The sequence below is a fragment of the Rattus norvegicus genome, chromosome 8, assembly GCF_021556685.1.
Source record: "Rattus norvegicus strain SHRSP/BbbUtx chromosome 8, alternate assembly SHRSP_T2T, whole genome shotgun sequence".
NCBI lineage: Eukaryota > Metazoa > Chordata > Mammalia > Rodentia > Muridae > Rattus > Rattus norvegicus.
This window is the reverse complement of record NC_141541.1, coordinates 58,482,759-58,768,962: the sequence shown is the minus strand read 5'-3', so window position 1 is coordinate 58,768,962 and position 286,204 is coordinate 58,482,759. Positions and strand designations below refer to the sequence as shown.

General features: G+C 44.5%; 11 protein-coding genes and 1 long non-coding RNA gene across 44 annotated transcripts in view; 8 read left to right on the top strand and 4 right to left on the bottom strand.

Annotated features, from left to right (window-relative positions):
• Positions 1-49,390, top strand: part of Dixdc1 (DIX domain containing 1) — a 73,342-nt gene extending 23,952 nt beyond the window's left edge. For 2 of the 3 annotated variants that reach the window (XM_087562743.1, NM_001395147.2), the window contains 19 exon segments: positions 3,326-3,455; positions 7,869-7,994; positions 10,714-10,945; positions 11,979-12,086; positions 18,526-18,638; positions 20,655-20,803; positions 24,068-24,157; positions 25,438-25,491; positions 26,681-26,731; positions 29,130-29,234; positions 29,644-29,697; positions 30,097-30,189; positions 30,267-30,338; positions 31,131-31,220; positions 31,534-31,701; positions 32,155-32,221; positions 42,751-42,856; positions 44,513-44,621; positions 45,833-49,390. In XM_087562743.1, coding sequence (XP_087418869.1) covers positions 3,326-3,455; positions 7,869-7,994; positions 10,714-10,945; positions 11,979-12,086; positions 18,526-18,638; positions 20,655-20,803; positions 24,068-24,157; positions 25,438-25,491; positions 26,681-26,731; positions 29,130-29,234; positions 29,644-29,697; positions 30,097-30,189; positions 30,267-30,338; positions 31,131-31,220; positions 31,534-31,701; positions 32,155-32,221; positions 42,751-42,856; positions 44,513-44,621; positions 45,833-45,910 — 1,995 coding nt within the window. In that variant the 3' untranslated portion in view covers positions 45,911-49,390. 3 annotated transcript variants of the gene reach the window in all.
• A 3,405-nt stretch (positions 49,391-52,795) lies between these two features.
• Dlat (dihydrolipoamide S-acetyltransferase) lies at positions 52,796-78,119 on the top strand. Its single transcript, NM_031025.1, is given in 14 exon segments — positions 52,796-53,057; positions 53,473-53,574; positions 53,952-54,076; positions 54,221-54,371; positions 58,107-58,233; positions 60,648-60,835; positions 61,848-61,989; positions 68,374-68,441; positions 69,023-69,112; positions 69,437-69,544; positions 73,390-73,505; positions 75,787-75,949; positions 76,268-76,404; positions 77,297-78,119. Coding segments are annotated over 14 exon segments (1,899 nt in total). The 5' UTR covers positions 52,796-52,805; the 3' UTR covers positions 77,427-78,119.
• Positions 78,120-82,330: 4,211 nt separating this feature from the next.
• Positions 82,331-90,579, bottom strand: Pih1d2 (PIH1 domain containing 2). 10 transcript variants are annotated; one of them, XM_087561908.1, is made up of 7 exons: positions 90,285-90,579; positions 89,582-89,675; positions 89,168-89,371; positions 87,877-88,000; positions 86,397-86,642; positions 85,551-85,816; positions 82,331-82,468 (listed from the first exon to the last, which is right to left on the bottom strand). In XM_087561908.1, exons 3-7 carry the CDS (start codon positions 89,342-89,344, stop codon positions 82,334-82,336), a joined length of 948 nt encoding a protein of 315 aa, XP_087418034.1. In that variant the 5' UTR covers positions 89,345-89,371; positions 89,582-89,675; positions 90,285-90,579; the 3' UTR covers positions 82,331-82,333.
• A 33-nt stretch (positions 90,580-90,612) lies between these two features.
• Nkapd1 (NKAP domain containing 1) lies at positions 90,613-101,767 on the top strand. 4 transcript variants are annotated; one of them, NM_001127503.2, is given in 6 exon segments: positions 90,613-90,652; positions 92,286-92,362; positions 94,826-94,926; positions 96,309-96,458; positions 97,372-97,425; positions 99,177-101,767. In NM_001127503.2, coding segments are annotated over 5 exon segments (876 nt in total). In that variant the 5' UTR covers positions 90,613-90,652; positions 92,286-92,293; the 3' UTR covers positions 99,679-101,767.
• Timm8b (translocase of inner mitochondrial membrane 8 homolog B) lies at positions 101,687-103,065 on the bottom strand. Its single transcript, NM_022541.2, has 2 exons — positions 102,969-103,065; positions 101,687-102,076 (listed from the first exon to the last, which is right to left on the bottom strand). The coding sequence occupies exons 1-2, from the start codon at positions 103,050-103,052 to the stop codon at positions 101,909-101,911; spliced, it is 252 nt and encodes an 83-aa protein (NP_071986.1). The 5' UTR covers positions 103,053-103,065; the 3' UTR covers positions 101,687-101,908.
• Positions 103,066-103,160: 95 nt separating this feature from the next.
• Positions 103,161-112,706, top strand: Sdhd (succinate dehydrogenase complex subunit D). Its single transcript, NM_198788.3, has 4 exons — positions 103,161-103,271; positions 105,485-105,601; positions 107,233-107,377; positions 111,788-112,706. The coding sequence occupies exons 1-4, from the start codon at positions 103,220-103,222 to the stop codon at positions 111,951-111,953; spliced, it is 480 nt and encodes a 159-aa protein (NP_942083.1). The 5' UTR covers positions 103,161-103,219; the 3' UTR covers positions 111,954-112,706.
• Positions 112,707-124,533: 11,827 nt separating this feature from the next.
• On the bottom strand, positions 124,534-151,638 carry Il18 (interleukin 18). Of its 11 annotated transcripts, NM_019165.2 has the most exon segments (9): positions 124,534-124,883; positions 127,034-127,167; positions 128,392-128,526; positions 129,793-129,804; positions 130,989-131,072; positions 140,141-140,301; positions 150,219-150,383; positions 151,266-151,307; positions 151,525-151,638. In NM_019165.2, coding segments are annotated over 5 exon segments (585 nt in total). In that variant the 5' UTR covers positions 131,068-131,072; positions 140,141-140,301; positions 150,219-150,383; positions 151,266-151,307; positions 151,525-151,638; the 3' UTR covers positions 124,534-124,658.
• Positions 140,199-149,048, top strand: Tex12 (testis expressed 12). 5 transcript variants are annotated; one of them, XM_087563782.1, is made up of 6 exons: positions 140,199-140,518; positions 144,013-144,246; positions 145,843-145,908; positions 146,767-146,878; positions 146,965-147,016; positions 147,732-148,408. In XM_087563782.1, exons 1-6 carry the CDS (start codon positions 140,498-140,500, stop codon positions 147,874-147,876), a joined length of 630 nt encoding a protein of 209 aa, XP_087419908.1. In that variant the 5' UTR covers positions 140,199-140,497; the 3' UTR covers positions 147,877-148,408.
• On the top strand, positions 150,114-175,418 carry Bco2 (beta-carotene oxygenase 2). The gene is given in 12 exon segments (NM_001127712.1): positions 150,114-150,174; positions 154,581-154,783; positions 160,588-160,799; positions 161,169-161,284; positions 162,049-162,151; positions 165,029-165,157; positions 165,959-166,119; positions 167,183-167,350; positions 171,165-171,302; positions 171,815-171,997; positions 172,656-172,766; positions 174,493-175,418. Coding segments are annotated over 11 exon segments (1,599 nt in total). The 5' UTR covers positions 150,114-150,174; positions 154,581-154,619; the 3' UTR covers positions 174,607-175,418.
• A 4,287-nt stretch (positions 175,419-179,705) lies between these two features.
• Pts (6-pyruvoyl-tetrahydropterin synthase) lies at positions 179,706-186,708 on the top strand. Of its 3 annotated transcripts, NM_017220.2 has the most exon segments (6): positions 179,706-179,835; positions 181,497-181,576; positions 182,848-182,870; positions 183,346-183,402; positions 185,616-185,686; positions 185,873-186,687. In NM_017220.2, coding segments are annotated over 6 exon segments (435 nt in total). In that variant the 5' UTR covers positions 179,706-179,755; the 3' UTR covers positions 185,997-186,687.
• Positions 186,709-204,012: 17,304 nt separating this feature from the next.
• Positions 204,013-215,427, bottom strand: Plet1 (placenta expressed transcript 1). 2 transcript variants are annotated; one of them, NM_001014209.2, is given in 4 exon segments: positions 204,013-204,902; positions 208,414-208,469; positions 210,662-210,860; positions 215,205-215,427. In NM_001014209.2, coding segments are annotated over 4 exon segments (768 nt in total). In that variant the 5' UTR covers positions 215,389-215,427; the 3' UTR covers positions 204,013-204,573.
• A 36,420-nt stretch (positions 215,428-251,847) lies between these two features.
• LOC148004124 (uncharacterized) lies at positions 251,848-262,477 on the top strand. 2 transcript variants are annotated; one of them, XR_015627261.1, is made up of 4 exons: positions 251,848-251,913; positions 252,834-252,989; positions 254,683-254,812; positions 261,923-262,477. It is a non-coding gene; the product is annotated as an uncharacterized LOC148004124 (long non-coding RNA). The 2 variants fall into 2 exon arrangements; XR_015627260.1 differs by lacking the exons at positions 251,848-251,913; positions 254,683-254,812 and having other exon boundaries at positions 252,904-252,989; positions 261,923-262,048.
• The last annotated feature ends 23,727 nt before the right edge of the window (positions 262,478-286,204 follow it).

The window sequence follows — 286,204 nt, the reverse complement described above, 5'->3', positions numbered from 1 at the left end:
ACCCGTGAAACCATATCCTCAGCCCACATTTACCTTTTCATAAGTCAGAAATTATTTCACAATGAAAAGTTATTAAATTAAAGACAATTATCCTTATGGGTTTTGAATGACCCATCAGTGTGAACTAAAGGTGTGGTCTGGTGGGAACAAGGGAAGAAGGAAAGACAGAAGAGAGGGGATAAAAAACAGAAAAATGAGTTAGTGAGCTGCACCTGTCCTTTATAGACATCACACTATAGCACCTTCAGGCCAGAAGCATAAGAATCCCTGTGAACTGCAGGGACTCTGGCACTGAGCTGCATCCCAGCTCATCCTGGCCATGCCATGCATCTGGAGAGAGAACCTGTGGTGTGAGTTGCTGTTCGTCACACTCAGGTGCACATACAGGCATCAGGGGATCCTATTAAAATGCAAGTTCTGGTAGAGCTGGGAGACACCAAGACACTGCCTTTCCGGTGGATTCCCACGGGATGCTGTTATTGCTGATCTGAACCACACTGAGCCACTTAGTGTAGAGGAGTAGTGCACAGGGGACCTGGGAAGCCCCTGTGGGAGGGGCACTTTAAGCTAAAGAGCATCCTTCGAGGTTCACCAGAATCACTTACAGCTCAGAGATGCATTAATTTAGGAGTGGGAAGAGCTCCAACTTTGCCCTGGATGTTAAATTTGAATCTCATATTCGTGTTTCACTATCTGGGTAGCCTTGAATGGATTATTTCACCTTATTCTGAGTCCCAGTTTTTAGTCTTCATCGTAGATAGACCATCTAAATCAATCAGAAAAAAATGAGCGAAAGATGTGTTTAAGGGAATTGGTATAGCTTTTGCTCCAGAACTTGAAAAGGTGGTGACTGCTATCATCCATGCTGGGGCTCCCTGTCTGCTGGAAGACCCCAGCAGGGGTTAATGTGCCCAAGAAGTAGTTTGGAACCCATGGTCAGTTTTGCATCCAAGACAAGGCTGCGGTTACTTAAGAAGAAATTACCTTGCCCTACTGAAAAGTCACAGCACAATGGGCTTCTGCAGTAACTTAGCTATGGGCCTGATGAAACACGGCAAATGTTTCTCTCAGGAAGCAAATATTTGTGAGCACTGGGTACTTAAGAGGCAAATCACTGTGAACTGTCGTGACTCCCTGCAGAGATCATATTTCACACCTTAGGCCTATTGAGTTCACGCTTTGCCTCCTTTGCTCCTTAATCTCTTGGCCTTCATGCTTGACTAATGCTGTCTCAGCACCTGTACAAACCCTTACAGAGCTTGCCTCTTTCAGCAGGCGCGTTTGTGTGTGTGTGTGTGTGTGTGTGTGTGTGTGTGTGCGTGCGTGCGCGCGCGCGCGCGCAGGGATGTGAGCAGGTGTGTGTGCTGGTGTTTGTATGTTCATGGTGTGTGCGCAAGTGTTGTGTGCATGTACAGATGTGTGTGCAGGTGTGTTTGTGTGCAGGTGTTCTGTTATGTGTAGGTGTGTGTGTATAGGTGTATGTGTTCAGTTGTCTGTTCAGATATGTGCATGCAGGAGTATGTACAGGGGTGTGTGTCTGCAAGTGTTGTGTGTGTGTATAGGTGTATGTATACAGGGGTGTGTGCATGCCTCTGTGTGTGTGTGTGTGTGTGTGTGTGTGTGTGTGTGTAGGCCAGAGGCTGATGTTGGGATGCCTTCTCCGGTCACTCTCTGTTATTTTTTCAAACAAGCTCTCTCACTGAACCTGGAGTTTTGGTAGACTGTGTGGCCAGTGAGCTCCTGTGATTTGCCTGTCTTCACACCCAGTGCTGGGGTTTTAAGTGTGCACAACGCACTGTGTCCAGTTTTTTATGTGGGTGCTCAGGACCCAAACTCGGGTTCTTATGCTTGTGTAGAGGTATGAGAGCTTTTCTGTCCCATGGCTTGCACTCAAGTTATTGGTGAAGCAGTTGAATTGTTCTCATTGAGTTGAAGAGTTCTCATTGAGTCTAAGGTATGTGAGAGGGTCAGGGAAGGTTTTCTGAAAAAGTGGTGCTTGAGTTGAGACTTTAAAAAGCATTGGCAGGCAGAGGGAGGTACGGTGGTGAGAAAGTGTCCTGCATTTGGGGAACTGTGGTTGGACAGGCTGAAGCATGGCAGGGACATAGAGGAATAGGGGTTGATCACAGATGCCCCAAGGTCTTCTTCTATTGCACAGACAAAGTACCTCGTAAAGCAAAACAGACAGGCCTGCTGTGTTCGTAATCAAATTAGAATACCAGAAACAGGACTGTAGATAGTGCTCAAGGGTGGATTACTTGGCTAACACACAGCAGGCCTTAGGTTCAATTCCTCTGTACCACAAAAACCAGAACACACCACCAGAAATGGTGGTTAGTTCATAGCAGGTTCTCAGGAAATGTTAGCTTCCTCCTCCCAATTCCTGCTGGCCACTGCAGGTCCTCTAGTGTCAGAAGCTGATGGATGCTCGCCTTAGCGCTGTCTCCCAATGGCGATGTCCAAAAACCAGCAGAGAAGCTAAAGACTTAATGTGAGCCCCGGAAAGCAGCTTGAGATTTGAACGGCTAACTGTGTGGAGTACAAGTTCTGTCAAATGGAAAATGGAAGGCGTACGACTGTGTAAGACTTAGGAAGCGACCCTAAGATGTCCCAACCTGGAAGTCTCATTGGTTCCTGGTAATACAGAGTCCCAACTTTGTATGAAGGAAAGGAAAACTCCCCTCTGTCCCCGGAGCTCCTGTTCACTTTATGGTTCCCTTTTCCTTCTCAGCCCCAGTCTTCTGCAATCAGATCCTTTGTCAATATGAAACACAGATCAAAATGAACTCTGTAGCAATCCTAGGGCTATGACCTCGGGAGGGTGAATGTTGCATTGAGTGTGGGGTGACCAAACCTTGGTGGTCCTAAGGGAAGCAACTGTGGGAGGTGGTGCTGTGCTCGGGACACGGTTTGTGTCTGGTTCCACAAGATCAATGAGTAGGAGTGTCACGGTCCATTGCATAAAGTCCATGAGGAACTAGGGTGGGCTACGGGCGCAGTGACTGAACCGGAATCCTGACTGGGGACCTGGACTCAGCCTCAATAAGCAAGCAAAGCACGAGAGGTGGGAGTGACGACCTGGGAACGTTGGTCTCTCTGTGTCTGCAGTATTGAGTAAGTCAGAGGTCAGTTTATCCCTGGGTGTTAACCTAAAGCTAGGGGTTTTAGAGCATGCTCTGGACCTGATAGGATATCTTAAGAACTTTCTCTGCTTCCCAATAGAGATCTTGTCCTGTCCCTCACCATCTGGAGCTGCATTACAGCGTCAGGCTAGGGATGAGACTGATATGCCATCTTTCCCTTATCTCCACCTTTTATTTTCCAGCAACAGCTACAGGCCTATGTGGCCTGGGTGAATGCCCAGCTGAAGAAGAGGCCATCCGTGAAGCCTGTGCAGGACCTGCGACAGGATCTCCGAGATGGAGTAATCCTGGCCTATCTCATCGAGATTGTTGGTCAGTTGGCCTTGGACTCTGGTGCTAGTGTAGACGTGAACTGACTTCTTTCTTCTCCAAACGCCCTTTAGAGCAGGTTGTTCCTTCTTTAGAATACATGGAGTCGGGAAAACTTAAAGTACTTGCCCCAGGTTAACTCACGTGTGGGCCAGTAAACGCTGTGTGCCGGGCACTGCATTGTTCCCAGTGTAATTGGAAAGTCTAGAGAGTGAGGTCTGCGTTATTACTGTCCTTCTGATGGAGGGAAGCAGAGGGGATACATAGAGGGGCGCAGGAATGGCAGAGCAGAATTAGTGTCTGAAGAGGGGAGGACGGCATCCAGAAGAACTGTTGTCTGAATTATGAAACAGAAGTGGGAGGGTTGGAGAGTTGGCTCAGCCATTGAGCTCAGGCTGCTCTGGCAGAGGACCTGGGTTCAATTCCCAGCATCCACATGGCAACTCCTCCAGTCCTAAGGGAACTAATACTTTCTTCTGCACAAATATACATGCAGGCAAAATACATGCATGCACTTATACACACACACACACACACACACACACACACACACACACACACACACACACAGAGAGAGAGAGAGAGAGAGAGAGAGAGAGAGAGAACAAGAACAAGAACGGGAAAAAAAACACAGGAAAGGGAGTAGCATTCAGGCCAAAAGAGAAAGTCACCAGCAAAAGGACTCACCTCCTTTATGGAAGGGCTTTGCTCCTCACTTCTGGGGGCTGATGTTGTAAGTTCCATAGCACTATACCCATGATGTTTGTCCATGGCTTTGCTATGATTTCTCTCACTTGACTAGCAATTAGCCATGGTATAGACTGAGCTATTGAAGAGAATGATACACTGTAATTTGCTTTTATGGTTCCACAAACCCTAGGCAACTGCACAGAATAAGTTCTCCAACATTTGTTATTGGTCTGTTGATATTGCTTGGTGCCCCAGAGGTCTGTGGTGTGGATGAAGCTGATTTGCAACAGGCAACCTATCTGTGAACACTTCCTTTGGAGACAGATCATGATTGAGCACTCATGCGGTGGTCATAACTGCAGCTTCTAGGGTGGATTGTTTTCTACCTGTGTGAATTTATTTGGCCATAACACCCTAATAATAATAATAATAATAATAATAATAATAATAGATATTATTATTTCTGTTTTCAGGAAACAAAAGGAAATAAATAAATAAATAAATAAACAAACTTAAGTATGTGTCAAAAATATAGCCAAGTCTGCTATTTTGATTTATTTGTGATGTGGGTTTGAGTTCAGACAATATCCCTCACTCAAAATTCTTGGACCAAAAATGCTTCAGATTATGGATTTAAAAAAAAATGAGTTGAGCATTTACACCTAAGCATTGGAAAATCCAAATGCCCCCAAATCAGGAATCTTTTGAGCAACAATGTAATGCTTAAAACACCTCAGATTTTTAGGCTGGAGATGGCTCAGCAGTGAAGATCTCTGGCTGCTCTTCAGAGGCCCAGGGTTGAGTCCCATGGTCCTCTGGAACTCAAAATAGTGAGTCAGTCACTTCTAACTCCCGTGCTGGGACTTGGCTGCCCTCTTCTGGCCTCCCTCGGCACTGAGCATTCGTAGACATACATGCACCCATGTACATAAAATAATAATAATAATACTTCATATTTTGGAGTATTTGTGAATTCAAATTTGTAGATTATGAATGATCAATACTATTTACTGATGGTTTACGAGGCTTAGCAAGTTCACGAGTTCACATAACGAGTATCCAGGTAGAGGTCCAAACCTAGCTCTGTTTTAATTCCAGATTCCTAGCTGGAAAGATGCCCAGCTATTAAGAGTGTGTACACTGAGTCTGCAGAGGACCTGAGTCTGCCTCCCACCATCCCAGTATGGTGGCTCACAGAGTTCTGTTACTCCAGCCTCTGGTCACTCCTCTCTTGGACTCCAAGGTCACCTGCCCTTGTATTCATACAGACAGGCACGCATGCACACACACACACACACACACACACACACACACACACACACACACACACACGCAAGCATGCACACATGTACATAACTGAAAATAAAATAAAAAAAAACCCAAAGTCCATTTTAAGCATCTTCTTTTTCCTTTATTTAGACAGGTTACATGTGGCCTGGCAGGAAATCTAGGCACAAAGGATTAAAACCAAAAGCTCTTCCACCTGTATTTCTTTAACAAATACTGTATTAATGTAGCTTGCATTGTCTCTGTAACGAAAGCAGCTCACAGACGGAAGGGTTTACCTTGGCTGACAGCTTGAAGAGAGGTCCAGTGTAATGGGGAAGGAGTGGTGACAGGGCTCTGAGGCAGCTGGTCAAGTTGCAGCCACATCCAGAGGAGCGAACAATGGATGCTGGGCTCAGCTCATTCTCTCCTCTCCCTGTATCCAGGGCCCAAGCCCAGGGGATGGTGCCGCCCGTTTAGGGGGTTCTTTCCACCTCAATTAACTTAATTGAGATATCCTCTCCCAGACATGGCCAGAGAGTCTAACCTAATATAAACAGTTCCTCAACGGAGAGACTTGTCTCCTAGGTGATTCTATGTCCTCTCCCTTGATAGATAATCAATGTTAGTGGCCACAGTTCCCCATCCTCCCTCCTGGCAGCCAGAGTTAACTCCCAGAGGTAGACCATGAACCTGGAAGCAGAATCTGTCTGTTTTTATTTTCCCAAGATCCAGTTTTAACCAGCCTGAAACAACCTCAACAGGACTGAGTTGTGATTCGTGTGCAAGCATGAGGTTTGGAGTTCGAATCCCCACTACTCATGTTTAAAAAGCCATGCATGGTCACAAGTATACCTATAACTCCAGCACTCGAGGAGTGGAGACAGGAGGATCACTGTTCTTGCTGACTACCACCCTAGTCCAAGTAAACAAAAAATTAAAACCTGTCTCAAGGGAATGAAGAATATAGTGACAGAGCAAGACAGCAGCTTCTCCCATCTGCGCAGCCATGCCCACCTACGTGTGCACACCCGACACACCTCATGTACTCGCACATATACCTAAGAGAAGAGAAAACCTCATGTTCTCTCCCCAGCTTGGTGTATTTAGCCTTTAGCTCTTCCCTGGGTTTAGGCACGCCCATAGCAGCCTGTTCTCCACCGTTGCTCAAATGTCTTACCTACAGCCAATCAGAACCTTTTATTTCCTCACCCATACCATGCTCCTTACTTCCTTAGCCTCGATGCCCACCTGCATATTCTGTCTTTGTCCAGGAGCGCTTCAGTGTTACCGTTCTCAGACTTATCAAGCACAGCATGTAGACGGCATTCCCCGGGATTCTCCTCCCCTCTGGTATCACAGCCAGGTCTTAACATGTGCTGTCAGCTTTGTATTCAAAATATGCTCAGCACCTGACTTCCGGCCAGCACCCTCTCCCACCTAAACCCCAACCACCTTTATCTCTCACCTTGACTGTTTTGACGGTTGTTCCCAATTGTGTCTCTGTTTCATTCCCTCTATGAGCCATATCCATACACAGTCACTATCACAAACTAGATAGTGTCACTGACCTGTGTGGAAGTCCTGATGGCTTTCCATCCCCTTAGAATAAAACTCAGGGTTGTTCCTGTGGTCCACAGAGCCCTGAGTGACCCACCTTGCTTATCCACAGGGCCTTTCTTGGGTCTTGACTCTGATAACTCCACTCTAGTCACATTTGGCCTTTTTTTTTTTCTTTTGAGATAGAGTCGCATGTAGCCCAGGCTGGCCCAGAACTTGCTATGTAGCCATGGCTGACTTTGATTAACCTGAATCTTCCTGATGCTTTTGCCTAAGCCACCCTACTGCTGAAGTCATAGGTGTGCACTTCCTGCCTAAAGAGCATATTGTCTTTCTGCCTCTCAGAGAGTCTGAACTCATCCCATTTTGGGGTTCACCTGTATGGCTCTTCAGTCTGGCACGTGCCCTTCTTAAATATAAGCACATCTTACTCAGACTCTGCAACACCATATTAACAGAAAGGTCCTGGTTTTCTCAGGCTTTATTCTTCCCCAAAATTATATTAAATTATATTATATTATATTATATTAAATTATATTAAACATTGACTTGTTTACCTTTCGTGTATAAATGGGGAGTGAAGAGACTCTGTTTACCTTCCTGCTTTCTGTCATGCCCACAACAGTGTTTGGCACACAGTGAATATTTATTTTATTAATCAATGTGCACAGATAACCTCACTATGGGCTTCCATTTGAAAGACTGAAGTGTTCTGAAAGGCTTTCATTTTTCCGTTCTCCAACCACTTCCCCTGGTGCACACACCGGGACTTCACTCACTCATTTATTAATAGAGAATTTTAGTGTTTGCATCCCCAGCCTGGCCGTTATGAGACCGTGACGATGTTCTTCCTTCTGATCTTAGGTGTTGTCGATGTTGTTGTTTTTCTTCTCCTAACAGCAGGAGAAAAACTGAGCGGAGTACAGTTGAGTCCTAGTAACCAGCAGGAGATGAAGAGCAATGTGGAGAGGGTCCTACAGTTTGTGGCTTCCAAAAATATTCGTATGCACCAGACTTCGGCTAAAGGTTAGTGAGCACCTAATCCGGGGAAGAAACACTCAGCTTCTAGGTAGAGCGCTCCCTTGGCCACGTGGCCCTGACCAGCGGCGCTGAGCAGACTGGAATAGGATTTGGTGCACGGTATTCTCATTTTTTCCATGGAGACAGTGATGGAGTGCTGAGATCCCAGTGCTTCAGAGAGCTGGCTAGAGGGGAAAGCTCTCCACTAATTTGAGTTGAATATAGGTCTGCTTGAATGTGTGTGGGAATATTAATGGTATAAGAATAAATGACAAAATTGAGGTATTAATTTTGGAATGTCTCGTTTAAATGATCAAGGATGAAGACAGATTGCAGTTTTCTTTCTTTCTTTCTTTCTTTTTTTTTGAGTTCTTTGGGTTTTATGATCAAGTACAATTACAAACCACCATAACTTATGCTTTTTCCATTCAATTTCCTAGAAGAAACGAGGATGACTTTGAACTTCTGACCCTCCAGCTTCTGCCTCCTCAGTGCTCAGATTACAAAACTACACCATCACTCAGCTAGTGCTGGAGACTGAACCCAGAGCTTTGTGAATGTTAGGCAACACTGGATCAACTCAGACACAGCTCTGATACCTCCCAGCCTCAGCATGTGTGTGTGTGTGTGTGTGTGTGTGTGTGTGTGTGTGTGTGTGTACATATATAGTCTATCATATATTTTTTTTTCAAGACACAGTGAGGGTCTCACTGTGTAGCCCTGGCTGGCCTGGAATTTGCTGTATCTTAGGCTTTCCGCAAAGTAGGTGTTTCTCCTGCCTCTGTTGTTTTACATTCTGGGATTAGAGGTATGTGCTACATTTAACTTAAAAAGCAATTATTTTTTTAGCTTCCTTTTTTTCCTGTGAGACCATTCCATGCAGACAAAAAGAGCCCTGCAGCCTTTATTTCTGTGTTCTTCTCTAGTGGTGCAACCCTTTGCCTGTGCTGTAGGGAAGCACACAGGCTGGGATCCTTAGAAAGCAGAGGCCTCCTTCTTTTGATGCTTTTTCTAGAACTGACTAGATCCGCTTCTGTTCAGCACCAGCTCTGGGTCTGTTGTCTGTAGGTTGGTTTGTTGAGCATGAGGGCGGGAGGAAGCCCTTTCATGTTGTATTATTGGTGTTCTGTGTGTTTGAAGTCACTCAGGTGAGCAAACAGTGACCATTAAGAGCATCTGCTAGAGGACATCAAATAATCCTGTGCATGCTTTGTCCATTTGAAAGGCTATAAAGCCAAACAATGGAATGTCTTCCTTTGCTTGTATTAACTTTAACCAGCACTTCTCAGAACGTGTGTTCCCTCGTGTGTGTGTGTGTGTGTGTGTGTGTGTGTGTGTGTGTGTGGTGTGTGTTCTTCCCTCTTTTTTTCTAGGGCAGCAAGCAGTGATAGCTTTAACCCAGTCCCCATGTGGAGTGGGCTTGGGGATCTGGCCCAGTAAAGTGGGCTATTTTAAGGGAAGACTCCACTCAGGGCCTCATTGTCTTTTACCTGAAGAAGCTCTGTGTTTCCTAATTAGTCCTGCTGCCTTGGTTTCCTCTCCCTTCAGCTTTCCGTGCCACAGCTGGGGTGATCCAAGAGCAGGTATCATGGGCTCCCTACCCCTGTGCATCTGGAAGTCACTTGGAGAAAATTCCAGCACCTTTCCTATAGCTTCCCTGGTCCCAAAGGACCCACCCATTCATCCCTCCCTTTTCTCAGCTTTCACTTCTGCTGTGAGCTCTGGGGCTCGCACCACACCCAACTCTCTCCCTTTCTCCAGCGTAGTGCTGGACCATAGGCATAGAACACATGTCATATAAGTACTTAAAAGGTTTCCAAAGCCACATCATAAAGAACAAGGACTGAAAATAATTTTAATAATATATTTTATCTAGCCCACTATGCCCATCACTTTACCATGAAGTTAATACTGAGATACTTTACATTTTATTTTATTTATTTTTATGTGTATAGGAATGTTGCCTGCATATATGTCAGTGTACTGTGTGTGTGCTAGTGCTCTCAGAGGCCAGAGGGGCATCAGATCCCTTATGACTAGAGTTACTGATGGTTGTGAACATCCGTTACAGATGTGGGTGCTGGGAATCAAACCTGGGTCCTCTGGAAAGAGTACCCAGTACTCTTAACCACTGAGCCATCTCTCCAGCCCCACATTCTATCTTCTTTATACTGTCTGAGATCTTTTGCATTCCCGTGTGTGTGTATGTGTGTGTGTGTGTGTGTGTGTGTGTGTGTAAGATATTTACTATATATCTAATTATAGTACTTACTTAGAGCACATTTCAGTTCTGAGTAGTAGCATTTAAGTGCTCAGCAGCCACACGTGCCCCATAGCTTTCCTAGCAGATGATATCACCCTATTACACTGATCTCTGGAGCTCTGCATGTATCTTTTCCTGGACTGTTCTTATTCTTCTCCTACTAGCTACTAAAGCATGACCCCCAGGCAGCCCCAATTGAGGACTCACTTCCTCTAGTAATACATCCTTGATACCTCGAAGGTAACTCCCCACGAACTCCCGAAGACCCCCTGTGCCTCTCTGATCTAACCATTTTATTGTGATACTTCACCGTACTTGCTTTTAAACCTTCTGTGTCCCTCACTGAACATGGCTTTATGCTATGGAGACTGCCTGCCTGGTTGACCATAGTACCAGCGATAGATATTAAATGCATCTACCCTGCCTCCCTCTCAGCACCTGTTGATCTCTCTTATCCTGTAGATATTGTGGAAGGAAACCTGAAGTCTATCATGAGGCTGGTCCTTGCCTTGGCAGCTCATTTTAAACCTGGCTCTAGCAGGACGGTGAGCCAGGGGCGAGACTCCAGAACCTCTGTGCAGAGTCATCAACCACACTGTGCCACCGCTGTGGCCCAAGGAGCAGCGGCTGCTCTGGCTGATGTGTGCCATGACGTGTCACGGTCAGGACGGGATGTCTTCAGATACAGACAGAGGTAAAAGTCTGGGGAAGGGGAACTGGCTCCTCTCTCTGGCATTTCTTTGCTTAGATAATCACAGTGTGAGTAGATGGAAATACCAACTGAACAGCCCCCCACACTGCAGTGAAGATAAGTGACTGGAGGTTTGGGAGGGAGATCTTAGTGAGGAAAACGTGGCTTTCTCTGACGATACAGGAGAGTGAACCTAGAGCCCTTCTACATGCGGAGCAAGACCTCTGCTTTTATGTTAGATCCTTGGCCTTCTTATGCCTTATTTTGAGACAGGGTTCTGTTAAGTTATTCAGTCTGGCCTTGAACTCGGTCTGTGGTCCAGTCAGGCTCCTGCTGTTTAAATTCAAGAATAGATAGGATTACGGGCTCACAGCAGCAAGCCAGGCTGAGCCTTCTTTTTCTCAGCTGTTTATTTTGCAGCTAGCAGAACGTAAGGAACCATGTGTGGAAATTTGCTCTCATCCTGAAAACTTAAATATATGTGATTGGCACAGTGTGTTTTCTTCACTGGGAGATATGTAGTCCATCTTGGGGAGGTTGTATCCTGGGATTGTATCCATAAGGCCAGACTGCCTTGAAACTTCTCGGTAGGAAGTGCTTTGAGGGTTATGTAGTTGTTAAAGGAGAACATGATCCCACGGTATCACAGACAATGCCTTCGCTCCTAGGTTTTAAATGACATAGAAAGAGGTCAATATTTTTAATTGTTTACCTTCTATATTTATTCCTGTGTGTGTGTGTGTGTGTGTGTGTGTGTGTGTGTGTGTGTGTGTGTGTGAAAGAGAGATTGATTGATTGATTATAGACAGGATCTTGCTGTGCAGCCCAGGCTGGTCTCAAACTTCTGATCCTCCTGCCTCTGCCTCCCAATGCTCGAATGACAGGTGTGTGCCTACCCGGCTCCCTTTTTCATCTTCTTGCCTGCACTGCAGACTGAGTGGCAGGACATCTGCATTTTCTGCAGAGCTGACCTGAACTGCAGAGCTAACTAATACTGTCCTCTCTTCTGGTCCCCACCCCACGCCTTCACCCCTAGGAATGCCAGTGTGGATGAGGAGATCGAGAACCCATACTGGAGTGTGCGAGCACTTGTGCAGCAATACGAAGGCCAGCAAAGGTCCCCATCTGAGTCCAGCTGCTCCAGGTAACCATGGCTTCCCATTCTTAACTTTACGGTCTGGCAGAAAGCTGCATTTCAGGGGGATTCTAAGCTTCAAGTACCAAGACCAAAAGCAAGAAGGCATCTGTGGGATTGTGTACCATATATCCCTCTAGGCTTGGGCCTGGAAACCTGACGGGTAGTGAGGGAGTGAAGAAAGGGCAAACACTAAAGAAATGATCCACACATATGCCAAAAAGTTGGGTCAGGTGAGGTGTGCACACTCTAGTGGAGTGGTACCACCTACTACATGCAGCCTGGAACCCCTGATGTATTTTTTAGGTATAGCATAGAGGGGAAGAATGAGTTAGTCTTGTAGGTCTCTAAATGAACAGTCTCAGGCTGTCATCATTCAGCATCCAGGACTTGCTAGTTTTTCTACACACTGGTCAATCATTAGTAAATATTCATACTTGCCTACTGTCGGCATTTGCATTTACGCCAGAGGAAGGCTTTACCAGTTGGCCAAGCTGGGGTAGGCTTTGCCAGTTTCCCACGGGTCTGAGGCATTGGTCCTTGACATGACAGTGCCTGGGTCAGTAATACACATTCACTCAGGAGTTCATCCACTTCTTAACTGTCCACCCATGGCTTTTCAGCTCCCTGCCGTTGGATGTGTGTATTACTTGGTAATAGAGTGCTTGCCTTGCTAGATGGTCCTGCGTTCAACCCCTAGTACTGACAAGCTAAAAGCACCTAACCTCCTTTGCCATCCTCAGTTTATGCTTGGTATTCAAGGGCTAGCTCTCAGCACTACCTGTGGGTTCTGTGTCGACAGAAGCATGGGATACAGTATTAGTGAATTCCCCACCCACAGAAACTGCAGTATCCCAGGGACAGTAATTAGCTCTGACCACATGGGGGCGTGACTGGGCCCTTCAGTACCTAGTCCAGCCCAGTGTTTGTGTATGAGCTGCTAGTGTTTATGATAGCCATTTCCCTGGCACAGTCCTGCAGGCTGAGTCTGAGTCTTTAGTTAGAGCCACAGAAGGCTGGAAAAAGCTCCCAGCAAGAAAGGGAATTATGCACGACTGTCTGACGCATTAGCATTTCCACATTCGTTTATAGGGCTAAGAATTGGGGCACATTAGTATGCATTTAAGTGGGCTATGGGTGTTTGTGACTAGTCGAGAGGACGACTGCTTCTCTTAGAGCCAAGTGCAGAGGCCAGAATAGGACACTCTGCAGTAATAAAAGCCTGACCAATGCCAAGTGTAGTGGCAGAAAAAGATGATTGTCCTGGCTCATGGAGATTGTGCCCCTATAAACACATCCCCAGTCTACTTGCGAAGTTGGTTTTGATGCTGAGTTGTAGTTAATGTATCCTCTGATGATCTTTTCCCTCCTACTTTTCCCTCCAATCCAGCATGGTCTGATCTATTTAAGTCTCGTTGTGCCTTATGTGCTTTTTCTATCTTTTTTCTTTCTCCTGCTTTTTTCCACTCATCCTGCTTGACAGATGGTCTGCTGATGTATTGAGGTCCTGTGGGACTCTTTCTATCATCTTAGCGTACTGCTAGCCCAGCTCCACTTTAAAATGTTTACACATAATGGGTGTAGTTTTTCTTTCTGAAATGGATCTACAACATACCATTCACCTTTAAACATTTCAGTGTTCAGTGTAGTGTCCCCATAATTTTCTGTAAAGTTCATCTCTGTCCACTTGAGGGCATTTTGACCAGCCCCCAAAGCAGCTCTCCCGTGAAGCAGTAGGTGTGCTTTTAATGAGACTCCAAACCATTGCTCTTTTGCTTGTGGCTGTGACTGTCTATGTCAGTACAGAATCAAAGGCAGTTTTGTTGTATAATGAGGTCTATTGCTTCCTGCATGCCTGCTGGCCTTTGGCTTTCCCAAGCCTGAGTGTGTCTATGAATTGGAAAGAGAGTTTGAGTTTCCTAGGGGTGACTGCTTCCTTGCTCTAGGTAGGACTCAGATTGCAGCAGGAGAGAGATTAGCGTGAGGGACTCACGCTGGACATAAGGCTGCATTAGGTCAATGGCAACAGTCTTAGCAGTGCCAAAAGAGAGTATTTTCCTGTTTGGTATAGAGCCAACACTCTGCCTATTTCTTTACTGATTCCTCAAGAAAGAAGAGCTTTTAGCAGGTTCTGCCATTTGCCCACTTCCATCACCACCTAATGGCTCTGTGACCCCCCCCCCCCCCAAACCAGGAATCTTGGAGATGTTGCAGCTTTGGATGGAGTGTAGCTGTGAATATAAGATAGACATCTTGTGGTGTCAAAACACCTTCCCTGGCTGCTTCTCAAGGATGCCCTGGCAAAGCTCAATCCTCCTGTTGCTCCAGAAAAAAGGCCACCAGCCCTCTCTCTGTATCCAAGCAGAACAATCCTTTAGTTGGGGGAGGGGGTAAGGGAGGTGGGGGTAAGCAACACAGGAACTGATAGAGGGGAAGGAAGGTGGGAGCTGCAGACGAGGGTGGGGGTGGGTTGGGGGGCGTTCTGTAGGTTTGCTGGTGGTTGTGGGAGAGCTCCAATCTCCATCCTGCCAGCATCTCCCAGTCCTTGGAGAGTAGGGCTTAGGATTCCTATCCCCGGGTTAGGTCAGTCCTGAAACCGCGGGTTTAAGAAGGGAGGGGTCAGAGAGGAACGGCAACGTCTTCGATGCTGGGCTTCTAGGCACCAGGACTATCAGATCCACCAGGTTCTGCCAGCGCGCCGCCCATCCCCCGCCGCTCCCCAGGCTCCATAGCCCTCAGCCCCGCCAGGTCCGGACCGCGCCCCTGGCCCCGGCCTTGGCCAGTACCCTTACCTCTCCGCCCAGAGCCGTCGGCAGCGCTTGGGTCGAAGCCCAGCGCTGCCTGGCCGCGTGTGACAGCCTGGGAGGGGGAGGAGCGGGGAGTGGGGTGGGTGCAGGGAGGGATCGGGAGGCGGCGCCGAGCCGGAGCACCGCACGCTAGATCCACTCGACGCTCAGCTGGAGCTACCGGAGCCTCTTGCCCCGAGGGAGATAGGTTAAAATGCGGCTGTCCGGGGGTTTGCTCGGAGCCGCGCGACCGCAAGGACCAAGATGCTGCTGCCAGCGACCAGCCGCGGGCGATGGGAGGCAGCTTCCGCTGGGGCTCGGCTGCGGCGGTGTCTGAACTACCGGGACAGCGCGCTTCACCCTAGGGAGCATCCCGGTCCCCCGGGACAGGACGCCCACCTTTTCCCTTTCCTACTTTCTCCGGAGACCCGGGCGAACCGTTCCGCTGGCTGGCTGATCTCTGGAACCGTTCTTCGAGCTCCGGTGCGGGGGGGATATGCCAGAATTTAGGAGTGATGTGACGCTCAGCCTCCTACCTCACCCAGGGAAGCAGGCTTCCTGAAGCCAGAGCCAGGAGGGGACCATGGGAGGGACACAAGTCAAATGGTGAGCTGAAGCCAATTTGGTTCTTGAGGTGGGGAAATGAGGGGAAGCAGGGCCAGGATGGGGTCCTGGTTGGCCCCTGACAAGAGATGATTGGGGGCGCTATTCTGTGAGGACAGGCTGCTGGTGTGGGATTAGCTCTACAAAATAGAGTGATTTTAGGAATTTGGAGCCGACTCGAGGCTCCACACACAGACCGAGCCTATATGTCTGCTAATGGAGGCACTTAGAAGGGCGACAGGACTCTTCCTTTTCGTCTATTACCCATTTCAAAAATTGATGTAAGTCTAATTTAGCAATATCTTTGTTGGGGTTTGCTGGTATAATAAATTAATATTGGTGAGATAGTAGATTAAGAAATGTATATATAGGACCCATTTGTAATCAGCAGTTCTCTGACAAGATTATTATAGTTCTCAGAGCATTATGATGGTAAATAGAGATTACTTGTTTGTCAAATATTACTTTTAAGCTAGTTAGGGAGGAGCCTAAGTCTTACAATTAATTAGCATGAAGATACTTTTCTCTGACCTGAGGCTGAAGATTAAAAGCTCCTTCCTTTTCCAGGAAGGTGCTGCTGCCCTGACACACGCCTCAGGATTTTCCTCCCTCCGAGGTCCTTGATCTTGGTCATCTAATTTCCTAGTCTTACCTCCGTGGCCTTACCCTGGCAGTCTCATTTCAAGAAAAAGAAATGTTGTTTTCTTTTGGCTGCTCTGCCACTCCCCCGGTGGGGTTGGGTATCCAGACAGCCGCCTCCTTCTGCCCTTATATGGGAGGCAGCTCACTTGGAGGGGAGAGGTGGAACTGAGCATGCGTCTTTGCTTTTAGGAAAGCGGTTTCTCAGCATCCTAGATCCCCTATGCCCTCCCTCTGGTTTGTCTCGCACATCCCTCCTGCGGTCCAGCCAGATGCAGGCAGTGGGGCTTGTTATCGTCCTAGCACCTTGTCAGCTGAGGAAGAGGATCAGCTGACAAGGACTTTGTGCGCCTAGATTCCCAGTTTTGTAAGTGGTAAATGCTGGGGTCTGGGCACTCATAAATCCCTTTTTATCAAGAACACAGCCCCTTTACAGCTTTTTGGCTGTGAATTCATGTTGAACTGGAGGTCAGATTGCCTACATAGTGAAAATAGATAAAGAGGGCTCTAGAAAACACTCAACATTTCTGAAAGCTACTTGCAGCCCCTCACTTGTCTCACCTGTTTGATCTATGCACCTATGGGTTTAGGTAAAGCAATGATCTGCAGTGGTGTGAAGCTTTAAAGTTTTTTTTTCTTACAGTTTTTAAAAAAGAAGAGAGCATAGCACCAATTGAGATCCTCTCCACTAAAGTTGGTCAGCTCTGGAGACCTGTGAGACACTGGTCCACACACGGGTTTTGAAGTCTGGCTACTTCCGCTGTGCTTGTCTTTAATTTTTCTGTGGTTTCTGGGAAGAGGAAATGTTAACTCCTGCTTGTGGTTGTGAGGATTAGCCTGTGAGACTTCAGGGGCACATTAAGGGGGTCAGTGAGTCCTAGACACTTCACTGTTGTCTGGGTGATGGATTTGGAAAGAATTCCTAAGAGGGGGCAGAGCCATAGTCTCCACAGCCCCTGAGATTGTGTTAGAGCTGATGTTCTCATAGTGTAGCGTGAGGAGAAAGGGCCCCGCAGACTCCTGATCCCTGAGATAATTAGCCTCATGCTCCCATCTTGTCTTGTCCATGGGAAGATTTAAAATCTGCTTCCTGGAAAAATCTCAGCAGTTCCTCCCAAAGGTACATCAGACCAAGAATTATTGAAAGGTGTCTCAAGATGATTTGAAACTAGGAAACTGGGTTGGGGATTTAGCTCAGTGGTAGAGTGCTTGCCTAGCAAACACAAGGCCCTGGGTTCGGTCCCCAGCTCCGAAAAAAAAAGAAAAAGAAAAAAAAAACTAGGAAACTATGGCAAAGATAATAATTCTTCAGTTAGAACTAATCAAGTAATGTTCGATTTGGCTGCCACTAGCAGGGTTTTCTCCTTTTGCCCTATCGCTCCTCCTATTTTAAAGAATGGTTTATTTTTATATGTATGATTGTTCTGTCTGCATTCTATGTCTGTGCACCTCGTATGTGCCTGGTGCCTGTGGAGGTCAGAAGAGGATGTCACATCCCCTGGAACTCGAGTTACAGATGGTTTTGAGCCAGTGTCTTGGTGCTAAGAACTGAACCTGGGTCCTCTGCCAAAGCAGTCAGTGCTCTTGCCCAGTCAGCTGTCTTTCCAGTCCGCACTCTTCTTATATTCTGCTCACCTGTGGATGAATTCCTGCCCTTCTGCCCATCCTGACGTCGCATCCACTCCAGCCGTCTCTTTCCCAAACTGGTCCTCTTGGGATTAGCTAAGAGATGATCTCCGGTTACTTATCAGAGACGCAGATTATTGGAAATATGATTTTGACCCAGCACCAAAAGTAATGGAACACAAGCATCACCCTGTCAGTGTGGGTCTGCGAACTGATAGTGGCCGATACACACAATTCTTAAAAAACGATTTGTTGCCTATTCTGGTAACTCTCATTTAATCAAGTATGCTTAAAGGCAGTCTTACTATAGAAAAGACTCCCTAGGGCGTAGGAGAAATGGCTCCGTGGTAAAGAGTGATTCCTGCTCTTCTAGAGGCCCCAGGTTCAGTTCCCAGTGCCCACCTAGAACGGCTCACAACTTCTGAAACTCCAGGTCCAGGGAACGCAACACTGTTCTGGTTTCTACAGGCATCTGCATTCACATGCACACCCCTGCTGCACCCCCCCACCCACTGCATACATACACACACTCACTGCACACACACACACCCCCATATATATAATTACATATAATTAAAAATAAGGTCTTTAAATGACATGAAAAACAAAAATGCTCGGAAGGACTAGTTTTTTTTTAATTTATTCATTCAACATTTATTTCATTTGTTCTAATTGTGAGCTAGGAATCATGTTAGGCATGGTGTAAATAATACAGCTCTGAGATGAGCTGTGAAAACTGTCTTCTGTATACCGGTTCATAATGATTGCTTCTCTTCTCTTTTGTTTGATCACAGTCTGACTTCACCCAGTCCAATTCACAGTGCAAAGAGCGAATCCATTATAACCCAGTCAGAGGAAAAGGCCGATTTTGTGATTATTCCCTCTGAAGGAATAGAGAACAGAACAGGTACCGTCTCCCTGCCTGCCTGCCTGCCTGCCTGCCTGCCTGCCTGCCTGCCTGGGTTGTTTCAGGGGAGCTTTTTAAAGCCTGAAGTTTTTAGTGTGTCTGACTACTAAGCCTCCTGACCATGTCTGTCTTCACTGTCTGTGAATGGAGCATCAGCTCCAGCGGGCTCTAATGCCTTTGAGCCAATTAATGTAGTTATCCTCTTACAGAACATCAGTTCTGGTATTAGGCTGTCAGAAGAGCTCACACCAGTCTCACGGAGCCTCCTTAGCTGGCTGCCTACGAATTAGATAAATGGCATTGGAGCAGTCAGAAGCCTTGTCAGTCAGAAGCCTTGTTTGTGTAAATAGCTCTATTATGCCCATTTCATGAAGATAATTCTGGTGCTTCGCTGACTTAGGTTGGAGTCAGGAATACATAGTTTGAACCAAAATGCCGGCGAACATGCAACAGAGTACAGGGCTAGCTACAAAAGAACCACAGAGTTCTCTTTGTTCGAACTTCTGAGTCTGCCTCAAGTATCTTTTTCTTTTCCCCCTACTTAAACACGAAAAGAAACTCGGATAAAGCAAAGTGCAAGCGTTGGGTTGAGGCCCACTTGTAATGAAACTGAACCCTGCAAAAGAAGAACTGAAATGAAAGTCTTCTCTGCTTGCCGAACATTTGTACCAGTTGTAGACTTGTAGGGTGGGGTGTCATACTCTCAGAACCTAGGAGATGGAGACAGGTGGGTCACAAATTTGGGGCCAACTAGTCTACCTAGTGAGTTCTAAGCCAACCTGGACTATCCTGGGAGACCCTGTCTCAAAGACCAAGAGTCACCCACAGAGTCAAACTCTTAAGGCCATGAAGAGGGAGGAGAGCAGTATTTATTGAGTACCTGCACTGTTAGATACTGCCGGGTCCTTTGTGCTTTACTCCTTAATCTTTACATTAAATTTTTTTGTTTGTTTTTTATTTATTTATTTTTGAGACAGGATCTCTCTGTATAATAGAGCCCTGGCTGTCCTATACTTGGATTTGTAGACCAGTCTGGCCTCAAACTCACAGAGATCTGCCTGCCTCTGCCTCCCTAGAGTTGGGACTAAAGGTGTACGTTAACATCTTTAATCCTAAACCCAGATGATTACTGTGCACTTCTTAGCAGTAAAGAAGCTCACTGAAGGGCTCACCCTCTACTCCACAGTGCACGTAAGTGGCGATGCCTGTAAGTGGTGCAGAGCAGACAGGGACGCCGGAGCAAAGAGGTCTTCTTGGTTTTTTGAGTTTTTTTCTTCTTTTTTTGTTTTTTTTGTTTCTGTTTCTTTTTTAATTATTAATAATTTTATTTGTTTACATTTCAAATGTCATCCCCTTTCCCCATCTCCCACCCTATTCCCCTCCCCTTTGCCTCTAAGGGGGTGCTCCTCTACCCACTCAACCACTCCCTCCTCACCCCTTTAGAATCCCCCTTCTCTGGGGTTCAACGAGGTCTTAAAGGCCAGGAAATAAACTGGGGAGTGATATTCAAGTTTTGTGAGCACGCTTTGCTAATTTTTCTCAGGATTGACTCACATGGTGTTGTGTGAAAAGGACTTAGTTATGACTCAAGGGGTGAAAGGAATAGGATTGTCTTAGTTAGGGTGCTAGGGTCTTAGTTTACCCCTCTGATAAAAACAAAAACCCCACCACTACCAAAAGTGGTTTGGGGAGGAAAGGGTTAATTTGGCTTGAAAATTATAGTCGGTTATGAGGGGAAGCCAAGTCTGACGTTAATTCCAGAGTTGGGGGTTTGTGTGCTGTAACAGGTCTCTGTGGCAGGAGCCCTGCTGCTTCCTACAGTGCCTTCCTGAGCCGGGTACCTCAGTTAACAACCAGTTCTTTGTGCCTCACAACCCCACCTAGTGGAGAGCCAGTGCGTCTGTGCAGACGGGTTCAGAAGGCAGGTGACCTGAACCTCTGAAGTACACTGCACTCTGCCTGCCTGCCTGCCGGAAATCTTCATCATGAACTACGGTCCCACCTTTCGTTTCGCAGACGAGACAGGCTCTCCATTATCCCGAGACTGGAGGCCGGGAAGCCCAGGAACCTACCTGGAAGCCACATGGGAAGAACAACTGTTGGAGCAACAAGAACACTTGGAAAAAGAAATGGAGGAAGCCAAGAAAATGATTTCAGGACTACAGGTAGCCCTTTCCTTCACAGTTTGTTCTCGGTGCCCTAGCTAATTATTCCTTTTAAGTTGGTAGTATCCGTTTGCAAAGAAAAAAACCACACACACCTGGTTTTAGCTGTGTGTGAGTTGTAGCAAAGAGTGAAATGTGCCTGTCGTGAATGTTTTAAGTGGACTTTGGGACCCTTGTTTACTGTCCAGCTGTTAGGATTTGTGGACGCTCCACAGGGAGCTCTGACTGACTCCCGCTGGGTAGGTGGGTATCTTTTATGCACTCTCCGACCTGCAACTGCAGCTTCTAGCAGAGACTGTCACCCAGGAATTCTGCAGCAGACGGGGAAGAAGGTAGCAATGCCACCAGGTTTCCATTTGTGTCTGGCCGAGGGACTTGGCTGCCTACTCACACCAACACCTGATGCCAAGGCAAGTGCTATGGTAGCAGAGGTTTGCCGTGGACAAACAGCCCTTCGTTTGTTTCTATACCTGTGCTATCGGCTAGGGAAATCTCCCCCAGACACTGGCTGACCCACTTGACATAAGAGCCCACCGTGACCCCTTCGACCCTCTGTCCTTTTTCTGATTGGCTCTGTTTGGAGGAGCCCTGATAGTGTGCTGATGACCCTGACTTTGCGTAGGAATATTCCATTCTGTTTGTGCTGGGAACTGCACCGGTTTTGAATTGTGAAATATTTATGGACACATAAACAAAGCCCACATTATGCGTGAGGCTCTGGCGGGTGGTGGAGGGCGTGCTCCCAGTCAGTGACAGGGTGGGTACACAAAGGGTTCCTCAAGAAAAAGGAGATTGGTGCTTCTGTAAAATGATTTGCATAATGTATGCCCCAGGAACCCAGGCCAATTGGAGGAAGGCTTACATCCTAAACATTCCTGAAGTTTATGGTGTCTGCTTCTTGCTCTGTGTTTAAAAAGCATTCTGTTGGATCCCTTTCTGCAACTCCAGTAATACGTACTTAATGATTTACTCTTGTTTTAATAAGAAGTGTTCCATGAATCCGGGGGTGGAGTTACTTAACCAGGTTTTTCTCCCCTGAAATAATTTGCATTATTTGAGCAAGGCATGTATAACTATCGGTTTGGCTCTGTTTGAGTCGTGTTCCTTAGATTATGAGAAATTCAGTGACTGATGAAACAGAAATAACAAAAAAGAAAGAAAGTCGACAAACAGAAAGGCAATGGCGGGGTTGGGGATTTAGCTCAGTGGTAGAGCGCTTGCCTAGCAAGCACAAGGCCCTGGGTTCGGTCCCCAGCTCCGAAAAAAAGAAAAAAAAAAAAAAAAAAAAAAAAGAAAGGCAATGGCCTAACTTTTCCTCCCAACGGAGGAGTCGTAAGTCACTGCCACTCTGTGATGCGAGGATCCAGTGACACTGAGGAGTACAAAAGGGCTGGCAGTGTCCACCAACCCCTCAGCTGCTTCAGCGTTGAGGAGTTGTGACTTACTGGTCTGCAATCCTTAGAGACTACTGAGCAGTCGCCAGGCTTACTGCTTTCACAGCGTCTCCGATTCTGCGGTTCCCTGCAGCCTGAGGCACTGTGCCTGCTCGCACACCCCTCTCCCCAGGATTCCATGGGAAAAACAAGTTCATTTGATTTTCTCAAACATTATCGTCAGTCTTTAGTAGAGAAACCATTGGCTGAATTTTAAACATTCTCCATCAACACATCTGATGAATTTGCGTTCTACTTATTCAGACAGGTTGTATTTTTCCTCTGAAGCTGTCTTTCAAGTTGAAACAAAACTCTGACAAGGAGAACACAGTTTCCCACCCTTAAGTCACCTGATAACATCTCATAATACCTCCTGGAGGTAAATTCAGGGCCCTAAAGTATATCAGGAAGCTGCTCTAGGAATAAGATTCTGGTGAGATGGCCCCACAGGCAAAGCCATGGACTGCCAAGACTGAGAACACACACACACACACACACACACACACACACACACACACACACACACACACAAACACACACGGAGGGAGGGAGGGAGGGAGGGAGGAAGGGAGGGAGGGAGGGAGAGGGGAGACGAGACACAACAGAAAGATGTCTTGTCTGGGAAGAGCGTGTACTGCTCTTATGGAACCTGAGTTCACGTCCCAGCACCCACGTCAGGCAGTGACTGTACCTATCTCTAGGCTATCCAACACCCTCTTCTGGTGTCTGTGGGCACTGAAGTCACATGCAGAAATCCACACAGAGACATTAAAAATAAAAATAAACTGTAACAGAACAAGATGCTACGTGGAGGCAGAGGCAGATAGATCTCTCTCAGTTTGAGGCCAGTGAATTCCAGATCAGCCAAGGCTACATAGTGAGGACTTACCTAGAATCAATCAATAATAAAAATAAATTTCAAAGTAAATTTTGAAGGAAAGGAATGAGATTACAAACTATTAATGCAATGTTAGGCATGGGTTCTTGAGAGAGGCAATGTACTAGGGTCTGAAAGCCCGAGCTTCCTGAGCTTCTGGGTATATCTGCCCCCTTTTCTACTCACTAATGCCCTAATGAAAAACAGCCTGGTGTTGAAATGAATGAGGCCATCTCTGTAAAGCTCTTTCTTCTATTCATGTTGCCTCAGGGGGTGAAATGCAGAACTATTAAAACAAACAAACAAAAAGCAAATAGTCCCAAGACCCTGTTTTTCAATGGATTTCAGACAGTTCATTGTAATATACTGTAATCTTTCAGCCAAGAAAATTCCACATGATTTTTAGATCCCCCTTCAGCTGGTAGAGCTATATGTGGGCAGTTTGAATTTGAAATGCGTTTGGACACTTCCAAAGGGAAGGTTTGTTATTAGTTCTCCTGAGTCTAGGATCCTCAGAGCAGAGGGTCCGTGTATCCAGAGAGATAAAAGCGATCCATGGGGTTGGGCATGTAACTTAGTTGGTACAGTGCCTCTGTAGCTTGCACGGAATTCTAGGTCTCATCATACTGCTATGTAAACTAGGCATAGATGCTTGAAATCCCCACACATGGGAGGTAGAGACAGGAGGATCAGAGGTTCAAAGCCACCCTCTGCTATTCAAGGCCATTATGGGATACATGAGACTCTTTAAACTTGGGGGGAGGGGCCTATGGAGGGAGCAGTGTGTCATCAGGGCCATTGGAAACAAGCAGAGGTTATTTATCGGCTGGCTTCCTCCAGAAACGTGTTTTTTTATCCGATGATTTGTATTCGTGGTGAACTTACCAAGCCTGACTCTAGACCGAATCAGGTGGCAGGGAATTCAGTTTTTTCCTCTCTTTGTGGTTTATCCAGGCCTTGCTACTCAATGGCTCTCTACCGGAGGATGAACAGGAAAGACCGGTGGCCCTCTGTGAACCAGGAGTCAATCCCGAGGAACAGCTGGTAAACTCCATGTCTGGCTGGGTACTAGGCCTGGCTGTTCTCACACCTGACCTCACCTCCTTGAAGTCCTCTCTCCTGATGCCTAGAGTTTGTTTGCATTCTTGGTTACTCCTTCCTGGTTTCCCTGTTGCTTTAATCAGCAGACGTCCAGAAAGTGCTGACTCTGAGTCAGACACCAGGCCACAGTGCTAGAGATATGGTAATGACCAAAGAAACCTATGGCCCTACTGCCCTTCAGGTTATGGCCTGTTCCCCCGAAACTTTCCTTTTCTCTTTGTCATAATATGGATCTCCTCGGCATTCCTGTCTGGGTCCTCATCAATCTTACAGTGACTAGGCAGTGCCATCTGCCTTCCGTGTTTTCACTCACTCTGTACCTGCTTCTCATAGATGGATTTCCAGTTCAGGTCTCTACAGAGTTGTAGAGCAGGACAAAGCTTCTCATTAATCGGTGCTCAGTTGCAGTGGGTTCTGTGGGTCCTCGGCTAAGTGTTTCTGTCCTCTACTTAGCCACTGACCCTTTGTCCTCCTGCTTGTGCTCACATCACCTCGTTTACTCGGATGCCCCAAACAGAAACCTGAATACCATCCCTGAGTTCTTTCTCCTCCTCCTCTCATATCCACTGTCTCCATTTTCTCAGTTTGGGCCCTCATTCATCCAGCATCCCAGCAGCCTCGAAATGGGTCTTCCTGAATCGAGATTCTCCTAACTTCTGCTTGCCCATTTTCAATGAAATTATAGGAATAATTTAAGGATTATTTTGTCTTCCCTCTGTATAAACTTTTTTATTGATGGAGCTGGAAAGATGGCTCGGCAGTTAAGAGCACTTAACTGGAGTTAAATTCCCAGCGCCCATGTCAGGTGGCTCCCTGCAGCTCTAGGGGATCTTTTGCCTCTGGCCTCCAAGGCTCCTGTACTCAATGAGCACATACCCATAGGCACACACGCAGGTACACATAAAAATAATAAACATAAATATCTTGTAAATACCATTGTGTTAATTCCCCATGTCTTCATCGGCCCTTCATGGTCTGACTCCCATTGTCCTCCTCAGCTTCAGCTCCTCTTTCCCCATTCCATCGGCTCCTTCCAGGACACATGCTTGCCGTAAGCTTCATCCGTATTGTCTTATGTCATGCAATGGAGCACTTGCTTGTATGAAGAGGGCATGTGTTCCCCTGATGGGAGTGGCATCTGGTAGGTGCCCAGTGAGTGTTTGTTGACTGACAGCCAGTGAACTTTAGTACTGACGCATGGCCGTCTCTTGTCTTGTGTTCAGATTATAATCCGAAGCCGTCTGGATCAAAGTATGGAGGAGAATCAGGACCTTAAGGTAGGATATGACGTGTACATTTTCCCCTTTGAAAATAATTGTGGGGACAGAATGTGCCAGCTTTGGGACATTCTAGAGAGGGATAGGCATGCGGTGCCAGGGGCTACCTGAACCTTATCCGTGTCATGTCTATCTTTGGAGGAGAGAGACACATCTGACCTGTTTGTCGCTCATGACAACCTTTTTAATCTTAAACCTACATAGTAGTTATCTATTCTATTTTGGGGTATATCTTTCTGTAAGTTTGAAATTTTTCTAGATCCCTTTTTTAATTGAGAGAAAAAGATGACTCTACACTGGGCATTGTGGTACATAATTTAGAGTCTAACCTGGTCTACATACTGAGTTCCAGGCTAACCAGAATTGCATAATGAGAACCTGCCTCAAAAAGGGGGGAGAGTGTCTAATATTAGTGTGGTTCTTTTTTATGAACATTTTCTGGAGTTCTTCTAGGTCAATGGTAGAGCACTGTGACTGAACAAATCTCCCCAGACAAATGCCTATGTGCATGTGTACACACTTAGACCTGCGTTTTTGATAACGTTTGATCCCATCTGTTGCAGGCCAGGGTAAGAATCCCATTTTAGATCAGCTACTTATGAATCTTTTATGTGACACAAGAGGAAGCGACCCGAGTCTCGGTAACAGGCATTGCTTCTCTCAAATCTCTATTTTTAGTTGCATCCATATATATGGAAATTCAATTACTCAATTTCTCATTATAAAGCCAAGTTCATTTTTGTTTGGACCACAAAGAACAATAGCCTCAGTCAAAAAAAAAAAAGAAGACAATAGCCTTTTGGAGAATCAGAAGTATGCCAACCCTTTACTGAAGTTAAATAAAATCAAAATAAAGTATTGGGCAGCAGAAGAGAGAAACATAGCACAGATTTGGACGGAGGTTCAGATGGTCTTATCCCATCCTCCTCTTAACAAGGATCGATGCATGTGGAAAGCCTGTGTGGCTGGAGGGGTGCCTTCTCCCTGCCTGGGATCTCAGCACTGGGTACCCGGAGGACAGAGGGTCAGTCTTTACTGCTTACAGGACTGGATCTGCTTTGTGCCTCAGCTGATGGGTTAATCTTCATGGATCGGCCAACTGGGTTTTGTCTTCTTGCTGACAGAATGAGGTAATGCTTATGAAGCAACTCAGAAGCCACCATCTGATCTCACTATGTTTGGTTTGTAGAAAGAACTGCTGAAATGCAAACAAGAAGCCAGAAACTTACAGGGGATAAAGGTAAAATGAAGACATTGAATTCTTTCCTTCTGTCTTTTTTAGGTTTATTTTTTGTAAGCCTCTGTGAGGTAATGTGCTCTATTAGTGAGTATTGAGAGCATCAGGCAGCCTTGGGACTGTTGGGCTTTTGCTAGGGCTCTTTTACAGGCTTGGTGCTGGGGGTATGGAAAGGGCTTTGCGGTGGGTAGCGAGTCAGGCTGAGGAAGATATCTTTGTTTTGCTGAGGCTTATGTCTCCTACTTGTGACTCACGGTGCTGTCACTTGCCTCTGGGCCACCTTGATTTGCTCTTTGAGAAAGCACTCTCAGTTTTAAAAATGTCCTTTTTAGGAAAAAAGAAAAAGGAACCATGTTGGAGTGGTTAATAATATTCAAATGGTTTAAAAGCACCGGGGAAGTTCTTCCACTAGTTCTGCCCCACCCCACCCCCAACCTACCACTGTCACCACAACCTGTTTTCCCTGCTTGAGGCAACTTAGCAGTTATCCAGTATTCTAGTTAACTTTCTCCTGCTTTTCAACCTAAGTAACAGTATACTTCGAAGACAGCTGAGCCCTGTGCTGCTTTACTTAGCTGTGTGTTTGGGAGTAAAAACCATTTTAGGGTTTCTTTACACTTGCATAATGTTCTTCTTTATAATTGTTTTATGTGTGTGGGTGTTTTCCCTGCATGTATGTCTGCACCACGTGCATGTCTGGTAACCAAAGAGACAGAAGCGGGTGTTGGGTCTCCTGGAACTGGAGTTACAGATGGCTGTGAGCCTCCATGTGGGTGCTGGGAATTGAACTCAGGTCCTTTGGAAGAGCAGCCAGTCCACTTAATGACTAAGCCATCTCTTTGGCCCCCATAATAGTTGTGTGTGTGTGTGTGTGTGTGTGTGTGTGTGTGTGTGTGTGTAATTAAATATGTATTTACTCATTCTCCTGTTGGTGGTATTTTAGACTAGCTGCTTTGGGGGAACTATTTTGCTGGTATATACAATGCTTGTGCTAATAACTTTGAATATATGTTATTCACTCATAACATCCAAGTCTTCATCTAAAGCTTCTACTGTTCCCCTCTTTCTTGCACATACCTTCATTGGCTAGCCAAGCCTAACTAAGTAACACTTTCCAAAGCATATTTAGTAACCTACTGAAGTATTTCAAAACAGAAATGTGCCCTTTGGTTGATTAAGTTTGAGAAATTTCTGATAGGCTTGAAGATTCATTGCAAATAATTTCACATTGAAAGACCTCAGAAAGTGATTGTTCTTGGCTCAGAGACATTGCTCAGTGGGTAAGAAAGTATACTGCTTTTACAGAGAACATGGACTCTACAGACAGACAGACACATGCAGAGACCACACAGACACACAGACATACAAATACCCACAGACACACAGGATACATACACAAACACACTCTCTCTCTCACACACACACACACATGCACACACACAAATACACAGGCACACAGATAAATATAAAATCTTTGGAAATTGAAGCTATTGCCCTGAACACATTTAGGATAACTGAGTGTAACAGCTCCTCTTTCTCTAAGTCACTCACTAACACACATGCTGTTGGTGCACTTGGAAATGTCCAGGATACAGTGCCGGGCATATCTTAGTTTGCCTCTGTCATGTACTGTCCTGTCAGCTGGATAATTTAAAATGGGTTTCCTATGGGGCCTGTGGTCCCACCATTTTGGAGGCTAAGATAAGAGGATCATGAATTCAAGGCCAGGCTATCCTGCCTAAAGCAGTGGTCCTCAACCTGATCATCACCCCTTTGGGGTTTGCAGGGGTTGCATATTAGATATCCTAAATATCAGATATTTACATTAGTGTGGTTATAAAGTAGCAACAAAAGTGATTTTATGGTTGGTTGTCACCGCAACATGAGGAACTTTATTAAAGTGTCAGAGCATTAGGAAGGTTGAGAACCACTGCTCTAGGACATGGGGACTGGACAGAGAGAGGAGGAAAAGGCTCTGAGTCAGGTGGAGAATTTATATACCCAAGAGGTAGACGAGGAAACTAGGAGGAAGATCACACGTTCAAGGACAGTGCCTCCAAGTAGGAAGTCATGGGCATTTAATATAAAGCTAGGCCTGTCTGTCTCAGAAGCTACTCCTTGTCTGAATAGTACACCCGTGATGCCAGGCATGTATGTAGGCGGGTGAGGGAAAACCAAGTTTCTCACAGTAGGACCATGCATGTGATTCTCCTCATAGATGATGGTGTCTTGAAGAGGAGGGAACAATCTTTGCCCAGGTCCTTGTGGAGAGGCCCTTGTTGTTTCCTGTCTTCTCCCAGTTTGCCAGTACAATCAATGCTCCACACACCGTGGAGGGGTCAGTAACATGTACCATCCAGCTGTGTGATGGGTGGAGTCAAATAGTGTCCTTATTCCCCAGGATGCCTTGCAGCAGAGGTTGACTCAGCAGGACACGTCCGTTCTTCAGCTCAAGCAAGAGCTGCTGAGGGCAAATATGGATAAGGATGAGCTGCACAACCAGAATGTGAGTTAAATGTGTGACCTTTGACCTCAGAGAACCCATTAGTCAAGTGGGATGGTGCATGAGCTGCCCTTGTAATCTCTCTTAGTTTGTTCCTGGGGTGCCTTCTTTCCATGTCTGTAGTTATTTTAATTCCCATAAGACTCATTTCTGGTCTTAGGCCACAGCACCTAAGTCTACAGCACCCTGGATGGTCCTTGACTCAGCTTGGAGAACACTAAGGCCTAATTGTGTTAGTACAGTCTGCTTATTTTGTTAAAGACACGTGGGGCTGGCGTGTGTTTTTGTCAAGGCCTACCCTCCGAGTGCTGTATACTGTAACTGTCTGTTAAATCTGGTTACCAAGTGGCTGGTTTGCCTGAGGATCTGTGCATAATACCTACAGGCCACTGAATTCTTTTTTGCCTTGCAGGTGGATCTGCAGAGGAAGCTTGACGAGAGGAACCGGCTCTTAGGAGAATATAAAGTAAGAAATGCCCTCCAGGTGACTTTTGTGAGTAGCTCCTGTTAGCCAGTGCGCAAAGAACACTTTTGTATTCAGCTCGGTCTTTGCTCTCGGGTAGGAAATCTTTCCATTAGCCCCAAAGCAGCGTAGATAGCAAAGCTCTGGAAAGGAGCACAGCACAGGAGCCTGGCAACAGCCAGTGGCAGGCCCGCCCATAGCAGCTCTCCCAAAGGCAGTTTGCTCCCTCTTTGTCTTTCTAAGAATCCTGGCACCACGTGAGACTGTTACTGTGTGGAAAGCCTCCTGGGTACAGAATGAAGAAATGTGTACCCAGGGGCTCTTTTAGGTTGCATTAAAAGGGTGTGAACCCCTTGATAACCTTGGGTTTGCCTTGATATTCTTTGCGGTTCTCTTTTGCAGAAAGATCTGGGACAGAAGGACCGCCTTCTTCAACAGCAGCAGGCCAAGTTGGAAGATGCTCTTCGGAAACTCTCAGACGCCAGTTACCAGCAGGTCAGGATGCATCAACCACTGGCCTGCCTGGCCCTCTGGCCTGAAGGAAACACTTTCCTGATTTGATCTGTTTTCAGGTGGATCTAGAACGGGAGCTAGAGCAAAAAGATGTCCTTCTGGCTCACCGCGTGAAAGGAGACACAGATGAGGTAACCGAGAACGCTAGGATTCTCCCCAGAGTGGGCACTGACTGTGGGCAGGCTCTGGGCCCTGGGCATGTGGCTCAGTGGTAGAGCCCTTGCCTGGTCTGCTCAACATTTCAGGTTCCCTCTCCATCACCCAGGCCACAGGGTCAGGGTGGTACTTAGCTTCTAACACTTAGAAATGAAATGTGAAAGTGACAGTGACCCTCTCTGTTGAGTATTGAACTGTGTAAGCAACTGACTACAGTCTTACTAAGCCACTTAACACAGAGTTGGATTTAAGATGCATTCGCTCTGCATTCTTGGTTGCTTAAAGAAAAGAAGGCTAGAGTAGCCAGGGGCTTCTAGGCCAAGGTTGCCATATCATTCATTCTGATTCACAATGACCAAATGTCAACTGCGGCCTTGATACAGCAGTGGGGAAAAGGAGACCACATCTTCATATCTCTCTCTCTCTCTCTCTCTCTCTCTCTCTCTCTCTCTCTCTCTCTCTCTCTCTCTGTGTGTGTGTGTGTGTGTGAGACTCTCTAACTCCCATGTCACTGTGGAGGGTGTGGTTTACACGTGCACATTTCAGCTGGCTTTGCATGTGGGTTCTCAGGATCAGACTCCAGTTTTCAGGTTTGCTGCACTTTTCCTCACTGAGCCCTGTCCTCAGCCCCCACACAACACTTTTGATGTAAGTAGGAAACCGTTATGTAATTATATGCTACACCAGAAAGTGAGGAAGCTAAAGGAAGAGGTGCCTTGGTTTGGAATTCTCCTGTTAACAACCTTTGTTTCTTCTTGATGCTCTAGGTGACAAATTACAACAGTCACAGCTCTCAGCGCAATGGCTTTGTCCTTCCGGTGGCAGGGAGAGCCGCCACTACTGCCACCCACAGAGGGGTAGGTTCCTAGGACTAGAGAACCAGCTGAAGCGAGAGCAATGCCCCAGGCATCGCTAGCTGCTAAGCTTTAAATATCTCAGGCCTTTGATTACATGTGCAAGGGCGTTTTCACGTGTGAGGCATTTAGTACCCAAATTTTTAAAAATTAAGCATTACCTAGTGGGTGAATAGTAGGTACTTGAGGCAGATTTTCCTCCATAGAACTCAGGCTTCTATCCTAGGAATTTTCCCTTTAATCCTCTTTAGCTCAGTGGCTGGGGATGGGGATAGAAATATGACATTGTACTGTTCCACCTGCACTTTCCTTTCAGCCACAGAGCAGTGACCTCCAGCTCGTCCGAGATGCTCTACGTAGCCTGCGAAACAGCTTCAGTGGTCATGACCCTCAGCATCACACCATTGACAGCCTGGAGCAGGGAATCTCTAGCCTCATAGAGCGTCTGCATGTCATAGAGACACAGAAGAAACAGGAAAGGAAGGTAATACTGCATGCCTTGCTTGGGCAAGCCCCTGAGGCAGCCTGGTCTCAGGAGTCTGCTTTCATATGGCGCAGTACAAGACCCCACTCGGTGCTCCGGCTGGGCTTCCGTCTCAGTGGCGCCGATGGTTGGATGTAGTGTGATAGTCCAGGGAAGGAATGTGTAGTAATTTATGCTCAGCTGCGTGAGGAAGTGTGGTACCTGAGTCCCGAGAGCCGTGCTGCTTTCGCCTCCCCACCTCCAAGGGGAGCTAACTCTGGGTGAGAAAATAGTTGGGACTTGCACTTAAGACCAGCGAACCTTTAATAGCTGTGCATGCTCCCAAGATAAATATGCCACATTTCCTACGTTCTAGAAGAGGATATAATTTATGCTTCGTTTCGTGTTTTAAATATTGTGGGTAAATACTTCCATCGATCATAAATAACTCTTGATATCACTGTGGCTTTGCAGGTTCGGGGGCGGTCACCCAGAAATCAAGCAAGCAGTGAATATCGAGCCTCCTGGCCCCCCAATTCCAGTAAGTGAAGGATGTCTGGGATATTCGACGTCCTTCCTGTGTGAAAGTTGGTTCTCTCTCTTTCTCTTTTCTTGTTTTGGGGAGGTAAGGGTGTTGTTGTTGGTGGCGGCTTTTTGTTTCTCCTCTGGTAAGGTGCAGATTACCTTTCTGTACCACACACAGACACTAGCACACAGGGGTAAAGGCCCCATGTAGACCTCATCTTGACTTCGTCACATTCAGTGTAGGTGTCGTCGTCTTCAGCAATAGGGCCTTGCTGTCAGTTTGTGTAGAGCGACCTAGAGGCGTGGCAACAGCCTGCGTGGTTTTGGGATTCCCGTGGGACCCTTTGGCCAACAACTCAGTTAGATGTAACCCAATCTTGGTATTGGAAGCTTTGTTTGTTGACAAGAGATGTCCAGTTTGTGGCTCCATATCCCCCATTATTTGGAAATTCATTTAAATTACCTTCATATACGTATACGTATATTTTAGCAAGTTTTCCTGAGGTTTCCATGCTACTCCCCAAATGACCCTTAGGTTTTCCTCTCTCCTCATACTCCTTCCCTTGTCCTCCTCCCCTCACTAATCCTTCCCCCGCATCCATCCATAACTATCCATTCTGTTTCCTTTTCCTACGGAGAGCTATCCATCCCCTCAAGTCCCTTAGTCTGTACCTAACTCTGTGCTACTACATACTGGCTTAGCAGCCAACATACACAGTAAGCAAACACGCAGCATATCTGTCTTCTGGGCCGGGGATACCTCGCTCAGGATGATTTCTCCTACTTCCCTCCATTTACTTACACATTTGATGGTATTCTTTTTAAAGGCTGAGTAATATTCCATTATGTAAATGTATGCCATTCTTCTGTTGAGGGGATCTAGGCTGGTTCCAGGTTCTGACTGTGAGGAGTAGAGAACAATGAGCACAGTTGAGCAGGTGTCCCTGTGGGACGGTGACATGTCCTTTGGACCCAGAGGCAGATGGATTCCCATCTTCCTGAGGAACTGCCACACTGACTGCAACAGAGTCTGTTCAAGTTTGCACACTCCCACGTCAGGGGGTGCGTGTTTCCCACTCTCCACATCCTCAACACCACTTGTGTAGCTGAGCTGAACCATTCTGATGGATGTAAGATGAAATCTCAAAAAGTAGTTTTGGGGGCTGGGGATTTAGCTCAGTGGTAGAGCGCTTGCCTAGGAAGCGCAAGGCCCTGGGTTCAGTCCCCAGCTCCGGAAAAAAAAAAGAACCAAAAAAAAAAGTAGTTTTGATTTGCATTTCCCTGATGGGTCGAGATGTTAACTGTTTCTTTAGGTGTTTCTCAGCCATTTGAGGTCCCCCCCTCCTTTTTTGAGAATTCTTGTTTAGATCTGTACCCCGCCTTTAATTGGGTTGTATGTTTTCTTGATATTTAGTTTTGGGTTCTTTATGGATTTTGGGTATCAGCCCTCTGCTGGATGTAGGGCTGGTGAAGATCTTTTCCTATTCTGTATTTATGTATTTTGGGTATCAGCCCTCTGCTGGGTGTAGGGCTGGTGAAGATCTTTTCCTATTCTGTAGCTGCCATGTCTTTGCCATGAAGAAGCCTTTCAGTTTCACGAAGTCACATTTCTTAATTGTTGATCTTAGTGTCTGCACTATTGATGTTCTGTTTAGAAAGTTGTCCCCCTGTGCCAGTGCATTCAAAGCTATCCCCTGAAGCCATAAATTATTAATCCACTCTCAACTCCCTGCCGGTGGCAGGTGCTTCTCGATAGATACTACTTGGCAAAATGCTCTGGATTCGAGAATGAAAGACACACACACATACACACACAGACACACACACACACACACACACACACACACACACAGACACACACACACACACACACACACACACACAAAGACACACACACACACTTACTTACTTACTTACTTACTTACTTACTTACTTACTTACTTTCCCTGTCATGGTAATTCTAAAAACTCCTCCTCTCCTGCTCCCTTGCCTGGGAAATCGAAAGCCCCTCATCTGTCTACCTACTCAGCCATTGGCTGCCCAGCCATCTACCTGCCCAGCCATTGGCTGCAGCCACTGCCACTTTATTTCACCAATCAAGCCAACTGGGGACAGGGACCCGCAGCTTCTTACAGGCAGATGTGCTGGTTCTCATGTAGTTTTGGGAGTCCGACTATACAAATAGCGTTAGAACCAATCCACAACAACCCCCCCTTCCTCTTCTATCTGGTTCAGTGTATCTTGGCCTTATGCTGAGATCTTTGATCACTTGGACTTGAGTTTTGTGCAGGGTGATAAACATGGACCCATTTTGATTCTTTTACATGCAAACACACAAGTTTGACCGGCACTATTTGCTGAAGATGCTGTCTTTTTTTCTAGTGTGTATTTCTGGCTTCTTTATCAAAAATCAGATGTTTGTAGGAGTGTGACTTTACACCTAGATCTTCGATTCGATTCCAGTGATCACTGTGTCTGCTCTTGTGCCAATCAGACATTTTGTAATTTCCATATTTCTAGCTTCTGGGTAGACTCCTTTTTTAGGCAGTGTTTCTTTCACTTTTATGATTTTTTCCTTAAGCAAACTAGAGTCACATTAGCTCTAGGATTATGAACACTCATGACGTCACCACCATCAGCCATTTGGAGGATTCTGCTGATGTGGGCTAAACTATCTGGAGACTATGCAAGTTCAAAACATTCATACTGAATAAACCATAAAGCAACAAACATATATCTAGGCCATGCCAGTCTCCTATGGAACACGTGAAAAGTGTCTGTTTTTCCTAGGGGCTCAGAGTTCAAATTCTTCGTGGATTTTCTTTAAAATGTCTGAGTGTCCAGGCCATTCATTTAAGGCCTGCTAAATCTTTGCACCGCCCAGTGGCATGGTTAGGAGGTGCGTTTGGATCAGTTCCTGTGCACCCACTTTCCTCAGGTTGGTTCACCTGGTTGGAATGCTGCTCCCTCCGCCCTGCCAGTCTCACAGCAGTAGACATTTTGAATCTTGGTTCAGTAAAGTTTGAATTTTCTCACATTTTTTCTTTTACCCAGGCCCAATTTTAAAGAATCCAAACAATTTAAATGAAGATCAAATAGCTGACTAGAGCCATTATCTTTGTGTGTATAATTTAGTTTTCCTTTCCCCCTTTTTGGTGTATACACAATTTTATTATGTTTTTATTTGTCTTTTATGTGTATGAATTGTTTTGCCTGCATGTACGACTGTGTACCACTTGGCGACCGGTGCCAGGGGAAGCTGGGAGAGGGCTTCCGGTTTCAGCGCCCCTGGAACTGGGGTTACATTTGTGAGCCACCTTGTGGGTGTTGGGAATTGAACCCAGGTCCTCTAGAAGAGCAGCTTTTCCAAAACCATATAAAAGCTGGGCACAGCAGTTCATGCTGTCATCCTAGCACTTGGGAGCTTAAAGCAGAAAGACTACAAATTTGAGGCCAGTCATAGTGAGACTGTCTCAACAACAACAAAATTCCAAAACAAAATGAAAGAAAATCAAACCAACTGAACAAGCAAGAGAATTCAATGTATTTCAAAGAACTCTTAGGAAAAAAAAAGATTCCTCAGCTAATTTTTGTAACTAAAATAATTGGTTTCTCTCCCAGCAGCCTCAGATTCTCACTTAGAGAAATGCTGCAGTCAGAAATTTGAGAACACAATTTACTCTACAAGAATTTTTACATCTCATACTTGTGCAAATATTTTAAGGGTTTTATTCTGTAGTCTGGTTTTTATTTAACTGTTTTGTTTTTAGAAACAGAGTCTCATTGTAAACCAGGCTAACTTCAAACTATGGAGCTGGGATGACCCTGAACTCCTGATCCCACTTCTGTCTCCTATGTGCTAGGAGTACTGGGGTGTTTGTAGGCCTATGTAGACCAGGCTGTCCTCAAACTCAAAGTGATCTTTCTGAATCTGCCTCCTGAATGCTGGGATTAAAGACATGCCCTACCATGCTTCTTTAGAATTCTAATTTGATTGTTATCCTCTTTGGTGGTTATTCAAGGTTAATATAAACTGCCAATGTAAACTTAAACGTTCTTAGAAATTCTTTTTCAAATAATAACTCCTTCCCTTTTAGACTAATTATTTCATGCATACATATAGTATCATTTAAAGGATTAGGCTAAGTTTATAGTTGCTTAGAGATCTGAATGTTAATCCAGAACTTTCATGTGAATGGGTTTTAATAAGTTCTATTAGTTATTAATATGACCCAGCCAGCCCCCAATAATCAAGGCAGAGCCCTGTGAATGTTTTAAACCGGCTTTAGCACAGTTACTTGGTGAATTACCCCTAACTATTTTCTATATTCTAGACTGTTAATGCCCCAGCTGCACTCCTCTAGCACTTGCTGTTTGAGTCTCGTCTGGGTAATTTCTGCTCCATCAGCCGCTCCTCAGGGTCTGTTTCTCCTGGCCACGTGCTCCTGGTCCACCCAGCCTCATGGTAGCCTCCTCCTCCCTCCTTCTTTCTCCTTGTTCTTTCTCCCTCTCCTCCTTCTTTTCTCTGTCCTCATGGTCCCTACTTGTGACACCCAGCCTGGTAATTGAAAACTCGACTACCTCTATTCTCCCCAGTAATTGGCTGTAGCCGCTTTTATTTAGCTTTACATTTGGAAGCAAAGTTTATACAACAAAGACTGGTGTACTGGGAATTCTGGGAGCAACCAGGTCTGGGGGCAACCAGGTCTGGGGAGCAGGATTTAACATTTGAATATGTAGCAGCACCAGACCAACCACCAACACTCCCAGTGACACCCATCCTCACAAACAGGCCAGCGTGTCCCTCCCCTTATCAAGTCTAAGAACCTGTGCAACTGTGGAAGCCCCTTAACTATGGATGTCTTTTAATCTCCTACATCAGACTGCCTTTTTTTTTTAAAAAGACTTATTTATTTATTATTTTATGTATGTGAGTACACTGTCCTCAGACACACCAGAAGAGGGCATTGAATCCCATTACAGATGGTTGTGAGCCACCATGTGGTTGCTGGGATTTGAACTCAGGACCTCTGGAAGAGCAGTCAGTGCTCTTAACCACTGAGCCATCTCTCCAGCCCCCATTTATCAGACTAACAGGTCTATATGTACCCTCTTCTTTTCTTTCTTTTACACTTTAACACTTATTATTATTGTGTGTGTTTGCATGCCCATGTGCCACAGTGCGTAGGTAGAAGCTTTAGGACACCTTGCAAGGGTCAGTTCTCTCCTTCTACCCTGTCAGTTCCGGGAACCACACTGAGCCTTGCAGCAAGAAGTCTTTCCTCCTAACATCTCTCTGGCCCTGTCTTTGTCTTCCTCCTTCCATGGATCACCTCATCTAGCTCATCCTTACTTCTACCCAGTTATTCTGTTATCCTCACTGTTGGGCTGCAGGTAACATTCTTACTGTCTAGTTAAGTATTGCGTCTCAAGCCTTGCCTTCCATTGTCTTTTCAAATGCATCTAACGTTCCTGAGTAGTCTGAGAAACGTTCTCCACCATTGGTTTCAGGCTGAGCAGCCTGTCCTGGTGACGGTGTACTGAGCATCCTTCACTACAGCTGCACATTGAGCGCCCTGTAGCCTGCAGTATTAGATTGTGCGGATGTGGCCTGGCACGAGGTGGACCTGGTGCCACTTTTCATTGCAGTCTGCTGAGCTAGAGTCCACAGTTTTCCTCACATTCTGGAATGCTAATTCCGAGTCATCCCCTCCCCTCCACATGCCTAAGCTGTCTCAGTCTCCTTCAGGATCCTTCCACGTGACTTCAGGCATTCCTGTGTGTGGATTACTTTTAGTTTATTCTCATCCCAGCCTTTCCTGAGCTTCCAGGATATGGATTTGGATGCCAATGAGATGGTCCTCTTTGTAAGGTCAAAGGCACTTGGAGTTCCTCAAACTGAATGTAAGCTAACAGAACAGGAAAATAGAGAATATAAAATCAGACAGAGACAACTGAAGTGCAGTCTTGGGGTAGCCACTCCACAGTGTATGGCCACAGACAAGAACATTAATTAATGGTGTTGAGTCTAAGTTTCTTTATTGTCTAAGGGAGTTAATCTTGAAAGATCTGAGCATTGAGTGAGAATTCCCCTGAAAATCACTACAAAATCCGGGGGCACACAGTGTATGTGAGGCCGTGCCTCCATCCCGCTCTGGCTGTGCTCCGGCCAAATCCTTTCCTATTGTTTCACGAGGTGAAACAATTATTTCAGTGCCTTTGAAATGTGTGAGTGTGTGTGTGTGTGTGTGTGTGTGTGTGTGTGTGTGTGTCTATGCATACTACATATGTTGTGCAGGTGTCTGCAGAGGTCAGAGTGGGGCTTCAGAACCCCTGAAACTGGAGTTACACAGGGTTGTGCACCGCCTGGGTGCTGGAAACTGGACTGGCATATGCTGAGGTTTCGCTCTTGCCCCTTATTTCAGATTTAAAGTAACACAGTAAGCTTGTGGGATAAAATTAAGAGTTCGTTTATAAACCCATATATGTATAGTCATTCGAGTTAGGTCAAGTGACTGTCCTATAACATGGGATCCTTACAAGTTACCCCATATATGTTTTTAAAAAAACCTATATAACTTCCAGAAAAGGAGAAATATACTTTAGGACTCATTAATGAATTCCTAGATATGGCATCAAAAGCATATGCAGCTAAAGAAAAAATTAGAACAGCTGTTACACAAACAACATGTCTTTGCCTAAAAGGAATTGGAAAGCAGGGAAGTGGTGGCCTGGGCCTTTAACCCTAGCTTTTGAGAAGCAGCAACCAAAGGCCTAACCTCAGCTACTTCGTTGCCACTCCTGTGTTGGCAGAGGACACTGTATACCACAGCCAGAGACGTGTTCTCCCCCTGCCCTCTCTGAGACAGAGTCATGCTACTGTGGTCAAGCTCGACGATCTTCCTGCCCCAGCCTCTTGAGTACTGGGATCATCTACGGCCTTAACACTTGATGGCTGATACAAAGAATTATGAGGGCCAGCTGGGCGTGATGGCACACACCTTTAGTCCCAGAACTCAGGAGACAGAGACAGACTGATCTCTAAGCTCAGGGCCGCCTGGTCTACGGAGCAAGTTCCAGGACAGCTTACGTGGTAGGAAAGAGCTAACTTCTTCAGATTGTCCTATGGACCTCAACATGTTTGTGCACACTGTCCCATTGCCCTCCCCCAAACAAAAAATATTTAATTAAGAGACATCCCAAAAACAAAGAAAAAGCCACTGCCAGAACCAGGTTAGTCAACAGAGCCAAACCCAAGTGTGGCAGGTATGTTGAGACCAGGAATTATAAATAAATAACAGATTAATGTGTTCATTGTTGTGATAAAAATGTACCAATGAGAGATTTTAGTAATGAGTCAGAAATTATAAAAAATAAAATAAAAAGGTTAAAAACAAAAGTTTGGGACTGGAGAGATGGCTCAGTGGTTAAGAGCACCGACTGCTCTTCCAGAGTTCCTGAGTTCAATTCCCAGCAACCACATGGCGGCTCACAACCATCTGTAATGGGATCTGATGCCCTCTTCTGGTGTGTCTTGACAGCTACAGTATAGTCACATACATAAAATAAAGAAATCTTTAAAAACAAAACAAGCAAAAAAGAGCAGATAAATATGAAGATGGTTTCCAACATAGGCCTCAGTAGTCTCAACACAGCCACCGAGGAATCCACAAACTTAAAAATGTGGTGATAGAAATTAGCAAAATGTAAACATTAGGAGAGAAAAAACAAGGGACAGGAAAGAAGCCGGGCCTGAGCAGAGCGAATCAAATGACATCAGATCAAGATGTGAGCAGTTGGAGTCACCAAAGGAGAACAGTAGGATAGAAATTCTTTTTGAATAGCTAAACCTGTTGCCATTCACATATGTGCAGTGCCACTATGGAAGCTGAGGCAGGAGAATGATGAGTTTGAAGCCAGCCTGGGATACATAGCTAGTTTGTGGCCAGCATAATAGTAATTAAGAGAGCCCTAGTTTGGTTAGAAAACACAATTCTGGAGTAAAACAAAAAATTGGGCTAACGATGTGGCTCACTTGGTAGAAAGCTTGCCAGTGTGCACGAGGCCATGGATTTGATCCCTGGCATTGCATGAACTAGTTGTGGTGCTGCATGCCTGTAATCCCAGGACTGGGGAAGTAAAGGCAGGAGAATCAGAAGTTCAAGGTCATCCTTGGCCACACAGGAAGTTGGAGGCCATCGTGGGCTGCGTGAGACCCTGTCTGTGAGAGAGAGAGAAAAACAAACACGTAACAGTTAGTCATGGCTTTTGCTTCTTAATTTGTATAGGTGTTTTGCCTACACATGTGTGCCTATTGCCCATGGAGATCAGAAGAGGGATTGGAATCCCTGGAATTGGACTTACAGGCAGCTATTAGTTGCCACATGGGTGCTGGGAACTAAATGCAGGCCTTCTGCAAGAGCAGTAAGTGCTCTTACCCACAAACCTGTCCCTGCAGACATGATCAAGCCCCCCTACTGTCAGCCACTCCCACCAGAGGCAGCTGGAATATAGTGGAGATCCAACAGCAACCAGAAGAAGAGAGGACACCCCTTAGGCAGATTTTCGAGGGGACGTGTTTGTAGAGCCGATCTAAATGAGATATAAAGTCAAAATTTAGGTGTTGGATCCTAGAGCCTTATCCTCCTTTGGGAGTGGAATATGCTAGGAATCTATCCATTTAAGGAAGATTCTAGAAGGATTATAGTACACGGCTGATCCCTCACAGGGCCAGCCCCTCTGAGTACTCACCATGATACTGAAGAAAGGAGTCTAACATGCCTAAAGTGGGAATGACATTAAGGGACTCCCTGTGTAGCCCTGACTGGCCCAGAACTTGCTGTATAGAACAGGCCTTCAAACTCACAGAAATGTACCTGCCTCTGCCTGCCCAGTACTGGGATTAAAGGAATATGTTACCAAGCCCAGCAGTATTTAGGTTTTAAGTTTAGGCTTGTGGTTCATTTAGAGTCATTTTTCTGTACAGTGTGAGGCCTGGTGTAAGACTCAGTTTTATTCTTCTTTAATGGGTCTTTAGGCCTCTAGTGCTTGTTGTGGTTGTTTGAGACAAGGTCTCACTATGTAGCCCTGGCTGGCTTGAACTCACAGAGATCTGCCTCTTTCTGCCTCCCAAGTGCTGGGATTCAAGGTGTGCATCACTGTGTCCAACTCTACCTTTTATTTTTAAGATTTACTTTTCTTTTTATGCATTTGTAGACACCATACATGCAGTGACTCTGGAGGCCAGAAGAGGGCATCAGAACCCTTGGAACAGGACCATGTGGGTTATGGTGACCCAGTTCTCTTGCCAGAGACTGAGGCAGCCATCTCATCAGTTTCCCAACTCTTATTTTAAAGGCATATTTCCTGATGCTTTATCAGATTTTAAGGCATTTATAAAATCGCATATATTTTCATATTCATAGAGAAGCTTAATAACAAAAGAGTCTATTTGTCAAGGTAATAATAAAAATATCAAAGTCCAAAATTCCTTTCCTATGAAGGTATTTGGGGTTTGGTATTCATATTTTTCCTAGAATTCTCTCCCTCCTTCCTCCTCTTTCTCCCCCTCTTCTTCTTTCCTCCTCTTTCTCTTCCTTCTTCTCTGACAGCCGTTGACTGTAAGGTGTGGTTTAGAAGGTGAGGTTGACAATGTTCAGAGTGCCAGAAAGCATGGTTAGATGTTTGGTCTGATTGTTCTCGCCATATCCGTTACTAGTAGAGCTCCTGTTTGGTGACTGGATGGATGTTACCAGAACCATCTATATCATCCAGTAGAGTCCTTTAGGCACTCTCTGCCGGGCCTGACTGGCTAAGTTAGTCCTTGACCCAATGAGGTGGAAGGAGAGAACTGACTCCAAAAATCTGTCTTCGGATCTCCACACACGCCCACACTAAAATACTTGTAAGGCTAGGTGTGGTGGCCTATGCTTTTCATCCCAGCACTCAGGAGGCAGAGTTAGGCAAATAGATCTCTGAGTTCAAGGTCATTTAGGTGTTTTGAATCGAGTTCTAAGTCAGACGGCTGCATAGGGAGACCCTGTCTCAAAACAAACTCAAAGCACAGCACAGGACCACACCTCTGTAGGCTGATGTACAGGCCCTTGGGATCAGAACTTTGATAGTCGTTTTCTCTGTTTTGTCCCTCAATTGTTTTTTCTTTTTACAAATCATGTAAATATTCTTACTCTAAAATCTGAATGTAGGCAGTTTACAGGTCCTGCTGGATGTCTACTGAGTCCCCTGAAATCCAGGCAGGCAACACTCTTTGACCTCTTGACCTTTAGCAACAGTGCTGTAGAGTGGGTGGCATTCCTCTGACAGAAATCCCTGGACTGAATGAGAAATGGGGCCCCACGACTGTGCTCATGCCCAAGGCACCTCTTGTCCTCGTGCCGATCCTGAGCCATGCTCTGGGGACGTGGTGCTTTGGCAGTGCTGATGGAGGAGCTGTGTGACCTCGGCAGCTTCAGCCTCGGGAGACATTTTGAGTAAACGGAGGGTGAACAGTGGCTGGAATCGAATGTCCTAACTCTGTGTTTGCAGCGTTGCCTCACTCCCAGAGCTCCCCGGCCGTCAGCAACACCTGCACTAAAGTGCTCTACTTCACGGACCGCTCACTCACGCCCTTCATGGTCAATATACCAAAGAGGTGAGACACCCATGTCATTATTTCACTGTAAAAAACAAACAGAACAGAAGCAGGGCCCTCAGCAACAGGGCCCTCAGCAACAGCCCGATGAGCAGCTGGGGGTGTTTGAGAAGCAGCTGGTGAGGAAGCCAGAGCCCAGGACTTCAAGATTCTGCTCCTGGCTTGGCAGGTTTTTGTTTGCTTGCTTGGACTGTTGTTATTTGGGCACGGGGGCAGGGGGCTAGTAGCCTTGGCTGGTCTTGAACTCTCTATGCAGACCAGGTTGGCCTCCCTCCAGCTAGTAGAGGTCCTCCTGCCTTGCCTCCTGAGTGCTGAGGATAAAGCCACACCCAGCAGCCAATGGCGTTGTAATGGATAAGCAGGAGGTATTGCTAGGCACAGGAATAACAACTCTATGTTGTTTTGAGTTTAGTTTGTTTTTTGTTTTTTGTTTTTTTTTTTTTTTTTTGAGACAGGGTCTCACTGTATAGCTCTGGGTGGCCTGCACTTACCCGTCTGGTCTTGAACTCCCAGAGATCCACCTGCCCCTGCCTCCCAAGTGTTGAGATTAAAGGCCTGCACCACAGGAAAAATAACTGTGCTTCTTGTTCTGATAACACACATTTGGAAAAATTTGCTTTTTTTAAGTATTCAAAATAGCTCCTTCTGGTAGCCATGACCTCTAGCCTGTCCTCGTGGGCACTATTCATGGGTGTTTACCTCTATGTGATGCCGCAAGTCATACCTGTAAGAATTTACGTGGAAAACGTCCCAGAAGTTCAGTTCAGTACAGTTCCTCCCAGTGCAGCTCAGTGATAGGGTGCTTGCCTCGAACTGCTTAAGCCTCTAGGTTTATAAATGAAATAAACCCTGAAGAACTACCAAGAGAGGTTCTTAGGTTTCTCCTCTCTTTGAGTCTACTTATTTGGACTAGATAGAAGTGAGGGTTTTAAAATTTCGTTTTGTATTTTTTTGGGGGGTGGGTGGGTGTTGTTTTCCACAACAGGGTTTCTCTGTGTAGTCCTGGCTGTCCTGAAACTGTAGACCAGGATGGTTTTGAACTCAGAGACCTGCTTGCTGCTGCCTCCAAGGGTTGGGATTAAAGGCGTGAGCCTTCACAGGGCATTTCCGTATTTTCTAAACATGGAGGGAATGCTGGTGTTGAGCTGGGTGGCACTTACATGTAACCTGATCAGCTGGGGGTGGAAACGTGATTGTGAATTTGAAGTCACCTACGCTGCTAGCAAAGTCAAGGCAGCCTTGGGTTATAGAGTGAGAGAGACCTGTCCAAAATTAACAAAACAAAAAATGCCTGATGAATTTAATTTTATCAGCCTAAGAAAACTGGGCCATTTTGTCAGGCGAGAAACTGAGAAAACTTAATATTGTTATTTAATGAGTTGTATTTTGAATACCTTATTTTCAGGTTATATAACAGCAAAAGCAATGCGTCTGAGTTCTTGGGTCGCCTGATGGGTAATGCCACGCTCATTCCTAGTGTTCAGTGGTTGCCCAAACTCTATTTAGTGATACCTGGGTTATCAGGGGCTATGACCTAGGATTGAAGCCATGCTGTTTCTGCCTGTTGACTTTTGGTCGGGGCCTGGATTTAAAGCTAACACACTACCTTCCCAGCCTACGATTAACAGACTCTTGGTACACTCTTCTGTATTACAGGCTGGGGGAGGTGACACTGAAGGACTTTAAAGCAGCTATTGATCGAGAAGGGAGTCACCGGTACCACTTCAAAGCACTGGATCCCGAGTTTGGCACTGTCAAAGAGGAGGTACAGAAACCAGGAGCAAGTTGGGAGTATTACTGGTCACTCCTGAATTAGCTCCCAGAAGTACCTGAGTTCCCATCTTAGTCAGTGGTTTATTGTTGTGAAGAGACACCATGACTGAAGCAACTCTTATAAAAGAGAGCATTTAACTGTAAGCCTGGCTTACAGTTTCAGGTTCAGTCCATTATCATCATGGAGGGAAGCATGACAGTGTGTTGACAGACATGGTGCAGGAGGAGCTGAGAGTTCTGTTGATTGGTAGACCTGGAGAAAAACTGCTCTGGATTTGCAGGCAGCTGGGAGAGAAACACTGAACCTGGCTTGGGCCCTAGAAACCACAAAGCCCACCCACAATGGCAAACTTCCTCCAACAAGACCACACCCACTCCAACAAGGCCACACTTCCTAATCTTTCCCAAGTAGTCCCGCTCACTGATGTCTAAGCATTCCAAGGTATGGAGTTTAAGGGGAGCATTCTTACTCAAATCATTCAACTCCCTGGCCTCCAGAGGCTTGTAACCATATCATAATGCAAAAATGCATTCAGTTCAACTTCAAAAGTCCACAGTCTATCAGGGTCTCAACACTTTAAAATTAAAGTCCAAAGTTAAAAGTCTCTTTGGGGATTCAAGGCGATCTCTTAACTATGACCCCCTGTAAAATCAGAATCAAAAAGCAGATCACATTCCTCCGACAAACAGTGGCACATGATACACATTTCCCTTGCAAGAGGAAAGGGAGCAGTGAGGGAATGCTGGACCAAAGCCAGCCCAAAGCCCAGCAAGGCGCACTTCGTATTAGCATCTTCATGTTTGAGGTCAGAGCACTCTTCCATCTCCAACTCCTTTCAGCTTTTTTGACTACAACATACTTCTCTTGTGCTAGCCCTACACCCCACCCCCACCCCCATGTCTGTGTTATGCATGAGCTGTGGAGTCAGGAGGTGATTCTCTTTCCACCATGTGGGTCCTGGCATTGAATTTAGGTCATGTGACAGTGCCTTTACCCACTGGGCCACCTTAGAGCCCTTAGGCCTCTTTTACCAGTATCGTAGTTTCTGTCTTGTTGAGATTGGGTATCAATCACACTGTGACACAACCTGGTCTGGAATTCATAGCTCCTCTCCTGCCTCAGCCAGTAGGGCTCTCCAATTATAGGCAGATACCGCATTTTGGGCTGCATTTTTCCATTATGGCTTTTTTTTTTTAAACTAGGTTTTCCATGATGATGATGCCATCCCTGGATGGGAAGGGAAAATCGTAGCCTGGGTAGAAGATCATAGAGAGAATTAACTGGACCTGGACACTCCCTGGCTGCTTCTCTCAGGAAAGAGGACTAACACCAGAGGACACTGAGAAGTTTCTAACTCGTGCTGCCAAAAAGAAGCTTCTTCAAGTATGATGGTCACGGGCCAGTCCTGTTTGTGTGCCTGGCATATCTGGTACTTCAAATCTCTGTCCAAAACATAGGAATATGGGTCCATCTGGAGCTCCTTGTCGGTGGGAACAGTGTTTTCTTCTACTCTGAGGACATCAAACCGAAGGCCTTAACCACCAGGGAAGGATGACCCCTCTCTCGTAGGGGCATGGCTGCTATGATCGGAACCTGGAGTGGAAGCATCAGTCCGTCGGTTGGCCTTGATGGTTGCAGCAATCAGAGCCCAGCATTTGTGCTTACAGACAAGGCAGAGGTACCAACTTTGCTGCTTCTTTGCAGACACTGCAAACCAGGAGTGACTTGTGAGGTGGTACCAAAGATGAGAGCCTAAATGCATAACTGGCCTGGATGTGAACGATACTGACTTGTTGACTGGGTGGGGAGAGGGCCGCCCATATTGTGCTATACTACGCCAAAACCATAACTCAGACCTTGGGCTGCCTCCTGTTTTTAACTGGCTCTGCAGCTTGTCCTTAGCCCACTGTGGGCATTTTTCACATGCTGTTGGTTTTCTCTGGGGACTCTTTAACTTTAGAGCCATTTTATTTTTCTCCAAACAGATAAACCTTGTGTTTGAAAAGGATGAGAGAAGCGAGAGGCTCCTTAAGAATCCAGGATACAGAAAGGTGCTGTTACCCACATCCCTTGACACGAACTCATGGCATCGCCTTTGCAAGGAGACAGACCTTTAATTTGTGTTTGTGAGTTGAGTACTGAGCACGACTTACTGGTCTGCCTCTCCCTTCGCGGCTGGAGTTACTTTCTATTACACATTTAGCTTGGGCTGCTCCCTGAGGGCCATGCCCAGTGGAACCCTTGGGCACAGAGCGTGAGTGAGTTGTGAATGGCAGGGTTGATTCAAGGTGAAGTCATTTCTTATTGCAACATTGCCGTGTATGAAGCTAAAGAGTTCAACTTCCAGAGGTTCCTCACTAACTTGGGTTTTCTCATTCACTCACCTAGCACCATCTGCCAGTCAGCCATGGTTATCTGTTTATACAGTCCCTCAAGCAGTCTGCAACCACACTGTACACTGCCAAACAGAAGAGTGGGACAGAGGGCTCAGTCTGGGGCCTGCCTGTCTCTGTCTCCCATTTTCAGCCATTTGAACAGCATATTCTTTGGAACGCTGAGATAACGTCTTATTGTTTTTTATAGACATGTCTTTTAAAAATAGTCCATGTTTGAGAATTGTTTTGTACTTGTTTGCTTTTGTCTGAGAACCATGTCTATTTTTCTAACTTGAATGACTTCTGTGTAATCTCACGTTCCCTGTACTCTATCCATTTTCTACAACACCCAGTAGCTTTTCTACCTTCTCTTCCTACTGCCTCCTGTGGTTTCAGAACAAGCTTTATTTTGTTACGAGTATACTAATGGCAGTTTGTTCTGTCCAATTCTCCCTGCTTTTAGTGGTGGAGATCTTTTTTATTTTATTTTTTCTAGTTGATTGCTCTTCTAAAAGACATGAGATCAAAAAGACCTGATGTCTTCCATGCACACTACCCTGGTCTTCTTTTGAAGAACAATTTTTCATCAGCTGTAACTAGGAAAGTTCAGGAAAGTCAGCCATAAGCAAGAACAACTCATTGTGAAAGCCAACAGAAGAAAAATGTTATTTCCGTTTTTTTCCAAGTCAATTGGAGGGATTAAAAAGTCCGTGTATCACCAATTTCTCTGTTGCATGAACTTTAGTGTTTTACTATCTGACAGCATGAAAGTGATCAGGCTAAACTTCAATACTGTAGTCCAGATACAACTTACCTTGAATGTCTGCTCTTAAATAAGGTTTTCCTTGTCCGTTTCCTTTCAGCAGTCTTAACATTATGTGAAATTAACTTTTCAGCCAAAATTAAATCAGAGAAAAAACTTCAAGCCCTCTACATCGTCTTTTTTTTTTTTTTTTTCATTTTTGGGAAAGGACCTGCCTGGCCTCAATGCCTACACACAGAGCAGAGGTCGAATGGAGTTCATTAGCCTCATGTACCATAAGTAAAATGGCCAAGCATCTCTCCCGGAGGATGTATTTCATTAATTCCTGTACATAGTGGGTCAGACATCCTCATTCCGGTCCATAATTCTGGAATCTTCAGAGCAGGGGCAAGCATAAATTCATTCACTTTTAAATAATATCTTATTTGGCTAAACTCAAGGACAGCAGTTCTCTACCTGTAGGTTGTGACCCCTCTGGGGATCAAACAACTCCCAGGGGCTGCCTAAGACACTGGAAAACACAGATATTTACATTATGATTTATAACAGTAACAAAATTAGTTTTATGGTGGGGATCACAACATGAACTGTTCTAAAGGGTCACAGCATTAGGTAGGTTGAGACCACTGCTCTTGGAGAACTTGTGGCTTAAAACTATTGCTTCCTGGTGATACTGGTATGGGCTAGTCCATTTTGCCATTGCTGACATCCTCTTTCCTTGGGAAAAGTGGTTTCAACCCTTTAATCCCAGCACTGGGGATGCAGAGGCAGGGAGGTCTCTTTGAGTTTAAGGCTAGCCTGGTCTACTCAGTAAGTTCCATGACAGCCAGAACTACATAGTGAGACTCTGCTTTGAAAAACAACAGAAAACAAAACCAAAACAAATGTACTCATCTGTAGAAATGTTCCTACATACACCTATATACACATAAGTAAAAATAAATCTTAAAAATTACCTCAAATGCTAATTTAGTTATTTAAAAACTGAAGAGTATCATCTTCTTGCTCAATTCCCTCAATCATTGGGAACACTTTACAGTTTGTACCTGAAGCTTCTGCCTGGTCATAGATACATGCCTGTAATTCCAACATTTGGGAGGCTGAGGCAGGAGTACTGGTTAGTGCCGATCTGGCCTATAATGAGATCTGTGCCCGGGTTAAATAGAAGGATGCGTTAGATACATTTGGCAACTCCAGTGCTCCTTTTGGACTGAGTTTTCAGCTCTTTTGACTGGGATAACTAAGTTATGAAAAGATCTTTATGTTCTACATCCAACTTAAGAATATCAGTTACTGAACAACATACCAGTTATAATCAAAATTCTCATCTTACTCATAAGTATCATCATTACACACTCTTACTTGTCAAACTTAAGAGGTATAGCTTGCTTAAAATACCTATGTGTAAAGTTCTATTTTCTTAGAAACATGGATGTTTGTAACCATGGCTTTCAGAGATTCTTACCACGTATTCTGTTTTACTGTGCTTTCATAGACTGTTATACCAGAGGTTTCCGATTATCAAAGTAATAACGTGTTTTAACTGCCTATATGTACCAGAGTTGTGAACAAGTCAAAACCAAACACACGCACTCTGAATAAAAGGGAGTTTGCAAACTAAATCCACCTCATCATCTTCATTTCTTTCTGTTACCGGAGATCAGCCAGGAAGCCATTTACATGAAGTGAAGGTAAATCTCAAGTGACCGCCCTGGTAGCTTGTTTGCTCATTATCAGGAGGGTGGAGATAAGGACTGTTTTATTGCTGGAGGTATTTTACTGTTGGTATTTCTAATGTAAGCGAAAGCTAGATCCTTAAGGTGGATTACTATAAAAAAGGACTAGCTAATTTTGCACCTCTTTTGAAATCATATGTAAATGTATAGACAGAAGAACCTGAGGTTATAAACTGTAACATTAGTCTTCAAATGCAATTCGAACCCTAATTAGCTCAGAAGTGTTTAAAACTGAAACCTGAACCCTGTGCGTGCGAATCATAATTTCTGTCACCAAGACGCTGAGGATCCTAGTCAGAAATGTATATTTATTTTTCTATTTTGAGACAGCATCTTACTATGTTATCTAAATCTATCTATCTATCTATCTATCTATCTATCTATCTATCTATCTATCTATCTATCTACTTCTTTTCCAGATTATTAATCATTTCCCTTCAGCCTCGGCAGTAGCTGGAACCATAAGCATGGACTGCCATCCCAGCCCAGAAATGAATACGGGGTTCACAGATCAATTTAAAGGCTGTGCTGCCTCTCCCAAATTCAAGCTGGCTTCGTTTATCACTTAATGTTACCAATTTAAATGCTTGACATATTTAACTTTTAGCTCCGAGTGCTTTCTTTCACTTGGTTTCTGATTACGTATTTCCAACTTTGCTGTATTTGAGACAGGGTCTCACCATGTAGACCTGGCTGGCTGGCTGGCTGGCTGGCTGGTCTGGAACTCTGTAACAGAGATCCACCTGCTCTTTCAAGGGCGAGCAATTTTAACATTTTTTTTTTTTTTTTAAGATAGAGTACTTGTGGGGTTGGGGATTTAGCTCAGTGGTAGAGTGCTTGCCTAGCAAGTGCAAGGCCCTGGGTTTGGTCCCCAGCTCCGAAAAAAAGAAAAGAAAAGAAAAAAAAAAAGATAGAGTACTTGTAGGTAGTCTAGGCTAGCCTAAAACTGGCCCCCTGGTGCTGGAACAACAGATCAACAGTCATATACACCATACTGGCTATCAGTTTTAACTTTTTTTTTCTTCCAGTTTCTTCTTGTGTTCTTGGTGTTCTCTGACCATCTGTACACTGAGAAGTTGGTATAAATACAGCACATGCTTCCTCCTAATTTAATATCACTTTCAGTTCAGAAATGATAAGGCTTTCAAATTATATAGACCATACAACGGATACATATTTCATAAATGTTGCACATAAATCATTACTGATAACTGAAAAGTCAGGCACACTTACTACTATGCTAATTCAGAAGACAATGAGAAACACATAGGATCCTGATCTGCCTTACAGATTAGTAAAAGAAAAACCTTATTTATATGATGTTCGTGCCACATCAGATGGTCTTTACCCCTCTTCTTCTTCCCTTTCTCCTTCCCATTAATCCCGTTTGTTTCGTTTCTATGTCCTTGGCAGACATATATGATTTTGAACAAAAGTCTAGGATCACAAATGAGAGAAAATAATTTTTGTGAATGTCAAACTCCATTATTTGTGACTGAAAAAAATTACAATGTGTATATACCCATTTTAGTTAGATATTCTTTTAGTATGGACACATAGTTTAGGTTTATAAATGAGATATCGTGTGTTAACTGTGCTGCAAGTTTAAAAAAACAACTTAAATATATGATATTGCAATACATAAAGTTGACAAATATTTTGATTTATAGTTGTTAATATTGAGGCTGCTGCCTCACCTAAATCTGTAACATGAGCTGGCAAGATAGCTCAGTGTTGGGCTGGAGAGATGGCTCAGAGTTTGAGTGTGTTAGCATATATACAGAAAATCATGTCAATTTTTAAAAAAATAGGTAACAAAATGTGGACATTTACTGGAAAACTTTGTCCTAATATCAAACCAAAATTCATTGATTGATTTTTCGATGAAATTCAAGTAAGCCACAGCAATTTTAAGATTCAAATACTCTTAACTATTCAACCTAAAGATTATACTGCTACAATGTTTATATATAATAACTGTGGGAAATGTCTGCTTTCTGCAATTAAAACCATTATGTTCACGTGAGAGCAGAAAACTTTGTACAGTAAAACCAGTGCGAATCACACCATGCTTGGTGAATCTGTGCCAAGGTGTTTCAAGCGGTGTTGGCTGGCCTTGTGTGACACCGAGGGCAAGGCAGTGCAAAGGTGTCCTCAGAGCCACAGTTGCAGTGACTCGGTGGAATTCAGTGTAGGCAGCCTTATCTAGAAACAACCTAGGTTGGTGTGATTCAGTTCAGACGCTTAAGGTGCCATTTTTTCTTTTGACTTTACATTGTTACTCCATAGTTTAAGAAAGGTTTTTGATGTTTTCCCATTGAGTTCACAGAACTGCAGAATAGCAGGACAATGGCTTTTGCAAAGTTGTATCTTAAACCTTTCTTTTAAAAAAGAATCTCTGTAGCCCACGCTGGCCTGGCAACTAACTATATAGACCAGACTGGCCTGGAACTTAGGGATCCACCTGCCTCAGCCACCGGAATGCTATAATTAAAGGAATGTGCCACCTTGTCTGCTGTATGTCTTAAATATTTTCGCTATTTAAGAGGATACAGTGGTCATCTGGGGGTAATAAAACAATTTTTACAAACAAGTATCTTTATATTGGGACTATAATTAGTCCTCTGAGACTAACTCGAAATGTGAAAAAGGTACCTTTCTCTTGGCTGCCCTTAATATCATTTGACTGAAAACCCTGCTGCTCCCGTTTCAGGGGGGCTAAGGACCTACGACAGCCTGCGCTGGGCGGGCTCTGCAGTCAAGGGACACCCTCTAATCCCCGGAGGTCACTCGAGGGCCTTTCCTTTCTCCAACTTTTGGAGGTGCGCCCGCACCCACTGACCTAAAGCTTTGGATTACTGTCCGTCCAGACTCCTTTCCCCAGCTTTTTCTTAAAGCAAAGACGGTCATTCCTTTTGGCACCGCCTCCCTGACCGCAGGCTGTAGCCGGTCCGACTCTCGGTCCCTTAGGCCACCACCTTAGAGCTGGCCGTACTTCCCAACCTCTGCGACACCTCTCTTAGGGCCTTTCCCGTTTCTACCAAACGTGCACTGCCCCCGCACTGCCTGGAAACGCCTTCGTCACCGTAGATCCGAGCTGCCGCCTCGGGTTCCTCCCGGCTGTCTCTGACCAGTTCCCCGGCAGACCCACGCCGACGCCCTGCGTTCCGCCCGCCAGTCCAAGCAGCCGCTTTTACGACACTGCGCGACCGCAGTGCGCGGCTGACGGCAGAGCCGCGCTGCTCTTGGAGAGGTCACTCCGGAGACGGCGGAGCCTTTGGGGCGTGGGGTCGGTGGCAGTATGTGGCGCGTCTGTGCGCGGAGGGTGCAGAGTGCTGTTCCCAGGGCCGGGTTCAGGGCTCGGTGGGCAACTTTGAAGGGCCCGCGGACCGGCCCCGCCGCAGTTCGTTGCGGCAGTGGGATACCCAGCTATGGGGTCCGCTCGTTGTGCGGCTGGAGCTACGGCTCTGCCACCGTCCCACGTAACCGCATACTGCAACAACTCCTGGGGTCGCCCAGCCGCCGCTCTTATAGCCTCCCTCCGCACCAGAAGGTGAGTGATCCACCCCGGAGCCTGTTGTCCTTCAGAGCCCGCTTCTTGGCGCGGGGAATCCTCCTTGAGAGGCCTCCGTCAGCCAACTCCCTTTCAGATCTATTATGGTCCCTTGCCCAAGACCTTCCGAGTGGGGATCTCTTCTGTTGAAAGAAGAGCTTTAAGCCTGGGGATATAAGCAAAAGGTCTATGAAGTCTCACGTGCTTCTCAGATTCACCAGACTGACTGGAGGATCAACCTGCCATTGAAAGTCATGAAATTTCTGGGGTGCTAGAACTCCCTTTGTATCAACAGTGACCAATTTGTAATGGGACTCAGTAAATATTTTCCATGGAATTGGGTGGGATGAAACTAAAGCACACTAAAGAGAGTTGAGTATCCCTGTTTAAATGTATGCTTCTTTTTCTCTTGCAGGTTCCACTACCTTCACTTTCCCCTACAATGCAGGCAGGCACCATAGCCCGCTGGGAAAAAAAAGAAGGGGAAAAAATCAGTGAGGGTGATCTAATTGCAGAGGTAAGTTTTAAAATATGCAGATGATTCTAAGGGAGTGGCTTTGTCAATAGACTGAGGCTTAGCCTTCTGGTAGGTAGTTACTTCTTTCTCTTTAAGAAGCTGCTCCCCTCCCCTCTTCCCAGTTATTAGAGATGATTGGTCAGCTAAGTTGTCAGCAGCTAGCTAAAGTGACTGTTTGAGACAAGGTTTCACCATGTAACTCTGGCTGGCCTGCCATGCCTGCTGAATGCTAGCAATGCCTGGCCTCTACCCAAAATGTTTTAAAACCATTCTTTCAAGTCTGTGGTAGTGGGTTTATCTTGGTGTGGATTTCTAGACACGTTCTAATTAACTGCATGTTGGCAGTACAAACCTAAGCCAGTGCCTTGTGCTAACAGGTTGAAACTGATAAAGCCACTGTTGGATTTGAGAGCTTGGAGGAGTGCTATATGGCAAAGATCCTTGTTCCTGAGGGGACCAGAGATGTTCCAGTAGGATCTATCATTTGTATCACAGTTGAAAAGTGAGTTGGAAAAAAAACCTTGTAATTTGTGCTTTTAAAACGTTTTAACTCAATTCGGAAGTTAAAGACATTTGAGGACTTGCTGGGAGGTTAGGGATTGAATTTGCTTCATAAATTCTATATTTATGTATTCTTTTTCTTCAGGCCTCAGGATATTGAGGCCTTTAAAAATTATACATTGGATTCAGCAACAGCTGCCACACAGGCAGCCCCAGCCCCAGCTGCAGCTCCAGCTGCTGCCCCAGCTGCACCTTCTGCAAGTGCTCCAGGTAGCTCCTATCCCGTTCACATGCAGGTAAGACTCAGCTTCTGAGTGCCGGCTCCTGATGACTGCTTCTTTATATTCTTTATGGGTGGTGATTGCATCCTGAAAACTTGTTATATGTAAGTGCCCGTCACTGGCAGTCCACAGAGATTTAACTGTGAAGCTTGACAGCTTGTACTCTCGTTGTTTCCAAGTGTGTGAGCTTGGACAGTTTCTTTAACCTTTCTCAGCCTTAGCTCAGGATACAGGATCATGCTTGGTTTTTCTCATTTGCAAACAATGTTAAAGGTTTTGCAAATGTTTTTTTTTTTTTTCCTATACAAGTAGAATTTAAGTAGAGAAGAGGTGCTCTCTGTTGAATGAAAGTCCCCAGATATTTTCCTTTGGTTTAGAGTGGGCTACTTCTTTTTTTTTTTTTTTTTTTTTTTTCTTTTTTCTTTTTTTTTTTCGGAGCTGGGGACTGAACCCAGGGCCTTGCACTTGCTATGCAAGCGCTCTACCACTGAGCTAAATCCCCAACCCTAGAGTGGGCTACTTCTAAGCATAGATGAAGTATTTCAGTAATACTCATTAATGAGAAAATAACAAGAAAAAATAAGTATGAAGAGACGGCTCAATGGTCAGAGCACTGGCCGCTCTTTCAGAGGACTCAGGTTTGATTCCCAGCAGCCACATGGCAGCTTACTTTTGTCTGTAAGTCTAGTTCCAGGGGATCTAGCACCCTCACAAAGACATACATACAGGCAAAACACCTATGCATGTAAAATAAAAATAAATCATTTAAAAAGAACAAGCAGTATCGAATACGTCTACAGGATGACATTGTAACAATGCTAGTGTCCATAGATGTGATTATCATGAACCTAATATCGTCTAGGAAACTAAGTCATGGTTTTGTTAAGTAGATTTTCCTTCATTTACATAATCTAATTACAGTTTCCTACCTCCCAGATCTTCTCCATTTCCCTAACCTATCCAAACCTGTACCTTTTCCTTCTCTTTTATATTAGAATCTAAAAACGAGAAAAACAATAATAAAATAAAAATAAACTAGAATAGAACCAAACAAATGGAAAAAAGAGCCAAAGAAGAAAAATGTCTACAGACGACAAAGCACATGCACTAAATCACATTATTAGATATTAGAACTTTCCTCTGTGTGTCTGTGTGGTCTTCTGGGGACCGAACCCAGGGCCTTGCGTTTGCTAGGCAAGCGCTCTACCACTGAGCTAAATCCCCAACCCCCTGTGTGGTCTTGATGTGGGAAGTAAAATGTACAGGATTAAGATTTGACCTTTCGGGCTGGAGAGATGGCTCAGTGGTTAAGAGCACTGACTGCTCTTCCACAGGTCCTGAGTTCAAATCCCAGCAACCACATGGTGGCTCACAACCATCTGTAATGAGAGCTGATGTCCTCTTCTGGTGTGTCTGAATAAATAAATAAATTAAAAAAAAAAAAAGATTTGACCTTTCCTTAACCCTATGAGAAGTTTTCTGGGTGAATCAGTTTCTCTCTGGAAATCATGCTCCATTTCTATTGCTAACAATCCCTTATGATGGCATTTTTCTTGGTCTTTAGCTTTCATGGTTATTTCTTTCAGTTCAGCAACCTTATTTTATTGCATAAGACCTCGTTTCTCCATTTTATCCTACTTTGTGTTGAAGTGTTAGAATTGGGCCCTAAGAATCCTTTGAGATGGTAAAGATACATAAATGAGTATATTTCTCCCCCCCCCCACAGACACATACACACATATACACATACATACACACTCACACACATATACACACTCATACACACAGACTCACACACACAGACTCACACACATACTCACACAGACTCACACATACACACACACACATACACACTCACACACACACTTATACTTTCACTTACTCACTGGTGATTATGCAACAAAGAAAAGAAACTATGAACCGAAAATAATTTTTAAAGAATTTCTAAGTCTTGCAGGCGTGGTGGTTCACACCTTTAATCCCAGCACTCAAGCAGAAGCCAAACAAACAAAAAACAAACCAAACAAAAACAAACAAAAAACCAGAAAAGAATTTTCTGTCTTGTTTTATTTTTTTCCCCCACTTCTAGAAACAATTTTGACTGAAATGATTTTTTTCCTTACTATAAGGCTATTCCTATTTAAAAGACAAAGAAGATAGCAGATAACTGACAGCCACCCAAATTTAGTGGACACAATTATATAAATAGGAATGCAAGTAAAAACGTATATGTATCAGCTGGCCATGGTAGTACAGGCCTTTAATTCCAGCACACTGGAAGCAGAGGCATGCAGATCTCTGTGAGTTTGAGGACAGCCTGGTCTACAAATTGAGTTCCAAGACAGCCATGGCTGTTATACAGAGAAACCATGTCCAAAATACAAATTTTTTTATATGCATTTAGTGTGTGTGTGGGTACACTGCATTTATCTGTGTAGAGGTCATCGTGGGGGTAAGTCCTCTTCTGTGACCATAGTGCTATAAGGAGCAAAGACAGAGTTAGAGAGCAAGGCTTGTTGACTTCCCTATCTCAAGGAAATGAGGGAGATAGCACAGACTTCTGTACTGGACATTTATGTTATGTACACCTGTGCATATCACACACATACACACACACACACACACACACACACACACACACACACACACACGTGCGCGCGCGCAGAGAGAGAGAGAGAGTGTTTTTTGTTTTTTTTTTAAAAAGTCTCAAAAAATATAATGTATTGTTCTTCTAGTCAGCTACTCTTCTACTATTGAACCTCATCCTTTGTTCCAGGAAGAGCTCTAATGTTCATTTTTAAAAATCGTGTGTGCACATGTGTGTCATGTGCATGCTGGTATTCCCAGAGGCAGGATTGGATTCACTGAAGCTGGAGTTACAGGTGGTTGGGAACTGACCCATGGAGACCCAAACTCAGGTCCTGTGCAAGAGCAAGTGTTCTTGAGCACTTAGCCCTCTCTCTAGCCCTTAATTTAATACACACACACACACACACACACACACACTTATTAGGTGTGTGTGTGAAATAAGTGTGGTTTCTTATGGGTGAAAAGATGCTTATTGAAGAACACAACAAATTCAGCAGAGTGCTTTGTCTCCACCAAGATCATTCAACCTATGGGTCACGGCCCGTTCAGGGGCCAAACAACCCTTTCACATGGGTCACAATCAGATATTTGCATATCAGCTACTTATATTAGATTCATAACAGCAAAATTACAGTTATAAAGTAGCAACAAATCTATTTTTATGCCTGGGGGTAACCATATCATGAGAAACTATTAAAGGGTAGCAGCATTAGAAATTAAGAACCAGTGACCTGGTTGCAAAGATAGTGTGTGTGTGTGTGTGTGTGTGTGTGTGTGTGTGTGTGTGTGTAGGGGGGTTGTTTTGACCATATGAAAGAAATCTTTCCTGTCTCCCTGTAGCAGCATTAGAAATTAAGAACCAGTAACCTGGTTGCAAAGATACTGTGTGTGTGTGTGTGTGTGTGTGTGTGTGTGTGTGTGTGTGTGTGTGTGTGTGTAGGGGGGTTGTTTTGACCATATGAAAGAAATCTTTCCTGTCTCCCTGTTGCTTTTCACTTTGGAGGATAGAGGATGGGTTAGGGTGTCTGGTTCTGAAGGATGCTTTAATTGGGAAAAGGATTGACAAAGACTTGTGATGGGTGACAAGGTCTCACTGCACTGAATGCTTTTCTGTGTAGTGCTTTCTGGTTAAGCATTGATGAGTGGCATTTGTCTCTGCAGATTGTTCTTCCTGCCCTCTCCCCAACCATGACCATGGGCACCGTCCAGAGGTGGGAAAAGAAAGTGGGAGAGAAGCTGAGTGAAGGAGACTTGCTGGCAGAGATAGAGACCGACAAGGCCACCATAGGTGAGATTCTTCAGCTCTGGGTAGTTGAGGAGGAGGAGGAGGATGGCCATCCTTTCCTGAACTGAGTGAGTGATAATGTGACGTTTACAGTCCTGAGATTTGCTGCCTGGAACATATTTTACAGCAAAGTCATCACAGCCACACATGTCAGTTCTGAGCTGTACTCATCGCTGGAGGATATGTCAGGGTCTATTCTTAGGCCCAGTTCGCTCTCATGGCTATATTTTTATGGTACTCAGAAGTTGTACCAGAACTGCCATTGTCTTAACATGGGAAAAGAAAGAGAGAGGAGGAAGAAAGTTACGCCCTCTAGGGCAGGAGAATACCAAAGCCTTTCAGGTAATTCTGAGAGAAAACAGTACCCAGGGTGTAGATGAGTCTCATAATCTGAAAGTGACAGGGATGTTGGTCTTCATGTGTATCACAGTTCCATGTGCCCCTTCATTGATTTATCTACTATGCAGTCATGTATCTGTGCTTGCGTCTATTGTAATCCTAGGTGTCATTAACTCCTTCCACTCTTCCATGGTTTCTAGAAGCAGAAGGCTTATCTATGCCATAGTGACAGAGCAGGACATCATCAGGCAGTAGTGGTCACAGACAGTGCTCTTCACCATTCTCTTGGTAGCCTAGGGCAAGTGCCAATCAAAGAGTAAGAGGTCTTACTAGCTTATTCTTTGACATACTGTACTTTTTAATAGTCTTTTTCTCCTCCTCTTCTTCCTCTTCCTCCTCCTCTTCTCTTCCTCTTCCTTCTCTTCCTCTCCTCTTCCTCATGCTCTGTCTCCTCTTCCTCCTCCTCTTCTTCCTCTTCTTCCTCTCTTTCCTCCTCTTCTTCTTCCTCCTCTTCCTCTGCCTCCTCCTCCTCCTCCTCCTCCTTTTTTCTTTGAGATGAGACTGAAGTTCAAGTGCTGGGATTACAGGCGTGTACTACTGTGCCTGATTCCCTCATAGCTATTAGAAGAAATGATTCTGCCTTAAAGGAAAAGCAAGGGCCAGCGCCATGGTTTGGTGTGGTCAAAGGTGCTTGTTGCCAAGCTTTAGATGTGCATTTCCTCTGCCCAGCTTCAACACATCTTCTCTTGAATATTTCCAGTTTGGAAGTGGAAGGAATCTTTAGAGATGTGTCTGTCCATCAAGAAGAACATAACTGCAGAGAGCAAGATTGGGGTGGTGGAACTTGCCCTTGTCAGTAGCTTGGTTTTGCCATTTTTAGTTGAATTAAATTAATTAGTAAGTTTCTGAGACAGGGTCTCACTCACCGTGGATGGCCTGGGACTCACAAGAGATCTGAGTACTACCATAACAATCAGGTATTATCGTGCCGTGCTGCTGCTAGTTCTTTACAGGGAACTTTTTGCTGTGTGATCTAGTCTGATCTTGAACTGATGTTGCACAGGCTACCTTTGAGCTACCATCCTCCTGCTTCAGGCTCCTGATGGTGTAGTTACAAGAAAACGCCCAGCTTTAGGCTTTACTTCTATACATCATCAGTGTTTACGAGAGGCCGTAGCTGAGTAACACCTTACCTGGTAATGTAGAGACTCCAGTGATACTCCAGTGTATTTCATCACATTGGAAAACTTAGCCTGATGCCAGCTATAGGCTTTGAGGAGCTCTGAGAACACTTACTGCTGAAGTCCCATGCTGCTGTCCTGCTGGTAGTTCTTGTAATCTGACTTCCATGTAACGCTGACTTCTAGCTGATACTATCTTAGTGTCCTGTGAGTGCCACATAAGGCCGCCCTTGGGGCATTTCCAGTAACTCTTAGAATGAGCCACTGTCTGCACTGTGTCTGTAGAACAGACAAGGTCAATATGCACAAGGGATTGGCTCCAGAAGGGCGTTCATGTGTGCTCAGCACAAGTGCAGTTTTTTCCCCAAATTGTTTTGATCTCATAGATTTGGAGGGCTAATTGCATTTTTCATTTATACTTTGTGCAGGGTAAGTACTTAAAAGCATTAATTGATTTAAGTCCATAACATTTATGTAAGGATTGCATGGTCAGTCATTCCTTGGAATATATGTTAGCAACCTGATTCAAGGATGAAAGTCTGTATGTGCAAGTTCCCTAAATGAGTGGCTACAGTGGGGTGGGGTCACTGGAATTGGACCTTGGACCTTGAGCAAATTTGTAAGACTTCTGTTACCGAGTTATGCCTCCAGCCCTGTACACTTTTAATCATTAATGGATTTAGGGATGCAGGACAGAGGGATGGCTCTACTATTCCTGTTCCCATGTTAAAGACAGAAAGGGAGGCACAGAGAAGTTAAATAGTTTGCAAAAAATAAAACCAAACCAAAAAAACAATACCAGTAGTTTGAATATGAAAAATGTCTTACCTGAAACCCTAGTGAGAATGTAGGAGTGGTGGAGGCCTGAGTCCCATAACCATTTTCTTTCTATTTAAGGCTTTGAAGTACAAGAAGAAGGTTATCTGGCAAAAATCCTGGTCCCTGAAGGCACAAGGGATGTTCCTCTGGGAACCCCGCTATGTATCATAGTAGAAAAACAGGAAGATATAGCAGCATTTGCAGACTACAGGCCAACAGAAGTGACCAGCTTAAAGCCACAGGCACCACCACCTGTCCCACCCCCAGTAAGTATACTTCTGAACCTGGGTTGTCCATTCAGGCAGATGATAGCTCAGGTTTCTGTGGGTCCAGATCCTACACGAAGGAAAGTGACTGGCAATACATGTTAATCTGAGCGCACACACACACACACACACACACACACACACACACACACACACACACACACACACACACACACACACACACACACACGCGCGCGCGCGCGCGCGCGCGCGCGCTATGCTGCCCACCTGATGATTAGTACTTTACTCTGCCACCATCCTAAGCCTTGCTGAGAACAAAACTAGGTTAAAAGTCCTGTTAGTGGTGTGATGGTCATGTCCATGGGAGGAGGTGATGGTTTCACCCCACATCTTTTGTTGCTTAACTAACGACCTGTTTCCACTCTTAGTTCTGGTATTTGTGATGGTAGCTGATGAAGCCTATGTTTTGGACTTTGGACCTTGATGTGACATGACTTGTAATAGCATCATACACTTGCATATCTCCATGGGGTTAGAAGAGCTGTGCATTTCCTCAGAGGAAGCTTGCATTCTCAGACTCTCATTGATTCAGATGCTGTCAGGGAACGGTGGGGTCCATTCCTTAAGTACTTGAAACATGGGACCTGATGCTATCATTTTATATCCTGAAATGAGATTGAATAAAGCAGAACTCAGGTTAATTATATACTCAGTGAAGGTAAAGAATTGACCAGAAGCAAGGTGTTTTGTGGTTCAGGTACTTGGGAGGCCGCAGCAGGGAGGTCACAGTGGCTTGCATTGTCTCAAAGGGGAAAATGACAAGAAGTGACAGGCAGTAAGTATGTTATACTTAGGTCAGTTTTAATTCCACACCTCTCTTGTTTGCATAAACTGTTTCTGTGTCTGACAGAAAGTATTCTTGCCATTCGTCTTCTATGTTAGTCAAACCAGGAAAGTGCATAAATATCATTAAATTATAAAATATGAACATGTGTTTTGTCAGATTATCTTTGCAGTGATGAGTAGATACTCTCTAACTTTTTTCCCAAAGGTGGCAGCTGTTCCTCCCATCCCCCAGCCTTTAGCACCTACCCCCTCAGCCGCTCCTGCTGGACCAAAGGGAAGGGTGTTCGTTAGCCCTCTTGCAAAGAAATTGGCAGCAGAGAAAGGGATTGACCTCACCCAAGTTAAAGGTAAGTTTCTTTCTGAAGAAAGGGGCTATCCAGTTAGAGTTTAGTTAAATGCAGAGTGTAAGGCCAGCTGTACACATCTTGGAAGGAGGCATCCTTGCTGCTCTCGCTCTCATGGAGTAGGGAAAGCATTACTGTGTTCTATTTGTTCTATTGCCTATGTAATCTGTGTGCCTTTTCAAACTTTCTTCGATTCATAGGAAATCTTCAACAGTAGTGACTCACGTTTGCCCTCTGACCTCTGAGGGGCTAACTCCTGTGATCTTATGGACCTGGACTCAGGCAAACCCAGGCTTTGTGGCTTTGGGCAGAAAAGAATTTCGGGACTTGTTGGAATGAAGCTGAGTTGAGGTTTTATTAAAAATAAATGCTCACAAGCCAGGCATGGTGGCCTATACCTATAATCCTATCTCTGAGTACAAGACCAGCCTGGTCTACAGAGTGAGTTCCAGGACAGCCAGGGCTACACAGAGAAACCCTGTCTTAAAAAACTAAAAGAAGAAACGTGCTCACACAAAAATCAAAAGCACATCAAAGAACAGTGTTGTTTATTAAAAGATTCTTTTAATGAAGATTTTAAGGATGGAGATTGAGAGAAATATTCTCTGGGAAATAATAATTCATACCCAAAGGTGAGTATGGGCTTTTTAAGAGACAGTCAGAGAAGGTCAGACATACCCAAGTATAAGTGTGGGTACACAGGGAGAGTTGCAGTTAGATGCCACCATTAGCCATGCACACCACTGTGGTGTCTCTTTTTTCCCCTTGGTGAGTGGAATTGTGGGGAGATGTCGTGGATGGAACTATACTCTATAGACAAAACCAGGAGCCATAAGGGTTATATATAAGTCTTTTCTATAAATGGGGCTTTTGATGAGCTTCCTAGAAAATTATTGGTTTGTTACTGGGAGGAAAATCAGCTTTAGCAGATGTTAATGTTGGAATTCTTGCTTCTCAGGAGTTGAGAGGCTTCTGTCTACTTCAAAGAGAGGGGTATCCTTTCCCTTCTCATATCCCTACGATTTCCTTGTCTTTATCCTGTCTTGCTTAAGTGTTGGCAAAAGTATATGTGTTTGTTGAGCAATATTGAGTTATAGACATGGCTGCATCTCAGGATTTGGTTAACTGAGTGTAGCAATAAGCAAAACTGGCTCGTCAGGTAAAAGTGCTAGCGGCTGCTGACCTGAGTACTGTCCCTGGAACCCACAGTAGAAACAGAGAACTGCTCCTGTCGTTTGTCCTCTGACCTCTGTGTGCAGTGTGGCACCTTATGCATAAGGGGTGAACTCAGGTCATTAGGCTATTAGTAATAGCCTTACACTGAGCTTTCTCAACAGCCCAGTTGTTGCTTTTTGTTCTTAAAACAGGAACCTAGGATCATAGTAGGCAGGCACTGCAACACACATATATATTTACACATAGGCCCCTCTCTTTTCTTTGTTTTGTTATAGCATCTCAAAATAAAAAAAACTGCCCAGGCTGGCCCTGAACTTGCAATGTTCTGTCTTCAGCTTCCTGAGTAGCTAGGATTAGAAGTCCTATTTTAATTTCTGTATTTTTCCTACTACCCTGTGCTGTCCTCAGATCTGCAGTTGTTGCCCTCAGTCTGGTTCTCACTCACCACCAAGCTACTGTTTGTTGGTGCATTCTTTACATATCTATGCTTATTATCAGACAAGTTTAAGGTGTTTTATAGAACAGAGGGGCTGAGTTAGTAATTGTGCCTGAAGAGCCTGGACTAGTCAGGTCATTTGTTGGAGAGGTGGCAGTGCTGGTTATTTTGTTAAAGGGATATGTTGAAGAACCTTGGTATTGTTTTCATGCAGGCTAGGTGTTGCGGTAAAAATAAAAATGGATTGGCGGCTACCAGTACCCGCACGTTCCCACTCCGCAAGGATCTGCGGGAGCCACTTGCTCCAGCTGTTTCTATGCCAGTCACTTTACACACTATCCCCTTGGCGGGTTATTACCATGCCTGACAAATATGGTGTTCCATGGGCCTTTCTAGCATGGCACCATGCCATGCCACACTAGCCCCAGGCATTCTGTAGCCTAGCACAGCTTCCAGAACTGAGACAGACTGTCTCTGCCCGCCAGGAACTTTGCTCACATCCCCTGTAGCCCAGTAAAATCAAAGCTCTGGAAACTTGTAGTTTAACAATTAGATTTATATGTTAAATTTTCAGTCTACAATACATGCACACAATAAATTAACTGCCAATTAATAAAGATATAAGCCACCCACCTGGACAAGATAAAATTGACCTAGTCCATCTGGATCTGGGTCGTGCTCTGTTGTCTCCATCTTGATTCTCTTCACTCCTCTTTCTCCTCCCTCCTTCTGAGACTTTTCCCTGCCTACCCTTCCTTCTCGTCCAGTGATAGGGTACTCCTTATCCTGGACCTGCCTTGCTGCATAATGACATCATCCTACAGCTGGGTTAAGTGATTGCTTTATTATTAAGCATATATTTATTGAGAAGCATCTGTGCATCAGGTACTTGTTCATAAGATGGAGAACATTCTGACTCCACTGGCCAACAGGAGTGATTGAAATAACAAAAGTCTAGCATTATAGCTAAGCGTGGGATCCAGAGCTAGAATGCTCAGGCTTAAATGTCAGCTCTGCCTTATGCTAACAGTGTGATCTTTTCTGGCGCTGTTACTTGTATATAAAAATAACACTTAATACGGTATGAAGATTAATAAGTAAACAGTGCTTGTGCAGAGAAAGCATATGTGCTATCCTGGCTCTGCATTTTATTATGAACTGAGGTGACTTAAGACTAAAAAGAAATAGACTCAGTGACAAACCGGTCAGTGACAGGAGTGGTCACTTTTAGGATGGGTGAGGAAGATCTTTCTGAGGAAGTGATACAGGACCTCCTCTCCAGACAAGGAGTCACCTGTGCACCAGCCTTGTGAAGGGTTGGAGAAAAGCATTTTGGCAGAGGGCACTATGCCAGTATCCCACGGTCTGGAATCAAACAACCTTGACATGTCTGAGGAACATAATGGAGCATGAGGAGGAAAGGGGAGAATAGAAATCCAGGGTGAGAAGAATCAGAAGCTGGGCCCGTTTGGCACAGGCCTATAATCAAAAAACTGAGGCAGAAGGACCAGAAGGTCTGCTGGGCTGCACAGACCGAGGTGGCTGTGGCTGCAGCACAGTGGTAGGGCACTTGTCTAGCACTGTGTGAGCGCTAGCATCACGAGGCACAGAAAGCATCTTGAGCTGTTGCCAGGGGTCCCCTCGTTGAGAACCTGGTCCATTAGAGACAGTTGGGGGTAGAGTGATTTGGCAGGAAACAGCATTCTTGAGTATCAATCAAAAGAAGTAGGATTGGCCTTTAGTAGAATTTAGAACAGTTTATCTGCTTTAAATGAGATTATGGATGGTTGGTTTGGTGATGGAAGAAGCCCTCCTTGCTAGTGTTTTTCTGTAAATTAAGGTTATCAGTTTAGAGAGAGTCTGAGAATGGCTGACATTAAAGAGATTATGAAGTAGCCTAGGGCTTGGGATCAATTTCTGGGGACTGTTGGGTTTCTAGAAATTTCTGTGACACTGTTTCAGGTTTTCAGTTCTGAGCTTTCAATCAAGTGCCTACTTTTTATTCCAAGCAACAGTTAGTCCCCCTGGTGTTGAAGGAAGATTAGCACTGTTGGGAAGTCTTGCAGGGGATGATTCTAACAGCCTGAGAAATGTCATTTGGGGAAGGGAAGGAAAGGTGGAAGGGGTGGAGATAACGGTCAGGGCTAGGAAGAGTGGAAGGGTCAGCAGAGTGTAGTCTCCTTCCGTGTACTTTTATTTTAGTCCTGGGACTTGAACCAGACTTTGTGGCCCTGGCTCAGCAAGCTCAGGATCCAGGATTGTGTGATTCACTGACACCAAGTATTTGGAGTTTTTCCATAGAACCACCAACTGAGTGTCCAGTGGTTCAGTTCACTTCTGATGTTAACGACTCAGTTAGAATGAGACTCCATAGGTGAGGGCAGCTCTTCCTTCAGATTCCTTCCAAGTCTCCAGGGCCACCTGCATGTTTAATTCATTAGCAATAAATCATAGATTGCCAGGTCTCCATGGGTTTGGTAATTGGCTAAAATGACTGATAGATATTGTAAAGAATCCAGCTCAGGCTCGGCCAGTGGTACAGATGCATATGACAAGGTATAGCAGGGAGAGATACCGCAGCACCATGTACTCTGGAGGGCTTCACAGTGCACGCATGCACTCTGAGGACTTGCCATCCTGCCACCACATTGCTGTCCTCACCAAGTAGGAAGCTCACAGGATGTCACAGCATTATTTTCATGCACATGTCATACAGACATTATTGAATAAATCACTGGTCAGTGGCTATTGAACTCAACTTCCACTCTTTCTCCTCTTAGTTGGAATTGGTGCAAGAAGCAGGGGAGGGGAATGGAAAGAAGATTGAAAGTTATCACACTAATCAAGTACTTGGTCTTTAGGCTAACAAGACTGATGTCCCTTATCCAGAAGCTCCACCCTCAGTCACCTCATCAGCACAAAGTAGTGTGATGTAAAGAGGTTTGATTGGAAAAAGCAAATATCACTTGGGGAATTTCCTAGATTTTGGAAGGCTTATGCCAAAAACCTGGGGAAAAAACCAAATATATCTATATTTATCTTATGACAGTACCAACAAAGAGAGAATGTGTTTGTTGTGGATTTCAGGGATTTTATTTTAATTAATGTATTTATTTCATTATTGGGGTTGTGGAGGAGGGAGCAAGAGAAGGAAAAAAACAAAACTACATTGTAGAAGAACCAAAAGTCAGATAGAAGGGCATAGTAATTTAGCCAAAACGTTAACTATAGAGGAAGAAACTGAGGCTTCTGGTGTTGAGAGCCCAGTGCATGGTTGTGAGTGTTTGCACATGGTGCACCTTCTGCCTCACTGCCCTGTTGTTCTCACAGTATAGCTCTGAACAAGAGCTGCGTGTTTCCAGGGTTGAGGATTTAGCTCAGTGGTAGAGCGCTTGCCTAGGAAGCACAAGTCCCTGGGTTCGGTCCCCAGCTCCGAAAAAAAGCTCTGCCCTTTATACCACACTGCTTTATGATCACCCTTTGTGTTTTGTTGGGGAGCTGGCAAAGCAATAAAACATGCTAATTCCGCTAACTGTGATGGGTAGCTGGTTTTCTCTTGAGGGGTCGAGAGAGGGGAGAGAGGGTCGTGGCATCAAGCTCAGCTCCGGTTGCAGGGGAGGTTATGGTTTCTCTGTGCTTAAAAGGTGGGGAATCTAATAGAGGTCCCTGCCTGCCACCTCTGTTCTAGAGCTCCTGGTGAGGAGAGACAGTTCTAGCCAACTCTGTTTTCATAACGAAGGAAAGGAATTGGGAAGAACTGCACACAACAGGAATCCTTTAAAAGGCTGCCATGGGGGAAGATGAATCAATTTGACCAATTTTTTTCTAGAAGTGGGCCAGTGTAAAAGGTATTATAATAACTAAATTCTGAATTTGCTTCAAAGTCAGGATGATGTACTTGGGCCTAAGCCTAAAACTGAGACCCTAACCCTGAGGTAAAGATGGGAGGAGGGAGGGGAATTTGAATAAACTAAGGCTGTGAGAGAACTTGAAAGTCTCTTAGAGACATTGTAATATTTCCTCCCTGGTTTGTAGTGTGGGTTGATATAGTTTTAGTTGGTGTGAAAGACCTGGAAATTATGAGAAATGAATGATTCTAAGAATGAGATCATTGTGTTACACATTATTCATACTATTCTGAAGTAAAAAAGGTTTATTTCTTCAGAAAATTGTCAACTTTACACAAAGGTTGTACTTTATGGTCAAATAAGAGTGTTTCAAGGTTCAGTGAGTTGGGCTTCTGTTTTGTTTTTGTTTTTGATTTCTTTGTTTTGCTTTTTAAGATAACCACAGTCAACAGCTAATTTCCCTTTTTGATTTATAAGCTATAATCAGTATTATTCTTATGTCAGTGTTTCTGAACTTAAAAGCAAAGAAATAAAATAAAATGCAGGAAAATAAAAGATTTTGATTTAATTGAATAAAACTATTTACCATAGTTAAAAAGAACTACTATGGGGGGGTCAGGAGGATACACGCCTTTTAATCACAGGACTTAGGAGGCAGAAGCAGTTGGATCTCTTGAGTTGGAGGCTATCCTGGTCTACAGAGAGTTCCAGGACAGCCATGGCTACACAGAGAAACCCTGTCTCGAAAAAAAACTAAAACAACCAACAAACAGAAGAACTCCTATTGATCCAGGGAACTCTGTGGATTAATGAGCAATTAACAAAGCCACTGTTCTGAGGGAGAGAGGGTCTTTTCAGGGTCACAGTGTTGACCTTGGAGATCCATTGGTATACTGTCACATATGTGATACTCATGTGTTTCTTCAGGGACGGGACCAGAAGGCAGAATCATCAAGAAGGACATTGACTCTTTTGTGCCTACTAAGGCTGCTCCTGTGAGTTATCATTCATTCATTCATTTGGTTTTAGCCACAGTCAACTTAAAATTATTATTCTTGTGGGGACCAAATCTTGGGGGCTTCATACACACTTGGCAAGCACTCCTGTAACTGAGCTACATCCTGGTCCACAGCCTTTTGTTTTATATTTCTTTCTTTAATTCTTCAATTTAAAAATGCTTTGTTTTCTCTTCACCTCCACACCCCACCTCTTCTGGTTATGTTGAGGAAGCAGGCTAACCTTGAACTCGAAGTCTTCCTGCCTCAGCGTCTTGTGTGCTGGGAATTTAGGTACATATCACCACTCCTTGACTTCTTTTACAACATCAATAAAAACTAGTCATTGAATATACTCTTCCTCAAAAAATGCTACCTCTTAAAACATGATTTAAAACTCTTAAGTAAAAGAATTAAGAGCAATATTCTCAAATAGTCTAATCCGAGTCCCTTTTGCTCCATGGAGATTGAACCAGCTACTCCTGTGGAACCAGCTACTCCTCAGAACTTTGCTGTTCCACTTTAGCATGTCACATGCTAAGATCTAGCAGTCACTGAGAGCCTTTTCTTTTCCCTCTTAGGCCGCTGCAGCAGCTGCTCCCCCGGGTCCAAGAGTGGCACCAACTCCTGCAGGTGTCTTCATAGACATCCCCATCAGCAACATTCGTCGAGTAAGAGAACCACCGAAGTCTGCAACCGGGGCTGTGGGCATCTCCACTCTGGTTGTTTAGTTGTGTGTGTGGTAGTTTAAAACACCAAAAAGGACCTTGCCAGTTGAAAATGCTAGATTATTAGTTTAAGGAACTTTGATTTGGTCAGTTGAGTAATGGGGGTAAAGAAGTCTCTGTTTCGGCTAATCTCCTAGGAGGAGCAGTCCTTTGTCTTACTCTGTTCTGTGAGGTAAGCTACCAGGGAGCCAAAGAAGAGGCAAGCAGACTGAGTTAGGTACAGTCTGTGCCACCTGAGAACTGATGTTGAATTCCCTCTGGTTTCAGGTGATTGCGCAGAGGCTCATGCAGTCGAAGCAGACTATACCTCATTATTACCTTTCTGTTGATGTAAATATGGGAGAGGTGCTGTTGGTGCGGAAGGAACTTAATAAGGTAAAACCTGGAAATTCTGTCTTTCCTATGAAAGCTTTGCTGTGTTGCCATGTGTTTTGTTTTAGAAACTGGTTAATGATAGAAAATTATTGCCACTCGAAATTGTTAAATAGAGAATATCCTGGGAAAACTTCATTTAACTTCTTTTGATTTGTTGCAACTATCTGGACAGTGTCTCACTATGTACCTCACACCTGGAACTCCATATAACCAGGGCTGCAGTGACCTTGTGACAGGCTGTAGCCTCTAAAATGTTGGGATTGCAGGAGTACACCACCTTTTCTGGCTTTTCTGTTAACCCTTGACGAGAATGTAGCATTTGAAGCTCATTTGCCATAGATGGATATTAGTCTAGCAAGTTCTCTGTGGTCTGATGCTTGGGCTGTTTGGTAGTTTAGAAATAGTATTCATGTGTTTATAGTCAGACACTACATGTGCTCTTAGCTCAGCATAAGGTACTTCTGAGGATAGAGAGCAAAAGCAGTTTGTGTTCAGCCGAGTTTATGATGGAATTAGGGCACTACTAAATGTGACAGGAAGGAAGGTGGTTTATAAAGGTGGCAGTATTCATTTGTAGACCAGGCTCTTTATAAAACTGCCTCTTGATTTTTACTCAAATACACTTTGAGTAAAACTGTGTGAATTCAGCAGAGTGTTGAAGGAGACCAGTGATAGTTGGGGAATTCACAGTGCTGTAAGACAAATGTGGCCAAACTGTGGAAAATGTAACGTGTTTGGATTAGCAGAGAGGTGAAGAAAACTGATGCTAATGGTTGAGAATCAGAAGGGTCAAGGACTGTAAAAATGGAAATAAGACTGGGAGACTGAGAGCCATGAAGTACTCGGTACATGACTGTGAAGCTCCCAGCTCTAACGTAAAACAGCAGGCACTTTGCTGTGCAGACAGGATCCCTGGTGCTGGCTTAGGCTGGCTAAATCTGTGACTTATGTTCAGCAAGAGACTGTGTCTCAAGAAGGAAGGCAGAGGGGCTGGAGAATGGCTTGGTGGTGTGCTCGTTGCTCTTGCAGAGAATGGGTTCAGTTCTGAGCACCCATGGTAACTTACCTGTAACTCCAGTCCAAAGTCTTGGTGCTTCATTGCTGTAGGCAGCAGGCTCACCCAGGACGCACATCTGTGCATGCACATAAAATAAGTCTTTAAAAATAAATGAGGCAGAGAGTGAATGAGGAACATCTTCAACTGTGTAAAATGAATAAATGTAAAAGTTCTTAAAAAAAAATAGTAGAGCAAAAGAACCCCATCCATCAGCTCCTTAGAGTGGCATACAGGCCTTTCACAGGGTATTTGTGACCTTTCTGAGCTCTTTACCCACCACTGAAGGCACGCCGGTTGTCTTGCTGCTTCTTGGAATTCCGACTTTACACTCTGTACTTGTGTTTTCTCCATATAGACCCCACTGTGTCCATGTGCTTTTCTCCTTGACCTCCTGAAGGACTTGACTGGTCTTCCTTTTCTAAATCTACAGCCTTTTCCCCTCCCCATTCACACATCACTTTGTAAGCTGCTGTGTGGCACACAGTGACTCCTGAGCACAGGTTTGTTTATTGTTCAGTGCCTCACACATGCTGTACCCAGCACAGAGTGGGCATGTGAGGCACATCACTGACTGCATGACTGAGGCAGCAGCACAGCTCGTGAGTGGCCACAGGGATTGAAGATGATGGTGGTCACTCTTGTCAGAATTCTGAACTGGGCTAGAGAGACGGCTCAGGTTTAAGAACACTTGTTCTTGCAGAGGACACATGTTATGTTCAGTTCCCAACATGAACACATCAACTTCCAATTGTCTGGAGCTCTCCTTCCAGGGGATCTGGTACTTCTAATACCCACATGCTCCCATTTGCATGTGGTACATGACATGCATTCATGTACATGTGTGTACACACACACACACACACAACTAAACATTTTTTGTTTTGTTTTTCCAGACAGGGTCTCTCTATATATACCTGGCTGCCTTGGAATTCCCTCTGTACTCCAGGCTGGCCTTGTACTCACAGAGATCCTCCTGCCTCTGCCTCCTGAGTGCCAGGATTAAAGGTATGCACCACTACTGCCCAGCTACAACTAAAATATTTTTAAAAATCAAAGTACTAAGACAGATAAATGTATCCATTGTATTTAGTGTATTAGTTTGAATGAGTTTTGAGATATTCATGCCATTTTAATGCCATGTTCAATTCACATATTTGAAGTGCCCTCGTCTATTTCAGAATATATCCATAATACCATGGTAAATTTTGGAGCATTTTTGCCACCCCAAATAGCTCCTTGCCACAATCCTTCCATTCTCCTCAGTCTTACATTTTTGTCTTGGAAGACTTACCAGCAGGCGAAATGGAATTCTCTGCCCATGATCTTAGGAAGTCTGTTCACGTGCTTGTCGCTCACCATAGCCGAGGCTCAGCTGTGCAGCACATTTCCCTTCTTCCTGTCTTCCCTTCTTTCCTTTCCTTTTTGTCTTTTTGTCTTTTTCTTTTTAAGCTTTATTCTGTGCTTTGTATCTGTGCAAGTGTGTGTGTGTGTGTGTGTGTGTGTGTGTGTGTGTGTGTGTACTTATAGGTTCCTACAGCGGCTAGCCACAAGAGGATGACAGATTCCCCCTGGAGACAGCCTGTCTTGTGATCTTAGGGGGAATAACTTTTGGACCATGAAGTATGAGGCTAGATAATTATGGGAGGTTGCAGATCTTTTTCTCATCAGGACCTCCAAGTTCAGTAACTGTTTTGTTCTGTTTTGTACTGAATTTTCTTGTGTTTTGGGGCTGTTGAAGCAGTCATGTGATCTTTCTGTTCTGTTAGGGCATTCCACAGTAATTGAACTTTTCCCTTTTAAGAAAAGGATCTCACAGTGATTGATGCTCAGGCTTCTGGATTCCAGTGCTTCTCCTGTCTAAGCTTCCAGAGGAGACAGAAGAATAGGCACGTGGTGCTCTGCACACTTCACTTGGTCCTCAGTGTTACCAACTCTTGCATTCTTTAAACGAAGCCCATTGGTCATAGCTAATGGGCCTTCCTTTATATTGCTAGGGTTGGTCTGTTAGTATTTTATTAAGGGCTTTGCTGTTATATTCATAAGGTAATGTTTAGGTTTTAGCTGTTGTTTTTGTCTGATTTTGGGACAGACTAACACTCGGGAGTTGTTAGGTCATTGAGTCTCTGTTCTTTAGAAGGCTTGGTGAAGATTTATGTTAGCCTTTAAATGTTTGGTAGTGTGGGTTAGTTGCTGGGCCGTGGTGGCACAGGCCTTTGTCCCAGTACTTAAGAGGCGGAGGCAGGCAGATCTCTGAATTCAAGGCCATCCTGGTGTACAGAGCAAGTTCCAGGACAAAGAAACCTTGTCTAAAAAAAAGTCTGGGTCTAGTTTATGTTAGCAGATTGCACAACCAGTTTCATCTATTCTGAGTTTATACTCTTTACTGGTTGGTTGTTTCTAGAAACCTGTGCATTTTATCTGGGTTTTGTAATTTGTTGGTGTTGGGTATTCATAGTACTTCTTTTTTATGTTGGAAAGATAGTATGTCCCCAGTTCACTCCTGATTTGAGGAATTTTCTACTTCCTCTTTTTCAAACATTTGTTAGTGTGGTTGTTGCTCACTTGATCTTTAAAAAAAAAAAAACAAAACAAAAAAACAAAAGAACCCTGCCTTGGTTCAGTTGAATGAAAATAGGGACATGCCATGAATCATGATGTCCAGCTGCTGCTGTGCTTCCAGTCAGCAGATAAATGAACCTGCTTCTTTTTGGGTGGCTGGGGGGGGGGGTGGGAGTGTGTGGGACAGACGATCGGGCTAATAAAACCAGTTGCTCATTGTGCTTAACAGATGCTTGAAGGTAAAGGAAAAATCTCCGTCAATGACTTCATCATAAAAGCTTCAGCTTTGGCCTGCCTGAAAGTTCCTGAAGCAAACTCATCTTGGATGGACACAGTTATACGACAGTAAGTGACTGGAGACTGCACAGTGACCTGAGCTAGCTGTGTCTGCTGACTGCAGGTAGGGGTGTGGGGACTGATGGGTTCAGTAAAAGGGATTTGGTGTAAAACAGTCTGGTTACACTGATAATGACTGTCAGGAAGCAGGGTGGAATCCGTTCCCTGGACACCAGTAAGTTCTGTCAGCATGCGACAGGCTGGGTACCACACGTTAGGTCTTTGGAGCCACTTTATCAGGTGAGTGTTTTCACTTCCATGGCTTACGCGAAGGATTGGAGGCTCAGGGAGTTCTGTAGTTTGTCCCAGTTTAGTAAGCTGATCAGTGTCAGAATTCCAACTCAAGCCCTGGCCCTTTCTAGAATGTAGGTAGGCACTTTTATACTTAGTTTTTAATTTTTTAAAATTATATATCTGAATCTGGGTATGGGTGTGTGCAAATGAATGCAGATGCCCAAGGAAACCTGAAGCACCAAATCCCTCAGAACTGGAGTTGTTCCCTGACATAGGTGCTAAGAACCAAATTCGGATCCTCCTCCTAACCCCAGCATTATTACAATTATTATTAAAAGAAAAAAATTCCAGGGCTGGAGAGATGGCTCAGTGATTAAAAACACTGACTGCTAAATAAATAAATAAATAAATAAATAAATAAATAAATAAATAAATATTTTTAAAAAAAGAAAAAATTCCTTTCCCCCTTTCCTGTGCTCATGCACTCACATTGCCACTCACACGTTTCCTCAGAGAACAGCCAGTCAGTTTGTTGTAGACAGCAACTAGATTCTTCATTCTAATTCCATCTACCTGGAGATCGTATTAGGCCTCAGAACTTGGGCCTTAGACCCACATAACTGTCCCCTCTTAGATGCTCTTCTCTGGCAGCTGACTACAAACAGGTCCCCATGGCCCCTTCAGCAGGACAAGTCACGGAGCTCAGAGAAATGCTCATGTAGTGTCTCACTGAGGAAACTCTGCAGAGGGTACAGATAACATTTAGGCCATCCTGACCTACAGAGTGAAACACATTTCAACAAATAAATAAAAGCCAGAGATGCTGCCCAGGGTATAGGGACCTTGCTGATCTACTCCAGAAAAGATTGGGAGGCCTCCCTTAGTTTCTCCTGAGTCATGACCTCTGAGTCCTGGGCACTCTGGTTTCTCTCCCATGGTGTCTCAGCTTTTTTTTGTTTTGTTTCCCTTTCTCCCCCACCCTTTCTATTTCCCTTCTACCTACCTTTCTACCTCATCCCACCCCCAACCCCTGCTCTTTGATGTACATGTATGCCATGGCCAACTTCAGGACAAGTTTCTGGAGTACGTTTTCTCCTTCCACCGTGTGAGTTCCCAGGATTGAACTGAAGCTGCCAGCTTGACGGCAGGTGCCTTTACCCACTGAGCCACCTGGCCAGCCCCATCCTCAGTGCCCCTCCTCTCACTCATTTTTTCCATGTGCTCAGGCTTTCTTGAGGACTTACTCCAGCCCATGTACTTGTACTTACAACCCAGAAAGGTCAGTTTGTTTCATGCTGATTAGGGTGGTGTTTTTGTAAGCTACTTGGTGTGTTAGTCAAGAACAGCAAGGGGGATAAGTGTGAAAGCAACCTTCTGATACATTTCTTCCCCGTCCCCTTTCAGTTTTTTAAAAAAATATAAGTGAAAGAGAAGATACATCAAGATGTTAACACATAGGATAGACATCCCTGAACAGTAGCACAACTGCTTCTAAAATTGTGTGTGTGTGTGTGTGTGTGTGTGCGTGTGTGTGCGTGTGTGTGCGTGTGTGTGCGCGCGCACGTGTGTGCGCACGCGTGTGAGAGAGAGAGAGAGGGAGAGAGAGATTAGTGACACTGGGTATCAGACTTGGAACTCTGTGTTCTACTGCCTGAGCTACATCCTAAACACCTATAGTGTGAAGTAAAAATTCAGGATTCATATTTTCTTTAAGCTGGTTCTTTTTGGTGGTCCTTCCTCCTATTCTTCCTCTTCTTTCTCCTCTTCCTCTTCCTTCTGGCAAGGCACAGGATGGAAGAATTGAGGGAGACACTCCAGCTACTTTTTTAAGGTGTATTTATGTTTATATGCATCGGTGTTTTCCCTGCATGTGTGTCTGTGTGAGGATGCCAGATTCCCTGGAACTGGAGTTACAGATAGCTGTGAGCTGGGAATTGAACCTGGGTCCTCTGGGGGAGCAAGCAGCCAATGCTGTCAGCTATGAGCCCTTCCTCTGGCCGTGCAGCTCTTAAGTCTTATATGGTGATGAGTTTGACTCTATTTTCTTTTTTGACAGAAATCATGTGGTTGATGTCAGCGTTGCTGTCAGTACCCCTGCAGGACTTATCACCCCTATTGTGTTTAATGCACACATAAAAGGACTGGAAACCATTGCTAGTGATGTTGTTTCTTTAGCCTCCAAAGCAAGAGAGGGTAAACTTCAGCCTCACGAGTTCCAGGTAGGATGCCATTCCTCAGCTGTAAGGCATGCATTACTCTGAAGCTCAGCCTCCTTCTCTTGTTGCATTTTCTATCTTATGATACTTGGTCTTCAAAACAAAGCGATTGAGTTACATGGGAAAAGCCGGAAAACATAGTTTCATAACATAGTCCCATAACTGCATGGGAAAGCTGGTTCAGTCAGTTGACTTTGGTTTATATAATGTGTGTCCTACTCAAATAAAAGGTTTTCTCATGGCCCCATTAGAGAATGTTTGAAATTTTTTTCTTGGTTATGGTGACAATGCAATCTATTTTTATGCTTTTTTTTCCTTTAGGGTGGGACATTTACAATCTCCAACTTAGGGATGTTCGGAATTAAGAATTTCTCTGCGATTATTAACCCACCTCAGGCATGTATTTTGGCAATTGGTGCTTCCGAGGATAAACTGATCCCTGCAGATAATGAGAAAGGGTGAGTGGGGAAGTGGAGAGGGCTGGGAATGCCATCGCATTATGTCATTATAGCTTTACATATGGCTTTAAGTCGAATCAGTAAAGACAGCGTGAGATGCAGTGGAAGCCACTTCAATTTTACTAACTTCAGTCATAGTTGAGATGTGCTCTTGAGATTTCTAGATGGTGAGTTGGTGTGTTTTCTTTTTCTTTTTCTTGGAGACAGGGTTTCTCTGTGCTGCCTTGGCTATCCTGGAGCTCACTCTGTAGATCAGGCTGGCCTCAAACTCAGAAATACACTTGCCTCTGCCTCCCAAGTGCTAGGATTAAAGGCATGTACCACCACCACTACCTAGCTGCCTGTTCTTCTTAGTCAGATAGTGAGCATTATAGCTTTCTGGACCAAATGATCTGTTACTGAGTCCTTGCCAGTGCACTATGACAGTAGTCAAAGGCAAAATGCTAATGACTTCCACATCATAATAGGAAAAAAACCCCAGAATTTGGCTTGTTTTGTAGTTTGGCAACCTGTATTCACAGGCATGTATTTACTTTTTCTGCAAGGTCATAGTTTGAGCCAAAGATAAATGGTGAATGGAACCAGTTTCCATATGCATATCTACAATCACAGCTACTCTAGGGCCTGAATCAAGAGGGTTAGAAGTTCAAAGCCTACCTCAACTATATAGCAAGTTCAAGACCAGTTTGGTTAACTGCCTCAGATATTTAAAAACTAGATTTTGTTGTTTATTTGTTTGCACATCATGTAAGTGATCTAAATTTAGTCCTCTAAATTATAAAAGGGAAATAATCTACCTGGGTAGGATTATGGTAGGAATCAGCATGTGGGCGGCTGTTGTCTTGGGCTCATTGGTTCCCTTCAGAATACCCACCAATGTTTTTCTTTCTAGCTTTGACGTGGCTAGTGTGATGTCTGTCACACTCAGCTGTGATCATCGAGTTGTGGATGGAGCAGTTGGAGCCCAGTGGCTTGCTGAATTCAAAAAGTACCTTGAAAAGCCTGTAACTATGTTATTATAATTTCCCTGCGAACTTCTATTCTTCCTCTGCTGACATTATATTTATATGTTATTAAACAGGTGGTTCTTTTAAAGTTTCACTAGTTAATTTTATTATTGAGTCAGTCCAGATAAATTATTTGTAACAGACATAAATGAATCTTTTGTAAATGCCAGTTACACCCAAATGTTTTACCCCTTTAATAATTACACATCGGTTTAAAGCTGTGTACTCCTAGTGAAGGGACATGTGGCCTAACTCTTTGGTGAGAAGACCTTCCTGGGAGTATAGAATGGGCAGGATTGTGGCTTCCTGCAGACAGACTCATAAAAGTAACCTGGATGAGATCTTGGAGTTTAGATTTAATTGATTCAACTTATTTAAGTGTGAGGGAAACAGTCGTGAAAATTACTTCTTATGGGAGGAGTTTGAATTTACGTTGGAATCTAACAGTTAAAGTCTCCTGTCACATGACCTTAGTTTATCACTCAGTAAGTGAAACTTTTAAGAGTCAGCATTTTCTTAGACCTCTTCAAACCAACTATTATTTTTATATGAATCTCTAAATAAAATAGCTTTCCCCACAAGATAAAGATATAAACCAGCTTCTTGGTATAAATGAAATTTTATGTATTTATTTATAAACAATTTCAATGTATAACTTGAGAATTCTGCAGTTTCCTCCAAATAAAAGAACATGCATATTGAAATGAACAAGTTGTAGAAATAGAACTTTCCTTCTGAGATGAACTGGATGTTGACTGTACATGAACCCAATTATCATGTTATTACTCAACTGGAGAACTCTGTGGAATGACTATGGAATATAAATGGGAGAAGTGTACATATGTAATATATGGTTTTAGAGTTGTATATGTGCCAAAGTTCATTTATCACCAGACATTGCCTGAAAGGGATCAGGAGAGAGAGGATGTTAGTGGGCATTTCTCAGCGCTATGTGTGACAGGCACCTGGTGCTGTAGCTGCCGCTAGACAAAACGATGAAGCTGGAGGATGTTCAACAGCAGAGCAAGTCTCTATCTCAGTAAGACAAACAGAAACAATACCCAAAACAACATAATCTGTGGTTGGAGAAAGTGTTTTAAAAAGTGTATATTAAGAGTGTTCATTTTCTCACCCAGTCCTGTCTCATGTAAAATAAGAGCCCTAAGACCCCAGTGGACAGAAACCTTAGATAGGTGTCTCATTCCTGTCCTGAACGCTCTTTCGTTTTATCATGTTTGACCTTTGTGTTAGAGGGACGTAGGGCTGACATGCAGGATGGTAAAAATAAATTGGGAGCAGACTTCCTGTTGATATGTTTTCATAAATGTTTGGGATTATTTGTGACTTTAAATAGCCTTCACCTTGTGTGTAATATGGGGGGGCCACTCCCTGAAATTTGAAGTGTTTCATTGGTGTTGAATCTGTTTCTAAATGTTCGTTATCATGTGGTGCACAAGTGACACTCCAAATAGTTCGCAAACCTCCAATGGCCATGTTTCTGTACAGACAGGCCCATTCAGTGGCCTGCCGCTTCAGCACGGAGATATTCTAGTACTGAAAACCACAGAAAGAACATGCTTATCACAGGGGCACATCATTAGCATGAGCCAAATCTGATCAAATGTGAAATATTTGAAAAATGACTCATTCTTTGCTAATGCTCTTTTGTTCTCTTGAAAGAAAAATAAAAGGTTGTCATTTGACAAAAATGTTCTCAGTTAAGACTGAATCTCACCTGTAATCTAAATCTGGACTCAGTAACTGAAAGAAGTTAGAAATAGTGTTTTGGGTCATGAACAGTTGTTTAAAAATTAAACATGTTTTCAGTATGTCTGAACTAATGTTTGATCTATTTCTGGTTTCTTTCACATTATATGATTAATATCAAGTGTCAGCTCCCAATACAGGTGACAATTCAGTTGTAGAACTGCAGGATGAGTGATGTCATCAGGCATCAGGATGAGTGATGTCATCAGGCTATCATCTAACACAGTAGCCTGAGCTACTTTATGGGGCATAGCACCTACTGCCAAGACAGAAGGTGCGGTCCAGTTGTTAGAAGACTCACTCCCAGTCCTGCGGTTTGTGAGTGTGGAGTTTGCCAGGGTATGAATCACAAGAGAAGCAGAACAGCCTGGGAGACATGACAGGAAAGGAGTAGTCATCCTGAACCCACGTATGAGCACTGGAAAATCATAAACACTGACAGTGAGTGAGAAATAAAGAGCTGATGACAGCTCAGCGGTTGGCCCAGCACCCACAGGTGCTCACAACCTTCCAACCTTCTGTAGCTCTCGTTCCAGGGAATCGGAAGCTACCTTTACCGGCTTTGCATGTGGTACATGTGTATACAGACAGGCCACACAAGGTCATACATGAAAAACCTTCTTATTGAAACTTTTCTACATTTCGTTATTAATGCCCTTCCTGAACAATTTCACTTTTAAAAGGAGAGGGAGATGTGGTTTTGTTAACATAAAACTCACTGAAGTACACAAAGAAGAGTATTTTAGGAATCAGTTTGAAGAGCAACTTAATATGCTGGACTTTTAAAATCTTATTTTTTAGTGTGCATGTGTGTGAGGAGGCAGGACAGCTCTCTGCTTCCGTGAGGTACAGGGATTGAATTTAGGATGTCAGGTGTGCGCAGCTCCAGTGTGAATACATGTAACTCACAGAGCCTGGGTGCTGGGGACAGTAGAGATTAGGGGCTGGTAAGCTGGCTCAGCGGGCAAGGTGTTTGTGGCCAAGCCTGGGAAGATGATCCTGTGGACCCATGTAATAGAAATTTGCAAGTTCTCTGATCTCCACATATATGCTGTACCATGTGTATGCCTATATGTGTGGGCACACATAATAAATGTAAAAATATTTTTAAGAAAGTAGAGAGTTGATTAGTGAGTTGTGATTTTTGTAAGGGGCATTTTCTCTCTTTTTTTTCCCCCTAAATGATTGAGTGATACTATATTCTTTTAGGAATCTTTTTTTTTTTTTAATTTGTATGAGTGCCCTGTCTGTCTATCACATTATTGCAGTGCCCTTGAAAGCCGGAGAGGGCGATGAAACCTCTGTGCCTGAATTATAGACTGCCACTGTCAGCAGTCATGTGGGTGCTGGGAACTCGGCCCAGATCCTCTGGAAGAGCAGCCAGTGCTCTAACTCCCTCACCCCCATCCCCCAAGCCATCTCTCCAGTCTTGTATTTTCTAGGAAACATGGCTGTTAGTGAAGGCTTTGCAAGTGTTCTAAGTGTGGGACTGTAATTGCCCAGGATTACAGAGGAAGAAGGGTGAAAGAGACTTCAATCTAGGTTACCTCAGATGAGAACAGCCCAGCCTGGCACCGTAAAGCCCGCTGCCCCACCGTCAACCCTATTAAGAGTGTATTACCCTGACACTTATCATGCTTCATTCCTTGTTTGACCTTAAAAGCCACAAGTTCTCGCTCCCCATACACACACACACACACACACACACACACACACACACACACACACACACATTCTACCTCCCAACAGCCCCTAAACGTGCAGGGGCATAAGTACCCACCCCACTAAACTGAACCAGTTCTGTGAAGCTCGTCCTGGGTATGTGTGTCCTTTGCCTGCACACTCACCACAGACTAAGACCCTGCTGGCACCCACCCACCAGGTTAAGCTTCTCTCTCTGCAGCCCAGCTCAGCATGCTCAACAAGCTTGGCTACCCCAGGGTGGACACCTGCAGGCAGGCAAGTCTGGTACATTTTCTTAGTTAGTGGTTGGTGTGTGAGGGCCCATTCTGTTGTAGGCAATACCATCCCTGAGCAAGTAGTTATGGGGTGCATAAGAAAACAGGCTGGGGCTGGAGAGATGGCTCAGCAGTTAATTGCCCTGGCTGCTGCACTTCCAGAGGTCCTGAGTTCAATTCCTAGCAACAACATGGTAATGTGGGCTGATGCCCTCTTCTGACCTATAGGTGTACATGCAAATAGAGTTTTGGTATACATAAAATAAAAAGATAACAAGAACAAAAAGACAAGCTGAGTAAGCCTTGGGCGGCAAGCCACTAATCAGTACTCCATGGCTTCTGCATCAGTTCCTGCCTCCAGGTTCCTGTCCTGCATGAGTTTCTGCCCTGACTTACTTTGATGGTGTGGTGGAACTGTAAGCTGAAATAAACCCTTTCTCCTTAGGTTGCTTCTGGTCTTTTTGTTTTAGCACAGGGATAGAAACCCTTAAGACACTTGCAAACAATTGAAATTTTCCCAAATGACTTTTTGACTTACTTGAGATAGTTATAAACATCTTTAAAAATGGAATCTTGTGCTTATAGTGTCTTAAAAATTTCTGGTTGATGCAAAATTATGGACCTCTTTCAAGATTTTTATTTTCTATTTTAAGTTGTATGTATATGTTTGTGTATATGGAGGGGGTATGCAAATAAGTGCTGGTACCACAAGAGCACCTCAGATCCCTGCAGCTGGACTTACAGGGAGCTGAGATCCAAACCCAGGCCCTCTCCTCTACAAGAGCAGTCTGCACTTTTAACCATCTCTCTACGCCACAAAGTTTGAGAAAACTGGAAAGTGGACAGACACATCACGGCAATCTTACAACTTGGAGATTGTAGACGGAAAGATCAGGACTCAAGATCAGTCCCACCCAAGTAGCAAGTTTAGGTCATCTGACCTAGGGCTACCTGGGACCCTTTATCAGAGATAAAAATATATATATTTCTGGGTGTGGTGGTATAATCATTTAAACCCACGAGGCAGAGGCAGGCTTATTTCTATAAGTTTGATGCTAGCCTGATCTAAACAGCAAGTTCCAGGCTATATAGTGAGATCCTTAAACAATAACAAACAGAAAACCACTACCCCTGCTCACAATGTATGTCCTGTAACTCATAAAAGCTGTAACAATGAAAACACCAAATAAACTGTTTTTATGCCAGGGGCATTGTAATGATTAATATGGATTTATTTTTTATGAATTTTGCTGTAGTCATTTCTGTATTAATCGATTCTGGAAGATTCAGGCATAATCGGTACATCTCAGAGACCTCAATCAATAAATCAACCTAAAAATAAAAAATAGATTTAAAATCACGATACCAGACCATCGTAACCCGCTAGTAGATCAGTGCAGTCACTTGTATGGAAACCTCGTCGGTGCCACGAGACTTGGAATTGTGGACTCTTGAGATTTTGCTCACTAACACAACATTTTGTTAACGTTGTATGGTGGTGCACTCCAGGCTCTGTTACATAGAGAAACCCTGTCTGAGAGGTTGGGCCAGGGAGTTAATTGTAACAGTAGCAGAAGTAGAGTGTTGCATCTGAACACTGGCTGTCTTCCGGATTTACTGTCAGATGGCAAGGAAATGTACTGGAGCCTGGAAGAAAGGACCCATGTTTCATAGTAACGCCCTCAATGAACCTCGCTCGCCTGAGAATTTCAAATGCACATAATCAGCTATCTTATGCCTTTAGAAGAACTGGGGATATAAGGTCAATTCTTATTGGGAACATTTCATAAGGCATCACAGAGAGGGAGAATAGACACTAACCAGTTTATATGCAGCCTCCAAATGCTAAGACTTAACAGCTGAAAAATGGAGTCAATTCAGCAAGGATAAAATAAGAAATTGCTATTAGCTACAGTGGCTAAGACAAAGGTTAAGCAGCACTTGTTGAAAAGCCCGTGCGTGGACAGGCAGAGGGAGAGGTCAGCCAATCCTTACATTTGGTTAAGATGGCAGCAATTCAGTTTAATGACATGAAAGTGCCTTCATGAAAACGAGTCATTTTATGTATTAAACCTAAAAAATAAGTTTAAAGATAAAAGTTTGGAGCAGCTAGTCTGGGCAAAGAATTGTGGGTAGAGTAGTGACTACAATCATACAGGCACAATGGGCTAAAAGGAAAAGGAACTGCCTTCAAATTGTACAGCCCTCAACATTCCATCAGCAGGGAACCCACAGAAAATCCAGTGCCGACACAGTCTATGATATCCCTTTTGTATGTGTGGCCAACGTGGATGCTGAAACAGGAAAAACCTTCCCCACCTGGAACTGAAATCGGCCTGACAATGGGTAGCTAAAGGGGCCCTCTACCGGGACCCAAAGAGCACTCCCACCCATCTTCATGTGGGCCATTCACAGGTTTTGGTTGCTACAATTTCAGGATTGCTGCTCCCCAGGAACTAGACCTTTGGATCATTTCTGAAGTGAGACTTTTTTTATAGTTGCTCTCTCCCTCTATGGTGGATGGGTTCACAGCAGATCACTTGTTTTGATATATCATCGGTCTGGTTTAAAAGGAGAACACAGCGGGCTGGAGAGGTAGTTCTGTGGTTAAGAGCACTGGTTGCTCTCTCAAAGTCCCAGCCAGCACCCACATGGCAGCTCGCAACTCTTTGTAACTCCAGTTCCAAGGGATCTAATGTACACACACACACACTCACACACACACACACACACACACACACACACACACACACACACACAGGTAAAACATAAAAATAAATTAAGGGGTTGGGGATTTAGCTCAGTGGTAGAGCGCTAAGGCCCTGGGTTTGGTCCCCAGCTCTGAAAAAAAAAAAAAAAAAAAAAGAAAAAAGAAGAAAAAAAAAGATATTTTTTTTAAAAAAAGGAGAACACAGACTGTGGTGATAAAGACCCTGTTCTTTGGAATCTGAGGCTAGGATTAGAGTTGTCCTTGAAGAATGAAGGAAATGTCTCAGTCTGAGGGTAGACTGTACCATGTCCCAATTATCTGCTCCTCTTCTGTAAGGTAAGAGAATTCTGTCTATACATCTATGCCATGTATGTATCACTTCCTGAGAGTCCCAGTCCTACTGATGTTTTGATGTACTTGGGCCAGTGGGATAAAATTAGAAGAGATATATGCTATATGTTCATAGGAGTTTTAGGTCTACTACGTGGAGCAGCAATTTCTGTTTCCCTTTACCGTAAGACTGGCATGTCAGGGCTGGAGAGGTGGCTCAGTGGTTAGGAGCACTGACTGCTCCTCCAGAGGTTCTGAGTTCAAATCCCAGCAACCACATGGTGGCTCACAGCCATCTGTAATGGGATCTGATGCCCACTTCTAGTGTGTCTGAAGACAGCTACAGTGTACTCACATAAATCTTTTTTTAAAAAAAAAGAATGGCACATCTGAGGTTTCTGAATGTACAGAGCTAATGAGGCAGAGAAGGCCTACGTAATATGCAGCCTAAGCAAATTACTATAAGCCTTTGACTTTACTGCAGCATAATATAGGTACAAGTTTGCTGTATAATTGGCCCTCCACAGTACTGGTTCTAAATCTGTGGATGCAGCCTACCTTGTATTGGAACACAGTTAGGCGTACAGTGACTTCATCTCCACTAATCATGTAGCAGAGTATTTTCTTATTTTGTAATTGATACAGTCAAAACAGCTTGGTATAGGTTGGATGTCTTTGTTTGTTTGTGTCTTTGTTTGAAACAGGATCTTTCTCTCCATAGCCCTGGCTGTTCTGGAAATCACTAAATAGATCAGGCTGGCCTCAAGAGCACAGAGATCTGCCTGCCTCTGACTCCTAAATTCTGGATTAAAGATGTGCTCCACCATGCCTCAGTATAGTTGGATCTTAACTGTTCTCCAAATCTCCAAGTGGTTTTTCCCACCATAGAAATGCTATTTGGAGATGCTGGAACCTTTAGGGGGTGGAACTTAGTGCCAAGTCTTTGGATCATTGGGTATATTTCTGGAAAGTGGATTGTGGGATGATGGCCATTTCCGTACTGTCCCTAAGTGAAAAGTGGTTTTGCTTTGTCATGTATTTGTGTCACAATGTGCTTGACACTTCAACACAGGTGTGAAGATAGTTGTCTGAACAAGGTTGGAACCTCTGAAATCATGAGCCCTAACGAACCCTTCCTCTTTAAAGTTATCTTAAGTCCCTGTTCTGGTGAAGCGTAGTTGATGCACACTGAATTTACACAGCACTTACATGTTATTCAATGGTAGAAAAACCTCATGGACATGCAAGTGCAAGTGTTACTTGCAAACAATAAAAAAACTGGTCATCAGTGGATTTTTCTCATCTGCAGGAGTTCCTGAAAACAACCCCCTAGAGCTGCCTCCTCAGGAGTACTACAGTGTTTGTTTAACTTACCTCAGAAACACTAAGCTCACAGAGAGAGACTGCCTTAATCCCAGGTAACTCGACTTTCAGCTCAATTTTCAGCGGCTTCTCGTTCTGATCCTTTACAACCTTTAATTCGTAGGCAGGTGTCTTAGCCTCCACCTGGACTTCTGAACTAGCAATCTCTTCTATAAGACATCTCCCTTTGGCCGACACTTGTTTCTTTGTCAATAGCACCTCAGGAAGGTGACTGGGTTCACTCACAGTACTGCTTCTGATCCTTTCAAGAGTGTTGTCTTTGAGGAGAAAAGGGGGAGGGGAAGGAGATGCAAATATCAGGCTGTGAGCTTTAGGATATGTAATGTTCACACAGACAGTTGATGAGGCCGCAGTTACATTATTTGGAAAGGTTAGCTCTAAAGCTGGCCACGCTGCTCAGTGATAACCTGCCTGGATCTGAAGTTTGGGGCTGGATTTGATTCTGGTTCAACTAAACACAGAGAGATACCCAGAACCTCAAGCCAAAGAGTTTGCTTGGGAATCCTGCAAGGTTTTGACATCTTTCTGGATAATGTATATTCTTCCAAGCTTCTCATTCTATTTTTTAGATTTATTTTTTATAATGTAAGTACACTGTAGCTGTCTTCAGACACACCAGAAGAGGGCCTCAGATCTCATTACAGATGGTTGTGAGCCACCATGTGGTTGCTGGGATTTGAACCCAGGACCTCTGGAAGAGCAGTCAGTGCTCTTAACCACTGGGCCATCTCTCCAGTCCAGCTTCTCATTATTTTTAGAGACGTGTGGCTTGAAAACTATGCGCATGCTACAAACCCAGAATCTGTAATCATTTTTAGCTTACATCCATCAACTTACCTTTTCTCATCATCTCTTTGAAGTTTGGGAAGTGAGTTTTAATGCCCATCAGCCTTTCTTTCATTCTCTGAATGCTTCCTTTCACTCTAAAATGAGTAACATGGTATGAATGTGCAAGTGTGAGCTGGAGTCGCTCCTCGATGCACCGCATGGCCATCCTAATTAGCTGATCTTTGATTCCTTGGTCTTTTTCTGCCGCTTGCAGAACACCAGGATTGTAGGCAACATCAATGATGGTACAAGCATCTGTGTGTAATTCAGAGACAACTTGATTCTATAAGGATTTTGTCCGGCAGTCTTCTAACCCACGTTAGCAACATTGCAAAGCACAGGTTCCATCCCTGTGTTCTTAGAGCAATCACAGAAGCACTATGGTAAGCCAGCACTGGCTCGTCAGAAAGGAAGCCGACACAAAGGTTATTAGGAGAAAGGGCTTTGAAGTAAGACAAAGCCTTAGACAACAACAATGCAATATATGGAGATCTAAACATGATGGGACCTTAAAGGGAACTATGGCTTCCCTTTATATCCTGGAGAGGAGCTTCACAGGTTGAGAATGAGAGGTAATGTGGAGAGAAAGCTAGCTGCAGGAGATTGGAGATGGGAGATATGCAGGGAGGACAGGGTCCTGCAGAGGGCAGCATCAGAGCATTTGCATGACCAAAATCTTCCTGAAGAACAACCCGACGAACAACACAAAAAGCTGACTTTTTAACAACCTTTTAGGAGTGATAGTAATTTCCATGTCACATAACTTACTTCCGTATAGTGCACATTAGGTCATGGAAGAGACAGGTGACCATGAATTAAAGACTGTGAGGTCACAGCACAGGTTGAGTTTAACTCTGTCTCAGCAGGGAGGCCTGGTCTGATTCAAGCTGTATGATCTGGCCTAAAGATGCAGGTGTCTGTTCTAACATATACACAAAATTCCAAGTCTATGCTGCCATTTCTATTTGAGTCAAAAGCAGATCAGACTATTAGAAATCATATTAAACGTGCATAAAGCACACCCATTTGTTGGTAATTATTAATATTATTTCATAAATCATTACACTAACATTTAAAATAATATTATTGACTATTTCAATTATTTATTAACAATTAATAGTCACCAAATGAAATAATTTAATTAGAATATCCCTACCAAGTAAATTCTGGTCTTTGAATATGTTCAATAAAAAATTCACGGGGTTGGGGATTTAGCTCAGTGGTAGAGCGCTTGCCTAGGAAGCGCAAGGCCCTGGGTTCAATCCCCAGCTCCGAAAAAAAGAACCAAAAAAAAAAAAAATTCACATATAGCTGTTCAATGGTGCCACAACACATTTAATTCCAGGACTCTGGAGGCAGAGGTAGGCAGATCTCTGAGTTCAAGGCCAGCCTATCTACTGAGTGAGTTCTAGTCAGAGCTACACAGAGAAACCCTGTCTGGAAAAAACAACAACAAAAACCCACACATGCTTTCTTTAATTCTTTATACCTGATGTCTCAGCGAAATCTTCTGGTCTGCCAACACTTATAGGTACAGGATGAGTGGCTGATTGTGGTGCGGGGATCCTTTCCCACTGACATAGGTTGATAAAAAGTACTTTTTCTTTTGGTTTCTAGAAAGTGAATAATTTTGATATTGCCAAATGAGATTTGATGACAATATCCTGAAAGCAAGTCATCGCTTTTTTTCAGGCCTTCCTACATGCAAAGGAAGTGCTCTGACGCTCAGCTAGATCTCCCACCAAGGGAGTTCTAGTCATCCACTCAGTGATTATATTAAAACTGTGCCTGACATCCTACAAAGCACAGTTGTTCCAAGCAAAGTATTTGAAGTTCTTTCTGTGTTTTGGTTCATTCATTCATTCATTCATTCACTTACTCATTTCCTCTATGCCAGGAATCAAATCCAACTTAGAGCCTCACACGCTAGGCAAGCATTCTACTGCTGAGACATTTTGTTTGTTTGTTACTTGATTTTCCCAAAGCTTCTGGCTCTTCATCCTAAGTCCAACTGCTGTTCTCTCCCAGAGGAGAGGAAGAGGAGATGAAGTAAACAACTGCTGTATGTGTTTTGGACCTCCTGTCACTGCTTCATTATTTAACTAATAATAGTAAGTTCTTTGTTTAAAAAAGTCCCCAGCTCCTGAGTCTTATTAAATCACAACCAGGAAGTCTTTAATCCCAGCACTCAGGATGCAGAGGCAGGAGGTTCTGGCCAGCCTGGTCTACATAGCACTGGACAGCCTATGTCTACATAAAGAGACAAACAAACATTCATTGCATCCAGGCCAGTTTGATGGGATTAAGAGCCCCTGGTTCCAGGCTGATGATCTGAATTCTCTCCTCACCTCATGGAAAGCCTACTCCCCAGAGTGGTCCTCTTTTCTTGCACATGCAATCTCTTTTTTTTTTTTTTTCGGAGCTGGGGACCAAACCTAGGGCCTTGTGCTTCCTAGGCAGCACATGCAATCTCTTGACCCCCACCCCAACCCATAAAATGTAATACAAATATTTTCTTAAAAAACTTAACTCGTTATAGCACTGCTTTTCCACCTATCAGGGCAATAAAACTGCATTTGGGATTTCTAAAATACCAAGTATGAATTTCTCATTTTTACTCCTTCAATGAAATCTTCCATGTGGTTTCATTTTCTGCTCAGAGAGAGTTTTAATAAACTTCTCTCGTGTTAAAGTAGCGCTAGAAAAGGCTACTGTATCCTCTGGTTAAGCCGGAGTAGTTTTATTGAAGACCTCTCCTCCCTTGCAGTAGCTCCACATACTAGGATCTTTGTCTGTAGACAGAGTTGAGGTTCTGGGTCGGCACAGAGCTGTTTGCCATCTTTCAGCTCCTGCTGAATGAAGTTCCGGTAGCGCTCGGGATCATTTTCTGCCAAATCATCGAGCATGCTCCAGAACTGGGAGATGTGGGTGAGAAGACCCTTTGAGGAAGCCTTCATGATGGTGATGACTCAGGCCTTTGGAACCTGTTAGAGAGACAGGACTTGAGAAAGGCATGTAGGGTAGCTATGGCCTTATTTCCTCTTTCAGGGAAGAAGGAAGGTTTTTGCAGTTGTTCTGGGGGAGGCTCTTAACTGGTCTTGCTTCCTATGTCTAAAACAGTGTACACGTACTGCTTAATCTTGGCTTTTCTACAGTCTGTGAGCTGAGCCGCTTCCTAAATACCCACGTTGTACCTGTACTTCTGTCTGGTCCTCACAAATACAGAGGAAACAGAAAGGACTGTTGTTCCAATAGCTGGAATATTGGCTGACTTGGTGCCTTCCAGACCTGAAAGTGTAGGAGAGAGGGGTTGGGGGTGGGGGGACGGGACAGAGAGACGGGAAGGGGGAGAAATACATAGTGGCAGTACAGTAGTTAAAACTAGGCGCATTGCAGTCAATATGCTTAAGTTCTTCCTAACTACAGACAGCTGTATTGCCTTGAGCAAGTAGTGTATATATACACCTATTCTCTCTCTCTCTCTCTCTCTCTCTCTCTCTCTCTCTCTCTCTCTCTCTCTCTCTCTCCCCCCCTCTCTCCCTCTCTCCCTCTCTCCTCTCTCTCCCTCTCTCTCCCTCTCTCCCCTCTCTCCCCTCTCTCCCCTCTCTCTCATTTTTTCGGAGCTGGGACCGAACCCAGGGCCTTGCGTTTGCTAGGCAAGCGCTCTACCGCTGAGCTAAATCCCCAACCCCACACCTATTCTCAAAACAAAGATGAGGATTAAGAACACTAATACTTAAGCTGGAACACCTGATAAATACTACCTCAAAGTAATAGTCAAAGATCCCGCCATTACCCTCCTCCCGTAAGAGAGAAATGTCGCCCAAAATTTAAAAAGAGATTTAGAGTCTTCAAATTATATAGTAAAGTCAGATTAAATAAACAACGAATACACACTTAATCCAAACGTGGGGGAACGCACCTCTTCTCTCAGTTTGGAGACAAACTGTGACTCTAGTTACCATGGTAACCAGGCCCGGTACACCGTCTAACTGAGTCCGGGGAGTGCAAATTAGAGTGGTGTCTCTATATCCAGTTCCGGTTCTTTTCTCCAGTGCCGGACTGGCTCCTCAGCGGGCTCGTCCCGCTTCTCTCTCAGGAGAGCGCCGGCTTCCTTCCTGCACCTGACAGCTTCCACGGCGACCGGCGAGCCCGCTCTGTGGGAGTCTCCTGTGGAGGGAAGCGTTTCTCCGGAGCACGACTTCCGGCCCGGAAGGAAGCCGCCGCCTTTTCTCCCACCCCGCCACGCGAGGCTGCGGCGCACGGTATGGGTGTGTTTGTGTGTGTTTGTGTGGGGAGGGCGTTTCGAGGGAAGGCTGCGGAGAGCGCCGAGGCTGTGGCGGGGCAGGGAGCCCGCTGACAGACATGGGGGTGTTTTCCCCGACTTCCCCTTGGAAACCTCAAGCTCCCCCTGAGGCACGCTAGACACTTCCCGGGGCCCAACGGAAGGCCGTGCCCATGCCCCGTGTCCCCATTCTGTCCCGGGAGTGAAACCGAACCGCCGGGCGCCGTCCCAGCCCAGCGAGAGCGGGGAATGCCCCGGTCCGCCCGCAGGCCGCGTTCCGCGCCTGCGCCCGCTCTGGCCTGGGTCCCGGAGAGAGAGCCGCCTGGCGGGCTCGGCTGGGGGAAGGCAGCCGTAGCCTGGGCCTCGGGTGAGGGCACTGTAACCGGTGGGAAGGCTGCGTTTTCACGAAGGACTCGGGTGAAGCTGCAGAGCTGCCTTTCAGCCCTGACTCCTTGGCTTCCTGGGTCGGAGGAGATCTTGTAATGGAGTGGTTCTTCGTCTCACACTAACAAGATGCCTGATTTCCTCAGGATCGAGGGGTGAGTGAGCATCGGGACGGTGGCACCAAGCCCCTGCTAGCTACACATGTGACTATCATTGTCTTCTGGGTTTTGAAAAGTTCTGTACAATGTAGGAAACAAAATGCCCTGAGTAGACATATTTAGGTCATTTAAACTTTTTTTTACAATTCAGGTTTTTTTTAAACTGTTGTCATACGTGGTGTTTGATACGTTCAAATCTACGTGTTTATAGCGTTGCAAGCGAATTTTGGGCAATTCGAGATTTGATTTCTAGCCTGTATACTGACATATCCTTAGCCTGGGTCCATGCGGCCTGGGGGCAGGTTACAGCTTTAAGGAACTTGATTTTGAAAAGAGAAGTGGGGGTAGAGTCCAAACTGGGGATCCTCATAGGTTAAAACAGCAGCCAACTTGGAGAATAAAATTGCATCTGTATTGATCACATACAGACCTTTCCCTCTTTTGTCGTTTCTAATCTCTGTCATGACATTTACATAACATTTGTATAGTTTTAAGTATCATAATTAATCTAAATACCCCCACTCCTCCTAAATGTGGAGGAGCATGTCTGTTGGCAGCCGTAAGAGGAAGAGGAGTTAAGGGCTAGCTGAGGCCACTTAAGACCCTGTCTTGAGAAAACAGTCCAAATTTAAAATACACAGGAGCATAGTTTATATGCAAATACATTCTGGGGGAGAGATGAGCACCCTAGGATTGCTTTGTGTGTGTGCATGTATGTTACAGAGGGACTGGATCCAGGGGTGGCTCTTATGCTAGGCAAGTGCTCTACCAGCCCATACTTGGATTTCTGGAACCAATTCCCCATGGATCTTGACTACTTGACAGAGAATTGAGAGGTCTAAACAACACGGTGCTCATAGAAACAATCTTGAGCAGCTTTGTGTAATTTTAAAGACTTGCCTTACATCATTCCCTTTCATCCTTACTTATACCATAGTCGGGTATTATAATGGTGAAAGGAAATTTTTCCCTTAGATTTTCTAGTTCGGTGATTTTTTTTCTTTCTTCATTTCTTCGTTTCTTTGTAATTTAATAAAAATAAATTTATTGCATAATATTGGTTCATTTCAGATTCAAGAATGTCACGGGTTCCATTGGGGAAAGTCCTCCTGAGGAATGTCATCCGGCATACAGATGCTCACAATAAGGTAGGCAATACAATCTCGTTACCGTCAACATTTGTTGCAAGCTTACAGTTAACCATGGATTTTGTAGTGAGATAACAAAGATGCATAAGAAACAATTATAGCTTGAAAAGTATCATTGCTATATCATGAAGATAGTTACAACATGATGTGTGGTAGAAAGCAGACGATGGGTGAGTGGTGCCTGATGCTGCGGAGCTTAGGAGACAGACTAGGAGACTGTCTGATACTGTAATGAGATACTGTGATGAGAGTGACTTCCAGCAGACCACCCTCTGTGACTGGGGAGGAGATAATGACGGGACAACAATGACAAAGGACAAGCATGAGAGACACACTTTGGTTTTCAGTATATTTATGAACAGGAGCTTGATGTTGAAAACTCAGACTTGGAGTTTGGGAACTTAGAACTCACCTAATAGTGCACCTGTAATGAAAAGATTAAGACCCCCTTGTCCCGTTTTCGTCAACACACTGTACTCCTGATTTGATCGTTCCTATTGCTGCCAGCATCATAGTACTTAGGTGTTAGGTACTGGGGATTGAACCTGTGAATCACTGGGAACCACTAAGCTTGTTGTTTAGCTGGTCTTGATCTCACGTATATTCTGGGCAGGCCTTGAACTTACCACTTCCACAGTGACTATAATTATAGACCTGTGCCCCGCTGTTCCTGAGTAGCAGGTGGCTGGAAGTGTAACGGTCACTCTTGCTACTTACACAGTTATGTTAATTCTACTTCCAGTTGCATAGGGACCTGTGACAGCTAAACACAAGGTAGTCCTAGCATAGGAAGAGGACTCAGAAATAAAAGCTTTTGCTTCTGGCAGTTGTCATCTACTTTCAGTCTAAATTCGAGTAGCTATGTCGCATTGTTTCTGTTTGTGACAAGAATTTTAATGTGAGCCATGTATGATGTACATGGCTGTAATCTCAGCACTGAGGAAACAGGAAGTTCGCTCAAGTACATGGCTAGCTTGTGTGTGGCAAGAATGCAGAAAACAAACAAAAAGGGACTGGAGAGGTGGCTGCTTTCCACAGGGGCTGGGGTTTGATTCACAGCTCCTCAATGGAGCTCACAACCATCTGTAACTCTAGTTCCAGGGAATCGTTCACTCTCTTTTGGCCTCTGTAGCACTACATGCACATGGTACACAGCCAAGACATCCAGTCACATAAAATAAAATAAAAGTTAAAAACGAAACAAAATGGGTGGGAAGATGGCACGGGTAAAAGCATTTGCTGTGGCAAGCCTGGTAACCCAGGTGAGAGTCCAGATGCAGTGGTGCAAGTATATAACCCCAGTGCCCCAGCACGGTGGGGAAACACGGAGGGACTGGCCTGAAGCTCACGGGCCAGCCCGTCTGGAGCGTGCAGTGCAGCAGCAGAGATCAAGAACTGGAAAGTTATCTCTGACTCCCCTATTCCTGTGTGTGCCATGGCATGAGTATTCTCCATTTCCTCCCTTTCTTCCCTCTCTTGTTTGTTCTCACTGCCATACACACACAAAATAAGTAAATAAAATGTATCTATCATCATCTACTTATCTGCCTTTTCTTAATGTAAAAAGAGATTATGCCTAGGGAATTTCCAGATTTGTTCCTACTGTGCTATGGTATAGGCCTATAATCTCACCATCAGGATGGTGAGGCCAGGCTGGAAGACACAAGTTGAATTCCTGCCTAAGTAATTCAGAGTTTTGTCTAAAAACAACATCACCACAAAATAAAAATACCACCACCACCAAAAAAAAAAAAAAAAACCAATAAAAAACAAAACAAAACCAAAAGTCAGGAGTTGGGAAGGGATGCCAGGCCAGTGGTAGAGTACTGCACTGAGAAGAGAAACGAAACTAAGCAATTCTGTCTCAAGCCTGGAGGTGGAGACACACCTTTGATCCCAGAGCAGGAGGCAGAGGCAGTCAGATCTCTTGAGTTCCAGGCCAGCCGGGTCTACAGAAGGCGTTCCAGGCCAGGGGTACATAGAGAAACCCAGTCTTAAACCAAACCAAACCAAAGAAACAAACAACAACAAAACCCAAAGCAAAAAGAAAACTTGATTGTTTTAAGAATATTGGTAAGGTTTTGTGGCTTTTTTGTAAAATATTCTAATGGTGCCTGCTTTACTTCCCTGTAAAGATCACTTACTGTTTTGATTAAGATCATATTGTGTCTCAACCATAGAGGGTTTTTATTTTTTGGTTGCAGTAGGACTGTAAAACTGATGAGGTGATCAGTGTGTCTCTGCAGGGCTCAAAACCTGTTACTGCATAATTGTAGATTTACTGCATTGAACTGGATAGTCAGTTTTTAAACTCCATACAGAAACTAGAATTTACATTTCAGAGCATATCCTAGTCTATACCCTAATAGTTAGGGCACATTGTACTTTCAGTTAGTTTGTTTTCTGTAATGCAAAAAGCTGTTTTTAGGGATTGGGTTTTTGTTTCTTTTTAAAAATATCTAGATTCAGGAGGAATCCGACATGTGGAAAATCAGAGAACTAGAGAAGCAAATGGAGGATGCTTACCAGGGGACCAGAAGGAACACAGTACCCAGCAGCTCAAGGTGAAGTATAGCTCTTGTCTTTGTAGAATTACTGACTTTAGCTTTAAGACATTCTGGTGTGTTAAGGATAGATGCATTCAGTTCTGCAAATCAGTAAGCTTTCCTTGTGTCCTAAATTTAGGTCCAAGCATAATAATGCTGGCTGTGATAACATGACTAGACTATACTAATCCTCAATGGGAAATTAAACATTTTCCTCGCACTACTGAAATTTTAGGTTTTATGGAATCCAACCTTGTCTAATAACTTGTAACTTAAGATTTTCTACTGGAGTATGTTTCTTTCCCCCACACCCCCTTCCTTTCTTTCATCTTATAAAAATTGTATGATTTGCTGGGCATGGTGTGTCATACCTTTGTCCTAGCACTCAGGAGGCAGAGGCAGATAGATCGATCTCTGAGTTTGAGGCCAGCCTGATTTACATAGTGGTTTCCAGGTCAGCCAAGACTACAAAGAGAGACCCTGGCTCAAAAAACAAAAACAAAAACAGAATTAATTTGTTTTACTTACTGTGTTGGCAATGTTTTGTATGATGTGTGAGTGTATATGGATGTTCCAGTGCACACTTGGAAGTCAGAGCAAAACTTTCAGGGATTTGCTCTCTTAACAACCGTAGGTTCTGGGAATAGAACTCAAGTCACCAGACTTGCCAGGCACACACTTTTACCTCTAGCCATCCTGGAGTCTTATAGTTAATTCAGTCAGTCATACTGTTCCACCTTTAGTCTCTTACACCTTAAAAACATTATTTTATTCATGTATATGTGTCTGTCTGTCTGTCTGTCTGTCTGTGGGTCTGTGGGTGCTCAGCAGGGGCCAGAAGAAGACATTGGATGCCCTGAAGTTGTAAGCTGCCTGACTCCCATGGGTGCTAGGATTTGAAATAACATCTTCCAGACGAGCAATGAATGTCCTAACCATTTAGCCATAGCTCCAACTCTAGGCATCTTTTCAAAGCCACACTTATATCTTTGCCAGGTTCATGGGCTTTTATATCTCCTTGGTAATAATTTGAGTGTGAATAGAAAGGAATTTGTAGGCTTGACTGTTCTCTGGAAGGTGTAGGGTGTATTATGAGTAATTAGGAATATCTCTAGGGTTTCATATGCTTTTTAAGTATAAAAGATAGGTACATGAGCTAGGTCAGAATCCTGATTTCTAAAGCTAGAAATCTAAAGCTAGGAAAATATTAGAAGAAAAGAATTACAAGTGAGTGTGTTTGGTGTATGTGGACTTTGGTGTGTAGTACTAGGCTGAGTGTGATTGGTATCAATGTTATATGGTGCAAAGGTAGGGTCTCAGCATGTTCCATGAATTTTGTTCATGCTACTTCATAAAGTGACATCACAGATTGCTTATAAATTGTTTCTTTTCATTTATAGTCGGATGAGAAGTGATGGTTTTGATGAAGAAAGTCAGAGAGACTACTGGAGGTCAAAGAATGAAATTTCTGGGGCCCTGGAAGATGATTTTCTTAAGGCTAAATCCTGGAACAAGAAGTTATATGATTATGAATCCAATATACCAGACAGGTTTGTGATTACTTTCTTGTGACCCCCTAATGGTGTTTGGCTTGAGATACTTATTTGTTGAAATTAATTGTTCTAGGGTTGGAGAGATGGCTCAGTGGTTAAGAGCACTTGTTGCTCTTGTAGGGGACCTATTTTGGTTCCTAGCACATACAAGGCAACTTATAACTGCCCATGACTCCAGCTCAGGGACTTGACACCCTCTCCCACCTCTGTAGGCATCGGGCATGTATATGCAGGCAGGCAAGACACTCATACACAAAAATAAGCAAAAATAAATCTTCAAAACTAATTGTCCCCATAAGAGTTTGTCAGTGGTTATTCATAGCAGTGCTTACAATGGCTAAGAGGTGACTATTGCCACTTGGATGAATGCATTAAACAGAATGTATGCTTTCCTTTTAGTGGAATAATACCTGGGGGTAGAAGGAACAAGTACATGCTTCACCTCGAGAACTTTACAAATGGTAAAAGAAGTCAGATACAAAGGCCACATGCTCTCTGTATAATGTAGTATGTCCAGAATGGGAAATCCATAGAGAGAGAAACACTCAGGCTTGTTTTTGGGCTACAGGTTCTGCACCTGGTATGCAAATCACTTTAGAGTATCCCAGAGTTGGTAATTTGTTATAAAGTAATTTGGGAGAAGAACTTCACTGCTAAAGAAAAGAGCATATAAATTCTTTAGTGTCTGGTAAAGAACAGTACCTCCTGTGTCTGATATGATAGTGGTATAGAAAGAGCAATTACTGAGGTATTGTGTGGTTTTACTGTGCCCCTTTGTTCTGTGTGTGTGTGTGTGTGTGTGTGTGTGTGTGTGTGTGTGTGTAGTATTCATGCAGTCAAAAATCTAGTTTTAATTCGCAAAAATGATACGCATTGCTTTATAAAATACATGTATTATGTCACCTTACAGATGGGGTCACAGTGGTTATAAAGAGTTGTATCCTGAAGAGTTTGAAACAGACAGGTAGGTAAATGCACTTACTGGAACAAATTCAAACACCTCAGGTGAATATAAAGTTGTGCCATTGGTAGCATCCTAATATCTACAAAGGGATGAGTTTGCCGTTGAAAACACTAACTAGAACCTGGAATGGTGGTGCCTGGCTGTAGTCCCAGCCACTCAGGAGCCTTGAGAGGCAGGATTGCTTGAGTCCAGGAGTTTGAGTCTAGCCTGGGACATAATGTTGTCTCTAAAACAAAGAAAATGAGTAACATTTAGTTGGAAGACGATCCTGATGTATCTTTCCAGACTGAAGTTTGTTCTGTAAGCATAAGGGTTTAAAAAAATAACTGCACCATATTCTGTAGTGAACATGTTCCAAGATGTTCCAAACCTTACATATTTTATAATCATTTTGTGGTCTGTCTACCTATCTTCCATATTCTGTTTTTTTAAAAAATTATTATACAGTACATGTTAAAACCTTCTTTGGTCTGTAAGGAAGTTTATAGCTATAAATATTAAAAATGGAAACTCCATCTCATGCTAGACTCCTGGTTTCAGCGGTCTCATTCAGCCAGCCAGTAATGGCAGACTCTGGCCCAGAGTTCTCAAATCGTCTCCACCAGACTCAATAAATTCCCAATTTCCATCCCATGCTACCTCTGACCCATGCTACTCTCTGTCTCAGGAGACCTCTCCGCCTCCATGGCTAGTCCCACATTGTTGCTGGCCACTCTCTGGCCCCAGCAGAGGTCGCCTTCTTGCAGCTCTCTGTTGCAAACTCTGCTCACATTCCCAACATCTGCCCCCTGTGGTTATTGTCATAATTCCCAGTTTCTCGGTAAAATCAAAACTCTAGAAGCTTGTAATTTATCAATCAGATTCATATCAGTAAATTCTCACTCCACAAAACATCCACACAGTAAATTCAGAGCCAATTAATATTGATATAAACTGCCCACCTAGATAAGAAAAATTGTCCTATAAAATTCCGTCCCTTATGAAATATTTATAGCTATCTGTAGCCATTTAAAGCCACACAGATCTGGGTCATTCTTCTCTGACTCCGTCTTGGTTCTACCTTCTCATCTCTCCCGCTTTACAAAAACTCGGTCCCCACTTTTCTTTTTCACTGCCCAATCACAGGCTTTGCCTTATCTTGTGCCTGCCCTCACCTGCATATAGGCATCAATCCACAGAAATAGTCTACTGTTTCTCTCAGCTATATCCAAATTGTCAGCATCATTCATGCATGTCTTTTGGGGCCATTGTTAAATAAAAAACAAGCTATGCCAAACAGTGATCTGATAACCCAGATGGCTGTGTATGACCTAAGGTGGTTGGAAGTAGATGGCACAGAGATGATTCAGGTCCTAGGTGAGGCACAGTGGAATAGTGAGGATTTTCATCCTCTTATTCAGAAATATATGCAATTAAAATCTTAGGAATTATTTCTGGAATTGACCCTGGTTGGCAGGATTCAGAGAAAATGAAGCTATGAATAAAGGAGCAGTAGTGTTTGGTATTTCATATATAACTTAGCCAGGCACATTGGGTGTTTGTTTTTTTGACAGGATTTCTTATAACTCAAGATGGCCTTGAGTTCCTGACCCTCCTGCCTCTACCTTCTAAATATTGGGATTTTATTGTATACCAGTATGCTTAGCTCAAGTTAGGGTGTTAAAGACAAGGAAACAAACCTTTGTAGTAATAGTAGATGAGCCCCATGGTAACTGTCAGAGCACTCATCTGTCCTTTCTTTGTATTAGTAGTGATCAGCAAGACATTACCAATGGGAGAAAAACATCTCCCCAAGTAAAATCATCTGCCCATGAATCCCGAAAACATAAGAAGTCAAAGAAATCCCATAAGAAGAAGCAGAAAAAACGGTCACACAAAAAACAGAAGAAAAACAAAAAGGAAGCTCCGGACATAACAGCAGATTCATCGAGTGAGCCCTCAGAGGAAACTCGAGCTTCTAGTGCCAGGAAAAGGAAGCAACCACACAAGAGCAAGAAAAAGTCCAGGAAAAAGTCTCCTAAGAAATCTTCACCTTTAGGGGGAGAAAGTGATACTTCTCAGACAGATGATTCTGCATCTAGCAGTTCTGAGGAAATGGAGGAAAGAGACACTAAGAAAACTAAAAGGAAAAAGAAAGAGAAGAATGTCCATGTTCCCATGCCTGACCCTGAGGTACCCGAGAGGACAAGCAAGCGCAGGAATTGGAAGGTGGCTACCGATGCAAAGTCTGCTGAGAGCTCAGAGGATGACTAAGTGGGAGAGCCACGGTCCTTCTTCCCACTGACTCTTAAAAAGGGGGGTGGGTTGCCGGTGACTCCTTTAGGAGTCTGAGGTCAGAGGTCAGAGTTGTCCTGCCAGATGCCCTTTTTCCTACCTTGGCTTGTTAGTCTCCATCCCCTTTTGTTAATCGGGAATCTGGTATTTTGTTAAGGTTTCTTGAAGAGATTATTTTTTTTTTCAATTAATCACTTAGGGTAGAAGACCTATACAGCAAATTAAAGAACCCAGAAAGCTGAACTCAGTAATGACCTGGGCACACCAATCAGAATGTTGGATTTGGGGGAATCAGGAGTCCAGGATGAAGGGAGGACTGCAGTAGTGCTAAATAGAATGGTTTGACAAGGAGACCTTGCTGTGTATACAGGAGGTAGACTGGCTTCAGCTTTGGTGCTTTGGTTCTTCTGCAGTTGGGCCCTATAGGCATCTAGTTTAGTGAGGAAATAATTATAAGAACAAACCCTTTCTCTTCGTGGTAATATCTACAGATGACTGCTAAGGAACATAGGGTTTTCAGCCTAATTTCCCTGCTGGTCAGGGAGGGTCTACAGCTACATTTAGCATAACTCGAACATAACAGTAACTGGATAGTAAATGTTTTTCTAGTTCCATTGCTGTATATTGCCTAAATGGGCTTGTGTTTGAAATTATTTGTTTAGTTGTCCTACCTATCACATGAAAAGAATTAGGAAGTAGTTATGTTGCCAATGATGCTGAAGAGATTCAGGGCAACAGCCATCTAAATGTCTTTTTCCTCCCCTTTTTGTCGAGTTGGGGATTGAACCGAAAGGCCTTGCATATACTAGGCAAGTGCTCTACCATTGAGCCATACCCCCCAGTCCTGTTGTTTACCCTTTTCATTTCTAATTCTATTAATGGATTTTAGATTTTCCCTGAAACCAGTTGAATCAATTCCAAAATGAAACACTTCTCAGGGACATACCCATTTCCCAGTCTTTGTGTTTTGAGTACCAAGAACATTATTTTCCCCTGCTATATACTGTGATCCTGATACTAAAAGAAACCAAAATACCACTGGAAAGTGGCTGGTAGAAGAGTTGACTTTTCATTAAGAGGAAAGATAAAGTGACATTGTCAGGGTTTTGAGGTTGTCACTTTGGTACTGAGTGAAATGCATTGCAACTCAAAAGATTATGGGTCATGGTTCTGCCACTAATGGATTGAGTTCTAGAGCAGGTTAACTAACCTCCCTGGCCTTACTTTTTGCATGTTTAATACAAAGATACTTCATGGTTAGCATGACAGACACCAGCAATAGAATATGACAATGCTGACATCCCATGAAGTGGCATTTTATAGTTCTAACTAAATTTGTGCTCTTTATGGAACATATTTCTAATAAAGTGCTTGTTCTTAAAACACATGGTTGGCCAGATGTGCCCTATCCCTTGATTATGAGCAGGTGCCGCCTTTTGGGATACTGAAACACTAATGACTTTAGTACTCAAATGCCAATGTCCCATGGTATATTCTTTTCCTTGGGTTTAGTGGAGGAGAGTCTAGTTACTACCTCATAACCTTCTAGAAGCAAGTGATATCTTTGTTGGAAGTAGTTTTGGGCATGCATTTTTAGTGCGGTTTTGTGCTACAAATGCACTGATTCTAAGCGCAGACTCAGGAAGATGGTCCTGCAGAATAAGGTACTTCCAAGTTTGAGTTTTGACCTTACCTTCCTTCCATACTGACAGACTTATCTTTTCCCCAAGGAAAGCACATTTTGCCTGATTTATTTTGACGCCCCTCCCCACCACGTTCAGTCCTTTCTTGGTTACATAAGCAATAAAATTGTTTCTGTTCTAATCCATGCCTTAGGCTAAGGCTTTGATGGTTCCTCTAATCCCCTAACAATGGTTTAAAGCCACTTTTGAAAACTATTTGCATTACCAGTCCTGGAACATTTCTTGTCAGTGTTCCTTAGAGATGATTATGTTGAATCCTAAATTGGGATTTAGAAGAAAAAGAATTGATCGGAGACTTCACATTTATTAACTGGTGTGATACAACTTGGAATTACTGAATTCCAATAAATAAAATTTCACTTGAACATTTGCTTTGTTACTTCTTAACACCAACAGACTTGGTAACTGCCTGACGCTAACCTGACATGTTGACAAGTCTTTCACCACTGGCCATTCAGTCTGCTTAGTAACAAGTCTTTTGGTCTTCCGTCATTCCAAGGTATGGCCTACTGCCCTCCTTTCTGTACGATCTGGGCAAAACGACCGGTGATGGCAAGAGTAGTGTCAATGAATCGATCCACACAGCTAGAGAGGCAGTTTTCAGTTCGGGAGTCTAGCCGACTTCCTGGCTTCTCCACACACTTATCCCAACATAGTTCCATGAAGTGATGCACCTAAGGGGTGAGAAAAACTTTTAATCATTAGCCTATGAGATATCTTAGTTCCTCATTCTGTGACGATGAAAACCACTTGTAATATATTGTAGGATCACTACCCTTTCTTTGTCACCAGTAATGGCCCCAGATCTGCATCCTTACAGACAGTAAATTCTCATTAGAGCTCATACTTTTGCCAGGCGATGCTGGGGCATGCCTTTAATCCCAGCACTTGGGAGTCAGGCAGGTGGGCCTGAGTTAAGGCCAGACTGGTCTACAGAGGGAGTTGCAAGACAGCCAGGCTACAGAGAAACTCTGTCTTGAAAAACCAAACCAAAGACTCATACTTTCACAATTCTCAAAGCAACTAGTAATATTATAAAATGGTAGGCAGTCAGTTCTTGATAGCTATCAGTATTCCCAAGGTTATCTTGATTAAACGGTTAAAATCCTAGTTTGAAATATGCCTGAAATACTCCAAACCCTGTCCCACACCAACTGAGTCTACACTGATTGCTGCAGAGCTCATCTTTCTCTAATAATGATCATCACTTCCAAATACATTATTATCACATGATCCAATGCAGAGGCAGCAGGCTACAACGAACCCAGAACCCATGTTGAGAACCGAGTCTTGCCTACAGGCACCTGTGCTCCAAGGTCAGAACCCAGAGATCCCGATTGCTATTTCGAACCAGCGACCGGCTAATATAACCGCATGCTTCTGTTGCCCAAATCTTTCTGCTGCTTTCCAACCCTTTGATCCCACACAGCGCTTGCCTCACGGGCGGTCGCTAGGGTGGGAGGCGCAGCCGGGATCGGGTGGGCCCGCTCTGCTGCAGTGTCCAGGGCTCTGTGAGTGCCCGGGATCTGCGTCTCACCCTCCTTTCCCTGTTCTTCATCCTCGTACCTGCGCAGTGAACTGTGCCTTCTGCTGTTCGGCGGCCACCAGGCGTTGTAACTCCGCTTCGTCCGCTTCACCAAGCTCGGCCATGGTCAGCGTCAATCTGTTCACTGGAGTACGCACGCGCGGTGGCAGAGCACCACCTCCTGCCTTCCGGTTCACTCTTGAGGTTGCTTCGCCGTTCTTTTACTCGGGGGCGGGACTTACGACATAACTGCTTCCGGGCCGTAGGGTGACCTTGAGCCCTCAAAAGCGAAATGGCGGTTCTCTTAAAGCTGGGCGTTCTCTGCAGTGGCCAAGGAGCTCGAGGTGAGGTGTCTTGGCCATCAAAGGTTCTTGCTGCAGCCTGGAGCAGGGGAAAGGAAGGAGTGAGGGCTCGACTGCCGGGTAGTGGGACGTCTTGAGAGGAAGGAACTTCCTCTGGTGCCCTCGGGGCACCTCTGCGGACGCAGCGGTGACCGCGGTAGCCCAGGGCCCAAGTGTTTACAACCTGGCTGGTCTCCCCTGCTCGTACTTTTCGCTTCTGGACTGTGGTTGTGACACCGGGCTAATGTGAAAACAAACTCCTATCCGTGTGTGGATGGAAGGAATCTGTTTGATAGTTGTTTTTAGTGGCTTGCTATATGTAGTTCTGGCTTTCCTCGATCTAGCCATGTAGACAAGACTAACCTAGAGCTAGCCGGTAGCTCCCTGACTGGTTCCCGAGTGCTGGCATAACAACCATGCACCATCACTCAGGGCTTCGATAACTATTTTAACCAGACATTTTCGTTATACCAGGCGCTTAAGAGGCTGGTGTACAAGCATGAATTAAACTGTTTCAACCCTCGAAGAACATCTTGTGTATGTGTGTGGAGGGGGGTACAGGTAGAGTAAGGCAAAACCTGTTGAGCTATATAGACATTAATAATGAGTGTAGAGAAAGTTTGGGGTACTTGCTTTGGAAAGACTAACGTGCCTTGATTCTGCAGGGAATTACATTACAGTTGCAGTAACCCAGAGCAGCAAAAGCCAAAGTGAGGGGATATAAAGATTCCCAGGGTGTGATAAAATGGAGCAAATACAGTAAGATTTGTGAAAGTCAGAGTGTGAAATTAGCCTAGAAAGGCAAAATGGAACTAAGCCACAGAACTTATTTATTTTATTCTATTTTGAAAATACAGTCTCTCCGTGTTGCCCAGGTTGGGGGTAAGTTTGAAAAGTTTGATGGGTTTACAATCTTGGTTTATTTTTGCTGTTACTTTCGTTGCTTAGGCTGTTCTGGAACTTGTCCTGTCTCAGCCTCCTGAGTAGCTGGTGTGCACCACAAGGCCTCACAGTCTTTTCCTTTTGAGCCCAGCATCTCATGCTTGCTAAACATAAGCCTTGTTGCCAGACTATATAGTCTCAGCCTCAGCCTAGATTTAGGGTTAGTAACATTGTAGATGGTCTTGATGGATAGAGAGCAGATTAGACCCAAGTCGTGGAGATGAGATAAGCACCATTGTGGTAGCCAGGCAGGTGAAGTCCTGAGCTTGGAAGGTACAAGGAAAAGAAGGCAGTCTTGGGAAGTTAAGGAGATTTGTCAACAGGACTTGGTGATTTATAGAGAGAAACACTGGCTGGCTATTGGCTGTTACTGGAATTGACTCTATGGAGTCACAAAGTCCAAGGTCATGGGGCAAGGGATGAAGAGCAAGGCGACTCTCTAAGTGAGAAGCTAGCCTGGTCTGCATAGAGAATTCCAGGCCAGTCAGGGCTACACAGTGAAACCCTGTAACCACCATCTACCCCTCCACTCCTACCCCACATGCCCATGCACGACTCCAAAAAAAAAAAAAAAGATGAAAATATTAAATTATCTTTTTTTGTGTATGTATGTAGTTAGCATCCTGGGAACGCATTAAACCTTTGTTTGCTTTGCCTAATTTTTCAGCAGTGTTAAGAAGTAACTGCAGTTGTCGATTGTGTTGGCTAGTTTTTGCCTGCTTGAAATACATCTTAGAGTCAGTGGGAAAGAGAACTGTCTCCACTGGCTTAGCCTTTGGCCATGCCTGTGAGAGAGTGTCTTGCCTGATGATGTGGAAGGACCCAGGCCATTGTGGGGAGCCCTATCCCTGGCACTTGTGCCTGGGCTGAATAATAAAGTTAGTGAGTTTGAGCCATGGAGCAGGCCAGTAAGCAGCGCTCCCCCCGTGATTTCTGCTTCCGTTCCTACTTGATTTCTTGCCCTGATTTCCTTCAGCTGTAGACAGTGACCTGGGACCGGAAGCCACAGTAAACACTTTCTTCCCCAAAGTTGGTTTTGGTCATGGTATTTATCATAATAACAGAAAGCAAACTAGAGCATTCTTCTACAGCTACTTAAGTTTGCTGCTTATCATCCCATGGCATGTACCATGCACGTGGTGCACAGACATACATGTCGGTTAGACACTCATACATATTAGAATAAATCATTTAGAAAGTAAAATGATTAATTTGTGTGGCACACTCACGGTCCTGTTAGGCAGTACTTACGAACCCTCCCTTTCTTCCCTCAGCTCTGTCACTCCGAAGCCGGGCGGTCAGACCTGCTTTTGTGTCCGCATTTCTCCAGGACCAGCCTACCCCAGGATGGCGTGGCACCCAGCACATCCACCTGTCACCAAGCCACCAGTGTAAGTTCTCTCTGCCTCTGTTTCGTCAACAGTTTCATTTATTATTTTAAGTGTGGTGGTGTTTTGCCTGCATATCTGTCTGTGCCTTTGCATTCCTGATGCACAGGGGTCCAGAAGAAGGTGTTGGACTCCCTGGAAGGGAGTTAAGTTGTGCATTGCTAGTGTCTGGGGGCTTTGGCCATCTTTACCTGGGCTAATAATACATTTGGTGGGTCTTGGTGTCTCTTCTCAGGGAGACTCTCATTGTCTGCTAGTAAAATACAGACCCAGTTTACAAACCTTTGTGCATACAGTGCATACATGTTAGAGTAACACCACTTACGTTCACAGAGAACCTTCTGGCCTGACTCTTCAAAATGTGTTACATTATTGTCAAGAAAACAACCCTGTGGGAAGTCTGTCTGTTTAGCCAGTGGAAAGGAGCCAACTGTACGAAATCTAATCTTGTGGACTGGGTCCTGGATTTATAGTTGAGATTATTTTTTTTTTTAGGTTGATTAAAACCAAATGGGATTTCGTAGGTTAAATACTGTGTGGATATCCACCTTAGATACTCTAGACATGACTTAATGAGTGACCTGTATTTCTGCTGAAGTCTGGAGGGAGAAATACTTATTCTGTCCTGGCTGGTCTGAAAACTGCTTTGTAGTCCAGGCTAGCCTCAAACTTGCAGTGATCTTCCTGAAATCATGATTTTGATTTGCCTTTTTGTTTGTTCATTTTTCTGAGATAGGGTCTTGTGAGGCTGGCTTGGAACTCACTGTGCCCTCCAGACTGCAGTCCTCCTGACTCCGCCTGCGGGTGCCACGATTCCAGGCCTTCATGCTTGGCTGCTGAGATTTGTAAAGCATCTCTGTTTTTATTTTTTTTTATTTTTTGCCTTTCAGTCCTACTTGGTTCTTAAGTCAGCCACTTAACAGATGAGAAATTCTGCCTGTAGGGCTTTTCTGCCTTTTAAAATCTTTTTGGTTTTGACTAGTTTTTGTTTCTGGATTCCTTTGTTAGATTTATCAGACTGGTTCTGGAGTACATGGGGCTGAAGAAAGTCCCCTGAAGTAGTATGCACAGATTTTGCTGTGTGTGCCTGTGTACATGCTAGGCAGGAGCTCCATCCTTTTGAGAGGTTTTTCTAGGAGTCCATAGCCTCTTAGAGACGCTTAGAGCCTTTGCTGTTTCTGACCTGTCTGCGATCATCTTCATGTTTCATTTGTTTGACACTGAGTTGTAATCAGACAGAAGAAGGACCGTAACCTTCAAAAGTAGCCTTACACCTTTGCCTCTTTTCACTCTGGTTTGAGCTGTTTTTAATACATAACACATTTACTCCCAAAGATTAGACAGTTATTAGCATTATTATTTTAAAGGGGTTTCATTAGGAATTGCTAAATTACACTCATAAGATACCTGCGTCACTGAAGTAAAAAACTACCTTAATTTCACAGATACTCAGCCTGCCTTGTTGCTTATAAGCAAATGTGTCTTGTGCTCAGAGACACAGAGGATACTCTGCCCCACTCTGTGCTCCAGATGCATTTGCTGTGTATACTATCTACCGTTCTGATGGTTCTGGTAATCATGTGATTGAAGTGTTTGTTCTTTCTCAACTCATGTGAATGTGGTTCTTTTTGTAGCTGGTTCCAAGGCCGCATCTCTCCACTGGACCAGTGAGAGGGTTGTCAGTGTTTTGCTCTTGGGCCTGATTCCAGCTGGGTACTTGAATCCCTGCTCTGTGGTGGACTACTCTCTGGCTGCAGCCCTCACCCTGCACAGTCACTGGCAAGTACCACAATCCCTCTGCATTGTCGGCTTGGTCTGTTTGCTGCAAGCCTGTCTTTAGAAAGAAAACATCGATTGAAATTCTTAAGACTTGTAGAAAACTTGAAAACATACAAACAACTATCAGTGGCCAAATAAATCTGGGTATGTGGGTAGATTATTGGAATTAAGTGTTTTTGAATTAAGGGTTTTTTTTTTATTTTTTTTATTTTTTTTATTTTCTTTTTTTGGAGCTGGGGACCGAACCCAGGGCCTTGCACTTGCTAGGCAAGCGCTCTACCACTGAGCTAAATCTCCAACCCTTGAATTAAGGTTTTATTATGTAGCACAGGCTGGCCTTAAACTTGAAATTGTCTTGACTCAGCCTCAAGGGCTGAGATTACAGATGTGCACTTCTGTCTAGGCAACTTCTTTATTGCTGTGAAGAGACACTGTGACCAGGAGTTCATTTGGGACTTACAGGTGTAGAGGGTGAGTCCAGAGTCATCGTGGTGGTGAGCATGACAGCAGGCAGGCGTGGTACTGGAGCTATAGCTGAGAGTTTATCTCTTGATCTGTAATCAGGAGGTAGAGAGGGAGAGAGAGAGACAGAGACAGAGACAGACAGAGAGGGAATGGTGGGAGTCTTTTGAAACCTCAGAGGTATCCCCAGTGATACATCTTCCAGCAACGCCACACTTCCTCATCTTCCCCAAAGAGCTCCACCAATTGGGAACCAAGTATTCAAATATATGAGCCTATAGAGACCATTCTCATTCAAGCTACCACAACTAGCATGCCTAGCATGTATCCATCTGCTTGGTTACTGTCTTAAATTTTAACAATCTTCATAAGCAATTTGAATGCAGTGTTCATAAAGCCGAGTTTCCGATTGCCTCCCTGTCTGTTCCTCCTGTGTACTTTTTTGAGATGGGGTTTTACTCAGCAGCCCTGGATGACCTGGAACTTAGTAAATAGTCTAGGCTGTCCTTGAACTCAGGGATCTCTGCCTCTTTGACCTGGGATTACAGGTGTGCCCACCACACACACCTGGCTCCTTCTCTTTCTGTGTGACTTATTATCAGCCCATGTGCCCTTATGTGTTCCAGCCCTGAATCTGCTCATCCCCCTTAATTGATCCCCTCTGTGTTTGTTGCCAGCACAGTAGCCCCCGTGACCTGTTAATATGTTATGTGATAGTTTTTCTCTCTCAATACCTAGCTCATCTTACTCAAACTAAAAGAATTCTTAGAGTTTTGAATAGACTCTGTATGTGGCATTAGATGCCTACGAGTCTTGTCTGTTTCAGGAAGCTGAAGCAGGAAGACCGCTAGTTCAGAGTCATCTAGGGCAATAGTGAGACCTTGTCTCTATTGAAAACTTACTATTCTCAGGCAGGAGAGAGGGCTCAGAGGTTGAGAGCATTGACTGCTCTTCCAGAGGTCCTGAGTTCAAATCCCAGCAACCACATGGTGGCTCACAACCATCTGTAATGGGATCTGGTGCTCTCTTCTGACTTGCAGATATGCATTCAGAACTCTGTGTATATAATAAATAAATAAATAGAGCTTCTTAAAAAAAAAAACCCAAAAATATACTATTCTCAAGTGTGGTACCACACCCCTGTAATCCGCATTTGCTGAGGCAGGAGGATCATCTTGAGTTCAAGGCCAGCTCTGTTACATAGTGAGTTCAGGTCCAGCCTGGGCAACAGTATGAGACCCTGTCTCAAGAAACCAAAATAGGGGTTGGGGATTTAGCTCAGTGGTTAGAGCGCTGGCCTAGGAAGCGCAAGGCCCTGGGTTCGGTCCCCAGCTCCAAAAAAAGAACCAAAAAAAAAAAAAAAAAAAAAAAAAAGAAAAAAAAGAAACCAAAATAAAGGGCTGGAGAGATGGCTTAGCAGTTAAGGGCAGTGGCTGCTCTTCCATAGGACCTGTGTTCAATTCCCAGCAACCACACGGCAGCTTACAGTTATATTTTTGCCCTTTTTTTTTGGAGCTGAGGACCGAACCCAGAGCCCACTGAGCTGAATCCCCAACCCCAGCTTACAGTTGTTTGTAACTCCAGTTCTAGGGGATCCGACTCCCTCACAAACACATACATGTAGGTAAGACAACAATGAACACACAGAAGTAAGTCATGTATATAAAGAAACCCAAAAAACCAAGGTAAAGCAAACAAAAGACTGCCCCAAGAGCCCTTAACACCCCACCCCAGCCAGACCCTCCTCCCGCACGTGCACATATGTGCACACATGTGCATACACGTGCACACACGTGCACAGCACTCCTCTCATCTCCAGATGCTCTTTACAGACACACTGACTTTCTTCTTATTCCTCAGATGTGTTGGGGACCCTCCACTCTGGTCTTCACTCTTTTGTGTCCTAGTTACACATCTGGCTTGTTCCCCATCTCAAGATCTTTTTGGTTTCTTTTTTAAATAATGTTTTAATTTATGTCCTTTTAAAAAAAAATTAGTATTCTGTCTGCATATTACACCTGCATACCAGAAGAGGGCATCAGACCCCTTTACAGATGGTTGTGAGCCACTGTGTGGGTTCTAGGAGTTGGAACTCAGTTCCTCTGGAAGAGCAGCCAGTGCTCTTGGCCTCTGAGCCACCTCACCAGCGCCATCTGGAGGTCTTAAACACCATGTTTCAGTTACGAGTTATGCACTCTGCCGTTTGTCATTCATCTTGCCCTTGTTTTGTTCCATTTTGTGTGTATCGTTCTGTGCCTTCGTCCCTTCCCTGTCTATTGTGTAAGTGCATATACAGAGCTGCTCGTGTACCGCAGTTGTCTAGTGCTTGTCGAGCATTTGTAAGCCCCTCGCTCTGTCCCCACTATTCCAGGCATGGTGGTGCATGCCTGGAATCCTAGCAGTAAGGAGGAGGAGGCAAAAGAATCACAAGATCAAAGTCATCCTTAGTAAGATTTCATTTTAAAAAACAAAGCAGTAATAAAAAAAAAGGAAAGGAAACTATGTCTGCACTAAAACTTACACAAGAACACCATAGCACATTACTTAAATTAGGTAAAAGTGGAAAGCATCCGTTTGGCCTAACTAGAGCATGGAGTATGGTGTCACGGTCATACAGTGGAGTATTATTCAGCCACATGAAGGAGTGATGTTCTGAGGTGTGCTGCAGTGTGGACATTGAAAGCAGAATACACTCTAAAGAAGTGTGACACAGGGCACATCTTGTGTGGTCGTACTGTATAAAATATTTGCCAGAATAGGCACAGCTACAGCAATGAGCAAGTCAGTGCGTGGGTAGTGAGTGGGACAGCTAGTGCTTCCCAAGTATGTGAAAACGCTCTAGCATTAGTGGCCGTGCTTCAAATGCTGACTACTAAACTGCCCAGTGCTATACTGTTAAAGGTGAATTTTGTGGCGTGAGTTACATCTAAATAAAACTGCTATAAAAATGGTAAAGTCAGGCCACCCCTTACTCAGGCTGCTCTGTGCTGAAACCTGGTCATTATTTCCTTGGGGCCTCTGCTGTCTGCCTCTGCTTTGCTTGCTTTTTACTTGACTGGCAGACGCCAGCCTCATTCATGTCCTGACTGTTCCTTAGGGATGCCAGGATCCGTGCCACGGTTTGGGTGGTCTTCTGTTTCACTAGAATGTCTGTTTCTGCACAGAGGGGCACCTGCTACCTGCTGTACCCTCCACACTCCTGACACACACTGCATGCCTCGTCACTCTTCAGAGTGAAGCTCTGTAGGGCATTTGCTGTAGTTAGAGATGAGAAGAGGACGACACATGGAGGAGCAGTCAGTCCCCTGCAGAGGGAAGTTCACAGATCTCTTTGTCATTAGCAACTCTAGTTTTTTGTTTGTTTTCTTGCTGTTTGAGACAAGATTTCTCTATGTAGCCTTGGCCATCTTGGAACTCACTCTGTAGACCAAACTGGACTCAAACTTCCCTCTGCCTCCCTAGTGCTGGGATTAAAGGCCGGCACTACCACTGCTGGGCTATTAGCAACTCTGTTGCATTTTGGTCTCTACTTTTTAAAAAAAAAAAAAGATTTATTTATTTATTATATGTAAGTACACTGTTGCTGTCTCCAGACACATCAGAAGAGGGCATCGGATACCATTACTGGTTGTTGTGAGCCACCATGTGGTTGCTAGGATTTGAACTCGGGACCTCTGGAAGAGCAGTGAGTGTTCTTAACCGCTGAGCCATCTCTCCAGCTCTGGTTTCCACTTTTTAACCATGAGTTGCTTTGGCTGTTACATCAAAGCATAGAAATAATCCCACCCATGAAGGTGGCTGCACAGGGTCCATGCGAGAGGCAGTTGTTGGAGTCATTGATAAAGACTTTGTGTTTTGGGATGTTTTGTATTCTTTGGGGTGAGTGGGGTACTTAACTTGTCTGCATGACCTCTAACTGCCCTTTTGTTTGACTTTTCTTTTCATTAGGGGCATTGGACAAGTGGTTACTGACTACGTTCATGGGGACGCACTGCAGAAGGCTACCAAGGCAGGCCTCTTGGCAGTCTCAGCTTTGACCTTTGCTGGGCTTTGCTACTTCAATTACCACGATGTAGGCATCTGCAGAGCGGTTGCCATGCTGTGGAAGCTCTGACCTCTTGGTGTAGCACTTTGATTGTATGCCTCCTTGCCTCTGCTTTATCAATGCTGTTCACCTCACAATGAGGAGGGATGAAGAATAAATCCGTTGGTGGGCAGAATGTCTTGTAATTACATGGCTATTTTCAGAATTTATTTGTTGAGGAATTAGGTTCACTCATTCGTGAGTCTGAGTTCCATTGTCACTGAGTCTGGTCGCCAGCTCATGTGACTCATGGTGTAACTGAACATTTCATAAGCTCATGTTGCCTTTGATCACTGTTTCTTAAGGAGAGCCAGCTAATTGCTGTCAGGATAAGAGTAGACTTCTCTCCTCAGACTGGGAGGGAGGACTGTTCATTCGTGAGTCAGAGTTTGCATGAAATTGAACAGTATTCTGTTTGGAACCTTCCACTCTTGTTCAGGTGGCCCCAGCTGTTGGTGGCTCTGTTTCTAGGGGACTTTTAATCAGGAGATGCCCTCAATTACTGATGTTTTTAAGTCTTAGGAAGGAAATTGAGGAAAGTTAGATTTCGGGAAGTTCAATTTAGGGAGCTCTCCTTTGTAGAAGGGTTCAAATATGACAGATCGCAAACAGACTTACTCTTCAAATGTCTCTCACTTGTGCAGGAATGAGCTGTCCAAAAAAAGTAAGACTAAGTAATAAACTGTCTTCCCACCGTGGGAGTTGTCAATGAGAAAGTGTACTCTGGAAAAGCAAAATTTTTAAATAAAATATTATATAATGATTATACATTGCACTCTTTAATCTGCTAGTATTCTTTAGTATTGGGTTTTGGTTGGTGCTTATCTGTTTGAAGTAGAGTCTTGCGGGCTCATGCTGATAAACCCTCTGTAGGGAGACCAGGGTGGCCTCAAACCCCGCAGTCTTTCTGCATCTGCCTCTCACGTGTGGAGTTGTAGTTGTGAACCACAAAGCTCACTTGTTCTGTTCTAGTTGGAGATGGCGCCTTGTTGGTTACCCATCAAAGCCCTGGGCTCAAGCCCTCTACTAGCCTCCCGAGTAGTGGTCTGCCGTGCATGGCTGGATATCATTTTAGTCATTGAAACTGTTGGGCCAGGTGTGGTGGTACACGCCTGTGATCCCAGCTCTCTGGGAGCCTGGGGGAGGATTGCTGTAAGCTTGAGGCTGACATGACCACAATAGATTCCAAGACAGCTCGTCGGGCTAAATAGTGACCCTTACTTAACAAAACCAAAACTGAATAATTAAAAGCAAGCACATCCACAGCTCTGAATTAGAACTGTGTTTGTTTGTGTGGCTTAGCAAGTGAGAACACCAACATAGAATGCCACAGTACAAGAGGACCCATGAGAGGCAGAGACGGGCAGCCTACGTCTGACTAGAGTATGACGGTGGAGTGGTAGGTAGTGTTCTGTGTTATTATTAGGGTGTTGTGTGAGTGCCAAGCTTTCTAAGTCTGTTCTGGATGCACCGGCTGTAAGCCTCGAACAGCACTGTGCATTTCGCTCCCATACTGGGTGGCAGGGCTAGGCAGTGTCTAAATGAAAGAGCCATCTGCTTTCCAGGCACTATTTGCAACAGGTATCAGTATGTCAGGTGGCATGGTCAATGGTCATGGAATTGAAAAACTAAAGGGGGGCTGGAGGGACAGCTCAGTGGGTAAAGACACTTGCTGCCAAGCCTGAGAGCCCGAGTTCGATCCCAGGGATTCCCATGGTGGAAAGATGGCTCCCATTGTCCCATGATCTCTACAGGTATGCTGTGACACATGAACCACATGCCCCTAGAAAGCAAGTCAATATAATAAAAAAGATAGAGGTGGGCGAGAAGGCTCTGCAGGTGAGGTCATTTAACTGCCGAGCATGACAACCTGAACTTGAGCCTCCGGGTCCACAGAGCTGAGGGTGAAATGACCCACGGTTTACCTTACACACCTCAGGAGCACATACAAACAATACATAGTAACAAACTAAGAAGGCACAGTTCAGCTACTGTGGTAGGCTGCTGGCTGCCTGTATGTTTTTTTTAAGTGCTGGCCTTCTGTGGCCAGACTCAAGGTGGGCCAGCAGTGGCTTTATAGTCAGTGTTTAGGCTCCACTTGATGACCGATTGGAAGGTTAAATGTGACCCAACGGTAGGGGCTTCACAATGACCACAGGGCTAAAAGCACCAGTAAACGTGAAAAGCTGTGCCTTCTCGGTGCAAAGCTCCAAGGGGAACCGAGGGCAGCAGTGCTTTAGAGAGCTTCCTAACCACAGAGCTAACCATGAGAATGATAAATGGTGACGATGCCTTAGGCACATCCAGAGTTCCAGCCACAGTGACTGGCGCTCTCTTGTGGGCCCAAAAAGAATTCTTAAGCACTTATTTATCTTGTATGTGTTCGGAGGCAAGGAGGGACACACACCTGTGAAAATCGGAACGCATCCTGCAGGAGTCAACTCTCTTCACCCTGTGAGTTTTGAGGACCCAACTCAGGTCAACAGGCTCAGGATCAAGCACTGCTGAGTCAGCATCCTGTCCCTAAGCCAGATCTTTTTTTTTTCAAGCTTCTACAATTGAATATAGATTCTTCTCTCATAGAATACATCCCAACCAGTTTCCCCTCCTTCACTTTACTTAACTCTCCTCCACCTCTCCTCTCATCCAGACCAACTTCCCTTCCATTTCCTCTTCAGAAAAGAGTAGGCTTCCAAGAGAGGTCAGCCAGACAGGGCAGGATACAATAAGACAAGCCAAAAGTCCTATTGGAGCTTGGGACAAGGCATCCCAATAGGAAAAGTTTCAAGGACAGGTAAAAGTGTCAGGGATACACCCGTTCCTACTGTTAGGAGTCTCACGAAAACACCAACCTAACAGCCATATTATGTATACAGAGGGTCTGATGCAGTTCTCATGTGTGTGTATGCATGCACGTGCATGCAAAAGTACACACACACACACACACACACACACACACACAAACACTACAAGTGCAGTGCTCATGCAGACCAGAAGAGGGCGCAAGAACCTCTGAAACTGGGGTTACAGACTTTTGTGAGTCTGGAACCAGCCTGGGTCCTCTGGAAGAAGAGCAAGTGCTCTTAACCACTGGGCCATCTAGCCTCCCAAGTAATATTAGGATGGATTTCCTCCTCGGTTGGCCTGAAAGGAGGGAAGGTTGCTTTCATGCCAGAATCACATGCCACTCTGGGGAGAAGGCAATCTCGTGCCCTTTGGTAATAATTACAAGGAGCAAAGGCTGTGGGCACCAGTTCTCTTTCTGGTGTGTTCTTCAGAATAGATATACTCTACTAAGTATATCTTGTACTTTTACTCTACTAAAGGCATGGCTTGTCTACCTCCGCCTCTATTTCCTCCAACATCTCTATCCTGAGTCTCAGAGCGTCCAGCTTCAAAATAGTTTTATCTATAAGATAAAGAACTTGAGAGGGGGACTCTGTTCCCCTATTTCCACTGTGAGTGCAAATCAGGATGCTAAAGAGGACTTTCACAGAGGAGCCTGAGTCTAAGATGACATCACTGTACCATCAGGCCCATCCACATCTGCTGACTTCTGACAGTGCTTCCGTGCAATCTTCTGCAATAGAGTTGCTTGTCCAGAGAAGGCGAGTTTAGGAAGTCCCCTAGTGTGGCTCATCATCTATGGGTCTATCCTTTTGTTTACATCTCTAGCTTGAATCTATTTTCTATCATAAGCACTGGCGTGATAAATGGTCTTGGATCTGTGTCTTTGTCTTGTGATGAGCGTGGCTTTTCAGCTTCCTCTTTAACCTCTGTATTTGTGGAACGTATTCAAGTTTACCTTGTAGCTGTGTGCCTGTGTTTGAGGAGAAACATGTTTGTGCTCACGTGGAGACCAGAGGAGGATGCTGGGTCTTGAGGCCCAGTGAGCTCATAGGATCCCTTACTCAGTGCTGTGGTTACTGGTATGTCCTGCCCTTTCTATATGGAAGCTGGGGATTTGAACTTAGGTCCTCTTACTGTACCAACAAGTGGTCTCACCACTGAGCCACATTTCTAGCTCCTAATTTTGCTTTTTGAAATTTCTGTTTTGAAACTGGTCTTGCTACATAGTCCAAGCTGGCTATGAACTCAACTGTGTAGCCCAGGTTCACCTCAAACCCCCTTTGACCCATTCACCTAAGTCTCTTGCATACAGAGATTGCAGCCATGTGCTCTCACATTCAGGGTTTTACTTCACTGTATGCTTTTCTTCCTCTCCTTGTGTCACAGCTACTTCACCTTTTAGCTTAGCTTTTATTTTTTGTTTGTTATCTAGTTCATGTCTTCAGATGTGAATAAGGGACAGGATAGGTTGGAGGGATGGCTCAGTGGTTAAGAGCACTTGCTGGTCTTACAGAGAATCTGGAGTCAATCCCAACCACACACATGGCAGCTTATAACCCTCTCTATCTCCAATTCCAGGGGGAAATCAGACTCTTTTGGCCTTTCTGGGTACTACACATAAATGGTACACAGACATACATGCTGGCAAAACATCCACACACATAACATACATTCATACATACATACATACATACATACATACATACATACATATTAGTATAGAACACAGTTTATTCAGGGCATGGGGAAGGGAGTTGATAGAGAAAGACACACACACACAGAATGAGAGAGAGAGAAAGAGAGAGAGAGAGAGAGAGAGAGAGAGAAGTAGAGGCTGGCCATGAGCATGTGGAGAGAGGGGGGAAGGAAATGGGGAGAGAGTGGAACAGGCAGGAAGGCAAGAGCAAGAGAGCAAGAGACACATAACATTTTTAAAAACATTTTCCAACTATATTTCTGGTTTGAATATTCTTCTAAAGAGATGGTCTGAGCTGGGCACACATCTTTAGTCCCAGCACCCAGAAAGCAGAGGCCAGCAGATCTCTGAGTTCATTGCCAACCTTGTCTACAGAGTGAGTTCCATAACAGCCAGGACTACACAGAAAAACCTGTCTTTCAGAAAACAAACAACAAACAAACAAGAGAGGGAGAGATGGGTGTGACTGATGGTTTGACAGGAGCTGTTACTCAACTCTGTTGGTGGTCCTTGGTACTGACTCCCTCTCCCTCAGACTGACTGTCACTCCCACATAGACCTGCATGGTCACTTGCCCTACGGGCTCTTACTGTAGAGTTTTGTGCTTATTCACTTAAATTCCCCCTCCCCCAGTCACTTAGGAGCTCAAAGAATTCAATAGATTTCTATTTAGGTCCTTTTGTTTCATCTAATAAACTTACTCAATAAAACTGTTGTGGCAATGCCGTTGGTGAGTGACCTGTGCACTAGTGGATAGCCCTGTTCCAAACCCATGGGAGCAAACCCAGGGAGACCCAGTGGATCACAGTGCAAAAAACAAAAGAGAGGAGACATGAAAGTGAGATGGGAATTTGCTCCTTCCCATATGTTACACACACACACACACACACACACACACACACACACACACACACACACAATGAACATACAACCCACAGGCATTCATGCTTTCGAGTGCAAGTGCATGGGCACCCACATACACAGCACAAATGCACAGACATGCATGCATGCACCACACTTGGAACTAACACCGAAGTGGCAGCCTTAGCAGGATGTGGTGGCACCTGCCTATACAGCCGGCAGCTGGGAGGCAGACACAAGAAGAGTGAGTCTGAGGCCAGCCTGAGCTGCATAGTGAGACCCTGTCTCGACAGAAACAAAACAAAAAGATGAAGCAGAGGCAGAGAAAGCTTTTCTCTGGCTGTCCTGGAGTTTTAGCATCATTCAAAGTGAAATTGAATTCTCAAGTGTTACATTGTGTTCCAAGAAATAAACATCTTAAATAGAGAAGTGAGTCAGAGCCCAAGAAGCTTATGAAATAAAAAAAATATTAGTCATAGGGAGAGTGGAGCTACCTAATGTGAACGCAGCCTTCTTTTGGGGCCATTTCCGCTGACATCGGGGATCCCCACACTCGTTGCTCAATCTGGCAGCTGCAGACAATGAGCAGCTCAGGGTGCCGGGAGCTGCTCCGTTCTGCTTGGAGCCTTCCTCTTTGTGCTGAGAACCAACATGAATGACCAGGAATGTTTTAAAGGCCACTATAAAGGAAAAGTTATAAAACATGGAAAACTTTGGGGGGAGATGAATCTAATTCTAATTTGGAGGTCATTTGGAATGAATTAGTTCTGTGCTCTTAAACAAAGGGACAGAGCTGTGGATGTGACTACCAGTGAGCTGTCAGTAGAGCTAGTTGGCAGTCATCTGTCTTAAAGCCTCAGAGTTTGTGTTAGTGAGTTCTCTAGAGTAGCAGAACTTGTGAGTGAATCCTCCCTCTCTCTACATATGCATGGGATTTATTAGAGTGACTTATAGACTGTGGCCTGATTAATCAAACAATGGCTGACTATGAACAGGAAGTCTAAGAATTCAGAAATAGCTTAGTCCACAGGCTGCATGTCTCTGCTGATCTTCAGCAGTTTCTGGAATCCCAGAGAAGTAGGCTCTAATGCCAGTGAAGGAATGGATTTGCTAACAAGGCATGGACGAACAGGCAAAGAGGAAAGTGTCCTTCCCTCCCCTTCCATCGGCTTCCAGCAGAAGGTATGGCCCAGATTAAAGGTGTATCTTTCCACCTCAAGATCTGATTTAAAGACACCTGTCTTCCTGCCCCAAGATCTGGATCAAATGTCTGGACTAGAAGTGGGTTCACCCACTCAAATCGAGCAATAAATCTCTCACAGGTGTACCCTCCATTTCTGGATTGTAGTTTGTTTCCAGATGTAGCTAAGTTGACAACCAAGAATGGCTGACACACAGCCCATTTCTAAAGCTTAACTTATGCTGGGTGGATATGGTCGTACATGTCTGTGCCTGCAGGCTGAGGCAGGAGGATTGTCTGGCCTGGGTAGTGAATTAGTGAATGAGTAAGTTCCAAGTCAGCCTGGGTTCTTAATGAGATGTTGGTGGTAAAAAAAAAAAAAAAAAAAAAAAAAAAAAAGGTAAAAACCAGAAGCTGGGAAGATGACTCACTGGGTAAAATACTTGTCTTGTAAATGTGAGGACTGGAGTTTGGATCTGCAGAACCCCTGCGGCCTGCCTGTAATTCCAGCTTTAGAAGGGAGAGTGGGCTCCCCAGGGCAAGCTGGCTGGTATGGCTAGCCATACTGCCAAGCTCTGGGTTTGATTGAGCCTGCCCCAATTAATAAAGTGGAAGAGCTTTGGAGGATGGTTCCTAATGTTAGCTTCAGGCCTGCACATACATGTGCACACATATGCACATGCATCCACACACTTCTGTGCTTATACACATGTAAACACACATATGAACACCACACATAAACAAAAAAATGGAAAAAGGGAAACAATCAGTCCTTTTTTTATTGTAAGGAAGGTTAAACTTTACTCTCAAATGGGGCTGGGGGATACTCCTATTTCTTCAGGAATCCTTATTTGGTTAGTGGTACAGACAAGTGGGATGTTCTATGAGTTGAGAGGGAGAAATCAGACATTTGACAAGGACATAGGCTTCAAGTTCAAGGGTCAGAATTTGAGCACTAGAAATGCAAAGCTTTTTCTGATAAGCCAGGCATGGTGGTTCACAACTTCAACTCCAGCATCCAGGAGGCAGAAGTTGGAAGATCATTGTGAGTTCAAGGCTAGCCTGGTCTACATTACAAGTTCCAGGCTAGCCAAGGCTTCATAGTGAAACCCTGTCTCAAAAACAAACAAACAAACAAACAAAATCTAAGTTCTAAACTAATTATTTATAAGTGTAATTGAATGCCTGCAAAGGCAGTTTAAGATTGTGCTGCTGCTTGACTTAAGTTGAGGCATTAAAGCACCTACAGCAGATACTATCTTAAGTAAGTCTGGGGATGGCAGTTCATTCTTATAACTGTAGGATCTGAGAGGCAAAGTCAAGAGAATCCGGGACTCAAGGTTATCTTCAGCTATGTAGAGTTTGAGATTAGCCTGGGGTTATAGGAGGCCCTGCCTCAATGCACACACACACACACACACACACACACACACACACACACACAGAAGGGGGAAGGAGAGGGGGAGGGGGAAGGGGAGGGAGGGAGGGAAGGAGAGAGAGAGAGAGAGAGAGAGAGAGAGAGAGAGAGAGAGAGAGAGAGAGAGAGCCTGACCTGACTTCCCTCATTAATGGATTGAGGTCTGGAATTGTAAACAAGGACCACCCCACTGCGCTGTTCTGTGGGAGGGATTGAATGAAACTAGAACAACTTAGTAAACTCAGTCAGCCATGGATGGTAATGAAGACCTCTTAATTGAGGATGAGTGAATGATTCATCTCAGAAGCATGTGTTTATGGTTAAGATGTGTTTCATGATTTTAATTTTATTTGCATGAATGGAGGGCCCATGTTTGTATGGTGGTCAGAGGACAACCTGTGGGGCTTGGTTCTCTCTTTTCCTCGTGTGGTTCCTGGGGATTGGGCTCAGCCTGTCAAAGCTAAGGGCAAGTGCCTTTACTTGACCAGAGACTTTTGCCTTTAATTTTCCCTTTATTTTTATTTTATGTGCATGGGCATTTTGGCTGGATGTATGTCTGTGCACCACATGTGTGCAGTGCTCAGGGACACTAGAAGAGGATGTCAGATCCCCTGGAACTGGAGCTGCTATGTGGGTGCTGGGAATTGAATCCAGGCCCTGCAAAACAGCAGCCAGTGTTCTTAAAAGTTAAGCCATCTCTGCAGTCCCAAGATTTTGTTTTTAATTGTATTTTCCCTATACACTGACAGGCTCTAATCCAAAATGAACAACAGCTTTGAAAAAAGAAGAACAGATATCTCTGAGTCTTTCAGGAAACCTGCCTGACTTCTGGTTCATTTCTTTGTTTCGCTGGAGAACTTTGTCTCCTTCATCCCACTATTGTTTTTAGACTGCCGTCTTCCTCTCGTGTACTTCCATGATGACTTCCCATGTGAGATAAAGTTATGATCTTTATGCAAACATAAACGAACGCATCATCAGGCTGGGCATGGTGGGAGCATGTCTGTAGTGCTGGAGCTTGGGGCACTGAGGTAGCAGGATCAGAGGTTCAGAACTGGGTAGGCGAGATGACTCAGCAGCTAACGTACTTGCTGCCAAGTCTGATGATCTGAGTTCAACCTCCAGGATCTACATGGTGGAAGGAGAAAAAGTACACTCTTAAACGTTGTCCTCTCACCTCCACACATGAATCATGCTGAACATGCAATGACAATCACAGGTGTATGCACGCACACACACGAACATACTACTACTAGTAGTAGTAGTAGTAGTAAAAGGCCTAATGACTACCTAGAAAAGCGAGGAAACCCTACTCTGTCTTACATGTATTCTTCAGGCTCTTTTCGCTTCCTTAAGCAACTTGTGCACACCTCCCTGCGCTTAGCCTGCCCATGGACACTGAGTTGAGAATTTGATTTGTGGCCATCTGTGTAGTAAATGACACGTTGCTTGCCATATAGTACTCATTTCATAGGGGCAAGTTTGATCCCTTGCCTGGGTTCATTCAACTTCCCATGTCAAGGTGCCAGGAGAGAGAGGGGTGGCACCTTTCCAGGTTCTTACTGGAAGGCTTGGGCGTGCAGTGCTATCAGGGTGGAAGGGCCAGGCGGGGCCGATGTGTTGACTCTGTACATTGTGTGCTGCCCATGCTGGTGGTGACCTCACTGCTCTTGGGCCGGAAGGTATGGGTATCCTGTCTTCTATAGTAAATCTTTAACCATGCAAGAATCTGAGGCTACCGGCCGCTGATAAGTGACAAGCAAAGCCTAAGTGACAGATGTCGCCTTCTGCCCCTCGATGCAGATACTTCACTGTGGCACTCCAGACTGCAGAGCTCTAGGGGCTTGCAGACTTATGAGTTATACTTTATTTATTCATTTTGTACGTGTTGTCTGCGTGTGTGCGTGTGCGTGTGTGTGCATGCGTGTTTGTCCACCCAAACTTTGGGACGTTGGAAAAGACCTGTGGCTTATTTATCTAAGAAGCTGGGCCCGGTGGCCCAAGGACGGCCCGCCTGCCTCTGGGTCACAGCTGCTGTTGCTCTGCTAGTCAAGGATGCTGACAAAATAACCAGAGGGCAGGGACTTGTTATCGCCACCCCCTGTTCTATTGAGGGGACGCCCGAGAATTCACCCAGCCAGGGGCTGTCCAAGGCCAGATTGGTACTTTCAGGTACTACTTTTGCATCCCCCTCACATAACAGATAACCCGTTATCTGCCCTAAACCCAGCCACCCTGCTAACTGATCCGTCCTCAGACGGGCAGCATGATGGCTTCATAGTTCTGGGGCACATCTAGAACATCAGGCCGGACTTGACTGACGTACCCTGGCCAGATGTGGAATGTATCTACTTCTCGGATAGGTGCAGCTTCATCCAGAGTGGAATCAGGTATTAAGGGGCGGCAGGAATGGATGTGGACCCTGTTATGGGCAACTGCTTTGCCACCAGGAACTTCAGCCCAGCAAGCTGAACTAAAGGCTCTAACCCAGGCTTTAAAACTGACAAAAGGAGCTGTAGCTAATGTTTACTGAAAGCAGATGGGATTACTGACCGCTGAAGGGAAAACCATCAAAAATAAGGAAGGAATACTTGCTTTATGGAGGCACCAGGGCTTCCTCTCAAAGTGGCCATAATTCATTGCTCCAGGCATCAGAGATAGCACAAGGGAACAGGTTAGCTGATGAAGCTAAAAGGAGGCTGCCCAGGCTTCCACTGCCAACATCCTGGTAGTCTTGCCACCCGCCAGCTCCCAGCCATCCATGAATGTACTGCTGAAGACAATGAGGTGCAAAGCCAAGGAGTTCACAGAAGACTCAGATGGCTGCTGACCTCGGAGGGCTGCACCATCCTATCCAAGGAGGTTGCTAAGCCACTCATCCTTCAGACTCATCAAGCTTCACACCTGGTCACCGAAAACTGAAGGAACTGCTGTGAGGGACAAGGTACAAAACATTTGACTGAGGACCCTTGGTTGGTCAGGTAATGTCACATTGTCCATGAACTCCTCAGGCCCCAATCAAGGAGCCGCTCCAAGAACCAGAATCAGGGGTCAATGGTCAGGGGCTAATTGGGAAATAATTGTACAGAAATAAAACCAGGAAGTAATTGCTAGTTTTTATAGATACCTTTTCAGGGTGGGTAAAAGCCTACCCTACAGAGGAGGAGACTGCCAGCGTAGTGGCAAAGAAGCTTCTGGAAGACATCATACCCAGGTATGGTTTGCCTGCCCTGCCTGGATCTGACAGTGGACCAGCATTCATCTCTCAGGTAACTCAATCTCTAGCAATCTGGGGGCCAATTGGAAATCACATCGTGCATTCAGACCCCAGAGTTCAGGGCAAGTAGAGAGACTGAATCAGACCTGAAGGAGGCCTTGACCAAATTAACCCCTGAAATGGTAGTGCCTGGGCATCTCTCCTACCTTATGCCTTATATAGGGCGGGGAACACCCCCTATACTTAGGTCTCATCCCCTTTGAGATCCTATATGGGAGGCCCCCTCCCATGCTGCAGTCTGTTATTTTAGCTGAACAGGACCAACACAAGTTTTTAAAATCCTTAGAAGCCCCCCATAGAGTCCAGAAGCAACTCTGGCCAGCCATCTGCCAGGTTTATGAGTCTGCTCCTTCCCTAACCCCTATTCCTTTGAACCAGGTGAGGAAGTCTGGATTAAGAGATGTAGCCACAAGACTCTCTGGAACTTCCCTGGAAAGGGCCCCACACTGTGATCCTGACCACGATGTTAAGGTAGACAGGATCAGGACGTGGATATATAACTGGAGAGATGGCTCAGTGGTTAAGAGCACCTACTCCTCTTCCAGAGGTCCTGAGTTCAATTCCCAGAAACCACAGGTGGCTCACAACCATCTGTCATGGGATCTGATGCCCTCTTCTGTGTGTCTGAGGACAGCTACAGTGTAGTCATATAAATAAAGTAAATTCTTTAAACAAACAAACAAAAAGAACCTGCTGTCCAGCCTTCCTGCCAGCCACTGTGAACTTGATGACAAGGTTGTTGCGTTGTCCCCTGGGGGTACCCCAATAGTGAGGGGCTAGTGGCTGGTGCAGCAAAGCTTAAGCAGCAAGCCAGCAGGATCAGGACACTGGAGTCGCAGTTTCAGTGGACTAACAGGGTGTGGGGTGACCTTCCATTGTTCTTGTGCCAGTTCACCTGGAAGTCTCTCCGCTGGGACCTCAACTGCCTGCTGGATAGTCGCTTAATGCGGGAGTGATGTGTGTGTACATACGTATGTGTACATGTGTGTACGTGAGTTTGGGTGCCCAGAAGAAGGTGCTGGAGCTGAGGTAATAGGCAGTACGAACTGTCTAATAAGGTTGATGTGTTTAAACTTTTCACAGTGAAACGGTTATAACGGCTAAATAACACATAATGTGGCCAGAGAGATATCTAAGAGATGGGAGATGATTAGGGTGTAAGGCCTCAGCATTGGAAGGGTTGAATACCTCTCTCAAGAATCAGTTGTTATGAAGTAAGGCTCATCCATGTGCTAATTCACATGTGGCTGATTCCTTTCCTTTTTTCTTCTATGTAGTGATGCATCCAGGACAACTCTCCAGGGAGTAGGAATTGGGCTGGACACGTGAGACAATTAAACTTGTTTACTCTATAAATCATGCGGCCTCAGGTATTTTGTCATAGAAATACAGAGTAGGTTATCATAAGGCTCGTGTATACTAATCGTCTTTCTGGAATACAGAAACCTTAATACCTAACTTTGATGTAAGTTAGTAAGAGTGAACATTACAGATTTATCCCCATTTTCATCCTTCCTTTTCAAAACGAGTTTGAAAGCATCATCTTCCTTTTGGCAAGCTAGAAAGTGTCCTTCATACAGGGAAGATTCAAATTCCATTTTGTTGTGTCCTGGCACACGTTTCTGAAAGAATATGAGATCACTTTTTATATCATCAATATTTTCAGGTGGATTCATTTCCTGTGGAGAAAACACAAAACACATAATTTTTTTTTTTTTTTTGGTTCTTTTTTTTCCGGAGCTGGGGACCGAACCCAGGGCCTTGCGCTTCCTAGGTAAGCGCTCTACCACTGAGCTAAATCCCCAGCCCCAAAACACATAATTTTTAAGGATGTAAACAGCCGGGACAGGGGCCATGGATCGGAGGTTAAGAGTGCTTGCTGCGGGGTTGGGGATTTAGCTCAGCGGTAGAGCACTTGCCTAGCAAGCGCAAGGCCCTGGGTTCGGTCCCCAGCTCTGGAAAAAAAAAAAGAGTGCTTGCTGCTGTGCTCTCAGAAGCCTGCAATTTGGCTCCCAGTATCCACGTGGGAGCAGCTCACAAATGCCTGAACTCCAGCACCAGGGGATCTGACTCTTCCTCTGACCTCCGAAGAAACAGAATACATACATATATACATACATACATACATACATACATACATACATACATACATACGCGCGCACACACACACACACACACGCGCGCGCGCGAAATGAAATATTTTTTTAAAAGAGGATATTGACAAATTGAATATGTAAGTTTCTTTAGAAGTATATTACTAAACAAACCTAAAACAGTTTTAATTTTTTCAAAAGTTAAGAAAAAACACTCTGCATATAGAATAGTATGAGTGCCGACCACCTTTAATTCCTAACTTCCACTCTTCCCATCCATTCTGACCTTTTCTACCCTGGAACACTCGCACGCAGGCCTCCTGACTCCCCTATGCCTAGAGAGCTTCCTTCTGTTCTCTTCCACCAAGTGGAGTCTGTGTCTGCTAATGATGAAGTAAAGTTCTAGCAAAATTAGCCACCTCTTCGGGCTAATTTCCATTCTTGCCTTTCTCCGTTGTCAGTAGCTAAAAACACTGATGACCTCCTCCTTAAGCTCTGTAGCTCTGGGCGAGATGCAGGAGGTGTCAGGAGGCTCAGCTTCCTCTTTCCTCGGACCCTGGAACTAGGCTGTGGCATGATTAAACCCAGTGGCTGTGCTGTGACTGAGTCTTGGTTTCCCAATAGCCCAGCTGTACTGACTCAGTCTATGGCCCCTGACTCTGCCTTTCTGCCAAGCGTGACATTGCACAGTAGTCTCTACTTTTGTCCTGAGTGCAGTCCTTTAGCTGGGTCCTGCCCAGAAAGGCCAAGTGCTGCTTCCTCTTTCTTTTGTTCAGACACCAGGATCTATCAGGATTAGGTGTCTGGAAGCTGTAGGTCCCTCACACTGGGTCTGTAACTGCTAGCAGCGCCTGGCTTTTCCTAGTCTTACATCTTGTCTATTTCTCAGGGTGTGTTAGAAAATATGGGCACTGCTCGATCCATGTCAGTCATAGAACTAATATTTTGGAGTTAATTTCCACTCCATGGTAGCAAAGATCGCCACGATCCTATGGACTGATGGAGAAATCTCAGAAGTGAAAAAGCATCCTGTCCCCCTAAGATGTGTAGATGACTCTGAGGGGTTGGGGGGGGGGGCTTTCAACTCAACTTAGTCGTTAGAATTGATAGTCATGGTTTTTTATGAACAAGTATGGCCTCGCGTTGATGTCACATAGAGTACTCTCTCATTAGCATCTGCTTCTGAAACTGGGTCGGCTAAACCACAGCCTAAGGAGAGACTGTAAGCTGCAGGATTGATCTAGGACCAAGTTTCAGCTCAAAGTCTAGCTGAGAACTATGAAACCCGAGTGATTCATCAGGAGATGCAGTTGGGCCTTATCCAAACCCCATCTATGGCCACAGTAGCTAGGATCTGTGTTAGTGGGAGACCCGGAGCATCAGCCCGGGCACAGTGACACACACCTCTAATCCTAGCATCTGGGAGTAGAGATGGAAGGGTTAAGAGTTCAAGGTCACCCTCAACTCTAAACCTAGTTTAAAGTCAGTCTAGGATATAAAAAACCCTTTCTGAAAAGAAAACACTCAGCTGTCACTTCTCTCTGACCAGCTCAGAGATAAAATTAGACAACCAAGTATCATCACACTAGGCCAAAGGGCTTGACAGTTCCCCGCTACCATCCATTTCAGTGGCTATCTCTGCTCTCCGCTCTAGATAAAAGGTTGGTCTGAAGACCCCTGGATTTTATCATTTTGTCCATTAATAGGACTAAAACCCAAATGAAACTGAATCTTACCTCAAAGGAAATGATTTTGTTTTTACAGGAGAGGGTAGACATCCTTCCATCCTTCACAGATAGGGTCACAGCCAGTCCTCTTACTTCACTATCTTTGTACATATATATTATCAGTCTGGTCTGGGATTCGTTGGCTGAAACAAATACTAATAAGTGAGACCACTGCTTACAATAGTTTTTCCCCAAATCAGCATCTGTAGAAATTTAGCCAAAGGCTAGATCCACCTTAATCGACCAATCGCTAACCTGCACTCAGTTTTGGCCAGTCGACAGACATGATGCCCCACTGGCCAGACACCCCTTAAAACACACTTACAAGGTGTTATGAACCATGAGTAGGCAACATGAGTGTGCTAAAAATATTCTGAGTCGGGGCTGGGGAGACAGCTCAGTGGTTAAGAGCACTGCTCTTCCAGAGGTCCCGAGTTCAGCTTTGAGGCCATGGCAGCTCACAGCTGTCGGTAATTTCAAGATCTGACACCCTCACACAGACACACATGCAGGCAAAACACCAACGTACATAAAAAAAGATATTCTGGGTCTGTTAAAGATACTCTGATATCCTTTTGAGTGTGTTAAAGATTCCACGAGCCCTGCTGGGTGTGGATGCAGACACTGTTGTTTCCACCTCTCAGGAGGCAGGGGTAGGCGGATCTCTGAATTTTAGGTCTGTCTGGTCTATAGAGTTTTAAGGCTGCCAGGGATACATGGTGAGATCCTGTTCCAAAACAAAAACAAAACCAACCCTCAAACAGAACATTATTCTGAATCTAAAGACTGTGTTTAACTGTTGAATGTTCAACAGAATATTAAAAACCTATTTGCTGAGGTAAAAACCTTAGGATAGGATTTCCCCCCCCCCCAAAATATGCATTCAACCAGGCCCCGAAGCATGTGATTTGGAACTTATATCTTGAGACACACGGTGAGCGTGCCATCCTCTGAGGGAGGTGCTCTGTGTTCTGACAGACGGCAGGTTCATTTATTTCAAATTATGGCTTCTGCTTTGCTTTTCATTTTGAGTTTGGATGGTGTCAGCAGTGTGTTTAGCTATAACCAATGGGGATGAAGCCTCCAACTTGACAGGGCTCTTCCTCAGAGGATGCGGTTAAAACAAGGGAAGGAGTGATACACACGTAGATTCAGAGTGACGTGGCCTCTGCAGTGCCTGTATTGGACCCAACTCCTCCTTCCAACTAAAAATATGGGCGCTCTCGAAATTGGAATTATATTTACTACTGTGGCTCTCTCTCCATTTAAGGATGGGTCAAAGGCGGCAATATTTGAAAGTATGGGCAGTAAAATGGAGAGAGAATAGTGGTCATCTCTGTGTTTATAAGTAAGCAGGGGGAAAGTACCTGTTCGGTCGATATCAGGCATGTCCTCGAACACAGGCGGGTTTCTTTTGTCAACGAAGAGAACTTGGTCATTTATGCTCCGCATTACTGCGGTTGTACAGTGAAGTCTGCCAAAGTGGTCTGATTCCAAGTCTCCTAAAATATACATCGAGTCATTGATGGTTAGGGCTTTTTGTTCTTTTGTTTTTCCCAGATCAACAAATAGACCTAGTACTACCGTTCTCCAGAGTCAGTCTAAACCTCTAGATGCAGCAACAAGCAAGCCAACTGCTGTTTTCATCTGCTTCTGAGACACAGAACTTCCTGTCTGTGCTCAGAACTACTCTCCTGAGCAGCCTCCTACCCTTCTGTTTCCTTACGCTTTGACTTATGCTGTCCCGTCCGTCTCCTGCCCCTGGGAGCTCTTCCCTAGCTCGTCTCCTTCCTGCCCTTCCCTTCTAACTTCGCATTGTACTTCATTATGGCATCTTGTCAGTACGGTGAATCCTTAACCTGCTTATGCAGATGTGGGAACTGTCCCACGACAGGCTCACCCGTGGGCAGTACTTGGTTTTCCAGTGGAGCACTGTCTCAGTTTACAGCTGCAACTTCAAGTCTTGCTGCTTTCTGGATCTTTATACTTTCCCTACAGGGAATTCTCTCTCCCTCTCCCTCTCCCTCTCCCTCTCCCTCTCCCTCTCCCTCTCCCTCACTCCCTCTCCCTCTCCTTCCCTCTCCTTCCCTCCCCTGACCCCCACCCCCATCTCTTTTCTCTTTCGAGACAGGACTTCTCTGTGTAGTCTTGGCTGTCCTGGACCTTGCTCTGTAGACCAAGCTGGCTTCAGACTCGGAGATCTGCCTGCCTCTGCCTCCTACGTGTGCTCCACTACACTAGACCAGTTCTTCTCCTTGTCTAAAGAAAAATACTGGGAAAGTGTCCCAGCGTCTACGACAGAGCCCACCTGCACTCCGAGTAGTGGGCCGAAGCTTTGATTTGCCAACCCTTCCTTCTCTTCTGTCAACCTGGCATTTCCACTTCCTATCCTGGACAGGGAGTTTAGACGCATTGTGCTAACACTGTTACAACACTAAGGCAGGAGGATCACAAGGTTGAGGCCAGTCCAGGTAATATAGTGAGTTCTGGGTCAGTCTATTGAACCAGTGTCAAACCAAACCGGACAGCTGAGATCTCCGAGAATCCCGTGCTGGTGCTGTAGACAAGAGTTATAAGATGGAAACAACTTATAAGTCTATCAGCCGAGGAGTTACAGCTTTATTATGCTGTCACCGTAGGAATTTAATACAACTGTAATTATTAACTACCTTAGAAACAACCCTATGGACAGTTTCTCCCTGCTGACAGTGGATGTGTCTCAAATGCCTTTTAATTTCCAAAGAAAGAAAAATAAATGTATACTTTACCATTATCTTCAGCTAAAGGGAGGAAAAGAGAAACACAGTATGTTAGATTATACAGTTCAGCTCAACATGTCCCCTCTCTCCTGCCCTTCTGCAGCTCTAATCTTCCTTCCACTCCCCTCCCCCAACTCTCTCTGTAGACAGGGACATAGTATATAGGTCTGGCTCTTCTGGAACTCACTCTGTAGATTAGACTGGCCCCAGACTTACAGTGGGGACTTGCCTGGTCCCCACTCCTCACTCCTTAGCCTCTGTGTAGTAGCGATGGACTCTTTTGGCCTCCAGTAGGAATATCAGATTTGATAAGCATTCAAGATCCCACAAAACTAAGCCTATTAGGGTTCATGTGTGCTTAGATATGTTAGGTATAAAACTGAAATCCAGGGCTGGAGAGATGGCTCAGGAGGTAAGCGCTCTTCTGGAGGACCCATGTTTTGATTCCTAGCATCCATATGTCAGCTCACACCACCCAGTTCCAGGGGATCTAGTGTCTGCTTCTGACCTCCATGGACACTGCATACATGTGGTGCACAGACATACATGCAGAAGAGACACCCATATACATACATTATAATAATAATAATAGTAATAGTAATAGTAATAATAATAATAATAATAATAATAATAATAATAATAATAAAGAGAGCTAAAACTCCAGGATTTGTAAATCTCAATACATAGCTAGAGTATTTTTTAATAAAGCAGCAAACTTTTCTTTTAAATTTATTGTTTAAATGGAAAAATATTTAAGGACTTTTCCAGGAAGCTTCCAAAGAAAGCTGAACTTTCAGTGAAGTCAAATCCCCCATGGAAACTTAATCAAAAGAATCTCTATCCCTCCCTCCCTCCCTCCCTCCCTCCCTCCCTCCCTCCCTCCCTCCCTCTCTCTGGCTAAGTATATTCACATGAATGGTGTACACAGAACTCTAGGCCTAGAATATCATGACTAGCATTTCTTTTGGGAAGCAGGGTTTTCTCAATGACACAATTTCGTGGGATCTTCATGACGGGCCCCAGGCACCATCTTGGTGAGCCACTGTCAGAGTGCCACCCCTGAGATGGGACCAGGCACTGAGACCTTGGGGGACATTAACATTGCAGTAGAATTTGATGACAAACAGGAGCATAAGCTCACTTTATGAGTTCTCTTCTTGTACCCGTATTGGAGCCCTGCATTTGTCATGCTGGTTTAGACTTACGTATAAGGTAAAGTGTGTTGTCAATAAACATCATTTCTTTGAAGTTGACACAAGAGCCTTCTTCTGGTATGGCAGCCATTGTTCCTAGGGAAGGCAAAGGGTCACCTGTGAGGAGGCCAAGACTGCTCTTTGTACACATGAAATGAATGAACGCCTGACCTTCTCTTTTTTAATAAAAAGATTTTTTAATTTGTCTTATATATTTGGTGTTTTGATTATATGCATGTCTATGCACCACATGCAGTTCTTATAGAGTCCAGAAGAGGGCGCTGGATCCAGCTACCATGGCAGGGGGGCGGGTGCTGGAAGAGTAGCCCAGTGCCAATAACTGCTGAGCCATCCCTCCAGCCCCTTAATGCTGCCTTTCTAAGCCTCCACATTTGAACGTCATTCATCATCCAGGATGCTGATGACCACGGCAGGTGCTTGATAAATGTGAAGCATCAGTCTATAACACGTGTGTTTGTATTCTTTCACAAATCATTAGCGATTGGAATGGGGAGAGTGCCATCTCATTAAATAATATTTTAAAGGGTGACTATGGCTCACTAGTGAGTTATTAGTTTGGTGTTCCCTGAGGATGCTAGAAATACACCCTTAAATGGGAACCGGTTCTGTCTGAACTTAAAACTCAGCGGCCTCCTGTAGATGAGACGCTGAAGGTTCAGGACTTGGTTGGTAAAGGAGAGGAGGTGATAAAAAGTGGCACTTCCACCTGGCGTTTGGGGCAGGGTGGGAGATGGCCGAAAGGTGGGTCCCCTCCCCAGGCAGCAGCAACTTTTGATCTGAAGTCTGGGTTGTCTATGTCTGTGAATGAGTAATACATAAATATGACATTTCTGCAAAAACAAATAATACTCTTGAATTTGCTTTCCCTCACCCTACTCTACAGTTACACATGTGTAGCCTTTCAGAATTTTGTCATGGAATTGTCTTGGAGCTCTATGTATGAGAAATCCCTGACTTTGGGGAGAAAGCACACATGTTTATCCTCATCTGTTTCTAAGCTGAAATGTAGCACCCCTCCTTGTGTTATATGGCAAATACACCACAGTGTCTTCAGTGTAACCCCAACACTGCCACTAATAGAAATGCCCCCTTATCATCAGGCTACGGTTGCTACCGGAGTCCTCAAATACGGTTTAAGTTCTCTATTACGTTGAAATTACCCCGATAGATCTCGTTGCTTAATGTATTAAGAAGGAACACAAAAACACTACATAAAATTGTTAAAGTTTTTTTGGACAGCACTGGTGAGGTTGAGACAGAAGGACCAGGAGTTCAGGGCTATGTAATGAGTTTGCTACATAAGTCCCTGTATAGCATCCACCTCCTTGGCTTTTAAAAACTATTCCAATTAAATGAGTTTCCTGCATTTAACTTAATGTGACAAATAACAGGCTAGGTGATAGCAGCAGCCTCAGGTCTCCCTGCTCGCTCCCCAAGGTCACTGGCACGTTCCTTTGATCTCTTTCTCTCCTACAGTACATGCGGAAGAACCCTCTGGGCTTCCCTGCCCCCTAAACTCAGGATCCAATGAAGAAGACGAAGTTACCTTCAGTCTTGTTTGCTGCCTTTTCTCTTTCGAGACAGGTGCTGTTACCCTACGGTGGCCTTGGAATACCAGTCCTTCTGTGTCAGCCACTTGAGGGATGGGAGTATAAGTGTACACCGGCACAGCCTTGTGTGCTACCACAGCTGTATTTGACTCTGGGTCCACTCTTTGCCTTTAACACCACCGGCAAGCCTTACTCCTACTTCCTCTCTGGCTTCTGGAGCTCAGGTGCCTGTGTGTGTTGCTAATCTTCTGTAGCCTTTGCTCCTGGTAATCTGTTAATTACAGTTTTATTTCAGCAGACTCAAACATGGTACCTTCAGGGGAAAACTTCAAACTTTCCCTACACCAGAGGATTAGCTGGTGTCTCCTGCGGTGAAGCCACTTAATGGATGGAGCACGCAGGGTGGTGACCGAGTCAAAATTCTTAATTGTTTTGATGGTTTGTAGTTACCAAGACTGTGGTCGAGACTTGGTCTCTATGTCAGTGCTGGAGGAGCGGCCTTGGTTAGATGTTCAGGTAATTAGAGTGGAGCCAAGGGCAGGATGGACAGGATGGACAGGATGTGCCTTTTCACATCAGAGAGCACTTAAAACTTATTACCCCCTCTCTGTCTGTCTGTCTGTCTGTCTGTCTGTCTGTCTCTGTCTCTGTCTGTCTCTGTCTGTCTCTGTCTCTGTCTGTCTCTGTCTCTCTGTCTCTGTCTATCTCTGTCTGTCTGTCTCTGTCTCTGTCTGTCTGTCTCTGTCTCTGTGCGTGTGTGTGTGTGTGCGCGAGCGCATGCATGCGCATATGTGTTGTCTGAATTTATGTATTCTTTCTAGCTAATCAGCTTTTTAGCTGACTAAAACAATAGTATTTATAAATATGTGCTCTACATTTATTTTTTTTTTTAGCAAAATCTGAGGTCAAGTAGTTTCAATAGAAGAAGGAAATTAAACCTCAGTTGAAAAACTTAATTTTAATTAAATTAACCTAAAGTATTTGTTACTTGGTTGATGTTTTAACACTTTAATCTAGGTTCATTACTTATATTCAAGTGTGAATAGTTATTAAATATATTTATATTGTAGTCAATAAATGGGTAAATGGACTGAATATGCAGTTTTCAAAAGAAGTACAAATTGCTAATAAATGTATGAAAAAAAGTTCATATCTTTAGCCAGCAGAGAAATATATATTAAAAATACATTGAGGTGCTGGAGAGATGGCTCAGTGGGAAAAGCACACACTGCTCTTGCAGAGGACCTGACTCTAGTTCCCACAGCTGCATGCACACACGCAACCTAAAATAATAAAAATTAAATCTTGTAAAAGTTACACTGAGTTTCCATTTCAACCCCACCAGAATACCAATCATCGAGAAAAAGAAAAACAAGACAAAAGAGAAGTTCCTAACAAATGTTAGTGAGGATGTAGAGAAAAAGGAGCTCTTCTACATTCCTGGTAGAAATGTAACTTAGTTTAACTTCTGTGGAAATAAAAATGGAGGTCTCTCAAAAAAACCAAAAAAATAGAACTATCATATTAACTTGCTATATCACTCCTGGTGTATACCTAAATATACCCAAGCCACACAGTAGGGATCAAGTCGCACACAGTAGGGATCAAGTCACACACAGTAGGGATACCTGCATATCTGCATTACTCATGCCACTTTTCACGAGGCCCAAGTTATAGAATCAGCCTTGGTGCCCGTCAGCAGGTGAGTGGATAAAGATGTAGCATATTTACACTGCAGAGTATTATTCAGATGCAAAAAGGATGGATTACATTAACGATGGAAAAATGGCTGAAACTGGAAGTCACCATCTTATGTGAAATAAGCCAGATTCAAACAAATTTTTTTTCAGATGCAAAATCTAGATTTAAAAAATATGAGCATAGAAGACTTTAGAAGGAGGAGTAAAAGGACTCTATTGGTTCATTATTAGTGAGATAACGGCTTGTGTTGTCTTCTCGACTTTAATGTATATAATGGACATATTTTTCAAAAGCGATTTGCCTGGAATACAGCAAACACAAGAGACAAAGATTGGATTTTTAAATGACTAGCATTTACTTTACTGTAGTGACTATTAAATTAGTTATTAGGTGAATGACCTTAGAAAAGGATTCAGTTACCCTAAAAATACCACTCCTAGATGTGCAGAGATAGCTCAGCGGTTAAGAGCACTGGCTACTCTTCAAGAGGACCCTGGTCCATTCTCAGCACTCACGTAGAAACTCACAGCCATCTGTAACTCCAGTTCCAGGGGACCTGGTGCCCTCTCATGGACTCCACAGGCAGCAGGCATGCATGTAGGCAAAATATCCATACATAGAAAATAAGTTATTAATGAACTACTCCTAGATGGGCCTGGTGGTACACATCTGTAATCCCAACGATGAGAAGCCAAAGCTATAGGATCATGAATTAAGAGAGGAGCCTCCCTGGGCTACATAATGGGACCCTGTGACAAAAAAACAGAGGTTAGGGATGTGGCTCAGTGGCCTTGACTGGCATGCATGAGGCTCTGCCCTTTAAAAATTGAAATAACAACAAAGAAAGAAACAAAACACTCTCTCCCACAGTTCTTGTTAATCATTTAATCACTCGCTAATATGAGTCAGTTGTGGGTTTAGCTCTGAACAAAACTTAACTCCCAGCATCCAGTGACTCACGTGTCTGTGGACAAGACAAAACAGGACAGATGCTGTAGGGTCCGGTTTGTGCTGCTGCTGGAGAAGCTTTCACAGTGACGTCACTCAGGGCAGCATGAGCAGAGGACAGCTGCGTCAAGGGCAGGGGAGGGCTTCTATGAAGGAGGGCTAGCGATCAGGCAGGAGAGCTGGGGAGCAGGGGGGCTGGGAGGACCAAGGCTTGAGGTTTCACCATTTACCACACAAGATGTAAGTGTAGTCACAGCTCTCAGAAAGGGCTGGGTTTCTGATGACCCCACGGGCTTCCATGATTATTTTGTTCTTTGGTAATAAATGTAACAGTGTGGAGGCACCATTCTCAGGGTGCACATGTTTATGGCCACTAACGTGGATGCATGCCTTCTTTCCGCCCACGGTGAGGCGTTATTAACCATGCTTTGAAAAGTTCATCCTCCTCACGCCTTGTCACGGTGGTGCTTTAGTCACCTTAGGACTGTATTCTTGCATCTTGCTTGTATACCCAGAGATTGTTCATATCACAAATAGTAACAAGGCTCCTTAGTACCTTGGTGACATTGTTATCATTTAAGAAAATATTCAAGCCTGGGTGTGTTCCTGTAAATCAGTAATCACATAGGGTAGGTAAAGGCCAGGGGAGAAAGGAGGCAGGAGGTTCAAGATTATCCCCAGCCACGCAGTAAACTGGAGTCCAGTATGGGTTTTGGGAGACCCTGTCTCAAAAAGGCAAAAAGAAAATAAAGCAAGTAGGACATCAATGGTATTATGTGGCTGGTAAGAAGGTTCTGGGTATTTGCCATCTGTATCTGGAGACCTGAGTTCAATTCCCAGACACCACATAAAGGTGGAAAGAACTGACTCCACAAAAGCTGTGCTCTGACTCCCACACACCTGTTTCATGCACATGCACACACTGTAATAAAATACTGCTTTAATAATAGCACTAAAATCCAGTCTGATGGCACAGGACTGTGACACCAGTTACAGTCTGATGGCATAGGCCTGTGACACCAGTCACAAGGGCAGATGAGACAGGATGCCTGCTTGGGTAACTCAGAGTGAGTTCAAGGCCAGCTTAGGTAACTCAGTTCCTGTACCCAAATTAAAAAAAAAATTAAAAAATGGGGAGAGATGTTAGAGCAAGGGCTCAGTGGGAGAGCTTCTGAGATAGGTCAGCAATAGTTCAACTTACTCCACAATGGTGGAGGCAGATGATCCCACAAGGGCACACCGTCTTCTACCCAGCATTAGTGCTAGCAGTTTGCACTAGTAGCTCTGAAATCATGCCACTCTAGATCGAGTGTTTAATTTGAAAACATTCCTATTATTTCGTTTTGCTTATAAAGTTAAAACCATTATTTTCCTATTACCTTATTTAGATTTTGCCTAATTTAATTTAGAGGATCTTGCAGTTCCTTTGATTAAAAAACCAGGGGAGGAGAGTTAGGTAATAGATCTTGTTTATGCAAGCTTGATCTCTTTGGGGAGGAGAAAAGCATTTGAATTTTAAAAATTCTCCTGGGCCATAGTGCAACCAATACATTCTATTTGGGGGACAGTCCTTAAAACTGTCCTCTAAAGTCCAGTGAAAGAAAGAAAGAATGGAAGCCTAAAAACACATTAATCAAATACTCTCCCTGCTGGAGAGATGGCTCAGCGGTTAAGAGCACTGACTGTTCTTCAGGAGGCTCAGAGTTCAATTCCCAGCAACCACCTGTAATGGGATCTGATGTGCTCTTCTGGTGTGTCTAAAGAGAATAACCGTACATTTGCAAACATAAAATAGACCTAAGAAGAAAAGAAATGAATCAAATACACTCTCCTTGTTTCCTGACTAATTTTATGTATCCACTGTGAATTTTTCACTGTGTTCCTACTCCGGTTAGCCCTCAGTGTATCTTGATGTCAAGTCTTCCTCTTCCTTACTCCTCTTCCCTTCCCCCACCCTGATTCTTTCTCATGCATGCTTCTTTGCTTTCTTAATTCTAATCTATGAGGTACAGTTCCCAGTGGGTAAGAATGCCTTGAACATTTTATCTAGTAATCTCTTGCACATGTATGTGTGTGTAAATGTCTATGAAGGCACATGTGCATGTGTGTGTGTGCACACATGAGTGTGCCAGAGGACAATTGTGGGTATTATTCATTAAGTACCATCATCCTTTTAAAAAATAAAGAAAAAATATTTCGTGTGTGTGTGTGTGTGTGTGTGTGTGTGTGTGCGTGCGCGCGCACACGCACGTGCCCATGTCTAAGGTTAGAGGACAACTTGCAGAAGTCAGTTCTGGGGCCAGACTTGGTGGCAAACATTCTTATCCTCTGCACCATCTTGCTGGCCACACCCCATTTTTTGAGACAAGACCTCCAGTGTCCTGGAATGTGCTGGACGGTCAGCAAGCTCCAAGGATCCCACGGTTTCTGTCATGTTAGCACTGGGAGTGTGAACCCTCCGCACAGTTTGTTTGCTTTTCAAGTTTGCGTTCTGGAGATTGAATGCAGGCCCTTGAGTGCTTTGCCAGCCTTCTCATCTCCCCTGCGTTCACCTAATGTTCTCATAAAGAGCCTTCCAGGAGTGTATAGGAAAAAATTACATTTTCAAAATAAAAAAAATCATAGAAAAAGCCTTTGAAAATCATAGAAAAGCCTTTGGCAGAGAGGAGGTGACAGAATATCATGAGGAAAATTAGGTTACATGAGTTCTAATTTTGCCTGGGACAAGTTACTTAATTTTGGGGGTGGGGGATCTCAGTTTCCTCATTTGAAAAACAAGGAAGCTGGACGTCAAACTTTAAGTTTTTTTTCCAGCCCCATCATTCTGCAATTCTAGGCTATAGTTAAAGCTGCCAGGAAAGAGCCATTTATATGGGGGACCAATGCCCCGGTAGCCACTTCCTCTTACAGTGGTTCTCAACCTGTGGGTTGCCACCCTTGTGAGAGTCGAGCCACCCTTTCAGAGGGGTCGCCTCTGAAACGCAAATATTTTACATTACAATTTATAACAGTAGAAACATGACAGTTATGAAATAACAACAAAATGATCTTATGGTGGGGGGTCACCACAACCTGAGGAATGTCTGAAGAAGGTTGAGGACCACTGGAAGGCAACACACAGTTACAGTATATTATTCAGGCAGTATTTTCAAATTGCTAGGAGTTTTAAAAGGTAATATTGCATTAAAAGTAAGATGCCTTGAACTTGGAAAGAGACTCTGATCCCATTTGTCCTGTCTGTGGAACTCCAGTTCTGTGGAATAGGCATGGACTGGACAGCTGGGTCTGATACAGTCTCCACAATCACATGGGAAGTCAGCCTGGCTTCAGCAAGACCAACACTCAACATTTCGGTTCCTTTTTCAGAAAAACACCCTTATTTAGCCACCTGTGGCAGTCCACGCTTATAATCCAAGCACCGGGAGACAGGCAGATCTCTGTAAGAGGCCACCGTGGTTTACACAGGTCTAGGACAGCCAAAGCTATATACACAGTGAGACCCTGTCTCAAAACAAACAAACAAACAAACAAACAAACAAAACTAAACCAAACCAAAAAAACCTGTATTTAGTGTGTGTAATGAGTTTATGGTGGCTCCTGTGTGGAGGTCAGGGATGCCTTTCATCTTTATAAAGGATCCATGGACGGACCTCAGGTCAGCAGGCTGTGACACACGGCTTCCCTGCTGAGCCGTCTCACTGGCCAGGTGATATTTCAGTTTAGCAAGTCAGTTAACCCTTGACAATTGCTCCATCTGACAAACGTATGTCTGTGGGATGTAGACGGGATAGGGGCAGAACACACCAGAAAATTAGATCATTAATGACAGGTATATTTAATCAACTGTTAAATATAGGCTTGATGAAAAAAGGTCAAGTGAAACTCACACACTTGGAATGAGTACGTGTGAAAGAAGACTGGGTGTTCCATATTCCCCTCCTCCTTGTGTGGGAGGGGAACAGAGTGGGGTGGGGTGGCAGGTGGAGCAGTCCTATCTTAAAGTGAGCAGGAGAACATGGAGGGTTTTATGGAAGACTCAGACTGTTATGTTAACAGCAATAGGAAGGCACTGCAGGTAGAAAGAAAGATATTCTGAAGGAGCGTAGCGTAGGACTTGACCAGCTGAAAATAGGCAGAAAGTAAAGAGATTAAGGATGTCTTAATTGGTTTTGTTATATGACTTGAAAATAGAAGATGATTTATTTATTTAGCCCTTCCCCTGCGAAATAAAAGTCTTGCTGGGGAATCTTATCATATTATCCAGGCACAGACCAGCCCAAGTCTTCTGCTGCAGAGCTCACTGATTATCAACCTTGCACAAGCTCTTGTTTGCTCTGAGAGAACCGAGTTTGGATTTGAGGCTTCCTTGAAAGAAAAGCTTGTTTCAACGTTCCAAAGCAGAGGTTCTTAGTGGTTCACAGAGTAGCCCGAGCTGTTTCTAGTAATCCTGGATGCTGTTTGCTTTTTAGGTCTCCTACTATTACAAGTGGACAAGATAGTGTTAGAGGCGAATTCCATGTACCATTGCAACAGTCTGAGGAAAAAGTGAGAAGAACCCCACTTCCTTCCATTGGGCTAAACATGAAAGAGATTTGCAAATATACAAAAGGCTGTAAAGTGTCCAGGATAGATGGCTGTCTTTAAAAACTGTCATTTAAGGATACATGTGATCTATTTACAAAAACCCCACCAGATTACAATTTCTCAGCTTTACTTCCTCACACAGTAACACAGTGCATTACAGTAATATGGTAAATAGCCAAGGGAAACAAAAGCTCTTCAGGGTCCTTAGTAGTTTTCAAGAGAGAAAAAGAGAATCTCTGTCCTGAAGTGACACTCTCCCACATCTAATAAAGATAGAGAAAAACAACCTCATGTCTGCTTCTGTCCCTTCTGTGATTACCGTCATGCTAGCGTGTCCAAATAAAGAGGAACACATCTTACCTGGGCCAAGAGGAAGTGATTTGGAAGCTTCGAGGCCTCTTTCTTTTTCCTGATCCTGGAGGTTGCAGAAGATGGCAGTCCTGTCAGCAGCTGGAGCAGGCAGCTAGGATTACGGAAAGCATGGAGCTACAGAGAAACTGCACCCTGGGATACAGCTGCGCCTGTGAGAAACACAGAGGAGGAAGAGGGCAGGCAAAGGGAGGAGACTGCCCTTGGCACGCCTCAGGCCCGCCTTCACATGGTGCCTCTTTTCCCCTGGCATGAGAGATTTGATGCAAACTGTTAGAAAACAAAGGCATTTCCTTTACTGTAAATGCCACTATTCAATGAACCATCTCTTCTGCAAGGAATGGACCCATGCCTCTTTCAGAAAGCCAGGTACATACAATGTAAGAAAATGAATCCGGTTGGTTAGTTAGAGCATCCTTTCTCTATTAGCCTATAGATTTGGAGGCTCTTGCACATTTCAACATGAATTTTCTTTATCTAATACCACTGAATAATAGTCATACTGCAGTAATTTTTATACTATAGCCATTATACCTAAAATATATTTGGGGGGGATAAAATATTTTTTGTTTAGTATTTTCTTTCTTCCTCTTTAAGACCTTATTCAGGATTTTACTTTCCCAGGCCAACATGGTGTCACATGACCCTTGATAGAAGCCCTTCAGATTTACTTCTCAGTGACTACTTTTGTAAAGCTTTTCCATTACCATATGAGATGCCTATAGCATTATAATCTGAAGCATTATACTTTTTCCTGTATGTGCATGTGTGTGTGCATGTGTGTGTATATGTGTGGGGTGTAGGGGAATTGTACATTCATGTAGAGGCAGAGGCCAACTTCAAGTGTTGTTCTCAGAACTATCCATAATGGTTTTTGAGACAGAGTCTTTCCCTAGGACATGCGGTACACATGATTTGGCTAGCTAAGCTGGTGGGCTAGTGAGACCCAGGGAACTGATGACCTCCAGTGCTGGGATGACAAGATTAGCCTTTATGCTAATAAACTATTTTACAAGTTGTTTTCCTCTCTCTCTCTCTCTCTCTCTCTCTCTCTCTCTCTCTCTCTCTCTCTCTCTGTGTGTGTGTGTGTGTGTGTGTGTGTGTGTGTAGAATTTGCCTGAGTAGGTTCGGTCCTTACAGCGCATGGGTCCCAGGGACTGAACTCAGGCTTGGCAGAAAGTGCTTTTACGTGCCGAGCCATCTCACTGGCCCTATGCCAGGCACTATTGTTATTTTTAATCTGAATTAGCTGTATGCAGGTCCTCATGCTTGTGTGGCTAGAACTCTACTGACTGAGTTCTCTCCTCAGCCCCACCATTAGAACTTTTTTGAATAAAAGATTTGAGTAACAATTTGACTGAAAGCTGGACGTAGTAGCTTTAGCATCTAACCCCAGTGTACTTACAGGAAACAAGAAATGGAAACAGGAGGACCCCCAGAAGCTCCAGGGCTGGGTAGCCTGGATTATGCAGTAGCAAAGACATCCTAGGCTGCCCCCTTACTACCACATGCAAATTGTAGCCTTGGGACATCTACAGGCTCCCGTCTCCCAACACAGACACAAAATTGATATTCCTAGGATGGTGGCAAATTTCTGACTTAAAATACACGAAATATGATTTTTAAGTCTTTTCTTTAACTCACTGATACAGCCTTGCAACCAACTCATTGAGGTCATCTTCTAAAGTGTTATTTCTAAAGAACAGAGTGTAAATATTGCCCTGAAATAATAGCAGTATTTCTTAGAGACTTTTTGCTGGGACACAGCTAAATTGTTGCTTGGTTAGCAGTGGAATTAGCAAAGTGAATTATTTCTGCCAGTACGGAAATAGTATGAGAGCTTCTAAAGTTAGGAAATAAAATGCTGTGTAAGAAGGTGGTTTTGAAGGTTTTTTTTTTTTTTTTAAAGCAGGGTACAGTTTTCATTTCCTAAAGTGAAACCATCATGTCCATAGCTGTGATTACAAAGGAAGTTTGCAGTGAGATGGCTGGAAGGGCGTGGTGAATGGATTACCAGAAGAAAAACTAACATTTTAAAGAATGTGGTAGAAACACCAGTGTGACCGAGTTTAAATTAGACAAGTTTTCATTCCCCAAGTGATCCGAAAGACTGAATGAAGCAGTGTCACACAGAATGATCAGCTCAGATATAGAGCATTCAGCTAGCAAGAACACAGCTCTGGGTTCAATCTCCAGCACACGCAGCAACAGATCAGAAGCAGATGCCAGAAAGCGTCTTCCAGCTCTAGAGATGCACAGAAACAATTGGTACATTTCTGTACTTTGATGCAAGGCTCTTTGATTTCTATGCTGTAGAGTAAGCTATACATTTCTGTACCCTGTGTATTTTATTGACTTGTTGACAGTCCTTGGAAGATTCTAAGGCACTGGCTTACCATAACCCTCCATACCCTCTCACTACTCACTTATTACACAATGAAGGTAACATTAAAACAACAACAACAATAACAACAACAACAACAACAATAATAATATGTTTTCGTTTAGTCTGGTAAAAATTTACGCAGTAGGTCTTTTTCCTTTGAAATATTTTAAGAACCAAATAATTAATTGCCTGTTTAGATATACTATAGTATGAAGATAATAATACAACATCGCCCAGACTTTTTGATTTAATGGGCTTTAAAAACCAACAGTGCTAGTGATAATAATATAGAATAGTTAAGACTGAAGCAGGACGATTATAAATTCCAATCTAGCCTGGATTAGGAAGCATGACTACCCCCAAAACAAACACACAAGAAACCAAAACAAAATACTGAGCGGAGAACTTTATATTTACTAAGTATAAATATAAATATAAAGCTAAAAAATGTTAAATCCTTACATTTTTATTTCATGTTTATATCAAAAAAAAAAAAGGAAAGAAAGAAAACCCATAGTCTTCTAATGAGGGACTTTCTTAAAAACTTTGATATGATCTCATGTATTCCAGGATAGCCTCAAAAGTAGCAAAGGATGACCTTAAATGTATTCTCCTCTAGTCTCCACCTCCCCAGTGCTGGATTTACATGTATGCATTGGTTAATGGGTGCTGGAGAATGAACCCAAGGCCAGGGAAGCCCTGTAAAATGAATATAATCAACTTTATGAAAAATGTATAACTTTTCCCCATTATTGCACTATATATAGGTAGTAAAAATTTCAACACAGATAACGAACTTTCAAGTACCCTGACACCTACCATATCGAGCAAGATACATTCTCGTTAGGCCAATGTTCTCTATTTCTGCTCACTTCCCAGCCTTAATGCTAACCTTTAAATAAACAAAAGGAAAAAACCAAAACAAAACCCCACGTGTTAAATAACAGCCTTCTGAAATGTAAAATTATGCTCTCGGATTTCGTGGAGGTGTGCCACTGACCTTTGTTTTATGAGGCAATATACTTGGTTCAGTGCCAGGTCAACTAACTGCAAAGAGTTTAGGAAGTTTGTCTGTGAAACTGCAGGTCAAAGTCGGCATGTGACAGTACCCAATAAAGGTAAGTCACGAATGTATGAACCATGTGAATTACTAAATACTTTCTGAAGGTTAATTAGGTCAGCCAAATTGACTTTTTTTTTTAAGTTCATAAACTTATTTTCTTTAAGGGTGTGATTTGGTGAGTTTGATAGCATCAAGGATAAAGAGGGACACTGACAGAGACTGTGGGTTGGAGGAACCGGCTGAGTTTCCTGTGTTAACACACACTATGCCCAGAATGCTCTTTCCTGAGAGGAGCTGGTGGGAAATATTTAATGCTCATCTGCTGAGATTCCTGGCCCCGGTCCAAGACTGGCTTTCCAGAGCAATGCCTCTCTCCTTCATACAGTTTTGAAGGTTACCCTTCCTTCTCCACAGTGTGGGAAGGGACCTTTCTATTTCTTGAAGACTCCGAGTTGGAAGAAAAAGGCGGGAAATAAACGGAAGAGTGGCTCCAGGCTGATCGGCTCTGCGAGGCTGTCACGTGGCTCGCGCGCTGCCTGCTGGGAGCCGCGGCCTCGGCGCCTGCGCAAGGAGCGCGAAGCTCTCACATGTTGCGACTCTGAGGAGGCGGGTCGTGGCGGAATCTTCGACTGCGAGTGGGGCAAGAGGGTAAGCGCGCGTGACAGGGAAGTCATGAGTGTGAAAGAAAGCAGTGAGTGGGGATGGGAGCGGTCTCTCTGGGTCTGGGGCCTGGTGTGGGGTCGCAGATGTGAGGGAGGGAGGGAAAGAGGCAGGAAATGGCGCGAGGAGACAATAGCGTTGGAAAGAAAACAATAGAATGCTGGAGGAGCAGTCTAGCACTCGAGGCACAGGGACAGGAGGATTGCTGCGAATTAGAATTTAGCCTCGGCTACCCAGTGAGTTCCAGGCTAGCTTAGTGTATGTGGTGACTCTCAGTCCCAGAAAACCCGAAGCTGAACCAACTACTGCCTGCACAGGGCGATGGCCATGGCCGCCCGTCACTCAGGTTTTCACACAGGTTTAACTCAGACTTGGACTATTCAGGAGTCTTAAGTTATGACAGAAACCACTTTTACAAATACAGAATTACGTAATTATAGAAGTTTTGTCGGACGTGTGTATACATTCTGTTAATTTGAAATAGGAAAGAAGCAGAAAAAGGAAAACTAAAAGGGGAAGGAGACATTTTCCTTGGGTTGGTGTCTCTGAAATACTCTTCAGGAACGCCGGTGCATTCACATGTGCTTTTTTTTTTTTTTTTTTGCACTTCAGCTTAGTACTGGGAAAATAATGGTAGGCACGCAGAAGTACTGTGCTGTATTTAGAAGCATCTTTATAATTTGCGTTTTGCTTTTGTTTCCGTCATAGGCATACTAATATAAGTACTCAGACTCTCAACAGTTATCCAATTCATTGTATTTAAAGGAAACAGAGCTGGGTATGTAGGGAATGCCTTTAATCTCAGCACTCGGGAGACAGAGGCAAGTGAATCTCTTGAGTTTGAGGCTAGCCTGGTCTACAGAGTGAGTTCCAGGATAGCCAGGGCTACACAGAGAAGAAACTGTGTCTAGCCTCCACCCCCAAAAGAAAGAAAGAGATAATGTGAATGTAAATAGTCCTTCAGCACTGAGATTTAGTCTATCCTTTTAAGTTCTAATGTCTTTTCAAGTTTGAACCTTAACAGTTCAGATACTAGGATAATAGCTTCAGAATTTATGGGAAAGCAGTTTTATAGCATGTTAAGGTAAGGGTACAGCAATGGAAACAGTGTCTGACTAGAAGAATGAAGAGGTCTTGTTTTTGGGATAGGCCAGTTTATTTGTTTAAACGTGGTCAGCCATTTCTTCCCACTAAGAAAGGACAGAAAGAGGGGAGCTCTATCTAATTTTAACATTAAGAGTGTATAAAGATAGAAGAATCTTAAATGTTGTAGTGCTGAAACAAGATAGACTTACCAATGAGGTTAGTTGAGCTCGTTTTATATAGGCTGGTAGTTAAAATTGTACAATTAGTAAGTTGGTCTCAGATGATGGAGGTCCTTGGATGCCGTGTGATAAAACTTGAGTTTACTGACCCAGAGGGTTTTTTAATGAAGAGTTTTGAGAGGTAGAATAAATTAGGGGGCAAATTAAGTTTAGCAGGCACACCAGCAGAACAGTAATTAATAACAGAAGTGTTCCCACAACACAAGAGGTTTAATACTTAAATTTGGAATTTCTCTAAACTTAAGATTTGTGTCTTCAGAGGATGATGGCAAACCACCTTGTAAAACCCGACTCTAGAAACTGCAAGAGGACAAGAGAATTGGAGGTATATTTTATGCCCCTGGAGCCTCTTACTGTATTTTATCTATTTCTGAAGTTTCTTTTCCTCAAGAAAGTGCTCTTGATCAGTAGAATTTAGTGTTCTCATAGTCACAGAGGTAGGATTGTACTAGCAGCCACTTTGTTGACTCCACTTAACTTTTTCACTGAGAACAGACCTATAAAAGTCTAGGTGGGGATTTCTTGGTAGCTTGTGGCCTTAAATGTAACCAGAGTAAGTCTTTATCTTTTTTGGTACATGGGACTTTACATGCATAATTATTTGCTAAGATGAGTAAAATTCTTACAGGCAGGTCTGGGAATCACACTCAGATCTTCAGATTTTAGTGATGAGTGCTTTCTTTCACTGTCGAGCTATCTGCCAGTCTACATTGCATAATTTTGCAACCAATTGGCTGTTGTTTAAATTATTGTCATCATATTATTATAAAAAATATCCACTGTCATGAGATACAAGGCTGTTTTTCATTGAATTAATAGTCATTATCAAAATCTAAACAAAACTTAGCATTTTCAGAAGGCGTCTCTTGTGTTTAAAGGTTTCTTTGATGATAAAAATTTAAATGACTGGTATGCCATCTCTAGTATTTTTCCCCTTGGTATTTTTTTCAGTGCTGGAACCTAGTCCAGTGCTTTGCCACTGAACTAGCCCTCAATTCCAAGCATAGAGCTTCATCTTTAATTCTGAAGTACTGGGGGTTGAACCTAGAGCCATAGTGTGATAGATAAACTGTTGTACAGAACCATGTCCCCAGTCCCTCTGAAAAATGCTCAGTTTGCTTTTTAAATAGAATATATGTGTCTTAAAGATCTTACCATTGATCTAGTTTCTTTCTTTTTTTAGCCTCAGTTGTCTGAGAGTCCACAGGTATCCTCTCTTGGGAAATCAGATTCATCTCTCTCTGAGTGTTCTGGACTCTTTTATAAAGAGGAAGCTCTGGAGAAGGATTTGAGCGGTGATGTATAAACAATGCATATTTTATGTATATTGACTGTATCATGCAGAAGGTAGATTTTATAACCTACTCCGTTTTTTGAACAGATATGAGCAAGGAAATTAATCTGATGTTGTCTACATATGCAAAGGTTTTAAGGCAAGTAATTATGGTATTTTCAAAGTTTTTTTTTATTAGAAATCCTTTTCTCCTGAAAACTTAGTAGTGAAAAATTTAATTATATAGCTTAAAAATGTATCTGGTAACTAAAAATTTAAAGTTTTACAATTCTGTCTCTATTCTTTACAATAGATCAGTTAATTATTTTAAGGGAGTAATCCCTAACTTGTCCCAACATCATTTGTCACATTTTTAGTGCTAATACCAGAGTGGATATATTTTGGTCTCTAGATGATAGTGTTATCTCCATTTTATACAGATATCTCTTTGAGAATGGTATGATTTGGTGAAATTAATGGGGTTACAGTAAAAATAAATATTTCACATATTTATATTTTATCACTATACATTTGAAGGCTGAATCTAAATATTGGTCTGAGAATATGAAGTATTATGAGGTGCTTTATAAGCTACTGGATAGTCACTATACCTGAACAATGGCTTAATTTTAATAATTTATATAATTTGTTATTAAAGTTATAGTACATAAGATACACTTTCTGTGTTTTAAATAACCCAAAATATTTTCTAGACTGCTTTAACTTATCCTGAAGAATATTAGTAAATTAATGAAGCTCTCTCATGGGCAAAGCAATGAAAATGAAATAGCTAACAGATACATTATAAAGAATATGATATTGATGATGTGTCTAGACTTTATAACTTGTTTTAATATCAACTTTTTCCCTATTAGTGAAAGAGCAGCAGTAGATGCATCTTACATTGATGAGATAGATGGACTCTTCAAAGAAGCCAATATTATTGAAAACTTTCTAGTACAAAAAAGAGAGTTCCTGAAGCAGAGGTTTACGGTGATCACAAATACCCTGCACAAGTAATGTGCCTACACCAGCTGGAAGTTGTTTCTGTTACTGCTGGGCTCTTCTTGCTAGAGAAAATATGTATTAAACTGTAACGTTTTCTAAATTTCAAAGGGGTTTTAAGATAGATATTAACATGAAGTGTGTAATATTTATTTTGAGGGTCAAATATCTGGCACATTGTATAAAAATGTAAATTAAAAATTATATACATGTTCTTTTCTTTATCCTTTACTCCTAAATTGCTTAGCCCTTCTTAAACTATGGAAGAGGACTCTGTTAATTTGATTATGCCCAACAATATTTGTTTAAATAGCAGATGATTTCTGAGATAGTTTTAAAATGTTTTCTTGGTTGGTATTATAGAAGAACATCAAAACAATAAAGATATTTTGTCCAATTTCTTAACATTTAATAAAATATAACAATGTGCTACTGCTGTTTAATATTACCATTTGATTATTTTTACTTTTAACCATTATATTTGACTAATAAAAATTTGGCTTGAAATATCTTCTTATGGTAAAAATAAAAGCTGGAAGTTACTATAGCCTGTCTATTTCTTTATTTTTTAAGTGTCATGCTATATGGAACCCAGGTGAATTCATGGTGTACCTGCCTCAACCTCCTTAATCAAAATTAAGGTTATGTACCACCAAGTCCGGCTGTCAAGTGGCTTTTTACCTATTAACCACATTGATTTGTAAAGTTTATGAATTATATTTAGAAGTTTTAGCTGTAGGGTGGATGATATGGAAATTAGAAATGTGGGACTCAGGAGATCATGGCTTAAACATGGCTTTGGCAGGCCACTTCAATCCTATGATAATGGGAAGTTGAATTTGGTCTAGAGAAGTGGTCCTCAACCTCCCAAATGCTGCAACCCTTCACTTTATTTCCACATGTTGTGACTCCCAATATAAAATTATTTGTATTGCTGATTCATAACCATAATTTTGCTATTATTATGAATCATGATGTAAATATCACTGTTTTCTGATGGTCTTAGAAGACTCCTGTGAAAGGGTCGTCCAACCCCAAAGGGATCATGACCCACAGGTTTGAGAAATGCTGGTCTAGAGGATCTATTATCAGACTAAGAAAATTCCTCCTTTGTTACAAAGCTCTGATTTTATTCAAAATGATCTATGCAACATATAACTACATTAGTTGGATCCAAAAATGTCTATCTCCACTTTTTATCACATAGACAATTTGGTCTTTTCTATGTATATTTTCTAATATAAGTATAGGACACCACAAGGAATTTGTAGTTTTAAATTAGGCAGTATCTTTTTACCTGGATGGTTGTAAACTTTAAATTTTTCTTTCCATCAAGTTACTTGTTTTGTTGAGGCAGGATCTCTGTAACTCTGGATGGCCTAGAACTCACTATATAAGCCAGGCTGGCCTTGAGCTCTCCGAGTTCCAGCTGCTCTGTATATATTGTTGGAATTAAAAGAGAAAAGGAACAACAACGAGAATGGGGTGCTGAATCTTGCTTTTTGTTATTTTTGCTTTCTAGCAGTATTTGTTATTTGGGTTCTCAAAGATACTTGTTAAAGGAATAAAATTATGTATCGTGACATGTATTCATAGTGTCCTGTCTGTGCTTTGTTATAAGAGAATGCTTTTCATAAAACTAATGAATGTCACCTTTAATACCACCAGACCCAGGTGGATCTACAGCCTGGTGTAGGCCAGCCTGGGTGTACAGTGTGAGCTCCAGGACTACAGAGATACTCTAACTTGAAAACCTAATCCAAACCAAACCAAAAATAACCACCCCGCCCCCCTCAGAAAACCACAAATGAATGTAAAAGAAAAGGGAGGAGACGAAAGGGAAAAGGGTGAGCTATTGTCTGCTGGTCTAAATTGAGACTTCATTCTGTCTGAATCATTCAGAGGAGAGAAGTTGTATAATGAACCCATATATCTGGTTCCATGGACTTTACAGGTAGGGGCAAATTCCAAAAAGGGATGGTTAAGGTAGGAAGCTATTATTGGTCTGATTTTAAGTCAAAGATTATAGTTGGTTAGGATACTTGCCATAGAACTGAGACTAAGTTTAACAGTGTTTTGAGGCTCCACCCCTCACCTTCCCTCCCTTCCAGTCTCATTCAATCATAGAGCCAGGGACAACCCAGGCTCATTATTTACTTAATAAGGCCAGTGGCTGCAGATTTGGAAATCTCAAGACCAGCTGCCGCCCCTGAACTGAGTTAAATATTTCCTCCACTCTTTCTGCGTTTCCTCAGCAACCTTCCCGACGCTGTGCTGCAGGGGTTCTTTCTGTGACAGTGTACCATCTCCCAGGTAGGGCACCCCCCCCCCACTTCCTTTCCTGGTCCACTTCTTACCAGTCTGCCGTTGGACTGCTGTACGTGGGTCCTGAAGATTATAGCAGGCTTCTGAAGGTCTCTGTGTGATGCAGGCAGCACTCCCCAGGGGAGAAGTGAAAGCCTGGTTTACGAACAACAGGATTGGTGTACTCATCGTTGTGGGGACAGCCAGTGTTCAGTCAGCTAAACGTGACGCACCGGGGCAGGATTCAGTCCAGAGATTTGATTTGTCTTGAAGGCCTCAAAGACTTTTCTCTATTCTGACTTTTCCCAACGGACAACCACTGCTTTTGCATTCGGATGCAAATGTTTGGTTCTCCTATTTGCATTCTGGGGAACTGTCTCAAACCCTGTGGTTTTGTTTTGAAGCTTTCTATCATAGTTACTACGTCAAGAATTTGTTTGCAGTAATTGGTTAATATCGAACTGCCAGAAAAGGCACCAATATGCACAGTCAATTATAAAGTTATCTACCCACTTAGTGTTGTAGTATGTAAGACAGCATGTTAGGTGCTAGGAGCGGGGAGGTATAGCTAGACTTTGTATTCAGAGAGTACTGCTAGGAGAGGTTGTAAAGTGCACTGGCCTTTATCACACAGGACAGCAAGATAAGGGCCACCAGAAAGCTGTCCAAAGCTGCAGGAGGAAATAGGAATGTGTTGCTTAAGAAGCAGGCAACCCAGAAATTGCAACTCGAAGGTTAAATTGCATATGTGAATTTCATCTGAAGGAGATGAGAAATATCCTAGGTGAAGAGAATAGAATGGTCACGAGACTAGGGAGCAATCCAGCCAGGCTGGAGTGAACAGCTAGAGTGGGGTCTTCAAGCTCCTGGTCAGGTAGTTTCAACAATTACAAGTGATTTGTGAGTTATGGAGGAATGAATGATGCAGTCTGATTTATATGTAGGAAATTTAATTTTCATATTATCGCACTGGTGGGAGGGCATCTTCCCTGCTCATCCAGATAAATTAGAATCTCTAGTCCTGATGAGGTATCTAGAGCTGGAAGCAATTGTCTGAAGTCTCCAACCCTTAAGATGGTCCAGTGGCTCCAGGAACTTACCTCACTGAGTTTCTCTTTCCAATTTCACTTCCAACTGAGAGGCTGTCAAGAGTCAAGGGCCTGAGTTAGGCAGTCGGAAGTGACACATAGGAAGAAGTTGAGGCACCAGTGCTGAGGAAGATGGGTTTAGGATAGGAAAAAAATGTGTAGTCCCAGGGGAGAGACTGATGAAAATAAAGTCACCCAGGCAGAATTTCAAGCCTGAGCAATTTATACATAAGCCATGGAAGTCATCTTTTTTCAAATTTCCCCTACTGACCTGTGCCCTGGTGGTCAGAAGAGCTGTGTTGTAAGGAGAGTGCACAAGATGAATTCAGTGCTCACAGAGACACTGAAGTGAGATGTTTGCTGGTAGAAGAGCTGATTCAGAAGAGAAGAGAAGAGTTGAGAGTCAGGTCTAACCCATAACCAGAGGATTTAAGAGTCGAGACAAGGTTACTAAGGGAGAATGTTGAAATTAAAGGGTAAAGGTCTAAGGTTATACCTTGACATTTGCGTGGTGATAAGTGGGGAAGGATCAGTAGAGGAGATTAACATTTACTAAGTATCATTGCGTTTCATTTTGATGAGAGATCTGAGCAGGAGTCATTAACCTCTCTTAACCCTTATTTTATCTTCGAAAAAACTTGAGGTTTGACAGGGTTAAGATGTTTGCCTAAAGTTACCAGCTAATGAATAAGGAAGCTGATGGGAAGCCGCATAGTTAGAGGGCAGCAAAGTTAAAACAGCAATTAAATGTTAGCATAGCTTGTCTCCCAAGCCAAGAATGGAAACAGGCCTAAAGGGATGGTGGCAGCCATATCAAGTACTACAAAAAGTTCGAATAGTATTACGGTGCCAGTAACGTGGAGCATAGAGCAAACAGATATGTAAATGGAGTCTAACATGAAGATGCCAGAGAGATGGCTCAGTGGTTAAGAACATTGGCTGCTGTTCTAAATGATTCAGGTGATGTGATTGCCCGCATGCACATGGTGGCTTACAACCATTCTTAATGGCAGCCCCTGGGAATCCAACACCCACTTCTGACCTCCGAGGGCACCAGGCATACACATGGTGCAAAGACATAAAACACAAAGTATTTATAATTCATGTGTATCTAGTCAGGCTGTTCAAGTTCACTCCGCGTAAAATAGCTAATCTACTTTTTAATCACAGAGTTTCAATCGAAAAGGAGAAGATAAATTCACCACTGTTTACAAAAGAAGAGTGAGGAAAGTCTAGATTTCTCTTTGCTTTTTTTTTTCCAAAGCATTTTCTTAAGACCTTGAATACTACTTCTCGTTCCTACCTTTCAGTCCCTGCTTGTTTCACCCCAGAGACTATGTTTTAGGAATGGGGTAGAGGCCGGGAGTGTAGGAATTCGGATTTCAGCTCCTGTACCACAGAGGAATGGGTTGCACTTCTGTTGCAGAGAATCTTCAGACAGGACTGAGATAGGACAGTGGGATGACTCATCTGACGCCCTAGGCAGCAAGTTCCTCTTGTTGGGTTGGGAGCTTTTCAGTCTCTCAGCAGTGTCTGACTCTTCCTTGAAAAACTGAAATAACTCAGAGAAAGAAAATCATCCGTAGCGCATCTTAATGTAGTGATCATTTAAAGTTAAATAATACTAAACATTTTAGGGATATCTATTGTGTTCTAAAGCTTTCCATAAACTTGCACGGTTACTTATAACCTTCAGCACGGTAAGAATTTTTATTTCTCTGACTTAGAAAAGAAGCAAAAGCAAAGAGGTTGAAAACCTTACTTTGGAAGTGACTTAAGATTTGAACCTAGGCACTCTGGCTATGCTCTTTAAAGGAAGTAACATTTGAGTTAGACCTTGAACAATAGGTAGAGTTTTCTTTACTTTTTCTGGAGAGAGAGAGAGAGAGAGAGAGAGAGAGAGAGAGAGAGAGAGAGAGAGAGTGTGTGTGTGTGTGTGTGTGTGTGTGTGTGTGTGTGTATTTGCGTGCGTGCATATGTAAAGGTGAGAGGTGGATAGTAATTTGCTTTTTCCCTTTTATTTTTTGAGATAAGATTTCTCTTTGACCCTGAAGCCAATCACAAACTGGGCTAGACCAGCAGGCCAAAGAACTGTGGAATCTTCCACCTCACTGTTGGGATAACACGGCTTCGTGCTGTGCCCAGTGCTTTTGTTATCGCTGTTCTTGATGTGGGTGTTGGAGCTGCATAGCAAGCAACTTACAGACTGAAGTACCTTCACTTCTCCCACTCCCCACTGCTCTCCTCTCTCCTTCTGAGACAGGAGCTTACTTGGTAGCCCAGGCTGGCCCGTTATGCTCTTCCCTTTTGAGCACTGGGATTACAGTTGTGAGCCACCACAGCAGCTGCCAGACGTTCTTCTAATATTGCTTTATTTTTCAGTGTTGAAATCCGACGCAGGGCCTCGTGCGTGTTAGAGAAGCACTTTACCTCTGATCTATATCCTCAGCTATAATTTTCTTAGGGAGAGGCTTTGGGAAGGGCATTCAGGGTGAAACGAGTGTTATTTGGGAAAACAAGAAAGAGCTGGGCCTGACTAAATTGTTATATTTGGGGAAATAAAAAGGTCACGTGTGATGTAAATGTAATATTTCAAAGAAATTGGATTATATACTGTAAAACAAATTGCCAAAGGAGCATAGATCTCATGTCTTTGGATGAGTTATCTGTTAATTTTTCTAGTGTAGACTCGTGTACCACTGATAAACTTCTATGAAGTAAAGGATTGTGGGTAAAGTTACAAGGAACTTTGTAATAACTGGAGTTATATTTGACCACCCCTCTCTGTATTCATGCACTGCTGTCTTGTGAAGCCTTTGAAGTATGAAGTAACAGAGATGATGTTCATCCCCTGATTATAGGATAGGATTTTACTCTTGTGGCTAAGGGTTGGTATGGTTCAGAATGGAGAATGCATGGTGGTACCTTGAGAATGAGAAAGAGGAGAGAGGAATTTGGAGACTATGTGGTTTATGTTCACACTTCCCTCAAGCTTCCAGTTCACAGAATTGTGGGGGGAATAAGCGTGTTAACAGGAGCTCCTGCAACAATGTGTGTGTGCGTGTATGCATGTGTGTGTATGTATGTCTGTCTTCTTTTTTTTTTTTTTCTTTTCTTTTTTTTTTCCGGAGCTGGGGACCGAACCCAGGGCCTTGCGCTCGCTAGGCAAGCGCTCTACCGCTGAGCTAAATCCCCAACCCCGTATGTGTGTCTTCTTGTTTGTGTGTGTGCATACATGCATGTTTATTTGTGTGTGTGTGTGTGTGTGTGTGTGTGTGTGTGTGTGTATATATATACATTTGTGTGCTTTTTGCTTCTCTTTCACAGTTTTGAAGAACTACGTGGGGGAATATTCACCGGAAAACCATGTTGGGACCACAGCAGAGTCTGCCGTGCATTGCCCCGCTGTTGACCACGGTGGAGGAGACGCTGAGCACTGTCTCCGCTCGGGTCCGAGGACACATTCCTGAATGGCTCAATGGCTATCTACTTCGAGTTGGACCTGGGAAATTTGAGTTTGGAAAGGATAGGTAAGCCTAGATTTTAGAGTAACAATTTGGGCTTCATGGTGTGGTTTGAGTCTATAGACCAGGCATTCACTCCCTTCCCGTTCATTTCCGTGATGACTACTGGCACGCTTCCCTTTGGTTACAGATAAGGAAATTGTTACCAAGAGGAAGGGAAAAAAGTATTCTTTAAAACCATTTTTCTCCCTCACTCGCCGTTCAAGTTATGAATTTGAAGTTCTCTTTGGGTTTATGGCCCCAAGGGAGGCACACAAGAATCTCCGTGAGACTGAGCCATTTCACCACAAGATCCTGAAAGAAGGGCAACTTCCTTCACCTCCTACCTGTTCCTCTATCACCCTGACCCTCCCAGTCACAAGGACCTTTTTCAGTTTCTCCTTTTGGTGCCCCCAGTATCTTGGCACGGATGCCTTCTTACTTGTCTTCCCTAATCTCCCGGGACTGATTTTTGTTCTGATGTCAACTCAAACCACACTTCCTGTGGCTTCTCTTGTGGCTTCTCATCATAAAACCTCCAAGGTTGGTTGCGTTGCCAGTTTTCTGCTTTGCCAAAATGCAGGGGGGAAAGGGTTTTGGCACTGGACAAACCCTTATTACCAGTGCCCATGCCCTTGCTTTGTTTATTTTTTCTCAAATTACCTATTTATCATTTACTTTATTTCCATGATTGTTTTGCCTACTTTTAAGTATGCGCATCGTAGACATGCCTGGTGCCGCAGAGATCGTAGGAGGGTGCCAGGTCCCCAGAAACTGAAGCTGTGGATGATCCTGAGCCACCATGTAGGTGCAGGGAACTGAACCCATGGCCTTTGTACAAGCAACAAGAACTATCAACAGCTGAACCATCTCTCCAGTCTTGTTAGTTTTTCTTTGTTTATGTATGTTAGCTGTGTCCCTCCACTAGGAAGTAAGTTCCACCAGGGCAGAAAGCTTCCCGACTGATCCAAAGGTTCCCAATAACTTGAACAGTCACCTGTACCCAGCTAGCACTCAGTAAGTGGATACAATGGGTGGCTAGAGGGTCTTTAGGGTATCGTTTCTATGTGTGTCCAAGAAGGATATGAAATGGTGGGAAAAGATGCCTGTGGCTAGGAGGTAATCTGCTCTGTGACGTTTTTAAATGTTAGACAATTTTTGTATGAAAAAGAGTGAACTATAGCAAAGTTATTTGGGTGGGATGGGGTCGGTCACAGTCACCGTTAACAACTTAAGGCTACTCCCTGCTGGTCTTCTCCATTATTTCTATAGACTTACTTTGAAAACTGCAGTCACCTTGGGGGCATGGAGAGATGGCTCAGTGGTTTATGACACTTGTGGCTATTGTAGAAGACCTGAGTTCAAGTCCCAGCACCCACATAGTAACTTACAACCATCTATAACTCCAGTTCTAGGGGATGAAACTCTCTTCTGACCTCCCCAGGCATCAGACATTCGTGTGGTGCCCCTATATGTGTGAAAGCAAGCAATCTAGTACACATGAAATTTTAAAAAATCAAAATCAAGTTCAATAAGAAAAGAATTGCAATCATCAGTAGATTTTTCGGTTCTGCTTCTTGAAAATTTATGCTATCATAGCAGCAAGACGACTCAGTGAGTAAAGGTGTTTGCTAACAAGCCCAAGGAGCTGAGTGCAGACCACATGGCAAAGAAGAGAACCAACTCCAGCAAGTTGTTCTTTGACCTCTGCACATGTTCTGTGGCATATATATATATATATATATATATATATATATATATACACACACACACACACATATATATATTCACACTATCATTCACACTATCATAACCTTATGTTGCTACAAAATAGGGAGATCAGTATTTTTAAAGACTTGATGTATTCCGGGGGTTATTATCTTTTTAAAAGTTGAGCAATATATGTTTGTCATAAGCTTACTGTCATAACTGCCGAGAAGGGTACAGCTCAGTGGCATTTCAAGTTCTCTGCCTGCTGCGCCATCATCATTACAGTCATCCACAGAGCTCGTTTCATTTTACAGAACTGAACGCTGTACCAGAAGAGTTAATTCTTTCCTTTCTTCCCTTCCCTCACCAAGTGCCATTCTACCTCTGTCAGCTGTAACACCAGAGGCTGTGCCCAGCCATCACATCCTATCATGCCTCTCCATCTGTCTTTTGGACCTAGGCCAAGGACCAAGAGAAGGAGACATTCTCAGGATATCTTTAAGATATATATATATTTCATAACTGCATACATCTTAACTTACAGAGCATTGTATTCACTGAATGGTATACATGCATGGAGTGCGGAGAGGGGCCCCAGCAGATTGCTACAAGAGGCCTGTAAGGAGTGACTTTAGAGGTCCTTAAGTAGCAGGTGGGAGGAGGATGGAGGCCTAGGGAGAGGTGGAAAGTGGAGGAAAATCAAAGTGCACAAGCCAATAGATAACAGAGTGGGAAAAAGTGGTAAAACATAGATACACAAACATGAGAACAGAGAAGTAGCCATTGAGACTGAAAAGAAGGGGAAAAAAGTAAGGGATTTTATAGGTCTCAGTGCAAATACATTTGGAAACCTTGAATAACTTTCTAGGGAATATGAATTACTAGAATGGGTAGAGATGAAGAGTTTAAGCAGACTGACTTTTGGCAGCTGAAATAGAATACTTATTAGGCACACACACACATACACATATAAGCACAAGACTCAGATTATTTCAAAGATGATTCTACGAAAAATCCATATATTAGGTAGCCTGATATTGCTTTATAAATTATTTTTGGGCACTGGAAATGGAAGAAAATGTCTCCATCGATTTAATGAAGAAAGCATCTTTTCAATATAGAAAGACAATGCAAGAAAGGAAACCTCAGATTAACTATATTTATAAATATATATGCAGAGGAACAAAATATAAAACGGTTTGATACCAATGAATTATTTTTTAACAAACAGAATCTAGCATAACGTTACAAATAAAATTCATGAAGATCAAGTGGAATTAAATCCAAGAAAGCAAAGCTAGATCATTGTTAGGAAATGTGCCCGCGTCGCATTATTAATTGGTCTCAGGAAAAATAATAGAATTATCTTCATAGGTGCTGGGAGGTCTTCTTGTCAAAATTCACCATTTGTTTCTCATGAAATGTTACAGGAAAATGGACTTAACAGTTTCTTAACAAGATTTCATATACATGTGAATATATAGTATCTTCTCTCTCTCTCTTCGTTCCCGTACCTTTATGCTAAAATAGTAAGGCTACCAGTGATGTTTTTTCTATACCCAGGGTAGAGAGAAGTTCAGGGTTTCTGCTGCTATTCAGTAACTCAATGGCCAATGTAAGTAATGCAGTTAAAGTGAAGGTATTGATTTAGGGGCCAAAACCTAAGGAAATCAGTCAACCCCCCCCCCCCCGCCCCACCAAGATGGTAGGTTAGCAAACCCAAGAAACCAAACTAAACAATAAAACCAAACACAGCAGTAGACTTCAAGGTGACAGGATGTAGAACTGTGCGGTGAGGAAATCATCCCGAGTAGCTGCAGATTGACTGTATTTAGGAGAGGATCTTGTTCTTGTTTGCTGGAGATGTGGTCTTGCTATATAGCCTGAACCAGCCTTGAAGCCAAGACGAACTTCCTGCCTCAGTGTCATGAGCCCGCTGTGCTAAGACATGAATCTCCACAGTTCATAATTCACTGAATGACAATAGGAGTAACTTAGAGCAGGGTGGAGCCTGGCCTTAACTCTCAGCCACCAAGTGCCATGATGGCAGGTTTGTACCACTGTGCTTAGAGATGAAAGACACATCTGGACAAATGGGGAAAAAACAACACCTCTTGTTCTTGAACAGAAGGATGGCATTTTAAAGGTGCATTCCCCATTCCTTATAAAAACAATGTGATATTAGTAAAAATTCCAACAAGCTATTTACAGGACGTTAGATGACTTATTATTAAAGTTCACATTAGAAACAAACATGCAAGAATCATCAAGAACACACTAAAAATGAAAACTATTAGTGTTCTACAAGACATTAAAAACATCGTAAATCCTCTACCGTTGACACATTAGGGCGGTGGTGGTTCATGAACAGGGGACAGGTAACAGAAGAGGAAACCCAGAAACCCAACCAGCATAAACATGAGCGTCTGATAAAGATGGACCTGAAGCCATGGGACTAAGAGGGACATTGTCCTTCTTTTCCCTACACTAATAAAAAAAGGTGATAAGATACGCAGCCTGTGAAAGCTCCAGCTTAACCATTTTAACTTTACAGTTCAGTGGTGAAAGGTCAGCCATTTTAACTGTACAGTTCAGTAGTGACCCTCACAAGGGAGTTTAACTTCTCACTTTTGGAGAGAAAATGGAAGGCTGCCTTGCTTACCTAGCAGCAGCTGATCTTCAAGTGTTTCAAGCTCAGAAAAGTGTGCCAAAGCGGCATATCTTGGGGTGACATGAGCGAACCTCTACAGTTGATTTGGGTTCAGTCATCACTAAATACCTCCAACTGCTTGCCTTTTGGCTCCTGTGAGTAATGCTGACTGGAGCCTGGGTGAACAGACACCAGCCCTGACTTCAGGAGCCATTGTCTTTTCAGACAATGAGATTAGCCTCCCTTGCCATGCTGACAATATGAAGCATATGAGACAGGGTCTTAGCTCAGGGTGGGCTCGGGACTCATCCTCCTGCATCCACTTCTCCGGGGGATGAGATCACCGGAATGGTTCACTACACTGGCTAACTTTTTTTCCCCCGAAACAAGACTACATTTTTTATTTTATTTTATGTTTACAGGGTTTTGATGTGCTTTAATTTCTATCTTCACCCGTGCCATGGCAGACGCGTGTAGGTCAGAGGACAACATGCAGGGATCTGTTCTCTCCTTTCGTCCTGTGGGTGCTGGGCACTGAATTCAGGTCACTGGGCTTGGTGGCGAGCATTTGCACCGTCTTGCTCACCGTGCTTCATCACTTTGTTAGGCAATACCCAGTACACCCATGAGGGCGGAGTGAGTGTGCAAAGAGTAAAACAGAAAAACTAGAGTAAACAGAAAATTTAACGCATTTATGATATGAGGATGAATGTTTCGGTTTGGGAACTCATTCTGATTTGGGAAATGCCAAGGTTTTTCTGTCCTCTTAACCAAAGAGAAAAGAGCAGACTCTTTTTTTTTTTTGGTTCTTTTTTTCGGAGCTGGGGACCGAACCCAGGGCCTTGCGTTTCCTAGGTAAGCGCTCTACCACTGAGCTAAATCCCCAGCCCCAAGAGCAGACTCTTAGGGCCTACCTGTAGGGTTTTACTTCAGCCCATTGGAAAGTGAGATTTTTTTCTTTTTCTTTTAATTTTTTTTAAAAATTCACCTTATATCCTAATTACAGCCCTTCTCCTCTCCTTCCAGTACCATGCTTACAAGTCCCTTCCCCTATTACCCCCTCCCTTACTCCTCAGAGAAGAGGAAGCCCTACCTGGGGACCACCCTACTCTGGGACATCTAGTCCCAGAAGAACTAAGCACATTCTTTCCCACTCAGCCCCCACAAAGCAGTTCCGGTAGGGGAAGGGGATTCAATAACAGGCAACAGAGTCAGAGACAGCCCATGGTAGATTTTTGAAAGGCAGGTCACAGAGTAAGGGTCAGGAGGGTGCAAGTTGCTCTTCCTGTTGTAGCCCAGGGACTTCAGAACACTGCCATTCCATAATTTCAAGTTCTCTGAGAGAGTGGGCGGCTCTGGGGACACTTGGCTCTACTGTCTTTGTATTGGATGGCAGAAATACTCTTCCACTCATTTTGACCCATCTTTCCTTACTCGGAAGAGAACTCCTATTCTTTCCTCCCGTTTGCAGGTACAATCATTGGTTTGATGGAATGGCTTTGCTTCACCAGTTCAAAATGGAGAAGGGTACAGTGACATACAAGAGCAAGTTTCTACAGAGTGATACATACAAGGCCAACAGTGCGGGAGATAGAATCGTGATCTCAGAATTTGGCACGCTGGCCCTTCCTGACCCATGCAAGAGCATCTTTGAACGTTTCATGTCAAGGTTTGAGCCACCTAGTAAGCAGCCCTTAAAATGACAATGATCATTCTTTAAATTAGTATTTATACACATAGAAATCTTGGAAATTATATATTTTAAAAATATATACTTTTATTTATGCTGATGTGTCTGTGATGGGTGTCCATGAAGGCCAGAAGAGGGGGTTGAATCCCATGGAGCTGGAGGTACAGATCGTTGTGAGCACTCTATGTGGGTGCTAAGAACAGAATCAGGTCTTCTGGATGAACAATAGTGCTCTTAAGTTTTGAGACATTTCTCCAGCCCTTGAAAAATACACATTTTGTGTATGTGTGTTCATGTGAAAGAGAGGGGTGAAATATTTTCTCCCTCAGATAATGTGCTCAATGTCTGCTCCCTGGTTTCAGCTATGACCGACAACACCAGCGTCAACTTTGTGCAGTACAAAGGTGATTACTACATGAGCACAGAGACCAATTTTATGAATAAAGTGGACATTGAAACGCTGGAAAGAACAGAAAAGGTAATGTGTGGGCCCGGAGTGAATAAAACAGATCCTACTTTTCTTTCTATTCAGAGTACTTGTAGAATCTAGACAGCTAAAGAAGTCAGAGGTCCATTCCCACCAAGCAAAGGCATCCATTAGGTTACCAGCCCCCTCTGCCATCACTAGACTGGATTGTGGGGTTGGTTTTTCTTAAGGATAGTCCCAATCCCTACCTCAGTTTTAGCATCACAAGGACTGGTGTAAGGGAAATACCCCTGACAGGCTCACACTCTTCCTAGGCACAATAACTGTCAGACTAGAGGTCGTATAGACACATATTGCCTTGAAACATTAATTAATAACACTTCAGGACCATTTTGTTTTTGATACAGTATCTTGCGCTGTCGTTCAGCTTGACCTGAAATTTATCACGTACTTTAGACTGGCTTTGAACTTGTGATCCTCCTGCCTTAGCCTCCCAAGTGCTAGGATTATAGGTGTGCCCCTCCCCACCTCAGTGCAAATTTTTAATTTTATTTTTGATTATAATTGTTATGCTTATTTTGAAGTTTGCTGTGATATTAGATAAATCCATACAGACACTGCTGGTTTTAATTGTTTGGAGTTTTCATCTGTTTCTTTTTCTTTAGTAGGATTTAGACGATTTAGATTTCTCGGAGGCTTCTCAGATCATACTTACAACATAGATGACAAGGGTTTGTGATCTATTGCTAATTTATGCTATTATTAAAGATCCATTGTGTATCATTTACAAGTCACACGTGGTCTGAAACCTGCAGGTGGACTGGAGCAAATTCGTTGCTGTGAATGGAGCGACCGCACACCCTCACTATGACCCAGACGGGACAGCATACAATATGGGGAACACCTATGGACCAAGAGGTGATGTGAAGGTGGAGGTGTTTTTAGAAATAACTGGGAGTAAACTTACCCAAAGCTCTATTATATTTAAAATATAGGCATGAAGGTGTCAGAAAACAGCCTCCAAAGAGGCTAGGGATAAGCGAATTTCTCTGTGTTTTCTTCTTTAATCCATACACACCTACTCTCGAAGGCCCCCTATTCTACAGATGAGGTCAGTGAACTCCCAGGATGTTTAGGTCATTTGCTTAAGCCGGTTTCCAAGTCTCTGAAGCCAGACCCGAAACCAGGCCTGACTTTACACACAAAGGCTTGCTGTGAGTCATTCTATTAGCCTATCCTATTAGTTTTACATCACCAGGTCCAGAAGGCTATGCTGATACATTTAACATCCAGTCTCCACCCAGTCATCATTTCTTCCTCCACTTGCTCAGGGCCTTGAAACTTGTACGCCCACTCTCTCAGGGAAGGCAAATTCGGGCTCCTGTATTTGAGAAGACGTGTCTCTGAACAAGAGTATGTTGGCTGGGAGTATTAGATATGGCTGTCTATCTTGACTAGTAGTCAGACTGTTGTCTCCAACAGTTGTGTTATAGCTTTGGCGAGAAGTTAGTTGGCCTTTCAGGTTGCTCTTCTGTATGTGTACATCTGCACACACGAATGTCTATGAAGAAGATGCCACAGTTTTAGTTTTCATAGGCTTGGGTACAGATGGGATGTCCCTAAGACCCTCCACCCAGCTTGTTTTCTTTACTTTCAGAGGGGCATTGATTCTCAGAAACTGTTACAGGAACCAGCAGAGATCCTCCTCGACAAAATAGTTCATCGGGTCTAGTGGCTCAGTAGTTGGTGCCTGTTTTGTTCCGTCCACCAGTTTTTGATCATTAAAAAAAAAATCCACTTCTTTTAACCAGTTTATTTCGAAACTTACGTATAAATATGAAAAGCGTCACTTTTAGTTATATGTTTTAAAATAGTCACCATATCATCAATCTCAACCTAACACAGCTAGGGAATCGTCTACAATGCTTGCTGTCAGGGTAGATCACTGGGCTCCGTCCAGCTGTAGGAGTTCTGGTTTAGCAGAACTGAAAAGAGGCCAAGAATCTTTACTGCAGACCCCAGCAGACCTTGGTACGCAGAGCCTCTGTATCTCACTGAGAAACCCAGGCTCCAGTCATGACTGCTAGGCTTGTTCCTCTGCCTCAGCTCCCCGTTCATATAAAGTCCCGGAGACTCTGCCACACCATATTCAAGTGCTGAGCAAGGCAGGGCTACTTTGCATTCCTCAGCCTTAGGGGGCCTTGTAGTTAGAATAGTTCAGTGACTAAGCATTTACCTTCAGTGAATTGGGTAATTCAATTGCCAAAGTTGGGATTCTAACTAAGGCTTGGCATGCTTCTCTTTTTAATTTGATTATCTGGTTCAGTGAGGAGGTTTTGAACTGGAATTCAGTGTGGACGTAGGTGTAGGAAGCATGAAGGCCCGGGATACTACATTTGGGAAGTATAATAATTCTGATTGTAATTTTAAAGTACCTGCAATTAATTTCTACTTTTAGGAACTAAAAAGTGTAGAAAGAGGACTAAGGAATAAATGTGCAAATCGTAACAAAGCTTTATCCTTTTCAGATAGTTTAAGATCCTCTTTAAAAAAAACCTTTGAACACTTTATTAACCTAGTTTTTTTTAATACTTAAAACTGTGCTCTTCATATTAATCCATTGCTGTTCTCTCTCTCTCTCTCTCTCTCTCTCTCTCTCTCTCTCTCTCTCTCTCTTTCTCTCACTATACAGAGCATGTTTCCTATATACACAGTGATCTCTCAAAACCCGCCTGTATCTGCACCTTGAACATCTGCAGTAATTTGCACGCATTGCTCACTCAGTGTTTTTACCGAGACGTCAACAGGCATTGCAAAACCAAACCTTTGATCTTTCCTGCTACGCTTTCTCAAAAACGAGCCTCCTCCATTTCAGTTGATGGCGATACCATCTTTCCAATTGCTAACGGCAATTTGGGATCATTCTTCATGTTTCTCTCTCATATCTGCATCCAGTTAATCAAAAGATTCATCTCAGCAATGACCTTCAAAATCAGCACCTCGCATCACTCCTCCTGGGTCACCTCACATCATCACGACATGGCATTTCTCCCAGATACTCTCTTTTTTTTTCTTTTTTTTTTTTTTTTTTTCGAAGCTGGGGACCGAACCCAGGGCCTTGCGCTTCCTAGGTAAGCGCTCTACCACTGAGCTACATCCCCAGCCCCAAGGAGACCAAAACTCTCAAATCTCTTACTTGACTGCCGTTGTATGTGTAGTAACCGTAAACAGGAATGGCCACCCGTACACAACCATGTTACGTTATAGTTCCTATTGCCATCAGATGCATTGTTTTTTTGTTTTTTTTTGTTTGTTTGTTTTTGCTCATGTGTTTTATTAGAATTTGAATTTTAGAGATGAATAGAATTTACCTGCTCTGTGTACTGCTCTAAACACTAATTTGGGATATAGTGTTTAGAATACTTATTTACAGCAGTGTTTGGATTGGTGACCAGTAAATGGCCACAAAGTAAATGAATGAACAACAACAAAAAAAAATCATCGCTGGTTATTTTGTTCCCCAAGAACAATCACGATTGTGAAATTCCGTGTTATGCAAGTTCATCACGTCTTACACTGCAAATTATAATTCCAGGAAGATAATTCAGTATCACTTAAATATTCACCCACCGAGTAGCTACACAAACACGCGTTATTAGTTGACTTATCAGTGAGTACAGCAAGCCCACTAAATACCAAGCCCTTGCAAGGGTTATCGTTGTAACCCTTGTAAATAAAGAATGTAAATAAAGAGTATAAATAAAGAATGTAAAGGAAGAATTCTCTCTTCTCCAGGTTCTTGCTATAATATTATTCGTGTTCCTCCAAAAAAGAAAGAACCCGGGGAGACGATTCATGGGGCGCAGGTAGTATGTTCTATAGCTTCCTCTGAGAAGATGAAGCCTTCTTACTACCATAGCTTTGGTGAGTCTGTAGACGGGGCCGACTGCACTGGGCTCTGCCTTCGTGTTGCTGTATCAGACAGATTAGTTTTGACAAGTGTCGTCTTGATAATTTAGGAGAATATTATGATAGTGAGACCCGGATTGCACTAATAGCAGTTAACTTACTCTATCCAGTCATAAATCCCTTACACTAGCCTGCAGACTGCTTGAAGAGACATGGCTACTTCATATAAGCAGTCGCTAGAAATGTTTAGTCAATGTTGAAGTCCTAAAATAAAACACATGAAAAGATCTTGACCATTTCATATGTGTGTGTGTGTGTGTGTGTGTGTGTGTGTAACCTTATATTCTGCACGGATTGTTTCAGCCTTTAAAAATAACGTCTTGCTAGCTTTTGAGATGATTTAGCCTTTATTCAGAACGTTTACTTTATTATTTATTATAAGTTGCGAAAGCCAAAATATTCCTGGGTCCTTACTCCCAGCGTGTACAGGAAAAGGATTAAGGACTAAATGGGCGGAGCATAAAGAACACTTTAATATTGTGCTTCTTTCTCTTATTCTTAAACCAAAATAATTTAAAGTGGGGGGTGGGGGGAAGCAACTAAGAACATTAAACCAAGTGTTCTTAGCAGTTCTCTTTTCTATGTAGAAACAGGAAATGTGTCCGGTTGAGCCGGGAAAGAGTGAGGTATTGCTGGCTGGCGTCTGCTCAGGTCAGCAGTATCATGCGCAGTCGGTCAGATGGGTCCCCTTCCTGCTACACTTCAGCTCTCTCTAGTTTGCCAAGTAACAATTTATCGTTTCCTGGAACCTTTTAGGAATGACAAAAAACTACATAGTCTTTGTCGAACAGCCTCTAAAGATGAAGCTGTGGAAAATAATTACTTCTAAAATCCGGGGAAAGTCCTTCGCCGATGGCATAAGCTGGGAACCCCAGTATAACACGCGATTTCACGTGGTGGATAAGCACACTGGACAGGCTGAGTATCTGAGCGTATTTATAACGAAAATGTCACCCCCCCCCCGGAGCTCAATTTTCACGGGGCTGATTTTTCTCCTTTGCCGGGCATTATTTTTAAAGACGTTTCTAATTAAGGGTGTTATTTTCTTCTGCTGGTTGGGATGGCTGCTTGTTAATCAGCACGGTGGACATTGTGTGTTGGGAAACTGTGTGTGGGGGGTGTTTTTCAATGGATTGAATTAGAAGGACACAGGAAGCTCTGTGGTCATGAGTTTTCCCATGCCACAATCGTGCAGAGGGGTGCGGTTTGTGCAGAGCCCTTCTGCCACTTCTGCAACAAGACTTTAGGGCTTAAAATGGCTGCTTCTGGGACTTCTTCGTGTGCCAGTACCATTACCCCACTGAAGTCCATGAATGTCGGCTGATTATCGTCTCATATTCCCCAGTAGTATTTGGGGGAATCGTATTTGTCTATGTTTATCTCTAAGGGGATAGCATTCTAAATTTAACCTACCCCAATTTCATTACAAAAGTATTTGAATAATGAATGTACTTTTCAATTAGACACTTAATTTATAATAAGCATCATAAGTAACAGTATTTTCTATTAATCTTGTAATTGGGGGATCTTTGATCTATTTATGCATATCCCTGACCATGGCATGTAGGCGGGGGTGCATATCCCTGACCATGGCATGTAGGCGAGGGTGCATATCCCTGACCATGGCACGTAGGTGGGGGTGCATATCCCTGACCATGGCATGTAGGTGGGGGTGCATATCCCTGACCATGGCACGTAGGTGGGGGTGCATATCCCTGACCATGGCACGTAGGTGGGGGTGCATATCCCTGACCATGGCATGTAGGTGGGGGTGCATATCCCTGACCATGGCATGTAGGCGGGCATGTGTATTCTGACATTTCTTCCTTTATCCCCACTGACAATGGCTTGTAAGTGGGCTGTGTATCCTCCTAACTTGAGCTTTGCAGCTTTATTTCTGTAAGGGGACAGAATGGAGGGGAGGGGAAGGGAAAGGAAGGAGAACTGACTGTGTCTCTGCCATGTCCGTACGTCCTGCAGCCTCTCCCAGGAGTGTACTACAGCAAGCCTTTTCTTACCTATCATCAAATCAATGCCTTCGAGGACCAGGGCTGTATTGTGATTGACCTGTGCTGTGAGGATGATGGGAGAAGCCTAGACATTTACCAACTACAGAATCTCAGGAAAGCCGGAGAAGAGCTCGATCAGGTAAATGTCTTGAACTCCTCTGCCTTCTGAGTGCTGGGCTTAAAGGTGTGTGTCCCCATGCCAGGTGTTAATGTTTTACTTTTAAGGACGTTGCTTGCTGTATATGAATGAATGGACTGTTATAGAGCCATATAAACTTGGGTTTTAACAGCAACAACAACAAAACAAGCAGAAAGCATGGAGCATTTCCCCAAGTGCTTCTCTTCCCCAGTTTCCCCAAATTAAATGTTTGTCTTATCTACTGTTATTGTATGCATGTATATGCATATGGCGTGTGTGAGAGAGCTGGGAATTGAACTCAGGTTGTCAGGCTTGTGCAGTAAACCCTTCATCCCTTTGAACCACTTTCTCACCGGCCTGATATTGGCTTCTTACATTGTTGTAAAACATTTGCCATGGTCAATGAACTAGTACCGATCTCTTTTTTTTTTTTTTTTTGGTTCTTTTTTTCGGAGCTGGGGACCGAACCCAGAGCCTTGCGCTTCCTAGGTAAGCGCTCTACCACTGAGCTAAATCCCCCCCCCCCATCTCTTATTACCAACTAGAGTACCCAGTTCTTAGGGCTCACTTTGTGTTAAATAGTCAATCCGATGTCTCTCTAGTTCTGTCTCACAAACTCTGTAGTCCAGACTGGTCTTGAACATGCAGCGTCTTCCTTCCTTGATCTCTTGAGTGATTGGGTATAGCTGTGCACCATCATACCCAGCTTAGCCTGACTGACTCCCTCCCCTCTCCCTCTCTCTTTCCCTCTTTCTCTCTCTCTCTCCCTCTTTCCCTTCCCTCCTTCCTTTGTTCCTCCCTCCCTTCCTCCTCTTCCTCCCCTTCCTTCCTTCCTTCCTTCCTTCCTTCCTTCCTTCCTTCCTTCCTCCCAAGTAGTATATGATTATGGTTCCTCCATGTCTTCCTCTTATGATCTTGATAGTAGTTTATGATGACGATGACGATGATGATGACGACGACGACGATGATGATGGTGGTGATGATGCAATAGTGTATTGTGTGGTTATACTAGTTGACTATGACAAAAGTTATTACAAACATTTTACACAGATTGCATGTAAACATAAACTATCAATAGATGTCTCCTCTAGACAGGTCTCATGAACAGCAGGTTAGCCTTGGACTCATCGTATAGCCAAGACTGGCCTTGAACCCTGGTCCTATTGCCTCTGTCTTCCAAGTTCTGGGATTACTACAGCCATGTGCCAATACATCCAGCCCTAGATTTTTTTTCCCTAAAAAGGTATATTTTGTTAGATTAGGAAAGTTTTCTTTTTATTTCTATATTAATAAGAATATTGGTCATGGATAGATACAACACTTCTTATTTTTTCTCACTATTGAGGGCATCACGTGGCTTTTAGCCCTTGTTTATTAGTGTGCACGGATTCCTTCTTGTAAAAGTGTTTAAACTAGGTATGATGTCAGATGCCTTTAATCCCAGCACTTGGCAGGTAGAGGCAGTCGAGTGTCTCTAGGTTCCTGGCCAATCTGTTTACATAGTGAATTCCAGGCCAGCTGAAGATACATTGTGAGACCCTGTCTTAAAAGAAAAAACAAGTTTAAGCTGGTGCTGGTGATGCAGCCCTGTAATCCCAGCTATTTTAGGGGCTGAGGCAGGAGGATCACAATTCCTGGGTGTTTGCCTCTCTCTGCCTCTCATTTCCCAGCAGAAGCGGGGGTGTGGGGTGGGGGCCACGACAGATATGCTAAGCAAACATCTTACCCTGACTTTGTATTGATTCTGGGAATTCAGACTCAGGCCCACAGTCTTGCATGACAGGCGCCTTTACCCACTAAACCACTGTTCTAGCCTCAAGACTGTTTTCCTTTTTATTATTAAAAGTATAGCCACCCCAGTGGGTGTGGGGTGGTGGTTGTGGTTTTGATTTACATTTCTCAAATGACTAATGGCTTTGAGCTTCTGTTGAGCCTCAGGGGAAGAGTTGCCTGTAACACCTGCCGGTTTTCTTTCCCTCTAAATCTCCACCTCAATGTCTTTCATGATCTCTCTAGCTCATCTTTGCCTCCAAACGCCTATTGGAGGCATTTTTATTCGGATTGCTCCATTCATTCATTCATTTATTTTTACATTCTTCTCAGAAGAACAGTTGATTCAAGTCACCTGACCCAACTTTTATCAACATTATTTTGTTTGGTTTGGTTTGGTTTGGCCAAAGTTTTACCAAAGAAAACAATGTTGATAAAAGCTAATTTTTGGGGGTTGGGGGTTTAGCTCAGTGGTAGAGCGCTTGCCTAGGAAGCGCAAGGCCCTGGGTTCGGTCCCCAGCTCCGGGAAAAAAAAAGAACCAAAAAAAAAAAAAAAGATAAAAGCTAATTTTTAAAGAGCCAATCCTCTCCACAAGGAACTAGTCGTGATGCCGTGTGTAACCTGTTATATTCCTGGCAAGTTCAAGACCTGGCTGCTCATTTCAGTGTCTTACTGGGGATCAGGCATGTAGGTGTCCAGGCCTACACAGCTGATTGCAGGCCCTGAAGTTCCAGACCACTAGATGTTAAGTTATTTTTCTTTTTCACTGAAGCCCTGTACTATTTACGTCTTTAGTTCGCAGGTGTTCTGTTAAAATCATATCTTTGTCTTTACTGAGTCACTGTACCATTCAAGGCCTCTCCTACTCTTATCAGTTACAACAGACTAAGAAGTCTGTTTCTAGGAACCAGATAAGGTCTTGAAAACTGGCTGTTAGTTGGCCCGTGCCCATCATAAGACACTCAAACGCCATGGTTCCACGTGGAAGGTTAAATGAGAGTAGAAGAAGAGAGCAAAAGTGGCTGGCCATGGGCACGTGGAGTGGGGATGAGGGCAAGAACAGGGAAGAACAAAGAGCAAGAGGGGAAAGAGAGGGTAAGAGGGAATAAGAGAGGGAATAAGAGAGGGAGAAAGGGGCAAGCAGCCCCTTTTATGGTGTGGGGCACAGCCGGCTGTTGCCAGGCAACTGTGGGGAGGAGCATACCTGGCTGCTGCCAGGTAGCTGTGGGGGTGGAGCTTAAACAGAATATCAACATTCCCCCGTTTTTGTTTACTTAAAAAGAAAAATTAGAGGCGATGGTGCCGCAGGGATAGGGTCATCGTGATCTCTGACTACTTCCTATGTTGGTATCAGGAATTGCCCCTAGCAGGGACACCTTTTGGTCACTGTTGCCATGGCAACCGCCATACATTTCCCAGAAGACTCAATCAATTTGCTCAATTGACCTTTTGGCTCAATGTGCACCTCCACCTGGGAACCCTTATGTCACATTCCAAATAAAAGGCAGATTCCCGCCCCCCCTAGGTCTCTTTTTCTCTTCTTTCTCTTGCCCCTTCCCTTGTCTTCTTCCCCATTAAAATCTCACCACATGGAACCCTGTTGGTGTTGGTTTGGTGTGCTCTTTCCCCACAGGGCGCGGCCGATATTCTGATATTATTAACAACACTGGCCTTGCTCGAGAATGTGTGGGGTTTGAGCAATCTTAGTCTGCTGAGACGGCTCTTTTCTGAACCAGTGACCTCGAAAAGGGGACCTTCTTTGCTACCGTCTAGTCCTTGGAACCTTTGGCTATTTAATCATTTGCTTATTTTATACTAATTAATAAATACTTAATTTTGTAGTTTTGACCCCACCACTAGAATCTAATTTTCATGTATAGTGTCTAAACACTACTTAGCCTGCAGTAGGTATTCAGTAGATAGCTATTGAGTGGATGAATTGGAATTATTATTTGCACGATCCTAGTAATGACTGAATTTCAGTCACTGTTTATTATCCTAGGGGTGACCCCCCCCATCTGTCTATTTCTCTGTTCTGCGCAGGTCTATAAGGCAAAGGCAAAGTCTTTCCCTCGAAGATTTGTCTTGCCCTTGGATATCAGTGTGGGTGCCCCCGAGGGAGAGAACCTCAGACCCCTGCCCTATTCTTCAGCCAGTGTCGTGAAACAGGGTGACAGAGAGGTAAGCTCACGGAGGACACTAAACCGAGGTTGGATTTTAGAGGCGTCACTTGATTCTTTGGCTGCCCTCCAAATGTTTGGTGCCCTGAGGGTTATATAACATTTGGCTGAGCTTGGGTGAGGTCCTGGAAACTTGTTTGCACAAGAGCCACAGAAACTGGGTGGGATGGACACGGTGGCTCATTGTACTTTCTGTATCTTGAGCCAGATCTCTGCAGCTGGCCAGTGGTTGTGGGATGTGTGCGTTTTCCAGGTTGACCTGACCATCTGTACCTTCTGGAAACCCCGCTTTTCCCACGGGAATGTCACTGCCTTGCTTTAGCAGAATAAAGCTCTCCTTCTTGGACCATTTGGGATCTTAGTCACAACTGACACCATCGTTACACGGGCACTCAACATGGAAAGGGGAACAGTTCTCAGGTCTAGTCACAACTTACAGAGAAATGAAAGAGAAATAAGAGAAAATAAAGAGAATTAAGCAACCACCCTATATCCTTTGGGGATCTCTCTTAGATCTGGTGCTCTCCTGAAAATCTACACCAAGAGGACCTGGAAGAGGAAGGGGGAATTGAATTTCCTCAGATCAACTATGGCCGATTCAATGGCAAAAAGTATAGTTTCTTCTATGGCTGCGGTTTTCGACATTTGGTGGGGGATTCTCTGATTAAGGTTGACGTGGTGAACAAGACACTAAGGGTAAAGAAATCTCTTCTCTCGTTTTTTTTCTAAGACACATTTTGCCTTTTGAATTAATTTCTGTTTTGTTTAAAGTAGTTCTTCAGATGTTTTTTTTTCAAAAATTTTAATATCTATTTGTTTATTTTACATATGTGTGTGCGCACACCCGAGTGTATTATGTGCACCATGTGTGTACAGGAGCCTGCAGGGGTCAAAAGAAATCATTGGATCCCCTGGAGCTGGGGTTACAGGAAGTCGTGGGCTGCTATATGGGTGTTGGGAATCAAACACGGGTCCTCTGAAAGAGTAAACAGTGTTCTTTCTACTGAGCCATTTGCAGCCTGGTTCTTTGAGTCCTTTAATATTACAACAGCTCAGCTATTTTCATAAGTTTGAGAATCACAGATCATCTAAGCAAGAGGTCATTGATGTCATATTTTGGAGAAATGATGGGGTGAAGGTTGTAGTGACCCCTGTATGTCAGGTTGATGGGAATGACCTTAGATGGGGATCTACAGGCAGCAGACGTTTCTCCTACCTGTATCCAATGCAGTAAGCCTGGGTTTGTGTTTGCTGTGGGATCATTCTGCTGATGGCCCACTTTATTCTGATAGTGTTTCTCAGTCACCTCTCACCTTTCGTCAGATGTCTTTTGTGTGTTGGGGGGAACTCACAGGTTTGGAGAGAAGAAGGCTATTATCCTTCGGAGCCCGTTTTTGTTCCGGTGCCAGGAGCCGATGAGGAAGACAGTGGGGCTATACTCTCTGTGGTGATCACTCCCAACCAGGTAAGTGTATTTACCCATCATTGGTCATGGAAGTACATCAATGATTTATTGGAGTGTGATATGTAGTGATGCAGCCCATAATTAATTTTGATGCCTTATGGATGACATCTTCTCCATCCTCTTCTTCTTTTTGCTGTGTAATTTCCCCCACTTTAAAAATCATAGCCGTCTTTGCTTCCAGACCTCCGCCATCGTGGGCCGCATGCACGCTCCCGGGAAGGGCCTGTCCCAGTCGGCGCTGCCCTACCGCCGTAGCGTGCTCATGTGGCTGAAGTTGATGTCTGACGATGTGAAAGGAACAAATTTATGAGTTGGCCAAGAAAGGCCTGACTCCTTCCCAGATAGGTGTGATCCTGAGGGACTCACATGGTGTGGCACAGGTCCGTTTTGTGACCGGAAATAAAATCTTGAGAATCCTTAAGTCCAAAGGCCTTGCCCCTGATCTCCCTGAGGATCTCTACCATTTGATTAAGAAAGCAGTTGCTGTCCGAAAGCACCTTGAGAGGAACAGAAAAGATAAGGATGCCAAATTCCGCCCGATTCTAAACGAGAGTAGAATTCACCGGCTGGCTCGCCACTATAAGACTAAGGGGAGGGGGGGCGGGGGGCGGGGGGGGCGGGAGCGGGGGGGGGGGGGTTGGGGATTTAGCTCAGTGGTAGAGCACTTGCCTAGCAAGCGCAAGGCCCTGGGTTCGATCCCCAGCTCCGAAAAAAAGAATTAAAAAAAAAAAAAAAAAAAGACTAAGCGGGTGCTCGCACCCAACTGGAAATATGAGTCATCCACAGCCTCTGCTCTAGTGGCATAAATGCTGTTGCCCACACAAGCAATAAAATCACTTTAAGTAAAAAAAAAAAAAATCATAGCCATACTTTACCACATTTTAAAGTCCTATTTGTAAAATCATAGCCACATGATATCTTCATAGGAGTTTGTTATATACAACACACTTTCCTATGTATTAGGATAATTATTAAGAATTGTGGGATACGCGTGGAGTTTGTCACTTTAAGAAGTTGCAAGCGACTTGCATCTGATCTCACAGTGGTAAAGCACCTGGCTTCTGTCCTGATGTTCAGACCACCATCTGTGTTTCAAATTTCAGTGAACTGACCTAAAAAAAAAAGGCCACTATCATAAGCCCTGGCTAGGATCTCAATAACGCTACTTACTGACTTGCCTGGACAATCTTAAAGCAAATGTGTTCACCTCAAGACAAGCTTTGATCAATTATTAGTGGCACCTGGGTATGGGGTTCTGAGCCCTTTAATGGTTTAGGAACAAAAAGTGCTGTGATCAATTAGTAATGTCTGCCAGGGGCTTATTCCATAAGCTTAGCACTCCAGTAATTAGGTCTGCACAAATCTCAGACTGATTTACAAAGCTGATCTTTGTCCAGCTCCCAAGTAACACAAAATGGAAGGGTTTCTAATTTGGGAAAAAGAACTTCCCATGTATTTTACGAGACTTGAAAGCGCTGACTAAAAACATTGTTAGACTCAAAGCCGTCTTATGAGGAGGATTGGCACAGTTTTATTTCTTTGCTTCAGGGTGTGAACTTCTTTAGTTGTGGTTTTTGGTCCAGTTCAGTGAGTGGCTAGGTGAGGCTTTGCAGTAGGTGCCAGGAGCAGATATGAACATAAGTAAGAAGACATGCTTTCTCCCTCAGCCAATGGAGATGGATATTCAAGTGAAGAGGGGACTTTCAGTGTTGCGTTCTTTTTCTAGGGTGAAAGCAACTTTCTCCTTGTCTTGGATGCCAAGAACTTCACAGAACTGGGGCGAGCAGAGGTACCTGTGCGGATGCCTTATGGGTTCCACGGCACATTTGTGCCTATCTGATGGCAAAAGCTTAAGGAAGGACTCAGATAAGGCTTCAATGAGCACATTTCTATGGAAAAGAGAAAATGGTGGGCGTCTTACTGCTGTGAACAGATACCATGACCAGGGCACGTCTTAAAAGGACATTTAATTGGGGCTGGCTTACAAGTTCAGAGGTTCAGTCCATTATCATCGAGGTGAGAGCATGGTGGCGTCCAGGCAGGCATGGTGCACGCAGAGCTGAGAGTTCAACATCATCATCTGAAGGCTGCTAGTGGAAGACTGGCTTCTTAAAGCCCTCACAGTCATACACCTACTTCAACAAGGCCACAACTCCTAACAGTGCCACTCCCTGGCCCAAGCATATTCAAACCATGCCAGTGGGTCTCACCCAAAAGCTTCTGTAGTTTGGCCCCGACCCTGACCCTGACCCTGACCCTGACCCTGACCACCATGGGCTCATATTTTACATGATTGTTCCCAGGTTGTGGCACCACTTTGGGAGGCTGTGTAAACTTTTGGGGGTGATGCCCCACAGGCACCAGGAGCCAGCCTTTGAGGTCCCTGGTTCTCTCATGCTCTCTCTCTGCTTCCTGGTCCACTACTATGTGGACAGCCTTCATTCCATGTTCTCAGCCTTGTGGCTGATGGGGTTTCTCCTCCATGCCTCCCTACTGAGTCCCCTCAGTCTGTGGGCCAAGGATATATTTGCACCTTAAGTTGTTCTGTCAGTTTGAGTTTGCTTTTGGTTTGCAGCAGTGGTGAAATAATTAATAAAAAAGAACCCCGATGTATGGCTTTACATTTCTATTAAAACATAATTTGTGAGATAATTATGATCGTGTATGTTTTTTTTTTCTTTTTTTTTTTTGGAGCTGGGGACCGAACCCAGGGCCTTGCGCTTGCTAGGCAAGCGCACCACCACTGAGCTAAATCCCCAACCCCGTGTATGTTTTTAATATCATTTAAAATATCTATTTTATGTGTGTGAATGTTTTACCTGCATATACGTATGTGTATCAGATGTATGTCTGGTGCCTGAGGAGGTCAGGAGATCATCAGATGCCCTGGAGTTACAGATGGTCGTGAGCCACTGTCTACGGGCTGGGAACTGAACCCATGACCTCTGTAAGAGGAACAATCCTGAGCCTTCTCTCCAGCCCCTTTATATGTTTTTAAAAATATTTATGTTTGTGCGTGTGTGCGTGTGTGTGTGTATGTGTGTATGTGTATGTGTGTGTGTATTTGTGTGCGTGTGTGTGCGTGTATGTGTGTGTGTGTGTGTGTGTGTGTGTGTGTGTGTGTGTGTGTACTTGAACGTGAGTACCGGAATCCCTGGAGACCAATACAAGTGCTGGAAGTCAAACTCAGGTTTGCATGCTCTCAATTGCTTAGTGGTCCCTTCAGTCCTGGGTTTCTATTGTCTTAGGCCTCTTTTTTGAAGCCATCAAGCAAGCATTGGTATATTTAAAGTTTTTGCAGAGCCAGATGTGGAGGCCACCTTTACCAGCAGAGGCGGGCAGATGTATGAATTTAAGGCCAGGCCAGACTTTTCTACATAGTGAGGTCTTGTCTCCAAAATAAATGAATTAATGGATGAATAAATAAATAAATAAAATATTTAAGATTTAAAAATGATTTGTTATTACTACACTGTGTCTATGGACAATGTGGGTATATGTGCAGACATTGGTGTTTAAGGAGGCCAGAGGACAACTTTCTACAGAAGGTCCTTTCCTTCTGCCTGGAAACTTCTGGGCAGTTCCCATCTCCACATCAGAGTGCGAGGATTGTAGCATCTGTCATCGGGGTTGTGCAGTGAGCATACTTATCCACTGAGCCACCTTGCCATCTCTGGAGAATATTTTGAGGATAGTCTAACATATATCGAATATTCTCATCTCTAGCTAAAAGAACACAGAATGGGCAAGACGTCTCAGCAGGTAAAAGGTGCTTGCAGTGCAAGCCTGATAAGGTGAATTTGGTCCCTGGAATCCTCATGAAGATGGAGGGAGAAAACTGACTCCCCACCCATGTGCTGTGGCACTCATGCTATCCCCTGCTACACACAGGTTTTGAAGAAGGAATACATATAGAAAGATTAAAATTAGGTTATTACCACTATCATGTAGGTGATGGAGGCCCTGGCAAGAGAAATGCAGAATGGCGAAGGACAGTAGTAGACTTAGAGCGTTGGTTCTCAGCTTTCCTATTGCTGTGACACTTTAACACAGTTTCTCGTGTTGGGGTGACCCACAACCGCACAATTATTTTCGTTCTTACTTCATAACTGCAATTTTGCTACTGTTCTGAATCATAATGTAAAGTAAATTATAATCAGTGTTTTCTGATGGCCTTAGGTGACCCCTGTGAAAGGATTGTTTGACCCCCCCAAAGGGGTTGTTGTCTATATGTTGAGAACCACTAACTTAGAATCTAGACCAGCACTTTGCTCTCTCCAAGTCTGTAGTAGGTCATACATAGTCAATCTGTTATCCTTGGCCTTAAGGAGTTTGGGACAAGAAGCCAGAGCTATCACATCTGGTGGCCTCTGAACTGGGAGTTCCTCTGCTCTCTGTGGCAGATGCTATGCCAGTTCACTCCAGTTTCCCTCTTACAGACTGCTCACCACCACCCCCACCTCTCCCTCAGCTCAGTCTTCAGAAGTGGCTGTCTGGAGGGACATTGCTAAAAGCAATCTCCAGGTTTTTTTCTGGAGAGTCAAGAGGTTCCCTTCTTTACTTGTGCAGCAGGTGGCAGGAGAGACCATATAACTGTCTCATTTCTAAGGCTAATTTTACTCATTCAGGTAAACTGCAGGCTCCCCTACCCAGCAAATGCCATCCATGTTCTCTTTCCTTTCCGTTACCCCTTGGCTGAGCTTTAACCTTGGGCCAGCGAAACTGCCCAGGGTCCTTTTGTCTGTTCATGTTTCTGGAAGAAGTTCTTCCAGATGTGATTTGGTTAACTTAATCACACAGTCCTGGACCGCACAGTCCTGGAGTGTCAGTTTCTTCTATAAATTTCTGTAGGGATTACTCTAAACCCCATTAACTCTTTCCTCTTCAGTGAAGCATACCTTACACGTAAATGCCCGGTGTGCAGGTCTGCACCATGACAGTAACATACAGGGCTATGTTTTGTGAGAGGCAGAGTGTGATGCATCGACAGAGCTATTGCAGATGTGGGAGCATGGAAGCCTTTCGAGGATAGCTCTCCTGAAGTTCACAGAAGTCTACGGGGAAAAGCATTCCATGCATTTCCTCAGACAAAACACAGAGGTTTAACATAGTCTGTCTAGACATGTAGGTCGATGGGGTCTCTGACTTCTGGGAAGCACACATATCTGAATGCATCTCTCTCCTGCACATGAACCTTTACTTCACCTCAACACGACAGTGATGTTCAGTGTACAAGCGAGAGGAAAAGAAGAATGAGGCAGCCTGATCTTGGATCAGCTTGCAAGATACAGAACAGAATGTAAGATGGCCAGGACTGGCTTCCTCCTCTCTCTCTTCCTCCTCTTCCTTGTCCTTCTCCTTCCCTTCCTCCTCCTCTTTGTCTTCAACCTCTTCGTCTTCATCCTCCTCTTCTTTCCTGTATGCATAGCTCCAGAGAGTAAGCTGCAGCTATCTGGGCAAGCAGGACTCAGCTATGCCTGAAAATGTTATTTAAACAGTTGGACATTCCTTTCTCTTGGAGGCAAAAGGTGGGGCCTCTTTTCCTTTATATGTAGAAAGACAGTCACAATTCTTCCACTAATTGGTCTCCAGTCAATATTTCCAATACACTCTCCTCCGTTTTGCATGCACCCCAAGATAGCCACAAGTTTATTACTAAGCATTAAGTAAGCTACATTTCTACATTTCTCTGGCTTAAACTCTTTCCTCCTGGAATTTTCTATTCACCCATCCGCTGGACTCCTGTAAACCCACCTTAGACTAATTTCTTAGGAGCTTTCTTTTACTCTCTGGCACAAAATTGGTAATTTTTCGCTTGACATGTTACTTGTTTGGCTGCCCCATTACACTGAATTGTCAGATAACAAGGACCATTACGTTATTCTGAGGTGCATGTGTCTAATAGTTAAAGCATCTGGGATTAAGGTCTTAACTGGGTGGTGGTGATGCAGGCCCCTTAATCCCAATACTTAGGAGGCAGAGGGCAGAGGCAGGTGAGTTCCAAGCCAGACTGGTCGACAGACCAAGTTCCAGGAGAGCCAAAGCTACTTAGGCAAACATTTTTTAATTTAGTTTTTAAATGTAATTAATGGATGTGTGATGGCTGTGAGGGCTGTCGTGTCAAAGGTGTCCATTTAAATTACTTATAGGATTTTATTCTTTTGAGTTGGGCCTTGAGCTTGCCATCCTCCTGCCTCAGCCTCAGTGCTGGCTGGGATTACAGACATATGCCATACTGATAGCATTTAATAGAAACTAACCTCCTGAGACAACGAATGCAAACCCGGAGCCGGTAAATGTTGCACAAGAACGGTGGGGATTACATTGGAATGCCTTTCCATTTCAAAACCCCGAAAGCCAGGAATCTAAAACTAGGAACAGTTTGTTCCTTCTGAGGGTTCTGAACAGGCTGCCTCTGGTTTGAGGAAGTCTCTTTGCATGCCATTCTCTCACTTGGATATTGAAGTGTCAAAGTTTTCCTTTATTTTCCACTTAAGCTAGTGTTTTACTATGTTGCCTAGAACAGACCGGAACTCCTGAAACGGATGCCCCAGCCTCAGCCTGCAGAGTAATTCTAATCCTTGGCAAAGGTTTCCTTTTTGTTAAAGACACTCTCAATGTGGTACTGGGCTGGAGCGCATCTGATAAGGGCACCCTGACATTGGATTTGTCTACTCTAACCCAGGTCTGTCAAAATGGAGTTTTCACTTTCGAGGAAGACACAAATTATCCTGGGCAATTTTAAAATCCAGGCCTCTGGCTCCTCACCCACCCAACTCAGGCTAGTTCTTATAGCCTAGCAAAGACTGAACAGGAAGGGCGCCAGTGTTGCCTCCAGGTGGACCGAAAAGTGCCACGCGCCGAAACCGCTCCCAGGAGTACTTCCGGCGGGGAGGGCCGAGTTTGCACTGCGCAGCCGCGGGGGAACCGGGCTGGCCTCGGTCCCGGAAGCCGGAACCCGTAGCTTGTGGGTCTTTGGTCTGAAGACCATGAACGCGGCGGTTGGCCTTCGGCGCCGCGCGCGATTGTCGCGCCTCGTGTCCTTCAGCGCGAGCCACCGGCTGCACAGGTGGGGTGTGCCCACGTGTGTCACCGCACTGCGGGGCCTGTCCCGCTATGTCCCTGGGATCGTGGCCACGCGGGTGGGTTAGAGCCGAGCTGGGGCGGGCGGAAAAGGAAATGGTGAAGGTGCGGAGTCGCACTATGGGGCCTCACCCAGGAGAGGGCGATATAGCTCTGATCCCGGAGGATCCTCTCAGGAGAGATTCCCTTCAGAGGCTGCCTACATCCAGAGGCACAATGACAGGAGCATGGGCTACCAGGTGCAACACAGGGTAGCTTTCATCCCCCTTTAACCAAAATAATAAAGCCAGCCTTGATGCTTTCCAAAGGAGCAACACAGTCGTGATTGAATCCCAGAGACACAAGACCGCACCTCAGGGTTGGTTTCAAAGGGAGCTTCGTTACTCGAAGTTCTGCTCTCCGAACCTGCATTTCGTCATCTGGGAACAGTCATTTCTAATAGCATCCATCCACTCCTTACTGGGCACGGCTTTGTCCCATGCTAGGGGACAGGGCTGTTATAGGGAACAGCAAACACTTGTCTTTAAAATGTTTAAAATGTGGCCAAGTTTGGTGCAGTGAGAAATCTGCAAAAGTCTTGTGAACTGTAGTGCGCTGAGTGTGCGCAGTAGTAGAAAGTAAAGGGGGATAAGAAAGATCTTAAAAGAGTTTAAACTTAAAAAGTTGTGGTTTTGTGTGCTGTGTGTACAGCTTGCATGGAGGAGTCTGTGGAAGCCAAAAGAGGGCCAGATACCTTGGAACTGGAATTACAGGCAGTTCTGAGCTGCCGCGTGGGTTGGCTGGGAACTGAACCCTGATCTTTTGCAATAGCAGTAAGCACTCATAACTGCTAAGCCATCCTTCCAGCCTCTCAAAGGGATTTTTATAATACAAAGCTTACACGCAGAGTTAGTAAGGATGCACAAGATAAGACGTTGGCTGACACAAATTCATTAGGCTAGTTGTTTTCTGTCTTGAATGACAGCCATGCATAGTTGTTTTAAAGTTTCACCCGATTTGAGCGTCCCCAAACACATTGGTAAAGTTTCCGCTAGGCAGCTACTGAGGCAGAGAAGGGCAAGATAGTTAAAGGAAGAGCCTGAGGTGGTTATTTTTCAGGAGGAACAAACATTTTTAAGCTGCTGGAGGACATGTATGTCTTCGTGCTTCTCGTTGCTCCTTGCTTCGTCTCTTATCAGTGTTCGTTGAATTGGAAAGAGGAGAATTGGGATATAGCTCAGTAGATAGAGTGCTTGACTATGTGGTGCTTGCTTACGTAGATCTCAGGGCTTGTGAGGCAGAGGCAAAGAGGGTCAGAAGTTGAAAGTCCTGCTAAGCTACCTAGTGAGTTTGAGGCCAGCCAGGGATATAGGGATCCTTGACAGAGAGAAGGCAGGAGAGCAAGGGCTGACTGAGAAGATTCGTTGAAATCTTGCTGTGGAATAAGTGGGTTGGATTTAAGGCTTTTGGTGACTTATGTGGTGCTGTAGCTTATTTAGAGAGTGGCACATTGGTTCTTGATGGAAATTCGGATAATGAGATCCAAGCCATCTCTCCGGTTGATCATCTGAAGTAAAATTGTAGAGTTTTCACAGGCCAAAGCAAAACCAATGGAGGAATTCGGAGGACTTAATTTCGTCAGACTGCTCTCTGTCTTTCTTTTGTCAGCCCATCTCTGAGTGCTGAGGAGAACTTGAAAGTGTTTGGGAAATGCAACAATCCGAATGGCCATGGGCACAACTATAAAGGTGAGCGAGGAACGAATTCTCTGTCAGGAAGAGTGGAGAGTGTAAATCCAGAGTTTGTCAGTAGGGAGCCTGGACAGTGTCAGGGCTCCCAGCCCTTCAACCGACCTGTCAGGAAGAACGGAGAGTGTAAATCCAGAGTTTGTCAGTGGGGAGCCTGGACAGTGTCAGGGCTCTGAGCCCTTCAGTGGGAATTCAAGACAAAGAGCCATTGTCTTGGTTGGATAAGCATTCTGGTTTACCTCACAATTGTCTACTGTGTTAAAGACAGTAGAAAACAACAATAAAATGATTTAAAGCCTTTTCTTTGCCATTGGAATGCACAGTAAAACTGCCCTTAACTGTTTCCTTTTAATTATGTTGGTCAGAAACTAATGTTAAAATTTGATTATAGTTAGTGTTTGAGTTCACAGATATGCCTAACCTGATTTGAACTTGATACTATGTATATATTAATTGAAACATCAAATAGTGTCCCTTCATATATAGACTTTTTTATATTTTTATGTATTAGTTAAAATGTAAAAATTTTAAAACTTCATAGCAAAACAAAAAACTATTATTTTGAGTAAATAATGGCCAATAAACGGGCATATTGCTTCGGAATACATTGTATGACAGGAAAGGAGTTTGTTATAAAACTTTCCTGGTAGTATTCTAAGTGACTAGTCGGAGGAAAAGGGATGTGATTCTTTGAGCCATGGCTAATGCCTCAGAACAGGCCCTGGAGTGTTCTGGAGGCTTCGAGAGGGCCTGACTCTCCTTTTCTCTGTAACCTCTCAGCCTCAGTGGACTTACGGGCAATATCTAGTGGTGTTTGTGTGGAACGGGGAAAAACCCAAACTTTGAAAGGTGCTGACCAATTTCCAAGCACTTCATGTGAATGCTCTGAGCACACACACTCCCGACAGTAACAGATGAGTGTTTTTGCCTGCTGAGGAGATGGGTCAGTTTGGTACATAGCTGGACACACAAGATTGAGTAGCATCTCCCTCCTCCCAGGGACACCAACCTTATAGGCAGGAAGTTTCCCCACATTTTTTGGATCTGCTAATGCTCTCCGCTCAGCCAAAGCTTCCTCCAAGCTCCTCTGTCTGGGCTGAGTCTTGCATTGATTGATAAACAGATTTTAACGAAAGGAATAGATATTTGGAGAAAGGTTGAAGTCTAGCCTTGGGGACCATAGATCAATGTTTATGTGACTAACTTGTGTGTATGTGCTAATCTGTTGAAAGTCATATGTTTTGTTGCTGTTTTTGTTTTCTTTCTCACAGTTGTGGTGACAATTCATGGAGAGGTAGGTGTTGGAAAGGGCGCGTGGGTTTGTTCAGAACATGGGGCCGCCTTCCAGACAATGGTGGGGTGTGTGTGGAAAGCTTGTGTTTGTTTCAGTTGTTTCGTGACTGTGGTGAGCTCCTGCCATGCCAGACCTGCTGTCACGTGCACATGGGGAGAAGAGCCATCTAGTAGAAAGGGTGCTGGCAGGACATGGTACTTCTGTACTGAGAATATTAAGTGTCTCTAGGATGAGGCAGTGTGAGCACAGTCAGCATGTGGTACAGCCTTTAATAATCTTCGAGGTGTCTTTCACATTTAGACAGGGTCTCATGTAGCCTAGGCTGCACTTGAACTTCCTGTGTAGCCGAGAACTCCAGATCCTCCTGATTCTGTTTTCACAAGTGCCAGGATTGCAGGCACGAGCCACGCCCCAGCTATGTGAAAGTGTCCTCATGGAGAGCCTAGAATGATATTCACGCTCGTTTTTTTCTTAGATCGATCCGGTTACAGGAATGGTTATGAATTTGACTGACCTCAAAGAATACATGGAGGTAATGCCTTGTTGGGTGCTTTATTAGTGATATCCCCTTAGTGTAATTTTTAGTACCCCCTGTTCACCCGTCTCTTGAGGTGACCTGACTGTATGAGTTGGGGTGGGTGGGGCAGTGACAGAATGTTTGCAGTTGAAGTTGTGCTGCAGTAATGGGAAGAAACGCTGTATGCTCATTTCCTGGTCTCATTGCCAATCGCATTTTTCTTCTTATTACATTTTACCCCTTTTACAACAAAACCTTTTCTTTGAAGATTTTTGTTCATTCTTGGAATGTTGTACAATTAATAAATTAAAAAAAACCAAATTTACTTTTAATTATGTAAGTCAGGTTATTAAAGCTTAAGTATTGGAATGCAGAGAGGAATGAAGGAGCAGAGCCCCATAAATAAACCAGTCTGGGTGACCGTAGAGGCTGGAAGCCTTGGGTCTCTGGGAGCTGGAGTTGCAGGTGGTTATGGGCCATCCCCTGGGGGTGCTGGGAACTCAACTTGGGTCCTCTGAAAGCGCATCAAGCACTCCCAGCTGCCTAACCTCAGACCACCTCTGCAGCCCCAACTGTGGCTCTATGCTAAGTTACTGAGACAATTCACGATAGAGACAACACATCAGAATGTAGTCATTAAATTGGGGTTGGGGATTTAACTCAGTGGTAGAGCGCTTGCCTAGCAAGAGCAAGGCCCTGGGTTTGGTCCTCAGCTCTGAAAAAAAAAACAAAAAAAACAAAAAAACAAAAAAAAACAAAAAAAAACCCAAAAAGCTTCTTAATTGTATCATTGTAAAATTCTTGCGTTGTAATTCATTCCATGGATTAAAATTGAGGGACGTCGGACAGTTAACCTATGTGGTCTTTCTTGTTCCCGAAGTTGGGAACTTTTGTTGATCTCGTTTCCATTCTTCCCCCATTTGAACCTGCTTGTCTAGTTCTCTGTTCTCAAGGTTGACAGATGTTTGTTAAAAGTGTTACTAATAATTACTTTCTCATATTCATTATTCATCAGATTTGTTTCTTTGCATCATTTTAAAAAGCTAATTTATTATTAGAAATACAAAGATGAGTGAATAACACATTTCCCATAGACTATATACATTACCTTTTCTGGGAGGTAGAGAATAGTAAGTGGTCAAAAATTATTGAATAAACAAATAAAGGAATGAATGAATAGTGCAGTGCTTATTAATTTAGAGAATTTCTGAAGACAGAGACTGTGCATTCTCTGGGGCACAGAATATATGCATGCAATACTGTGCACTCATACACAGCAGGGAGAAGCCTCAGCATTCAAAGGACTGAATACTTAGGAAGCTTTGGGGATTTTCTTCCTCCTTTGGGAGCCTAAATTATTACACACTCCCACCAGTAATGACTTCTTGTGGCCATAGAGTCTGCTAGAAACTTTGATGGAGAAGTTGGGACCAGAACAAGGATCCAAGATAGAGCAAAGATATTTATTTTCTTGGTATTCATATCTCTTTATTTGATTTATTTTTTAAAAATTAGCTAATTTAGGAGTTGATTTAGGACCTACTTTTTTTTACATATATAATTCCAGTTTTACTGAAGAAAACCAGTTATTAGTGTATCTTCTTGAAATCAGACCAGGTGGAAAATTAGTTTTACAAATGGTTAAGTTTTTGTACAAGTGCTAATGGTAAAAATTTAGAATAAGAAAATTAACAATCTCTGCTAATGACAAGAAGTAACATTATGTCAGTATGTATAAACATTAGGATGTCAGAATATATAAACATTAGGAAGTGTAATCTCCGTGTTTATTTTTTTTTCTAAGACAGAGGATCAATAAATTATTCTTTAGGGCAGAATTTAGAAGATTTCAGACCAGGTCTTAATGGAGGTGCACTGTGCTGTGGAAGGTGGTTTGTAGTAACATTGTAGACAGAATTCAAGAAGTGCCAGACTGAACTGTGACTCATGATGGCTGTGTTTCTAGAAAGTTCCAGGAGCTCTATCTCTGTTTTTGTGGTTTCTTCCTTCTGCATTCAGGGGCGAGGACACACAGTCATGACAGGGAACTAGGTCTGACCTTGTTTCACAATCGTGTAAGACTGCTCTGTAGAACCTGGAAGGAATACTTGCCAGTGTTAAGTCTTGGCTTAATGAGAGGGGGAGGCTCAGAGACTTTGGGGGAAAGGAACCCTTTGGAGTTTGAGTCCTAAATGAGATGAGTGGTGTTCCCTTCTCTCCATTTGCAGGAGGCCATTATGAAGCCCCTTGATCACAAGAACCTGGATCTGGATGTGCCATACTTTGCAGATGTTGTAAGGTGGGTGTCACTGTCTGGCCTTGGGCAGTAGAAATGAAACAAATTAACATTGTGATTATCCTGTGATTTCTAAAATTTTGGTGTCACAGTAGATTTTGTTTCAGGAATTCCTGTTTTATATAAATATTAAATTTGAAATTTTGTTCACTATATGAATTTTGAACTTCTTTCATTCTTTTTCTTCAGCACGACAGAAAATGTAGCTGTCTATATCTGGGAGAACCTGCAGAGACTTCTTCCAGTGGGAGCTCTCTATAAAGTAAAAGTGTATGAAACTGACAACAACATTGTGGTCTACAAAGGAGAATAGATCTTAGGTTTAATATTGTAGAAAAGCTAATTTCTTTTCTTACTAGAAAAAGCTCTTTGTCCTTTTAAAGTACACAGCAGTCATCACCTACCCGTGTCTCCATGTTGTGTTCTGGTGTGCCTGAGCGTTAAAGGGATTGTGAGGTCTGTATGTAAATGCATTAAGAAGCAAATTCGAAGTGCATCCTGAGTGTATTCTTGGTGAGAAAGCAGGGGAGAACTGAGGATTGAAGCCCGGGCCTCACACATGTGAAACATATACTCTGCTCCGACATGCATCCCAGTCCGCCAAGGCCGTTTAGAGGATCTTTACCTAGAGATAGAGATTGTTTTATCTTCAGCTGGAGAGACAGCTCAGTGGTTAGGAGCACTGACTGCTTCTCCAGAGGTCCTGAGTTCAAATCCCACCAGACGGTGGTGGCTCACAACCATCTGTAATGGGATCCGATGCTCTCTTCTGGTGTGTAGGTGTACATACAGACAAAGCATTCCTACATTTAAGAAAATACATAAATAAGTTTCAAAAATTATTTCATCTGGGGCTGGGGATTTAGCTCAGTGGTAGAGCGCTTACCTAGGAAGCGCAAGGCCCTGGGTTCGGTCCCCAGCTCCGAAAAAAAGAACCAAAAAAAAAAAATTATTTCATCTGAGCAAAATGTTTTGATGTGGAATTATGTAAAGGTAAAATAAACCCACTTTTATTGTCTGCCTTATTTTCAGCATTTATTTTTTTTCTTGGTATAATATAAATAGTAAAAATAGTTATGGAATTTTGCTGGGCCAGGGCCTGCTGTAGGCTGACCAACTCAGCTACTATCTGGCCTACATCCAGGGCTTTGAATTGGTCTACTTACCCCGATATCTACCCTATCTACAAGCTTCTGGAGCACATGAAGGAGCTGGTCCTGCAGAACAAGAGCTACAGGATTACTGCGACCCTGTCAACAGTGTGATATCTGAATCTTGACAATGATTTAGCATTTCTACTTTATAGTGCTTCAGAAACCTTGAACCAGACCAAGGACTTATTACAATGAATATTTACATGCACAGCTGCCTAAGCAAAAAAAAAAAAAAAAGGAAATTTATATATAATATTTTATTTATATACATTATAAATATTTATGCATAATGTATATAACACACTGCAGTCTGTAATGCTACTACTGCGAATGAATGTCCGTGAAGAGGTGGGAAAGGGAGCAAAGCTGCTAGTGAGTAGTAGAGAGGAGTGGGGCTAGAGATGCAGCTGTGGTGATGGGCGTGAAAGAAGCCTGTGGTAGATGGGGAACATGTCATTGCCGTTGCTAAGCGGGGCTGACAGGGTGGTGTGCAACAGCCTGCAGCATCACTCCCACTCGGTCCCTGAAAGTGCCCCTAGCCCCATGATCACCTTGGTTCTGAGCAATAACAGGAAGACTGAGACGAAGAACCTGGACTCAACCTCCTCAAAAGTTCCCTATGGTCTGTGTCACCCCTGGGGGCTACTTTGGTGTCCATAGTCCCCAGTCCCAGGCCACATTAAAGCCTTAGGTTCATGTGCATATCTGTGGTCTTACAGCAGCAAGGAGGTATGTTGATATTCCTGGCCCAAGGTACCACCAAAGACCATATAAATGTCCTCCGTCTGGGCCTCCACCTGAGGCCATGCTGATTTCTGGGTCTGTGCTGCTAGTGAGGGACCATCCTAATGTGAGTGGCCTATGCTGCCACCTGAGGCCTTGGTGATGTTTAATTCTGTGCTGCCACCTAGGGCCATGTCTAGTTCATGGTCCTACTATAACGGTGGGCCATGTTGATGTGGTGGTCTGTACTGCCACCGGAGACCATGCTGAGGGTCATGGCATGTGCTGACTCCAGACGGAGACCATGTGGATGTCTGTGGTCTGTGCTATGTTCAGAAACCATGTGTAAGTCAATGATCTGTTGATGGTATTGATGACTGTACACTCACAGTTGAGGAAGAGGGATATGGAAGACTTCTGTGACAACCCCTACTCTCACCCACTTAAAAAGAAAGTAGCAGCTTAGACAGAAAGCCACTGGAGAGAATACTTACTAACTGTGAAGTGTAGCTCTCTACAGTTGATGACTTCTGGTGGAGGTGAGATGGGGATTGGGGAAGGGGTGGTATGCAGGTAGGGAAGGACTCAGTTTTCTTTAAGAGTCTGCCTACCGTGAGTTTGATCATGCTCCAGTGAATTTATAGGCAACACAAACTGGATGTGTTTTTGGATTTGTATTGCTTTTTTTTTCTTTTTCATCTTTTTCTGGGGGTCGGGGGAGGTCACAATGGTTAAGGGGGTATGGACCTGGGAGGATTGGGAAGAGAGTGTTCTCAGGGTTCATGATGTAAAATTTCCAAATAATCAATACAAATATTATAAGAAAAGGAGAAAACTTAGAGGGGCACAAAGTCTGGAAATAAATATTTCTTTTTAAATATTTATCTTAGAGTGTATATGTTATTATATATATTTTCTTTTTTAATCTGTATTTGGTGTCATGGCCCATTTGTAATTTATTTGCTAAGTGATCTCAAATAGCTTAAATTTTTTAAATTTAAACTTATCAATAAAATGGGGGAAATGCCTTTCTTAGATGGTATTTATAGGACTTGAAACACAAAGTACCTTTCAAAGTAATAGCAGCAATTCTACCTTTCAAGTAATCAATACAAAGTGTCACACATGTATAACATTTTTGACAACTAAAACATACTCACATTTAGCTAAGTGGGCATTGCATTGTCAAAATTTGTAATAAAAGTCCTGTTTACTCTCCACAGGTCTATTTTTCTAAGATGTTTCTAGAATCATAATTGGTGCATGCGTTCTCTCAGGAACCATCAGGTGGCAATATTCTGAGATTGTGGTTTGAAGAGAAATATAGAGTCCTGTTTTTAAGACGTATAGAATATAAACTGGATGCCAGATAACAACTGCTTGTGCAAAGTAAGCAAATATATTCTAGAGAATTCAGTCATAATGGAAGCATAGTGAGGAATACTAGGGATATAGTTCAACTTACATAGGTAAGTTTATTGACCAGAGCAACGCAGGATGAGTCAGGAAAAGAGTGTGTATAGGAGATGCTTTACTGAGTAGTACAGCTCTTCTCTGCTGACGGTTTTGAACAAGGTTTAAAATTGGTTATTATGCAGTCTTCTAGGTTAGAGTTACACAGATACCCATGGCATCTGGAATTCCAGAGAATATGAACAAGCAGTTTGCAGACGTTGGTGGTATATTTGATACACTGTCCCACAGTGGCAGCTCTCCTTTCAGTGAGCTGTTGAGGACTCCAGTGGAGAATGCATGTAGAGGCCGTGCTTTCATCCGTCTTGGTATACACCGTCAGTGTGCACATCGTTCTCTGTCTCACATGAGTGTCTCCATTTTCACTGAAGATACTTGTGCCTTCAACACAGTCACAGATGAGGAGCGCTTGCTGCTCTTGTTTGGTTCCCATCTACCTCACAACTTGTAACACCAGCTCCATGGAATGCCAGCCTCTGCCTGGCCTCCACGGGCATTCTGAACTCGGCAGGCTTTGCAGCAAGTGCAATGACTCACTTAGCAGCCTTGCGGGCCCAAAGATCCTTTTTCTATTTTCTTTCCCGTTAAACTCTTCTACTCCATAAGGTGAATGTATGTATGTAATAATAATATATTTGTGTTTTGTTAACATAGACAAATGAATGGAGAGATGTAACTATTAAAATTTTATCACACTTGACATATATTTTTAGATTTGATTAATTAGAACATTTTGGGGCTCAAGCGTTGGTCCCAAAGTGGCTACTATTTAGAGCAGTGTTCTCAACCTGTAGGTTGCAACCCTTTTAGATGTCAAATGGCCTTTTCACAGGGGTCACCTAAGACCATCAGAAAACACAGATATTTACATTATGATTCATAACAGTAGCAAAATTACAGTTATGAAGTAGCAATGAAAATAATTTTGTGGTCGGGGTTACCACAACATGGGGGAACTATGGCAACAGTAGGAAGGTTGAGGACTGCTGTATTCCTCTCCTTCGTCTTAGGTTTAGTTCTCTAACCTGTAAACTGAATCTGTAGACTACATGCTTTCTAAAGGTTCTTCCTCCCCCTCCCCCTCCTCCCCCTCCGCCTCCTCCTTTTCCTTCTTTTCATCCTCCCCTAACTCTTCTCAGACCCATCCCCTAGCTTTCTATCTCCCCTCCCCACCCCTTTTTTCTCCTCCATCTTTATTAACTTGGGTATTTCTTATTTACATTTCAATTGTTACTCCCTTTCTTGGTTTCCAGGCCAAAATCCCCCTAACCCCTTCCCCCCTTCTATATGGGTGTTCCCCTCCCCATCCTCCCCTCATTACTGCCCTCCCCCAACAATCACGTTCACTGGGGGTTCAGTCTTGGCAGGACCAAGGGCTTCCCCTTCCACTGGTGCTCTTACTAGGATATTCATTGCTACCTATGAGGTCAGAGTCCAGGGACAGTCCATGTAGTCTTTGGGTAGTGGCTTAGTCCCTGGAAGCTCTGGTTGGTTGGTATTGTTGTTCATATGGGGTCTCAAGCCCCCTCAAGCTCTTTCAGTCCTTTCTCTGATTCCTTCAGGCGGTCCCGTTCTCAGTTCCATGGTTTGATCCCCTCCCCCTTTTAAGAACAATTTGTGTCGCCCAAATGTTCTTGGGTTTGTTGTTTCCCACTGGAGCGTAGTTGATTTACTCAGGGCTACTCTTAGAGGGCTACTCCCTCTCCCAGCTAGTACCAGCTGCCAATTGTTCCGCAGTTAGTGGTGAGATTGTGTACCCACTCCCCTCTCCATGCAGGGATTTGGTCTGGCTTAGGCCCGCACAAGCTTTGTGTATGCTGTCATCATGACGAGGAACATAGTAGCAGGAAAGCAGGAGTGAGGGCTCTACATCCGGACATGCAGTCTCGAGGGGGGGAGGGGGAGGGAGATGGAAAGGAAGAAAGAGAGGAAGGGAGGGAGGGAGGGAGGGAAAAAGGAATGAGGAGAGCAACCGTGGGCTTGGCATGGGCTTTTGAAGTCTCAAAGCCCTAGTGACACACCTCGAACAAGGCCATGCCTACCAATCCATCTCAAACAGTTCACCAGCTCAGGACCAAGCATGCAGACATGCCTATGGGGATCATTCTCATTCACCACCACAGTTCCTCTCACCGCTCTAGTGGATATTTGCGGCTCTGCTGCACCAATGCATGTCTTTCCAGGCCAGTCATTTTTGAAGCTTTCAGGGTTCACAGCTGGGTATGATGAATGATTGCTTCTTCCCTCTGGTAGCGAACACAGCACCTTCCAGGACTAGGAGAGACAGTCGGGATGAAGCTTCCAGGTCAGAGCCAGCCTGGTCTCATCATGTTGCGTCTTCAGCAATAGGGTTTTACCATCAAATTTTGGAGGTAACCTAGAGCAATGACAATATCCTATAATGTTTAGGGGTGGGGGTTGGAGCTATGGGGGTCACTGGCCAACAACTGCGAAGGAAGTAAACCACTCCAGCACCAGGCCTTTTATTTCTTAGGCTGTGGTGTCTACCAGGGACATTTACTGCCGGATCCCCTGGAACTGGCGTTTCAGATGGTTGTGAGCCACCCTGTTGGTGCTGGGAATCAAACCCAGGTTCTCTGGAAGAGCACCCAGTGCTCTTAACCAGAGTCATCTCTCCAGCCCCGCTGCTGCTTTTGTTACAAGGATTAAATTTTTTTTAACACAACCATAATAATTTATTTCACATTTATTCAGTTTTAGGGGCACATATGCCATGGCGTGCATGTAAAGGTAGAGTAGAGGTCTATGCTCAGGAATCGGTCTTTTTCTTCCACTGGTTCCAGGATCCCCTGGTCCCTGTATCAGACGGTTTTAAATGCCGAATGAGTGAACGTTATTAATTTAGAGAAGAAAGGTTACCGTAGGGTGATAGGGTCTGGGAAAGCTTAGGGAAATGAGAGTCCTCGCTGCTACTTAGTGTGGGTGTTAGGAGGTGGTGTCTAGAATCCAGGAGAGGAGAGGCAAGGAACAGCAAAAGCATAAGTGTTGGTTAGCAGAGTTGCTAAGGTGAGGACTCGAGACACACGTGAGCTACTGCGAGGTTAATTTTAACAGAGTGGTGGCATGTGAGAGCATCATGGGAAGTAAGCTAACAGGACAGGCAGGGCAGCCTGCAGGGCTTTGAGTAGAAACTTACTCTATTTCCTTCCAGGGATAGGAAGTTGTTGAAGATTTTGTTTCACTATTATATTTTAAAAAGATAGCCAGAGGACAGGGAAGGGAAGAAAGCTGCGCAAAGTGACGGGCAAAGTGATGGCAGGAATCTAGCCGTGAAGCTGTAGGTGTCACCACTGTGGCGGCGGCAGGGGATACAGATGGGAAGAGCACCGAGCCTGCACTGTGAAGTGCTTTCTGTGGCGCCAGGCATTTTCCTGGTTTTAAGACCTCGTTTCAAAAATAAAGTTTTAGAAATGACTGGGCTTCCCCGTGTAGTCAAGAATGACCTTGAATACCGGGCATAACCTCCACTCCCGGGTGTTGGGAGTGCAGGCAGGTGACTGTACCTGGCCTAGGTGCTTTGTATTATTTTACCCTTGTAAGCAGCCTGTTGGGCCAGCATGTTAGTTATCCACTGTTGCATAACAAATAACATAGCTTACCCATGACTCAACGCAGCACAGTGCTGTTATCTCAGTTTCGGTGGGCCAGCAAGTCAGGGATGGTTAGCTTGTGACTTGTGGTTCAGGGTTCCATCCATGGCCTGACCAGGAAGGATCTACGTCCCTGTTCACTCAGCCAGTGGATGGCTGAACCCAACTCCTCAGGATGGTTGAACTTAGACCTCAGGCTCTCCCTCTTTCGAAGCGTTTCCTATCATGATGGCTGCTTCCTCAGAGTGAACAAGGGAGGCTCTGTTGAAAAGTCAGAGTTGCCATTGCGTGTATCTCATAGCTGTTTCTGTATCCTGTTCTTTAGAAGCAGATTGTTAGGTCTAACCTGTACTCAAGAGGAAGGGATCACACATGCGTTGCTAGTGGGCAGACTCTCACACAGAGATAACTAGGAGTGAAGTTGGAAGGGGAGGAAAACACGATTCCCCTCGTAAGTCGTCTCATTGGTAGTGGCTGTTTACAGAAGGAATTGTGGCGGTTTGAAACAGAAAGTTCTTGAAAGCACAGTTCTTGAGAATAAATGATTCTAAGGCTGAGCATGGTGGCCCACACCTTTAACCCCAGCATTTGGGAGGACAAGGCAGGCAGTTGTCTGTAAATCTGAGGCCAGCCTGTCTCAAGGATAGCCTGGACCACACAAAGAAACCTGGGTGGGGGTGGCGAGGATGGCAAAACATAACAAAATAAAACAAAAACACCAAAAGCTCTAGGGGACAAACTGGGAAAAAGTAATCACTATATCTTAGGTTGGATTTTCGTTTGAGGATGTGTGCGTGCACACATGCACACACAAGGGCAAGGACACTTGTGGAGGCAGAAGACAACCTCAAGTGTATTTTCTGAGAAAAGGTCTCTCTCTGACTGGGGCTTGTCAAGTAGGCTAGGCCTGTGAGCCCCAGGGATTTGCAAGAATTACAGATGCATGCCACCACGCCTGACTCTTTTCTTTTTTTCGGAGCTGGGAACCGAACCCAGGGCCTTGCGATTGCTAGGCAAGCGCTCTACCACTGAGCTAAATCCCCACCCCCCTGACTCTTTTCTATGTGGGTTCTGGGATGGGTCTTCATGCTTGTGAAGCAAGTGCCTTCTAGACTGAGCTATTTATTTATGCTTCTCCCATCCCACCCCTCTCCCCCTTTTTGAGACAGAGTCTTACTGTGTATTCCAGAGTGGTCCAAAACTCATGGCGTTCCTCCTTGAGCACCGAGGCTACAGGTATGAGCCACCCTGCCTGGCTTGTTAACTCATCTCGTGAGCACAATGAATAAGCTTACCCGTCACTTGTATTGTTTTGTGGCAACCACCAATGAGTTATAAAAATGGCCAAATGGAGCATGCACGGTGGCACATGCCTCAGATCCCAGCACTTGGGAAGCAGAGCCAGGCAGATCTTTAGTGAAAGAAACCCTGTCTCAAGCAGCCAAACAAACAAAAGCAGATGGGTATTGATCAGTGGTATACCGGCGGCCGCTCGTACACAGTTGATTAGACTTTCAAACTCCTAGATTTTAAGTTCTTCTTGAAACCAAAAGTACCTTAAAGATGGGAAACAGATCATACTCAGTTGGCTGCTGTAATATTAGATATTTCTAGCTTCCCTCACTGTTAGTCTCACTTTATAGTACGATTCTGCTGCAGTACAGTTTTGGGAAATGTTTCAGAGTTAAAGTCTCCACGTAGCTGTGGAGAGGACGGTCAGCAACAGAGGGGTGTGGGCAAGAGGCCTGTGCACAGGAACACTGTCAGAGGAGTGAAAGGCCAGGTTTCTCCGGCCTTAAATGTTTTATGTACACACGTGTTAAGAGCTGGCATCCTGGGCTGGAGAGATGGCTCAGCGGTTAAGAGCACCCGACTACTCTTCCAAAGGTCCTGAGTTCAATTCTCAGCAACCACATGGTGGCTCACAACCATCTATAAAGAGATCCGATGCCCTCTTCTGGTGTGTCTGAGGATAGCTACAGTGTACTTATATATAATAAATGAATAAATCTTAAAAAAAAAAAGAGCTGGCATCCTAGGCTTGTTCATAGAGACACAGTTCTCATTTATTATGCCCAAGTTCATCTTCATTCAGTCCTTTGATCTCTCCCTGGGAAGATCAGTATGATAATAAGCATGAACCAACATTGCAAGCTCCTTTTTATTTCTCAAGGTATTTTAAATAAGAGTATTGTAAGAACAACTGGGAGAAATGGGAGAGACTGTTTTCTTTCCTTTCTTCCTTTCTTCCTTCCTTCTTTCCTTTTTCTCTTCCTCCCTCCCTCCCTGCCTCCCTCCCTCCCTTCCTTCTTTTCTTTCTTTTTTACCTATTGTTTTTATCTGAACACAGAACTATAGATGGCTATCTCACAGATGTGTCAGTCTTAGCCTTCCCCAACACAGGGCTCTAATTTCTCCTTGTTTGCCAGTCTTCCAACACCACCACCATCCATCCAGTCTTTTCTTCATGTCAGAAAGCTGGGCATTGTCCTTGACATCCCCCACCCCACACACATATGCTACCTTCTTACTTCTGTATCACCTGTCAGAGTCCTGTGAGCTCCACCTCCCAAATGCATGTGTGTTTATTGTCTAGTGCTAGCTTTCTGATGCCATTACCCTAGTCAAAACTGCCACCACGGCAGGTATGGTGATGCCTGCCATGAATGGCAGGACAAGGCCAGACTCATTTACACACCAAGTTTCAGGGAAGTCAGGGTCACACAGTGAGGTCCTATTTCAGAAACAAGAAAAAACAACCAAACCAGCTGCCATCCTTTCTTTCTTATATTCTGACGTTGCCTCTTAGTCTGCTTTCACTTGTTTCTCCTTCACACTCCTTTCTGAAGAGGACCTTTCTAAAAGAGTGACCTAGAGACTGGAGAGACCCCTCTCTTCCAGAGGACTGGAGCTTGCTCTCCAGCACCCTTGTACAGCCTAACAAATGCCTGTAACTCCAGCTCCAGAGGATCCGACTTGCTCCTCTGGTGCTCACACATCCACTTGTGCGATTCACAGCTTGTTCTCTCCCCCATGTTGCACCCAGGAAGCACCCCCTTACTTGTGGAATATAATACAAATTCCACTCTGCCTCCCAAAGTCTGTATGGCTCAGCCACAGCCCAAAACTTCGTAGAGCCTGTAAATACCCTCGCACAGACTTTAAGTCATCTGTAGGCTTGTAATACCTAACACAGAAGTCTTGGTGAGTACCTGTTACACTGTTTTGTTTAGTGAGCCTGTATATGTTCAAAACTGATGCAGCCCCTCCTCCAAGGTATTGTCGAGTAGTACTTGGTGGAATCCATGGTTGTGGAACCCACAGACACAGAGCCTGACTACACTCACTCACTGAACAATGAACGCACCCGCTATTTCTGAGAGCTTGCCTGACCCTGGCTTGGTAGATGGTTGAGAACCGTTTGGAGCATTAAGTACTTTGATACTTTTTCTGTAGTTCAGAGAGCAGCCCCGAAGAAAGATTCCCTTCCAACCTGTTTGTCCCTCTCACTTTACCTTCCTAGAAGTTTTCCATTTCCATTCTGAGTCAGACCTCTGTCCTTCACTACCAATGTGGAGTTTTCAGTCTCTCCTCCTTCACAGCCCTCATCACGCCCACACTGGCCTGAGCAGCCCCCGCTCCTCTTACAGAGGGATTCCGGGGAAAGGCGTCAGCAGCAGTGATGGCAACCTGTCCTCCTCCAGCTGTCCTCGTAGGCTTGCTTCAGAGTGAGCCCGGGATGATCTCTATTTCTGGCCTAGAGAAAGCAGGGAGTCTTGTGGAATGCTGAGCTGAAGGCGGTGTGCTTTGTCAGCAAAGAAGGGTTTGACTCCTTCGCTTACGGATTCTCTAATACTAGTGTGAAGGCAGGAGCTCCAGCTTCTCTACTTGTATGTGTGTGAGTATCAGCCTGCATGTATTTATGTGGGTGCCAAGATACACCCCCCACCCCTGTTCTCTGGAAGAGCAGTCGGTGCAAGTAACCACTGAGCCATCCCTCCAGCCCAAGCTTCCATTCTTGAAAGAGAAATTTAGGGTGGAGCGGCTCATTAGAGTGCTTTCTAGACAAGCTTGAGGGATGGCTTTCAGATTCCAGATTCCATGTACTAGGTGGGCATGGTGGCCCATCTGGAATGGGCTCTATCCCCAGAGCAAGCTGGGACTAGCAATATCGGTAAGCTTTAGTTTGATTGTGAAACCTTGCCTTAGTGGCTAATACCTCAGTAAGAGCAGTCAGGGATGATCCCTGATATCTTCAGCCTTGGGCCTCCACAGGCACCTGCACCGATGTGTATGCTCACATGTGCCCACACACATGCAAACATGCATACACACACACACACACACACACACACACACACACACACACACACACACGGTGGGACCCAAATGGTTGTAGGAAAGAATGGACTTCTTTGAGCTGTCCTTTGACCACCATACGCCTGCCAAGGATTCCCTACCACCTTGCATACACGGACTACATACAATGTAAAGGAAAAGAAAAGGAAACCAAGCTGTAGGCTCTAGGAGTCCATTACCACTCGAGACTATGCTGCTCCTATGGTTGCACAGTTCAGGATTTGGCACCATGGCTTGCGAATGAGTGTTGTGTCCCTGCTCCCACAGTATATTTGCTACACTTCAGTTAATCACTTCATGACTTTAGGGTAGTACTCATCTCCACTTCGCTGACAAATCTGAGGCTCAAGCAGTGTAAGAATCTCTTCTTTTGAGACAGGGTCTCCTGTAGCTTTGAGGTCCTGAGCCTCCTGCCTCTCCCTCCCAACTTTCGGAATTACAGTGCACCACCTCACCTCGCCGTGTCCAGAATTGTGCTGAAGGTCACCCCATAAGCAAAGAACCAAAGCTGACCTTGGGTGTCTTTTGCTTGAAACATGAGTGAGCTTGCACACACATATGTGGATGCTTGCACATGCACATGCACACACACACACGTACATGCACACTTTCTAAGGACAACAGTTAGAATGACTCCTTAAAAACTTTCCAAGTTGTTTAAATATGTACTTCATGAATATTTTATTTCCTCGAAAGGCCTTAGGTTTTGTTGGACTCCAGCTTCCACCCATAGTTGTTTTTGCATGAGTTATGTGTATAAACAGAAATGAATATGGAGATTTTGCATATATTAACTTATTTCCCACTTCTATCAAGAGTAGATATATATACTCACATTATACCTATTGGTATGGATGGACATAAAATCAGTATAGGATGTGCACATGTGCTAGATTTACTGAATTATAGCCATGGAAAAATAGTCCAGCAATCAGAAGTCAAAGAATGTTCACTTTCATTTGTACCCCTCAAAGGGCATCAAGGGTGATGCAGTCTGTAACCCCGAGTGGCCTCTGGGAAGTCCCAGGACTTCTTCAATGACCCTGATCTCTGTGCCTCAGTTTCCAAAATACCCAGCCCAAAGTCTGCTTTGGCTCTTTTCCCTTGGGCCCCTGTTCCCACATGAGCCCTTAAATATGTAGAACAATTTAATCTTCCTTCCCCATTATCCCTTCTTTGAATTCTCTATAAAAGGATGGAGCTGGGAACTGACTCAGAGAACTGGGAGGCGTTCTGCCGAGAAATGGGGACACAGAGGTAAAGCTGGGGCTGGGGGAAGGGACAAAGGCACAACATCCTGCAGTAGCTACTTTCTTATAATTTCAGCCCTTGTTCTAGACTCCATTTTGTGCATAGCTACATTGTTTGCAATGCTTGGTTGTCTTGTCTGTCAGTATTTATTCTGACATTGTTTTAGGCATCAAACAGCAATATTTGGATGGTGTACCCTTGGTGCTAGCACTGTCTCAGGCGTTTTGTGTGTACAAATTCACTTTCCCTTCACAGAAGTCTATCAGATGGTCACTGTGGTCTTTATACAACAAAGCCAAGTCACACAGAAATTAAGTCACTTCTACAAGGTCCCACAGCTGATAAGAAGCAAATGAGACCAGACCCGGGCATGAGCCTTCAAAAGGTTTTATTTAACCACGTAACATGCTACCATACATTGGGACTGGAGAGATGGTTCAGAGTTAGGAGCACTGCCTGCTCTTCCAGAGGTCTTGAGTTCAATTCCCAGCAACCACATGTTGGCTCACAACCAATAGGACCCGATGCCTTCTTCTGGCACACAGGTAGGTGTACATGCAGATAGAACACTCATATACATAAAATAAATAAATAAATAAATCTATGAAAAAAGCATGCTACCCATATTGCAAAAGAGCAGATTTTCCCTTAATTACTAGTATTTTAAACATTTACTTTAAAAGTAGCCTAATATGGTGGTGCACTGTAATCTTAGCACTTGGTTAGATGAAAAAAAATTAAGGGTTAATAATCCACAATTCTAGGTTTTCTATCTGCTTTCAATTATTGACATAATAACTGGTCCGTCAACCTGGTTTGGGGCTCTTTATGAAGATCTTGGAAGTAACTGGGTTTGGAAGGCATTGGTCTCTTTTCTTTCTCAGAGAGAAGGATCACATCCTTTATGGGGGGTAGATGCTTTTGCTCCCAATGACTGAAACTATTGATTTTTAGAAAGCACAAATCTATAAGCAAAGCACTCTTGTGGGAAAACAAGGTTGAACAGCGAATGACAACTGTCTTGTCTTCTTCCTGGGACCTAGGTGCTACCCCTGGGCTTCCTCACTTCTGTGAGCGTGCATTTGCAAGCTGTCACTGGCCAACGAATGAGAATCTGAAGAGCGAGTGCAAATAAGAAACCAGGACTCTGTTGCTGAAGCTGCCCCTGCTTTCCAGAACTCTGCTGCCTACCGTGCTTGCTGCTTGTGAACCACGTCCTAGAGCAACCAGGCATGGCGGTTCCCTAGATCCTGGACTGCTTCAGGTCTGCCTCCTGAGTCCATGGGTGACGCCTCTTGTGTAACACTGCTTTCCTCCCAGCCTGGGCTCTGCTTCACAGTCTAAAGCAGTGCTCCTGGCAGCATGCTCTTGGCAAGAGTGCTCCTGGTAGCCCTGGTTAGTCAGTCACGTGTGCCATAAGGTAACACCTAGTTATCTTCCCTGACGAGATTTTTAAAACTAGGACTGAGTGTTTGGGTCTGGGAATCACTGTACAAACCGCTTGGACACCAATCTCAGTCAACCAGGGCTGGTTTACTGAAAGCAAACCCCAAGACTGATCAATCAGGGATAAAGTCAGACTTGGGAGCTGAACTTTGACTATGAGTCAAGATCCTGTAGGGCTTTTAAGACTACAGTGTACAAACATCTGTGCCAAGTTATTCTACCAATCAGGATTTAGGAATAGGGATTTCATTAGGAACATGCCTTTGTTGCACATTTATCCTGTTCTGATTGGTTGGGGTGTTCAACCATAGTAGCTTTGCCTCGCCTAACATTTATGTCTTAATTTGCCAACCAGGATGTCAGTTACCCATGTACATGTCTCTGCCAAAGAGGATGTCAGTGCCTAGAGAGGAACCTCCTAGAGAGGTCTTGGCAACTTAAACTTTACTCAACCCCTACTCAAAATGAAACCCTTATTTCGAATGACTTCTTACATTGGTGCAGGTGTCTCTCTTATGTTGGCGTCCTTTTGGGGTCCAACCACAAAAGTTCATACGCAGGTACAGGAAGTACTATCTGGCAGTTGGTTTGGATCCAAGCTTATTGTGGCAAACCATGCAAAGCAGTTCTACCTGACTTCTATTGTGATTGGTTTCCAAGAACAGCAAAGTACAGAACATAACAGAATATGCAATCAACTTGGGATGAGAACGTTTCCTAGTAACAGCACAAAATGGCCACCTAGACAGCCAACAGTTAGCGAGGCCTTAACAGAGAGAAATCCCTCAGTAGTTAAGAGCATTCGTTGATCTTGCAGAGGATCCAGGGTCCTGTCCTTATCATCCACATTGTGGTTCACAACTATTCATGATTTCAGTTCCAAGGGATCTAGCATTTTCCTAACTTGTATAGGTACCACGTGTGCATATGGTGCACATACATTTGTACAGACAAACACTTATACACATAAAATAAAAATTGAAAAAAAAGATTTATTTCTTTATTTCTTTAAAAAATCAGGATTGGCTGTGAGAGAGAACCCCAAGGTGAGACCTGGAAGAGAGCTGAGACACAAGGGTTGAGCATTGTTTAACAGATAGGGAACCAAGGCAGGAGATGGCACAGCCGTTTGTCTATGATGGCCTTCCTACTTATCAGAAGATCAGGCCTGTTGACTCAGATTTCCTAATCCCATTTTCTTGGTCAGCTGCCTGGCTGTATTCCACCTAGATTTCTTTGCATCTAAGAATGTTCAGAGCTTGGGGCTGGGGATTTAGCACAGTGGTAGAGCGCTTACCTAGGAAGCGCAAGGCCCTGGGTTCGGTCCCCAGCTCCGAAAAAAAGAACCAAAAAAAAAAAAAAAAAAAAAAAAGAATGTTCAGAGCATTATTTTGCCAGGACTGCACCCGGTGACAAAGTCAGTATTCGTCACAATTTTCACATTGAACTTGACAGGAAGACAGGGTGCGCCACGAAAGGTAAATACGAAACTGCTCCTGGCTTGCTGGGTCAGGATTCACCAGTGTTTATTTTGGAGATGGTACCAAGCAGTGGGTCCTGGGAGAAAGAGTGCCAGAGAATAGAGCTGTGTGTCAGCAGGGGACACCTGCTCATCCTATGACCTGGTGAGCTTCTTTTTCCTGGGTGGGGGAGCCCCTAGTAATTGAAGAGTTATTGAGGAATCCCAAGGTGTCTTGATTAAGAGGCAGGCTCCGAAGTGAGATAGAATATCTTTAAAAGCCAGCTTCCCTGTTTTCTTGCTGACTGACTATTCTCTCCCTGTCTGTCTCTGTCTGTCTCTGTCTCTCTGTCTCTCTGTCTGTCTCTCTCTGTCTCTGTCTCTGTCTCTGTCTCTCTCTCCTCTCATTTTTGTTTGTTTGTTTTGAGACAAGGTATTGCACTGACGACCAGGGTGTTTCATGTAGCCTACACTGGCCTCAAGTTTATGGCAATCCTCTGTTTTAGCCTCTGGAGTGCTGGGAACCTCGAGGTGAATCTCCACCCCCGGCTTGGTGAAGGATCGAATGAGATGATTCGTGTTCAGTGCTTAGGTCTATACTTGTTCAGGGACTGGCACGGTCACCAGGAAGCACCTGGTGATACAAGAGAAACCAAGGAACAAGAGGTTCCAAGTACTGGTCTCTCCAGCACACCAACCATTAAGATGACAGCATCAGTCAGAACTTTTTAAATTCTGCAGTCTATTAGCAACAACAGAGAACCAACAAACAAACACAAAAAACAGCTTTCAGCAAAAGTGCTAAATTTTGGTATCTAACAAAATCTCCAAGGCAATGCAGTCTGCAGCTACAATCACCAGCGGTTCAACAACAGCAGTTGGACAACTGAATCAGGTTTGCAGGAGTCAAGACACTGTAATGTTCAGAACACCCAGTTTTCAACAAAAATTTATAAATGGGAAAAAAAAAATCAATGCAGACATTGTTCCCACGGAAGTCCAGCCGTTGGGCCTAAGAGGCAAAGACTTGATGTCAACATCTTAACTGTGCTCAAAGGAAACAGTGACAAAGAACTGAAGCCAGGTGATTGTTTCTGAACACAAACCAGTGGTGAGCAGAGAGAGATTATAGCAAGATGCCGGATAGAACTTTTGGAGCTGAAAAGTGTAACAGGTTAAAAAATATATATATACACACACATACATACACACATACACATACATACACATATATATACACACATATACATACACATATATATACACACATACACATACACATACACACACATATATATATATACACACATACACATACATAAACATATATATATACATATATATACACACACACACATATATATATATACACACACACACATATATATATATATATATATATTCTAATAAGATAAGAAAAATTCCAAAGTTCACATGCAGACTTGAGAAGGCAGGATAACTGGTGAGCTTGAAGACAGGTCAGTTGAAAAGATCTAGTTTGAGGAGCAGGAAAAAAAAAGAAAAGAAAAAAGAAAGAACGGTCTGTGGGATACAGACGGACTGACATACTTATAGCTGGAGTTCCAGGAGACAGAGAAGGAGCTGAAAGAACAAAGAAATCTGGGTTGAAAATGACCAAAGAGGTTGGGGATTTAGCTCAGTGGTAGAGCGCTTGCCCTGGGTTCGGTCCTCAGCTCTGAAAAAAAAAAAAAAAGAAAATGACCAAAGATCATGAAAGACATGGCAGTCTCCATTCAGAAAAACAATAAACTGCCAGAAATTCAAAGACGTACACTGAGAGGTATCGGGGTCAGGGCTCCAGTTGACTCTGTAGTAACTGTATCTGCCATGAGGGACACTGCCATCAGTCTACCCTACGGGAAGCAGAGGCCAGCTCCTATTTTGGCTGGCTATGGGGCAGGGCCAACTCAAAACCTTGTGAACATGTGGGAAACCAAGTCTTTGGAGCAGGTCTGCGTTCCTGCCCTGCCCCTCACCATCTCTGTGGCCTCTCTCTCCTTTCCTGCCTCCCTCCTTCCCTCCTGACAGGGTCTTGCTATGTAACCCTGACCAGCTTCAAACTTCCTCAGAGACCAGACTGTCCCCAAGCTTCCCAGTAGTCCTGTCCCCAGCCTCCTGAGGGCTGGGGTCAAGGGAGGACTGCTGTGCCCAGGTACTAAGCACTGTGGTTAGGGCTGGTTTTGGAAGTTCTCTGACCCCTCAGACTTCTTATCTTCAGAAGTGGACAGAATAACCAGGCAACTTTCAGAGTAGCACGTTTTGGTAAGACTTGCCCACGAGGCACACACGAAAGCAGTGAACAGAATCAGCACACAGAAGAGACTGATGTTAGGAGGGAACTAGCACTTTGTGTGCTGGTTAGACTTTTGTCAGCTTGACACAGGCCAGGGTCATCGGGAAAAGAGAACTTAAACTGAGGAACATTTTCTTGATTAACGACTGATGCGGGTGGTGCTACCCCTGGGTAGTGGTCTGGATGGTATAGAAAAAGGAATTATTGAAGGAAAACTTTTATTTCTTATTACAGGCTTATTGTTGGAAATAACTTTTTTTTTGGTTTCACGGTATACTATAAATATTACAAGTATTTGGGTTTTTTTGGCCCATTTCTTAGTGGAAATTATCATCAAGGGAGAAATGACCAGCTTGGACTGGACAAAACAAAACTAAGATAAATTAGCCCTGTATCTATCCTTGAACACACACACACACACACACACACACACACACACACACACACACACAATCTCATTCATAGTTCTAAAACCAAAGTTAGGTAATACTATTTTATCACTCACTGAGTGTTATCTTTCAATTTAGCACGTTCAGTACTCTTGTTCAATATACCATTTATTTGACTTAGGATAAAAAAGTCATGTGTCCTGTCATTGACTTCTGAGGCATAGTTTTCATATATTTTCTCTCTTTGAAACCTACTGACTGGTCTGGGCATGGTGGGAATGTGCTAGTAGCCACAGGACTATCACTCATTTCTCTTTTTCCTTCAGTCACATAAGTCCTTTGTAACCTGAGTAGGTTTGGCCAGAAATCTGAAATCAGCTTGAATGAAGGATATTCCCCTCCCCACCCCAAAACCCAGGAGGCTCATGGGAATACTTTGGCAAGAAACGCAAGTTCAGATTGGCTGTTAACATGTTAACCTGAGAGTCAGAACTTCAGGTTACAAGCAGGATGGACTAAGTATTTACAAAAAGCAGAATTTGTGGCCTGAAAGATCCAGGCAAATGTTTGTGTCCCTCAAACGCACTAGTGTCTCAGGTCTGTGGTCCGAGGTGGTGGAGTTGCAGACTGAGGACATGAAACCTTCATTCATGTATGTTTGAGCTCGGGAGGATGCCCTGGAGGTTGGAGATTTGTTTCCCCCAGTTTCCTTCAGAAGAGGAGTTTACTAATGAGAAAAACAAGCAGGATATGGAGGGCGCCTGCCAGGGGGCTGCAGAGAGTACGGATGGCCAGGCTTTTGGCTGTGGTCGTGGCTGTGGTCATGGTTGTGGTCTTGGCTGTGGTCACGGCTGTGCTATTGGCTGTGGTCACGGCTGTGCTATTGGCTGTGGTCACGGCGGTGCTATTGTCTGAGGTCACGTCTGTGCTACTGTTTGTGGCCACGGCTGTAGTCTTGGCTGTAGTCATGGCTGAGGTCATGGCTGTAGTCATGGCTGAGGTCTGGCTCTCAGGAGTAGAGGCCAAGCTTGAAGATTCTTCTGTGGGAGAAACAAAAATCAAACAATTTTATCAAGCCTTTGTTTGGAGGTGGGCACTAGAGAAAGAGGCTAAAGACTGGCAAGATGGCTCAGCTGGTAAAGACCACTTGTCATTGAGTTCAATATCACATAAAGGTGGAAGAAGAGAACTGACCTCAAGATGTTGACCTCTGACCTTCACACACCAGTTGCATACGTACACACACACACACACAAAATAATGATAGTCTTTTTAAGACAGTAAAGCCAGAGCAAACATCAATCAACACTTCTCCGGTGCCCACAGGGAAGAGAGCTGTAGACAGCTAAAAGGTTCAGATTGTCAAGCAAAAAAAAGTAGCTAAGCCTCTGTCCTTAAGGTCTCCACGATCTTTTCTCCTTCATTTTATTTTGATTATTTGTTTTTAAAATGCATATTAAGCATTTCCCTGCCTGGCTGTATGTGTATTAACCTACATGCAGTACCCTCAGGGGCTAGAAGAGTGCATCGGACTCCCTACAGTTGGGGTTTTAGATCATTGTGAGGCCCACTTGGGTGCTGGGTATTGAACCTGGGTTCTCTGGGGGAGCAACTATATGTTCTTAACTGCTGTGCTGAGCCATCCTTCCAGCCCCTACATAGTCTGTTGAGAAGAAGAAAAGACCCAAAGAGTTTATAAAACTTATGAGTCTGTTATTAGGTAAGTAGTCTGCCCTCAACTATCTTGATAACTCTTTTACCTGTAGTGCAAATATGACCCAAGGTAGTACACTTTTCTAATTTTCTTACTAATTCCAAGGACTTGAGAGAAGTCAGTATCATGCAGAACCAAGAATAGTGACCTCTGCCTTACTTAGTGGCAGGTGCCCTGTCTGAATCCTTGACCTTGTTTCTCTGGCTTGCAGGTCACTGACTGTTTCTCAGGTAGGTTCTGGCTACGTGCTGGTGCTCAGCAGTGATCTTAGAGAAGCAAAGGGAGCCAGCTCTTCACTTAGGGACTTGTCTGATGCCAGAAAACATGGAGTTTGGAACACAGACACTTCAAGGGTGTCTCGCCTTCAGCTGGGAGTGGGGCCTATAACCCCAGATCTGGGTAGAGCAACACTTGGGGGTAAGGGCAGAGACAGGAGAATAGCTGGGGCTTGCTGAAAAAAAAAGGAAGCTCTAGGTTCAGTGAGAACCTGTATCTTTAGTCACAAGAAGGAGAGCCATAGTTGAAGGCACAGAATGTTTTCCTTTGTTCTTCTCAAGTGTGTACACACACACAGACACACACACACACACACACACACACACACACACAGAGGCACACACATGCACATTTTCTTCCTCTTTAAAACTTGGTTATAAGAGGTAGAAGGAAAATGCCATAGGACCAGGCATCCTTTTGCCTCGCTGGAGGAAGCCCTCGTGGTCGAGACCATGCCTTCTCTCTCTAGCATTTCTCCAGGACAAGTGTCGTTCTGGCATTCCATGAATCTGGAGAGCAGAGCACAGCCATGTTTCCCTCTTTCCTTTCACTATTTTGTTTTGTTTGAGACAGAGGCTTTCTCTGGGTATCCCATGTTGGCATTAAAATTGTGACCTGGCCTTAGCCTCTAACTGCTGGGAACATAGGTGTGCCACCACTCTTGGCCTTTCTCCTGATTTTTTAAAAAAATGTGTTTATTTTATGTATGTGAGTACACTGTAGCTGTCTTCATGCACACCAGAAGAAGGCATCAGATCCCATTACAGATGGTTGTGAGCTACCATGTGGTTGCTGGGAATTGAACTCAGGACCTCTGGAAGAGCAGATCACACTCTAAACCACTGAGCCATCTCTCCAGCCCTTTCTTCTGATTTTTTAACCTCTATTTTATTGGGATAGAGCCAAGGGGTCCTGATTAGAAATACATACTTCCTGCTCTATTAGAATTTCTGCAAGTGTTTTTCTCAAAAATGTCCTTGAGGAAAATAATAACCTCATGGAGGGAAAACCTCCAACAGGAAACACTGTTATGTAATAGTTTGATCAGGCATGAGTACTTTAAAATGTGCTGTTGGAAATAATTATTCCATCTGTGCATTTTGTAGTAAATGACTTACAGGAAAACCCAGCAGCACGCTGTATGTCTTTTAGTGCTCTATGGCTCTCGAGGAAGGCTAGGGATTTGGACATTGGGAGAGACTAATGGTTCTTGTTTGGGTCTCTACTCCCACCCCCCTCAGCCCCCAATGCTGAAGATATGAATCCAAGTCTTCACACATGCTCTTGGCTGAATCTTACAATAAAAACTGCCTTAACATTATCTCTTTAGTTTTAATGTAATTCTAAGAAAAAGCAGACAAACGGGTAAAATGAAGAATCTCAGACCTCACTCTGCTGTGGATTTTCTCTGTGTTGTTAGGCCAGTAAACCATCCTTTCTGAATTCCAGTTTTGAATGCTTTGGTGTCTTACCCAGAAATAAGAAAAAAAAAGGGGGGGGATAGAGAGAAGGATATGGAGCCCAGAGAAAGTGTGGGCCTGGGGTCTGTGCCCTGGGGAAAGGTGGTGAAAACTCCTGCTGGTGACCACAGTTAGCTGAGGCGATTAGAAACTTGTGGAAGGTCTGTGGTGATGGCTTAGTCTGTAAAGTTCTTTCACATGAGCTTGAGGATCTGAGTTTGAGCTCCCCAACCCCCCCCCCCCCCCGTGAAAATTCTAGGTGTAGAGGTACATGCTTTTGTCATCACAGCACCAGGAAGACCAAGAAGGAAGATCCCTGAAATCACCATCCTATTGGTTGAGTCACAGGCCAGGGAGAGACCCTGTCTCATAGAACAAGGTGAGTTGTCCAATGGCCTTCACAAACGCAGACGTATGCAGATCTGTGAACACACATGCACATGCGCAGACACGCACACACACACAGAGAAAGAGAGAGACAGAGACAGACAGAGAGACAGACAGACAGAGACAGACAGACAAAGACAAAGAAAATTAAAAAAAAAAAACTCATGAAGAAGTCATGATGCAGCCTAGGGATGTGCACGTTTTTAGCTTGTGCCAAGGTGCTAGGGTCAAGCCACTCTTTCCAAAAGAAAAACAAAAATAGAAACAATCTCACAAGCACTAATGATAATGATATTTCTTTGATACCAACTCTTTTTGTGTAGCTAGTGGCCTCCGTCTCCCCCTTCCCCGCCCCCATAATTCCCTTAAAAACTGATTGGTTAAAGTTGACCACGTGAAGGCCTTGTGTGAGGGGGTTTCACGTTGTGTGGAAAACGAGAATAAGGTTGACTTTTCATATTGATGCCTATCTGGAACTGAACGGAGATATCCTCCTCCCCCCAACTCATCCCCTGGTTGAAGCAGGCGTTTGGATCATGGGATTTGTGAAAAATGGCACAAATCTTAGACAGCATTTTTGTTTTCCGCACAACATGAAACAAATCTCAGATAGGTTCCAGGACGGTGGGAAACTCAACTGATATGTGAGTAAAATAACTTTCCAGACTGCTTGAGTCTGACGCCAAATCTACAGAGATTTGCAATAGAACTCACTTGGCTCCAGTTTCACAGATGACACTGTAGCTGTGCGGTTGATGACAATGAAGATCCTGGAGAACAAATCAGTAAGAGACACGGTGAGGGCCTGGTCTGTGCAGCTCACAAGCCGCTCCTTTGCTTGCCTTTCTGGATCACCCCGTCCTGTCAATCTCTTCTGAGCACAGTAGAGCAGATCATTGACTATCGATCTAGTCCATATTGACTAGAACCCCTCCGGGTCTTAACTCCAAACAGCTCTCCCATCGCCCATCCCCATTAAATTATCCTCAGAGCTTGTTCTGTTATTAAACCAACGAGCCTGGTGGAATATTAGCCCCTTGTCTATACAGCCAGGGAGCCACTAACGAAAGGACAGAATCTGTATGTCAGTCGCTGAGCTTCGTGTGAGCAGATAGCAGTGAACCCAACAGTCAACGGCTTCATGTTCGTAGCATTTTTAGGGTCTTCACAGATTTTGATGAATATTCAGGTAATGAGTTAAGGAGTCAGCCACAGTCATGATGTGTACGAAGAAGCAGAGGAAAGCCGGAGAGAGTGTAACAGAACTGTTTCTGAACCTACATGTTCAGGAAAAGCAAAGGAAGCATTTCACCTCAGTACTCACGTGTGTGGGATGGGTTCCCCAGCCTCACCATAGTGAATCCCAGGGGCAGAGACCTTTGACATCATTTTTATACCCCGCTGAGCATAGTGCCCTCCGTGGTGGTGTTTCTTGCATCCCGTCCCCTTGAATCAGTTTTGCGGACCAAGGGCATGAGTGTATACAAACATGGTGTACCGTAGTGAGTGTGCATGTGAGGACGTGGACTGCACGGAAGGTGGGACTTCACTACGTAATGATGATGTAGATTGTCATGGCTGTGTCCCTGCAGACTGAACGTGCTCCAGCATAATGTGGTCACAACTGCTGTCGTGGTAGGGCTGATAAAAGCAGCTCCCTCTGGATTCTGCTTTCTCTCATCACTTTGGGGGCACAATCGTTCCTCCTCCAAAGCCGATGGAGCCTGGCTAGTTCCAGAGTGTGGCAAGAGAGGGAAGAATGGCTTGACAGCATCACCAACTCCCACAGAGACAAGGATGCTGACAGCGGACCAGCTGATTGTCAGGGTTGCCCTTTCTGGGGCACAAAGTTCTTCCCAACACTTGGTTTCTAAAGTCAACATCAGGTCCTCAGAGTGAGAGACATTTGTTATGAAAGGATACAGGTAACCTCTAGGTGACCTCTTCTCAACACCTTAGGGCATCCATATTTTTTATGACAGGAGGAAATTACTCAGTTGTCTCTTAGCAACTGGTTTCCCAAATGAGTGTGTGTTTAACAAATGATTATCCACTAATGTTATATACACCTAAATATTCAATTGTTCATTCCAATTATATATGTGGTGATATATTTAATTTTTCAGTCTATTAATATAATTGTTAATCAATATGTTTAATTGCGATATAATTATTTATTACTAATAACATATTAAATATACTTAATATATTATATACGGCGTGTGTATGTGAAGGTGGAGGAGCGGCAATTTGCAGGAAGATAGATCACTGAAGGAACGAGCAGCAAGAAAAGGGGACGCGGGTGAGCAGGAGGAAAGCCTAATGACATGGAGATGAAAATGTCACGAGAGTCTATTGTTTTGTATGCTAACAAAAGTTGTTTTGTTTTTTTAAAATATTCTTCAGTTTGAATACAGACAACTTGAAAGAAAGTGTTCACTCTTCCTGATTATGTAGAGCATTGGGGTGTGTGTGTGTGTGTGTGTGTGTATGTGTGTGTGTGTATGTGTGTGTGTGTGTATGTGTGTGTGTGTGGTGTGTATGTATGTGTGTGTGTGTGGTGTGTGTGTGTGTGGTGTGTGTGTGGTGTGTGTGTGTGTGTGGTGTGTGTGTGTATGTGTGTGTGTGTGGTGTGTGTGTGTATGGTGTGTGTGTGGTGTGTGTGTGTGTGGTGTGTGTGTGTGTGGTGTGTGTGTATGTGTGTGTGTGGTGTGTGTGTGTATGTGTGTGTGTGGTGTGTGTGTATGTGTGTGTGTGGTGTGTGTGTGTGGTATGTGTGTGTGGTGTGTGGTATGTGTGTGTGTGTGTGTGTGTGGTGTGGTGTGTGCGTGTGTGTGTGTGAAGGGCCACTGCAGGGTTTTCCACTCACACCCAGTCTAGTTTTAGTCCTAGGTTAAGGCAAAACCATATAAACCTGTTATAAATTTTCCAAAGCCCAAAGTGACAGGAGAGCAGTCCTTACGTCAGGTTGACTTTAGTCACGTCCTCAGAACTAGGAACGGTCCAGTTTGTCTGGAAGGCTGAGTTGTTTAGAGATGTCAAGTTGTAGACAACGCTGTTGTTGCACTTCTCGTATGCTCCGCTCCAGGTGCCCACTGGTTTGTTGTCTTTTTCAGCTTTCAGGATCACAGCACTGACTGAATCGTTCACAGGGACTGTCACTAGGAGGAAAGGATACGAGGAAGCAGTCAGTGTGAGCCAAGCGGAAACCATGGTGGTGTGCGAGCAAGGGAAGCTGCGGAGAGTGAATGGTGTGCTCCCACTTCTGTCAAAGAAAGGACAGAGCTCCCGACTGGGGACCCAGGATGTCCCAGGCCTGTAACTCCAGGTGAGGGATGCAGGACTGTGAGTCCAGTGTCCTCTTCAGCTACAGGGAAGCTTGAAGCCCGCCTGGGCTACCGGTGATTTTAATGTGTAATATAAAGCATCTTTATGCTTTTTCTTTCCAAATAATCTCCAGTGAACAGCAGCTACGAGCCCGACCATCCTCTAGCCCTGGTTTTGCTACAGGGGAAGAGATCCTAGTAGTGAAGAGCTAAGTCTCTCCTCAAAGGTGAACACCCCAAGAGTTCAGAGGTCTCCTGGGAAGTGCTCCAGAGATGCAAGGGAGGACTGTTGCTAAGTAAAACCAAAGGCCTGCTCCTGACCCCAGAAATGCTCATCCTCTGGGTTGTTGAAGGAGGGGGTTGGGTAGGACAGGGGTTGGATTAGGTATGAGACACTGAGGTCTGAGCCACAGGGTCCTAATCTAAGGACCAAATTACCTCTTAGGGTTTTTCTCTACTCAGATGAGGTCTATGACCCAGCCTGCCTGCACTTACAGGGGACCTTGCTGACATTTTATTAGTTTCAACACGTGCAGATTTTAGTGTGTCTATTTTTCTTTCCCCTCCCAGAGCCTGCATGAATAAATTCCTCAATACTGGGTCCCTTCAGTCATCTGAAACTCCTTCTAAAGCAAAGCCAGTGGATCTCGTAGCAGGTCAGACAGTCCTGGATCTGCATCCTGGCTCTGGTACTTAGGAGCAAGACAGGTCACCTCTACATCCTGGCTTCTTGCTCAGCGGCCACTGGACACAATTTGTGTGTTTTGAAACAGGATCTCATCAGATTAACTGAGGATGACCCTGAACTCCCAATTCTCCGTCTTGCGTACAGACCTTGCAGGTATATGCTACCACACCTGGTTTATAAAATGCAGAACATTGAACCTGAACTTGGTATGTGCCGGGCAAGCGGTCTGCTTATTAAGTTACGTCTCTGACTGCTATGCTTTTTTTTTTTTTTTTAAAGTTCCCACTTTGTGCTTGCCGTATTTCTGGAAACGACATTGTCCCTCACAGTACTGTCAGCACTGAAGAGAAGACGCTAACGTCCGTGGTTCGTATCAGATAAACTGATTGTTATTACTAATTTCAGTGCGTTGTGCTTCCTCGCCCTGGTTTGCTCTGCCAGGAAGGTCAGCTGACCTGAATCCCACACGTTCTGACTCACTCAGAGAGGAACTGACTTTTGTCTTACATCTCTGCATGGTGGTGTGGCGGAAGGAAGGTGATGTACAATGGAGTCATCTAGATAGCCAGGGATCCTCTTGGCTCTCCAGCTGTTGTCTCCTTTTCAGCTTCCCCTTTCAGGTGGACTCAGCTTTCCTTCCTTCCTTCCTTCCTTCCTTCCTTCCTTCCTTCCTTCCTTCCTTCCTTCCTCCCTTCCTCTTGGGGTCTCTGGATCTGTGGCTTCAATCTCCCTTGGATGCCTTGACCATTCAGCAGTGAGACCAGATTTCCTCATAAAACCTGTCCACCTAGAGAATCTAAACGCTCCTGCCTTCTCATTCCTGTCTCTTCAACATCAATGATTGTACCCAGCACGCATTCAGGAACCTAAGAGTCCAGCCTTCCTCATCTGTCTGCCTTCTACTCTACGGACAGCTGCTGTTTCCGACCTCCCCCACCCTTGCCCCCAGCTGTTCTGCACCTGGTTCCTATCTGTCCCACACCTGGGCCTGGCGTTTGCTTATGTCTGGGTGCCTGTCTGGAGCCTTCCTTCCAGGTTAGCATTCATTACATACTCACTTCCACAACCAAATCTTTCTCACAACACTCCCTCTGGACTAACTTAGCCTCTTTCCCCCTCACATTTGAAACACTCACACCCTTTCTAGAGAATTGAATACCTAATTATATTTTATGGTTTCATTGATTCTAACGCCCCCCGACAGGGCTGGGGTGGACACTAGCTTAGTAGTAGAGCATTTGTCCAGCATGCTGGAAGCCTTGGGTTCAGTCTCTAGCACTTAAAAAAAAATCCTTTATCCAATGGAACTCGCTGTTCTAGAAGCTGGAAAGTTGAGGAAGTAATAAATTACATCCTTGTCCGGGGAAGTGCACAATGGGGCAGAGGCTGACTCTTCAGTGTCTCAGTGTAAATATTGCAGGCTTCTTTCCTTAACAGGTCCGGGGGGGGGGGTAGGGTGGGGTGGAGTGAGCCCTCTGAGAGGCTGGCTAATCTGTACTGTTTCTAGGATCTGCCAAGCCGTTTATACGTGATTTGCCAGCGTTGACACTACACTGAAACGGTAAAGGATTTCAAACCAAAGCAAAGAAAGGTGGCTGACTCCGGGTCTCCAGAAAGCCTGAGTCCCGGCCTCAGCACTCCACAAAGGTATTTGTAAAGCCTGTAGGTGTGGAATTTGCCTCTTCTCACCTCCATGGACAGAGGATGTTTGACCCTCAATTTAAAGTACAAGTCAGATTTTCCTCAAAGCTCAAACACATCTTGGATTGAAATTGAATCTGATAAAGAGCAAAGCTAGCTTAGGCACTCAGGAAGCTAAGTTCTTTCTCTCCAAGCTTCTGGGACCACTGTGGAGTTGCCCTTCCCCCACCTTCCCCCATTGTCCTGTGTTTTCTCCTTCCGGCCTCCCTCCTTTCAGAAAGGCTCCCAGGTCTTCATCTTATCTCTCCCCAGTAGACTTCTCTTTCTCCCGTTTCAGCTGCAGGCCTGTCTGTCTCCTGCCATCTCACATCAGGGGCCTGCAATCACCCTTTCGGTAATGGATTCATACACGTACTCACCTAGTGTTCATCTTGAATTACGGACTTATCTTCCCTGCTCCGATATGAAAAGACCCACTTCCCCAGGGAATGGGACATAGTCCTGTTACAGCAGGAGCATTTGCTTAGTGACAGTCGCCAGGAAACTGGAGAGAGCAGCAGAGTGGGGAGGTATGGTGCGATGGCTCACTTTCCAGGCTAGGACTCCTGCAGATCACGCATGTGGCAGTCACCATAGTGACCTCTGCACAGTTTGCTTAGACTGAGAGGAAGGGTGGCACAGGAGCTAAGAAAGCCGCTGGCTTTTGACTACATTCCTGAGGCTCAAATATTAGTTCTGTTACATTCTAGTGACCTTGAGTAAAAATTTGCCTTCTGTATACTTTCTCCTCTGGAAAATGGAAGTTAATGATAACATTTTCCCCTTAGAGCAGAATCCAGCACGTGTTAGCGTTATAATGTGGATGTACGTCTAGTTCCTCTGTCTCCACAACTCTGTGACTGGAACAAGGGGGTGGCGGCGGAGGAGGCAGGGCCGATGAGAGGGCTTGGTGAGTAAAGCACTTGCTGTGAAAACCTGGTGACCTGAGTTCAAGTCTCAGATCCACATGATTGTGGAAGGAGAGAAACAACTCCACAAAGCTACCACTGGCCTGTTCAAGAGTGCCAGGATATGCGCATGACTGCGCGCGTGTACACACACACACACACACACACACACACACACACACACACACACACACCCCAGAAGGGTGCACATACTAAAATAGTAAAAAAAAAAAATTAAAAATCAACTGAAGTTTTTAAAAAAAAAACTGAATGAATAAATAAATAAAGCTTTGGTTTGAAAGTGTACTCCTTGACTAACAGGTTTGACTAATTAGCAAACGTGTTTTTAACTTGTAGGTTTGTTGAATCCCAAAAGGGAAAGTTATGAAATACTTTCCAGATACTTCTAAGAAAAACATTGGATTAAGATTGAACAACCAGGACTCAAAGAGCTTCTGCCCCTTGCTGGCAGGGGTCCCCAGCAAGTCCTTTAACATCTCTGCCTTTCAGGCCCCTCACTTATAAGGTGTGCTACTGATGTCTTCCTCTAGCTTACGTGGCTTTGCCCATACACTAAGGGCAAATCATCTTTCCTGTTGTCCTGCAGGGTACACTCATTCTGTCAAGTGGATGTGAAAAGACTGCAATGAATTCCCTCAAAAAAATAACATAACGTTCCCTTAATGCAGCCGTATCTTGCCGGGGTGTGGTCTGCCTGGGGCTCAGCTTACACCACCTCGATTCAGTTATGGACAGGAAGCTATAGAAATAGTCCGCCCGATCCACTGTGCTCCCCATATCAATCCCTGCTCCCCATTTTCCATCATGTCCACCCACAAATGGAGGGCCTGGTTAACGCTCCACGAAGAACAAAGAGCAGGTGAACGAGTGGCTTTGACTCACCTGTGTAGGTTGTATTCTCACCAGAGACCTCCTCAGCTGAAGCGTTGATCAAGTTGTCAGAGGGGTAGACTTTATCGTAAAGTATGCAGGACTCATTATTGCTGAGAGAGAAGGAAGGGGAAAAGCACAGAGCCAGGCACAGGAACAGCCCCAGGTGTGGCAGCAAGGTGCGGAGTGCAGGCATGGTTCCGGTCTGTTTGGGTTGCAGGACCTGGCAGTAGTAAGACTAAGAGTGACAGGCTCCTGTTTATATGCTCTAGGGCTGGAGCTTCTAGGTGAGGTCATGCATGCAAATCGCCCTCCCTCCCTTTCTCCCTCCCTCCTGAAAATACTGCCTTCTTTGGCCCAAGACATCACTCGGGATGAATCACCAAGCCTCCACTTTTGTGACCAACAATCCTCTACCAATTCCAGTTTTGCTCAAGAAGAGGACTGGCCAAATGATCTGACAAGGCCCCCCGGTCTCAGCACCTACTATCTGAAGAAGTGGGAAAGGCTGGTGAGGAGTGGTAAATGCCGAAAGTGGAAGTCCACAGTTGAGTAATTACCACGTAGGTGGTCTGGTTGGAAGGCCCGTTTTTCTCTGTCAGAAACTCAGGCATGGGTGTCCTTTTTATCTCAGAACATTGCTTAGCTGTTTCTGATGTGCCTCTAGTTTCTTCTTCCTCTCACGACTAGCCCAGGGCTGGAAAAACTGGATATTTATTTACCTATTTTTTTTTAAATTACATTTGTTGATTTTCTGCAGTGGGGGTGGTGGTGGTGGTCAGGGAGATGTGGAGGGGTTGCACAGGACACATTGTGTGTTTGTGTGTGTGTATGTGTGGTATGTGGTGTGTGTGGTGTGTGTGTGTGTGTGTGTGGTGTGTGTGTGTGTGTGTGTGTGTGTGTGTGTGTGTGTGTGTGGTGTATAGTGGGAGGTCAGAGAACAACTTTCTGAAGTCTTTCCTTCCTTCCGTTACATGGACCATTAGGATTGAACTCAAGCTGTTAGGTTTAGTGGCAAATGTTTCAGTCACAGCCTGGACACCGGCCCTACTTACTTATTCTTTACACAGAGGGTTGCATGTGTTCCAGGCTTGCTTTGAGTCCTCTGTACATGAGGAGAACCTTGAATTTTTAATTCATTTAATTTTTGAGCCAGGTTCTCCTACGTAGCCTTGGCTGGCCTGAAACTCACCATGTAGACCAGGCTTCCCTCTAAGTCCCTGAGATCCGCCTGCCTCTGCTTCCTGAATGCTAGGATTAGAGGAGTGAACAACCACACTCAAGATTTCATGTTCATGTGAGTGGGTGCGGTCTGTGCATGTGAGAGCAGTTGTCCTAGAAGGCCAGAGGCATCAGATCTCCTGGAACTGGAGTTATAGGCATTTAAGACATGGTTCTGAGAATGGATCTCCTGTCCTCTACAAGAGCAGTTTGAGCTCTTCACTACTGAGTCATCGTTGCCACCTAAGTTCCTCCTGCTTCAATCAACATCCCAGCTTTTGGGATTACAACGGTGTACCATCACACCTAGTTGAAACAGCACTGGGGACTGAATCTAGGCCTTCCTGAAAGCTAGGCAGGCGTTACCAATGGAGACACATCTGCAGTGCCTACAGTTTTATGTATTTATTTGGAAAGAAACATTTGAGTCCACATTGTTCCTGAAACTTCCCTCCACAGTGCCAGAGCACAGGGAAATGATTTTGAAAAGTTGGGAAGTATTTTTTTTAAATATCCCAACCCCTCCTAAAATTTTATAATTTATCCACTGAAGGAGATGAGGGAGAAGTAGGAGAAGTAAAGAGAAAAGAAATGAAAATACTATAGGACCAAGGCAATAATTCTTAAAATTTTTAGTTAATTTGTGTATGCCCCAACCCTCAAACCCCCGAGTGTGTGTGTATAGGTCAGAGGAGAACTCATGGGAATTGCTTCTCTCCTTCCTCCAAGTGGGTTCTAGGACTTGAACTCAGGTCATCAAGCTTGGTGGCAAACACCCTTTACCTGCTGAAGCATTTATAGGGGCTGAATCACAGTCATATTTTTAAGTGTCCCTTTAGGAGAAATATGGGGTCTTGGGTTGAGGAACTCTGGAAAATCTGTTCAACATTAGCCATGGGAATATCCACGACAATGATCAAGATCTGCTTTTCAGAAACCTTTAGAAATTAACCAAAGGCTTTCAAATAATCTAGAAACGTATTTAAAGAAAAAGAGTGGCTGAGTGTCATTGGAAACGTATTGGAAACAATAGCATTGTAGCTTGTCTAGACACACTCTCTAACCTCATCTCCATGGCAGCCACGGAAACTGACAAATCTACTACAGCAGCTGTGGAGACCAGGAGACTAGTTACTAACTGACGGACGAGTCAAGGTGTGGAGTCTTCCGAAATAGCCACGTCTCTGGGAATGGTCTGTGTGACGTTCCTGGAATCTGCTTGTAAAATTGCCTTCTTAGAACTTATAACCATTTGACTGGATTCAGAACTTTCTCTATGGACAGTCTTATTGATAGGGTGCTGGTCAAAGACAGTGGGGATTTTAAGCATTGTCATGAGGCACTGACTCCATGTGGGACCAAGAGATTGAATTAAAAGAAAAAAGCGTAAGAGTTTTGAATGCTGCAACAATTCCTGGGAGGCTAGGGTGTGCCTGCGCACGGTTCTACATGTGACTAGGAAAGCGAGCACTGAGAAAACCCCTCTCACCTTTGACACAAAGACTCTCACAGACAGGAAGAGGAGGCTAAGGTTAGAGACATAAAACTGCCTGGCTGGCCACGAAAGACATAACCCAAATATAGAGGGAGGGAAGCATTCAGCGAAGCCTGGGAGGATTCTTGTTTAGAATACTGAAGGGAATTTCTTCTGTCCACTAGTCCACAACTAAGTTAACTAAAGGAAGACTCAGGGGCCACCCGTGCTAAGGAATTCAGTCTCAAGGAATCAATTCAAGAAACTCAGGAGCCAGGAAGAATAACAGACAACAGCTGCAGGGGTGGGGGTGGGGGGGCCTAGAGTTTAGAGTTCCACAGAGAGCTCGGAGATGGGGCTGGGAGTATAGCTCACTGATAGAAGGAAAGCGGGCCTAATTTACACAAGACCTCAAGTTTGATTCCCAGCACTGGAACAAAAACAAAAGCAAATGAACCAAACTTCAACACATACCTATGAAAAGAAATATGATCCAGAAAGAAGGATAAATTTATCAGTAAGCAGAAAGTGTACTTGATGAATCCAGTTATTGAATTTAATAGATAATATATTAAGGTATTTAAAGTATTTAGGAATTGTGTCTAAAGAGTTAAAGGAAGGTACATAACATTGGGTCTGATCAAATAAAGAGTTATAGTGAACAGACAGAACTGTTTTAAAAACATAAGCGAACCAAATAGAAGTTCTGCAGTTAAAATTCCAATAGTAAATTAAATTAGTTGATTTTTGAGGTAGGATCTCACTTTATAGCCCTGTCTGGTCTTGAGCTCCCAGACATCTATTTGTTTCTGCCTCCTGAGTGGGGAGATTAAAGGCACAAGCCACCACAGACTGTCCCTGCGGTTGTTTGAATAGGAATGGCCCCACAGTCTTACACATTTAAATGCTTGGTGTGAGGGAGTGGTGCTCCTTGACCCGGATTAGGGGGTGTGGCCTTGTTGGAGGAAGTGTGCCACTGTGGATAGGCTTGAGGCTTGTGATGCTCAAACCAGGCCCAGTGCCTTCCTGTTGCCTGCCAATCCAGAAGTAGGACTCCCAGTTTCTCTCCGGCACCTCTGTGAAGCCTTGCTCCCTGCTGTGAGGATAATAGACTAGACCCCTGAAACTGTAAGAGTTGCCATGGTCATGGTGTCTCGTCACAGCAATTGAGCACTGACTAGGCCAGCCTCTAATAATAAATTGTTTAAAAAACTACTGAGATTGGACAACAGATCTCACCTGAATAGAGTCAACAAGAGGGGTGCAAGGTTTCTATACTGAAAATGGCAACTAGAACAGCCAAAGTGGTCTGGGGAGAACGAAACAGTGCAGTTTGAGTAGTCACACTTTCTGTCTTTAAAACTCGCTAAGAAGCTCCTGTGGGAGAGGACGGTAATGACCTACGTCCAGCCACACAGATCAACCAACGGAGTAGAAGTAAGCCTTGTGTTTATGAGCAGATGACTTACTTGGTAGTTTCTGGTTTTTAGACTTACACCAGGGTTTACACAGGCTGGGCAAGTTCTGTACCACTGAGTCACGTAACCTGACCCCGATCAACCGATGTTGGAAAAAAAAGTTCAAGGAGGGAAGAACAAGCAGTGTTTTTAATGTTGTTAATAAGTAGATATTCATATGCAAAAGAATGAAGTTGGGCCATAAACATTAACTCTTGATGGACCAAGCTTGGATCTAAATGTCAAACTAGGAAACTTGTAGAAAATGTTTAATCTTTCTGGCCTTGGTTGGGACAATAGCTCCTTAGATGTGCTACCCAAGACAAAAGTAGGAAAAGAAAAAAAAAAGATTGGACTTTATCAGAACTAAAATGTTTTGTTTTTCAAAGGGCAACATAAAGGAAAGAAAAGATAGCTCACATAATTGGAGAAAATATTTATGAATCTTATGTACCGGATATAATCTCTCTCTCTCAATACCCCCTCTCACTCTGTGTGTGTGTGTGTGTGTGTGTGTGTGTGTGTGTGTGTGTGTGTGTGTGTGTCTATAGATGGGCAGAGAGTTTGAACACTTTCTTCCAAGAAGATAGCTGACAGTTGTAACTAATATGTGTGTAGAAGGGCACTCAGCCGGATTAGTCATTGGAGAAGTACAAATGAAACCCACTAGGACATCCTACACTACAGACTCCACAATAATGGTATGAAACTTGGTGTGGGAAGTCATAGCCTTGCCCCACATCAGGTCTGGTCACCTGCCCTCAATGAGCCAATAAGAGCTAATTAAAAATGGAAAACAGGAAAGGGAGATTTACTCAATGTGGTCACATTGGGAAGACAAGGAAAGTCATTGACCCCTCAAGTCTGTGTTTACAGTTCGGTAAATATCCCTTTCTAACTTTTAATTTGTTTGTTTGATTGTTTGTTTGTTTTATTTGTCTTATTGCAGATGGATGGCTGAACCTGGATATGGGCACAATTGTGCCCATAAGATGGGCAACCATTTTCTTTTTCTTTTTTTTTTTTTTTTTGGTTCTTTTTTTTTTGGAGCTGGGGACCGAACCCAGGGCCTTGCACTTCCTAGGCAAGCGCTCTACCACTGAGCTAAATCCCCAACCCCGGGCAACCATTTTCAATGGTTGGTATGGTATAGAGGCCCTCCCTGAACACTTGTGCATTTCTGGCAGGAATATAAAATGATGTGGCTGCCTTTTGAAGATGTTTGGCATCTAGTCCATTAAAGAGAGTTTACTACTGTATGGATCAGGAACTCCACTCGTGGGCATTTATCTAAAGGAATCAAAACCTTGACTCCCCACAAAAATCTCTACATGAGCATTTATAAAAGAATTACTCCCAGTAGCTCCAAAAATTGACTTTGAATAAATAATGAAGAAATAAAGAAAACGTGGTCTATCTTTTCAATGGACTGTCACTTCAAAGTGGGAGTGAAGTGTGGATTCACGAACTGCGAGTGGAGAGACCTTGGGTAGGTCGTACTTTGTGCAAGGAGCTGACACAGAAGGCCACGCACTGTCTGATTTCCCTTCTGTGAAATGACCAGAATAGGCAACTCTTCAGATACAGGAAGCAGGAAGTCAGGCCTGGGGGAAAGGTGTGAGAAGGAAGTGAAGTGAGTGTTAATTGGCTTGCAGCTTCTTTGGAAGGGACGGAGATGTTCTGGAACCGGTGATGATGTCGTCATTGAAGTCCTAAGAATGAGCCAAAAGCCCACCAGGGTGAATTTTATGGCCTGAAAATTTCATCTCAATACACATTTTTATTTATTCATTCTGTGAGCTACATAGGGAGCTGGGGCGATGGATCACAACAGGACTTAGTATCCAGTGTTGTATTCAACACTGGTTTTGTTTGTTTGTTTGTTTTAGTTTTTTATCCTATTTAAAACTTTAGTCTCGGGCTGGAGAGATGGCTTAGTGGTTAAGAGCACTGACTGCTCTTCCGGAGGTCCTGAGTTCAAATCCCAGCAACCACAGGGTGGCTCACAACCATCTGTAATGAGATCTGATGCCCTCTTCTGGTGTGTCTAAAGACAGCTACAGTGTACTCATATATAATAAATAAATAAATCTTAAAAAACAAAACAAAAAAAACCTTTAGTCTCCATGTTTTTAGGGGGTGAGGTAGGGGCTAGGAATTAAATCTAGGACCTTGAGCTTGCTAAGTGTAGAGGGGGTCCTACCCTAAGTTACCTCTCCAGCTCCAGTCCCTTTTTTCTGGGAATTGGGTGATAATACCAATTCTGGACATTTTTTATGAATATTAAATGAAAACTACGTTTTCATTTTTTATGAATATTAAATGAAAATTACTTTGAGGGGTCAGTAGGATGTTAGAACAGTATTTTTAAAAAGCTTTGAAATGTTAATTTGCTTTTTCTCTCCTTCCCACTTCCCTCTGTCCCCCTCCCTCTCTTCTATAGGAAGCTTACCAGTTGGGGCAGTACCTCACTAGTGCCACTGGGAAAGACCACTGTCAGGGAACTGAAAGCCCCTGTCCTCCCAAGGTCAAAGCTTAAAAGGAGAGTCCCTTAAGTCTAGCAGAAGTGACCAGTGGTGAAGGCAGGAATTGCTGATCTGAGGCGCCCCAGGGGTTTTGATCTTGTCTCCTAAGTATGTCTATAGTGTGCTTATGATGTGGTTAGGAGCGCAGGCCTGGGAGAGAACCTGGGGCTTCCAGAACCTGAGTTAATTCCAGAGCCTTTTGTTTGATTCCTATTAGCATACCACGTTTGCAGGGGTTGGGGGTGGGGGAGGTGCCATCCAGGTTTGAAGGCAATAATGCAACATGATTGCTGCAAGTGAGGCTTTCCCCGTGGTAGCTTTTTATTATATTTTTTTAAACCACCATGGCAGGTCACGGTTTAGTCTAGGGAAAAAGGCCAGAGGAGATGGGGCCAGAGACCCTCTACCTTCAAGTTCATAGATGCTGGCTTAACCGTGCCTTTCACTGTTGCCTTCCGGTGGTACGTTCCAAGGTCCTGAGCACATCCTCTGTGCTTCAGGGGTGTCAGCGGCCAGTGTTTAGGAGACGCAGACTAGACTTCTCATTCCCCAGTAGAGTTCACTATTAGATGTCACATTACAAAATTTAACCTCATCTTCTCCTAAGAGATAATTGTCATGTATGACTGAGGAAACAGCACAGAAAGATGAATTTGGCTCAAGCAGAAGAGTACATGGATCCTGGTGTCTTCTTACTGGCCAGAGTTCCTCTACTGTGCAGTTCCCACACTATACAGGTCCTCTACTGTATAGCTCCCTCCTGTATAGGTCCCCGATGGTATAGATTCCATACTATACAGATCCTCTACTGTATGGCTCTCCTGGTTCAATAGTGCGCATGTGTTTTATCTGCTTAGCAGTTTCTATTCAGATGTAGCCAAAATGCAGTGTATTTTAACTAACCACGTGTTTCTCCTACATCGAAGACTTTTGCCTAGCCTACTTGTTACCTGTGGGCCTTAAAGTTTACCGTTACAACAGTCAGTTGTCACATCTTTGCCCGAGGATTTCTCTGACCGCACCTGTGTGTTCAATTTACATGACTGTGCTTTAAGTGCACAGTGGGACATAGGATGAGATGCTTGGGTTTGTGTCGGTGGTCCTTGGTTTGGTGTTGGGTATTAGGGGATGATGTCTCAGGGGACGCTATAGTCAGTTATCAAACTCGAGGCTGGCCCCAGCTCCAGAGAGCCTAGAAAGCTCCTCACTTGTCTCTGTAGAGTGACAGACACCAGAGCAAAGCAGGGAGATTTCAAAAGGAATGCAGATGGTCTTGTTGACTCAAAACAGGCAACTTTTCACTGCCTTTGTTCTGGCTTATTTCTTCTCTCTCCCCAGTCTGCCCTCTCCCTCTCTCCCTCCCCACCCTCCCTCTAACTGTATTTGCCTTTTAAAACAGACTGACTTGGACAGGACATCTCCATTCATCAGCCTGGCTCAGTTACTTCTCATCCGGTTTTACAGGTCATGGGGGAAGTTAGGGTTTTGTTCCTCAATACTTTACTGTGGAAGAGAAGCTGTGGGGGAGCCCTCCCACTAACGTGTTTCAGTTTAACTTATTCCATGCTTCTTCCATTCAGTTTAACTAATCCATGTTGAAGGAGCCACAGGAGACGGAAGACTTGACAGGATGAGACTCAAACCATTTTAACAGTTATTTTTATTTCTAAAAATTAAGATATATCTCAGAACATGTTGATGACAAAAGATTTGATCTACCAAGAAATCTATCAGTATCAAAACACTTTGGAGCACAGGATAAATAGGACCTTACACTAAATTTTACAACAAAGGGTCTGGAACCACATGGTGGCTCAAAACTATCTGTAAATCCAGTTTTAGGGGAAGTCTGACACCTTACAGCTTCCACAGGCGCCAGGCATGCATGTTATACACAGACATACATATAGGTATAAATGCTCATAAAATAAAATAAATCTATGAAGAAAGACTTTACAACAAAGAAGGAGTTGGGAGGTAAATAAATAAGATCAAAATATACTGCATAAAATTCTAAGAAGAATAAGCTACAGATATTTTAAGAGTAAATAAGTCAAGGCAAAACTGGAAAACAAAAGTCACTAGCTTTGCTTTGTTGCCTAAGGCTTGAGGTATTGCTTAAAAGTAGAAAGAAAGAAATCCTATCTGCCTTAGAGGACCTCAGAGGCTAGCACAAACCAGAACAATGCATCCTGGGAAATGTGTCAGAGGGAGTGAAGGTAAGCATTGAACAGGTGTATAAGGTTTCTCTCAGAGAACCTTAGTCTCCTCCTTCATGCATGATGTGTTGTCCCCTTCAAAAGCTGCCACTCTTCAGTCGTCCACAGTGAGGTTGTCCTTCTCATTCTGAGAGCAGGTCTGACCAGCCTGTGGGGCTTGTCAGCAGAAGTCTGGGGATCTTCCACACGGAAGTCAATGGACGTGAAGGCAGTTCCAGGCAGTAAGATGGCGCGAGGCTCTCCACAGCCTTGTCAGCCTGTCAGCTCTGCCAAACATTCTTTTGCCTGGTTACCCTTCATTGCTGTCCATCTATCCATGCTTGTTTATAATATAGCATGGGGACATCAGCAATTGGTTTGCCGTGATCTCCCCCTCACCCAGCCACGGGATCTTTGGTGATCATGTAGAGGTTTTCACACTTGCTCTTTTAGTTTTGTCTTCTCCATCTTTCTGGAAGATCCAAGTCCTCTTTGGTGACTGACTCTAAGGTCTTCCCTTTAGATTTCTTCAGCCATTGAGCACACTGCACATCAATGAGCTCAGAAGTACAGATCACTGTTAAGCCACGGTTTGGGGTGATTCTGCAGACACTGACTTAGCCTTGTGATAAAATAGACATGTTTCTGGTTTTCCTTCATTTTGGTGCTTCTCGCTGTCAGAATTAGGTGTGTAGTCAGAGACAGGATTACAGCTCCGAAACTCTCTGACTTTAGGAGTCTCGGTGAATTCCACGTTTTTAGAGAAATGCTTACAAAACTCTTAGTCCCTTTTTGTCTTCTCCAACTCCTGTGGACAATTCTAAGCATTTATTTTCCCATTAAATTATTTCTGACAACTTTCAAAATTTCCCTTTCTTTTGTTTTTTTGTTTTCCAGCTCTTCATGAGAATTCTTTACAGGGAACTCCTTGGAACCCGCCACTCTTCTAACAAAATTCAGGCTCAAAAGAATTGGTTCCTTACAGTTACACACAATGTGGACACACAGCTTAATACTGGATTTTTCCTCCTCCTCCTCCTCCTCCTCCTCCTCCTCCTCCTCCTCCTCCTCCTCTCACTCCTCCTCCTTCTCTTCCTCCTTCTCCTTCTCTTCCTCCTTCTCCTCCTCCTCCTCCTCTTCCTCCTCCTCCTCTTCCTCCTCCTCCTTCTCTTCCTCCTTCTCCTCCTCCTCCTCCTCCTCCTCCTCTTCTTCCTCCTCCTTGTATTTTCAAATGGATCAAGAGGATAACACCTTAGGACAACAACAACAGCAACAACAACAACAACAACAGAACTGAGTATTCCAACCGTCCTTCAACAGAAAAGATGTCCACCACCAGAGGATCTTCCCAACTGTGGGCCAGGCTCCTGCAGCATGCAGGGCACTTAGTGTCAAGGCATTTCTGGTCAGAATAGGCTTTGTTTTTCTGAGTTCCTCCTGATCTGTGTGTTTTCCCTTAGATCTTTCTCATCACCCTCTTCTCTTTGCCTTTCCTCCTCCTTTCTCCTCCTCCTCAGAACCAGCACTCTTTCAGGTTTACATCAGAGGACCTCTCCTCCCCTCTCCCCTTCTGTCCTCTTCTTTCTTTTTCTTTAACCTCATCACCACTGACTTTTAAAATCCTGTTTGTTCTCCTTGAAGAGAGGAAATGGGACAGCTAACAACCTGAGGACGTCTCTTCACAATCTCCTTTATTCTCCTTTCCTGCCAGATTTTGATCTGGGCTTCTTTCAGATAGGGTAACTTTAGTTCTATGACCCATACACAGTCTTGCATGCAGGTCCTCACTGTGGCTGGTCCCCTGCTAAGAATTCTCAGCTCATCATCCTGTTTGGTGATCATGATCCTTTCCCAGCAAATGAACACAGAGAATCAAAACCATCACCTAACAGGCTAATCACAGAGACGCTGTCACCAGCCTGCCACGTCTCCTCAAAGGCATTTCCAGGTGTGGTGGTGGTGCCAAGGTTATCAACCAAATTGGCCTTGGATGCTCCAATTCTAGAATACCCTGTTGTGAACTTGTTTGTTAGGGATGAGATTGATGTGTGACTCCTTCTCAGATGTAGGTACCTGGAGCTGTGAAACTGTCTCATCTGATTTTATCTAGAATGTCTGATGACTTTGAAATGAGTTCCCACAGGAAGAGTTCTTTGAGTAGAGAGTATTGATAACCAATAGTGTCAGCTGGACAATTTCTGCCTGTAAAGCAGAAGTCTCAACCTCTTTGTCTTCATTAGTTGGTCTTGGTTGAGCAATCTCACAGGTTCTGTAGCGCAGCAACACTGGTGTTGAGGTGAGAGTCTGAAGGAACTCTACTTCAACAACTGGAGTTAAAGGTTATTGACATTTCAAATTATTTCTCCTGCACTTATTGTGTGTGTATGTATCTGTGTGGGCATACAGACCATGGCATGAATGTGGAGTTAACTCTCTCACTACCACGTGGATCCTAGAAGCCAAACTCTAGGCAGGCATCAGTTTTGACGCCAGTCAGATTTACCTGCTGAGCTGTCTCTACCACCCCAGTTTTCCTGTTTGTTTATTTTTGAAATTGCTACTTAATTATAACACGTTCCTCCCCACAAACCATCCTGTGTACTCCTACCCTTGCTCTCTTAAATTCGTGACCTCATTTCCTACCAGGTGTTATTGCATGGAAATTAGGTTATTTGTATCTGTATATCTGTTCCTAACTATAACCTATTGAGTTCTTGTTACAATGTTTTCAGGGTTGATCAGTTGATGCTATACCTCAGCTTTCTGATGTTGTCTGACAGCCCCTTCTAAATGAAATCATATCTATTGTAGGTGAAAGGGTTTCCACTCATTTCAACTGTTTATTAATGCCCTTACTTGGAAAAATTTTTTAAAAAATTGGTGCCACATCTAGGCCTTTGATATCCCATAGTCTAGAAACCAGAAACCTAAAAAGTTTGCCTTGTGCCGTGTAGTGTTCACAAATGCCCTGTGTTGCTGTGGTAAAGGCATGGGTGGCATTTAACGGGGACCTGGAAGGCTGTGTCTCAGGAAGGGTATACACTACCTGGTTGTCTTCTCGTGGTTAGATTCCATCACCTCCCCAAAAGAAGAAGTTGATTTCGTTCATTTCAAGGCAGACACTGGAGTGTTGAGGACACTGGTGGTCTGGCGAGGGTGGGTTGGTGGATGAGGAAGTGAAATAGGGCAAGAGAAGTCATGGCTAAAGAGGAAGGAGGCAAGATGTCTCTCACAGAGGAGGAACAGAAGTTAGGGTGGGAGAGGGTGCTTGGACCACAACAAGGCTAGCTCTATGTGGCCTCTTCCCTGAGAGGTAAGAATGTAAGAGAAGCCCATCGCAGCACTTTCCAGAGCTAAGCAAACCTGTACCAGGGGAAGGAAATGCCAGGCTCCTCTTAGTTCCTGTTCAACTAGGCTTAGAAATGTCTCTGGAAAACATAGCATTTTATCAAGGAACTCCAGAAGAGTGCCGTCCCTGCTGTTCAAGCAGAAAGCTTCACGCTGAGAAAATACATGGCAAACCGGTCCATGTGGTGTACACTGGGACGGCCAGGTTGAGCTGTGAGTTAATGAGGGTATTGACAAGGTTGTGATGGAGGCTCCTCTCCAGGCACAAATCCAAGGAAGGAGACTTCCCAGGGGGCTTTGCTCACTTCAATTCTTGAAGAATATACTGATCTTCCAATAGCCTATGAACTAACTATTCCGGTAGTTGCATTGAATAGTTTTATGTCAGAGCCATTTGGGGGTAGAGATTCTCAGTTGAGAAACTGCTTCCACAGTACTGGCCTATAGGCACGTCTATCTGGCATTTTCTTGATTGATGAATGATTGATGTGGAAGGGCCCTATCCATTGTGGGTGATCCCACCCCTGGGCAGGCAGGCAAGAAAGTAGGCTGAGGAAACTGTGAGAGCAAGCCAGTAAGCAGTGTTTCCCCACGGCTTCTGCTTCAGTTCCTGCCTCCAGGTTCCTGCTCTGACTTCTCTCAGTGAGTTGTAAGCTGAAATAAACCCTTTCCTCCACAGTTTGCTTTTGGTCATGGTGTTTTTTTCACAGAAAACCCTAACCAGGACTGGCAGTATTTGAATATCTTAGAGAAACATCAGATTAAAAAAAATAAAGTTGGGGTTGGGGATTTAGCTCAGTGGTAGAGCGCTTGCCTAGCAAGCGGAAGGCCCTGGGTTTGGTCCCCAGCTCCGAAAAAAAAGAAAAAAGAAAAAGAAAAAAAAATAAAGTTAAGAGTGTAGGGAGAAAAAAAAAGGAAAAAAAAAGGAAAAAAAGAGAAAAAAAAGAGTGTAGGGAGAAGAAATGTAGGGAGAATAAGCATACAAAGGAAGGATGGGATTCATCCTGGCAAATATTTGCCAAGTGTCTCTGCGTTCAGTGCTGCTGTTGACCCTGAGATAAGAAGAGAAGCCCTTGTCTCAAGAGGTGTGTGATATGTGCATACACTCGTGTATGAAAGCCAGCCAAGTCTAGCCTTAAACCGTCTCCAGTATGTATCATTTGATGAACTGAATCACAGGAGGACTCCTGGATTCATTTTATTGGTTTAAAGGCTACGAGTGTTTGCCATTACTGGTCAAGTGTCACTTTTCCCTCGGTACTGATGTGGTACTGTATAGGAGCAGTCAGATGTCATCACTGTGTGTGGTAGCTCGAGTCTCCTGTGAACCAGAACAAGCAAAGTATCTACTTTCCTGATAACAAACAGATCCTATTTTAGACACATGCACAGCTGCAATGTTTATATATAATCTATATATAATTCGTTATTGATACACTAATTTCAGGATTATTTGTAGGACTGCTTCCTCAAACACCGAGAAGGGCTTGAACAAAAAGTCATATTCTGAGCATGTCCTTTGGTTGAAGGTTTCCACTTAAACAATACTTTTTTTTTCTTTTCTTTTTTTCGGAGCTGGGGACCGAACCCAGGGCCTTGCGCTTGCTAGGCAAGCGCTCTACCACTGAGCTAAATCCCCAACCCCTAAACAATACTTTTTAATATTGTATAAAATATTTAATAATTTAAAGAGTAACTTTATTTAAAAGCAATCATTTATGATTTTAATGTTAATAAAGCGTTATTTATACAAATAACTATCATTGCTGTCTTAGGGTTTTATTGCTGTGAAGAGATACCATGACCAAGGCGATATTTAATTGGGGCTGGTTTATAGGCTCAGAGGTTCAGTCCATCATCATCAAGGCGGGAGCATGGCAGCACCCAGGAGGCATGGCACGGGAGGAGCTGAGAATTCTACATCTTCATCTGAAGGCTGCTAGGAGAAGATGGACTTCTAGGCAGCTAAGACAAGGGTCTTAAAGCCCATGCTCACAGAGCCGTACTTCCTTTAACAAGGCCACACCTGCTCCAACATGGCCATACCTCTTAATAGTACCACTCCCTGGGCCAAGCATATTGAAACCACCACAATTATTATATAACCTATGTCTACCTTTGCTTGATATAATCACAAAATTTTTGAATAACCATCAATCACTCTGGCCAAGGATATAGCTCAGTTGGTAGAGGGCTTCCCTGAGAAGCCCTAGGTTTGCTTCTCAGCAAATTAGTGAACTGACCATGGTGGTACACACCTATAATCTAGCACCGATTGGGAGGTGAGGCAGGAGGATCAAAAGTTCTAGGTCATTCTCATGTACATAGTGAATACATAGGACCCTTTCTAGAGACAGAAAGCTAGGTAGCCAGACAAATATGTAGACCTATTAGTGAAATATTTTCAGAATATAATAGGTGACATGTGAAGATGCATTGATTCACGTAGGCCATATATACTCTACTGATATAAAAATAGTGTAGTATCACACTTTTAGAATTAACACCAATATTATACTAATATTTATAATATAACTAATGTAACCTTTGTCATCAATAAACTTACATGAAAGATAATAGGTTACTTATTATGAAGGAATATATTGACAGTGATTCTATTTACCCCCACGACAGAGATTTCCAGGCTTAGTTCAGGTAGAAAAAAGCCCAAACAAATCAGAAGTTCCTGATGACCTCAGTGGTCTGGTGAGATGTGAGAGGAGGGAAAGAAGTGAATATTTTCAAGACTTCTTGAGTCAAGCTGTTCTTAAGTTGCTTTTACTCATTGTATTTAATCCTCATAGCAGGTATGGAGGTGAGGTGAAACCCAGGAAACTGAGCAAAGCTAGCGTGTGCAGGGCTGAGAGTCAGACTGTTATTTTTGCCCCACCTCTTCACAGAGCAACTTGGGACCATACGCTGGAATTTGAACCCAGGTTCGACTGGCTACACATTCCTACTAGCTCGTGACATCCCATCTTGAAATTTCCTACGTACAGAAAGTGATTGGTTCAGGATGATAGGAAGATTTGTATTGGTTTCCTGAAATTGATAACCTGGGGCTTGTATGATCATTTCCAAGAATTTTCATGTATTGACTGTGAGTAAGGAGAGCTGTTTGGTTAGAGGTAGAGAGAATAAGTTTTCTTGCTCTTTTTTATTTTATTTATTGTTTACTCAACTGTGAGAGTGAATTTTGCCACCGAGGGGGCATCTGGCAACTTCTGGGGGTATTTGAGGCTGTCACATCTGCAGGGTCTTATAGTACAACTGGAATCTAGGAGGTAGAGGTCAGGAGTGTTTCAACACAGAACAATCCTTGTGACAAAAACAGAACTGGCCTGAAATGTCAGTAGTAGTGTGATCACAAAACCTTGCTGTAGAGGAAACCCATGACCTGTTGAAATAGCATTTCAACAGCGGCCAATAAATTATTAAATTATCACCCTTATTAAATGTGTTTTAGTTTGTTAGAATTATGTTCCTGCCGTCACTCCCAAGACACCACCAGGAAGTGGTTTCTAACCTTGGGAGAGTTAGACTCTGGTGAGGATAAGAGGATTACCACCATCATCCATGCAAAGAGGAGGTTCCTCCTCAGAGCAAGAAGAATGGCCACTGAGTGGTGACAGCCAGAGCTCTGAAGTGGAGATGTGTTCTTGCGTCTCTGTGACTGTTGCCTGTGTGTCCTTGATAGAGGAAATAAAGGGGATTTCCCACTCCGTGTTTGCTGGGAGCTTTTAATGAAATAACATCTGAAAAGACAAAACACTCAAAGAATGTTTGCGCTTCTTCTTATTACTGGAGAGACTCTACTGAGGTGGTGCCTACAAGCTGCCCCTTCTGTCTTTGGAGGGGGACCTCAAGTTTCCAAGGCTTCTTTCCCTTCTTGAGCAATGAAAGTTGAGTCAGGGCTGCATGTCCTAGTCACAGAAGTGGGGATGATGCTCACCCAGCTGGGGCCCTCTATTGCAGCTGACATGGGGTGGAATCAGGGAGGTGGAAAGGAGGACAACAAATTCCATTTCCTTGTGAAACTTTGTCAACAAAAGGCCATTATCTCAGTCTCAGAGGAAGATGGGGGGCAGGGAGGGGAGAGCGAACAGGGCCTAGGCTGGTTGAAGGTCCCAGAAATCTTCTCAGTCCCCTCCAGGATGTAACACCTTCTCTGCCCCTAGAACCCTGGGTTTTAAAGCAAGGATATGACACCTCGAGGAGGTGAGAAGTTGGCTTGGCTGTCAAAGAATTAAGGAAGGACAGAGAGTCGGTAGGATGTCCTCAGCATGGACCTCTGGCTTGGGGTTTACAATACCTTTAGCCCTTGTTACCTGCAAACTCCTGCCTTCTTTTGTGTTTTATAGACATAAGGGTTTTTTGTTTTGGTTTGGTTTTTTAGCTGTAATTATGCCAACTCATCACCCTTGTTTTTCTCAGCTAGAAGTGTTACCTTCTGTACCATAAGACCACTGCAGGAAGGAGTGCAAGGAGGTGGCAGTGGGGGGCGTATTTCTGACATGTGCAGGTGTGGGATCATTGGCTCTAACTACCCCTCTCTTTTGCTGCTGCCTCACGATATTGCATCATTTTCTGAGGTCTTAGGCTTCAGTTTTCTTTGACTTGTCTCATGTCTCAGCCTCTCCAATCCTTTCCTTGTCTCCCCACTGTGTTCTGGTTGTAGGGAAGGCTGTTGGAAAGTAGGTATGAGAGATAGAGAATCTTCTCCACAGAAGCTGAGAGATGGCAGTTCTAGTCCTCACAGGTCCACATGTACGTACCTTCCATCCACTTGGATAGTCTGTGGACACTCCCTGTCATGATCTAAATGAGGAATCTCCTGGGAGCTTGTGTCAGAGAGGTGACGTCCGCTTGCTCAGCGTGCAGGGAGTGAGTAAGTGCAAGGGTTGTGATTATAAGTGTTGCTTGTGATTCAGAGTTGTAGATGTTCCTGGGCATACTGGCTGTGTCTGAGCTGGAAGCATCTAGAGTTAGGCAATGAGTAGGCCCTGCCTTGTAGTTTAGTGTCTCAGGGCTCTACCTAGAAATGATAAGGGTAGCTGGATATGGTGCCACATGCTTCTAATCTCAACACTCAAGAGACTGAGGCAAGAGGATCACAAGTTCCAGACCTGTTTGGCGGCTACACAGTAAAAACAAAGGAAGAAAGAAAAAGAGAAAAGAGTTATCAACAATGCCGAGGCCACAACTCAAGTCTCTATTCTCTCATTTGCTAGCATCTTCCCTAGATTCCTTAGATTCCTCACGGACAGTATCTTCTGAGTCAGGGCCCTGACACCTCCTTCATTTCTATCTTTGTGCCTGCTTCATATTTCCCAGGTTAAATCTGAAAGCGCCCCAACTCTTCCTGTGGAAGACTACCTCAGATCCTCGCCATCAGAGTTACCCAGTTTCATATTTTTGAGGGCATAATTTATGTCAGGCACTGTGCCGACCAACCCTTGTAGGTGCTCCTCTTCAATAGCTTTTGGTTTGATGTTGTAACTCAGGTCAATCAAGAGGTAATTTCAAAATAGCAACCCATCGCTGAGGTAGAGGTAAGCAGAGAATGCCTCAGGGGCGTGTGGGAAGGGTGGTGACGCCTTTTAGATAAACAGTAGGTGAGCTGGTTTGAAGGTTGGGAGAGAAAGGGTGAGTGTTCCTGAAGAGAGAAGTGTGGGGTGTAGAAGGGGATGGTGAGAGCAGGGGATGAGTATCAGGTAAATGTTCAGACAAGGAGAGACAGATGCTGGTGCTGGTGCTGGTGCTGGTGAATGAATGGAGCAAGTCCCAGAGGCCTTGTTGGTCACATCAAAGATTTTGAGTCCTATCCACAGACAACAGGGAGTTTTAAAGCAAGAAGATGTAATATTCAGATCTGGGGTCGGATAATCACTTTAGTGCTTATGAATAGGGAAATGAGTACCAAAGAGGTAACTGTGGAACTAGAGGCTCTAATTAGGAGGTTGCGGTAATTCTCCAGATGAATGATTACAACAGTCAGGGAAGAGCCTAAGACTGGGAACGGATTGAAAAGAATAGAGCTATTCAGAGAGTAGATCTTAGAGGTAGACTGCCAAACAGAGGGTGAAGCTACGAATGACTCACAGTGTCTGGTTTGCCTGGATGGGCAAGTAGCGATGGGAGCCACTGAGTAAGACAGGGATCCCAGGAGGAGCAGGGTTAGGGCCAGGGTGGAGACTGAATTCATTTTGAAGTAGTTCAGTTTGAGGTGACCTTGGTAAATATGACAAGGATGTGCATTTGCATATGCAAATGTGTCATTCAAGAGGAAAGTCCAAACTAGATAAATCTGGGAGTTAGAGGTGACAAGGAAAACTTCAATAAGGAGTGTTAGTGTTCAGAAACAAACAAACAAACAAACAAGCCCAGTGTATTAAGCACTGTTTGACAGGAAACTCCATGACTGAGCAGTGGGTGGATGCAGTGTCCCTGAGGGACCCCACAATGACAGACAGAGTAGCATTATCGTGACAGACAGAATGAGCAACCTGGTTGGCGAGAGTGAATTTCCCCAAAGAGTCTGACGGTGGTGGGTGTTGGCTTCACCTGGGGTGATTGTGAGCTCAGACAGCAGTGGATTGAGCTGGTAAACTGAGGCAGAGAAGTGGGGAGAGCAGGTGTAGGGTTTGGCAGAGAGGAGGCAGCTGAGGAAGTGGGGTTGGGGATGTAACAAAGCAGACAGAAAACCACAGAGGTCATGTTCTGTGGATGGACACAAAGAACAAAGCCAGAGGACTCCAGGGTTGAGCACAGCAGCCAACCATGTTGATGTTAATTAGAAATGAAAAGGAAAGTGACACGCCCAAAGCAGGAGGGGTCCCGAGAGGGGACACCACTCAGGTGGGAAGGGCTATGTGTCTTTAAACAGTTACAGAACAAAGAAAACGGTAGTGGGTAACCGGGGAAAGGCGATTTGTCTCCTGGCGCACAGCGTGAGGAACCTCTTCCCTGCGCTGGAGCTCTGTCAGGAGCTTGTATAATTTTCTAAAGGCTCTGGAGCAGAGCTGCCATGACCCATGGAGCACCTTACCCAGCAGGCTTTGATCCTCGGAGCATTTGAAATTGGCATCGGGAGTTTTCCAGACGGTTGGGGTCAGAGTCACCCTGGGGCCAGTCCCTCTCGCCTAACTTCCCTTTCTTCACTCTACCTTCTTCTTTGGGAACACACATAAAGAGAAATTCTTATACTTGATCTGAACGTCTGTCCATCCATCATCCTTGAGAAAGAACCTTGCTATCGATCCCGGGCTGGCACCGGTGTTCTCGAGTATTTTGCCTGAACATATCTATGTGCAGCATGTACACTCCTCCAGAAGACAGAAGAGAGCACTGGATCCTTTGGGACTGGACTTATAGATGGGTGTGAGTCACCATGTGGGTGTTGGGAACAAAACCTGTCTCCTCTGTAAGAGCAGTAAGTATTCTTGACCACTAGGCCAGCTCTCGAGCTCTTGTACTTGCTTTTAAGCATTGTAAACTGGAACTGTATCTCTAGGATACATGGCAAGGAAATATGGGAGGAGAGATCAAAAGATGAGGCGTGAAGCTGGGCAGTGGTCTCTTATGTCTTTAATCTCAGCACTCAGGAGGCAGGAGCAGGTGGATCTCTGTGAGTTCAAGTCCAGCCTGGTTTACAGAGTTTCAAAAAGCCAAAAGGCAACCCCCATCCAAAGAAAAACAGACAGACAGACAGACAGACAGATAGAGAGCAGACAGAAAAAAAAGGAAGAAAGGAAGTAAGGAAGGAAGGAAGTAAGGAAGGAAGATGGTCTAGTGCTGAGGGAAAGATAAATGAAACATGATCAGAGTAGTTCCAAGCAGGAAGAACACAGGCCTGACCTGGGCTGGATCAAGGACGGACTGAAGACACACAGTGCCTACTGCTGTCTTATGAGGTCACAGGACTCAGTGCCAAGTGCAGCCTTGCTGTGGTCAGTGTTGGCTATGATATGCACCAGCACCCAGGGGTGGGGGTGGGGGAGGAGGAGGTGGGGGAGACTGCTATCAGTAAGAGAGCTTCGAGTTCTCCCCAGACACATTAAGGGATGGGATGTACTATTCCTACAGTTTTTACTTGACACACTTGGGCACTGGCTTACCTGCTCTGGTGGCGGTCTTCCTTCCCTCTTCCACAGTCCTCAGTCTCTTTGCTACTGCAAGCTTCTCCAGAAGGGAGGTTGTGCCACAGTGGAAAGGGCTGAGGTCACTATGCGGTGTGTGTATGCCTGGAACCTCAGGCCCTTTGTTATTTTTCACAGAGGACCTCCGACAAGGCGCACACACCTGCCTGTCTCACCTCCCGACCTTCAGTGCGATATTTTGTCAACAGGGATTGGTGCCTTGCCTCTGCGTACTGACGACCTCTCAGAAGTAGGTGCAAGAGAGAAGGAAAGGAGGAGATGATGGGGCAAACCTGTTCACCTGATTATTTAGTTCTTAATCATAGTTACCCTTAAAAATGTGTTTTTGTTTTTAAAATTTATGTGTACAGGTGTTTTGCATGCATGTATGTCCATGTACACGTGCGCAGTGCCCTTGGAAGCCAAAAGCAGGTGTCAGATCCTCTGGAACTGGAGTCTGAGAGAGTTCTGAGCCACTGCATGAGTCATCTTTATTTGTACTTTTAAGTGGGGTTCGAATCTGGCAGTAGCAACTAGTATTTTCCACCCTTCCCTGACCACATTCCCCTCTCCAGTCCTATGTTACGTTCTGTCATTCTGAGCAGTGGGATGCTCACTGACTTTGAATTAAGTAAGTGCCTATTCAGCAAAGCTGGTCCTAGAGGCAGTGCATTACTTAAGCAAGTACTTAAGCGAAAACTTGGGGGACCGGCTGTGGTGATGTGGGACTTGTTTTTGAGAAAAGGAAAGGAGACCTCGGATTGGCTGGGCTACAGTGGCTCTGAGGCTACAGAGGGACAGAGCCCTGAGATACCTGGACGAGTCAAGCAGGGAAAAGGAGAAAACACTATGACACTGAGGGCGGTGAAGTGGACTTGGTCCGAGGACTCCCTTCGTAAGCACTCTCGTGATAGTCATGAGTTCTAGGAATCCCAGAAGGGCAGGGAGCTGTGGACACCAGCAAGAGATAAGAAATAGTAAAAACCCAGAACTCTTAATCCCCTAGAATCTGCAGCATCAACAGCTGTAGGGAGGAAATCCCCAGAGTCTGCAGGGTAATGGGTTCAACCAAACAGAAGGGAATGCTGTCGACAGTAATTTGATGTCTGTTGCTGTTGTATAATGTCTGAGGACTTGGCCTGAGCTCCTGGTGCTCTCAGGTGCACGGTGAACTAATACAGGGGTGGGCAGCAGGGAGTGGGCTGAGGACATGACAACTGGTCCCTGGTGTACATCACTGAGTAATTAGGAAGGCATTATGAGACCAGTCACGGACGTGATGTGACATGTCTGGGAGTTAGATGCCAGTCCTGCCTCTGAGCTCCCAGGTGATGTGAACAGAGGCATGTGGATAACAACAGCGTTTTAAGGTTGGTCCAACCAGGCCATAGAGCAGGGGGAAACCCCATCCATGGGACACGCGATGGGAGGGCAATTAAGTTAAAATACCTTGGTGCTGTGCTTTCTCTCCGAGCTCTCTTTAAAGTTCTCGGAGAATAGACATTGTGTCTCCTTTTGCAGTTCCCTTGGTGTTTAGAGTAAGCGCTCAGTATAGTGTAGGTGTCCTGCATTCACGTGCTTATACTCATTTTAATACCTGAAAGGGCTAGAACCTTCCCTGTATGTGTTGGGCGGCTGCTTTGTTGTTGTTAGATGAATGAAAGTAATTATCTTTCTCTCAGACCACATTCCTTTAATTCCCAAGTCCCTCAAGGATTGTGTGTAAATGCTAATTAAAACCAATTATGAAATGGTAAATGGCTTTAGAAAACATTTTCTGTCTCACCAGGAATCAAGAATTTCTATTAAAAAAAAACCCTATTGATTCTAGAAATCAAAATTTTTATTCCTGACTTCACTGAATATTAGCACAAGTAAGACAGTTCTCATTATCAGTAGGGTTGCCAACCAACGGAACACGTACATGGTAAAAGGAAGAACATCCATCCAGCCGTGTTGATATCATATATCACCTGTGTTGAGAACACACAAACCCCTCGGGCAACAATTTGCTCTAAAGAAATAGCCACTGCTGAGTGGAGAGAATTACAGAGGAGGAAGATAATCCCAGCCTTCTTCAAGTTGGTGAAAATGGAGAACATCTCAAAGGGACTCTGTGGGCAACAGCTTGAAGCCATTTGTAATAATGAGCCATGCAAGTATTTGAAAGTGAGAAGTTAAGACACTGTGAGCAGAGATGGCTCATAGGGATTCCACTCCATTCCTTACTGGTCCTGTGGCTTGCCTCTGCCTCCTCTAGTGTGGGGATTAAAGGAATGCGCCATCGCCATTGACCAGCTCAGTGTTCTTGTTAAATGGAACCCCGGCTCTCTCCCGGGCAGTGTGGCTGTGAAGATTGGCTGTGTGCAAGCATTTAGTCCAGCATCTCATGAGTAGCAGAGAGGCTGGTTCTGGATGTTACTCCCCGTTTCTCCGCAGAGGGCAGAGAAGAGGACACAAGAATATTTGCATAGTCAAAGATGGGAGACAGCCACGACAAGATGTTAGGGTGCCATCTCTAAATGGTTGTTATTGGAGTGATTTTTATTTCTTCCTTTGAGTTTTCCATTATTGCTAATTTTTTTTACAATTAATATATGTAATATGTAAGAAAACTAAAGTATTTAGAAAAGACATAATTCTTGGGTTTACTTTAAGAAAACAACAGAATGAAGGAAGGCTGGGGGTTATGTCAAGTGCTTGCCTAGAGAAAGGCCCAGGCTTCTTGATCTTCTGTACTGCAAGGGGAAAAAAATCATGCACCCCTCTCGCCCCCCCAAAAAAGAAAGAATAAAGAAAAAGGAATTAAGGAGACATGTTCTTGCTTGTATGTGTATGTATTATGGGGCCATGGGGGTCATCTCTGTAATCCTGTTTTACAGCTCTATAGACTTGGAGAGGGAAAATGGCTTGTCTAAGGAAATAGTGAGCAGGCTTCAAGTATGCTTCTTGAGCTGGTGTTTCACTCCACCCTTCCCCCAGCCCCCTTGAGAATGTGGGCCTGCAGAGGAGAGTCCTGATAACCCTAAGTCCTGGAGGCACGTCTCTTCCTGCCTCTCCCAGGAAGTGACTGCCGCCTCTTTCCCTTCTCCAGGCAGCGCAGTGCAGATAAAATCCACAGCTGCGTTCTCTGCAGGTTTGGACAAGTCACCCGCCAATGTCTACTTTTAAAAAATTCACGAAGCGGGGACAGCGGCGTCACTGAGAATTGTTTGTGTTGTTCCCAGGCCGGACCTTTTTCCTGGTGTCAGGCCCACCTGTTCCTTGGAGGTGGGTGTCCTACGTGTGTGACCAAAAGGCATGTGTCTCAAAGGCAGCTATGAACTTCCTTTCCAAACCTGTTTCTCCTCCTGTTTTCTGCCTTGGAAAATGGCAGCTGCGGAACTCGGGAGGCTGTCTCCACCCTTCGCCGTCTGAGATCTCACAGAGCGCTGAGTAATCTGGCAGGTGTTGACTTCTAAACCCACTCTGGGTTCCTCCACAGCACTTTATGTGGCGTTTGGTGCTTTTAGTATCGCTCCTTCTTGCTCCGTCTACACAACAGGGTCTCCTAACTGCTCTCTCTGCCTTTGGCTCCTCCTTGTCTCCCACCTAGACTAAGAAAAGAACGTCTTCTGAGGCAAAGCTAATGGCACAGCCCCTGCATGAGTCCTTCTGCAGCCCTCTACAGAACAATCCAGAACCTGAAATAGAGCCAATAAACCCTCCATCGGCTACCTCTTCCTGCATCTCCCATCTGCAAGAGATCTCTTCCCCATGCCCGCACTTCAGCTCCCAGCTCAGATATTCCTCCTTCTCCCCCCAGTGCTCTTTCGAAATAGGGCAGCTGGATGGGAACTCACAGTATGTTTAGCGAAGCATTAGAGAGCAGGCTGTCTGCTTGTGACATAAACTTTATCTAGTCTTTTGGTCAGCTGCCTCAGTGCCTTAGCCTCAGGGATCTCTATCTCTCTAAGAACAGAAAAAGCAGAGTCATGTCTTATAGCAGAGATTAACGTATGGAAATTATATTTTTATATAACCACTGAGTCATCTTGGGGAAAATATCAGCTTTCTCACCCTCACCGTGAGAGTCAGGGTTGGCTTGCCTTGGTGAGTGACTCCAGGTCTGACGTAATTCTCCTGTATATCTCTGTCTTAGCCAATGTTTGCCTTAGGGTAAGCCATCAGGAGTGTTCTGAGTGGAGGATGTGTTTGGCCATTTCCTGGTATAAGATAGGGGGCAAAGAGGGGACTCTGTTGATGTTATCAAATGTGAGGCATGCAGAACTCTGCCCTGTTTCCTCCAGAGGGATACGAGTAGAAGCTAGATTCTGCCTTTGCACTAACAGGAAGTGGCAGCCAAATAACTTAGCGGGGGAAAAAAAGTCAACAGAGGAATGCTGTGGTTCTCAGAGGTGTAGATGAAGCGATTGCTGCGCCTGTTTCACTAGTCAAACCAACAGAACTCCTGGGGCTCGACTTCTTGGCCCCCTGAGTAACAGGATGTTCCCAGGTTCACTTTGACCCACCAGAAACTCAGTGGTATGTCCCTGAAGCTTTCTCCCAGGTCCTAAGGCTACACCGAAGCCCTTTCTCAGTACTTTCCCCAGTTTCCTGGACAAACAAATCTTGCTAGTTTATGGTTTTCTGGCACCCAACTCTTAAGGATGTAGACGAAATGATCGACCCTTTTGTGTTTAATGATCAAACCAACAGGACCTCTATGGATTGACATCATACTCCTCGTGATTCAGGAGGTTGAGAGAGCAGCTGCGAAATGGGGCATAAAGCTAGAGGGGTCTCAGTACACTGGAGGACGGAGCAATGTTCACTATTGGAGATTCCGATACTGAATGGGAAGGTGGTGCCTGCCTTTGAACTCAACAATTTACCCAGAGACTCTAGGTTCCTGGTTCCTTGTTGGCTAGAACCGTGGGGGGTAGTTAGTTATAGGGTGTGCGACCTGGAGGTGAAAGGCCAGAGAACAGATGGGTGGTAAGGAAGTTTTTGTGTTTCTGTGCCTCTCCTCCAGCCTGGTTTCAAGTTCCAAAGGACACTGGTACATAGGTCTCAGGTGTCACTGCCCGAGATAATCCTAGCTTCACCTTGGCCCACCAGCTCAACTCGGTATGTCCCTGAAACTTTTCTCCTGGCCCCAAGTCTACGCCAAAGCCCTTTCTCTGTACTTACTCAATTTTTTGGACAAACATGTCTTGCTTATTGCTTCCTGGCACTCAACTTTAAATGCATTGTTTCACAATGCATGTTGTTCACAATAAACATTGTAAAACAAATAAATGACCAGGGCCTTGGGTAGATCAGCTGTCATTTACTTGATTATTTTCTCACTCAGCCCTTCCCAGAGTTAACAAGAGCAAGACACCCCGTATAGCTAGTGGTTAAGGTGGGAGGAAACAGGCACCTCAGTGATTTCCTCAAGGATCTTGTCCTTGGGAGAGGGGCGTCTGCATTTGTAGAATCATATCTTGATATTTGCTCTTAGCCAAGAGGCCAGGAAGTGACGACTCCATCTCTGTGTGTGTTCATCGAGTTTATTTTGTGTACCTTAATTTCGGAATAACAGGAATGTGGAAGCACAACGCACAGCACCCCATCTTCTTGTCAAATTTGGAAGGGGACAGAGCTTGAGTTCCCTGCTTCGGACACAAAGCCAGGGTTGAAAGCAATAACCATGACAGTCACCACAAACAACAAACCCATCAAACCCGTGGTGGGTGGCTGGGCTGACCTCAGGGTGCCCTTGGGTAGCATAGAGTCCGTGTTGGAGCTGCAGTAAGGGCCTGGGCCCTCCTGATCTGTTCCACATAGCTGCTGGTCACTATGCAGCCGGGTGAAGACATAGCTTATGCAGACTTACGTGAGGAGCAACGATGCTGGTATCTCTGCATTGCCGAGCTCAGGGCCTGCGGCCAGGGGTCTGAGAAAGGGCAGCAGTGTGGAGACCAGTCCCAAAGGCCTTACTTTTGCTTCGTTGGGCTGTGGTGTCTGTGCCTGTAGTTTAGCCCCTGAGACTCACCTACTGTGCTGAGTGGGGAACAAAACAGAACTGCCCCCCCCCCAAACAGGACCATCCAGGGCAGTGGTATAGACGGGCAAACAACATTCTATTGCAGCCTATGACGAATAGATCCAGAAACAGACTTATTGTGAAGCCAGTGGTGCCTTGTCTTAGCTCCTTCACTTGCATCAGGCCTAACTGTTTTGAATTTGTGATTTTGGAATTAAAAAAATTATTGCATTTTTGATGAACGCATATCAACTGTACAGATTAGTGAATCTGTGTATGCATAGTCCAACACCTGCATACAGCATGCATTGATCAAACCTGAAATCCAGTCTCCCTTTGCTTTGTAAGATCCCCCCTTCCAAGATTCTAGAAATCATGATTTCCCCATCAAGTAACTACTTTCATTTTTCTTCTTTAGTGTAAGTCCGTAGCCCACGCTGGCGTCAAAAATTTTGTCCACCTGCCTCAGCATGCTGAATGCTAAGTTTAAAGGTGTGCACCATGACACCCAGCCAGACTTGTGACTTCCACACACGAGAGAGAATGTGCGGTGTTCGTCGTAGGTACTCGTCTTATTTCACCGAGCACAACGCCTTTCAGTTCCAGCCAAACAACGACAGCCAATAGGATTTCCATTCTTTAAGGCCGAATGGTACGGAGTCTCTCTGTAAAGTAAGGAAGGTCCTTTAGGTTGTTTGACTAAGCTTCAGGTCTGATGTCACCTGGATGCTGCTGGTTCTATGAGATGCAGAATGAGGAAGTGGGGAGGGACATGCTTAGATGGGCATGTCGCTAGCGATGCCATTCATCCGTCACGAATCTGTCATCCAGTTTCAGACTTTCTCTGCACCCTGTATCACCACCTCATTCTGTTCTGCAGCATGAGATACTTTGCTTCTTGTGGCTGATGAACCGATTGGCTCTTCTCTTGGTTCCTCAGAAAGCTTCTTGGAAGTTCTTCCCCCAGCTTCTCAAATCGAAAGCTCCTTCTCAGTTTTCAGGGCTCTGGTTTCCATGCCACTTCCTCCCAGGAGCGACTGTAGCACTCGACGGCATCGTTAATTCTTGAAACTGTCAGACTTCAGTTTTTGGAAATCCTGTGCAAAGTAGGATCTCATTGTTTAAAGTGAATTTCCTTCGCGTGAGTGAGTGCACGCTTTGTGCGTTCTCTGCCAGGCGATGTCGTTGTCTGGGTTCCCATTTTACAAGGCTCATACCTTTGTTTGCTATTCTACTTGGATACGAAACACTAAACTTTTCTGAGTTATACCTTTTTAAAATGTGGCTAATTCGTGAGAGCCAGAGGACCGGGAAGCCTGCTGCTAACCAGAGCAACGGTTGTGAACTCAGTGTGAGAGAGAGATGTTATATTAGTATTGTTACACACACACATACATGTGTCTGTGAGTGTGTGCGATGCGTGTATAAAATGCTAATGAAGAACTCATCAATTCGTGAAGGAGTGGGGTGGACACAGGAAGAGCTGGAAAGAGGAGGGAGATGATTTAAGAACAGTACTCACGAATGAAACTAAAAAAAACAATTCACGTGGCTTATTTTTTCTTTTTCTTTTTCTTCGTGCATACATTTTGGAATAAGCATTTTATTTCCCACACAAATCACATTTCTAATCTTTATTTTTGTAGTCAGTGTTATTTTGAGTTTAAAAATTTTTTTCTTAATGATGTTTTAGAAAGCGATTTCTTTCTTTAAATTGTTTGTGAAGAGGGTCTTGTGTTTCCCAGGGTGACAATGAGGTCTCCCTACCCAGGGCTAGGGTTATAGGTGTGCACTGTGGAGCCTCGTTTACACGGTGTTGGAAATGGAACCCGGGGCCTGTGCCTTAGGCCAGCACTTTACAGCTGAGCTGTAGCCCAGCCTCCTCTCCCCACGTTTTTTTAAAATTTAGAAATTTTACTTTCCATTTAGGTCTTGAATTTATCGGAGATTAATTTTTGTGTTTGGTAACTGTGGCCGAGAAGACTCTGGTATTTTCTTCTGTGGGTAACCATTTAGATCAACAGCATTTACTTAAGAGGCCATTCAGTCTCTCTTCTGATTCCTAATGCCAGTGACGGGGCCTGGGGTGGGCTGCTTACACACAAGGACAGGAAGGTCTTCTCTGGTGAAGGGGTACGTGGGCAGATACCTTGATGATGTGACGGAACTCGCGAAATGATTTGGACGCTATTTCCTCCAGGCAGAGGAAAACCAGTGGCATATACCCTGAGATGGAGAGTCACTGCTGGCTGGAGGAGCAGCCGGGAAGTCAGAGCAGCAGATCTGGACCCCGGTGGGCTAGACCAGAGGTGAGGGAGCACTTGCCTCAGCCTGATCATGATGAAACAGGAGAGTGTAGTGTATTAGTTACTTTTTCCTCGCTGTGATCAGATACCTCAGCCAAATGATGTAAAGGCAGAATGATTTATTTAACTCACGGTTTCAGTCTACCATGACAGGTATAGCAGACAGGGTTCAGAGTAGAAGTACAATAGGTAGGGGCCAAGGTGACACCAAGTCCCCTATGACATGTCCTCAGTGACCGACTTCTTCCAACTACTCCCTGCCTTTCAGTTTCATTGGTTCCTAAATTCATTCAGAATTTCAATTCATCAGTAGATTAAACCATTCATTAGGTCAGAGCTGTCTAATCATCTGGACTTGCCCTTGTGGATATACTACAACTGTTCTCAATCCAACCAAGTAGTCCATCAAGTAGTTTTAATTTTTTTTATTATTTTATTTTGTGTGTGGGTGTTTTGCTAGCATCTGTGGCTGTGACCATGTGTGTGAAGAACACACAGGAGGACACTGGATCCTCCATTATTGGAGTCACAGACAGCTGTGAGCCACCATGTGAGTTGGAAGTCAAACCCAGGTCCTCAGGAAGTGTGGCCCTGTTGGAGTAGGTGTGGCCTTGTGGGTGTAGGCTATAACACCCTCATCCTAGCTGCCTAGAAGCCAGTCTTCTGCTAGCAGCCTTCAGTTGAAGATGTAGAATTCCCAGCTCCTCCTGCACCATGGCTTCCTGGATGCTGCCACGCTCCTACCTTGATGATAATAGACTGAACCTCTGAACCTGTAAGCCAGCCCCAATTAAGTGTTGTCCTTATAAGAGCTGCCTTGGTCATGGCATCTGTTCACAGCAGTAAAACCCTAACTAGGACAGGAAGAATAGCTACTACTTTTTACAGCTGAACCATCTTGTCAGTCCCTAAAATTTGGATTTAACAATTATAAACAGACCCAGACTTCATTCTAACGTGAGAACAGTGTTAGAGGCCTTAGAGAAGAGAGAGTTGTGAACAGAATTATGTTCTAAGCAACCATGTTGGCTTCTGTGTGGACCCCAGACAGTAAGGGGTTGGTAATCACACAGATGGCAAGAGATAGTAGTGGCAGAAATCAGGGTGGCACCTGAGGTGGGAAGGACTTGCCTAACTTGGAGTGCTTTTGGAAGGGCTAGGCTAGAAAATCTGCTAGTGGATTAGAAGTGGGCGGGAGGATTTTTCAACCTTCCTTCCATCTTCTTCTGGAACTTCTACAGGATGGTTAAGAGCCTCTTCATCCACCCGCCCCTTTTAGATTTTTCTTTTCTTCTCTTTTGAGGCTGGGTGTCACTATGTAATCCAGATAAAGCAGGATGGCCTACCGGTGCCTCACAGGTGCTAGGACTATAGATGTGCGCAATCTTGCCCAGTTCAATTGGTCACACCTTTACCTCCTCTACTCCGTGGTTGGATTCTGGGTGATTCTATGGTGCCTATTATATGTATGTGTTTATTTTATTGTTGAAGTTATGTATATGTGTAAAGTAGGCACTCATGAGTTTGGACCCCCTCAGAAGGCAGAAGAGGGCATCAGATCCCCTGGAACTGGAGCTATAGATGGTTGTGAGCAGGCTGATGTAGGTAGCTGGGATCTGAACTCAGGTCCTCTGGAGGAGCCGTTTTTGCCTTTGACCTTTGAGCACTGAGCATCTCCCTAACCCTGCCTTAAAAATATCGGTTACCACTCTGATTGTGACCAGTGTAGAGATTTTTTTTGGCTGTTTGCTTTTTGAGACAGGCTCTCTCTACATAGAGTCCTTGGCTATCCTGGAACTCACTTTGTAGACCAGGTTGGCCTTGAACTCATAGAGAGTCTCTTGCTTCTGCTCCTCTGCTTCCTGAGTGATAGGATCAAAGGTGTTCATCACCAGGCCTGGGCACTCTTGTTTTTAAACGTAATGACATTTTTTTTCTTTTCCAAAATTAATTTTTTAAAAAAATTTCCTGTTCTGTTATTGAGTACTAAGCCAAAAGGGTCAACTTGCTTAAGTTTGATTCTTTATAGATGAACCTCCCAGAAAAGGAGTTCGCTCCTGCAGGAAGCCACAGAGGTTGGTGCAGTGCTGCAGCAGACAATCCTGGTGGACAATAAGGCCTGCCCCGCGCCTTCAATGCCCATTATGTCGGTCGAAGAAACCATGTTTCTCCTGCCATGCATACCTGCCAGAGTCTTGCTACACTCGGCAGTTGCGAACAAAAAGCTGGTTCTTCAGAAGCTAAACATAGGAAGAAATGTTTGCATTTACCCCCTGCTGAGAACATTGGACCCAGTTTTGCCCTCTCCTGCAGATGCTGCACCCCACTCCAATTATTCCAGGAAGAGAATAATGTTTGCCCAGTCAACAGCTTCAAAGGCTCTCAGTCAGGGCCATACTTCTTTGGTCACGCCCCCAATCGAATGGGCCACCAGGATTGGTGTGTTAATGGTCCTCTGAGTGGGTGGGCTCAGCCGATGGATGCTGCTCCAGCAGTCGGCAGTGCGTGCTGTTAATAAGTAATTCACCGTTGTTTGTACGACTGGGTTCACATCATTTATGACTCAAACATCCTCAGCACACTTGGGTATATTTGCAGGCTGCTTCCTACGACTCATCTTACCTGCAGCGTTTTGTCTGCTGCTGCTGCTGCTGCTGCTGCTGGAGGCTGTTACACTTAACTGGAGGATTCTGCAACGGGAGGAGGGGGACCCAGTGCTTATTCTAGGAATAAGACACCTCTTGAGCCTGCGTGTGCACCAGGCATGCATGTGTTGCACACACATGCATGTGGGCAAGATATTCATACACATAAAATAAATGATTAAAAAAAAAATCTCGTTAGCTCCGACTTCTTTTGGAGCAGCTGTGCCCCCTAGTGGCAGACTATAGTACAGCCGATGAAGCCACACGCAAAAGGGGGCCCAAGGTCACTTCTCAGAGGTGGGGAGGACCTCAGAGGCTTGAGAAAAAACTTCCCACAAAATCCAGCCGAAGCCCTCTCATGTCCTGTATTGGTTTCTTTTTACTAGTTACGTTTGCTTAATTGCGATGAAATACCCAACAGAACAGCTTAAACAGAGGAAAGATTTATTTTGCCTCGGGGCTTCAGAAGGTCAGGAGAGTGGGACGCTGCGCAAGCAGAGCCGAGCTAGTGTCCTAGGCAACCAGGAAGCAGAGGAAGGGAAATAACCCTCCCGGTTCCTTTCCTCCCTCATTCCCCCCCAGGCCTCCAACTCCTGCGCACCACCCACATTTAAGGTGAAATTTCCCCCTCAGTTAACTGCTCTCTGGAACCGCCTTCACAGTCACACCTGGAGGTGTGGGTCTGTCTTATCTCGGCTGTGATCCAGATCCAGCCAAGTTGACAATGGTGATTTCCTGTAACAGGCCCCATCTATTTCACACCCAAATGATGGCCTGCGTCAGTCCCATCAGCTCTTGGTCCAACAATTCTTGTATTGGGCAGCCAAGTTCCTCCTTGCGTCTCTTGGCTATAGGTCTGCCTACCTCTGCTTGGAGAAGCAGCTGTAGACACCCATGACCTTTCCCTCTATTCTCTCAGTGGTTTGCAGGCTGTCTTCTTCCAGATTTCTTTTTCTTTTCTTTAAAATATAATTTTATTTCATGTGTGTGTGTGTGTGTGTGTGTGGTATGCGTACGTACGCTATGTATGTGTGTGTGGTGTGTGTGAGCTCTTTGTAGTATATATGATGTGTGGTGTGTATACATGTGATATGTATGATGTATACATATAGTGTGCGTGTGTCTGTTGCATCCCCACACATGGCAGGCATCGGAAGGGTCAAAGGACAGCTTTCAGGTGTCTCTTCTCTCCTTCTACCTTGTCGAGGCAGGGTATCTCTTATTTCTGTTACTCTGGTGGCCCGCATTCTTACTGAAGCTCATAGCTGGCCCATGTGACTTTACAGGAATCCTCCTGTCTCCACTTTCAATCTTACTTCAGGAGTGATGGGATTACAGATGTGAGACACCATCTCTGGCTGTGGAGTCGAGGGTCAAACTCAGGCCATCGGGTCTTTTATCCACAGAGCCATCTCTGGATTCCTCTTTAACACCCCCCCCCCACACACACATATGCACACACACAGTGCCCATTCCTGTGGCCTGCCTCTGTGAACTTCCATCACCTTGCCTTGAAGAAGACTATTTGGTTCCAGAAAGGATGCTCGTGGCTTGTCACTCGCAAAGAGATGGAGGAGAAGCAGCCCCCTCCCAGGCCCTCCTTGTCTCAGCCTCAGAGCCTTGCTGTTATGTCTGACCTGCCAGTTCCTCACAAACTCATTCTAAGATTTTGCTCCCATTACACAGGGGAAGAAATCTTCAAGATACAGCAAGGATGACCAGGAGTCTGGGTCTGAAGGACACTAGAGCTTCAAACCACTATGTTTTATATACTCAGTTGAATTTGCTGAAAAAAAAATTGGGGTTGGAGAGACGGCCTAGTAGTTAACAATACATACTGAACTTGCAGAGGAGAGGACCTGAATTCAGTTTCTGAAACTCCTAAGTCCTGTTCCAGGGGATCTGTTGCCTTCTGGACTCCTCAGGCACCTGCACCCACCCACTATGTACACATAATTAAAAAGTAAAAGTAAATCTCAAATTACTAAGTTGAAGGATTGTCTTCCTTCAAGTTCTCTCTTTTTCTTTCAGCTGATCTGAGCAGCTGCCAAGCAGGCAGGGCTAGAGCACTCGCGTTGGAGGAGCAGATTTGTACCCTGTAGGTGACCGATGCATACCCTCACCGTTGGCTGCCTCGGATGCTACTGTTTGTGCCTAACACCTGTTAAGGGGCCACACACACAGATGGCGCTGCATAGCCTTGTTGGAGGAATGGTGAGCAACTTGATGCAGAGAAATGGGAACAATTTGACAAGTGCTAATCGAAGTTTATTTAAATACGCATGGCAAAATGATTACACAACCGGGTCCCCAGGCACTTAAGAGGACATTGAAGCTGATACATTTTGACAAGTGCTGTAATAGCAAATATGTATAAGGTGTCATAATGAATGGGAAGCATGGAGCCCAGGGAGTTAGGGGACGGTGTGGTGAGGGGGAAAAGCTTGAAGTTTTCTCTATGTCACTCCTGTGATGACCATGAGTGGAGCTTGGTCTTTGATGACGACTTCACTGTGTGGAGATGATTTGCAAAAGAAAATGAAAAAGGAAGAGGAAACCCATGGTGTTCTCCAGGGAGGAAATATTCCTTGGAATGTACTGAACAGGGCTTGGTGGTTGTCTTAGTTAGGGTTGTACTGCTGTGAACAGACACCATGACCAATGCAAGTCTTAGACATTTCATTGGGGCTGGCTTACAGGTTCAGAGGTTCAATCCAGTATCATCAAGGTGCGGACATGGCAGCATCCAGGCAGGCAGGGTGCAGGCAGAGCTGAGATTTCTACATCTTCATCTGAAGGCTGCTAGGAGAAGACTGACTTCCAGGCAGCTAGGGTGAGGGTCTTAAGCCCACGCTCACAGTGACACACCTACTCCAACAAGGCCACACCTCCTAACAGTGCCAGCCCCCAGGCCAAGCATATACAAACCATCACAGTGGTTAATTCTAATTAGTGTTGGAGACTGTTATATGTGGTAGACACACAACACACATAATGGCCTCATGTGATGGCCTCTTTCTCATCCCTGGAACCTATGAAGGTGTTGGATGTTAGTGGATTTATCACTGCCAATCAAAGTATCTTAAAGGATACGGGGTGAGCCCCGACATAATCACCAGTGCCCTAATATGGGAAAGAGGAAGAGGAGAAGGGCCACAGTCATGTCTTGTGAGAGACCCTGGACTTTTTCAGGCATCTCTGTCCTTAAGGACCAAAGATGATGCTGGCCTTTGGTGGTGTTTTCCTGTAGTCCCAGCTACTTTGGAGGCTGAAGCAGGAGGATATCTTGAGTCCAGGAGTTTGAGGCCAGTCTGGGAAACACAGTGAGGTAATGAGACCTCTTAACGAGGGTGGTGTGGTGGGGGAGAAAAGGGAGGAGAAAGAAAAAGGCTACAGCCAGGGAAAATGGGGAAGGGGAGGAAATGGGGCTTCCCCTGGAGTCACCAGAAAGAACTCAGGCCTACTGACATTTTGGATTCAGCAAAGTGAAACCCTTTTTGGACTTGGGACCTGCAGAACTGTACTTACGTCTCCTTTGCATTGAACACTCACTATAGGAAGAATAAAAAAATGTCTACAGAGGCAGCCAGTGCTCAGGGGAGTCATTCAAGATCTGAGGGTCCTGGAGCCTGAGAGGCCAGTTAGGACGCTGGCTGTTGGTCTAGTCTAGCTTCCTAAATAGGCTGTGGCCCATTGCACAGCCGCATGTGGAGGTGAAGGGAACCTGGGAACAGTAAAAGGAGCCTCTAAGTACAGCAGTCAAAAGTTAACCCAAAAAGCATGCAGCGGATCTCAGTGTGCCTGGCTGTGCTGCTCCATGCTGCGTCAGGGCTGCACTGCGTCTCTGGACGGTCAACACACGCTCTTTGCACTGTACACGCCACCATTACGCCATAATCACAGCACGTGCTGCCTGTGGCCCTCTGCTCAGATTCAAATCTTTGTATGCTACCCCATGACGGTGTTTCTACCGTAGGGCAGCTTCTGTTCTTTGAGAAAGGGAATGGTTTAGCTCTGGAAAACAGAGGGTTTTGCCATTTCTCCACCACAATTCCTCAGCTTCGAATATCAATCATCTTGGGATTGTATTGTGTTAGAAAACTTGATTTGAAAAGTTGCTGCTGGATTTGGTGAATTTCATCAAAAATCTTCTAATGAATTTTGGCATATGATTAAGACAGGACTTCCCATAGTTTCTGAAATGGTTTTAAACACAGTTCTGTCATTATTGTTATAATTATCATGATCATTTTTATTTTATTTTACATGAAGCAGACTTTCCACATTGGCAAGTATAAGACCAAAATGCCAACCAACTCTGGAAAATGTTGACAGTCCTCTCCATATTCTGAAGTATCAAGCATTTAGTTTAACATTTCTTTCTTTTTTCCTTCCTTCCTTCCTTCCTTCCTTCCTTCCTTCCTTCCTTCCTTTTCTTTCTGCAAGACGGTCTCATGCAGTACTATGTAGCTGATGATGTCATTGAACTTCTGATCCCCCTGCCTCCACTTCTTGAGTGCTGGAGTTATAGGTGTGCCCTACGTGTCTGGTCTATGTGGTGCTGGCGTTAGAACCCAGGGCTTCAGGCTCATCAAGAAGGCACTCTGCCATCTGAGTTTTACCCCTAATCCTTGGAGCTCAATTTTAAGACCATTTCTACCAGGCTGACGGCGACTCTGGTTTCAGTTGATAGTGTTAAGTTTTGTAGGAGGCCATAGCGTGCACTGACTTTCTACTCTGGGCCAACAAGACAAACAAAATGTAGTTTAATATTAATACAAGGTCAGGATGCCTTCAGAGATCTTTGTAGCCACAGAGCTGATTGAACTGTCAACATTTAACAAACTAGGCTGCATTAACTGGCTGGTTGACCAGTTGGGTCATGTTCAGTGGCTCAGTTCTGTTTTCCTCCAAGGGCTGTCTAATCTTATTCCCAGACCTCCCTGGTTTTAGAAACAAGTGAATCATACATTGTTTTGCTCAAACAAATGGCATTAAATTTAACTGGCCTAAAGAATTGACCTCCTAACCCCAACCCCCATGCAGCAATGGAACAACGGTAGGGGAGTTGCCTTTCCATACTTCAAAGAATGAATTTTAAGACCAAAGTGGAGATCTGAAATGTGAAGACACAAAACCTTAAATCCCACATTTCTCTCCAGATACAGAAACACCTGTGATAAAGTTCACTTAAGATTAGGTGCAGTAAGAGATCAGTCACAATAAAATACCAACCATTATAACCGTGCACTGTGATAAACGTAGCCAGCCACTTAGGAGTTGTCCCTAGACTTTTATGGAATATTTTTGGGCCATGCCTAAGTGAGAGAGTTACAGCTGCTGAGCTCAGGCATTCACTGGGAGCAGCTGAGAGGAATGAGGGCCTTCTGAGTGATGAGGTGAACGTCCAGCTGGTCAACCACTGTCCCTGAAGCAAGTGATCTGTGGGGTGTATTTCTGAGGCTGTTCTATGGTGTGTGTGTGTGTGTGTGTGTGTGTGTGTGTGTGTGTGTGTGTGTGTGAGAGAGAGAGAGAGAGAGAGAGAGAGAGAGAGAGAGAGAGAGAGAGAGACCTGGATATTAAGCTTATTGAGGAAAGTATATCTATGTCTATGTCTATGTCTATGTCTATGTCTATGTATGTCTATGTCTATGTCTATGTCTATGTCTATGTCTATGTCTATGTCTATGTCTATGTCTATGTCTATGTCTATATGTCTATGTCTATCTATATATAGTGCCAGGGCTGGAGGTTGTCCCGCTGTTTCTAAGAAATGGATAAAGAAAGGAAAGAGTGTGACTTTGTTCGTGGTGATCAGGACTATCTTCTGCTGTGGTTTTCAAGTATTCCTGTGAATGGAATCCTCTAGTGATGGTGGTGGGGATTGGGAAAGGATCAGATACTCAACATTAGGTTTTGTGAGCTATAGACCCTGCCACACCTATGATGATGTCTACGTGACCAGTTGTAGCTGTGCTTCTGTGAGTGCTTTTGAAACCAGGCAGCAAATTAGATTGGAACTGTTCAGTCATGATTTGTTGAAACCCATTCTAGGGCAGCACAGCAGTTAAAACTTCTTGTTCCTGCCCCGGTATTCTCTTTTCATATTGTGTGCTTAGTTCTGTAGCACAATGAATGATTGGCTGTGCTGGAACAATCCTGATCTCTCTGACTATCCCTCTAAGAGGCTAACAGGCCTTAGGAGGGTTGTTGGACTTTCTATTTTGATAACCCCCCTGTCACCTGCCTGTGCTATGTCCACAGGGCACCTAAGAGCTGACTGCCTATGCTTTTTCCCTTGGGTATTTCATTGCTCCAGGAGACATTTCCTTAGCTGGCGGCACCACAAGTGCATGGAAGGAGGAACAATTACTGATGTCTGTTTAGAAGAGCATCTTCTAGTTGACTCTCAAGTTCAAGGACAGCTGGATAAAAAGAAGACCCTTCCCACATCTTAAGGAAAATTGTGGAAAAGGTAATATTTAGACTGTACAATGAAATTCAGCGGTCATCCCCATATCACCTACAGTATAACTTAATAGACACTACCCACATAGCTTCCCCCTTTGATGGGTCATGAGTGACGTGACGGTTTTGCCTCCAGCCTCCATGCAGCCTGAACATTCGGGTTGTTCTGAAGGAATGCTTGGGCTGCTTAGGTTTTTAGTTAACCTGACACAAGCCTGGTCATCTGGGAAGAGGGAACCTAAATTGAGAAAATGTCCAAGCTGAGATTGGCCTACAGGTCTACAAGTCTTTGGGAACATTTTCTTCATTACTGGATGTAGGAGGGGCCCACATCAATGTAGGTATGTGTATATATGTTTGGGTGTCTTAAGTCAACCTAGATCATATAAGAAAGCAAGCTGAGCAAGCCATTGAGAGCAAGCAGTGTTCCTCCATGGTCTCTGCTTCAGTTCCTGCCTCCAGGTTCCTGCCCTGCTTCAGTTCCTGCATTGGATCCCCTTTAGGATGGATGGATGGTGACCAAGACACACGAGTCAAACAAACCTTTTCCTCCCCAAGTTGCTTTGGGGAGGAAAACACTTTTTTTTAAACAACAAAAGCAAACTAAAACATTGCCCCTCCTTCAGCATGCTTCAGTTAAGAATTATCAGGTTAAATTATCAACCAGGAATTACCAAGCATGAAAACATTCTTGGAGCTTTGAGAGATGTGTGCTGTCAGAATTTAAATTTTCAGCTAATTTCAATTTTGTTCTCCCTTAAGGTGTGATCATGGAGTCATTCTCGCCATGGGCTGTGGCTTGAAGTCATTTCGCCTCTTATTTTTTTTCTTTATAATAATATAATAATATTATTCCTCTCCTCCCTTTCTTGCCTCCAAACCCTCCAAGTTCATGGCCTCTTGTTTCATTAATTATTGTTAAATGCATATATACATATGCATATGTTCCTAAATACCACCCACTCAGTCTGTATGTCACTTGTATGTATGTAACATACAAGTATGTATGTATGTATGTATGCTGATCATTTGTTACTGATAACCTATTTGTGTGCTCTTTCCTGGAGAAGACGATCTCCCCACTCTCAGCATCTGTTAGTTGCCTGCAGCTCTTTGTGTAAGGTTGAGGCCCCATGGGCTTTCCCCCTTCCTGTTTAGCATGTCTACTGTTGCCCTTTTCTTCATCTCATGTGTAGGTAGTCATGTTGATGAGGCTTTATGGGTGTGGCTTCTGACATCACTAGTTGACAATCTCATAGCAAACTTCCTTATCTTCTTTTCTCCCCTTCTTCCTCAATGTTTCCTGAGCCTAGGTGTGGGAGTTGTTTTATAGATGTCTGTTCTTTCTTAAACTGGCCCTTGAAGGATGACCAAAGTGGATTTTCCCTCCACAATCACTGTGGCACTTTATTATTTTAACATTCTGGATGTAGATATTCAAGGCAGTGCATACTATGTATGTTTTGAATTTTAAAAATGAAATTTATTTATTCCCTTCTCCTTCCTCTTTTGAGACAAGTTCTGTTTTGTTGTAGCTCTGAAGCTTGTGGTCCCCTGCCTCAGACTCCCAGACTCTGGGATTACAGACATGCTGCACCACCACACCCTGCCAATGTAGAAACTTTGAGACAGAGGGCTTAGCCTGTAAAGCCATCCTACAGAAATTTTCTAAAGCTTCACTCTCCACTCCACACTGCCAGGTTTGCAAGAAGCGCAGTACCGCTTGGTAACAGAGATACAGAAGCAGACCATAGGGTTGGCTTTGCAAGGTAAAGATGTGCTCGGAGCTGCCAAAACTGGGTCTGGCAAGACTTTGGCTTTCTTGTTCCAGTGAGTACATGTGCTTTGGATCAGAGCCTCTTTTATATGATTTTATGACATCCTGTACCTATAACAAAGCAGACGGTTATGTAAACAGTTGTTTCACGGTGGCGTTCCTGACCAGACAGGAGCCACATCTATCTTGTTCTTTTCCCGACCTCACACTCCTTAGCTTCTCTCACAGTGCCTTGCCCATGGGAGGCACTCAGTAACGTACTGTGGTGAATGAGTCAGTAAGCTTTAGAAGCCATTGCCTTCTGAGGGAGGTGGACACTCCGTGGTGGTGGTGTAGAACGGTCCTGTTCTGTCTCTGCTTGGGTTATTCCATTCGATGTCATTCCCAGGAGACCCCGTGGGGAAAGCTGTTTCTGCTCTCACCCTTGCAAGCCTGCCAGTGGTATTTGGATTTGCCACTCGGCTAGAATAAGGCTGAAACTCTCGCTCACATCGAGAGGATTTGGGTGATCTCGGAGTATTTCCTGGAACATGGGCACTGTACTTAGCAGCAGGAGTGGGTAGAGCTGCAAAGAATTCACTTACATCTCAGTTGTTTCTTTGATCTCACGGTTTCCACAAAATCACTGGCCCTGAAAAATGACAATCTTGTCCCAGGCACTACTAAATAAAATTTCTCTTTAGTTCTACTTTTAAAAAGGCAGTGCCAAGTAATTGTTTTAAATTCTATTCTGTGGCGTGTGGGTTGGCAGGGCAGGCACATGGGTCATGGTGTATCGTAGCAGTCAAGGGTAATTTATGAGAGCTAGTTTTCTCCTTCTATCATGTGGGTGTGGGTCTCACTCGGGGACCCTGGAACTCGAAGTCTTCTCCATTCAGCCCCCTGAAAACTGGGATTACTAATGTGTCCCTTCACACCCTGTCCCATCAGAGCCTTCTAACACACTCATGGATGCTGTAGGCACCCAAAGCAGTGGGAGGTAGCTATTGCATGGAATGCGAGTCTAAATTATTAGGGCACAGAATCACTGTTTTCAGTAGCACGCAGGACTGATGGGACACATCATAGCAAATGCACTAACATTCAACAAAACACCCGTCTGTTTAAAATTGTCCCAGCCATCTTGATTTTGTCTTTCTCTTATGAAAAGTTGGAGGGTAAATTATGAGTGTTTCAGAAATGCAAACGGATAGGGGAAATATGTTTCAAATTGTATTTTGATATGACAGCTCGAGGTGTAGGTGCGTCGGTGTGAGTTAACACGGATTAGAGACATAATGGGCTTACGGAGGAAGTGTCTTCCAGTGAATTGAAGTTGGATTCTGTGAAGACGTCAGTATGGATCCAAGCTTATCGTTATTTGTCTATTTATTCTTGCTATGAAATGTTAGTCTAAAAAAATTATAAAAAATGATCTCTGTTACCCTATTTGAAAGTCTTTAACTGAGGAAACTATGAACACCCAGGCAGTGTGCTGAATAGATCTAAGGTTTAAAGGATTTAAATGGAGCCTGAAGCTAAACTCCACTGTCCTGAGTGACCTTGACGGATAAACCTTGAGATGGAGTTGATGTTGTTGTTGTTGATGATGATGATGATGGTGGTGGTGGTATTGATGGTGTTGATGATGATGATGGTGCTGATGGTGGTGGTGATGATGATGATGTGGGTGTGGTGTGTGCATGTGTGTACATGTGCCATGGCACATGTGTAGAGTCAGAAGACAACTTTGTGGAGCCAGTCATTTCCGTCCACCTTTATGTGGGTTCTGGGGATCAGACTCATGTCACGCAAGCACTTTTCCCACGGGGACACCTCGCTGGCTCTCTCACAGATTTTGCTACATGAACTCGGGAATTCAGTAGGCAGAGATGCATGCGAGTATCAGCTCTTCCTTGGCTTACTCTTGAGGAAGTCTTCCATGTTTTGTTGAAATAGTTATTACAACTTTGTTGCAACTAAATGATGTAAATCGGATTGAGATCAGCTAGACAGAATTACTTAGGATTACTTACATCCTCACTCTAACTGCTACAGATAAGGGAGCCTATTGTCCATGGACCACAACATGTTACAAAAGTTTGATGCGAAGACTTTGATTTTTATATTACACATGACTTGAAAGGTAATTATTTTTATAACTTGTACAAATGTGACTCTCAGAGAAGATTTCGAAAAGGCTGATGTGCAGTAACAATGTAAAAACCACAGGTTACATAACAGTTAGGGCATTACTCAGCCATGCTTAGTCGCTGGGAGTGTTACAGACCAGCTGGCAGGAGTCCTTTGTCAGTGAGAAGTTGTGGGTGGGCAAAGCGGCAGGTAGGAGCAGCAGAGGCAGCTGGTGGCGCCCTCTACTGTCAGACTCATGAATGACCTGCACATGGAGATCCTCAGCTGAAGTGGTAGAGAGCTCTTGTGCAGGCCTAGGCCACAAGAACCCTTAGTTTAGCATGTGTTGCACCTGTTGTGTGGGCCTAAGGAGTCGAGAATCCCACGTGGCTGTCAGTGTTTCTGCTTCTTGGCAGGCCTGGCTATGGTTATTCCTTAGCCTTTGACGGTAGCCAGTGTTACAGCTGGTTCCCAAGACTAGGGTGTCTGAGGCCCAGTCCTAAATGTTTCACAGCTTTCTGGTTTACACTCTTCTAGGGATCAGGGTCTGAAGTTTTTCCTCCCTGGGTCTTTACATCTTTCCATTCTTTCTCAGCCTCAGCTCACTGACCCTTCTACTTTGGTTGTGACTTTATTCCTGCCCTGTCTGGAACTGTCCGGACGCCCCTTGCTTGGCTGTCAAGTGGTGGGCTACCTCCTGTTGCCTTTGCAGGTCAATCTGACAGCTGCTCAGCTCTGGATCTTCTTTAGGCACCAAGCATCTAGCTGCCCCGTCACCACCACCGCTGCAGCTTATTCTGTCTGTCGCCCAGCTGTCATGGCTGCTGCCACTCCTCTGCCCCTGCCACCTGCTGCTTCTTCCTTTGTTGTTCCAGCTCAGTCCAAGAATTGACCACTCAAGAGGAGCATTTTGTGGCCTGACATTGCAACACCGTGAGTGTGTGTGTGTGTGTGTGTGTGTGTGTGTGTGTGTGTGTGGTGGTCTAGTAGGTAACTAACTGAGCTGAGAAACCTGCTGGTATAGTGAGGGGGGAAGAGGGAGGGGGAGAGAGGGAGAGGGGAAGAGGGGGAAGGGGAGGGGGAGAGAGATTGTACCAATCACAGCACACTGCACATGAAAATGACTCTCATATCTGTAACAAACGTGTCCTTCAGCGTCACCCATAGTGTTCCCCTGTTGGGTCCTGGGGCAGTGCTTTCTCTGGTCTAGGTGGAAGTGGTTTCCATCATTGAAAGTCTACTAAATCTTGTGATAGTTAAAAAGTTCAGTGCAAACAGCTTAAATCAGTCCTGTGTGGAGCCCCGCCTTCAGGAGGCAGAGCCCGAGGCTGTGATGGGCACATACCCTCCTTTAGGGGTCAGCAGAGTGTTCAAAATGGCCAGCGTAGTCTTCCTGTTTGTCTGAATGCTGCTCGTTTTTGCTCAAGGGCGTGGGGCAGCTAGGGAGAGTCCAACAGCTGTCAATTAGGGAATCACACTACCTCACACCCCAATGTCTTCCCTTACTTACAGGGCAATGAACATCAGGAGGGCTCACAATGAAAACATAAAGGAATAGCACTGGATGATTTTTAATGGTGTTGACAGTTTAACACTGGTTGAGCTGCCCGGTGTCCCAGGGAGGACAGACTGGTCTCCCCGTTTTGTCTAAGAAGTATTGTAGAGTAGACGCTGTTGGGAACTTGGTGCAATGTTACTATGGACTTTCTCCATTCACAACGTCCCTTTGGTTAACACACCACAGAGATCTAAACAAGTTACTGTAAGTATACTGTAATCCAGTACAGAGCATATGTATTCCAATTGTGAAGGATATGACAACTTAGGGATTAGGGGAAACTTCACGTTACAGATCTCTGAGCATGCCAATCTCTCTACCTGTCTAGTTCCCAAGGCAGGTGGCCACCATGCCAGACACACACATCCCAATTCTGTGGCAGCCCAATGTCTGCAGCCACCACACTCTCTCTTGAATTCAATTAAATCGCCACATGAAAGAACACACAGTACAATAATCTCTGATCCAAGTGATAAGATGTAATTGCCCACCTAGACATACAAAGCCCTGTACACATCCATCCCTTAAGAATATTCGTAACAACCTGTAAATGTGCAGAGAGGAATCTTAACATCCGCCTCCATGTTCTCTTGGCTGTTCCTCCTCTCTAAAACTTTTCACCCGCCCATTCTTCCTTCTCGTCCAATGACAGGCCTTGTTCATATCTGCCTTCACCTGCATAATGACATCATCCTATACATGTTATGCGTGTGGGGTGCATATGCACATGTGTATGCTATATAGAGATAAGAAGAAAAACTTGGGCATCGTTCCTCAGAAACACTGTTTACCTTATTTTGAGACAAGGGTTCTTATTGGCCTCCATCTTGCCGAGTAGGGTGTGCTGGCCAATGAGCTGCAGGGATCTCCCCTCTCTACCTCCCCAGTGATGGGATAACATCTGTGTACCACCGAGTCTAGTTTTTACATAATGGGGTTCTGGAGGACTGAACTCAGGTGCTTGTGTTTGTAAGGCATGCACTGTACTGGCTGAAACATCTCACTAGCCTTCTATGCATGAATTTTTGTGCATTATACAGATGCCTGGGCCTGCAGAGGCCAGAAGGTGTTGGATTCCTTGGGACTGGAGTTACAGACAGTTGTGAGCTGCCATGTGGGTGCTGGGAATTAAACCTGGGTCTTCTGGATGAGTAGCCTGTGCCCTTAACCACTGAGCCATCTTTCCAGCCCCCTTTGTAGACAGTATATTGTGTTAAAGTCAATTTACCTCCTGCTATTTTAGCCTTGCTGACACATATTTTAATTACACATATGTTTCAAACCAGAGAGCTGCTGTTATTTCTTGGAAGTGTCAGTATTTACTTTGATTTATTGAATTTTCCTTCTTTAGTCACAAACTTCCATTGGATAGTTTGTGGGATTCTCTAAAGATGGGATTTTTGTTGTATTCCATTTCATATTCCATATATGTATGTACACACACACACACACACATACACACACACATACACACACACATACACACACATACACATACACACACACATACACACATACACACACACATACACACATACACACACACATACACACACATACACACACACATACACACACACATACACACACACATACACACACATACATACACACACATACACACACACATACACACACATACAAACACACACACATACACACACACATACACACACATACAAACACACATACACACATACACACACATACACACACATACACACATACACACATACACACACATACACACACACATACACACACATACAAACACACATACACATGCACACACATACACACACATACACACACATACACACACATACACACACACATACACACATACACACACACATACACACACACATACACACACATACACACACATACACACATACACACACATACACACACATACACACACATACACACACATACACACACATACACACACATACACACACATACACACACATACACACACATACACATACACACACATACACACACATACACACACATACACACACATACACACACACATACACACACACACACACACATATGGGAGGACATAGGGATTAGGGAAAACTTCATGTTAGAGATCTCTGAGCATGCCATTGGCCAATAGAGATTTAGTATTACATTTAATGTATATATGCATATACACATACACATACACATATACATACGTGTGTGTGTGTGTGTGTGTGTGTGTGTGTGTGTGTATTAAATCCATCCAACTCTTCCTTTGGATTTTAGCTAAAATGTGGTTGTGGTTATTATGGAGTTTGTGACTCCAGGGAAAAGACCACAGGCTCAATCCAATTATAATTAAAAGATTTATTGATTAGCTGCTTCAGGACGAACAATCTCTGAGTCCAATTTGAGATTGCCGGGTAGGAGGGGTGTGGGGAAAGGGCTTTTAAGCAGGAAAACCACTGTTTTTAAGCTGTTCCACTCTATCAAGTTAAGTGATTGAGGAAACTCAGAACAATCTTTGGGTATCTGCATAAGCAAGTTACGGAAGCGAAAAAAAAAAGCCATTAGTCACCATAACAGGTGTTCACAGCTGCACATTTTCGGGTGGGGTCACTGAGTCCGGGTTACTAGGAACTTACCTTCCTTATCAGGACTGGAGTGGAAAGCAAGGGGCTGGTGGGTACCAAGCATAGAATGGAGCTTCAACAACAGTGGCCTGTTGGCCTTCTCCCCTCCCCTGCAGATATTGCCTGGCATTTGGACTTTGGGGCCAGTCTTTTCCTGGTTCTCTCCTAACCTTGGTGGACACCCACCGTGGCTTTTACTTGCAGGAGTGCCTATTTGGACTGCAGCGTAGGAGTTCCCAGTGCTGGAATGGGAGCCGTTTGGCTACCTGCCAAGGAGTTCACACCCTTCACTGACTCCTGGCTCCCAGAATCAATCTGGTGGCAGTTATTTCAATCTTCCACAAAGTGGAAGGAGGCCACCGATTGAGGACCTGTCCACCATTGTAGCCTCCAGGCACTCCAGTTTTACCGTGTGTTTGGGTCTAGCCTTTCCCTCATGCAGGATTGCCTTGCATAGCTGTCTCCCTCCGATCCAGGGACCGTGGCGGGTGACTTCACGCTCTTGACTTGAGATTGTTTCTTATACAATCTTATCTGTGTTCCTTCTCAAGACAGTACTTGGGCCACAGCCCTCTGGGACATTCCATGTGATTAAATGAACCCCTCAGCCATGCCCGCATGTCCTGTGGGTGAGCCAGTCACTCTCTTTCCATCAGGGATGCCTGGGTTACCCTGTGGATTAGACTTGACACTCTTCCCAGCCCAACTGTGGAGCTGGCACTGGAGCTGAGTGCCGCTTGGGGGAGCTGAGCACTGTTTGCGTCTGTGTTGGGCTTCCCGCAGTCTCTGCTCTCTTTAGCGGTCCTATCTGATTTGTGATGCTCTTCCAACCTCCTATTTGAAACAAGGTCTCATATTTGTTATCTCTGTCCTTTCATTCATAGGAGGCAAATGCTGGCCTGTCATCTGTTACACACTTGAGACCTGTCCTTCATCAGATGGTTACGCGAACGCACGACCTATCTTCTTCCCGTTCCCTTGATAGTATTATCATAAATAACTAGAATTTAGATGTTTTGGAGTTCAGTGTATCGATTTCCTGTTACAGATCAGATCATGCCCTTGGTATGGTATCTAAACCATTCCCCTCTTTTGGTTTGTGCCCTTCTCGCCTTGGTATTAAGCACAGAGGTACCTCAGATACTGTATGTATGTATATAAGTATCCCCCGCCTACGTGAAATCTCACATACAGTGTCCTACTGCGGTCCATGTCCGAATCTTTACTTAAGGGTAGGTTCTAGGAGTTACCCCACAGTGAGGCTTGCTACGTTCTAGCCATCACCACACAGTGAGACATGGAAGGACTTCTCATTTCCTTCTTCACTAATGTGTACGGATGTCTAATGGTTTCCCAGACATCTGTGGCCTGAGTCCCTCTCCCCACTTTCCCAGCATCTCTAAGTCTATCTTTGTATTAAAACTATATGAGTTCGTTTATCTCTGATCTTATTGGTACATTGTCCCAGAGTCAGAGAACTTCCTGACTTTGGTGTCTTTTCTGCTGAGAAAGTGAACGGCTCTTGTGATCGACGCTGTGCCACTGAAGTTCTTACTCTTTATGTGACATCCACTTGCCTTGCATCGTGACTTTTTTGGCATTCATGAAAGGAGTTAGAAATTTTGAGCTTTCTTTGAATCGATATTCTGTCTTTCTATGAACGCCATTCCTTCGTTCCTATATTAGAGAAGATAGGAAAACAGTGACGTCAAGTTCCTCCCAGCCTGGCGTCAATGGTATTCATTTAGGAGTATATGCTAAGGAGAGTCCTAAGCCTGAGGGAGCTACATACCGAGTGATATTTACCAACCATTGTGTTTCTGTGTAACGGTTATTAAATCTCAACAGCTGTTCATTTTGTCAGATCAGTGGTAAGGTAATAATCTCTCAGTCTGAGGAGAAAGTTAATACAGCCCAGGGACGCAGGAAATTAAAGGTAAGACTGATAGCTTTTTGTTGTAGGAATTCATGCTTAATAATGTGATCAATAAAAGGTTTTTATGCTTAAAACCCAAGTATAGGGGCTAGAGAGATGGCTCAGTGGTTAAGAATATGTACTGTTCTTGCAGAGGTCCTGACTTTGGTTTCCAGCACCCACACTGGGTAGGTCCGATCTCCTGTAACTTCAGCTCCAGAGGACCCCAATGCCTCTGGTCTCCTAGGGAACCTGTACTCATGTGCTCCTGTCCCCACGCAGTCGTGGACATGTATACATAATGCAAAGGGAAAACAAGTGTTAAAAAAAGACCCAGGATACAAATCTGTAGGAGGAGGGGTTCCAGGAAATGGAAGTGGAGGTTAATGGAGGGAAGGAAAATACATTCTCTGTTTAGGAGGAAATTCTTCAGACTTTACTTTGTGAATATCAATGCCTTCGGTGTTTAGAATTCACTGGGTGTTTCTAACAGAACAGTGTTTATTTCAAAACATGAATTTTATAGACATTACATCCACTTTTACATTTTTTTTGGAAGAGGTTGTATACAAAATGGGTTTCATCATGGCATATAAATTCTTGTAAGCGATCAGATTTGGAAAGATTTCAGATAGTAACTTAAAGCTGTAAGAACACGCCCCTTCCCCTTAAAATTCTTTGAGGAAATTAATGAGCAAAATTGTTGGCAGACCATAACTCTAAGCTACTGTCTTAGGGTCTTATTGAGGTGAATAGACACCGTTACCAATGTAAGTCTTATAAAGGACAACATTTAATTGGGGCTGGCTTCCAGGTTCAGAGGTTCAGTCCATTATCATCACAAGGGGAACATGGCAGCATCCAGGCACGCATGGTGCGGGAGGAGCTGAGAGTTCTACATCTTCACCTGAAGGAAGCCAGGAACAGAGTGAGCATCCTCAGGCAGCTAGGAGGAGGGTCTCCAAGCCCATCCCACAGTGACACACTTCCTCTAACAAGGTCACACCTTCTAATAGTGCCACTCCCTGGGCCAAGCATATGCAAACCATCACATTCTACTCCTTGGCCTCCATAGTCTGGTTTAAACACAGGAGTCATTGGAGGCCATACCTAAACTTAGCATAATAAAAAAGTCCATTTAGTTCAACTTCCAAAGTCCCTATAGTCTATAGCAGTACCAACAACGTTAAAAGTCCAAAGTTCAAAGTCTCTTCTGAGATTCATCCAATCACTTAACTGTAGTCCCCAAAGCAAGACAGGAAACCAGCTGGGCACACTCCAAACTCTGCATCTCATGTCTGATGTCAAAGCGGTCTTCAGATCTCCAACTCCTTTTTCACCTTTGTTGACTACAATACACTTCTTTCTCCCTGTTAGCAGCTTTCCTCAGCAGAGATCCGGTGGCTCTGGCATCTTTAACATCTTTGGGTCTCCAAGGCAGCTTCAACGTTACAGCTTGTTTCAATGTCTGGGATCCACACCTGGTCCTCCAAAGGGCTGGCTTCACTTCTCCAGCTCTGCCCTCTGTAGCAGTTTAACTTCAGGTTGATCCACACTCCACTGTTGTTGTTGTTCTTGGTGATCATCCCATGGTACTGGCGTCTCCAATACACTGGGGTCTTCTGTTGGATCTAGGCTTCACCAGTAGCCTCTCCTAGGCTCTCTTCATGGTGTCAAGACTCAACTCCTTTGCCTGACCCCTTCAGTCCTGGACCATCAATTGCATCCAAGGGTGCACCTTCACCAATGGCCTTCCACGGCCTTTCACGGTGCCCAGCCTCAGCTGTTCTTTATGACCCTTTCATGCCTTCAAAACCAGTACCAGCTGGGTGACTCTTACACATTACCAAGTCCAGCCGCAGCACCAGGTACAACCTTGGCATCTTCGGAACACAGCTCTCAGAAAACACTTCCCAGAAGATTTCACCTCAGAGATGCTGATCTCTTTCTTAGCTCCAGGTAACCAGCATCAATTGTCCCAGTAGTCTCCTTCTCCTCTTGAGTATAAAGCCAGAGACACATGGCTGAAGCTGCTGAGTTCTGCTGCTTGCAGGAGCTGGAACATGGCCCCCTTGTTCCATTACATTATCACTAGCTTCCTCTTTTCTAACTCCTTCACTGCCTAAGCTTGGCTGTCCTGGATCTTGCTGTAGATTGAGCTTGAATTTAGAGATCTGTGTGTCTGTCTCCTGGTACTAAAGGTTTGTACTAAGTTGCCTGGAGCTAATTTAGCTGGGTGGGATCTTGCCCCAAGGTCATTACTCCCTCAATTCAATTTAACATCCTTGAACACAGGAGTCAGCCCCATTGCACTTCTGGGTGCCCCTTTAATGCTCGGAGCAAATGTTTTGTATTTTTCCCTTTTCAACTTCCCTTTTTTCATTACTTACTTTCATTTCACACTTTCTCCAACAAGGCCACACCTTCTAATAGTGCCACTCCCTGGGCCAAGCACATGCAAATCTTCACAGCTACATTTCCCCCTTTCTGCCCCTTATGTGAGTTTGTACTTGGCAAGCTTTGTGTCCGGAGCACACTCCCGGCTGTATACACAGAGCTGTTTCCTCCTGGACATCAGAACCATCTCTCGTTCACATCCAGGTTCAGCACTTGTGTGGGATGTCCTGCCAGCTCCACCCAGGGGTTTCTATGCTCACTCTCTCAACTTCCTGTCATGAAGTTCTGTGATCACAAGACACATGAGTTACTCACAGGGTCTCTTCGGGGTCATCCAGACTCACACAGTAGGGCTCTCTGCTCTTTCCCCAGGAGCGGGACTGAGTCAGCACTAACCGTTGACTCACACTCCAGCTGAGCTGTCTGGTAAAATGTCTGTGGTATTTGCATTGCACTGTTTTATAATAATCACAGAACCCAGGAGGGCCTGCAAAAATCACCAGAGAGAGCATAAAGGCAGAAAAAAGTCTGTTTCTCTCAAAAACTGGAAAGTCAGTATCTTGTCATTTAAGTAGAAAAAAAATCAGTGAAGTCCATCTTTTCACCAAAAATTCTTAATCTTACTTAAAATCACTACATTGACTGTACTTAAACCTGTAACTCCTTTATATATTATATATGTACACTTACATGAATATGGCTTTAATACAATCCTCACAAATCCAAAGAGAAAAGCAAAACTGAAGCCCTATAATCTTCAGGCAGATGACATCCACTTTACGGGATTGATACCCCTTTATAATTTGCTCTGCTGGCGTCTAGACAGTCATGCTGGCTTGGGGGCCTCCTCCATGTGAACCATTGCTCTCAAAGCTCAGAAGGTGGTGTCTTTTCTCATCGGGGTGCACAGCAGTTATGCCCCAGACTCAGGTACTGGATTTAGTTTTAAGGTAGACATCTGCTTGATCCCAAATGTTAAATAAAAGGTTTTAGATTGTCACTGAAATGAAAACACAGAATAAAGAGATTCTTAACAGTGCCTGGGGGTGACTCAATGGGCCTGGGGGTGACTCAGTGGACCTGGGGGTGGCTCAGTGGGTCTTGGGGTGGCAGAGTGGGCTTGGGGGTGGTTCAGTGGGTCTGGGGGTGGCAGAGTGGGCCTGGGAGTGACTCAGTGGGCCTGGGGGTGGTTCAGTGGGCCTGGGAGTGACTCAGTGGGCCTGGGGGTGACTCAATGGGCCTGGGGGTGACTCAGTGGACCTGGGGGTGGCTCAGTGGGTCTTGGGGTGGCAGAGTGGTCTTGGGGGTGGTTCAGTGGGTCTGGGGGTGGCAGAGTGGGCCTGGGAGTGACTCAGTGGGCCTGGGGGTGGTTCAGTGGGCCTGGGAGTGACTCAGTGGGCCTGGGGGTGACTCAATGGGCCTGGGGGTGACTCAGTGGGTCTGGGGGTGGCTCAGTGGACCTGGGGGTGGCTCAGTGGGTCTGGGGGTGGTTCAGTGGGTCTGGGGGTGGCTCAGTGGGTCTGGGGGTGGATCAGTGGGCCTGGGGGTGGCTCAGTGGGTCTGGGGGTGGCTCAGTGGGCCTGGGGGTGGCTCAGTGGGCCTAGAAGTGACTCAGTGGGTCTGGGGGTGGCTCAGTGGGCCTGGGAATGACTCAGTGGGCCTGAGAATGACTCAGTGGGCCTGGGGGTGACTCAATGGGCCTGGGGGTGACTCAGTGGGCCTGGGGGTGGCTCAGTGGGCCTGGGGGTGGCAGAGTGGGTAAAAGTGCCCCCTGAAAGCCTGACAACTGAGTCTGACCCTAGGAATCCACATAAAAAGCCAGATGTGGTGGCATGGACCTCTAGTTCTGGTAATTGCTCCTTTGAGATGGAGGTGGAGACAAGAGAACCAGCCAGAAGCCAGGGGTCTGCACAGCAGCAGAAATGAGAGAGACCCTGCAGCTGCAGGGTGGAAGGCAGCAACTGACTCCCCAAGGTTGTCTTCTGAGCTCCACATTTGTGCTACGGCTTGTGCATACATAAACACTCACACACACACATATATACACACACATACACAGGCACACAGACGCACAGAGACACACACACAGACACACAAACATACATACACACACAGCCACAGCCACACACACAGATACACACAGACACACACAGATACACATGCAGACACAGAGAGAGATCGAGAGAAAGAGAGACCGAGAAAGGTGGAGTAACAGAGACAGCTCTCACAGTAACACTTTTTGAGATTATGTCTTAGTGTTCTAAGATTCCAGACTTGGTGAAGTCTAACGTAGGCAGAATTTGCTTTTGTGTTTCTTTGTGCTACATTTCATCATAGCCCATGACCTCTGAATTCTTTTTATCTGATGCCTGAGATTAGGATGGCAGTAAAACTGGTTCTAAGAAACCGTGTCGCTGAGATATGACATTTAGCATCACGGAAGCACAAGATAAGAATAGAATTTTATAGGTAAATATGCTGTGGAATCCATCCACGCCCAAGAAAGCTTTTTTTTTTTTTTTTTTTTTTTTTTTTGTGGCGTGTATGGAATGTGGTTTTCTTAACCTTGTACGCCCTTGAGCTGCTGAAATGTTTCATGAAGTAGCTTCGCCCTCTAGTGGCTACCTGGGCGTATAACAAGACGCTTTCTCTGTCTCCAACGGCCTTCCTTTTTCTCGTTCTTGACAGTTTCATATACATACACAATGCATTGTGAGTATATTCACCCTCTTACGCCCTGGAAATCCCTTCCTTCCCACTGAGTCATCCCTCAGTGACTATTAGAGAAGCTGACAGGCTCCTACCCCATCAACAGTTGACAGTCATTGGCTTAGGGGAAACTGACGGTCCTCATGGGCACATCCCCATGGGTACATCCTCACGGGTACATCTTCATTGGCCCATTCTTGTGCGGGTCACAGTAAGCTTTCTTCACAGCTCAAGGGCATGTGCTGAGCTGTGGCTTGAAGAACTACAAATGCAGAGCCCACCATCTAGCTTTTTGGCGATCTCTTTTTGATGAATGATTCTGCATGGTGGCTGGTGAGAGTGCGCCCCTCGCCCCCCACGTCCCCAGTTCTCGTATGCCAGATTTGAACACTGCTGCATATGTGACAATTAGCACAATTCCCAGAAACTCCAGCAAGGTTTTCCCTTCTGGAGGCTTCCATTTCTAGCACCTCCTGATTGTCCATCTCTCTTTGACACCAGTTGAGTTCCCACTGTTTTCAGCAAACGGTCTCTGGCTTCTTGTTACATCTTTTATTTCCCAGAGCACTGGGCCTAGCTCCATTCCATTTCCTGGTGCCTTCAAATCACACATTTCTATTTCTCTTTGTCTGGCTTACTCTTTCTGATTATAGAGTCACAAGAGTGACTACTAATAACCACATGACCTAATCAAAACTTGGCTGTCTTGAAATTTCCACCAACGCTATTAATCCAAAAGCCTTCAATTTAGCTTCAGGAAGATTTTTAGAACAAGGGTAAATTCTTTGCCACAGTCCCCTTCACAGCAGCTCATGAAGTCAGAGACGATGGATAGGGTCCCGTGCCTCAGACCTGAGATTCCACAGCGTGAGTCCCAAGTCTTTGCACTGATCCTGACCCAGGCAAGTGAGCAGGCTTCTCTCTGCAGGTTCCTTTGAGCTCTCTCTTGCCCTGTCTCCTGCCCTTGCCAGTGCTTCTGGTAGCTTCTGCTTCTTCTGAACTCTTGATGTCCGCAGCTCACTGTGTTCTCTCTGCCTTTCCTACTCCTTATACTTTAAGACATTTCAGCATCGGATCTCACCACCAATTGACTTGTTTACCCAGGGGTCATTTTCCCACTGCCCCTTTCCCTCCTGTTGTGGTCGAAGGCCTACTGAGCAGCCCCTGTGTATGAAGGAGGTGCGTCTTGACCAGATGACTCAAAGCAAGTTCACTCCCCAGAAGCAGCGATGTCTCTGGGGAGATGTGGGGGCGTGGGGTGGGTTGGTTTTAAAAGAAGGGTGAGTCTAGAGTCGGGAGAGAAGGACCAGCTTGTGCAAAGGTGGGCTATGGGAAGATCTGGCTGTGGCCAAGTAGCTCAGGGGAGCTGAGAGGCAGAGTCGGATCATGAAGTGTGGATGACAAAGGTTGCTGCAGGTTGGTGGTTTTGTGGAAAGATTTCACTGGTGTCTACATGGGAAGAGGAACCTCAGTGGTATTGGGCCTTCATTTTAACTTTTATTTAGACAAGACTACAAAAACTCGGATTGCTGACAACTGAGTGGTTGGGGCCTGTGGATCTCAGACTCAGGTGACCCAAGTTTGGGGGCTGAAAGCAAAGGGCCTGGGTCTGCAGTCTTTCGTGATAAGGTCTAGAACATTCTAGTTACCTTCCATAATCCTCTTTCTCGCGCGGGCCTCATACACCCTGGCAACTCTAATTGATGATAAAAACCTATCTATTCCCTCCCTCCAAATTCATTAAGTTCTTAACTTCATCTCTCTCTCTTCTATCTCTTTCAAGATAAAGCGCTTGGCTTTATCTCCCTCTGCCGACTCTCTTTTCTTTCCATGTTCTCTGTGCATGCAGACATTTTGTCATCCGGAGTTCCTGAAACATTTGCTCCCTCTGTAACCACTCTGCAGCCAGTCCTCTGCATGCTGTGGTGAAGTCTGCCCATCCCCTGAGCTGCAGCCTTGCTCTCTCAGGCCTGCCTCAGGTAGCCTCTTCAGGTCCTACACTGACAGGTTTCCTGCTTCTGAAGAGGCCAGGCCCCATGGCAGAAGATGCTGACTAAGGCCTGCAACCAAGGCTTCCCAGTGCCAGGTCTCTGCAGCAGGCAAAATGAGGACAGGGCCGTCTCCTCTGTTCCCAAGTACTTTTTTCTCCGTCCTGAGTCCCATGCTAAGAGCTCCCTGACAAGCTATTTGTGCCACATAGAAGGCTGAGTTTGTGGCAGTGTGTGGGGGAGGTGGTCACCATGACCTGGTGCAGAGCCAAGGTGAAGCTGGTCCTCTGACCTGGGGTGAAGGTTGATGATGCTAAGTCATGGACAGTTTGTTCTAAACAGTTGGAGATACAGGCTCAGAGCCTCAGAGTGAGGGAGGCCTTCGGGGAGGCGGCTAGCCTTTCCTAAGTCTTTGTTACTTTGGTCTTTGTGCTCTTCCAGGCTACCCCTTCTCACAACAGCGATCTCCGGATGCAGGCTCCCCATGTTTTGCATGAGATGATCTCTATGGTCTGGGGTCTTATGAACACTCTTCTGCACAGAGGCCAAAGCCCAGCTGATTGTGTCTGCCAAGCACCTGTTAGGTCATGTGAACAGCTCACAGTCTCAGCAGAGAGACAGACCCCACACAGGTCACTATACTGCGGCTAGACGAGTCCCAGCATCCAGTTATATGTAGGATATTTGAAACACTCCCTCCTGCCCTCCCTCTCTCCCTTTCTTCCTTCTGTCTATCTTTCGAATTAACTCATACACCCAGGGTGGCTTTGGATTCACTAAGTAGCCTAGGCTGGCCTTGAACCTGATCCTCTATATCTCCTAAGTGCTGATTACAGGTGGGCACTGCTACGTCAGGTCTATGTGGTACTGAGAATCAAACCCAAAGCCTCACGCATGCTAGACAAACTGGGCCATGCTTACCAATGAGCTACATCCCCAGTCTCCCCATTTTAAACCTTTATTTTGTGTGAGTGTCCTAAACTTTATTCATCTACTGGAACCCTGGTCTGTGTATCTCCTTTGCAGTTCCTCCCAGAGGGCCAAGGCAACCCTAATCCCCTGGGGCCTGCAGATGAGGTCCCCAACAATCCCTGTCCTACTGAAGGACTGCCTAAACACGTGACTCCTTAGCATCCCACGCAGCAGAGGGCACATGGTTGGTCCCTGCCAGGTCACCGCCTGCAGTTGTGTCTGCCAGTGTGTGCCTGTCAATCAACAGGGACACAGCAGCTAGAGCAGCCATGCCAGTCACACTTGTTGTTAAGTATAAAGGGAACATGGTCCAGGCTAGAAGATGTGCGGCCAGAGGCCTCCGTGGTACCAGCTACTTCCAGGGCCATTAGCAGGGTTAGGCCTTCCAAGGGGTACCCCCATGCTGCTGTCCACAGAGGGGCTGAGGTGTTAGGAGTCAATGCCAATCTAAGGACACTGACTGTCAGCCCACTTACCAATTTTACTGAGGGCCTGTCACAGACGGTACTTGGGAAGCACTGCCCATGGTTTAAAATATTGTCCTTTTGTGTGTGCATGTCATATGTGTGTGTGTATGTGTGTATGTGTGTATGTATGTGTATATGATGTGTGCATGTCATGTGTGTGTATGCATGTGTGTGTATGTGTGTGTATGTATGTATGTGTATATGTGTGTATGCATGTCATGTGTGTGTATGCATGTGTGAGTGTATGTGTGCGTGTGTGTGTGTGTGTGTGTGTGTGTGTGTGTGTGTGTGTGTGTGTGCGTGCAGGCCAATGGATGAGCTCAGGTGCCATTCCTCCTGTATTATCCATCAGGGTCTCTGTCCTGGGACTCTCAGAGTAGGCAGGGCTGGTTGGCTAGTCGAGCCTCAGGGATCCACCTATCTCTACTTCCCAGCACTGGGATTACAAGGACACATTAACACACCTGGCTGTTTAATGTGAGTTTTGGGGCTTGAACTCAGGTCCTCGGGCTGTCAAGGAAAGGGCTTACAGAGTTATCTCCCTAGTTCCAATCCAAAATATTTTCTAAAACAATACGTTAATGTATCTCTAAAGCGTTGTTCTTGCCTCCCCACCCCCAGCTCAGCTACACAGCCTTGAAAGCCTAGCATTTCTGCGTGTCTGACTCCTTGTCTATTAAGCAACGTTAATATTTATTTTTAAAAGGCCTTTGTGACGACTGCAGAGGATAAGACATGCGGAGAACAGTCTTCATATCTTTTATCTGTCTGAGCCGGGTGGGGTGACTGCATTCACTCACAGAACAGTCATCTCATTGCAGACTGCTGGCCTGCATGCTATGGCTTTCATGAAGCACACATTCTCTCAGGGAGACAGAAAACAAGGAAGCCGAGAGAGAAGCAGGCTCATTGCAGACAGTGAGGGGGCCTGCATGGGCAGGCTGATCTGAGGACAATGTTTGGGTATTGGGCCCTAGTGGGCTTCAGGGTGGGTAGGGTGGTTGTACTGGGATCGAGGCCCTAGGGCTAAGAGCTTACGCCTGCTAAAAGCTGGAGAAGTGCCACCCAGGCAAAGAAAGTGACAGGACAGAGCATACTGTGGTGGGAAGATGCCTGGCCTGTTCAGAGGAAGAGAGAAGGTCTTTGCACGGAGCTGGGCAGTGTGGAGAGAGGTGAGACCACAAGTAAGAGTAGCCATGCTGTTCCTAAACCTGGAGCTGAGGGGCTTGGGTCCCGCAGTGAATCCACAGGCCCCACAGAAAACGACTAAGACGACTCCATGTAAATGATTCTCCAGCTTAGGAGGCCTCGTGCTCTCACTGTCAGATTCTATGTCGCCTTTTAATAACATCTTCATGATGCTGGGTTTTCAGGGGTCACTGAAAGCCAGTATACTGGTTACATTTCTCACAAAACGCCAGACAAAAGCAACTTAAGGCTGAAGAAGGAATTCGTGGATAAAACACAGCAGCAAGAGCATGAAGCATGCGGTCTCATTGCATCTACAGAAAGAGAGAGCAGGGCGCTTGTGCTAGAAACCTGGAAAGTAAGTGTAGGAACAGAGGAGGCAGCCAGTGTCTAACTTACTTCCAGGGTTCGAGAAGCTCGGCAGGACTCACAAGCCACACACATCCCATTCCAACATGGCTGAGACTAAGAATGAAATGAAGCCATCCCTTCCAGTGTACACATTTTCTTCTTTTTTTCTAGTGGCTACTCAGTCTTTAGGACACAGATGTCTTAGAGTTGGCTTAACTAGGTAGGAGACCCATGTGAGTTTTGAGTCTGCTGGGCAGGTTGGTAAAAATCTTTCCTACTACAAGGGCAGAGCCGTGTGTGTGTGTGTGTGTGTGTGTGTGTGTGTGTGTGTGTGTGTGTGTGTGAAAAAGGTCATTCAGATCTACTACTCTATGGGTCACCACGCTGCCTTACTGTTGGGGATATCTGGGGAACATGTGACAGTATTAATTAATAGCTTCTTGGTTTCTGCTCTGGGGAATTCTGACATTTGCATTTTGGCTTAAAAGATCTTTGTCTGCCTTTCTTCGTGCCCCCAGAATGTCTCAGCTAAGGGCTAGCTTACCCAGATTTGTGAGTCCTGGTGGTTATGAGGTACCTGATGCCAGGTGTGTGGTCTTTAGGGGTTGATCTGGGCTAGGAAGGGCGAGGGGTATGCCTCTGGAAGGAACCCAGAAGAAGCTAGGCACAGGCACACACAACTGCACGTCCAGTTTGAGGTTTGCAGGGGCAGTACGAATGACCTGGATGGATCAGAAATATGTCTCCTTTTGCAGGAAGCTCCTACCAGGAGAGCCCCCTCCTTTCAGGGCCAGGGCCTCCTTGAGAGCGCGCCTCTAGATAGGCAGCCGGCAGGTGGCAGCAGCGACCCGTAAGCAGCCGAGTTGCAGCCCCAGCAGCGAGGACACAGGACCAAGGCTGGGATGGGCGCGGCTCCTCTCCTGGGCCCTGGACAAGGGGCCCTAGGGGCGAGGACGGTCTCTAGTGCAATCCAAGGCAGCCCGATGCGTCTTGAGGCTTGACTTGGGAGCTGGAGTTAGATCGATCAGCAGGGCATGACACACCCTGGTTTAGTCCTTATGATCTGGGGGAAGCAAGTCATGGGCTAGATAACTCTGAGCTTAGCCAGGATCCTCGTACACTGCTGCCTCAGTACGCTGTGGTGTGAAGTATTGTTTGGTGGGGGGAGGGTGGGGGATAGGAAAAAAGATTAAAAAGACGAGAAACCCCTGGAGATTTTTTTTTAAAATCAGAAATACTGCCCTTTCTTTAAGACTCCAGCAAAGAGACCCTTAGAGCTTAGATTTCTCAGGGTGAGTCAGTGGCTTAGTCAAGCCATTCTAGGCAAGAGAAAGGTTAGTATAGCTACTGCAGATGCTAATAGGATGGACGGCCCTTTAATTGGTCCCTGGCAGGCGAACTGGAGACCAGCACATTGCCTGGGAGGGTCAGGACCCTTTTTATTAAAAAGCTGGTTGCCCTGGAGGAGCCGCTACCCAATCTGCGAAGGTTTGAGGGGGATTGGTGAGCTCTGAGGACAGTGTGGGCCGTTTGATGCTTTTGCTTTAATCTCATTATTTTGTGAAGAAGGCAGCCCCTGTTCTCATACTTCGATAACTTACCGACTTGTTCTCCACTCTCTCTTTTCTGGGATTAGGGAAATGGTGTGGTAGGCTCTGAAGAACTTTGTCAGAAATTGATTCCTCCCTGCCATTCATTGTAGTAATTTTGAAAAAAATAATTTTTTTCTCAGACTCATTTGTAAAATTGGAAACAAATGTTACCTACTGGGATGGTTCTTGTCTGCTACCTGTTCCAATGTCAGGCCTGAGTGTTACCTTAGCTACTGTGGAGAGCTGTCCCTGCAGTCTGAGGGAGATGTGCTACGGATGACACTGGACAAGACAAACATGGACCGTCATGAACCTGGCATCAGGTGGATCTGCCCGCAGGTGTGGAAGGGGCCACACTGATCACCAGTAATTCTGCTGTCCCTTGATAGCAAGCTTCAGGAATCTTTACAAAGAAGGTAGTATCTTTTTTTTTTTTTTTTTTTTTTTTTTTTTTTTTTTTTTTTTTGAAGAGAAGGTAGTATCTTACTTAGGGTTTTCATTGCTGTGAAATCCTACCGTGACCAAGGCAACTCTTATATAAAGGATAGCATTTAATTGGGGCCGGCTTACAGGTTCAGAGGTTCAGTCGATTATCGTCAAGGAGGGAAGCATGGCAGTGACCAGGAAGATATAGTACCGGAGAAGGAGCTGAGAGTTCTACATCTTGATCTGAAGGCAGCCAGGAGAAGACTGTCTTCCAGGCAGCCAGGAGGAGGGTCTCAAAGCCCAACTCCACAGTGACACACTTCCTCCAATAAGGTCACAGCTACTCCCCAAAGGCCATTCTCTGGGTCAAGCACATTCAAACCACCACAGGTAGCCAGGCCTAAGTAAAGATGGGTTTCTTTTAGGTAAAGATGCAGATTTCTTCAAGGAATGTAATGTTCATTTCTTTTCATAACAAATAAAAATATTCTTGTCTGTTGGGTGGGAATACCTTGTGGCAGAGGCCTAGTGTCACTTTAAAAGCCAGCCCCTGCTCTCCTATGTAATGTATGCAAGGGGTGTGGCCATGGAATGCTGCCTATGCTCCAGCAATGGCACCTTAGACTTCTGCACACACAGGCAGCACAGCATGGACCCAGTGGGCCATTAAAAGAAAAAAGAGCGTGTGAATTTGGGAGGTATGTGTGCACATTGATGTGTGTGTATTGGTGTGGGTGCGTCTAGGAGGAATGGGGGTGGATATAATCTAAACACATTGTATTCGTGTCTAAATTACTAAAGAATAAAATAAAAAATAAATGTATGCTGTTCCCGATGTTTCTTTTTTTTAAAGAGTAAAGGGGTTTGATAGTCGTTACTTTTCAGCCCTCAGCTGGGTAGAATGAAGAGACCGTGTGTCTCCACTTTACTCTGTGTCTCCTGCCTGCACGAAGCTTATTGCGTTTGGGGTCTGAGTTACTATCTAACCAGTTTTTCGGTGTTATTTGGCTTCTCATTCTAGCATGATTTTGAAATTACTCTGTCTTGCAACCAGACTTTAACAATCACGTGACTGATCTCTATGTTGAATTGGATCCTATGCCCACTGCTTATCCTTCTACCACCTGCCTGCCCTTCCTTCCTTCCGCCCTCCCTCCCTCCTCCCTTCTTTCCTTCCTCCCTTCCTTCCTTCCTTCCTTCCTCCCTTCTTTCCTTTTTCCTTCCTTTCTTTTAAATTTCCTAATGTTAACTTGTGACCTGGGAAGGTGAAGTGTAAATTAACAAAGTGATTTGAAGAAAATGTGAGTGACAGGCGTTCTGAATGTGGTTTCTTTTAAAACACTGGAGCCTATTGGAGAGTACATTCTGTATCTTTTCCCTGTCAGAGCTCAGTAGCTTTATTGTTGGAGAAATGAACCAGGACCAGTATGATGTAATTCCTTTATGACTTTTTATGATTGCATTCTCCTTCTTCTCCTCCTCCTCCTCTTCTTCTTCCTCCTCCTCTTCTTCCTCCTCTTCATCCTCCCCTTCATCCCCCCACCCCTGCTCTCTGTCTCGGTCAGGTCAGATGGAATTGTTCATTACTGCTGCTGTTGAGAATGAAGAAACTCGCTGGAGTATTTACAGACACAACTCTTGCTTGACTCCCCTCTGTCTTCTCTTCCTCATCCTTCACACCTCACCTCACCCTTTTTTGAAGTGGGAAGCCTATCTGTGTTGCCCAGGCTAGACCCAAATGGCTGGGCTCAAACAATCCACTTTCCTTAGCCTCCTAAGTAACTGGGACTAACAGTGACACCTTCCTCTTGTTTTTGTTATTGGTACCTGGTGAACATTTCTTTCTTCATAGCCTCCCTTAATGTTTATTTCTGGAGTGTTCTTTTTTTTATTAAACCTTCAGTTGTTGCTCCTCTTTCCCATTCTGAATTCTTCTTCAGAAACCTGATTCTTAGGCTGACGTTTTTGTTTGTTTGTTTGTTTTTGTTTTCTGTTGCCGTGGTCTTCTGACAATTAGTTTCTAATGTGATTAATGCTTCTAGTATTGATTATATTTTTGAAACCGCTGTCTTGTAATTTAATTTGAAATATTTTAGGATGATCTCTACTTTGAATTAGTTTTAGTCCAGTCCTCAAACTCCTAGGCTCACATGGTTCTCTTGTCCTCTGACTCCTGAGTTGACATGAATGTCCATACCTGCCTTGCATGTGCTTCGACAGCATGCTCCTTCATTGCTTGTACATAGACTCATAACTATAGTGCAATCTATGGCATAATGCTATAATTAGAGCCCTGTGAAATTGCTAAATCAATCCCACGGTCACTTCGATCAGTTTCACCCGTTCTCGAGGGTAGTATCTTTTGTCTTTATTTGCTTTGTTTGACAAGTAATGAACACATATATGCGTATGTGACATATCTGCATATAGATAAGTTATAACACATAATAGCTTCCTTTCTTATGTCTTGTAAAACATGTATTTTCTCCTCAATTAAAAAAACCCCACAAAACCCCAAAGGGTGGATTCCAACCATGACTCCACTAACAGGCTTTGCTCCAGGAATACCAAATTATGCCCTGCTGCTCTAATTCTACACCTTTCTCTGTGCTCAGTAACTTCTTGTTTCAATGCCAAACCATAGCGGAATCCTTTAAAAGACGTTTTAAGTGGCAATTAAATTCACATGTGATCACAACCACGTACATAACTCAATTAAGGAGCTCACAACAGGCACAGCTGAGACCAAGTCCACCGAAGCCCGGGCTGTGTGTGACAACCTTACCATGACAGCTCCCTGGCACACTGGGGTGGTCAGATGCCGCTGACTGCATGCCTCCACCCTTTCAGAATCATTAGCTTATAGAAAACAGACCCTGTGGAGTCCATGAAATAAGACCGTCCTGACAATATTTGTCACCCACAATACATCTTGGGATGTATACCATATCCAGTCTACTCAGGTATGGCTTCTCACAGACAGTTTTCGATTGTTTAATAAATTCTGTTTTTACTTACAGACACCCAGTGGGCACATGAGAAGAGCTAACCATCAGGAATGCAAATTAAGTGTTCTGGTTTGTTTTTTCTGCTGCTTTAATAAACATCATGATCAAAAGCCACCTGGGGAGGAAAGGGTGTACTTCACCTTACTGCCTACAGCGGGTCATCAAGGAGGTCAGGTGATTTATTTATTTATATTAAAAAGAGATTTATTTGTTATGTATAAGTACACTGTAGCTGTCTTCAGACACGCCAGAAGAGGGCATCAGATCCTATTACAGATGGTTGTGAGCCACCATGTGGTTGCTGGGATTTGAACTCAGGACCTCTAGAAGAGCAGTCAGTGCTCTTAACCACTGAACCGTCTCTACAGCCCCCAGCTACTCCTTTTTTTTTAATACATCCCAGGCCCACCTGTCTAAGGACAGCAGGGGGCTGGGCTCTTCTACATCAGTTCACAGTCAAGAGGCAGGTCCTCAGGCCAATGGGATGGAGGCAGTTTTTCAACTGAGCTTCCCCTTAAACCTGTTAAGCTGCATATTGGTCATCACACAAGACGTCACCCACACCATTAGAATAGCTATTATCAGAAGGAGGAGGGAAAAGTATCAACAAAATGTGAATAGGTTAGAACTCACGCATAATGCCGACGGGAATGTAAATTAATACAGCCATTCTGGAAAACCATGTGGACGCTCTTCAAAACTTAAACACAGGGCCAGCACATTATTTACCAATTTCATTCATATCCAAAAGATGTAAGCCGGCATGTTCAAGAGAAGTCTACATCCTTGTGTTCATCGTGCAGCTTTTTGTAACGGTCAGAATATAGAATAACGTAAATTTCCAGTCAGTCGTTGGCTGGCTAAGGCGTGAAATACTGACCAGCCTCATAAAAGAAGGAGAACTCTGGTTCCTGTAGCAATGTGGATGAAATGGAAGATGCTGCTTAAGTGAAATAGTCCAGGTGCCGAACAGTGCTTTAGACCCAAGGTGACTGAGTTCATAAAGAGACCACAGGATGGCATTTAAAAGGTCTTTGGGAAGGGGAAGTAAGTTCATGCGATCTGAACATGTGAGGTAATTCATACGCTAATTAGATTGATGTAGCAATTCCTAAATGCATGCATATTGCTAATAATCATGTTTAGCAAATGTTTAATTTTTATTCTATTATAATATGTAACTTAATATAATAACTTATATTTAAATATAGTATATTATATATAATAATGTTTGCCTTGGATTTTATTCTTGACATTGCCTTTCAGGTAAAGCTCCAAGGCGTGGGTAATTTTCTTTTAAACATTTTTAAAAATGTTTTATTTTATATGTGTGGGTGTTTAGCTTACACATTCTGCATTCAGTGTCTGTGGAGTCCAGAGAGGGAGATTAGAGCCTTTGGAAGTGGAATTACAGTCGGTTGTTAGCCAACACGCAGGCGCTGAGAATTGAACCTGAGTCCTCTGGAAGAGCATCCGGTGTTCTCAGTGGTCGAGCCACATCTTCAGCCCCCATGGATCATTTTCAAAATGGACACAAATCTCAGCTTTGAACTTGTAGATGGGTAACAATGGCTGTTTTTTCCCCGTTTGTTCACCATTTATCACGTGATTTCATACCCGAGTCGAAGACACTCCATATTGCTTGACTTTGGGTGGAATACTTGTCACTGCCTAACAAGATTTCAATGGCGGCTAGGGATATGCAGCGGGCGACGTTAGAAAGAGATGCTGGAGAAGCAGGCAGAAGCACGCAGATGGTCTCCATGGCTTCTTCCGGCATATTGCTCCCACCTCAGCTCTCAGTGAACCATCTAGTTTGGACCGAAGGAAGACAGTTTTGAAACCGAAGAAGAGTTCTTGGCCCGGGTCCACACGTGGAGTATGCTGGTGGGGGTCCTGGACATGAATTGCTAGTTGGAAGCTATTGGCCCATCAGACAGCAAAGCCTGTGAGGTCCGACCTCTCTGGTTCACTGCCTCACACACTGTGGGACGAGGGAGGGAAATGAAATGGACCGCCACAGGCAGGAGACTCACGGAGCACCAAGTGAGACACTTCCAGGAGATGACGACTCACTCTTTTCCTCTGAGCCTTCCAGCGACATTGTGAGTTCAACTAGGATGATGTCCGATGACAAAACGGAAAGATATAAGGCCTTTCTCTCTTCCTTTGGTTTGGCAGGAAACGTGACACAGAAGGCCAGAAGCGTAGGGACCACCATGACAGCTCTTCACAGTTTATGGGGGTGCTTATGGTTTATGTGGGCTAGACATGGTTATTACCACTTCTATTCACACGAGAACCCCGGAGCCCTGAGACACGAGGGGACCTGCCCTTGGTGAAATGGTCAGTAAACAGGGTCAGAATTTGAACCTGGGTCCCCTGTCATCAGATTTCTTTCTCTTAACAGTCGCACAGCAGCGGAAGTTTGAAATCGGGACCTTGCGTGGCATTCCCACCGAGGCTGATTTAAGGAAGCTGGGTTGCAGCTCGGCTGCTGGGATTTTCAAAGCTTCCCAGGCAATTCCAACCAGGCTGCACGCTCTCCCCACAGCAGCTGGTGGTCACCTCCTGCTGATCCAGTGGCAAGAACCTGAGGATCACATTACACATCAGGTTCTTCTCTGACGCCTGAGATTCTGTACTAGGAATCAGCTCCCAGGTGATGCTGTGGCTCCAGGGATCTCCAGTAAAAGGGAGATAATCTGACCACCATACCTCCCTGACATCGACCACCCGCAGGACACTTAGTGTCACCTGGCTTAGCTTCCAAAACGGTATGCGTTTTACTAGGTGTCTTAGAAAAAACAAACCATCCCTTACAACTTGCACGAAGCTCCTTTCTCCTGCCACTGAGTTTGCTACCAAACAAACCTGGCTGCTTCCGCTTCTAGGACCTGCTGTGTCCAGGGGCCCATTGGTCAGTGTCAGTCCCACTGGGGTTTTACAAGGCAAGAGGGAGCGAGGCAGTGAAGATGCAAAAGTCTGCTGTTTGCACTCAGCACATTTGACTCTGACCTTGATACCTCCTGGACGTGTGCCCTTGAGCAAGTGCTCTGATTTCTCTGAGCACTGTCCTAACACACAGGGCACGAAGACGGCTACCTTACAGGACAACCCTGTGACCTGAGATGATATGGCCAAAGTGCCAGCATTAGAGACTGCTCCGCTCAACGTCAATAATTATGTTACGAGGGAGATTAGAAATAAGTCCCTCCCCCTTTCTTTATTGAGACAGGGCCTCATCGTGTAGCCCTGGCTAGCTTGGAACTCACTGTGTACACGAGGCTAGCCTGGTGTACACAGAGATCTGCCAGCCTCAGTGCCGGGATAAGCCACACTGGAAACAAGCTCTCACTGAAGATCCAGCATGTCATCTGTATGAGATGATTTAGCACTGAGCCATGGTAACATGCTGCCTGATGGCCTGTGAGCCACAGAGCATGGGGTCCACAGGATCATGGCCTTCTGACCCTTCTTAGGACAGAGAGTAAGTTTTGTGTGTATGAAGTGATCTGCAGTGGGTGTGACTGTAGTGGGTGGGGATGAGTGACAGCTCCCTCTGACAGGAGCCTGGATGGGAATGGCACCTGGAAGATTCCCAGGCCGTCTCCATGTAAAGGAGCCCTGGAGGTGGGCAGCCCACTTCCCAGCTGCCTCTTCTGTCACGGGCGAGCATCTGAAGCCCTTGCCTTTGCATGCAAGGTGGAACCAGGCTGATGATGAGAAATGGAAATCATGTCTCCTGCTGCAGCCTGACAGCAGGGAACATGCTGATGAGTGGATCTGGAGGCTCAGGCACCTGGCACCTCACCCGTGAGGATTGTGCTGTGCTAACAACTGTGGGGCTTGTTTGGTCTTTTACAGAGGACTCTCACCTACCCCAGGCTCACCCGGGGTCTGAAGAAATCCTACAGGGAGATAGAGTCTGAGCAGAGACTTCAAATGCGCTGTTCTGGAGTGGAGCTGGTTTACTTAGTGTGAGGTCCAGGTGGGTGCGCTGGGATGGCCACGATGACCCTTCCTGCACACCACAGCCATGCCCTGCGGCACACCCAGACAGTGAGTGACACTTAGTGCACACTGCGCCATCTTACCTCTTGGTACAGGCACAAGACAAATGTGTTTCATAGAGGATGGGAGGAAGCTTCATCGTGCAGGTGTTGGCTTGATTTTGCTGGTGGGAAAACACTTGGCTTCATCTTCCACTAGCTCTGGAAGCTCCAGAGCTGTGAATCTGGGAGTCTCTGCATCTCTCACACACGAGGAGGGATACAAACCCTGTGGTTTATGCCTTATTGCATAGCTAGATCCACCTTTCTTTCTTTGTTTCTCCGTTTCTTTGTTTCTTTCTTTCTTACTGTCCGGGTCTTCTATAGTCCTGGCTGGCTTTAAACATTTGATCCTCCTGGCCCTTACCTCCCGAGCGCTGAGGTACCGCATATATGATGTCACATCCTGTTAATGCAATGATGAGACTTGAACCCGGGGCCTTGTGTGCGACAGATAACTGCTCTGCCAAATACCCTACAGAATTTTGATCATTCTATTATTTCTCCTCAGTAACCAAAATTCTTCCTGAGGCAAGGGTTTCCCTCCCTGTGTAAGTCGAGGTCCTTCTAGCTGGGTAAAAAATTTAATTTAGTCTTTCTTGTGCATTTCATGAATGAGTACGATACAAACATCCCTTTTCTCCCTGTTGTTTTGCATGATGAGTTCAGGATTCATTAATGATTCTGCTTGGGTCGATTATTACCGTGCAGTTGGATTCACTTATAAAGACAACACAATTATCAACAGAAAAACAGACGAACTTTCTAGGGCTCATCGGCCATGCTGTAGCATCTTGCTCATCCCCGACGCTGTTTGCTTGATTCTTTTCGTAGTTTTGGTTCTGTTTGGTACAGCTTAGTCAGCTGTGAAGTACACAGTGTTGACTGTCACATACACACGACTGTGTTTACAGTTTGGGTGACAGTATCTCAAGTGATGGTGGATCATCCTATTCAATTCATTCTCGTCTTGCAGAGCGAACGGTCCCCTGGCGGCTGAACACCACCTCCTAAATTTGATCTGAACTTCAGCTCTGTCTCCTTCTCTTTAGACTGAGGATGTGTGGCGTCCCTCTTCACCCCACCCCACCCCCCAGTGATTCTCATCTCTACTCAGCCCTCCCCTTTTCTCTGTGACTCAGCATTTCATCACCTGACATTTTTAAGAGAACCACTTTGCTATTAAACTGAAGCCACACATTAAAGTTAAACCCCGAAGCAAGACTGGGTCCAGCAAAGGTTAGATAAAGGTAAGATAATTTGTCACGCCTCCTGACCTGTGATGCACGGCAGAAGTGAAATAAGGCTTTGGAACTGGAATGCACCAGGGCCTCTGACTTCCAAAACGGTTTCCTTTTTTTTTTTTTTTTTTTTGTAATGTCTCACTAAGTAGCCCAGGCTGTCCTGAACTTCCTATGCAGCCCAGGCTAGCCTTGTACACCGTTGTACACAAAGCACTCCTCTTGTCTCATCCTTCTCCTGACTTCATTTTCTACCCTGGAGAAGCATCCAGATTCAGTCAGACCCTCTCTGTTTGCAGGATAGAACATTCTGTGCTCAGACTTAGGGCCCTGGGCAGAATATTTAAGGTAGGTTTAAAACTCGAACTTCCAAATTGGGAACACTGTAAATCTGAAGTGAGTAGTTATTGATTTTTGTCTCGCACTTGAGGAAGAACGGAAAGGCTCAGGAAGAAAGGCTTCCTTCCTGAGCACCTAGCAGCAGCTGTCCATCGAGCCGTCCTTCCTCCATCATTTATTTCTGGCTCACAGAAGTGCAGAGGCTTTCTCCACCCCAGAAGGCTGGCCAGGAAAGCAGCAACGGCTATTTCAGCCTAAGCCTTTTCTGTCTGTGTCTACCTACACAAAAAGAGTGACCGGGGCACGTTCTTTCTCAGCCTGGCTGTGTCTTGTTCTTTCTGAGAATTGGGAGGGAGGCAGAGGGACCCAGAGATGAGAGAGCTGCAGCTGCAGAGTGGGGAGTGGGGAAGCTGATGCAGCCACTTCCTTCTCTGTCTCTTCCCAGGGCCACCTCAGTCTTATTATTTTGGGAACTCCAATTACCCTAAGGAGGCCCCAGCTCCCCTGCAGATTCTGTTCGACTTTCCCAGCCTATCACAAACTTGTTTGCTCTTTACCAAGCAGTCTTAATTAAAGTTGACATCACCCACAGCCCTTGGACCATCTCTGCTACATGCTTGTATAATATTGCATGCAGAGATAAAGTTAACACCATTCCTCCCTCCCTCCCTCCATCCCTCCCTCCCCCTCCATTTCTCCCTCCCCCTCCCTCCCTCCAACTCTCCCTCCATCCCTCTGTCCCTCCCTTCCCCTCCATCCCTCCCTCCCCCTCCCTCCTGGTCCCTCTCTCCCTTACCTTCATCTCTCCATCCCTCCATCCCTCCCTCCAACCCTCCCCCTCCCTCCCTCTCCCTCCCTCCCTCCCTCTCTCAGTCACCTACTCACGCCTCTTCTAAGCCAAGTTAGGTGTTAGGTTCAGCATCTATCACTGTGGCACCTGCACAGCTCCCTGCCTAGGCCAGTCTGTAGACAGCCTTTGGGGATGACTTTAGTCTCATTATCCTTATGCCTACATCTCTCTCTCCTGGCACCACCTGGTCATCCACATCCACCAATCAGTACTCACCAGCAGACTGTTAGACTGCACAACGCTGGTATCCAGCACAAGAGATGCTGTTGACTGACCCCTGGTGGCAAGGCAGCTCTACCCATAGGAAACAAATTCCCCACCAGTGAGAAGAGCATCTCAGGGGGGAAACAGACTACAAAGGCCAAACACAGTGGTGTCTACTGAAAGTTGGTGAGGTACAGTGTGGTTTGCCACTGGAGGGAGAGAGTGTGGGAGAGGGAGAGGCTGGGAAGGTTCCAGAAGTGGGGAAATTTGAGCTGTTACCTGAAGTAGAGTAGTGATGTCACCAGCTTTGAAATTTAGAATTTCCCCTCTCCCTGTCCCTGTCCCTCTCCTTCTCTCTCCCCCTGTCCCTCTCTCCCTCCCTGTCTCCCTCCCTCTTCCCTCTTCCCTCTTTCTCCTGTCCCTCCCACCCCATCTCATCAGTAAGGAACAATTTACTGTGCAATTGTTTTCAAGTTCTGGGGCTGGGACTGGTGCTGTGCAGACGCCTCCCAGGATAGTGTATCACATGGGACAATACAGCCCATAGGCATTCATGAAACGACATTTCTCCCACTTCATCTTGGTACTTAGTCCTAGCCAAGGGACAGCCAGAGTAGGAGAGACCATACCACAGGAAGTATGAATCAGAAAAAGCTCGGATCCAAAGAGTAAATGGCCAATTTAGTCTCCTTGTGTTTGGAAAACCCCAAAGGATGACATTTAGCAGACATTTGTCTAGAGAAGAGAGCAGACCTGAGGCCTCCTGTTGCCCCACAGTCTTTGCCTCATTAGAGCGAGCTTGCAGGGTGCAGAGCCCTTCTGTAAACCACGAAGAGAGTGACTCCCCCAGTTCTCAAATGACTCCAAAGACAGACAGACTGTAAAGCCAGAGCTGAGAAATGAGAGGAGAGGAAAATGTACCTGGCTGTGACATAAAATGGGGTTTATTTTTTATTATCTCAGATTCCCTACTGTGGGGCACCCTCCTTCCCCACCTGCACATACAGCCATATTTTAGGATACAGTTCTGAGGGTTTCAGGGTCTCAGAAGTAATGGCACGATGCTGTTACCGCTTAGATGTGCCCTTTTCAAAGGCACAAAATAGGAAGGTGACCCGCCGATCCAGAGGAAGGCAATAAACCACACATTCAATTAGGATGACGTGCATTTAATCACAATTGTTTAATGGTATTTGAGATTTCTTATTTAATCAGTAATGAGACTACCTAGCAATTAATGTTCATGGAATCGCGAGCTGCCCTTACCAGCACAGTGTTGATTTTAAACTAATCTTTCTATTTTATATCCTCTTTCTATTTCTGCGGTTAATTAAAGGTGCCATAATGTGTTGTATTAAAACACCAATTTCTTCTTTTGTTGAACCCACAAGTTTATCGTGGGTTTGAATCAAAATACTGAGGAGATTCTGAGGAATGTGGGTTTGGAGTGTTAGGTGTTGCTTGGGG

What these genes read in the sequence shown, in the direction of transcription:
- Pih1d2 (XM_087561908.1), bottom strand. Translation starts at nt 89,344, where the DNA reads ATGAAGGCTTCCTCAAAGGGTCTTCTCACCCACATCTCCCAGTTCTGG. An exon ending in AGATTTCGCTGAGACATCAG is followed by an intron (nt 86,643 to 87,876) that starts GTATAAAGAATT and finishes AATTACACACAG; the next exon opens with ATGCTTGTACCATCATTGAT. An exon ending in GTGAGCTTAGTGTTTCTGAG is followed by an intron (nt 82,469 to 85,550) that starts GTAAGTTAAACA and finishes TTTTATTTTTAG; the next exon opens with GTTGATTTATTGATTGAGGT.
- Timm8b (NM_022541.2), bottom strand. Translation starts at nt 103,052, where the DNA reads ATGGCCGAGCTTGGTGAAGCGGACGAAGCGGAGTTACAACGCCTGGTG. An exon ending in AGGCACAGTTCACTGCGCAG is followed by an intron (nt 102,077 to 102,968) that starts GTACGAGGATGA and finishes CTCACCCCTTAG; the next exon opens with GTGCATCACTTCATGGAACT.
- Sdhd (NM_198788.3), top strand. Translation starts at nt 103,220, where the DNA reads ATGGCGGTTCTCTTAAAGCTGGGCGTTCTCTGCAGTGGCCAAGGAGCT. An exon ending in CCTGTCACCAAGCCACCAGT is followed by an intron (nt 105,602 to 107,232) that starts GTAAGTTCTCTC and finishes TTCTTTTTGTAG; the next exon opens with CTGGTTCCAAGGCCGCATCT. An exon ending in CTCACCCTGCACAGTCACTG is followed by an intron (nt 107,378 to 111,787) that starts GCAAGTACCACA and finishes TCTTTTCATTAG; the next exon opens with GGGCATTGGACAAGTGGTTA.
- Il18 (XM_087560705.1), bottom strand. Translation starts at nt 131,067, where the DNA reads ATGGCTGCCATACCAGAAGAAGGCTCTTGTGTCAACTTCAAAGAAATG. An exon ending in GCCTGATATCGACCGAACAG is followed by an intron (nt 127,168 to 128,391) that starts GTACTTTCCCCC and finishes TATTTGTTTCAG; the next exon opens with CCAACGAATCCCAGACCAGA. An exon ending in ACAAAATCATTTCCTTTGAG is followed by an intron (nt 124,884 to 127,033) that starts GTAAGATTCAGT and finishes TTTTCTCCACAG; the next exon opens with GAAATGAATCCACCTGAAAA.
- Tex12 (XM_087563782.1), top strand. Translation starts at nt 140,498, where the DNA reads ATGCCTCTTTCAGAAAGCCAG. An exon ending in ACTGCGAGTGGGGCAAGAGG is followed by an intron (nt 144,247 to 145,842) that starts GTAAGCGCGCGT and finishes TTGTGTCTTCAG; the next exon opens with AGGATGATGGCAAACCACCT. An exon ending in ACATATGCAAAGGTTTTAAG is followed by an intron (nt 147,017 to 147,731) that starts GCAAGTAATTAT and finishes TTTCCCTATTAG; the next exon opens with TGAAAGAGCAGCAGTAGATG.